The following is a 288,358-nucleotide window of genomic DNA, read 5'->3' as shown; positions in this document are numbered from 1 at the left end:
ATGAGGCTTCCCTCACCTCCTTGGGAAGCCTGTTCCAGTGTCTCACCACCCTCACGGTGAAGAACTTCTTCCTAACATCCAATCTGAGCAAGAACAAAAGTGAAAACATAAGCCTTTGGAAAGGCTAAGGAAACTATGAAGAGAGAAAAGACCCAGGAGAATGAAATGGTGGGATCTAATTATAGGTGTTAGACGAGTATTATCTTATCTCATGATTTAAGGGTTGAGTTGCATAAGCTTACAGTCCTTCCAAGAGGATGTATTCAGAATGGTTAGTAGAAGCCCTACCACTGAAGTCTTGCCCAGGTTCAACAACTTCAGTAGAGATACTTGTTCTCCTGAAGTGGATTGTAGGATCCTGGGAAAACTAGGAATGGCTAAGTCTTCTTCTACTCAGATAGCCTACACCTGCTTTAGCCTCGTTCACATACTAGAGACAAACAACTGCACCTTTGCTTAGGTGATCAAGCCTGGTGCATCTGAAAGCATGAACTAAATGGACCATGTAGATGTTGCAAATGCTCCAGGCAAATGTTCAGCCTTCCTTTCCTCCAAGCTGAGGAGAGGAAGGCTGAGCAACTTGCTGCATACTTTCAAGATGTAGGTTCCATTTCCTCAGACCTGCCACGGTGTTTTCAGCAATTTGTGCCCCTTGTTTCCCCAGATTTGAACATAATCCCTCCCCTGATTTCATAGCTGAATTTTCTAGGACAGGCATTTTCTAGAGGCATGACTAATACATTGATCATAGAATCATAAAACCAACCAGATTGGAAGAGACCTCCAAGGTTACCCAGGCCACCTAGCACCCAGCCCTAGCCAATCAACCAGACCATGGCACTAAGTGCCTCAGCCAGGCTTTTGTTGAGCACCTCCAGGAACAGCAACTCTACCACCTCCCTGGGCAGCCCATTCCAATGCCAATCACTCTCTCTGCCAACAACTTCCTCCTAACATCCAGTCTAGACCTCCCCTGGCACAACTTGAGACTGTGTCCCCTTGTTCTGTTGCTGGTTGTCTGGGAGAAGAGCCCAACCCCACCTGGCTACAGCCTCCCTTCAGGTACTTGTAGACAACAATGAGGTCTGCCCTGAGCCTCCTCTTCTGCAGGCTGCACACCCCCAGCTCCCTCAGCCTCTCCTCACAAGGCTGTGTTCCTCACCATCTTCATCACCCTTCTCTGGACATGATGTCCTTACCTCTTCCATGACTCGTGGGCACTAGCAGGACTAATGGGACAAGAAGTTTCACATGCTTTACCATTTGCTACTTTATTTACTATGCTGCCAACATTTGCTTCTATTCCCAACTGTTTTGAGAGCTGACAGATTCCTACCAGATGCAACCCATATTTGCTTCTGGGTATTACAGGGGCAAGTACAATAATCCTTGTAATAAAATATTTATGGCCATACCCATCCATATTTTTCTCATCTTTCACCCAAGGCTTTGGTTTAATAACAAGTTATGATATGGAGGTCAAAGGGATTTTAAATGGAGCAGTTGCCTACTGTCAGAAAATAGAGGGCCACCAAAATTGAAGGTTTCCATGTGAATAGATTGATATGGAGAAAATGTTTGATTACAAAATATTCTGCCCCAGGTCAGGCTGATATTAACCTCTGATTCTGCCTTATATAGTATCTCTTAGAGCAATCTGTTCAAACCAGAGGCCAGTATAAATTGAACTCCAGCTTCAGGTAATACAAAACCTGTGATGTGTTTAATGATATATGTATATATATATATATATATATATATATATATATATATATATAACTCCTGTGGGCAGACCCTGAAACTTATGCCATGGCCCAGTGACTGCCAGCCTTGTTTCTTCGAGTCAGTGGAGTTTCACAGAGGAGTGAGGACCCATCTGTGTAGATGCAAGGGCAGAAATGGAGCCATGGGTCTGAATCCTATGTTCACTCAAACTATTACAGTATATTCTCAGCCTCTCAGTGGGTGTAAATTTAAGAGCACTGAAAATATATGCTGAATTCCCTATTCATGATAAAGACATACATCACTGCTTTGACTTCACAGTCCCACACCACTGATGTTCCTGAAATAGGAACAGTTAGATGGTCTATGTGTATTTTCTACAATCAATCAAAAGTCTACTTGGTCAGCAATAAGGAAAAGAAATGCTGTTGAGAAGAAGAAAAATGCCACATCATTGCAAAGTGGGTTTGATATGAGTCAAAACCAGGCCCTCATGTGTGATGAGGGACATTGAGGTGCTGGAGAGGGTGCAGAGAAAGGCAGTGAGGCTGGGGAGAGGTCTGGCAAACATGAGCTATGAGGAGCAGCTGAGGGAACTGAGGGTGTTTAGTCTGGAGAAGAGGCTGAGAGGGAACCTTATTGCCCTCTGCAACTACCTGAAAGAGGTTGTAGTGAGGCTGGAGCTGGTCACCTCTCACAAATTACTAATGATAAGACAAGAAGAAATGGCCTCAAGTTGCATCAGGGGAGGTTTAGGTTGGATGTTGGGAGGAAGTTCTTTCCTGAGCAGGTGGTCAGGCACTGGAACAGGCTACCCAAGGAGGTGGTGGAGTCACCATCCCTGGAGGAGAGTGGATGTGGAGCTTGAGGCTATGGCCTGGTGATGAAGGTTGGACTGGATGATCCTGGTGGTCCTTTCCAACCATAGTGATTCATAGTGATCAGGTGTTGTGCTGAGGGATTTGGTTTAGTCAAGGACTTGTCAGTGTGAAACTAATGATTGGACTGGAGGAGCTTGAAGGTGTTTTCCAATCTAAGGAATTCTGTGATTCTGCAGTTATACAGAGGTGTCTACAAAGCCACAGAGGAGAATATATCAGGGATGATTTCTTTTCTTTACTATTTTATATACAGAAGCAAGTCAGAGAAAAGAATCTGAGTAAAAGACAAAGAAAATAAACATGTAGTCCTTTTTAGCATAGCTTAATCAGACAGTACAACTTCATCATTTGAAGAAGCTATTTTAAAAGCTCAGGAGAGGTTTGGTGAGGCTCTTATAAGTCAAATAAGAGTGAAAATTGGTTTGTAGCAATTCTAGTAATGTAGTAGTAAAGAATAAGGTCACGTGGATGACACATTATTAGATCACTTTAGGTCACACACTTAGTGCCGTGGTCTAGTTGATTGGACAAGGCTGGGTGATAGGCTGGTCTGGATGATCTGGGAAGTCTCTTCCAACCTGGATGATTCTATGATTCTATGATTTATGATTCTATGGGTTTGTGGTTTAATGCAGGCTGAAAGTCTCTTTTTGCTGTCAGGTTGAGACAATGATACAGCAAAGTTTACAGCAAAGCATAACACAACTACATTCTTGCAGTTTCGAGGAGAATGTAAGTTAGATTGGGTACAACACCTGGTAAAGCACTTACAAAACCAAGCCAATGCCAATCTTAGATTAGTGTCATAATCCTTGAGAGACTGACTGCACAACCTGTGAAATGGAGCCACACACAACAGAAAGTGAGAACAGTTTCTTTACCCCCTGCAGCAAAACAAAACAGGCACTCATTTCAGCATTGCCCAGTATTTCTATTCAGTAAAAGACAACAGCAAAAAAAAACCCCAAACCCCTACTGTATATCATGTTCTATCCATGCAGGCATGGATTTTAGCCTTTACACTACCTGCTCTATAAATAAAATGCAGATATATTTATATTGATTTGTTTCCATAGCAATGTAAAAGCTCCTCTTGGGTTTCCAAGGCAATGTGAAGCAAAGTAACAAATCAGAAAAGTATGGGACATGCTCAGCAAGCCATGGTCTTAGGCAGTGCCCCAGGCCTCCAAGCAGAAATGGAATCCTCATAAGAATAACCTGGGGGGAAATGCTTGAATTAAACCAGAAAATCTCTTCTACCAGGTTGAGCTTTGCTTTTGTCACTAAACACACTGCAGAAACACGCTTTCTTCTGTGACAAACTTCCTTCAAGTTAGTCCCATTGAGCAGAGGATGCTCGTTTGTTCATTCCCTCCCTCCCTCCCTTCCTTCCTTCCTTCCTTCCTTCCTTCCTTCCTTCCTTCCTTCCTTCCTTCCTTCCTTCCTTCCTTCCTTCCTTCCTTCCTTCCTTTCTTTCTCTCTTTCTCTCTCTCTCTTTCTTTCTTTCTTTCTTTCTTTCTTTCTTTCTTTCTTTCTTTCTTTCTTTCTTTCTTTCTTTCTTTCTTTCTTTCTCTTTCTTTCTTTCTTTCTTTTTCTTTCTTTCTTTCTTTCTTTCTTTCTTTCTTTCTTTCTTTCTTTCTTTCTTTCTTTCTTTCTTTCTTTCTTTCTTTCTTTCTCTTTCTTTCTTTCTTTCTTTCTTTCTTTCTTTCTTTCTTTCTTTCTTTCTTTCTTTCTTTCTTTCTTTCTTTCTTTCTTTCTTTCTTTCTCTCCCTTTCTCCCTTTCTCCCTTCTTTCCTTTTTCCCTTCTGAATGAAGTAAATAAAATATTTTTAGGGGAGACTTCATTGCTGTCTACAACTACCTGAAGGGACACTGTAGAGAGGCTGCTGCTGAGTTCTTTTCACAGGTAATTAGACAGAGCAAGAGGGAATGGCCTCAAGCTGAGACTGAGTAGCTTTGCATTGGACATTAGGAAAAAGTTCTTCACCAGGAGAGTGGTCAGGGACTGGAATAAGCTGCCCAGGGAGGTGGTGGAGTCACCCACCCTGGATATGTTTAAAGGTCATTTGGATGTGGTGCTTAGGGCGATGGTTTAAGGTGAATCTTGCAGCGTAAGGTTCTAGTTTGGACTTGGTGATCCTGAGGGCTTTGCCAACCTGAATGCTTCTGTGACTCTGCCATATAAGAATGCAGATGCTATATCTATTAATCATGTTTTGGTGTATATTCTCAGAAACACTTTACCACCATAAAAGAACCACACACAGAGCTTGGGAAAAGCTGTTTTACTTAACCTGTACATAGAGTCAGAAACTCTATAGCAATTTTATAATGCAAGGATTTATTCATTAGAATCATAGAATCAACCAGGTTGGAAGAGGCCTCCAGGCTCATCTAGTCCAACCTAGCACCCAGCCCTAACCAATCAACTACACCATGCCACTGAGTGCCTCATCCAGGCTTTGCTTGAGCACCTCCAGGGACAGCGACTCCACCACCTCCATGGGCAGCCCATTCCAATGCAACAACTGGCAACAACTTCCTCCTAACATCCAGCCTAGACCTCCTCCATCACAACTTGAGACTCTCTCCTCTTCTTCTGTTGCTGGTTGCAATGAGGTCTGCCCTGAGCCTCCTCTGCTGCAGGCTGCACACCCCCAGCTCCCTCAGCCTCTCCTCACAGGGCTCTGCTCCAGGCCCCTCACCAGCTTTGTCGCCCTCCTGTGGACACATTCAGTATCGCAACATCTCTCTTGAATTGAGGAGCCCAGAACTGGACACAGCACTCAAGGTGTGGCCTGAGCAGTGCTGACTACAGGGGCAGAATAACCTCCCTTACATTTATCACTTGTAATAAACAGAAAGCAGTCTCTTCACATTTGAGATTATGGAAGTTTTTCCTCTCATGCAGTTTAATTTGCAATTCAGTTCAATCTTCCTGCCTTCCAGCTCTGAAAAACAGAAGCTGCACTGCAGCACTAAACCTGGAAAGCTTCATTTGTTTCTGTCTTCTCCAGAAATCATCATTCGAAAGCTGTGCACTGTGGAATCCCTTGATCAAATTCTTTCAGGAGCATTTGCAGTTGCTAAGGGGCAAATGTTGAAAGCACTGTCTGCACAGGCTATCAAGTGTGTTTGAAGACATGACAACTTTTTTTTAGTGCAGAAGACACACTTCAGCAATCTGGGACATCTACCTTGTGATGTTTAAAACTCTTTTCTTATTATCATTTGTTTTTTTTTGCTCCTACCCCAAACCCTACAGTTTTTAATTTGACAAATAAACAAGGGAAAAAAATCTTCTCATCCTGGGGAGATGTATACCTGTTTATGTTAATTAATGAAAGCAAAGTCTCCTCTGGTACTTTCTGCTTGAAGCTGACTAAGAATCAGGGGAGTTGAAAGGGTTTTGCTAATGAAATGTACATATTTTCAAGCAGTTAGAGACCACAAGTTAGCACAGTGGATGGTAATTAGAAAAGGCAGAAATGTTGAGCTCCTCTATTCAAGAGAGATGTTGAGGTACTGGAACATGTCCAGAGAAGGGCGACAAAGCTGGTGAGGGGCCTGGAGCACAGCCCTGTGAGGAGAGGCTGAGGGAGCTGGGGGTGTGCAGCCTGCAGAAGAGGAGGCTCAGGGCAGAGCTCATTGCTGTCTGCAACTACCTGAAGGGAGGCTGTAGCCAGGTGGGGTTGTGCAGCCTGGAAAAGAGGAGGCTCAGGGCAGACCTCATTGCAAGCAGCAAGAGAACAAGGGGACACAGTCTCATTTTGTGCCAGGGGAGGTCTAGGCTGGATGTTAGGAGGAAGTTCTTCACAGAGAGAGTGATTGGCACTGGAATGGGCTGCCCAGGGAGGTGGTGGAGTCGCTATCCCTGGAGTTGTTCCACAAAAGACTTAATGCCATGGTCTAGTTGACTGGATAGGGCTGGGTGCTAGGTTGGACTGGATGATCTTGGATGTCTCTTCCAACCTGGTTGATTCTACGATTCTGTGATTACTGGTTGAGCTTGATGTGCTCACAGGCAAAGGTTTCTGAATAAAATCCTTTCTGGTCAGTCATTCAGTCACTTCATTCATCTATTGATTTATTTATTGCCTCATTGTCTTCTAAGTAGGCATAAATGTGTTCAGGAAAAGTCTGTCCTGGTGTCCTGATGGCTATCAAAGTGAGGCTGACTGATTTTATGTCCTCTGGAGTTTCCTTCTTTTTCATTTCAAACCCCTGAATTCCTTCAGAGCAAGAGCATAGAAACACCACACTCTTGATTCTAGCATGATTTCAAACTACCTGTCTGCTGCATAAACAGAAGGGTAATTAAACAAGCAACATCCACTCCACGCTGAAAGGAATATTGTCCTGCTGCTGTTCCTCCAGATACATTGCCTGGTTTAAGCATGACAAGATCCTGAGACCACAAGATGTTGTGCTTCTGAAACTTGACCAGGTCTACCCAAAGCTCCACAAAGATGATCAGAGGGCTGCTTTGCTTTCTGCTGGCTATTGTGCCTAATTCTGCTTTGGGTTACACAGAAGCAGAGGTCAGTATCAGTGCCATCTGATAGATCATAATAATGCATTTAGATCTAGTTTAAAGGTACTTTCTGAATCACTTAAGGAAGAGAAACACTTTGGTTAGAACCTACCTGACTGCAAGTAGATATGCAACTGAAAGAGTCTATATAATGGGAAGATGCTGACTTCAAGCAAGAAATAGATGTCAGATTTCCTCACCTTTTAGCATTGTTCCCAGCCCTTAAAGTAAGAAAGATGGCAAAATAAAATTCCTATTTATTGCTACAGTGAACATCAGTAAAAACTTCTGTCTGGTAATAGGTGTAACAGGCTCAATAGAGTGTCAGAGCCAATATGCTCTCAGTCTACACTGAGCTTAAAGAACGGTTCAGAGATGCTCAAGCTTTGCTCTCACTTTTATGTCATTCATCTTTAGAACCTTATTGTTGGGTTTGGTACTTTTGAAACCTTGACATCTTACCAGCTTAAGGAAGGGCTAAAGTCATGAACATGTACAGCAGAGGATATCATGAGAAAAAGCAGATGGTTGCTGAAGTTCTAGTGCAATATCACAAATGACATACAGGCTCCTCGAGCTGTTGATGAGACATCTTTTAATTAATTAGACACATATAACTATTTAAAACTGATTTTTTTTTTTCTATTATATGGCTACATTGCTGTTTTAGGCATAGAAGCCACTGATCTTACCCTGTCTATGCCTTGGCATTTGAATAGTGCTTAATGATAAGTGGTTTGTGCCAACACAGTTTAAGAGGGACAGAGATCTGCTCCAGAAAGGCTAATGGAGAGCTACAAGGATGATTAGGGGTCTGGAGCACTGCCTGATGAGGACAGGCTGAGGGACCTGGGGCTGTTTAGATTCCAGAAGAGAAGACTGAGAGTGGATCTAATAATTATTTTTAGCTATATGAGGGCTGAGGGTCAGGAGAAGGGGACAGGCTCTGCTCACTTGCTCCCTGGGATAGGACAAGGAGCAATGGATGCAGCACAGGAGGTTCCAGCTCAACACAAGGGGGAACTTCTTTACTGTAAGGGTCCCAGAGCACTGGCACAGGCTGCCCAGAGAGGCTGTGGAGTCTCCTCTGGAGACTTTCAAGGCCTGTCTGGATGTGTTCCTGTGCGACCTGAGCTAGATTGTGTGGTCCTGTTCTGACAGGGGGGTTGGACTGGACAATCTCTTTGGGTCCCTTCCAACCCCTAACATCCTGTGTGCCTCAGATCCTATATGGGGCAAAGCTTTTTTGTGAATGACAAACATGAGAACCACACAGTGCCCTAGTGCCCAGACACCAAGCAGCTCAAGGCAAATCTAGCAAGTGCTTTCTACTCATGTCTGAAAGGAATGACCTAGATGTCCTTCCCACACTCCAGTGTCTTCTAGCAGAAGGTGACTGCTAGCCAGCTGCCAGCCTGGAACAAGGATAACAGCAAAGCTGTCACCACGTATCCCAGTTTGGATTAATTCCAGCTGAGGAAAGATGCTAATCCTGCCACAGGACCACTTTCTTTCTCTCTCTGGTTCATTGCCTCACAAGGCAGCATTTCTACTCATTATGTTACTTGTATTACATGTACAGACAGACTTCCTTCCTACAGCTTGCTGGCCATGCTTGCTCCCTTTGGGTATCTTGGGTATATCAGACTTCAAAATGCAGTTCTGAAAACACATAACTTTTTTTACATTTGAAACCTTTTATAGATGTCTTTGTACAGATTATCCAGAGCACAGGTGCTGGAAATTGAGTTTGCTGAGAGAGGAAGGAAATAAGAGCATAATGCATTTTTCATACCAGATGATGACATGGAACATAGCCATTCAGATATCACTCAGCTTCTTCTTGGAGACTTGCTTTCAAAGCACCATGAAGCAAAGCTGGTTGCTTTGCCCAAGCACTAACTTCATTTCTGAACAGTGAGCTATAAGGGAAGTAAATACTTGCTTTAATTCACTAAATGATTTGCCTCATTGAAGTGTCAGATAAGACAAAAAACCTTTAAATCCCAAAACAGCATCCTCACAGAAAGCAAGGCAAGCCACCTTTTGTTCTACTGGTTAATGGAATCACAGAATGTCAGGGGCTGGAAGGGAACTCAAAAGCTCATCCACTCCACCCCCCCTGCCAGAGCAGAGTCACCTAGAGCAGATCACACAGGAACACACACAGGTGAGTTTTTAATGTCTCGAGAGAGGGAGACTCCACAATTCCTACGGGAAGCCTGTTCCAAAGTTTGGGCACCCTCGCAGGGAAAAAAATTCCTCCTCATGTTTACATGAAAATTCCTATGCCTCAGCTTCCACCCATTGGCCCTTGTGCTGTCATGGGGCATCACCCAGCAGAGCCTGGCTCCAGCCTCCTGCCACTCACCTTTACATCTTTATAAACATTCATGAGGTCACCTCTCAGTCTCCTCCAAGCTGCAGAGTCCCAGCTCCCTCAGTCTCTCCTCATAAGAGAGATTTTCCATTCTCTTCATCACCTTTGTGGCTCTGTGCTGGACTCTAACAAGAGTGCCTGACTCATGAGTAACTTGTCCCTGTTGTAAACTTCAGGCTGAAACTCAAACTAAGCATTTGATTCTAATTTCACTGAATATTACATCAACAGCAACCATTTGCCCTGCCCCACACAATGAAAATTTAGAAGGGAAGACAAAATGATTCCTCACACTAACTGACCTGGGCTTAACTCCCAGCAGCTTGCAGCAGTGCCATGTGGAACCTGGGAGGATCTTTACTTTTGTATTAAGAGGAATCCTAGCTTCATGTGTCACCTTCTGTCTGCAAGTCAGCAGGGGAAATCTCGGCCACAAAACTGTCTGTGAAAATTCTTTCCTACTTACTGTAGCAGTAAACTTCACCAAGTAATGCTATTTTCTCACCCACTGAAAAACTTTGGCTTGTTTGGGTTTTTTCCTCCCTTTCCTAGGCTCCTCTTAGCTTACAACTAGAGAGATAATTCAAAATAAAGCATCCATATTTTATGCATTTCATGATAATTTTACAGGCCTGCCTGATGTCCATTGTTACCCTACGTAGATGATGTAGGAATCCTGCCTAATAACAACTGCTCTCATGCAACCATATGTGCACAGAAATAGACTTTCCCATTACAGGAATCCCATGCATTCATCACAGCCTATAGCATGCACTCAGCCCTGTGCTCAGCACTGGTCAGGCCACACTTGAGTGCTGCGTCCACTTTTGGGCTACTCAATTCAAGAGAGAGGCTGAGGTACTGGAAGGTGTCCAGAGAAGGGTGATGAAGCTGGGGAGGGGCCTGGAGCACAGCCCTGTGAGGAGAGGCTGAGGGAGCTGGGGGTGTGCAGCCTGCAGCAGAGGAGGCTCAGGACAGAGCTCATTGCTGTCTGCAACTACCTGAAGGGAGGCTGTAGCCAGGTGGGGTTGGGCTCTTCTGCCAGGCAACCAGCAACAGAACAAGGGGACACAGTCTCAAGTTGTGCTGGGGGAGGTCTAGGCTGGATGTGTGCAGGACTGCTTGGTGAAAGTGAAAATCTGATATAGAGTCAATTATATAAGCATTAAAGATAAAAACTGCATGCTCCACAAACAGCAAGTGGACAGATGGATGGGAGGACTGGACAAGCTGCTTGATGACCTCCCACCATTCGTTCTGCTATGCCAACTGGTGATTATTCTGCAGAAAACTATGTAGGGCCAGGCTGTGTTTCTCACATAAAATCTATAGAGAGACAGGGCTCATAAACAAGCTGCAGCCATCTCTGAGCTGGATTTACAACAGAAATGATGTAACGATAACTCATCACAGTTCTGAAGACAACAGAAGTGTGACTGTGAGCAGAAACGTGGTCACATCTGGCCAAACTGCCACATGTGCAACACAAGATGACTCAGCTGGCCAGCTGAAAAATCTGAACTACACCAACAGGCTGCATTACTTTATCCCAAAGGTTCTTGCTGTCATACTCCCAACCATGGCTCTTTTGTGTCAAAGCACTAAATTCCACAGTCCAGATTCCCTCCCCTTTACTCTGCTCTTGTCAGACCCCACTTGGAGTACTGTGTACAGTTCTGGAGCCCCCAACACAAGAAGGACATGGAACTGTTGAAGTGAGTCCAGAGAAGGCCACAAAGATGCTCAGAGGGCTGCAGCAGCTCTGCTGTGAGGACAGGCTACAAGAGTTGGGGCTTTGCAGCCTGGAGAAGGGAAGGCTTCCAGGAGACCTTGGAGTGGCCTTTCAGTATCTGAAGGGGCCTACAGGAAGGCTGAGGAGGGACTATTGACAAGGTCTTGTAATGCCAGGAGGAGGAGTAATGGGTTTAAACTACCAGAGGGGAGATTAAAACTGGATGTTAGGAAGAAGTTCTTCCCAGTGAGAGTGGTGAGACACTGGCACAGGTTGCCCAGGGAGGTTGTGGATCAGAGAATCACAGAATGTTATCTTTGATCATATTCTGTGATTCTGTGCTCCACAGCCTCCCTGGAGGTGTTCAAGGCCAGGCTGGATGAGACCTTGAGCAACCTGTTCTGGTGGGAGGTGTCCCTGCTTATGGCGGGGGATTGGAACTGGATGAGCTTTGAAGTCCCTTCCAACCTAAACCATTCTGGGATTCTATGACAGAGAGCAATGCTTTCAGTCAGTAATTTTTAGCTCCATTTTTTTCTGACAGGAGAAAATTGAGTGCAGCAGTTTGGTTTAGCTAGAGGTCAGCTACAGTTCAGTGCTGCAGTCCCATCTATGCAATCTGCTGACTCGTTAGCTTTCCTTCCCTGATATTGCTTCCAGCCCATCTGAGGCTGTGAAGGCAGTGCCCAAAACCAGTTACAAATGGTCCTTACTGTCACCAAATTTGGGTGTTTCTAAGGTTAGGGATTCACAGTATACATTTTACAGCCACAGGGAAGCTTTTAGAGCAAATTAGGATGTCTCTTTTTAACAAGAAGTTATTTCTTCCATTAAAAATTTGAATGCTAGGTGACACTGAGAACTTCTCTGTGCATTCAGGACCAGTTTATTACTGGTGCCAGTTTTCCCTGGAACATCACACATAAATAAGGTCACACCTAAGGCTGATTCTTCACACACTTCACCTGTAACTTACCTCCCAGATGATCACGTTCTGTGCTTCTGTGATCCACAACCTCCCTGGGCAACCTGTGCCAGTGTCTCACCACCCTCACTGCAAAGAACTTCTTCCTAACATCCAGTTTCAATCTCCCCTCTGCCACTTTAAACCCATTACTCTTCATCCTGTCATTACATGACCTTGTCAATAGTCCCTCCCCAGCCCTCCTATAGCCCTCTTCAGATACTCTCTGAAGGTCTCCTGGAAGTCTTCTCGTCTCCAGGCTGCAAAGCCCCAGCTCTGGTAGCCTGTCCTTACAGGAGTTATCCACCATGCATGAAAATATATTCTCCTTTCTGAAATTTTCTACTAGATACATTTTTATTGGTCTGAAGCTTCAGCTGTCAAAAGTCCATCACAAAAGCTATAGCCTTTTAAAGCTGGTTAATCCTATTTGATTGTGTAAGTGGCTCATCTTCTGGGTTTGCTTCTTTACTGGACAGTCTTAATGCTTACCTTAATTTTTTCCTAGCCCAATGTTTTCAGGAAGTACAGAAGAGATTATTGTTAACTGTTTGAACCACTGCTGTTTGAGAATCTACTCTCTAGGCTCCTTTTTGTCAGATGAATTAGTCAAAGGAAACTCATTGCACAAGAGAGGAGATTGAAACTAGATGTTAGGAAATACTTTCCAGTGAGAGTGGTGAGACACTGGCACAGGTTGCCCAGGGAGGTTGTGGAACACAGAAACACAAAATGTGATCAAAGATCACATTCTGTGCTTCTGTGATCCACAGCCTCCCTGGAGGTGTTCAAGGCCAGGTTGGATGAGACCTTGAGTGACCTGTTCTAGTGGGAGGTGTCCCTGCCTATGGCAGGAGGGGTTGGAACTGAATGAGCTTTGAGGTCCCTTTCAACCTAAAGCATTCTATGATTCTATGCTCTCTGAGTACTCCTGAACTCAGTTCTTGCCATGAGTGTCTGAAAGAGCACACTTGCAAGGAAAATTCCTCTGTCATCTCAGCTGCAATCTATTAAAATTCAAACTTTGAATGAAGAGCTGGTAAAACAGTTGTCTCCAGACACTGAATAAGTCAAATGAATCTTAAATGTATTACTTATAGGAAGCAAACCAATGAGGAGAATGTCTTCAGGCATGAGATGGAACAACCTTAGCCTAGATCAGAAACATTTCACAGAAGCATTCAGTGCCAGGAGATATTTTAATCTATTAGAATGCAGTAAATCAAAGCAGCTGTAAGATATCACCTGATATTGCATGGTATAAATAATTAAAAGTAAACCTACTGCTGGAGTATCTATCAGACTTCAAACATTTTTAACAGGTCAAGCATTTATTTTCTGTCAAGAAGATTGAAAAGCCATGGTTTAATGGCAGCAATTAAAAGATATATATGAGCAATATTTCTTCAAGGAGAAATTTAATCCTACAGCACAGGGAAAGCAATTCCCATGGATGCAGAGGAATTACAGGCATCTCTGCCTTCATATACACTTGAGAAAGAGCAATATGAGAGAATCAAGTGAACGCTGGAAGTGACCAAAACCAGCTCTAAATTTTTGGTTAAAGAGAAAGCAATTGAATGGAGCAGAGGAATGATGAAATAGAGAGGCCTTTTAAGTGATAAAAACTTGCTTTAAAGTTGTTTGGAAGGATTAAAATAGATGAGCCCTGGAGTTATTCATACATATTTGACATTTTAAGCTGCAGCAGCACAAAAGCAGGGATTATTGATACATCAGTAAGAGTAGTTTCTTTGTTTCTTGCCCAAGAACTGACATTTCCCATTCTTATTCCTTGGATTTTTGTAATGTATTTGATAGAATTATTTCAGGAGTAATCAGAAGACACAGTTAACCTTTCTGGCATCTCTGAAGATGATTAAATATTGCTGTCTGCCAAGAATATTGTTAAAACACATTAGAGCACCAAAAATAACAGCTCATTCTCTCTTTTTTTTCCCCAAGCTGCTTTCCCCTTCCATTTCTTGAAAGAGTGGCAGCATTTTTGATTCATGACATGTCCTACAAGTCACAGTGCTGTGTTCATCCACTTTGCTCAGCATACTGTCCATATCTTCAGACATTCATTATCAGTCAAAGAAATCCTTGAAATGCCTCTAAATGGTCAAAGGGTCAGAAGTTCAGATAGTCACTCGTGCCTTTGTTCTCCCTTCCCTCATTTTTACACTGAGTGTGCTCTAAAGAGTGCTGGGAAGCTTTTAACTGCCTTCAAAGGGAGCTGGCAGAACTGCCCTTGCAACCGGGCTGACCCTCCCTGTTTGTCAGGGTATCCTTACCCCTTCCACCTCTGCTGATCTGTCCTGGGTTTGCTGATCTCTAGAAGACACACACATTTGGCAACCCCTCTGCTTTCCCTCATGCTCTTTATTCTCCCTGAATCACTACTGGTGACAAGCTCAATATGAAGCATCAACAGGCACAGCAGCCTCACATGGCCCAAGTCTGTACCAAAACTTTACCTGACTTCACAGCACTTCACATTTCTCCTCTTTGGCTATACAGGAAACTGCAAAAAAGCTGTGTGGATCCTTATGGAGGGGAATGGAAGAGGGCACAGATGTGATTTGTGAATTAAATGAAGCCAGTGCCATCTCAGCTAAACACCTGCTGAAACACATACCTGTATATGCAAGGCACCTAGAGTGAGATTTGAATAGGAAACTTGTGGTGACCTCAGCTCACTCTCTAATGATAGCTGCTACCTGTCCTCTCTCAGTGGGATCTGCAGTCCTCACTGCAATGCAAAAGGCACAATCTGGAGAAGATTTTAAAGAGCAATCATTGCTGATGATCATCGAATTATAGAATCAACCAGGCTGGAAGAGACCTCCAAGATCATCCAGTCCAACCTAGCACCCAGCCCTGTCCAGTCAACCAGACCATGGCACTAAGTGCCTCAGCCAGGCTTTTCCTAACACCTCCACCACCTCCCTGGGCAGCCCATTCCAATGCCAATCACTCTCTCTGACAACAACTTCCTCCTAACATCCAGCCTGGACCTGCCTTGGCACAACTCTAGGCTGTGTCCCCTTGTTCTGTTGCTGCTTGCCTGGCAGAAGAGACCAACCCCACCTGGCTACAGCCTCCCTGCAGGTAGTTGCAGACAGCAATGAGCTCTGCCCTGAGCCTCCTCTGCTGCAGGCTGCACACCCCCAGCTCCCTCAGCTTCTCCTCACAGGGCTGTGCTCCAGGCCCCTCACCAGCTTTGTCGCCCTCCTGTGGACACCTTCAGTATCGCAACATCTCTCTTGAATTGAGGAGCCCAGAACTGGACACAGCACTCAAGGTGTGGCCTGAGCAGTGCTGAGCACAGAGGCAGAATAACCTCCCTTGTCCTGCTGGCCACACTGCTCCTGAGCCAGGCCAGGATGCCATTGGCTCTGCTGCCCACCTGGGCACACTGCTGCCTCATGTTCAGCTACTATCTACCAGAACCCCCAGTTCCCTTTCTGCCAGCAGTCTGACTGCACTCATACAAATTCCTTCAACAACTATTAATATAGTGCATATTACTTCCCTCTCAGATAAATAATATGGGAATCGAAACGATCATTGCTCAAGAGTAATGCTTTGGAAAAGAGAAGACTTGAGTTTGAGCATATCTATATTTTGATTGATTGGGGAACCCTGAGTTTTATGTTCTTTCTTCTCCATGTAACGATTTATCATAGCATCAGGTCTGTCTGAAAAGGGAGAAGATGTGAAATCTTTGGTAAAATTGGCTTTCTTCCATTTGCCATAACCACAACTGGTCTTAGATCTGGGCAGATAACACAAAGAGGGAGACAAGAGTTTAAGAGACAGCATCACACAGTGAAGCAATAGTCACATAATGGCCAAGTCCCAGATGCTGCCTGGCTCTTGCAGCAACATCCAGTGACAGGTTCTTTCATGCTGCTGTGCATCTTTATGGGTTTTTTTAGTGGTCACATAATCACTTCTTGTAATCAAGTATTGTGTGATAATGGATTCTTCTCTTTGTCTCAGTCTCATTATCCTTTTCTCCTCAGCATCCCCTCCAGCTCATCCACATAGCAATGCTTCCCACTTCCCAGGGATTCACTGAGGTTGGCAGGAGGCAGTGTGGAGGTGGCTGCACCACTTCTCTGCAGCTCAGCAGTACTTGTCAAGGCATGCATGCCTGCCAGTCATGGACCCTAGGCAGAGGGGGAGACTTAACTTATTAATCCTAAGCAAGTTTAAGAGGAAGCTAACCTCTAAATTGCTTAGCTCAGACAAGAAAGCAGTAATTCATGCATGGCATATAAAGGATGAGCCTGGGCAACTGTCAGAAGCTTGACTGTGTGAGTAGCCAGTGACATCATTATAGATGAGTGTTGCATAGCTAATATCCACCTCAGAAGAAATTCAGCTACAAAATCCTCCTGTAAAAGCAAAAGAAACCCTTGAACTCCAGACCTGGCTCAGTGCATGGGCATATTCCTTGCATAGGCTTCATCCTCAGACACCAAAAGAACTTTACTTGTGTCTACTGTCTACAGGTAGGTTTTAGTCTGCTGCCATCCCTCCCCAGAGCTGTCCCAGCCTGAGCCACCCCATGCCTCAGCCTGTCTTTGCAGAGCAACTGTTCCAATCCTAGCAGTCTTGGAGCCCTTACTGAACTCACCCTAGTTTGTCCACATCTTGTGCTGAAAGCAGCCCAAAACCAGGCAGTGTATGTGGCCATGCTATCACGAGTGTGGGGTAGAGTGGGATGATGCCATTCCATGAAGGATGGGCCATGCTTCTGCTGCCTGGTCACTGCTGGCTCCTACATGGCTGGTGGCTCTCCAGCACATCAGCTTGTGCAGCTTTACCTGCCTCTCCAGGGTGGGAGAACTTCAGTGGTGCAATATATTGTAAGCTGTGGTTGGTCACAGGTGACCAAAGACAGCAGAGGAGGTAGCTGGTTCCTTAGAGGTTTCAAAGGGAGGGAATGACTGGTTGCCAGCATATGCTTTTGAGGGAAATATGCAATCATGTAAAAATCAGGTAGGGGTCTTGGAGGAAATGCATTTTCTCCACCACAGAAAGGATCACAGGAATAAATAATATGGTTCCTGTATTTTTATAATGGAGGAGTGCCTCCTCATGGCTGGATTGATTTCCTAACTAGAGAGCTCTTCTGGAGCAGAGCAGCTGAAGTGAAGGACAGTATCCCCAGAAGGCAGTGTGTGCAGCTTAGGCTTTCCTATTCCACATACACTTTGCCTTCCACCCACCGTGTTTGCTATAAACACTAAACAGCTTGAGCAGGAATGAAGTTTCAGTTCATGGCCATCAACACCCTGCTGTGTTAGGGTGCTTTAAAGGCAATTTTGCATTCAAATATGAGCCTATACCTGAGAAAATGTTGTTTGTACCTATTTGTCTCATGGAGGAAGAGCACCAAACTATCAAATAGTTACAATTCAGTCGCAGCACTGTTCTGAGACAGCAAATTACAGCCGCCCCCTTATACAGACTTGGTTTTGAGGGCATGTTTCAATCCCAGAAGTAAACAAGTGGAACAGCACTGGAATAGGCTCCCCAAAGAGGTTGTGGGGTCTCCTTCTCTGGAGCCTTTCAAGGCCTGTCTGGATGTGTTCCTCTGTGATCTGTGTTAGTTAGCATTGTCCTGCTCTGGCAGGTGGGTTGGGCTGGATGATCTCCTTGGGTTCCTTCCAACCCCTAACATCCTGTGAGCCTGTGATCAAACATGGACAATGCCTCCTATAGACATTGGAAGGAATGAGGACTTCAGGAACAAGTCCTGAATTGAATGACAGTTTTGCAAGAGTTCCCATTACAGAGATAAAAAGGAGAGGGAAACAAAAAGATCCCAGACAAACAAAAAGGTAGTTATGTGCAGTTTAATTCTCTCCAGATTAGACCTTGTGCTAATCACATCTGCTATTAATGTGGTTAATGAGATTAATGTGAGATTAATATGATTAAAGGAGCAGAGACTGACTAGGAAAAAATATGAGAAATAAAAACTAATTTCTGATGTTTGCTTTTCAATTCCTTGAGGTGCTGGATTCAGAAATAGATCCCTGGGATCTCACTAATCTCTCTGACAGTGCACAACCTGATGCAGTGCTCGAGAAAAAGGCTGCAAGCCCAATCCATTTTCTTCCCTCGTGAGGAGAAGAAATGATTATGCAATGATTCTTCAAGCCAGGCTGTACATCAGAAAACTATTATATACCTATAACCACAGTTACCATGGTGATCCACTAAGCAGCTTCCCTTTGCCCTGCAAGTCATTGTCATTCAGATGATATATGTCTTAACATCAGCTTCCAGAAATACCTCATACTGAACTGCAGACTACACTTTACTGTTAAGGGGAAATATTTGTGATTACTGACATAGAAAACTTTTTCTTTTCTTAATAGAAACAAGGACATGCTAGCATTTGAGGTACTTCTGTACTGCTCTGCAGGAAACTGATCTCCTTCTCACAGGTATCAACCTACGGTTTGCTTTGCAAGCATGGGAAGTATCTGCTAGCCTGTACCTTTGCAGGCTGAGACCTCACAATATGCACCTTGGTACTTGCTGGGTAAGATACAGCTGAGCTGACACTGAACACAGAAGAGAGATCACCACGATTCTAATGCTAAGTTGGTGACTGTGCTGTTTCCTATAGCTATCAATCTACAGTTTGCTTTGGGAGGTATCTATTAGCCTGTACCTTTGCAGGCTGAGACCTCACAATATGCACCTTGGTACTTGCTGGGTAAGATACAGCTGAGCTGACACTGAACACAGAAAAGAGATCACCACGATTCTAATGCTAAGTTGGTGACTGTGCTGTTTCCTATAGCTATCAATCTACATTTTGCTTTGGGAGGTATCTGTTGGCCTGTACCTTTGCAGGCTGAGACCTCACAATATGCACCTTGCTAGTTGCTGGGTAAGATACAGCTGAGCTGACACTGAACACAGAAAAGAGAGCACCACGATTCCAATGCTAAGTTGGTGACTGTGCTGTTTCCTACTGGTATGCTACACAGTTTAATTTAATAATTAAATGTTAGAACTCCCCACTCAACATCACACCACTCTGCTGAGCTACTTGAGGAAATTCTGTTTCTATGGTAACTGCAGGAGACTTATTCACAGCCACTGATGACACCCACATCCTATATTTAATTACAACATATGCAAAGCACCGAACCATTGCTTTCCTTCATTACATTATCTGGGACTGCAATGTAATAGTTCCCAGTGATGATCACAGGGAGTATTTTGGTAACCTGAACAAACATATACAGAGAAGGCTATAGATGTATTTCCTAAAAGAGTTATACATAGAAAAGCTTTGGAGAAGAGCACATTTATTGGCTCTCTCCACTGGCTGATGACCAGTTCCATTTTGGGTGCACTGTAGAGGCAAATATCACTTCATTAGATATTTGTCAAATTCCTCTGTTAGCTCAGAAAGTGCTGAGGGACTGCTCTGGTCACAGCCTCCAATTACAGCAGCTGAAGCAGATCATACCACTCTTGGATCTGCAGAGAGCCTTAGCATGATGCTTTCAGTTCTGGGGGGGCTTAAGAAGATTGCACAGGAGGCTACAGCTCACAGAATCACAGAAACATGCAGGTTGGCAAAGCCCCTCAGGATCACCAAGTCCAACCCAGAACCCTACTCTGCAATATTCACCTTAAACCATAGCCCTAAGCACCAATCCAAACAACCATTAAAGACAGCCAGGGTGGGTGAGTCCACCACCTCCCTGGACAGCTCATTCCAGTCCCTGACCACTCTCTCTGTAAAGAACTTTTTCCTAATGTCCAATCTAAACCTCCCCAGCCTCAGCTTGAGGTCATTCCCCCTTGCTCTGGCTCCAATTACCTGTGAGAAGAGCTCAGCAGCAGCCTCTCCACGATGTCCCTTCAGGTAGCTGTAGACAGCAGTGAGGTCTCCCCTCAGCCTCCTTTTTTTCACACTAACCATCCCCAGCTCCCTCAGTCACTCCTCATAAGAGTTATTCTCTAGACCCTTCACCAGCTTCACTGCCCTCCTCCTTCACCCTCCAGAGGATAAGGGTCTGATGGTTGCTCCTGCCTATAGCTGAGCAATCTGGATCTAAGGAAAGAGCAGAATTTATAGAATTAGAGACTCATTTAGGTTGGAAAGGACCTCAGAGTCTATCAGGTCCAACCACTAACCTAGCACTGCCAAGTCCAGTGCCAGACCACGTCACTAGTCACCACATCTACACACCTTTTAGGTCCTCTGAGGATGGTAACTCAAGCACTTCCTTGAGCAGCCTGTTCCAGTATCTGACAAGCTAGCATCCCTGGTGCAACTGAACACTGTTTCCTCACATCCTTTCACTTGTTGCTACCATCACTTTTCCAGGAATTCTAGACAGTGGATATGTTCCCCCTCAGCTTCCTTTTCTCCAAGCTAAACCCAGCTCTCTCAGCTACTCCTCACCACACCTGTTCCCCATACCCTTCACCAGATTCACTGTTCTTCTCTGGAGGTACCTCACTGTCTTTCTTGTAGTGAGTTCCACAAAAATGAAGGTGATGAAGAACATTGCTACGGGAACAATTTCAGAACACTTCTGCCACCACTTCTAAGCCAGGAAAGAGATGTTGGTGATGACTACCTGAAGAGAGGATGTAACCAGGTGGGGGTTGGTTCTGACTGTGTAACACCACCATACTGTTCCAGTCACACAGTTGGTTGCCCTCTTGCAGCCTTAGGCACAAACATATCTCTACAACTACCTGAAGGGAGGCTGTAGCCAGGTGGGGTTGGGCTCTTCTGCCAGGCAAGCAGCAACAGAACAAGGGGACACAGTCTCAAGTTGTGCCAGGGGAGGTCTAGGCTGGATGTTAGGAGGAAGTTGTTGCCAGAGAGAGTGATTGGCATTGGAATGGGCTGCCCAGGGAGGTGGTGGAGTCACTGTCCCTGGAGGCGTTGAAGAAAAGCCTGGATGAGGCACTTAGTGCCATGGTCTGGTTGACTGGACAGGGCTGGGTGCTAGGCTGGTCTGGGTGAGTTTGGAGGTCTCTCCCAACCTGGCTGATTCTATGGGGCACTTCAGAGATTGACAGGCCTGTTCCTAAGATAGCTCCCTTTATAACTCTCATCTACACAGCCTAGCTTAGACAAGAAGTGTGCATTATAAGAAACATTTTGGCATCCAATTGGAAGAAGCAAATGCTTGCAATCTGTAAAAGTCAGGCCATAGGGCTGAGGAATTTTTCAAAGGCTTAGACTCTTTCAGTCTGCTTGTAACAAGCCAGACACTACATCAAGGATCATTTCTCCTCCTGAAAATGAGCACTTAGAGGCTAGTGATCTTCCTGTGAGACAGCATCCAGAGAAAACAGAAAGAGCTCTAAAGGCTTCACCTTTGATACATTTTCTCAGGTCTGGCCCTGGCTTATTAAGCATTTCCCTCTCTTACACAGAGACAATGGCCCTAACACATCCAGACTCTGATGCCTGAGCCTAGGACATGCTTCAAGGGTCCCAAGCTCATAGGGCCATAGATCAGACTTTTGTCCCCTTTTGCAGCAGATCCAAAGCTGTCATCTTGCTTTTCACCTGTTTCTCAGGTGTAAGTTTTTGCAGCAGTAACCAATGACTCAACTATTTATCTAATTTCCAGACCATGGTCTAGAAAATAGAATGCTAGAAAAGAGGTGCACTTCCCATATCAGTGCCTTCTCTCTCTTGTGGCTGTTCATCCTGCTCTTACAAGGAATGATGGCATGAATAGCCTCCTCCTCTGTCAGGAGAGTGAGAACTTCATGGATCAACAGAAACTATACCCTGCCTAGCAGTGTCTCAAGCAAATGACTACCTGAAGCTACAATCACAAGAAATGAGCAGAAATACATTTGCCAAACATTGACTGTGGCCTCTTCAATCCCCTTTATGACCTTACAGAAGCTTGCATGCAATTGTTAGAACAACCAAACACCATGGAAAACATTTCCCTTTCTGTAAACAAATGCAGCAATCCCTAAACAGAATCTAGAGTCAAGTAATAATACTTGGCAAATACAAATGGTACTTACCTTAACCTGGAACCTTTGTGTTTGATTCTTCTCACTTTCTCTCCTCTTTTTACTATTGGCTTTTCCTCTTGGAAATCTCCCCACTTTGCTGAATCCTTCCTGTCTTACATCTCTGGTACTCAAGAGAGAACATGGGTTGCAGCAAATAACTGCTTGTGAGAAGCATCCCTGAAATCAGGCAGCGAGCAGTGCTGCAGCATTTCCTGAAACACCTTGCAATAAAGAGCAACTATTTACAAACATAATGGCCTCTGCTCTTGCCCAGCATCAAGTACCTGCAACATCTGAAATGTGCTATGCAGCTAGACTAGGGTGACTCACACTGAAGGGATGAAAAGGTGCAAACACAGAACTGGAGCAAACTGATCTGTGTGTATGTTAAATATTTTGCAGGAAAATAATAAGAGAAGCCAAAGAAAGGCTTAATTCTCCATGCAGAACATTGCCATGAGAGGTAATGAGGAGATAATAAACATGGAGCCATTATGTTTCTGCTGCACTGGTATGCTAAAGTGTCTTTTCTTGCCTTTTTTCCACTGTCATGTTGAGGAGGAAATGGTGGCAAGGGAGTCAAATGTATTTTCAGAAGCGTGGATAATGTATTACAGGAACGCTTTGGTCAGGGAAGCAACTCAGGAAACCATCAGAGAAAGCAAAGCTGTGGCTAATACACTCAATTCTTATGCACTTCATTCTTTTTAGCATAAAGATTTTCACAGGATTAAAAAGGAAAAGAAACAGGTAACTCCAGAGCACAGTCAGAGACTCTAGAGCTCAGAAAACCTATGAGATTCCTGTTAGGATGACAGGATGTATGATTTTAGCTTCCATGAGAGATGAAGGCATGCAGAATTTGAGACATACCTCCAAAAACAAAGAGCTGTGCTGTCCAAGAAAGCTAAATTAAGAGTATTTTCCAAGCTAAGTAATTCTGTAGCAGCCTTTAAGACTGAAGAAATGCATGGGATTGCTCCCAGAGCAGGACAGAAACAGGATAACTGCTAATGTCCACTCTGAAGTGCAAGGAGACTCAAACCACATGGGCTCAATGCTTCTATTTTTGAGATACAGCAAACCCAAGGAAAACACAAACACATATCTCAGTGAATGCAGTGACATCATCTAAGGACTTATAGCAAAGGAGAGGAGGCCTGCAGAACAGCTTTAATGTGTGCAGAGGGTCTCAACATGCGCTCAACAAGGAGGGCTCTGTGCCTTGGGGGCTGCCACCACTGTAGCCATGTGTTAAGTTAGTAACTCTGATTTCAGCTGCACTGCAGAGCCAGCTGCAGTGCTGTGTTAGTGCTGTGACAGGTTAAAGAAATTAAGCCAAGTGCTAAAGATGCACAAATGCAGTTGATAAGAACTCCATGACACTCAGTGAATCAGGTACACTGGGATTTGGAGCTTGCATAGCATTGTTACAACAGCTATGAACCCAGTTAGAAGCAGAAGTAGTGACCTCAGAAGCTGGATTAAAAAAATCCACATTTTAAGAGAAGAGATGGAGGATGAAGCTGAAATGCATGGCTAGGAAAGTCAATATATTTACAACATCACTGCAAACGTTTCTGGCAGGTCAGCAGGTTAGGCACTACAACATGGAATTCACCAAGTGGGTGTCCAGCCCAGACAGCAACCCTTGGCTGGGCTACAGCAAGAGCAGTGTGGCTCAGCAGAGTAAGGGAAGGGATTCTCCCCCTTACTCTGCTGTCCTGAGACCCCACCTGGAGTACTGTGTACAGTTCTGGAGCCCCCACAACAAGAAGGACATGGAACTGTTGGAACCAGTACAGAGGAGGCCACAAAGATGCTCAGAGGGCTGCGGCAGCTCCACTTTGAGGACAGGCTAAGAGAGTTTGGGCTCTGCAGCTTTGGGCTCTGCAGCCTGGAGAAGAGAAGGCTTCCAGGAGATCTTGGAGTGGCCTTCCAGTATCTGAAGAGAACTACAGGAGGGCTGGGCAGGGACTATTGACAAGGTCTTGTAATGACAGGATGAAGAGTGATGGGTTTAAACTGGCAGAGGGAAGACTGAAACTGGATGTTAGGAAGAAATTCTTTGAAGTGAGGGTGGTGAGACACTGGCACAGGTTGCCCAGGGAGGTTGTGGATCAGAGAATCACAGAATGTGATCAACCTCCCTGGAGGTGTTCAAGGTCAGGCTGGATGAGACCTTGAGCAACCTGTTCTGGTGGGAGGTGTCCCTGCCTATGGCAGGGGGTTGGAACTGGATGAGCTTTGGAGTCCTTTCCAACCTAAACCATTCTATGATGCACCCGCTGCTTAGCAGACATATTTTCACAACGTATATATTGCACACAGCTTTGTGTGCAATGAAAGAAACCTTGCTCCAGCTCTTGAGTACCATGAATCAAATTTGTGTTCACAGCTACTCTGAAATAAATCTGAAATAATTTGGTGAAAGACACTTCAGTTATTCAGGGTTTGTATGGCTGTCAGGCAGTTGATGTATAGACACATAGGTCATTTTTCCTGGCATCAAGGAGAAACCCAAGCTTTCAGAAAGGATTCATTTGTCTTTTCTCTGCTATGTATGTAAAATACAGATTAATTATGTATGTAGATTGATTCTAGTCAGAGCTGATTGAGTTCTAATTTATTTAAACTGCTCTCATGAAGAATGGGTCAAAACTACCTGCACTTTTCCTTGGGTCGGATGAGTGTAACCAAGAGCAGAAGCTGGCCAGGCAGATAGCTCAGAATGGTATTTATGACATCCTAATTTGGCCTGCTCACACTATGCCTGCATTGCAGCTTCTTGAAAGCTTTACCTCTCCAATAATGACAACCCTAGAAAGCCTGTTACTCAGCTAGTTTATATGTGCCTTTTCCCACTGGCTCCAACAGCCCAAATAAAATCTCGTCTCCACTGTGCAGAAGAGCATAGCATACAGCTTGGCCTGCTGCCAGGGCAGAGGAGACTCATTAGCTGGGCTACAGCATCCACTCAGCACTGCTCTGCTGCTCCTGGCCCAGCTTTACATCTCAGAAAATCATTGCTCTGCACCCCACACACAGCCCAAATTAGTGCAGCTCAAGATCACTCCTGTTGAGGGTCCTGCTCTGGGGTCTCCAGGGGCAGGCTCAAGCTTGTTGCATTTACAGTATCTGGCTCCTAAATTTCAAGCAGGGCTGTGTGTGGACTGATTTATGCCTCATATGTATTTGTTTTCCTGCAATGGCCTCTCTCTGTTGTGTGTCTTGCACTAGGTACAATTACCAGCTGAATTCACACATTACAGTGTGATTGTTCCACTGCAGCCTGTCACTCTGGCAGCCCTCCCATGCATTTCATCTGCAGCACTCTGCAGAGTACATGTACTAGTGGTTAGGAATGGATCTTTTTTGCCATCTTGAAGTGTCTGTGATTTGTTAAAATCAATGTGATCACTGAAGACTACAATATTCACATGAGCATTTTGATTCACTTGACACAGTTTGCTTCAGGTCCTCTCCTTACATTGCCTGGAGGAAGACAAGGACAACAAGGAGTGTTATAAGTGCCTTATAGCACCTTAGACCACGTCACATACAAGGACTGAGTGTTCACAGTGATTAAAAGAATGAGAGGAGCAGCAAAGGTTGTCTTGCTATTGTTTGAGACACTACTTGGAGTACAATTTGAATGGCACAGAAGAAGATTCCATATCAAAGAACAGGTTCTTTTCTCCCTATGTTCATACTATTTCCTGTCACTTACTCAGCTGCATTTAGCTTCATGTACTATTTTTACTGAGCTGCCTTATAATTGAAACTCAAACTCACATCCTTGTATGTGATTTTTTTTAAGATGATGACTGCTCTTGCAGTGAATGAAGCATAATGATATATGCTCAAATTTTATAGTGCACTAATGCTAGATTTCATTAATAAAAGAATTACTTCACTGGAAATAACTTCTGCACTTCCAAGGAGAATGCAGGTAATGGGATTCTGAGAGATCCAAATCATCAGCCATGCACCAGCTACTGTCATTCATTAGGAGAGGAAATAGTTACATCTGCAAGATGTTCTCTCTGGCAGAGAACTTTCTGCTGTGACATATCACTGTCATGCAGGGTGTGTCACCCCACACAGTCCAGAAAAGGACATGCTTTGGCCTATAATAGTCATTTCTGCCTGGTCCATGCAAAAGGGTAGCTGCCCACATACATGAGGTTATCCTTGTGGACAAAAGAAGGGAGCTCCATCCATCAGCCATTGCTGAACTACAGCAACCACAGTGTTGGAACAAAGGTGTTGTGTGAGAGCTCCAAAAATGCAGACTAAAGTTGTGTCCATCATCCAGCCACAGACCATTTCACTCCAGCTCCAAGAATAACTAACTGCAAACATAACTCTGTGTTTGCTAAAAGCAGAGTCAGCCTTTCAAGTGCTTTCAGTTTGTTCAGGCATGTATTAGTGAGTGATTTATCAAAACACTGTGTTGGTGGCTTCACAAGGTTGTGATAAATCAGCACTATATATATATATTTTTTTATCAGCTAACTTTTGATCCAGTTCAAATCCAGCTGGGCCTTTGGCCACAGTCTCCCTTGTGGATGGGAAATAAAAAGAAGCAGACTTACATAAACACCTGAAGTCCCAGATGCCCATACATTTACAAGTAGAGGCTTCCAAGATAAAATCCATATGGGGCTGACAAAGATGTTCCTAGGACACCCACACTCCCTTGCTGCGTTAGACAGCATTGAGGGGCATGCATCTAACCCAGCTTTGAACTGACCTCCAGTGACTATGAAAGGAGGTGAGTTGGTACAGAGCAACACACAACAGCTGTTTTCCCTCTCAGTGAATCACCCACAGCAATTAAGGAGCAGAGCAGTAAAGCTACTACCAAATACAACTGAACAACCACAGAGGGAATATAGGGTCTCCTGCTGATCTAGATCAGAAAAGGAATTCAGAGCTCTAGATCTGCTTTTCCTTGGAAGTTCTTAGGAGTGGTTGAAGAGTTCTGCTACTTCAGTCTAAGGAAGAGTTCAGTATCTGTGGCTAGCACTAGCTTTGAGTCATCCTGAAATGCAACAATTCCTGCATGATTCCTGAGTCATCACCAGCGTGGAAGCAGAAGATTCTGCATCAAGGCAAATCACAGCGAGGGGTGAGGTGGTCTCTGGGAAGGACTTTCCCTACCACGTCAAACCTGTGAACTTCTCTAAGGCATGTATGGCAGCTGCCTGTGCTGCTCATCCTGTGCTTCCTAAAGCTTCACTCCTTTTGTTAACAAGTGAGTGACAACTATTCACCCCAGACCTCTAACCTTGCTTCTTCACCAGCTCATCCTTTTCGGCTGCACTTCACTTGCAGAGGCTGGAAAGTGCTGTTTGCTGAGCATCCTGTTTACAGGTTCAGTGCAGAAATGCCATTCTATTGCAAATTGGTTCTGAGGGTGGTTGTCTTACCTTTTTTAACTCTCACCCATGTGCAATGATGCTGCAAGCCATCTATTAGAAGACAGAAACACTGACATGTATAATTAGCTGTAGTCTGCACAGCTACTTCATACAGAACCTGGGAAAATGGCATCAAACAGCAGTGTTTGGTAATCCTTTGTGCTCACAAACTATTTCCTACTAGGTGTACGTAACTCTACTCCTCTTAAATGTGTGCAGAGCAGAGTTATTGGAATGATGAAGATTGGTTCTCTGCCTAACTGAAGAGGACTGCTCTCTTTCTAAAACACCACTGTCAGCATGCTTGGCTTCAGTTTTGCAGTTAACGTGGGTCACAGTGCTTGTTGTTTCATTTCAACACCACTGTCTCTCTTGACCCAGCTAATCACTGTTTTCAGACTATTCAGTTAGATTGGAATGCTCACATTTCCTCCATGCCTACGCTGCTTTAGCTTTGAAGAAGGCATGGAACAGTTGCAAGGCCAATGCCAGTGATTTGCCAGTCAGCAAACCCTCTGGCACATCAGCCTTCTCCTGCCACATCCCCAGTGTTGAGATAGCTGGAGACAAAATGGATTCCAAGAGTGTCAAAACCTACATAGTAGCTTGTGTTCAGCTGCAGTTTGCTTCTGAGACACCCAAGGCCAGCCACAATATTTACATGGAGATAGCTCTTATGAAGCAAGACCTTTGGGTGACCTTTTGAAGTGGCATTTAGAAGCAGATGAGATGCACCATGTCTGAAGCAGTAATAGATGCTCTAGACCTATACTAACTCCCAAGGGATGCTTAGACATCTTGTCATCACCTTGTGCCCCAGACTGTAAACACATGGAGATGTTTGACTCTGAAAGCCATCCAAACTTGATAGTGAGGGAACAGATAAAAAGGTCTTGAAAAAAGCTCATTGCAAAAAAAACAAATCTACTGTTGACAATTGCTGCCATTTTGGTAGTGCTGTGACAACCATGAGTAGTTTCTAAAAACTAAGGAAGAAAGTAAGAAAGGAATCACAGAATTAGCCAGATTGGAAGAGGCCTCCAAGATCATCCAGTCCAACCTAGCACCCAGTCCTAGACAATCAACCAGACCATGGCACTAAGTGCCCCAGCCAAGGCTTGGCTTCAACACCTCCAGGGACAGAGACTCCACCACCTCCCTGGGCAGCCCATTCCAATGCCAATCACTCTCTCTGCCAACAACTTCCTCCTAACATCCAGCCTAGACCTTCCCCAGCACAACTTGAGACTGTGTCCCCTTGTTCTGTTGCTGAGATTCACCAAACTACGTTAGCCTGCTGGAATTTAAGGTGTGAAGCTACATTTCACAGCATAGCACAAATGTACAAGCATATATATAAAATATATACAGATATTTACAACTATATACAAGCTAAAACCAATACAGGAATTCCAGCCCCCTCCCAAACAGCAGAAATCACCCAGGAGGGCTCTGAACCAACTCCCCTCCTTTTTTCCCAGCGCCTCCCTTATTGTGGAAGGCTTACATGCAGGGGTGAGATTGCCAGATACAGAGTTAGAAGAGGAATGATTAGTTCAGGTTGCACAGGTTCAGGCAGAGATAGTTCATATGGCAAGCAGCAGCAGAGACTGACTTTGGTTTTGTTTCTCAGTTTTATATCCCTAAGCAAAACAGACAGCACTATTATTCTCTTTTCACAGCCAGTGATTTAATTCCTCTCATTAGAATATTCCAATTAGCCTCAAACCAGCACACCTGGGCTTGAAGACCTGTCCTTTAAGGCTTTAAGGACACTTTAGAGCTGCTTGACTCTAAAAAATTTTCTTTCTGAAACATAGAATCAACCAGGTTGGAAGAGACCTGTTCAGCCACTATATACCAGCACCCCCAGGTCCCTCTCTGCCTGGCTGCTCTCCAACCACTCTGTCCCCACCTTGTATCGCTGCTTGGGGTTGTTGTGTCCAAAGTGTAGAACCCTGCACTTGGCTTTGTTAAATCTCACTCCATTGGCCTCTGCCCACCCATCCAGCCTGTCTAGATCCCTCTACAGGACTCTCCTACCCTCCAACAGATCAACACCTGCTCCTAGCTTGGTGTCATCTGCAAACTTACTGATGCTGGACTCAATCCCCTGGTCCAGATCATCAGTAAAGATACTGAACAGGACTGGGCCCTTTCTTGAGCTCCCCCACTGCTCTCTGGAACCCAGATACAATCCAGCCCTTGCGGTATCCTTTAGGCAGTGTGCTCCACGACAGCTTGCATGGAGTACCTCCTCTGTTCAACACCACCTCCTGTTTCATTCCTTTGTTTTTCAGCCATAGCTCTTCACCCCTTGGCAACTCAATCCCAGTAGTACAGAAGGCTTTCTTTCAATTTCTGGGAAAGGAAGAACGTTGCTTCAAGGCTGGCAACATATTAAATTAAACCATACATGTACATCAGAGGAAAAATATTCATGCTTTTGTTCAGCCCTCAGTTCAGCTGAAATGAAAAAATATAGAGCATCTTCATTGCTTCTCTATGAATCTCATCAACCATTTCATCCAAGGGCTGTGTGAGTCAAATGCCAGCAGAAATAAAAAGGACACTATGCATGAAATAAGAGGATCATTCTTTGTTTAGTTTGAGCAGAGGGAACTGTGGGACTGCAATTAATATTAGTTTTGAGCAACACAGAAAAGCCTCATGGCCATAAAGCCTGAAAAGCAACATTTTCCACTTCTTTGATGTTTTCCCAAGGAGAAGAAGGTGGCCAGAGGAAGAGTCATGTATTTTATGGTTTTAGGTAGTTTCCTTTTATTATCTGAAGTTTGATTTTTAAAGCTGTATGTTCATGGTATGCTGAGACTGGCTGCCCAAATGCTCAGACACTGAACAGTAATGTTTGTAAAGGGGCAAGTTCATGGGCTGACCATGAGAATTTTAGTAACTCTGTGTTTGTTTGAGGCTAATTGGAATATTTTAATGAGAGAAATTAGATTATTGGCTGTGAAAACAATGGTGAGAGAGTGATTGACATTGGAAGGGGCTGCCCAAGGAGGTGGAGGAGTCGCCATCCCTAGAGGTGTTGAAGCAAAGCCTGGATGGGGAACTAAGTGCCATGGTGTAGTTGATTGGACAGGGCTGAGTGATAGGTTGGACTGGATGATCTTGGAGGGCTCTTCCAACCTGGTTGATTCTATGATTCTATGATTCCTAGCATGGTATGGTCACCAGCTGTAAAATACAGTAGATAGGAAGAGCAGAAGGAGTAAGGGGTGGTATTTAATTCCAAAAACTTCTTGATATGCAATAAGGACCATGGAAAAAAAATAATAATTCATTGTGGAAAAAGCAATCCAGAGAGATGCCTTGATTGAACTGAACTTGTTGTTTCAAGAGGTTAAAATGGGAGGAGCAGCTGTAAATAAGCCATACTGCTGCTGTCACAGCCTCTGGCTTGGAATTATACATATCGAAACTCAAGGCAGATGAAAGAGGCAGAACACGACCTCTCCTTTTTCAGCTTAGTAAGGTGATAAATGTAGCAGCTAATACACCCATCTTACCCATGAGGAAAAACTTTTAGAGCTATTTTTGGATAAAAGCACTAATTAGGTAACTAGGGCAAGCAGAATTATTCCCAGTCCTCTTTACACATTTCTGTGTTGATAGATTCTTTTCATAGAGATGCTCTAAAATAAAGCAGATGTTTTGCATGCTTACAGTCACTAGTGAGCACTGAGAGACTTCTCAGTTTCTCTCCTTCTTCTCTTTAACATTCCTCAATGACAACCTTTCTGTTCAACAATACGAGTGATTGATGTTTGTATTAGTGCCTTAGTTCATTAAGATGTGTTAGCAATGAAAATACACACACCCTTCTCCTGACATTGTAAAATGACAACTCAAATGTCATCCCTTCTGGAATGTAAAAGCAAGATAGGTATGATGTCCAGAGAAGGACCATGAGGATGATCAGAGGGCTGCAGCAGCTCTGCTGTGAGGACAGACTGAAAGAGTTGGGGCTGTGCAGTCTGCAGAAGAGGAGGCTCCCAGGTGACCTTCTTGTGGCCTTCCAGGATCTGAAGGGGGCTTACAAAAAAGCTGGGGAGGGACTTTTTAGGCTGTCAGGGAGTGACAGGTCTAGGGGAATGGAGCAAAGCTGGAGGTGGGGAGATTCAGATTGGATGTGAGGAGGAAGTTGTTCACATGAGTGGTGAGAGGCTGGAATGGGTTGCCCAGGGAGGTGATTCAGGTCGCACCCCTGGAGGTGTTTAAGGCCAGGCTGGATGAGGCTGTGGGCAGCCTGATCTAGGGTAGGGTCTCCCTGCCCATGGCAGGGGGCTTGGAACTTGATGAGCCTTGTGGTCCCTTCCAACCCTGACTGCTTCTATGATTCACCACCAAAATATTCCAGTGAAAGATAAGTTCTGAGAGGGTTAAACACTGAAGAAAAAGTAAGATGTGTATAGATGCAGGTGGATGAAGACTGTGTAAATTATTTGATAGAGTAGATAGTGTTTGATGCTTGGCAGGGAATTAATTTCCACACAGGCACTTGCTGTGGCAGCAAATTGATATGATAGCCCATGGAGAACATGCAGCTAATTACTGTATCTTCCTTCCCCTGCTTTTTTTTTTCTCCCCCCCCCCTCTTTTTTTTTTTTAACTCTACTGTCAGCCATGGACAAAAAGGTGGAAAGTCATACTCCAGCTGCTGTGAGAAATATCTGTGCAAAGCAAATTCAAAAGCTCCTTCATCCAGGGATGAAAAATTCGGACTCTGAGAAATGGAGGATTTCAGGTGATGGACTCAGAAAAACCCTGCTTTTGCTTGTTTGCCCAATTGTCAGTAGCTAATGCTGCTATTTCTTTAGGAAGCCAACAGAGTGCAGAAAGGGTTATAAACAGACTGTCAGACTCAGTGTGTGCAGGCCAAAGGAGCATAGAAATATCTTTTTCTTTTCCTTTTCTTGCCACACTGATGCAAATATTTTCAGTATTCTAAATGTCACTGATGCTGTACTGAGAAATGATTCAACAGAGTGGAACATCTTATTTCATGCTGTTCGATTTCTGCTGTGTGGGGTTTGTATCATAGCTTAGTACCTTGGCAAAAGTGGCTGGAGTTGTGGAGTTTGTTAGCTCAACCCCAGTCAACGCTCTGTGCTTAAAGAGAAAGATCAACTGCTGCTCTGTCCAGCTATTGATTACTGGGTAACAAATCAAATCACCTTCTGTTTACCTAAGGTGGGTAGATATGTATGTAATGGGCCACCATGTGAGAGGCCTGAGATCAATAAACATAGAATCATAGAAGCAGGCAAGGTTGGAAGGGACCGCAAGGATCATCTAGTTCCAACCCCCCTGTCTTGAGCAGGGATAACTCACACTACATCAGGCTGTCTAGAGCCTCATCCAGCTGGGCCATAAACACCTCCAGGGATGAGGCTTCCACCACCTTCTGAGGCATCTCATTCCAGGGTCTCACCACCCTCATGGTGAAGAACTTCTTCCTAACATCCAGTTGACAAACAGCAATTCATACTCAACAGCAGAGAAGGTGTCCAGAAGGTAAAGTGATGTCATAGAATCATAGAACCAACCAGGTTGGGAAGGACCTCCAAGATCAGCCAGTCCAACCTAGCACCCAGCCCCGTCCAATCAACTGGACCATGGCACTAAGTGCCTCAGCCAGGCTTGGCTTCAACACCTCCAGGGATGCTGACTCCACCACCTCCCTGGGCAGCCCATTCCAATGCCAATCACTCTCTCTGCCAACAACTTCCTCCTAACATCCAGCCTAGACCACCCCCGGCACCACTTGAGACTGTGTCCACTTGTTCTGTGGCTGGTTGCCTGGGAGAAGAAACCAACTAACATTGTTCTGGGAAGAATATTTACCTAGTTAACCAGAAACACCCCCCCCCCCCCCCCCCCCCCCCCCATCTGTGATAAATATAAAATCACTCCTTAGTAAAATTCCATATTTTTATACCATAAACTAAAGTTTTTCTCTTAGCACTCTATTTCTGAATCAGGCAGAACAGTCCCACAATGAAAGGCTTCTCTGCTCTGGCAGGGGGGTTGGACTAGGTCATAGAATCAGAAAGAGTTGGAAGGGACCACAAGGATCAGCCAGTTCCAACTCCCCTGTCATGGGCAGGGACACCTACCCTAGAGCAGGCTGCACACAGCCTCAGCCAGCCTGGCCTTAAACACCTCCAGGGATGGGGCCTCAACCACCTCCCTGGGCAACCCATTCCAGGCTGTCATCACTCTCATGCTCAACAACTTCCTCTTCACCTCCACTCTCAATCTCCCCACCTCCAGCTTTGCTCCATTCCCCCCCAGTCCTGTCACTACCTGAGAGCCTAAAAAGTCTCTCCCCAGCTTATTTTTAAGCCCCCTTCAGATCCTGGAAGGCCACAAGAAGGTCACCTGGGAGCCTCCTCTTCTGCAGACTGCACAGCCCCAACTCTTTCAGTCTGTCCTCACAGCAGAGCTGCTCCAGCCCTCTGAGCATCCTCATGGCCCTTTGGACATGCTCCAGCATCTCTGCATCCCTCTTGTAATAGGGTCTCCAGAACTGGATGCAGTTGATCATCATGCAAATGATCTTTCGAGGTCCCCTCCAGCCCCTAACATTCTGTGATTCTCTTTGGCTATTTCAAAATTACAAAAAGCACTTCATGTCTTGGAAAGCTTGGGGTGTCCACACCATAATCACTGTCCCACAGCTGTCCCTTCATGCTGCAAAATAGTCTTGATGTCATTCCCAGCCCCTGGTACAAACAGTCAGGGTTACAGTGCTGTTCACAACCCTCCCACACCCTCAAACGATGTGTTTTCTCTGCAGGAGGGTTGGGATGCTCATTACAATACAATGGATGCTTGTAGAGGGCTTATCATGCTGTAATGAGCATCTGGACAGTCACTGGGAGAGGGATGCATACTCGCTGCACGCAGGCAGTGACGTGGGGAAGGTTCCAATTCAAGCTGTTGACACTGATGTTGGTACTGCTGATAGCATTTTCAATGAAAACACTGTTATTAGCGAAGTATTTCCTCCACCCTTCCTCATTTAGCATGACTCAAGAGCTGGCAGTGAAACAGGGGAATTCCCCTGCTCACATATTTCAAATGGTAAGAGAGATGAGGGCTTTGAATGACCTTTCTGTAACACGTTTTGAGAAGTTTGCCTTAGGCTTCCTTGCAGAGTGTGCATTTTTCACACAGACTCACAGAATCATGCAGGTTGGCAAAGCTCTTCAGCAACACCAAGTGCAATCTAGAACCCTACTCTGCAAGATTCACCTTAAACCACATCCCCAAGCACCACATCCAAACAACCCTTAAATATATCCAGGGTGGGCAACTCCATCACCTCCCTGGGCAGCTGATTTCAGTCCCTGACCACTCTTTTAAAAGACTGTGTTCATATCCTCTGGCTTCTTAAAGAAATAACTTCCTAGTGCTGTAACATTCCCTGTCCAATGGAGGCTGTGAGGATGATGAAGGGACTGGAAGGTCTGTGTGATGAAGAAAGGCTGAGGGACCTGGCGTTGCTTAGTCTGAAGAAGAGAAGGCTGAGAGGGAATCTGATCAATGTCTGTAAATGACATGTAAGGTGGCCAAGAAGGCCAGTGGCATCCTAGCCTGTGTCAGGAATAGTGTGACCAGCAGAACCAGGGAGCTAATTCTGCCCCCGTAGTTGCAGGCAGCAATGAGCTCTGCCCTGAGCCTCCTCTGCTGCAGGCTGCACACCCCCAGCTCCCTCAGCCTCTCCTCACAGGGCTCTGCTCCAGGCCCCTCACAGCTTTGTCGCCCTCCTGTGGACACCTTCCAGTATCGCAACATCTCTCTTGAATTGAGGGACCCAGAAGTGGACACAGCACTCAAGGTGTGGCCTGAGCAGTGCTGAGTACAGGGGCAGAATAACCTCCCTTGTCCTGCTGTTCCTGAGCCAGGCCAGGATGCCATCAGCTGTCACACTGCACCCACAATCACCATTAAAACTTCCTCTCAAACTCGGTGTTAACACACAAAATGTTTCTGTGTTTCCCTGTGCTTAGTCTGCCCATTTCAGTAACCACAGAGTTCCCTGCAGATGCTTACAGCCTGCTGCTCTGTCAGGATGCAAAATAATTGTGTGCTTGGTAATAAACAAAATCAGAGGTGCTCTGGAAGCACATTAACAACTCACCTGGATGGATTTGCACTGAAATGCTGCTGTCACTCTGTTGGACAGAGGATATAAAGCTCTAATATGGAAATAAAAGAATTTGAAGTTGCAGGCACTCTTGTGGATTGCAAGGGCTTAACAGAGTAACTTAGCAAGTAACTGAGAGCACAGAACTGAAATGAAATGCAACTCATCATCAGTGTAACTCATTATTGTACTGGAATTTCACCAGAAATGGGAACAGAGATATGTTGTTTTGATAGACTTTTTCTTATAAAATAAAGGAGCAGCTTGGATCCTTTTGTAATCAAATCTACAGTGAGATTTTATCATTTTCATAGCAGAAGGCAAGCCAGAAAAACAGAAGTCCCACACTCCCAAACACAACCCAAAGCTGGGATTGAAATACTCCGATCATGATACTAAACACTGCATGGAGCACAACTAATTACTTCTCTAAAGATCATATTTTCTTGGCTCCCCTCCTTCCTTACAAAGTCAGTTACACCAGTTTTAGGATATTAACAATTGATTCTGATCATCTAATCTCATAAAACAAACACCAGCTTGAAGGAGAGAGGAGAATCTCTGGCATTTTACTCGGCTCTGGCTACAGTTTTGCACGAATCTGTAATGCTGTTGTTCCTCAGGAATCACACTGCTACGCTTGCAGCTGTTTGTGAAAGCACTCCTCTCTAGCTGCCATCCTTCTGGTTAAATAATCATGTGTGCAGAGATGTGTATGTCTGCATGTGTGCATGCACAGCTACAGAAAACCATTTGCAGCAGGACAAATGTGAGAAATAGAAGTCTCCCAGCACTGGCTCTGCTGCCATTTCTTACACCAGAGGCAAATCATTCATACAGAAGTTTTCTGAATAAAGCTTCTGGTTCAGGAGAGGAGAGGAGAGGAGAGGAGAGGAGAGGAGAGGAGAGGAGAGGAGAGGAGAGGAGAGGAGAGGAGAGGAGAGGAGAGGAGAGGAGAGGAGAGGAGAGGAGAGGAGAGGAGAGGAGAGGAGAGGAGAGGAGAGGAGAGGAGAGGAGAGGAGAGGAGAGGAGAGGAGAGGAGAGGAGAGGAGAGGAGAGGAGAGGAGAGGAGAGGAGAGGAGAGACTGTGTTCTTTGCTACAGGATCCTTTACTGTTCAGGGTATAATGGAATATGGTGATTAAACTGATGAAAAACAAAGCCTTCAAAAATAATCAAAATGCTGACCTACTCAGCAAAACACAAGGAAGTGGCAATGCAGGGCTAGGATAGACTACAGGCATTGTTTTTTTGTCAGGAAGACAGCAGAGATAGCTCAGTATTGTGGCCAGAGAGAAGAATAAAAGCTCACCAATTCTGCTATCACTGGTGCAGGAGCCACCACACGCTCCCTGACTGGCAGCACCCCCAGCAAGCTGAGAGATTTCTGGCTATCTGGCAAAGGCAATACAAGCTTTAGGGCAAGAGCAGCAATCTCATTTGGTGCAGGTTGATGCCCCAGGCAGCTACCTGCTTTGCTTAGGTTCAGCCCTCTCCTACAGTATCAACAGGAGAAAGGAGGAGATGAGAATCCTGACAAATTGATCAGACCTGATGTGCTCATTAGAACCAGAAAGGAAGCAAGCATTGCCTGAGGTCTACCATTGAGTGGGAGACAGAACTATTGGCAGTGCTGCACTGTGATGGGAAGATTTTTACAGGTTTACAGTGATGCTAAACAGATTTTTTTGGGGTTAAATTTTGTTTTTTAATTGACTGTGGCTACTTACCAACAGGAATATTTAACCCACAGGACTGCAAGGTAATACTCCTTGTTCTACTGAAAAGATGGAAGAGACATACAGCAGGACACCTTCTTGGAATGCACTGCAGAGCTTTTCTTGGGTTTTTGCTTTGGGTTTTCTGTGGTTTGTTTGGGGTTTTTTTTTTATTGTTTGGTTGGGGTTGGTTGGGTTTCAGTTTGCACTGGATTTGGTGGGGTTTTGGTTGGTCAGTGGTTTTCGTTTATGTTTTTGTCTTTGTTGTTGTTGGGTTTGGGAGGTTCTGTTTGTTTGGGAGTGGTGGTTTTGTTTGGGGGTGGTGGTTTTGTTCTGGGGGTGGTGGTTTCGTTTAGGGGGTTTCATTTCTGATTGGTCTTTGGGGTTGTGGTTTTTTTTGAGCAGCTGTACAGGAGTCTTTTCTGTATTTGATTCTTGATGAGAGGAGTTAGCTGAAATTGCAGCTGCCAGAAGACAACTTGTGCCCTGGGAGTCTCTCACCTCTCTTAGGAAGAGAAAAGCCACATATTTCAAACAAATGGACTTCTCAGTAATGATGTGTGTGTTACTCCTTGCTCACAGGGAAGAAAAAGTATGGCAGAGAGAAATGAGTTTCTGATTTTCTGCCAGCTGCAGAGCAGGGGAAGCAACCCCATAGATGAAATCATCATCCCTAGCCTCTGCCTGCTGGGCACAGTCTGCTGGGACCGAGCAACGAAGGTGGAGTCTTTCATGTGGAAACTGAGGTGGCTCATGCCATCTGACCCAGAAGACAGCCAAAAGCTGCCTCATATTCAGAGGCTCATCTGTAATTGCAAATCAGGGTAAACCTAGTTTGTAACCTTAGAATCCAAGCACATTTCCTCCTGTCCTGGAGAGCAAGTTTGATCCAGGAAAACTTCACAGTCTAGTTTGAAGCTATAACTGGTCTTTCATTTGCAATAAGGGTAATTGAGTAGAAGGAATAAAGGCATTGATTTATTCTGCTTCCTGCTAGGTTCTTTTCTTTGATTAGTCAGTTGCCCAAGTGTTAATGACATGGATGGTCTGTGACTACTGCCAATAACTTGCTAAATATTGTTGACAAGCTAAAAGGCAACACTTTGTGTGGCTAGGATCTCAGAGAGAGGAAACTCAGTTCTGGGTTTCCAGTGCATATCTGTGTTACAGCTCACTGAGCTCATCATTCAAGCCTGCAACTTAAAAGTGACAAAGTCACATAAACAATTTACCAAAAAAAACCTCCCAACACCAAAACAAACAAACAAACAAGATAAATTGAATACATTTTTTTTAAATCTTAAATAATTATGATCATGGAAGAATGGAAATTACAATCTAAGAATGAACAGCTGAGCACTGCTCTTGGCAGGCATGAAGAACAAATCCTTTCTTTCTGTATTAAGGAATAGGAGGTATAAATTGTTATGCATCCAATGGGAGAAGAAGCTGTGGGTCTTAAATATGATTTTCACCCAGCTCTGTTCACACTTCTCACTTTGTAAATCCAGGCTGTCCCAGTGCAGTAGACTGCCTGTGCCTTCAGGATGAGACAAAAGTAAAGAAATCTAAAAGTTATTGAAAGATTGTTGTGACTTTAATGCCTGGAATCTCCAGTTTAGAAACCCAGATTTCCTCTCTTGCTTGGATGAAGGAAGCAAAAACTTTTGTGCAGAGAATTACAGATATGATAGTGAGCCTAAAGCACAAATGCATCTTGCAGTTCTACCACAAGCAGTTCCTGGTACCACAGTTTAAGATAGATAGATAGACAGATAGATAGATAGATAGATAGATAGATAGATAGATAGATAGATAGATAGACAGATTATTCACAGAGAGAGTGATTGGCATTGGAATGGGCTGCCCAGGGAGGTGGTGGAGTCACCATCCCTGGAGGTGTTCAAGCAAAGCCTGGATGGGACACTTAGTGCCATGGTCTGGTTTATTGTCTAGGGCTGGGTGCTAGGTTGGACTGAATGATCTTGGAGGTCTCTTCCAACCTGGTTGATTCTATGATAATTCTTCTCTAAATCACTTTAGGAATTAATCACATCAATGAATTTTGTATTAAAAAAAAAACAAACTAACACATTTTTGTTGTCATCTGTAAGGAGTCCTGATCTGCATGTTTATCATTATTACTCACTTTTGTCAACACAGAACTTCAAAGCCTCAGGATTAAGGCCCTGTTTGTGTGAAGGGCAGGAATAAACCAAAAGGCAGAAGTCTTACAGTCAGAATATATGCACATCCACTTGGAATAGGTTATTGTCAAAGGAATTGTTTAAGACACTGAAAGGAGCTTTGTTTGCATTTAGAGTCCTCTCTTTTCTTAAGCTGTTTGTTTAGAAATGGGTCACTTAGCCTAGCAGATGTTTCCTCAAAGCAACATATTTGTGCCACAGGTGAAGAAAACTTTCCAACCCAATCCCTTGTTTTAGTGACTTTTCATTCAATAGTACTTTTTTATTGCTTTTCAGAGGTGACAGAACACCTACCTAAAAATCCCAGTTGTTCATCTGTGGGATTTTCCCCACCACCACCTCAAATCTGCAGAGATAAACTGCTGTGAAGAATGTTAGCCCCATCCTAACAAAAGCATCCAAACTCCACGTGAATGCACAGCTTCAAGCCACCAGAAATGATTCAGGAAACCTCACTTAGCTGCTTTATGCACCAGCATCTAAATGAGGCCTCCTTTTTTTCCCTGCTGCCAGTGAAGCTGAGGCATTCACCACTTTCATTTCACTCCACTCTTTTTTTTCCCCCTTTTTCCCTTTTTTCTGGTTGCCATAGAAACCAGGGTGCCAGTCAGTCTGCAGAAGAGGCTGCCAATGCAGGTGGTTTGCATATACTGGATTAGCAAATGAAGAAGGGGCGGGGGGGGGGGGGGGACCCAAGACCTACATTTTCCTCAAAAAGACAGCAGTAAAAGAAGTCTATCACTTTGCATTTCTGCTCTTGGCTGGTGCAGTTTAGCTGCTGAGACTTTATAGAAAGCATTTTGCTGCCTTAGAAAACAGGCATGTGTGTGTTGCCTGTACCTGGCAAGCCATTGTGTTCATTTACCAGACTTCTTTACAGCAATCAGCTAAAATATTGAAGCAACATCAACCAGCTGAGTTGAAGAGAATAAATCCTCACAAGAAAAGGAGGATAAGAGAGGCTGTGCATGCCCAAACGTGCAGCTGTTGACTTATTCATGTTCAGGTTGCGTGAAATAACAATTTCAGGTCTTATTTGTACAAAGATCCTGTTTCCTGAAGACATTTAAATGGATCTAACTTTGATCTAAGAAATTATAATCAAACCAAACAAAAACACACAGAACCAAAGTTTGGATTTAACCTGGTTTTAAGCACAAAGAAAAGCAGGCTGAGAGGATCACTGCATCAGTCCACCTGGGAATCCCCTAACCTGACAACACTTTTGGCTAAGGTCAAGCAAATCTTTAAAAAGGGAGGAAAATTCCAGGGGCAGTTGTTCATGTGAAATAATTCTTAACCACTGGCTGCTAGAGGAGAGATTGGTGCCTCCAAAAAGCCAAGGCAACAGCTCCTCTGCTGTCTGATCTGCTTTACTTCCATTGAAACACAGGTCAAGCACACAATAGGCTGCTACTTCAGTGCTCCCCATTAAAAGATCCCATTTTGGTATGTGTAGGAAATGGAGGCACTGCATGGATTACACTTGTAGCTATGAGATAACTTAAGACAAAGCTCTGCAATTATTGCTGGGTTAGGTGTTCATAACATTTCAATAACATACATTCACCTTCTCTCTTCTGTTACAGTCCTAAATCTCCTCATATTTCACAAAATAGCATAGAATCACAGAATCAAGCAGGTTGGAAGAGACCTCCAAGATCATCCACTCCAACCCAGCACCCAGCCCTAGACAATCAACCAGACCATGGCACTAAGTGCCTCATCCAGGCTTTTCTTCAACACCTCCAGGGACAGCAACTCCACCACCTCCCTGGGCAGCCCATTCCAATGCCAATCACTCTCTCTGGCAACAACTTCCTCCTAACATCCAGCCTAGACCTCCCCTGCCACAACTTGAGACTGTGTCCCCTTGTTCTGTTGCTGGTTGCCTGGCAGAAGAGCCCAACCCCACCTGGCTACAGCCTCCCTTCAGGTAGCTGTAGACAGCAATGAGCTCTGCCCTGAGCCTCCTCTGCTGCAGGCTGCACACCCCCAGCTCCCTCAGCCTCTCCTCACAGGGCTCTGCTCCAGGCCCCTCACAGCTTTGTCGCCCTCCTGTGGACACCTTCCAGTATCGCAACATCTCTCTTGAACTGAGGAGCCCAGAACTGGACACAGCACTCAAGGTGTGGCCTGAGCAGTGCTGAGCACAGGGGCAGAATAACCTCCCTTGTCCTGCTGGCCTCACTGTTCCTGATACAGGCCAGGATGCCATTGGCTCTCTTGGCTACCTGTGCACACTGCTGGCTTGTGTTCAGCTCCTCTCTACCAGCACCCCCAGGACCCTCTCTGCCTGGCTGCTCTCAGCCACTCTGGCCCCAGCCTGTAGTGCTGCTTGGGGTTGTTGTGGCCAAAGTGTAGAACCCTGCACTTGGCCTTGTTCAATCTCATCCCATTGGCCTCTGCCCACCCATCCAGCCTGGCCAGGTCCCTCTGCAGGGCTCTCCTACCCTCCAACAGATCCACACCTGCTCCTAGCTTGGTGTCATCTGCAAACTTACTGATTCTGCACTTTATCCCCTGGTCCAGATCATCAATAAAGATATTGAACAGGACTGGGCCCAGCACTGATCCTTGGGGAAGACCACTGGTGTTAATCTTCTCAGGAGAAGAATTCTCCCAGTAGATGTTTTGTCTGACCCATAGATTAAAAAATAGTTTCCACTCCAGCAGATTGCAGAAGACTTAAAAACAAAAAACCAAACATCAGTGACCCATGGTGCAGACTAGCAGAAGTCTGAAACTTCTCAAATATTTACATTCCAGTGAAAAAAGAGGTCCTCTGACTTCTCCAGTTCAGCTCTGGTGCCAGCAACCAACTTAATTTCCAAACCACCATGGGAAAACTTGCTTTTTATTTTGATTATTCAATCCTTATATATATCACCAACAGGGAGAGGGGCCTCAACTGCATTGTTTTAAGGGTGTCAGAATAGAGGAGGGAAGTAAATATCACTCCTGTCTCCAAGAAAGGCAGGAAGGAGGACCCGGAGAACTAGAGGTCAGACAACATCACCTCAGGCAGGGGTACTGGACCAGATGGTCCCTTCCAACATCAACCATTCTGTGACTTGGTGAGTGCAATAGGCACAAAATTATCACCTCACCTTCCATCATAGAATGTCAGGGGCTGGAAGGGACCTTGAAAGACCATCTGGTCCAGCCCCCCCTGCCAGAGCAGGATCAACTAAAGCAGATCACACTGGAACACATCCAAATGGTTCTTGAATATTTCCAGAGAGGGAGACACCACAACCCCTCTGGGCAGCCTGTTCCAGTGCTCTGTCACACTCACACTTCCTCAGGTTCACATGGAAGCTCCTATGCCTCAGCTTCCACCCATTGCTACTTGTCCTGTCACTGGGCATCACCCAGCAGAGCCTGGCTCCAGCCTCCTGGCACTCGCCCTTACATATTTATAACCATGAATGAGATCACCTCTTAATCTCAGGTCACCCCTTAATCTCCTCCAAACTAACAAGTACCAGATCCCTCAGCCTCTTGTTATAAGGAAGATGTTCAACTTCCTTAATTAATTTGTGGCTTTGCATTGGACTCTCTCAAGCAGCTCCCTGTCCTTCTTGAGCTGAGGGGCCCAGAACTGGACACAATACTCTAGATGAGGCTTCACCAGGGCAGAGTAGAGGGGCAGGAGAACCTCCCTCGACCTATTAACCACAGCCCTTCTAATACGTCCCAGAATGACATTGGCCTTCCTGGCCACAAGAGCTCATGGCCATCCATTTGAGACCTCAGTCCAAGAAAGTGAAACAGGCATTGCCACTGAATCAGTGGCACTCAGCATCTCCCAGGAAATCAGGCATATTAGGTAAAAAACTCACAGAAAGAATGTCTCTCAAGTTTTCACTGCCAGGTGACCTTTGTCACCTCCTGTCACACAACAGAGCACCTCATTTATAACTTTCTATCAAATTATTCTCTGACTATTCCATCAGTAAAACTGCAGTGATATTCCTCAATCACTATCATCACTATTCCTCATCCACTATCGCTACAGAAATCCTCCTGGATTTTACTGCACCATTCCGACCAGGAGAAAGAGAAACCTTTTCTACCATGCTACACATGAAGCGGTTTGAAGTCTTCCATGATCCAGTGTAAACAACTCAAATTATAGTAGCTGGAGAACACTATCATCACTTTGAAATGAGCAGGGGTTTGCCTCAGAATACAAATGGAAACTTCAGTAGAAGTTTGATTGCAAAAGGGAACTTTTTTACTCTTTCTCTTTCATCACCTTTCAGCCTGTTTGAGTTCATGCTCCTGAGACATCACTGAAAAACCATTAGCAGGAAAGGTAATCTGAGGAGACCTTGCTGCACACATATCCTAATTCTCAGAACTGATTCAACAGCACAAGCATCACATCCTCTGGTTTAATCAGTAGCACAAACATAGCATGTTTGTGTCATTGAAACAAAAAAGACAAACAAAACTAGCAAAGAAACCTCTTCCTTACCTGAATCCCTGGAGCAGAAGGCTGAATTTTGTGGTGACTCCAGAGTCAACTGCAAAGATTCACTGGAGAAAAAAGAAAGGAAGAATGAGTGAAACAATGCAAGGTCTGGAGATCACAGAATCGTCATAGAATCAGCCAGGTTGGAAGAGACCTCCAAGATCATCCAGTCCAAGCTAGCACCCAGCCCTAGCCAATTAACCAGACCATGGCACTAAGTGCCCCAGCCAGGCTTGGCTTCAACACCTCCAGGGACAGCGACTTCACCACCTCCCTGGGCAGAATAGGAAGCTTCAGAAAGGCAAGAAAGACTGAGGAGGAGGAAGAACTGGAGGAGTTCTGTTTCAGAAAGGGGACCGGTGGAAACCAGGTGTAGACATCATGGGACTCTGCAGGATTAGAGTTATGGGATTGCTCCACCTCTTCCACTCTCATTATTCTAAATCCTCATGGAAATAGGAATTACCATCAGCCTACCTCACTCCTAAAGTGTCCCCTTCCTGAACTACAGGATCACAACTTTAATTCTCCATCTCACCATCCTGCCCTTTGCAGGCAGCTTCCTTCTCCACTAGCCTGCTGGCATTGAGCAGCAGCCTATTTAGCTTGTGGTTTCCTCATTTTCTATACGTGCTCCCTAAGCAATTCACCAACAACTATTAGCACAGGATAAAGAGCTGATGAACTTTAGTTATGACCCAGCATGGCTCATGTCAGTCTTATATTTGCCAGAAAGGTTTTAGAAAGAAATGCACTGGTTTTAGGTCAGGATTACTTGAAGGGAGGCTGTAGCCAGGTGGGGTTGGTCTCATCTATCAGGCAACCAGCAACAGAACAAGGGAACACAGTCTCAAGTTGTGCTGGGGGAAGAATAGGCTGGATGTTAGGAGGAAGTTGTTGGCATAGAGAGTGATTGGCATTGGAATGGGCTGCTCAGGGGGCTGGTGGAGTTGCCATCCCTGGAGATGTTTAAGGAAATACTGGATGTGGCACTTAGTGACATGGTCTGGTCAGTGTAGTAGTGTTAGCTCACAGGCTGGACTTGATGATCTATTCCAGCCTCAATAATTCTGTGACTCTGATTCTGTGATTTTAGCTCTGAGTATGTCTGAAGTTTCAAAAGCAGCTGCTCTTTTTTCTCCTCCAGTGGCCATACACATAAGAATATAGGAATATGGGGGGTTCAGTTTCTCCTTCTGGGCAACAACCAAAAGAAAATGAAATCTCTTAATGCCATGGTCTCGTTGATGGGATAGGGCTGGGTGCTAGGTTGGACTGGATGAGCTTGGAGGTCTTTTCCAACCTGGCTGATTCTACGATTCTCTACTGTGCACCTTCTTTAGGCAGATGCCTTAAAAATATGAGATTCCTCACAAACAAGTGGGAAAAATAGACAGTGCTGAGTATCTCTGAAATGTATTCACTTCATGATCTCCTACTTTCTTTTCAGATGCAAGAAAATCATGAGCACTTCAAGACAGGTAATCCAAACTTTGATTCCATTTAGCTTTGGATTCTGTTCAAGTCCATCTGTGCTTAATGTAAATGTTAGAACAGTCCAGAAATGAATATGAATTAGAACTGGCAACCCTCATGTGAGCAAAGCTCCCCTGAAATCAATGTAAATGTGCCTCATTTAAGTTTCCAGGTTTGGAACTGACTTAGAATCAAGAGATCATTAAACATCTGCTGCATGTTCTGCAGTATTTGTCCATTAAAGTTTCTCCAGAGATCATCTTAAATACATACTGCATAGCTTAATGAGAAGAGAGGAAAACTTGGCTTGGGTTTGGTTTTATGATCATAAGAATACTGATGTCATGACCTAAACCAGAAAAACATCCTGTTATACTATACAGCATTGTGTCAAATAATTGAAGCTCTTGCTGAGATGGAGCAGAAGATAGGAGGGGCCCTTGGTGGCAGTTATTTCACTGTTATATTCTCTTGGCTTCTTTTCTAAGCCTCCTAGAACTATGAGAAACAGATGGAAGGGGCTGGACTGTGCAGTTCTGCAAGTTTTCAGGAAAGGCTAATTGTATCATTTACATGATTCCTTTCACCAAAAGGTCAGTTGCTACTGAACACCAAAACAACACAGAAGAACCTTCTGAGCAGGGGCAGGCAGAGCAAATGCTCCAAAGGAGACAAGAGTTAGTCAGATGTGGGGAAAGTTACAGAGAGAAGTGAGATAACTCTGTTACAGCCACCGCAGGACTAAAGGCTGCCTACCTTCACTGCCTCACATCTGGAAACTTTAGGAATTAGCTCCAGCAAAGAATTTGCTATTTTGGAAATGCTAAGTTGATTTAGCAAGGAGGAGACACATAAGTTCCCTGGGATTCCCATTAGAAGGCTGTCTGCACAGAGAGAGCTGTTGAGAAGCAGATGCAGAGACAGCGCTGGTCCTCCCAGCCAGCTTTGAGCACAGCAGCCTGGCTCAGCAGAGGTGTGCTGAGGCTGGATGTCAGACCTAGTGTTTTGAGAATGATGGCTTTGTTTCATCAGCCTCACCTCACTTTCTTGCTGTGCTTTTTAGTGGACACTTCTGAAAGCAGCTTTGAAGCTAGTGGGGAATCTCCACCCGCCCTTCCTACAGCCCCTGGGAAGAAAGAGGATTCTCCAGAGAAAGTAGCAGATCCTTTTGTTACCTACTCTAAATGACCCTCTGGAGAAGCCTTATTTTCCCCATGGACTATTAAGAGACATTAGGGACATTTATCTCATTAGTAGCCTATGGCACTGTCCTGGTGGGAGTTAGAGCAGAACCATTTCTGCTCAGTGATTTCACTTTTCAGCTCAGTCTCCTCTCAGCACCTGCACTCTCTGAAGCTAACAGCATGTTTTTGCAGACAGTGTCTGCTTCCAGCAGTGCTAACACTCAGTGTTTCTAGTTAGCACCAAGGATTGGTGTTCAGACCAAGGTCACTGCTAAATCTCACCTCCTGTGTCGGGGGTGCAGGGTATAAGGCTGTGCCTGTAGGGAGGAGCAGACAGAACAGGTGACCCTACACTGACCAACAAGGGATTCCAGTCCATATGCACCATACTCAGCAGAAAGCTGGGGGATCAGACAAGTGGATCAAGCTCTTCTCTTCTTCCTCTTTTTCCTTCAATGACCACCATCCAAAGGAGACTCTGCCCACTTTGCCTTTGATCCCAATCCATGAGTTCCAGGAATCTGCTTCACATCTGCCTCCGAGTTCAGTCTGAAATTTCTGCCACAGCACCAGTGGTGAGGGTGACTGATTGCTGTCAGGGGGATGGGGTCAATAGTGGGTTTGTATATATTTGTATACATGTCATTTTGTTATTATTTTCATTAAAGTAGTTTCAGTTTTCCAGCCCATCAGCCTCTCACCCTCATTCTCTTTCTCATCACTTTGTGAAGGGAGAGTGGTTAACAGAGGGCATCTGTCACTCTTCTAGTGGTTGGCCCAGCCTTAACCCTTAACAAGTGGCCTGCTTGAAAGTTTTCCTTCTGTGTTTCCACAAATTCCTCCTGGTTTTGTAAGTCAAACATAAACCATGGAATAGATTCACTCCTCTAAGCTAACTGATTCCAGCAGAGTTTTGTTCCAGAGAGAAACTCAACCCTATCACTTCTATTTAGTCTAGCTCTGGATTAACTGTTATTTGTTTCTTTTCATTACCATGTCATTTAATTAGCTGTATTCTTACAAAACATGCTTGGGGCCTTTTATATCCCAAAAGAAGGAGGCTGTGTGAATTTTTTCCCAAACATCCAAGTGACTTCAGAGTTGAAGTCTCACTGAAAATCAGTGGATGGCTTCTGAAACACAAAATAACGATGCCCTGTAGTTAACAGGAACATCAAACAGCAGCCCCTCTACATTCAGAAGGCAAAATGATGTCAGTCACCACATCACTGGACCTATTCCTAGGCAAGAAAAGCATTCAGGAGCCAGTTGGGTCTGCTATTTAAATCACAGATCACATTAATTTATTAAAGTCTAACACTGCTTTCCCCTGAAGAGGCAGGGGGAAATGGAAACACAGCACAAGTGGAACACAGTAATCCTGCTTGCTGTGCCTGCCACCTACCTTTTCAGCCAGCATGTAATACATTTTTGGCAACCTAGCTTCAGCAGTTCACTTACATTGGATGCTCTTTAATACAGGCAGTAAATGACTTCAGTATTTCCTGGAAATGCAGCAGTGCTGAGCATCACAGGCTCACAGGATGTTAGGGGTTGGAAGGGACCCAAGGAGATCATCCAGTCCAACCCCCCTGCCAGACAGGGGACAGATAGGACAATACTATCTAACACAGATCACAGAGGAACACATGCAGACAGGCCTTGAAAGTCTTCATAGAAGGAGACCCCAAAACCAATCTGGGAAGCCTATTCCCATGCTCTGTGACCCTTATAGTACAGAATTTCCCCCTTGTGTTGAGATGGAACCTCTTTTGCTGCAATTTACACCCATTGCTCCTTGTCCTATCACAGGGAGCAAGTGAGCAGAGCCTGTCCCCCACCTCCTGGCAGCCTTCAGATACTTATAAACATTTATCAAATCCTCTCTCATTCTTCCTTTCTCCAGACTGAAAAGCATGGATGGCTCCTGAAACACAGTAGGTGGCACAGGCCCCTGAACATCAGTGGGAGGGTCTGCACAGCCTTCCACAAGGCTTCGGATCTCACCCGTAACAGGAGCACACATTTGGAAAGCACAAATGTTCCTTAAGAGAAAGAATAACACCTTCAGCAGCAGCTCTGCAGCATCAATTATCATGTTTGCTTTGTGGATAGGTTTTGAAAGCTGGTGAACTGTCTCCCAGTTTTAGGAGCAAACCCTAATGACACACAAATGAAAGCAAGGAAAGGAAAAATCTCGCAAGTGTTTCATGTACCTCCAGCTGCTTGTCGTGCTCAGAGAGGCATGGAAGGCAGGGGAAATCTGCAATTGCAATTGCCACTTAGTATGTGCTCTTTGGCTGAGTGATTTGTGAATGGTTCAAGGATTTGTTTCACCTACAATTAATGTCAAAAGGTTTCACTCCTTGTTTTAACACCTTAAAATTAAGAAAGCTTGATTTCTTGTGACATGCCTGATACAAGCCTCTACTACTGGCAGCTGATTCATAGAATTATAGAATCAGTCAGGGTTGGAAGGGACCACAAGAAGCAGCCAGCTCCAAGCCCCCTGCCATGGGCAGGGACACCCTACCCTAGAGCAGGCTGCCTACAGCCTCATCCAGCCTGGCCTTACCTCCAGGCATGAGGCCTCAACCACCTCCCTGGGCAACCCTTTCCAGCCTCTCACCACTCTCATGCTCAACAACTTCCTCCTCACATCCAGGCTGAATCTCCCCACCTCCAGTTTTGCTCCATTCTCCCATGTCCTGTCACTACCTGAGAGCCTGAAAAGTCCCTCTCCAGCTTTTTTGCAGGCCCCCTTCAGATACTGGAAGGCCACAAGAAGGTCACCTCAGAGCCTTCTCTTCTCTGGACTGAACAGCTCCAACTCTTTCAGTCTGTCCTCACAGCAGAGCTGCTCCAGTCCTCTGAGCATCCTCGTGGCTCTTCTCTGGACACACTCCAGCATCTCCACATCCCTCTTGGAATAGTGGCTCCAGAACTGGATCCAGTACTCCAGATGGGGTCTCACTAGAGAGGAGTAGAGGGGGAGAATCACCTCCCTCAGCCTGCTGGCCACACTTCTGACGCAGCCCAGGCTCTGGTTCTCTAGTTGGCCCTCCCGGCCGCAAGCGCACACTGATTCAAGGATGCCTTAACAACAATATTCCTTTCCAATGCTGCATGTCAGGGGGAGGGGGAAATAAAAAAGTGAAATTCTCTTCTGAGAAGTGAAATAAATACATTTATTTCTTCAGCACCACCTATGTAAGTTCTATTTCTCTATGTCTGTTGTTTAATGTGTCATAGTTGCACTTATTGATTTCATATCTGGATGTGCTGACCAGAAAAATAACTACTGTCAATGGATTTCTTCTGTAAAATTAACCATGAACTCTGGAGTACAAAGTGAGTATAGGTCAGAAAATATTTACTCCACAAGTTGATAATTTAATCATGTGCAAGCTAATTATATAAGCAGGCACTAATTTGAATTACACTTGCAGAGTGATTGTCTGCCCCGCAGAAATATGAACTTATCTCCAGTGCTGTGCAGCCAAAATCAAACACTATCAAAACATCTTTCCTTGCAAACATAAATTCAATATCTCCACATTTCAGTATTTCTGAAGCAGCTTTTGTATCCCAGCAACTCTCAATGCTCAGTTTTGGGCTCCCTAGTTTAAAAGGGACAGAGATCTGCTGGAGAAGGTCCAGCAGAAGGCTACAAGGCTGATGAGGGGACTGGAGCACTGCCTGATGAGGAGAGGCTGAGGGACCTGGGGCTGCTGAGTCTGGAGAAGAGAAGACTGAGAGGGGATTTAATAAATACTTATAACTATCTGAGGGCTGGGGGTCAGAAGTGGGGGACAGGCTCTGCTCACTTGCTCCTTGGGATAGGACAAGGAGCAATGGATGGAAGCTGCAGCACAAAAGGCTCCACCTCAACACAAGGGGGAACTTCTTTACTGTAGGGGTCCCAGATCACTGGCACAGGCTGCCCAGAGAGGCTGTGGAGTCTCCTTCTCTGGAGCCTTTCAAGGCCTGTCTGGATGTGTTCCTGTGTGACCTAAGGTAGATTGTAGGTTCCTGTTCTGGCAGGGGGTTGGACTCAATGATCTCTTTGGGTCCCTTCCAAACCCTGACATCCTCTGATCCTGTGACTCTGCTCATCCTAAGACAACAGGACATAGAACTGCTGAGATGATCTATGTCACTGCCTGTGAATCTTTCCTGCTAACAATGACTGTGAATTTTGACAGAATTACCCAGGGGTTCCAAAGGATTCTAGAGGTCACAGTGGTACTGACAGGACTAGGGGGAATGGAGCAAAGCTGGAGGTGGGGAGATTTAGACTGGACATGAAGAGGAAATTCTTCAGCATGAGAGTGGGCAGAGCCTGGAAAGTGTTGCCCAGGGAGGCGGTTGAGGTCTCATCCCTGAAGGTGTTTAAGGCCAGGCTGGATGAGGCTCTGAGCAGCCTGCTATAGGGTAGGGTGTCCCTGTCCACGGGCAGAGGGCTTGGAACTAGATGATCCTTGTGGTCCCTTCCAACCCTGACTGATTCTATAGGTCACCTGGTCCAACTCCTCTGCTCAGTCAGGATACCTAGAGATGACTGCCCAGGATATGTCTAGATGACTTTGGAATATCTCTGTGGTTGGAGACTCCATCACCTCTCTGGGCAGCCTGTGCCAGTGCTCATTCACTTGCACAGTGATAAAAGCATTTACCCATCTTCAGAGGGAAGATTCTCTGTTTAAGTTTGTGCCCATTTAAACTCACTTCAGTCACATGTGAAAGGAGAGAAGTTTGCAGGCTTCTTGAAGTGTGAAAGCTACCAGCCAGGAGAAGGGACAGCTCAGGTGAGGGCTGTCACTATGCAAACATAAGGTAGTGTGTGTATATTAGATCACGGGATCCCAGGATGTCAGGGGTTGGAAGGAACCCAAAGAGATCATCCAGTCCAACTCACCTACCTTACAATCTAACAGATCACACAGGAACACATCCAGACAGGCCTTGAGAGTCTCCAGAGAAGGAGACTCCACAACCTCTCTGGGGAGCCTGTGCCACTGCTCTGTGTCTCAAGCAGAATGTCCATAGTAGGCTGCACTCTCCCTAGCTCTTGATGAGTAGAAGCACCAACAGTGGTGTGGGAAAGAGCTAAGTTTATGCTATAAGGGGGAGGCTTATAGGCTCCAGGATATTAACCTGGAGGAAAGAATTTCCTCCACTTCAGTGTTCAAAGGAAAAATTGCCTTCTGTGAGTGGCTTTGTCCATTCCCTTCATTAGCCCAATATTGCAAATGTGTCCTCAGTGGTCTTGAAGAACACAGTCTTGTGGGGTAAAAGGTATCTTCATCTATCAGTGAGCCCAATCTCGACAAGATCTATAGGTCTACATTTACAAATACTTTTTTTCCAGGCCAAGATTGATTTTTTTATAGTAGAAGGTAAGATGTAACCTAAACATCTTTATTCTTCATTGGAGTGAAAAATGTCTTGATTCCTTTCTATGTCAACAGCTCACAAGGCAGCAATCACCCTTTCAAGAGCTATTATAAAGCTTACAAAGGGTCAGAGGCTGCCTGGTAACAATAGAGTGGACAGTATTGCAAGTCCTGAGGAAGTGAGCAGACTTTGGGGAATTTGGGTTGTTCTTGGCTTTGGTTTGTTCAGGAGTTAACACAGGGATCATTCTGACAGTCAAGCCGAAGGGAACTTTATTCTTGATACAGCCATGTCTCAATGCAGACTTGCTCCCTTGGAACTAGACAATGATAGCATGCTAAGATTGTTTCTATGGACCCTGACCATCACATTTCAGGGCTGACACAAACAGCAAAAGTTCCATGAGTAGAGCTCCAACATCACTGATTTCTTCTCAGTAGAAACTATTCAGAGAGAGATTTCCAGGAGCTCAGCAGAGAAGCAGGGATGATCTCATAGTACAAACTGTCTCCAAAGTAAAGCAGTACCTGTAGTCATAAGGTGCCTCACTTTTACTGTTACTAGAGATAGGATAAAATGGACAGATGGACTGTAATCTGTATTCTGTTCCACTCATTAGTCAGGCTTTGCACTTGTGGGAGTAGCTGTGTTGTGCCTGGTTTCTGGCTGGGGTTAAGCCACATCACACTGCAGCAGTTGAACACTTCCCATATGCCCAAAGCACAGCTTGATTAGGAGCTGTCAGATGCAGTTTTTACCTTCTATCATTCCCTCCCTGGATATTGGCACTCAGGTAGCACAGGCAGGCTAAGATTGCCCCTGTATTTGTTTGGTCAAAAATTGTACCTTGCTTTCTTGTTTAGTGATTAGGGAGTCGGTGAAAGCCTCAGGTTTGTGAGGTTTAATGGGGAAAGAGACTGGGGAAGGCAAACTTGAGAGCCATCATCAAACAGTTCCACACTATCAGATGGGCAGCACAGTTCTCTGAGCTGTGGCAATATTTGAACCTGAGTGTTTACAGACCAGAGGATGCTCCTATTGACATGTTATCCTCTATTTGTCAGGGATTCTGTTTAAAATAAAATCAAATCAATAAATACATAAAAAATTGGGGAAATTCTTGGGTTTTCCACAGTGAAGAGTAAGATTTTGTAATGTTCTTTTTAAATCTCAGATTCTCAGGAGACCTGAAATCACTACCCAGGGACTATTAATCAGACAAGCAGACTCCTGCTGCATTTTTCAATCTTTTAATCATCCAGGCCAGCTTTTTGTGGAGACAACTTGGTGCTTGTCTGCATTGATGGACTTTTCAGATGCTTCACTTGGAGCATCTAAGGCAACAAAAAAAAATAAACTAACCATGATATAACTTTCCATTAAGGAAAAGAAAAATGTCCAGAGATCAGGAAGATCCAAGAGCCCAACTAAAACACTGCTGTCTTGTGACACAGTCAGATATGAGGAATCTTTTAAACAGAAGGTGGAAGCATTCCTTTGTTCATTGGTTCACTCTGCCTTTGGACAATGAAGCTTTGAGACTGGGTGTCTAATGACCTCCACGGGAGGCACTGGGGGCCACAGGTCAGTGGGGACAGTCCTCTTTGCTATCAGGATCTCCATGCAGATTTAGTGGAGACGTTCAGTCTATGACAAATACAGCCCAGGGAAACACAGGCCTAGGACTGTCTGCTGGCTCATTACTAATACATTGGGATAGTCTGGACCTCCGACCTCTTTACTGAATCTTCTCCACCTCCTTTCTGCAAGTTCTTTTTCTGTCTGTGCTCCCAGCAGGAGCCCTGCTGGAATTTGTACATCTGCAGTCACAGCTGCAGTGTCTCACCTCACTGTCCTTTCATTGACTATACCCTAGAGTCCCTCACCCAGGGGGACAGCACCCTCCAACATGACAAAAGGGTGAAAGCAAAACGTGCTTGTGAGTGCCCAGCATGGAAACGCTACCCCCTCCCTGAACAGAGGGGATGCAATTTCATCTGTAGCACCTCCTGTGTGAGGCTTAATAACAAACCAAAACTGCAAGAAGACTGTATCAATCATGCAGACACAGCAGGGAAAGGAGGGGAAAGGATAAAAAGAGTACATCAGATCTCTTTTTTATGATTATTCTTCCCCCCACCCTCCCTGGTACTTACAGCCACTAAGCAAAAGACTAGAAGATTTAAGTGCTACATAAAGATGGGGAGCAAAGGCAAATCCAGGGAACAATACACCTGAAAGAAAAGGACTTCCAGAAGCAGACTCAGATTTATGTAAGGCCTGGAAGCAGCTAATCTCTGCTGAGTAAAGATAGGCATTCAGCTCAGATCACTGCCAGAGGAGGAAAACCAGGGAATCGTTTCATTGTCATTGCTGGGGAGCCACCAGATGCTTAGGATTCCATAGAGTGGAGGGATAAATCTTTCAAAAGCTCCATTGACACTGGGGTATGTCAATAATTCAACATATTGGTTGGATGCAAATACTGCACAATAAGGATTGGAAAGCAAACTGTAATTGGAAATGCTGGGGCAAAGGGAGCTCTATCTCCTGACTGAGCCCATTGTTGAACCCCAGGCTGAACCTCCGACCCTTTACATTGGCAGGACACAATAGGCTTTGATATGAGATGGTGGGAAAGGGGCTTGGAGGCTCATTTCACATTCGGCTGCAATTCATCAGCTTGGCTGGGACTTCTAGCAGCTTTAATGACCGCTGCAATTGATGGTTAAATCAATTTGTGACGGTGACAGCATGGCTGGCCCCTAGACTGTAACAATCCGGGATTACAAGGGGCAGAAAGGGCTCCGTTATTCAGGCGTGCGCGGCTCCTGCTCGGCACAGAGTGGGAACAACGGTGAGACAAAGTCCCACAAAAACGAGGCCTGGAGAATGTACACATTCACTCCAGTTGACTACACACCACCACTGCTTCTTTGTACCGCCATGAGGCAAAAAAAGAGTGGGGGTGGGGAAGCAAAGCATTGTCACAAATAAGAATATACAGTAGGGCACAAAAGATCCTGATATCTAACTATATCCTTAGGGAAAGTGGCAAGCCAAAAACAATCTGAGCTTTGTTCCGCTGGGGACAAACTGGGTGGTCCATCCCCCCTCTACCCTCGACCCCAAACTGTCTTGCCACTTGCCCCCGCAGTAAAACCCAGCCGTGTCTGGGTTATGATGGAGCAGGTTTGCAGTTGGCAAGAGGGGCATAGGCAGGGGGGATGGGGGCCAAGTCTAGCTCTCAGCCGGTGAGAAGGAAGGACTGCTCCCTCTTCTGTCACTGAGGAAAAAATGCATTTGAAACAAGCTACAATTTATGTTTCACGTTTGCATGATTATAATCCCCTCTCCTGCCAAACAGATACTAGGAGGCAAGGAAGATGATCACCATAAGTCTGGTGGCCTTGGCTTCATAATCATGACACAGGAAGTGCTGCTGTTTCAGACAAGGGTCTCAAAGTCCAGTGCTTGGCTGACAGCAAGACAAAAACCCACTTTCACATCCTCTTAGCTCTCTGCACTTCGCTGGTGTAATGTGATATTTGCCTCCCAAAGCTCAGCTGTGTGTTAGAAAATGTGCAACTGTGATTCTGCTTCTCATTACAATATTTTCCACCAGCTAAGGATGGCTAAAACTTATCAAAGAGACTAAGTGTGGCAGTGTAGACGTGACCAGATGTAAATGTGTGCTTTGTTTAAGTCAAATTGCACTCAAATTATGTCAGATGATTCACTGAAAAGCTAGGCTCTCGCTCACACTAGTTGCAATAATTGATTGAGCCCCAACTGGAGCAGTTATAATATTAATATGTAATAAATGTTGCATCTCTAACTAAGCATAGATTCATTTAAAGAATCAGTATGAAAATCAAAATGCTTAACAATTAATGTGAGGAAGCTGTTAGTGCAAGCACCACAAATGATGTCAATCAATAGCTTGTAAATGATACAGAAATTAATTAGCTGCCTCTCTTTGTGGTTGGGTGCGATGAAGCCATTTTGGTGTATGCTCAAAGAACAACAAAACAAAGGCAAATGTGAGGCACAATCCACTGACCTGTTACATAAATTGCTTCATTCTAGTCTATGATTCTGTGATTCACTTTCTGAGTGCAAGCCACAGAATCATAGAATCAGTTAGGGTTGGAAGGAATCACAAGGATCATCTAGTCCCAACCCCCGCCCTGCCATGGGCAGGGACACCCAAGTCTAAAATTAATAACCAGCCCTGGCATCTTCCTCACAAAATGTCATCGTCTAAACGTTGCAAAAGGAAGAGCTGTCTGGCTCCTGGAAGCATGGGAAGCAATCGGTGGATGTTAATACCTGAGAAATTTCCTAGCCTGAAATAAAGCACCACAGCTTGGAAATGCAAACAACAGATTTTCCCCACCCCCACCCCCTCTATCCATTAATTTGTTTGTTTGTTTTCTTTTCTAAAAGGTTCTGTCCAACTACTGGGAGAAAAAAAATATTAGAATATTCATGCTAAGAGTAGAGAGGTCTGGCACTGGATCCAAACCCTGAGAGGGGAGGAGGGAAAGAAAAAAAAAAAGCATTTAAAAAAAAATCCCTTGGTTTCTATGGCAACAGTGCTGGTAGAAATAGTTGTGTGAGCATACTGAACATGCATAAAAGGCTTCCCAAGGGAGGTCAGAGGATTTGAAGAAAGAAGAAGGAGGGGGAAGGGAAATAAATAATTAAAGAAATGATGGCAGCTTCTGCAGAAAGCACAGAGCCATTTTTATGCTGAATAAGTGTTTCAGGTTTGTGAGGTGAGCAGCAACAAAAGGCTGTTGCTAAGAGAATATTTAAAGAGGTTTAAGGCCTTATGCGTTGATACTTCAATCCTGGGCTTGCGCTTGCTGCTCTACACCGCACACAACGCACCGCTTTGCTTCTGCACGCCTGTGCCTGGCAATTGGTGTGCTAATAAACAAAGCATCCACATGGAAAGATGCTGTGGGACTGCAAAAGCCTCTTTAATACAGGCATTATCCTATATAATGCATCACATATGGACAGCTTTGCTATGGCAGCTGTATTGAATACATCTGCAGGCATTTAAAGCGCAAAATGTATCGGTTTGAAATGTGTGACACACTGGAGGGAAGCAGCACACAAAGTCACTCACGAGCACCTAGCGTTATTTGTGGGTGAGGCATTGAGTTTTGGTAATTAAAGCATTTTAATGAAATTATTAGCAGTGGTGAAGAAGGCAGGAACGAGTCAGAGCCTGTAGTAGAGCTCACACGCTATATATACACCAGCCAGACTCTGTCACTCAGCCCGCTTAGAAACCAAGCGATCGCAGCTCATTGTTTGGAGCTAAAAACGCTCTCCAGCCCTTTATTTACATCTGCTTCCCTCCCCTCCATTCATTGTTGGTTTCTATAAACTCACTCCGTGGGGGATGGACAGATTGGCAGAGAGTGAAAACGTGACGGAGGCTCCCGTGCAGAGGATGAGCTGCTGCAGCACGCACAAAGGCAGGGGAAGGAGGAGAGTTCCCAGTTACACGCTGAAGCTCCAGTTGGTGCAAGTGTGAGGACAGCATTATTTTGGTGGTGCAGGGCATGCAAAGAAGGTTTGGATAAATGTTCTCATGGATTTAACACCACACTCAAATGTCCAGATCTTGCTAGGTTACCTCCTGGGGCAGGGTGAGGGAGGGTTTTCATCTGGAAAAGATGGCTACTGGGAGCAAGAAGCATCTGCACCCACTGCTGCCTCTTTACAATTCAACAGCAGCCGCACATTTGCTGCCACTGATGCTTAAAGAGACAGAAGTGGCACATAAGTCTTCCCCTCCTCTCTCAGGCCCTTTCCCTCCCTCTCCCCTGTTATCACCCACCCCCCTCCACAGCCAGCCACCAAATAGGGTCCTGGGAGCAGGAGTGACTCTCCCACACCAGCTACGCAGCCACCTTCCTCCATTCCCTACACATGCAAGGCGCTTTGCAGTCTGTGCACAGAGTGTGATGAGCACACAGCCTGTGAGGGCCTTGCCTTGGCTTCTCCACAGAAAACATGGAAACAGGAAAGAATCAGAGAAGAGAAGAGAAGAGAAGAGAAGAGAAGAGAAGAGAAGAGAAGAGAAGAGAAGAGAAGAGAAGAGAAGAGAAGAGAAGAGAAGAGAAGAGAAGAGAAGAGAAGAGAAGAGAAGAGAAGAGAAGAGAAGAGAAGAGAATCATGGACAAAGGAGGTGCCTCAGACATTGGCTGCCAACATGGCTTCAGCCTGCCCAATGTCAGGACAGCCAACACACTGCTCTGTAGGGCATCGGTGTCTGTGCAAGCTGCACCTGCACTAATTGTAACACCACTGAGCTCCCTAGCTCCTAGAGGAAACCACAGCACAGCTCCCAGTTTCAGAGTGAAAGCACATTTTAAGGAAGGCATTTTCAATCTCTGTGGCAATTGTGCTGCTTACATTAGAGAGAAATGGAAATTTAATCATACCATGATAATACTTCACTCAGCTTTTTGAACTCCTCCTGCCAGCCAAAAGCACCCTGTTCGTCATTAATTTTCCTTAATTAGACCTCAGGTTATTTTCCCGAAATTAACAATGGCTCTTGGCACTTCCCTAGGCTAATATTTCTATCTGCCCTTAGAAATTCACTTAGCTTGCACCAGACTGGCATCTAATTAATCAATATCTTTGTTACTGCCAGAGCTGGGGCAGGGGATGCACACACAGATGAATGACCAAACACACATCAGAGGAAAAAAAAATCAACACCAAGCCAACTACTTGAGAGAGTCCACTACAAAGCCACAAAGATGATGAAGGGAATGGAATGTCTTCCTTATGAGGAGAGACTGAGGAGCTGGGGCTGTGCTGCTTGGAGAAGAGGAGGCTGAGAAGTGACTTCATCAATGTTTATAAAGATGTAAAGAGTGAGTGCCAGGAGGCTGGAGCCAGGCTCTGTTCAGTGATGCCTGATGGCAGGACAAGGGGCAATGGGTGAAAGCTGAGGCATAGGAAGTTCCATGGAAACATGAGTGAAGTTTTTTTCCCTGTGAGGGTGACAGAGCACTGGAACAGGCTGCCCAGAGGGATTGTGGAGTTTCCCTCTCTGGAGATACTCAAAACACGCCTGGATGTGTTCCTGATTGATCTGCTCTAGGTGACCCTGCTCTGGCAGGAGGATTGGACTGCATGATCTTAGGAGGTCCCTCCCAGCCCCTGACATTCTGGGATTCTGTGAAACTATTAAAAAAAAAAGAATTAGGAAAATCAGAACATGATGCAGCCAAAACCCACAGAGCTTTCCAGTGTGGTTAGTGTGGACCTTACTCCCAGGTCCTCCAGCACTGCTGTGACAAGCTCTAAAAATATGAAGCCACAGTAATTCTACTAATTATCTGGAAACATGACCAAGTCAGCAACTCAAAGACAACGAACTCAAGGTTCTGCATGTGCTTATTCTCTTCCTGTTCCCAGCTGGTGCTATCCCTGTCCTGAGAAGTGGCAGGCTTGTACCATGTCCTGGATTATTGCAATCACCCTGCCTTTCTCACATGGCCTCCAGTTCTTTCCAGCACTGCTAATGGGCTGATTCCATTTGCTGTGTATTTCAGGATCTGGGTACCCTCCTATCTAAATACACATTTCATTTGCCATCTGCAATTGGACAGCCACCAATCCAACATTTTTTTTCCTTGCTTCTGCAGTGACATAGATCCCAGCTGCCGAATCTTAACCCACATTCATGAACGCACATCCTGACCTCGCTTCGCTGCTCCCTCCTGTCATATGAGTGTTTTCATTTGCAGTCCATGAAATCTTATACCAAAACTCCTGCCCTCATTTTGCATGCTAGCTTGACCTCTTGCTTGAATTTGCTATCTAATAACTCTGCTTTCCTATTCAGCAAGCTAGGTGAGGGAGAAAACTTCCACCTGGCTAGAAGTATTTTAACTGGCACAATCTTATCACTCTACTCGTGCTGTGTCCCCACCAACACCACCATTTGCTGGTATTCTTTAACCTCTTCATGAGAACCTTAGCAGAAAGTCCCAGTTTGGAGGCTAGGCTTTGTCAACACAGATGCAACATTAATGTGCTTCTGTACTGATTCTGGATGTTAGGAAGGTCTTCATGGAAAGAGTGAGTTGCCATTGGAATGGGCTGCCCAGGGAGGTGGCAGAGTCCCATCTCTAGAGGTGTTTAAAAAGAGACTGGATATGGCACTTGGTGCCATGATTTAGTTGATTAGATAATGCCAGGTGATAGATTAGACTTGATGACCTCAGAGGTCTTCTCCAACCTGATTGATTCTGTGATGGACCCATATGGACCATTTTTGTATAAACAGGTGATGGTCAAACAGTTAAGCCTATGACTACAGAGTAAGCAAATGACAGCTGTATGAAGTCCAAACACACAAGGTTCTCTTAATTCAACCCCTTGCCCAAGCTTTCTATTATGGAAGGTGACTGATTTTATACCTAGCTTACCTACCTCTAGCAAATCTGTGACTGTAGGTTGAACACAGGTTATCTCAGGTATTAATGTCACAGCACTATAAATCTGATGCAGTGAGAACAGTGTCTCAGAGGTTTCCTTGTCCTTTCTTAATGGCTGATCTGCTCAAACAGACATGCACCATTCTAGAGGTGAGACCACAAGCCAAAAATGCTGAAGACTGTGGAAATCACAAGAGCTCAATCTATTAATTCCAGCCTGAGCAATTTACTGAGGAATTATCCCTTTGCTCCTGCCAAACCTGTTCAAGATACTAATATAGCAAGCATCACATTTTGAGTATATTTGTGACTTGAGGTCATTGCATGAACTTCCAAAGAACAAGCCATAGTCTCACTGGCAGATAAAAGTGTACAGGGAAAGGAAGTGAAGTCCCAGAATCATCGCTGAACTTCAAAAACATCTTTGAATCATCAATGGCTTCAGAGCTATTGTAAATTGTACAGATTTGGGCACAGTATGGGGGGGGGTTGGCTTTGCCATAAAAAAGGTTGCTCTGTCTGGGCCAGATTCTCTGAGTTTGCATAGTAATTATCTTTTCAAGCAACCAGGCTGAGTACAACACACATGAATGGAAGAGATTGCTTTTCTCTCTGGCGTGGCAAGTGATGCTCAGTCCACTTACATCCCTTTTCAGACTTCTTCTGTTCCACCACAATCTATGAGAATCATCCATGACAATCAAAACCTGCTCCACAGGGCTGCTTGTAAAGATTCTAGCCAGCAGAAGCAGCAAAGGTGTTGTGATTTTGTTCTTTGTATGAAGTCTGAAAACATCACAGTGGCTGTAAAGAAACCCCGTGCTTGTGGCAAGAACTGCACTGCTGGGTTTGTTATATGCAGTTTCCTGTGCTGATTAAGAAAATAAAAGGTTTGCTTAGCAGATGATCATTAGAAATTATAAATCTTAGGCCATAAAAAGTCCCCACTAACAAATATGGTTTAGCACTAGCCAAGGAACGCAGAAAATAGCATCTCATTAGCTGGAAGTCTTGGCAGGAAAGAGAAGCAGAGCCCAGGAGTCCTAACAACAGCTTCTGTTCACCAGCCATTAGATCACACCGAAAGGCACAACAGGTCTAAAATTCAGTTGTGTGAATGCCCACACAAACCCCTTGGTATAATACAATCATTTCAGTACTCTGAAGTCTGTGGTTCTAGGCTTCTGCCAGCCTTTAAAAGGTTAAAGATCGTGTTTAACACTGATGAATTCCACTTATTTTTATTTTTTTAAACTTTATTAACATGTTTTAAAAGGTGAATTTGCCCTGTTCAGACTTTCATTGCTTCCATGTTTGGCATGGGTTTGGTATGATGTGTGCTAAGTAGGAGCAGCAAACATTTTGATATGTGACTCAAAATGAGATCCAGGCTGGTCTATGAAATTCCCTGCATGCCACAGCTCAGACACCTGCAAGTGCATAAAGGCAGCCTTGTCTGAGTAGTTAGGTTGCCTCACTCCTGCCAAAGCTTTCTCCTGACTGAGTGATGTGGCACGGAAGGACCTTGTACTTTTCCCATAGCCACTTAAAAGAAACATAAGCAAAGCAGGCAAGCCCCTACCCTTCTATGAAACTCTACACCTGGCGTAGCAGGAATCATCCAATGCACACCTCTGATTCATAGAATCATAGAATCAACCAGGTTGGAAGAGACGTCCAAGATCATCCAGTCCAACCTAGCACCCAGCCCTAGCCAATCAACCAGACCATGGCACTAAGTGCCTCAGCCAGTCTTGTCTTGAACACATCCATGGACAGCGACTGCACCACCTTCCTGGGCAACCCATTCCAATGCCAATCACTCTCTCTAGCAAGAACTTCCACCTAGCATCCAGCCTAGACCTCCTCTGGCACAAGTACCTTGACAATACCCTGTCATGTCCCTCTGGTGAGCACACACATCACTCTGCAGTAAGAAAGAATATGAGAAAACAATCCTGTCTGGGTCATATTTCCTGAAGTAAATCTTAGTTTTGACTGTGACTGCATAGATTCACAGTGGCACTAACCCAAGTTTTTAAACTCTCATACAGGCTTTTCCACATATATCTTTCTCACTAAATAGTTCCAAATAATCCATTACTTCCTTGTCATTATTATCATATATGCAACCTTGCCTTCTGAAGTCATTAAAGATCAACAGTTTAGGAGGGACAGGGATCTGCTGGAGAGAGTCCAGCAGAAGGTTGTAAGGATGATTAGGGGACTGGAGCACTGCCTGATGAAGTATTCAGCAAACTGAAATCTAAGTACAGAATCATAGAATCAGTCAGGGTTGGAAGGGACCACAAGGATCAGACAGTTCCAACTCCCTGGCCATGGGCAGGGAAACCCTACCCTAGATCAGGCTGCCCGCAGCCTCATCCAGCCTGGCCTTAAACACCTCCAGGGATGGGGCCTCAGCCACCTCCCTGGGCAACCCATTCCAGGCTCTCACCACTCTCATGCTGAACAACTTCCTCCTCACATCCACTCTGAACCTACCCAGCTCCAGCTTTGCTCCATTCCCCCCAGTCCTGTCACTCCCTGAGAGCCTAAATAGTCCCTCCCTAGCTTTTTTCACAGTATCACAGTATTATCAGGGTTGGAAGAGACCTCATAGATCATAAAGTCCAACCCTCTGCCACAGAGCTCAAGGCCAGACCATGGCACCAAGTGCCATGTCCAATCCTGCCTTGAACTGCCCCAGGGATGACGACTCCACCACATCCCTGGGCAGCCCATTCCAGTGTCCAATGACTCTCTCAGGGAAGAACTTTCTCCTCACTTCGAGCCTAAATCTCCCCTGGCACAGCCTGAGGTTGTGTCATCTTGTTCTGGTGCTGGCCACCTGAGAGAAGAGAGCAACCTCCTCCTGGCCACAACCACCTCTCAGGCAGTTGTAGACAGCAATGAGGTCACCCCTGAGCCTCCTCTTCTCCAGGCTAACCAATCCCAGCTCCCTCAGCCTCTCCTCATAGGGCTTCTGCTCAAGGTCTTTTTGTAGACCCTCTTCAGATCTTGGAAGGCCACAAGAAGGTCACCTGGGAGCCTTCTCTTCTCCAGGCTGAACAGCCCCAACTCTTTCAGTCTGTCCCCACAGCACAGCTGCTCCAGCCCTCTGAGCATCCTCATGGCCCTTCTCTGGACATATTCCAGCACCTCCACATCCCTCTTGCAATGGGGACTCCAGAACTGGAAGCAGTACTCCAGGTGGGGTCTCACCAGAGTGGAATAGAGGGAGAGAATCACCTCCCTTGACCTGCTGGCCACACTTCTTCTGATGCAGCCCAAGCTCTGTTTGGCTTTCTGGGCTGCAAGTGCACACTGCTGGCTCATGTTGAGCTTTTCGTCCAGCAGCACTCCCAAGTCCCTCTCCTCAGGGCTGCTCTCCAGCCACTCACTGCCCAGTCTGGATTTGTGCCTGCCATTGCTTCAACAGCGATGCAGGACCTTGCACTTCATTTTGCTGAGCCTCCTGAGGTTGGCTTGTGCCCACCTCTCCAGCCTATCCAGGTCCCTCTGGATGGCATCTGACAGTGTCAGATGTGCTACTGTTCTGGGGAAATGTGGCATTAAATACACTGATTAACCTATAAAGAAGTAATTTCCTTCTACTTACACTGGTGCCAGTGGGATCTGTGTAAAACTGTTGGACAAAGAATTCACCTTCCTGCATTGTGTGGTGAGGAAGGTGCAAGCTTCATGGATATTCATGAGCATGCACCTATCCTTCATAGAGAAAGTTCATGGTGCTCTGGGAATGAAACCAAGCAAAGTTTACAGATCAGCAACTTGTCAGGCCCAACCTCCAGCTGAAATTAAATGCAGAGAAAATAAATAGAATGTTTTAAGGAAATGGAAATACCAAGTGCTGGAATTTCCTGGCTATATACAGCTGGATTTATTTCAAGCTCTGTGGACGTGGAAAAAAATATGAGCTCATACTCCCCATGTGGGAAAAGTGATGCTGGTAAGGGAGGAAAACAGTTACAGTCTCTGTTCTATGACAACTGCATGACTATCCATGCCAAAACTGAGAAAATATTCCCAACAAGAATAGCTGGAGAGACACAGGAGGGTAGCATGGGCAAGAGTATGTGCCCAGGAAGAAATATGGAAGATGCTTTCTGAGAATGCTGGGAGGAAGGCAGGGAGAAAATTAAGCCATGTGGATCCAAGCTGTGCTCTAACCGTTGCCCTGGCTGTGTGCAGTTCTCCAATATAGAAGCAGATTATGTGACTTACTGATTCTGGTGTGCAGTGAGGGGTCAGCTTGAGTTATAATGGGGATGAAACACTGAAACAGGAAAATATCAGGTCCACAGGGGCTGTGACTGCAGCAAGGCGTTGTCAGAGAGGGGATTAGAGCAGGGACTGCTGGAAGGAATAAGTCTGCAGGGACTAAATTCCTGGTGTCTCACATTCTACACCCAAAACTGGTGGATGCTTTCTGCTTTAACCTCTGTATGTGTGGTGCCTCCATCTGTAAAACAGATGGCCTGCTCACAGGATCTGCATACCAGGGCTGATCTGCAGTGTATTTCTGGAGCGCATCTCCCAGGTTCCCCTGCTCATTCTGCTTTGGCTGCATTCCTGAGCCCTTCTGGGGTACACAGGTTGGCTTTCTTTGGGTGCAATTAAACTGGCAATGTCTTTGAGCACAATAAAAGAAGTGATTGCTTGCTCTGCAATCACCTCCACCTAATGCACTCCATCTGCTCAAACAATGCTGCTGAGATGCAGAAAAACCTCTGAAGTGTGAGCATCAGGCCCTTGACACCCCCTCTGCCATGCAGCAGAGGTGGTCCTGCAGAGACCCTCAACTCACTCACACAGAAGCAGAGCCCTGCAAAAAAATGATGCTATGAAGTGCTCATCTGCAGCAGTGTTGAGCAAGAGAAAATTGCCTGTGAGGAAATGAAGCATTTTTCCTTTAAAGTAAGGTTTATACAGTGCAGAGTAAAAGCATCACATGCCAGACATGAGAAGGAAAAGAAGTATTGCATAGCTGTGCCTTAAATAGGCAACTTACACTTTCTGTGCACTGACTGAGGTGGGTGTCTTGGAGAGAAATCATATCCCTTCGTGTAACTAAAGACTGTCTTGAGGCATACATTGATGAGGTCAAGTTAAAGTTGCACAGACCACCTTAATTCTGGCATTTCCTAAGTCTCAAGTGTTTGACTTTACAACCTTAATAATGTTCTTTTAACATAGTTTTTTGTATGTGTAATAAATTATAAGTCCTTCTCACTTTCAGTACTCTTCTCACCAGTAATGCTTTTGGACTCTGGTCCTTTGCTATGAAAACAAATATTGGAAATGATTGCTGTTTTTATTGAAACCAGATGTAATGCTCTCTGTGGCATTTATTTGTACAGTGTCAAACTCTGGCACATTCCATTGCAGGGGAGTTATTGAATAAAAGCGAGCAATAGAACTGATAGCGAAACCAAAGTGCTGGAAGGGCCTTAGAAGCTGTCTCTTTCCAGGGAAGTTTATCATTTTCATTTCTTACTCTTAACATTCAAACAAGTGACTGACCCAAAATGACTAAATCGAGTATTTGCATCACTATAGAGTAATGAAGAGCAACAGAAGGGCACAACAAAGCAATGCGAGTCCATGTGTGCGAGACACTAAATCTGCCCTGAAGATGAAGGTGTCTCATGCCTCAGGGTGAACTAAAAGGACATATTCTTTGTAAACCCAAAATCTGAAGCAGAGACCTCACCTTTGTCTCATCTTACCTTAGACCTCAGAAAAAAAGCACCCTGAAGGACAAGATTTGTCCCCATCTACTGCTAAGGTTATGCATGTTTTAGCTTTCAGAGTATCATAGAATCAACCAGGTTGGAAGAGACCTCCAAGATCATCCACTCCAACCTAGCACCCAGCCCTAGACAATCAACCAGACCATGGCACTAAGTGCCCCATCCAGGCTTTGCTTGAACACCTCCAGGGATGGCAACTCCACCACCTCCCTGGGCAGCCCATTCCAATGCCAATCACTCTCTCTGCCAACAACTTCCTCCTAACATCCAGCCTAGACCTGCCCTGGCACACCTTGAGACTCTGTCCCCTTGTTCTCTTGCTGGTTGCCTGGGAGAAGAGGCCAACCCCACCTAGCTACAACCTGCCTTCAGGTAGTTGTAGACAGCAATGAGTTCTGCCCTGAGCCTCCTCTTCTGCAGGCTGCACACCCCCAGCTCCCTCAGCCTCTCCTCTCAGGGCTGTGTTCCAGGCCTCTCACAGCTTTGTCACCCTCCTCTGGACACCTTCCAGTATCTCAACATCTCTCTTGAATTGAGGAGCCCAGAGTGGACACAGCACTCAAGGTGTGGCCTGACCAGTGCTGAGCACAGGGGCAGAATAACCTCCCTTGTCCTACTGGTCACACTGTTCCTGATCCAGGCCAGGATGCCATTTGGAGGTCTACATTTTGGACACCAAATATTAGGTGAGAAATTCCCTACCTTGTCCTTTCTATGCTTCCACTGCTTACCCTGACTTCATCCCAGAGGAGCAAGCTGCTTGCCTGCAATAGAAAACGCTGAGTGGAGAAAACTTGCAAGGAACAAGCCCAGTGCATGTCTAGCAAATCCTAGGATCATGCAGAAACAGAGGACTTGCCCAGTTTTCCCTTGGAACAAGAATATCTAAACACAGAGTACCTATGCAAGCAGAAAGCAGAAAACTGGAACAGAATGACTGGTTAAGTGAGAACAGTCAGCAGTGCTGGGTAAGGTGGATTAAATACACCGCTTGGAAAAAAAGGTAGAATTGGAGATAACTACTAACAAAGCCTTAAAGTAATGTTACAGCTCCATGAGCACTTCAAACATAAGAGAGCCCAGAACTAGACAGCATGCAGTGACATTAGTGTAGTCCCTTTATTAATACATTCTAGTATGAACCTTAAGTACATGAGCATCTTGCAATTTCCCAACAGGATTCCTAGCTGTGTTCATGCATGTGGTGGGTCATGTTCTGGGAATGAATTAGGCCTGTGCTGTTCATTAGGCTTTGTAAAAGGGTTGGATCTGTAGAGTTACTGAGTGCTCACAGCTGTAACTGAGCTCAAGGAAGTTCTGTGTCCTGGATGTGCATCACAAAAAGCTAAGGACTTTGTAAATTAAATCCATGAGCTTCTCAGACTGGAAGACCACTCTTGTGTAGTTTGAGGTTTAACTTTAAGTCACTTAGGAGACACATCTCACAAGCCTGGATACTAGCATGCTTTCATCTCAGAGAGCTGTCAAGAAAATTAGTTTATACTCAGCTGTATCTCCTTTATGCACTGTAATAAAAACAGTGCAGTAAAAACAATTGGAAGATTAAACCCTCATGGAAGACAGGGAAAGATAGAGGCAGAGTGTTGTAATTCCATGTTCTGTGTGCCCTGCTTACTGGAAGCTCTTGCAACTTCACCACTTCTCTTACACAGGCGTTCTGCAGTGTAGCTTCCTGCACAGTTCCCAGGCTCACACTAAAAATCTTTCAGTCCTAATAAATAGCAGTCATAAGGAAGGCTGCACAAGTCATCCTATCTGTATGGATAAGCACCTTTTTGCTTATCCTGCATCAATCACACATGCAAGTATGAAATAATTGCAACCTCATTACTTTTCATAGCTACTGCTCATTTTTACAGGCTCTGCAATCTCTGGCCAGGGCACTGCCAAGCAGTCCAACCAGAAAATTCAGTTCCTCCCATGCCCAGCCTCACACAGTGTGCCAAGGCAGTGGCGTTTGGTGCCTGCCTTGCAGTGCTTGCCTTGTTTTGTCAGCCTTACATCTCATTCTGCAGAGCAAGGGCAACCTATTGATTGACTGATTTCACTGCCGTCCTCCTGACATTCCCTGGATTTCTTGCAGAAAAGATCAGACACTGCCCTCAGAAACCAATTTGGAATTGCAGCAGGACTTCAGAGAGAGGCGAGCTCAGAAGGGTGTGAAGTTTGATCGGCAAGTTAATCCCCGAGCGCTTCTGACAACTCTAAGTGGGGGCAACGTCTGAGCCAGGGGAGAACGAGCAGTTAGTCATTGAAGAAAACCACAATTTTGGTGGCCATTTCAAAACCATTTTACTGGAACCTAAAGTGTCCATCTGTGGGAAGGACTGGGAAAAGAAAGAGAAAGCTTTTTTGAGCAAAGCTAGAAGGAAAATGTGCCCTGTTAGTTCGGAAAGCTTTGGATTGAGTCATGATTAATCACGGTGAATATATAGCCTAAGTTCACCCTATAGGAGGGGAATCCTTCTAATAAAACCCAACAATCTTTGTAGTTTGGAGGGGGGTGTTCATGTTGCAAAAGGAGACTATTTTTGCTGCAATATGCAACTGTGCCAGTGGAAAATAGTGGGAAGGAAAAATATATTGTCTGGCACTGGTTGTCATAGCAACAAGCTGAAGTTCAAGGAGAAGTGGAGAATCTGAATTCGGTGGCAAGGTAATGAATTTAGCATCTACAGGAACAGGAATGGATTTTCTGTCACAGCCTGTAAATCAACCACAGGAAACCAACATGCAGGAGATATTTTGGAATGCTTTGTGTCTGTTTCTAATGTATGAAAAGTGTATCAAAATTAGCTCTCAGGGCTTTGTCTTCCAGGGCCTTCCCTTTCTTCCTTTTCAGAGCAACGCACTTAAAAAGCATTCTCCGTGTACATGTTTGCTCTTGAGACAAAGGCAAAGCCTTGCAGTTTTCTCAGGAGATGCTTGGAGCCTGCAGGCATCACCTTCCTCTGAGAAAGGCTCTAACACACCCACTGGTCTCAGTGCACCAGATTTCAAAGGTCAGCCATGAGTTGCATGAGTCCAGTTGCACAAGTCAGCTTCTGAGATACTTTTCTTATGCAAACACATGAGATAAGCAAAGAAGGAGACCATAAAAATACCCAAGCTTAGGTCAGGAACAAAGTAGAAAGCTTTTTCAGCTTACCTACACACATGGTATAATTTGCCTGCCTGAAAAATAGGAGTGAACAAGGGCTGCCTAGCATGAGGAGCTGCCCTGGGGAACCCAGTACACTAAGGAAAGGGAAGGATGGAGCTTGGACACCGAGCTGGTGCCTGCAGAAAGGCTGCATGTGGCTCCAGGTTGCCTGCAAGCAGTCAGTAGTCTCAAAAAGGAGAGATGGAGCTTGGACACTGAGCTGGTGCCTGCAGAAAGGCTGCATGTGGCTCCAGATTGCCTGCAAGCAGTCAGTAGTCTCAAAAGGGAGAGATGGAGCTTGGACACCGAGCTGGTGCCTGCAGAAAGGCTGCATGTGGCTCCAGGTTGCCTGCAAGCAGTCAGTAGTCACAAAAGGGAGAGATGGAGCTTGGACACCGAGCTGGTGCCTGCAGAAAGGCTGCATGTGGCTCCAGGTTGCCTGCAAGCAGTCAGTAGTCTCAAAAGGGATTTGAGAGAATGATTTCCATGCCTCAGCTGCATCTCTAGTCTGTTCTCATGCTTTCTCAGTCTTCTTCTAATGATTTGATCTCCAGAGTGACCTTGGCCTTGGCCACAACAATTATGCCTCAGCAATCAACACAGCATCAGGGAGAAACATAGAGGAAAAAAAATTGTTACAGCAATGGGACCCAGCTGACGTTCTTCATGATCTCTGTGCACTTAAAACCACAAAGAAATAGCTAGTCTCCCTGTCTACCTCCTATCCTGGAGCAGATGAAACACACCCTGAGGAAAGGAAGGGGGAAATCATCTTTAAACAACAACAAAAAAAAGAGGATAAAATAATAACAATACACTACACTTAATTATCTATAGTGGGCTTCCTAACCAGTAAATCACACCCATGTAGCTCAGATGTAACTCTAAATGAAGTCACTGAAGATAAAGCAGTGTAAAATCCCTGTGAGAAGAGAACAGAGATCAAATCACCCTGTAAAAAATAAGTAGATTTTAGACAAACCCAACCCCTGATTTCTTATTTGGATGTCTCTTGCATAACATAAAGGAACGTACTCTGTCCCTGTTCCTCTGGAAGGTGCATGTGGAAGATCAATTATCGCAGCATACTCTCACTGTCAGCCACGAACTGAATGTTGGCAAAACATGGAACAACCATTCAGGAGTCCAAAGGTTTTGGAGGGTTTTGTACAAGTTGATAATCTTGACTAATTCTTGCTCAACTCCTCTTTTTCTTCTAGAGTAAAAGTGTAACCACAGGCAAGGCAGTTTTCCCTGGATGTGCCTTTGCAACTTTCTCAGAAGAAAGGTTGTGAATTAAAATATCTAATATCAAAGCTACTCTTAAACAAATAGTTGTTGTCCATTTAGATGGCAAATTGAAGAGGGTAAGCCTGCCTTCCACCTTCTGAAAGAAAACAGCATTTCCAGTCTAACTACCATGAGGTTTGCTCTTTACTGGGATCTGTGCAAGTTTGAGCCTAGCTGGGATATTTTGGTGAGAAGAATTACATGCTCAGCAAAAACCACCTCTCAGGCAGGTTTCCCTTCACCCAAAGGAGAAAATACCCAAACAGTTTTCCCTAACAGATTCTTTTCACAGACAACAGGAACTTTATCACTGTCCACTGTTTGGAATTGTGCAGGTCCTGCTCTGTTTACTGAACCCCTACTATTTACCAACCAGGTTACTTGTGCTAGTTTGAGCTGAGCTGGGATATTTTGGTGAGAAGAATTAGATTATAAGCTGTGAAAAGGAAACAATGGTGATGTCTGCTTCACTCATAGGCTTGCTGAGATGTACAAAAACAAGACATAGATAACAGAGTTGTTCTCTGGCTTTGGGCTGCACTTCTCTCTTTCTAACCTGCCGTCTGTGTTTAACTAATCCCTCTGCTTCCTAATCTCCCTGGCTGATTCTTCAAACTCACCTTGAACGTAAGGCAAAGTCTGGGGTAAGGTAGAGGGGTGGGAAGAAGGTGTGAGGGTGGTTGGGAGCCCCTCCTGGGGACTCTGGTTTCTGGGAGGGCTGTTGTGTTTCTGTGTTACTTTTAACTTGTCTATTTCTGTCTATATCTGCATAGATTGTAAATATCTGCTTGTATATTGTGCTAAGCTGCAAGTATGGAGCTTCATTCTTTAATTTCCAGCTGGCTGAGTCTAGTCTGGGTGATTTTAATTAAGTGGGGGGGGGCAGGGAACACCCAAAGCATCACAGGATTCCTGTTATATATGATTGCAAAATATATTGGGCATTGGTTAAATTTAAGTGTGCCTCCCACTCAATCAGTGACATTTTTAAACTCATAGTCACGATTAGGAGCCTTGGGATTACATGTAAATGGCTTCCAGCCTTTTAAGGAGCTGTGGTCATTTGGAAAAGGAGAGAGGAAACGTGAAGATGGCAATTACAAAAGCGCTTTGGTGCTGGTTGGGACAGCTGTAGAGTTAAAGATGTGTTAACTTGTATAGCCAGAGTTATTCTTTCTTATTCTTCTGGTTGAAATCTCTCAGCTCCCCTGCCCTTTTATAAATATTTGAATAGCTGGCAGCTTAAGCTTTATCTCTGTCATCTCTCAAACTGGAGTCCCTCTGGGCTGCAGAACAGGAGAGCACTGCCCGGCATGGGTTTTGGTACAGCACACAGGTTTCTGCGCGGGAGTCCTCGGGGAGAAATCACTTTGCTGTAGAGATGAACCACTCCAGCTTGAGGCTGAAGCTGCAGGATTTCCTTGCAAAAATCATGTAATTGTTTGCCTTTAAAGAAAAGAGTCTTCTGATCCAAGAGGTTACTTTTGTGTAATAATGGTGAACCACCTTTCTGTGGGGTTTGTCTGAAACTGTACATTGAAGAGAGTAGGAAATCATTTGTTCAGTTGCTGCTTCTGCTGTGAATAGAAACCTCTCTGTCTGGCAAACAATGCCTGGTTTTCATTTACATTGGCTTCTCTTGGAGTGGAAAATAATAAATCAATACAGATAAAGGCACTTTTTCTTTGGGTTGGTGCCATAAAGTATTAATTACCAATAAAATCTCTTCCATCTTCCTTGCTGTCCCTTCACCAAGGCGTGCTGTAATAAACTGCAATAAACCCATCTGTGCTAGGGGGAAAAAAAACAACCAGGTACAACATTTGCCAATTCATTTCTCTTCAAGAGCCATCCTTGATGCAGATCACAGTGTGGCTCTGCAAATTGGCATGGATCAGCTGTTGGAGCAGTTGAAGGGGTGGGAACATGTGTGGCATTGTCACTAAACCCACTGTCACCTCAAATCATAGCCTTGGGCAGAAGAGTGGAAGATCTGATTGGGACCCAGACCTCTCTCATCACAGATGAGATTTCTAAGATGTGTGGAGGCTATATTCCTCCCCCCAGCAGCTATGTGAATTGACCCCAGGATATTCTTTTCATATCTCTAACAATAAAAAAGAAAGCAGTTTTGGCTGGTATGGGAGGCTCTTTTTTTCTTCCCTCTCTTAATACATACATTTTGATCAGTCCTAACCAAGCATTTTCTCACTTCTCTTTTTTTGCTTCACTTACCAGAGAAAAAACCTTGTTTATAGTACCCAAAAGAAATGTGACCCCTTCTCTGAAAAAATCTGCCTTTGACTACCTCTGTGACAATTTCCACACCTCATTAACTCTTCTGTGTAAATTTATTTATGAGCACAACCTATTCCCCCTCCCTATCAGTTGTCTCCAGAAAGTAAGGAAGGAGTCATTGTGTGAATGATTGGGCCCTATTGGCAGAAATATAACCTGCATGTTTGTGCTGTCCTCATTCAGCTGAGAAATCTTCCTTTGTGCTAGTAATTCTATTGAAGTAATTACAGTTGGAGGAGCCAAAGCATCTTATCTAGCCAATTCTCCTCACAAGATGTAATGCACAGCAGCAAAGCTCCAGGAGAGCACTGAAAGGCATGCTGAAGCTCCACGGTAGTGGCAGGAGGGAACGGAAGGACACCTGGCCCTTCTGGCATTCACCTAAGACTGGCTGGTTATGTGCAGGGAGTGGGGAAGGGGGAGGAGGGACAGGGTTGCAGTCAATCTGTTTATGCTTCCATTTAATCTTTAATCACCTCCAATGGATTTTTTTTTTTTTTTTTTTTTTTTTTTTGGTGATCTGCTGATTTTTTGTAGCTGTTGAAGATGGCTGGGAAGCCAGGAGCCATTATTTTCTGTGTTCCTGTAAAGCATTCCGGATGCCAAAGCACACCTCCTTGCAAACATGCAAACCAGCATAGTCCTGCCCCCTGCCCTCTGAAAATATTCTTCTCTACAATAGGGTCACCTTTCCAGCAAGACTATTCCCACTACTCAAACTAGCTCAGGCAGAGCTCATTTGGCTGCAAACGCCACAGCACTGGTTGCAGCAGGAGTCAGCTCTGCAGGTGGGGTCCCACTGCATGGACCACTTGGCTCACGATGTGTAAACAAGTGTCAGTAATGCCGAGTGCATGCAGGCAGCCCACAGCAGGCTATGAAAGCAGCACTGCTTTGGATCACCTTGAGGCCCCATCCATGCAGAGGCAGCCCATGAGGAGCTGTGTAGGTAGCTCGGCTCCAAGATGTCCATCAGCCACAGACCAAGCAGGGTAGTGCTTCATCATCCGAAGAGCCAAAATCTGAGCTGAGCCTTGAAATCCCTCAGCAAAAGATACTCTCTGAGTCTCAATCCAAACCATTGTTCAGTTACTTGAGAAAGTAAGGTAAAGAGAAGCTGGAGGGCTTCAGTGTCAGTTTCAGCTGACAGCCTTGTCTGACCAGATGGTGTAATCCATTTGGGCATACTCTTGCCCAGTCATGTAAATCAGGGCATAAAAACCCTAAAATGCAGGTTAGGAACTGGAAGTTACCTCTCCAATGCTATATCTTGCCTACAACAAAACCCTGCTCTCTTGGTCAGGATGCCAGTCAAGGTCACTCTTCTGAGACTGAAAGTCCTTCCCTGGGAGAGTAAGTGAATATTTCTCTCACTGTAAGTGTGCAACTATTGATGATTATCTAACATACATAGAATATTTGGTGTAGTCTTGGTTTTAAGCTAGGGAGGCTGTAGCCAGCTGGGGGTTGGTCTCTTCTGCCAGGCACCCAGCAACAGAACAAGGGGACAGTCTCAAGTTGTGCCAGGGGAGGTCTGGGATGGATGTTAGGAGGAAGTTCTTGCCAGAGAGAGTGATTGGCATTGGAATGGGCTGCCCAGGGAGGTGGAGGAGTCACCGTCCCTGGAGGTGTTGAAGCAAAGCCTGGATGGGACACTTAGTGCCATGGTCTGGTTTATTGGACAGGGCTGGGTGCTAGGTTGGACTGGATGAGCCTGGAGATCTCTTCCAACCTGGTTAATTCTATTCTATTCTAACAGTGCATTGCAGCCTTGAAAACCTGCAGTACTGGTATGTTAGATTTGTAAGTAAAGTTGGAATTGCCTCCTTGAGCCTTGCAGTTAAGCCTGTAAGCAGAGCTGAAGCAAATCGTTTGCTGGAACCTTGCAGTCTGGTCTCTTTTTGCCACCACCACTTTGGCTAGAAGGGCAGAGCAGACTGGAATTTCATTCCAGAAATTGCATCTAAAAGAGACTGTCATCACTGCCCTGCACTTACACAGAGCTGGGCCAGCCTGGCAGAGCAAGCCATGTCCCTGGAGAGCTCATTATCAGAGCTCACAGCTTGTGTCTAGGTAGGACTGCTATTGTAGCTGCTCTCTGAGTTGTCAAGGACTATCCAGGAGCATGGCATGCAAGCAAGGGGTAGGCAACCTGCTGCTGCTCCTGTGGGTTCCATGCTTCCCAGACATGCTGAGGATGACTCAAGAGATGTGGTTCAGGCTGCAGATCAGCTATCATGCAGGACATGCACAGGCCTAGAGACTGGAGATAGAGGAAGGGAAAATGTCTCCAGAGGCACAAAGCTGAATGAGTAGCTTCAGTTCTGGCATTTCCTAGCATTCAAGAAAATGCCTATGAAACATCATCATCCTTTTATGCTGTTCATGCACAGAAAGAGAATGGTTGCAAGTCACAACACTGGTGGAATCTTTTTTTAAAGCACTTTCTGCTACAGGGAGGGATTTTTCTGCCATGGTGAGGACACCATAACTACATCCTACAATCAGCTTCAACTTCCTAACACCAGAACTACCAACAACAACACATAATTCAATGAGAAAGCAGATTTATGGCTAGGTTCCCTCTGCAGTGCTCACTTTATGGAGCAAATACTTGAGGGCTGTTTGACACACTGTACCTGAAAGCATCAATAAACACGAGCACAGAGCCCTCTGCTCAGAAAGCAGCATTGACAGAGCCTCTCACACCAACCCAAAGCACGCCACATCTTGAGCAGATTGTTTACACCGAATCACTAAGCCATTAGAGGAGAAAGAGGGCAAAATCCAGGCTGTTTCCACCTCTGCATGAAAGGCAAGAAGACAAGTTTGGATCTACTGGTGTAAATCTGGAGGAGGTCTGCCTGCTCACTGCTATGTAGACTAATGGAATACAGCTGTTAGCATGTTCTAGTGAGCCCTGGGCAGAGATTAGAGCGTATGCACAGTCCAACCAGTGCAGATGTTGTGTGCAGTCAGTGGAAATTTGGTCAAATACACTGTAATTGCTGGAGTAATTAAAGCTCATTACTGAGGGTAAACAGAGCTGCCAAAGTTAGTGCTCCTGAAGGAACAAGTGACATTCCACATTTACCCACACCAGAGCCAAAAGGGATTATTAGGGCACAAATGAATTCTGGGCTGTCAGGGTAGGAGTACTTTAATGAGAAAATAGTTACAAAGGGGTTTAATGTGTTTGTATAGATGGAAATTGTGAGAGTAATCATAATAACATCTAAAAAAGAAGGCATCATTGGAAATGGACTGTATTCCAGGAGTGGGGAGAGGGAGGAATTAAAGCTCATTGCTGAAGGTAAACAGCTGCCAAAGTTAGTGCTAGTGAAGGAGCAAGTGAGAGGAAGAAGAGGGAGAGGGAAAGGAGAAGGACGGGAGAGGGAGGGGAGAGGCAGGGGGGGAGAGAGTAATTAAAGCTCATTATTGAAGGTAAGCATAGCTGCCAAAGTTAGTGCTCCTGAAGCAGCAAGTGAGAGGAGGGAGAAGGCGAGGGCAAAGGAGAGGGTGAGGGAGAAGGCAAGGGAGAAGGCGAGGGAGAAGGCATAATTAAAGCTCATTATTGAAGGTAAACATAGCTGCCAAAATCAGTGCTCCTGAAGGAGCAAGTGAGAAGAGGGAGAGGGACAGGAAGGAGGAGAGGATCATGGACATGCATACAGAACACATATGTGTGATTTGCCCGTGTATAAACCCTAATTTGTGAACTTCAGATTTGTCTTCCTGAGACTTATTTAAGTTACTACCTGTTATTTACCTTACAGAGGACACACTATCCCATTCCCACTTCTGACCACTAAAGCTCCTCACCACAACCTACATAAGGGACGTACATACTCTTGAAAAACTTAACCAAGCATCAGGAACCTGTTTGTTGTGCACATGCAACCCCACTGCAATCCACGGTAACAGTGCTGCCCTTGGGGAAGATTCTGGTTCATGTCTTTGGGAGAGGTTTACTTCCTCCCAAGGTAGCAGAAATGATCAGGTATCACAATGTACTTAGTGAGGAAAGGGAGTACAAATCACAGAATCATAGAATCAGTCAGGGTTGGAAGGGACCATAAGAATCATCTAGTTCCAAGCCCTCTGCCATGGGCAGGGAGACCTTACCCTAGATCAGGCTGCCCACAGCCTCATCCAGCCTGGCCTTAAACACCTCCAGACACAGGGCCTCAACCACCTCCCTGGGCAACCCAGTCCAGGCTCTCACCACTTTCATGCTCAACAACTTCCTCCTCACCTCCAGCTTTGCTCCATTCCCCCTGGTCCTGTCACAACCTGAGAGCCTAAAAAGTCTCTCCCCAGCTTTTTTGGAGGCCCTCTTCAGATACTGGAAGGCCACAAGAAGGTCACCTGGGAGCCTCCTCTTCTGAAGACTGCACAGCCCCAACTCTTTCAGTCTGTCCTCATAGCAGAGCTGCTGCAGCCCTCTGAGCATCCTCGTATGAAGTAGGGTTTTATCAATGCACACAGGTTTCATTGGGGAAAACATGCTTTCATGGCAGACAGACAGAAAGAAAACCAAAGCTATTCAGGTTCAGATTCAGCTCTGGTTAGATGCACAACAATGTGGTCTGTGCATGCACCATAGGTACACACAGAAGCACATATGTAAGTACATGCAGGTTCACATGGATGTTCATAATGATGCTACAGAAAACAGTCTGTGCACCTCCACCTGTATCCATCACTGCAATTATACCTCCAGATAGTTAGACTTTATGCTATGTGCACAGATGCCTGAGTGTGAATGAACATGTGTAGATGTGTATGTGATATGAGGCATGTGTCTGAGCTCTTACTGTGGTAACTGGAGTTGGAACAGGTGCCTGAATGTAGCTGTCTGCAGTGACCTGTGTCATTCTCAAGTCTCCGAGACAGCCACGCAGCGCTGGCAGCTGTGACACAGGATCTCTGAGAGAATCATGGCCTTGTGAATTCAGCTTTCTGGAGGTCACAGAGGGTTATTTTCATGAGTCTCAAATTAAATGAGTTGCATGTGTTTAGATAATTAAATCCAGCTCCCAATCAATGGATTCCTCAAAGCTGCTCAGCCAAGCTCAGAGTGAGTACCATTGTTCACCTGGAGAGCTCTTCAAACTCCATTGACTGTAGTGACTGAAATTGCCATTGCTTGGTGAGGAAGCTGAGGCAGCCAGCACACGTAGCAACAGCTAAATGCAAACACCAACACTTAGCAGGCTTAATCTACAGCAGAAGCACAGCTGTTGATGCAGATGTAAGAATTCTGCAGCACCTAGGAAAAGCTCACAACCTGTTACCCAGCCACTGACACTGAAAGCACAGAGTTGAACCAAGTCCTGGGAGCCCCAGTTCAAGAGGGACATAGAACCACTCGAGAGAGTCCAGCGCAGAGCCACAAAGATGATGAAGGGAATGGAACAGCTCTCTTATGAGGAGAGACAGAGGAGCTGGGGCTGTGCTGCTTGGAGAAGAGGAGACTGAGAGGTGACCTCATGAATGGTTATAAAGATGTAAAGGTGAGTGCCAAGAGGCTGGAACCAGGCTCTGCTGGCATAGGAAGTTTCATTTCAACACGAGGAGGATTTTTTTCCCTGCGAGGGTAACAGAACACTGGAACAGGCTGCCCAGGGGAGTTGTGCAGTTTCCTTCTCTCTGGAGATATTCAAAATTTACCTGGATGTGTTCCTGTGTGATCTGTTCTAGGTGACCCTGCTCTGGCAGGGGAGTTGGACTGGATGAGCTTTTGAGGCCCCTTCCAGCCATTGAGGCCCCTTCCAGCCACTGACATTCTATGATTCCATGAAGTTTGAGGGGGCTGGAGTACAGCCCTACGAAGACAAGATGAAGGAGCTGAGGTTGTTCAGCCAGGAGAAGAGGAGGCTCAGGGCAGACCTCATTGATCTCTACAACTATCTGAAGGGAGGTTGTAGCCAGGTGGGGCTGGTCTCTTCTCCCAGGCACCCAAGGACAGAACAAGAGGACACAGCCTCAAGCTGTGCCAGGGTAGGTTTAGGCTGGATGTTAGGAGGAAGTTCTTCACAGCAAGAGTGATTGGCATTGGAATGGGCTGCCTGGGGAGGTGGTGGAGTCCCCATCTCTGGAAGTGTTTAACAGAACACTGGATGAGGCACTTAGTTTAGTTAATTAGAAGGTGGTAGGTTGGACTCGATGATCTCAAAGGTCTTTTCCAACCTGGTTAATTCTGTGATTCTGGAGACCACTGTAGCACTGCAAAACCTGTGCCTGCTACACCTCTGAGTGAAAAAAATCCCAACCATTTCAGGTATTTTTACAAGTTTTTCAGTGATTGACCAGTTGCATACCTTGACTGATTTATGTTTACCTGCACAACACGCAGGCAATCATCTTGTCACAGCCGAATTTATCCCGACGGAGACCACTTTAGCTCTGCAAAAACTCTGCTATCTGCAGCTCTAAGTGGAAAAACAATTTCAGGTGTTTTTACATGTTTCTCAGTGATTGACCAGTTGCATACCTGGACTGATTTATATTTACCTATTACAGCGTGCAGGTAAAAGGCAATCATCTTGTCACAGCTGAATTTACCCACTGTTGCTCCATCCTGGATTACCAGTTCTTTTACAACTGAGTGCTCTTACTATGCCTCCAAGCAAAGAACCATTTTCATTTCTAAGAGAAAATTAGTGTTTTCTGAACAATCAGTTTAGAGGACTCTATAAAATTGGTGACATTTTCATAGTTTATATTTTCTTGCGTTCAAATTCCTCCTGAGCCTCAGAAAGCTCTCTTTAAAACCAAGGAAAATTCATCTGAAGTGAGTGCATTTACACCAGTTATCAAGTGTGCCACTCAGCAGGAATTCCTACTGCTCCAAGCTCAGTTGCATCCCTCTAAGAGGTCACTTTGTCTGGACTCAGGGAATAAGAGATTGTCTCCCTGTGTGCTGTCATTTTGCTGCTTGCATGTAGGAGGTGCCACCAGTGCAGGCAGGCCTTTGTTCAAGAGCTAACTCCAACTCCCACATACTGTCCATGTGATTATGCTGCAGCTGATTTCGTGATTCAGCAATGCACATTTCACACTTGCTCACTCACTTGCATCTCTGAGCCCAAACATGGTCACAGACTCAGACTGGCTTGTGAATTTTTTTCTGAGGTTTGCCCTAAGACCAAAGCAGTTCTCCTGGTCTCATACTGACCCTGGTGCTTTCAAAGTGTGCTTCTGGGATACAGAAACAATATAGAGACAATTAAGAATCAATAGAGTTTTGCAGGGAAAATAGAGAGAGCTCTACCATGCTCTGATCTGCAAGGTAGCAGGCTGAGGAGAAAGGCTGTGTGCCTGGCAAGGCTCACGTCATCAGCAGTCACAGCTGGAAACCTGCCCGGATTCTCCACCAGGAGAGAAGCCATGAGCTGGGTGGCACCAGTGGCTCAAGCAAGATGTGCAGTTCTGTACAAGCCATGAATTCAGCAAAGGAGAATCTTTTCATTTGCTGCATTTGCCAGCTCTGTGGTTTGGCATCACAGAGACAAGACCTGGGGATGAGATCGTTAGGTAGAGGACAGTATCTACTCAAATCAAAAGAGAGGGAGACCTTTGCCAGGGTTAATGATAATAGATTAGGATTTGAAGGATTCAATCTCACTGACTCCAGTGGAAGTGCAGACACTAAATGGCTCCAAGAGTTTGGGGCTTTTTCTGTGCACCCTCTTTTTATCTACCCTAAAGCTGCTCTGGAGATAGGAAAAGCAGCACAAAATCTTGGAGCACATTCAGGAGGTTACAGCACAGGCATCCAAGAGAATGCACAATATCCTCAGATCACAGAGCCTTAGCACTGTCCCTGGGCCATCAGCACATCCCTCCATACAACCCTCTTCCCAAGCATCTCCTCTGGGAACCATACTTCTGCTGGCTGACTTGGTTTGCAGCTGCAGAAACAGAGCCCTAGGAAGGGGTTTTGGCAAGCTACAGCTTCTGGGCTTTCTTGTTGTTGAATCCCAGGGCAGCCAAGAGTCTGTCTACTATGGCCTAAGTTGAATAGTCCATGAGCAGCATCTCACACAGCATTGTCCTACTCCAATATGGAATATCCAGAGAAGAACAGACAGGATGAAGCTGGAGTAGGGAACCCAGGCGGAGCAGACAGTGTCAGTTGCTGGCAATGGTTGCAAAACTCACGGGGTTGAGTGGTAGCCTACACGTCCTGCAGGTAGTCCTGCTCCTCACCCACAGCACAGCCACACAGCTTCTCTCTGCCACGACACAGTGGAGTCCTGATCCCCTGGTCAGCAGCACTTTGAAACTGGGGCTTACAGAGTGGAGCTGATTTGCAGAGCTGCTGAGGATGAGTCAACTTCTGTCTCTTCCCAAGATGACCTCCCAGGTGTCACACCTCCCCTGCACCCCTACTACTCTCGTGTGCCCAGACCTGCTCCTGTCTTGCCAGGCCTATCCCTCCAGCACAGTCCCAGGCATAAGACATAAAATGTCTTTGAGTGCCTTACCTGGGAAGGCTGATTTCTCATTTCTTCAGAGAAACAGAGTAAAACAAGAAATGAAGCAAATGAAGAGGCTTTCTTGTTGCTGATTGAAACACACTCAAGACACATTTAGGTGAAACCCAGCCCTCAGCCTGCCTGACAAGGAGCCACGTTGTCACTTAGTTCATTTGTTTGAAAAGCAGCAATAACAAAATCTCATCTGAGAAAGGCAATTCAGCCCCAGAATCTTAGAAAGCAGAAGGAGGAAGAAGAAAAAGCAGCAGAACACTCACCCTATTTCTCTCCATTGACTTTATTGATTGCAGTAACAGTATCTGATCCTGATGTAGAGCTTTTTATCCACATCACTAAAGCACTTTATGAAAACAAGGTCATACAAAAGATGAAATTACTTTTTTTCCTCTGGTGGTAGGTGGCTGAAGAATTAATTCATTCTCATCCTAAGTTCCTGCTTTCCCAGAATCACTCTAAGAGAAACAAGTCTTGCCCACACCTCCGTGAAGCTGACACAGACTTCACCCAGACTGCCTAGCAAACCCATGCTTGATTTTGTACAAAGCTTCATTCGCTTTGCCTGGAGTCATCAGGTGCTGCAGTTGTACAGCACCATCTGGCCAGGCAGGATGTGCTCAGCTACATTTGAAGCAATACACAGGTCCACACTTCTCTGCACTCAAAACAGGTTTTCCTGTGATCTGAGGGGTGGAGAGATCCCGGGAAAGTTGGATTCCCTTCTTTATTGATATAGAAATAGAGTAAGCTGCTTGCCAGGTGGAGTTGTTTGCAAGCCTGCTTACTTGACATGAATCAATTAAGTGAGAGGGAGATTTTGTGGAACCAATGAAGCCAAGCGAAGCAAAGCACTGCGGCAGCCGCACTGCCACCTCGTGTAGGCTCTGACCACTGCAGATGTTTCCTACAGGGGCCTTACATGTTAGCAGCACTACCTAATACCAAAGTTAGTAACGGAGCGAATACTCTAAACGGCTGCACACCATACGAAGGCTACTCCTGCCCTGGTACCCTTGCAGAGTCAGTCCTTCTAACTGAGCATCTGCAGGAGCAGAAATACGTTGGGATCTGATTTATAGGTGGACTTCCATATCAGGTAGTCACAAAATCAGTGGTACAATGTAATTTCTTATTGGAAATGAAGAAATGGAAGGAAAATGAGGAAGACAATGAGATTTAGGGAGTGAATGGTTTCCCTGGAAGACAATGAGCTAGGCAACAGGAGCAGAAAGCTGAAACAGCAGGAAGATCACCAAGCAAAGGCACCAGAGAGACCACAGAATCACAGAAACACCCAGGTTGGCAAAGCCCCTCAGGATCCCCAAGTCCAACCTAGTGCCCTGTTCTACAAGATTCACCTTAAACCATAGCCCTAAGCACCACATCCAAACGAGCCTTAAACACATCCAGGATGGGTGACTCCACCACCTCCCCGGGCAGCTCATTCCCATGAAAATCAGCAAGTTCAAACCAAACAAAAGAAAACATACAAAAGGGAAGTGGGGAAAAGCTTGAAAGTGGCTTGATCTTATTTTTTGCCACCCTGAGGGCTGACCTAGGCATTGTTTTCTGCATTCAAGTAACATGCTTAAATTTTTGTTGCATTGCCTCTAAAAGCAGAGCTGATGTTCAACAATCCATTAACCTTCTGGGTGAAAGCTCTGGAGACTTGTTTGCAGGGCTGAGCACTGCTGAGGAGACAAGAGAGCTGTGTCATTGTGTGGCCAGGGACACGCACTTCTCAGCAGTGTGCAGGTCCACAACTCTCACGCCTTCTCCCTGCCCTCTTCACCCACGCCACACAGGCACAGGGGCAGAGACAACCATGAGCTCATGGAAGCAAGACCTGCTGCCAGCCTGGAGCTCTCTGGAGTGCTACTAGAACAGAGTAAACCTCTGTTTTGAACAAATCACACCAACACTGAGGCAGACAGAACTACTTCAAGAATTAGGGAGCAGCAGACCATGCACTAGCAGGATCAGTGAAACCAGAAAACAAGAATGGAGAGCAATTGATTTCTCTGCCAAAGGATGTTCGAAGTTTACACGAACCCAAGGGCAGAGCAGACAAACATGGCAATAGAAATACCCAGATGTGACCAGAGATACACACACATCATGAAGGACGTGTCTGGATCAGCAAAGCAAGTTACCAGCATCCCCTGTGTCAGCCAGTCTGACATCAGCACTGTCTAGATGCTTCAAGCAGGACTCCCAGGAATCCTAGGCAGAAACCAACAAGCAGAATGAAGTTATCAGCCTCTAATAAACGAATATAAGTTTGAATGTTTGACTTAGCAGGGACACATTTTGGTTGTGGGCTAATCTTTACTATGAAATTCAGTGTACCTATCATCTTAGATGAACTCTTTTCTTCACTGTGCTGACAAATACTTGGTTTGAACAGAAGCTGTAAGTGCTTGGGTATAATTTATCTAGAAAATCAACGCTTATGCCCTGAGTTCCCAAGGCCTGGCAGTGGTCATATAACCAACCAGGTTGGAAGAGACCTCCAAGATCATCCAGTCCAAGCTTCTCAAAACTTCATCCAGATGGTGGCTGGAACCGTCTCTCCCTCCCTCCTTCCCAGAGACACTGCATATAGACAGATGCCCTTCTCCCCCTTTCCATCCACCAGACAAGCCAGAGTGACAAAGCCTGGACAGAAACTGCCTTTTGTGGCAGCTACAATGCTCCTGCTGGCTCAAAGAATGACAAGGCAGAGTGAGAACTGAGACACCTGCACAACACCCAGACACCCAATATCACTATTCTGCATGCCCTTGAATAACAGCAGAAACAGCCAGGAGAAGCTCTCCTTATCACAGGTTCAGATTTCAAACCTTCTTTTCATCCTGTCATTGTAGAATGGATTCCTTTCTCTCTCATATTGAGGCTTTTCCCTCTTTTTCCTTACTATAGTCACCATAATGATGATCTCCCTCACTTTGGCTTTGATTGATTCATGCTTTGTATATTACAGTGCCAAATTTAATTCAAGCAAAGTTGTCATGTTAGGTTTGTCACTGAAATACACAGGGGCAAAGCTAACCACCTGGAAAGGCTTGAAGAAGACTTGAAACAAAAACAAATGGTTTGCCATACTTTTCTGTGGAAAGAGAGAGAATCATTTTATGAGCCAAGCCATGGGAAATGAAACTTGGGTAGTGAGAAAAACAGAGACCTACTATCAGGAACAGTGTGACCAGTAGGACAAGGGAGGTTATTATTCCCTGTACTCAGCACTGGTCAGGCCATACCATGAGTGCTGTGTCCAGTTCTGGGCTACTCACTTCAAGAGAGATGTTGAGATACTGGAAGGTGTCCACAGGAGGGCGACAAAGCTGTGAGGGGCCTGGAGCACAGCCCTGTGAGGAGACGCTGAGGGAGCTGGGGGTGTGCAGCCTGCAGCAGAGGAGGCTCAGGGCAGAGCTCATTGCTGTCTGCAGCTACCTGAAGGGAGGTTGTAGCCAGGTGGGGTTGGGCTCTTCTGCCAGGCAAGCAGCAAGAGAACAAGGGGACACAGTCTCAAGTAGTGGCAGAGGAGGTCTAGGCTGGATGTTAAGAAGAAGCTTTTGCCAGAGGGAGTGATTGGCATTGGAATGGGCTGCCCAGGGAGGTGGAGGAGTCACCGTCCCTGGAGGTGCTCAAGCAAAGCCTGGATGGGGCACTTAGTGCCATGGTCTGGTTGACTGGACAGGACTGGGTGCTAGGTTGGCCTGGATGAGCTTGGAGGTCTCTTCCAACCTGTCTGATTCTATGATTCTATATCAGTAAGTGGCTTTGCTCACAGCCTTTAAATTATGTTTATCTTCCTCATGTCATTTTTGTTTAAGAGTGAAAGAAAAATTCCTTTCTGGAAATGGAGGGAAAATCATGCTTCAAGTATAATCAAGTGTAGTTGATAAAACCCTGAATGCTGTCCAAGGGCAGATGTTTGAATGACTCTTTAAAACTACAGAGTTATGGAAATTGACACATTTATTGCAAATGCTTGTTTCTTGAGTGCTGTTTGACATGGAGAGTTAGAGCTCACATCAATTTGCTCAGCAACACTAATGTGACCTGCATATACATTACCTGCAGAGCTCCTAAGTCCATATAATGTGACTGCATTGGTGGGCAGTGGATTAAGGAAATGAGATTAGCTCAATGCTAATGTACCAGTGTCTACATAAATTACTTCAGCTTCAAGACATCAGACAAGATAACATCCCAGCCAAAATACATCACACTGCATCATCTGGGAGATTTTTTAACTGTAGGATACAAAAGGAAATAGATGAATATAGCAATGAAATCTAAAACTCTCTGAACATCTACTGCTTACTAATTGAATTAGTATCTTGTTTTCCCATTCATCAGGATGGCATGTCTCTTTCTCATCCTATTAACCAGGTGTAGTGAGACATTTCCAGCTGTCTCTAGCACAAATACCTTATTCTGTGGAAAATGCAGAAGTATTTTTCACTCCCTCAGTCTCTTTTCACAGCTACTCTTGCATCGTGTGGAATTACTTTGGTCTGAATTAGATGTGCCAGTGCAGGGAAGTACAAACATCTGCTGTCAGCTAAATCTGCACGGAACCATCATGATAAGAAAAAAAAAGGAAAGGAATCCCAGACAGGTCCCCATGACACAAATTAAAAACATCTTTAGAGGCATTTCTTAAAGTTTGAGCTTCACAAAGCCAGTGCAGACTGATATATAATATAAAGGATCACTTCCATTCCTCATCCTTCCATCCAAAGAGCTAAGACCACTCTGCAAGCAAAAGTAAAAGTCAATAATTAGGATACCACACTTGCTTTATTTTTTCACCTCTCTATCTCCAGTTCTCAGATAGCTTTTGTACTTCCTCACACAATTTAAAACCCTATTAAGACAAACAATTGCTGCAGCTTTATCCTGGGAGGATGGTCTGTGGCTGTGAAGCCACTGCTGCACCTGTATGCTAATCAGCAAGCTGGCAGGCTGCGACACGCCAGACCCCGGAGAAAAGGATATGACTACAGGTCCCATAGCCCACAGCTTCCAGCAGGAGCAAGTGGAGCTCTGTGCCTGTGCAGCCAGGGCTGTAGCATGCTCTAATCTCCCTTTCTCTTGTCTCGTTCAGGTTGATCAGAAGGGAAACATCTAGTCTTAGGTTACTTTCCTAGGCTTCTTTTCTAATCAGTGGGAAAGGACAGACAACAGCAGAGGCTACGTCATCGTACCCTAAAGTGGAGGTCTGATGCAGATGACATCAACTACTCTTTGGAGGTTGCTAATCTGAAGAAGCTGAAGTCATTGCCTCAGACCAAACCTCTAACCCTTAGGAGATGAGAAAATGAGATACAGGTCCTTTCCACTGCTCAGTTGCCCTCCTGAGCCTGCTCCTCCTGAACAGAACAGTTATCTACAAAGCAGTAAACTAAAAATAATGAGAAACCTGCTACAACTTCCATTAGTAAGGTTGTATTGATTTGCTCCAGCTAAGGCTTCCTGACACATGCCTGACTGAGAAATGGCATTGCATCACATCACTGCTTTAAAATTACTGCCTGAGCATCACCTGGCTGTCAACCTATCCACTGGTGTCCTTTGGAATACTGATATGAAAATAATGCATGAATGCAGAAGGCAACAGAAAATGTTTGTAGCTCGTAGCAAAGACTTTCTGGGTTCTGTCATGTCACTGCACTGAAACACATGCTTTGGTTTTTAACAAAAGGCACAAAACCAAATAGAAATTTAAGGCAGGGAAACCAGATTAATGTTGCTACAAGAGGTCATGGAGGTGAAGGGGAGGACAGGGAAGTAATTGATGATGAGGCAAGGCAATGCAGGCTGAAACACTATGAAGGTACTGCAGCCTTAGCTAGCTGCCAAACCTTGCAGGGGGAAAGCAAAATGGAGAGGCTGCTTCTGGCTCATCAAGCCTTTGAGAAAGAGCAAGCCTGTGTAACAGGAGTGCAACAAAATTTGATGCTATAGGCAAGTTGTCAAAGGGTTATTAACTATTATGGCAACTGTTGGATCCACACAGTCTGAGAAGCAGAGTGAAAGCCCTGTTTTGTCATCTGTGAAGATAATTAGTGACAGCTACAGAATTCACTGCTCTCCTTTTTCAGCCCCATGCCAGGCAGCACTGGATTTGTTGCTGTGACCCAGCAGATTCAGGGCCACTAACTAATAAATGTAGTCAATAGGTGAAGTCTTCTAAAAATCAACGTTTCAGGAGCTGACATTTGGAGTTGGAGCCTGTCTTGTAACAAATGTCTATAGTTTAAGTGAAAGAACTTAGGCCAGATCTCCCAAAGTATTTCAGTATCCAGATCCTCATATAATTCAAAACTCCACATTCAGCCCTCTGCCTATCTGCTGTACTAAACCCAACAATATCCTGCATGGGCCTCTTATTACAGGAGAGCAAAGACTAACTCTCCCTCCACAATATTCATGCAACAGTTTGTGAGAATACAGGATTTAAGAAACACCAGAGGATGACTTCATTTGGCTCATGGAGCAAACCTGCCTGGCTTCTCATCTCTGTGGTTCACAAACTTCCACTAGATTTGGAAATGCAGCCCATGATTCTGAAAGCTGCTTCTGGTACTTGCATACATGTTGGACTAACTTTACACAATGCTAACACAGAGTCATAGAATCAGCCAGGTTGGAAGAGACCTCCAAGCTCATCCAGGCCAACCTAGCACCCAGTCCTGTCCAGTCAACCAGACCATGGCACTAAGTGCCTCATCCAGTCTTTTCTTGAACACCCCCAGGGATGGTGACTCCACCACCTCCCTGGGCAGCCCATTCCAATGGCAACCATGCTATAGTCAGAAGAAAAGGGTTTGAATTATCCTATCTGCTCTCACTAAATCCACTTCACTGAAATCAATGTTGGTTCATGGGTGGTGCATGCACACCGACCTGCTGATGCACATCTTCCTGTTGGAGACTGAAGCAGAAGGCAGCACATCCATACATGTGTTGCATTTCCATCAGCTGAAGGTTACCACAGAAATGGCAGCACAGAAATGTGTTTCACTCACTGATAGTATTAGCTATTTTAGTTTGATGAAGAGGAGGTGTTCTGGGTTAGGGCAGATGCCTCTCCTAGTAGAGTAAACTCACTACAACATGGATTTCTGGAAAGTCAGGGGAAATGAAATTGTATTTCTTATAGTTTAAACTAAATATAACAGTATAAGGAGAATAAACTAGTACAGAAAATATAATATCCTTAAGGAAGATGGGGAAGGGGTCAAGCAGTGGCAAAGGTGCAACAGCAGCAGCAGCCAAACAGTGGCAGGGGAAGATAGCAGAGGACACAGCAGAAGCAGTAAAGGGAAGGAACAAGCTATGCTTCCAGACATAAAGCTCTTGATGCTCCAATGAAATATATTAACTTATCCATTGTTGCCATTCTATGCCCTGTCCCCACAATGTTCACCTCTCCACTCAGAGCTTCCACTTCTAAGTTTCTCTGTTCCAAATTTGCTTTTTATGTCTGAGCTAGAAATCAGCTCAAATGGCCACAGGAGGCTGAGGGGAGACCTCATAGCTCTCTACAACTACCTGAAGGGACATTGTGGAGAGGCTGCTGCTGGGCTCTACTCACAAGTAACTGGAGACAGAACAAGGGGGAATGGCCTCAAGCTGAGGCTGGGGAGGTTTAGATTGGACATTAAGAAAAAGTTCTTCACAGAGAGAGTGGTCAGAGACTGGAATGAGCTGCCCAGGGAGGTGGCTGAGTCACCCACCCTGGATGTGTTTAAGGTGAATCTTGCAGAGTAGGGTTCTAGGTTGGACTCAGTGATCCTGAGGGGCTTTTCCAACCTGGATGTTCCTGTGATTCTGTGAACTATTAATAGGCAGCAGTAAGATAGAGTATAGTAAGTCATGATAGCAGTGCATATCCTACCCTTCCAAAGTTACATGAGCCCTTGACATACAAATTGTAAATCCATAGTTACACCCCACAGAACATCCTGCATGATGTTGGTGCATGAAGACCTAACAGATGTTATGTTAAGCCATTAAACAGTTTATGTGATTAGTTACATGGCACAAAACTCCTAATTATTGCTTTCTCTGCCAATGAAGTACAAGGGAGAGAAAATGACAAATGGAAATTAAAAAATCAGCAGACATTTACATTATGCATGTCTAGGGAGGAGACAGAGTGAATTCCCCTTCAGGCAGTGCTAATGCTGCTCAGGTTCTGCTATTCTGATTGTCTTGTCTCATAGTGTTAGCAGCACAATTCTTCTGTGTCTCATTACTGTATTTTTAACTTCTTTCAACTCTTCAACTTCCTCTTCTCCTTCATTTCCATTAGCTGATAAAGAAGCATGCTCGAGTTAGAATTGTCCTGGAGATGACACAGGGAGGAACACAGCAGACTGGAGAGATGCTTCCCTTGTGGGAAGAGAGCTGTGCTAACCCCTAGACTGTCACAGGCTGTTCTGGCACCATCTCTGTTTGGTAGGCATTGGATAGCCTATCACACATAGATCTTGCACAGACCAGTCCATAAACTAAACTAAATGCCACTGAGACACCAATAGTCCAAGGGCAAAGAAGATTTCATAGGATCATAGAATCAACCAGACTGGAAGAGACCTCCAAGATCATCCAGTTCAAGCTAGCACCCAGCCCTAGATAATCAACCAGACCATGGCACTAAGTGCCCCAGCCAGGCTTTGCTTGGCCACTTCCAGGGATGGTAACTTCCCCACCTCCCTGGGCAGCCCATTCCAATGCCAATCATTCATTTTTATTTTGCTGTTGGGTGCTTTGTGAAATGTTTTGAGAACTGAAATTTGAGCAGAAGGGTTAGAATCCTAAATGAAGCCCAATGAGGTCATTCATCCCACCAAGAGTATGTATGAAAAGGTTAGCTGACATTTCTGTACAGAAAGAGGATGAAGCTCTGTTAGCTTTGAGCAAACACTTGCTATTCTTTGATGCCTTTCTGCTTTACATCAGTACAAAGCTTCAAGGAGTTTTTCATCAAGCTAGCTTCAAACTTTTCTTCATCCACCCTTCACCAGGATTCAAAAGCTTTCATTTTCTGATTGAAATCCTACAAGCTGATGAAATGGAGGAACTGAAGTCACATCACAGCACAAAGGCAGAGATGCGAGTACTACATTGGCCAATATGATGAATATTTTTGCTGCCCTTAGACCAGCCCAGATTCAGTCTATGAAACTGGAATAACCAAGGGGGAAGAGGAAAGAAAACCAAACACCCACAGAATGGATTCTTGAATGCAGCTACAACAATCTTATGTCTTCTAAAAGAACAAAGGTAGTTTTACACACACAGGTTTGCAGCTAAACTGTGTCACTTCCAGGTTATGCTTATTACTTTGATCATCAATTTAGAATGATAGTTATAAATTTTCCCTCATTCTCAACACATGATCAGAGTGAAAAAATGCCCTTGGACGAGATATAATTCCAGAAACAATTTAAACTGCACACCTAAGCAGCTGGAAATGCATACACAGGCACCCTCTAATTATGAACGAGAAATGATACAGGAGTTATTTTTTACCTAATACACAACCTAAATTCAAGAAGAAATGCATTGTCTCTGTGTCTAAAGATACACTGTATTTATAGCCATGAAATGGGATGGTACCTCTCTGAATATGAGTGCTGCAGAAGTAGTGAAGGCTTGATCAACCTCAGTACATCTTACTTTTTCCCTCCAAGGAATATAGCTTGACTTGGCTGTGAGCAGTAGCCTTTCACATCTGTTCCAAAGCAGATGGTTTTACTGCATCTTTTTTAACCCATCTTAGTAGGAATCATGGCTCTTAGCTCCTAAACACCTTGCTCTGAAGCTCCTGGTGGGAGTACACATGACTACCCAGCCTGGGGTAGAGTTATTCCTTGTTTGCACTGTAGGATAGAGATCTGTTACTGCTTGAAGCCATCATGTCTTTTCAAGTGTACCTGTTCTAGGGCATAGAGGCTTCTCAGCTGCCTTAAGGGGGAACCAGATACTCTAGAGGCCATTTGTGAACCAAGGAATGGTTTAGGTTGGAAAGGAATGGTTTAGGTTGGAAGGGACCTCAAAGATCATCCAGTGCCAACCCCATGCCATAGGCAGGGACACCTCCCACTAGAACAGGTTGCTCAAGGCCTCATCTAACCTGGCCTTGAACACCTCCAGGGAGGGAGCAGCCACAACCTCCCTGGGCAACCTGTGCCAATGTTGAGGGACATAGAACTGCTTGAGAGAGTCCAGTGCAGAGCCACAAAGATGATGAAGAGAATGGAACATCTCTCTTATGAGGAGAGTCTGAGGGAGCTGGGGCTGTGCTGCTTGGAGAAGAGGAGACTGAGAGGTGACCTCATCAATGTTTATAAAGATGTAAAGGTGAGTGCCAGGAGGCTGGAGCCAGGCTCTGCTGGGTGATGCCCAGTGGCAGGACAAGGGCAAATGGGTGGAAGCTGAGGTGTAGGAAGTTTCATGCAAACTTAAGGGTTAAGTGACAACGGAGAGTTCAGAGGGATTGCAGGGGATGTAAGCAGCCATGAGTCCATTTTGCATGCAGCAACTCTTCCTCCCATTGCTGTGAATTTCAATCTGTAACACTGTGCAGAAAGGAGAGCTGAGAGGAGTATCTTGGCTGCAAGAGAGTCTCTTTAAACTGCCCTGGATCTGCAGAATCACCAGCTGGATGGTGGTGTTTGTGCACGTTTACTTTGTCTGACAACACACTGCAACTTACAGGGAGCTGACAGAAAGCTTAGTCAAGAAATAAACAATGACAATACATTTGCAAGCCATGAGCAGAGAGTTTCCTGAGCCTGGATGCTAGTGGTATTTGTCAGCTTCATATTATTTTTGGAATGTATTGTCCAAACCTACATAAATTACCTTTTTATAGTGGCAATTGGAAGAAAAAAGAAAAAGCTTGAATGAGTTTTAAATTCATGTCTCTGTGTATTAATTGCCAAATGTGTCAGGCTTCCTAGCCATAAAATGTTTTATAGTTGAGAGGGTACAGACTGCTATTTTTCCTTTTCTTCTTTGACTGAATACAAAGGAGTGGGAACATGGCAATTTTTCCCCTTTTATTTGTGTAAAATTAAAAAGAAACACTGATGCTTCCCTTTTGGAGATTTATTTCTTTGACTGCTTTAAATTCTGCTCTGTGACCTCATGCTGTGTTTGAAACACCTTCCCACTGCTGTTTAATAAAACTCAGGATGAAAGAAAAGCCCAGTACTAGTCATTTCTATTGTTATCAAGAGGGGGGGAAAAAAGGAAGGTGGAACAATCCCAAATGAAATACCAGGTATTACCAGTCAGAGACTTTATTTTCCATCAACAGAGCTGATTGCACCAATCTAAGTGATCCTATGAGTGTCTGCCTATGATTCTACCCTCATTTTTTATTGCCATTGCTGGAAAATAGAGATTCACAGTCTGAATCTCTAATCCTCATTCAACAAAGCAAATAAACATGCTAGGACATTGGAGCAGGCCTGTCTTAAAATGCTCCTTTGGAACAAAGCAAGGGCTGAGGTGGCACAGCAAGCAGCAGAGGTGCATGCTCAAAATCAGATGCTGGCAACAAAGCACAACTGAATTGATAAACTAATGCCAAACTCTACAGCCCCACTTACTTTGTCCCAGGTGTCTGTGGCACAAGAAATTCAGTGTCCTAAATGTCAGGGAAAAGGCAGAGGTTACCTTGTGCCTGAACAGCCACAGTTACTAAAATCACTTCAATGTTGGTGTCACTCCCCAAACAACATATTCATGTTCTCTAACGAATGTAGCACTGAAAGAATTCAGCTAAGATCACAGGATCTTGGCTAAGAGCTAAGATCACAGGCTCACAGGATGACAGGGGTTGGAAGGAACCCAAAGAGATCACCTAGTCCAACCCCTCTGCCAGAGCAGGACCATACAATCTAGCTCAGGTCACACAGGAACATATCCAGACAGGCCTGGAAAGGCTCCAGAGAAGGAGACTCCACACTCTCTCTGGGCAGCCTGTGCCAGTGCTCTTGGACCCTTACAGTCAGGAAGTTCCCTCTTGTGTTGAGGTGGAACCTCCTGTGCTGCAGCTTCCATCCAGCCTGTTCTGATCTCTTCAAATTATGCAATGCAGGAAAATTAGTACAGGGAGAAAAATAGTTCCTCAAGCTGGATTCCACAAGGGTACCACAGAGACAAAACCCAGGTGTTTTTCACACACACTCAGGTAAAATCTGTCAGTAAAGTTGGTGCAACGTTTTGACTAATGAGGTAGTTAAGGCACAGGCACTCCGCGGCTTTAAGGAAAGGTCAGATGCACACAATGAAAAGAGTACCACAGGGTCCTCCCCTCCTCAATGAAGGGGGCTGGATCCACATAGTGTCTTGATCCTTTCAATCCCTTCATTTGTGATTTATCATTAAAAAGGTTCCCTCCTTGAAAGCTAACAGAAGTCCAGATTTGTATGCAGGGGGGAGCTGCAGGCACCAAGCTGTTATTGTTCTGCTATTGTCCAAGAAGCCTCTGTGCACCAGTAGATATTTATAATCTGGTATGCCTTAGAACAAGTGTGTTATCTCCTAGAGAACAGCATGTTTGATAGAATCCTAGTGGGATATATGAAACACAAGTTTCATGTGAGGGGCTGCCAGGGGAGGCAGGAGACAAGCTGCGTTCGCTGCACTCAGGCTGCTCAGGAACACGCTATAGGAAATAATCAAACCTCCACCTTAATTAGATCTCTCAGTGCTAGCAAACTGAACAAATGAAAATGAGAGCATTAAAAACAGCTTTCTGGATGCCCTCAGCTGTGAGAGCACAAGCGAGCCTGCACATGTACACGGGTGCCTGCAGTGGCAAAACCAAGGCTGTTTGGTCAGGGCGATACCTGCTGCTCCACCTGACCTTAATTTGGTCGGGAGCACACAAGACATTGAACTATCAAGAGGGCATAAAAAGATGCCTTTGAGGTCGTTTTCCTGCAACACAAGACTTGCTTTCTCCTTACACATCCGACTCCAGAATCTCACTAGGTGTAAAATGTCACACAGTGCATGGAAGAATATTACCTGACTGTTTAAAACACAATCCAGGGAACAATAAAGCTTGTAAAAAAGGGACTCTCTATCTTCCACACTCCTTCCCCCGAGTCCATTGCTTTTCCATAGCAGAGTACATAGGTAAGGCTTTTATTCTGAAAGCCATATTTATATTTCCCCACACTAAACAAATATGAGCACATGCTGTGCTGCTGGAAAGATGATAATTGGCTTCGCTGCAACATGAGAGCCTGAGGTGATGCAGTGAGAGATTTGGCCACACACACCACCTCCCTGAGCTAAAGAAACACAAAACCTCTTCACAGCTCTCCTTGCAACTCGAGCTCTGTGTGGTTTTCTGTACAGTGATGCTGTGCCCCTGTTCCTGCTGCTGAAATGAGTGGCTCGTTGATGCTGCATTTGGAGATCCCTCTTGAAACGCTTCTATTTCAGTTAAAGCACAGAGGTAGTTGCAGACAGAGAGGGACAGGCACACCGGTGAGCAGCACAAGAATGTCGTGTGATATTTGAGCTGGCTGTTGACGCAACAGACTTCAATCAGTGTCGGCTTTCTCACAGGTCAGCAAAAGAACCAAAGACAAAGACAGCACTGATGCGAGGGATGTCGTTCGGGCCAGCTGGAAGTAAAACCCAAAGCACAGAACTCAACAAGCTGAGACATTTGCCCCTTCAGCCTCAGCAGTGAAAGGAAGTACCTTCTCTACCATAGTTTATTACCTTCTACAGAGATGTTTTATTGCAATACTCAATAATGAAGAAGTATGGAGTGATATTTTATGTTCTTCACAGGTCTTGCTAAGAAAAGAAATTGTAGATCCATCAGGAATCTACAAAGATGTTTCAAAAGGGAGATGGATCTGGGTCAGATTTTGGTTTAAAAATCCTATGGCATCAGAGGTTGGAGCAGTAAATTGCATGGGTCTAGCATGACAACTTCATAAAAAAATCAGTGTTTGCTAATAATCACAGAAAACCATGCACAAAATTACCTCCAGGGACTACTGAGCCTCATCTGGTACCCAGGTAAGAGCAGATATAAGTCAGCTTTTTTCCGAATCAAGCAATAAGCAGCTTTGGGCAAGGAGCTCTCTTCAGTGCATTGCTTGGGACTACATAAATGGCAAGCTGCTTTCTTGTGCTTTTCCCTAGGGAGCTCAGACAGTTGTTTTTTGTGCATTGTGTTTGGTTCTTCTTTGTTGGACCTTGTGCTGAGGGACTTCTCCCTCATCCTTGTCTGGACTGAAGGCACACAGTTCCTCTTTCATTTCTTCTTCCTGTCATAACTACTTCATGAGGGAAGAGGTATCCATTCCCCCCACCCCACTGATGAGAACTATTACCAGAAGAAGAAAGACCAAAAATGCATTTTTCCATCTCAGTCAGGTGCTGGAATGTGTCCAAATAAGGGCAACAAGGCTGGTGAAGGGCCTGGAACACAAACCCTATGAGGAGAGACTGAGGGAGCTGGGGTTGTTTAGCCTGGAGAAGAGGAGGCTCAGGGGTGACCTCATTGCTGTCTACAACTACCTTAAGGGAGGTTGTAGCCAGGTAGGGGTTGGTCTTTTCTCCCAGGCAACCAGCAACAGGACAAGGGGATACAGTCTTAAGTTGTGGCAGGGGAGGTCTAGGCTGGAGGTTAGTAGGAAGTTCTTCACAGAGGGAGTGGTTGGCATTGGAATGGGCTGCCCAGGGAGGTGGTGGAGTCACCGTCCCTGGAGGTGTTCAAGCAAAGCCTGGCTGAGGCACTTAGTGCCATGGTCTAGTTGACTGGATAGGGCTGGGTGCTAGGTTGAACTGGATGATCTCGGAGGTCTCTTCCAAGCTGCTTGATTCTATGATTTTATGATAGAGCCCAAGAGCCACTACAAGTGATTACAGTTTGGTTTTCCCCCCCCTTTCTCAGTACCTTTTCAAAGGCAACTAAAAAATCACTTTAAACTTCTCTGTCATTCCATCTGGCCTGATGCAGCTCAGTTTCATGAATTCCTTGCAGAAAGGATGACAATTTTTGACAGTCATAAATGTCATTGCAAACGCAGACTGAACATTCATTTATCATACTGAAGTAGCACAAATGCATGATTGGAGGCAAGATGAGCTGTAGAACTTCTGAGTATATTCTGTGTTTTTACACTTGGTGTGCTTCGTGTTTGTCAATTGCCATTTGCTGGGCCAGAACTGGAATGTATTACATTCAGGAGATGGAGAGTCACATTTCAGACTTCTGTGCCCTTGTCCCATGTGAAATCAGACTATAAGTGTGTCATTGAGGCTGACTATGGCCACCTCTGCCATCTCCAGTTTCACTGACTTCCCATCCAGTTGAGAAAACATTTTGTTGTTAAATACCTGGCTAAGGAATTGTGGGAGCTCTGAAACAACTTAGTGCAGCCTCTGAAGCAGTGACATTGCTCTAAACAGGCTGAAAAATACTGAACAAAAACCCACCAGAGACTATCTAAGATCTTCTTGCTGTTGTCAGAGACTTCTCTGAATATGTTGCCCTGGCACATGCAGATGTAACTGAGACTTTGAAGATATTATGGGCATAAAAGTACAATCACAGCAGAAAAGCCATGAGGGGATGCATATTGGAACAAAGAAGTTGTAACAAAAATAGAGGGAAGTGGAAAATTAAAAGCAAAGAAAAATTGGGGTTTTCCAGCTTGTAGTTTTCCCTCTCATGAATGCTTCTAGAGGGGTGAGAGCCGCCCAGCTCTGCTGAAGCTACAAGGAAAAAAGAACAGAAAATGTTGAGAGAAGCAGAAAACAGCAATCTCCTTACCATCTTTGTGCTTCAGTAAAAATCACTGAGTCAAACCAGAGAACAGTAATTGAAGATAAGTCCAATATTTCTTCTTACTAGTATCAGGTGATAGAATCAGGGGAAAATGGCCTGAAATTGTGCCAGAAGAGGATTAGGCTGGACATGAGGAACAATTTCTTTGCTGCAAGAGCATTGAAGCAGGCTGCTCAGGGAGGTGGTGGCATCACCATCACCAGGGGTGTTCAAGCAGTCTGTGGCCATGGCAGTTTGGGACAGGGTTCAATGGCCATGGTGGTGTTGGGTTGAAGGCTGGCCTTGATGATCTTGGAGAGCTTTTCCAACCAAAATGATCCTCTGACAACACAATACAGCTTACCTGTCAGCTGCCAGTTCCACCAAGTACTTCAGCTCTTCAGCAGTGACCAGGAAGAAGCAGCTAAACCAAGAGGAGCTCAGCCTAAGTAAGGAGGCTTAACCAGCACCCATGGGTGATGTCGGTTTTTGAGCAATCATGACCTACCTGCCCTAGCTAGCCGGGGGGCCAGCCAGGCCCCCCGGCCTTTGAAATCCTCCACCAGACACCCAGTGCACACCACAAGAAATGGGGACTCACCGGTGGCGATCAGGGGAGGATCCCTCTGCCCGCAATGGGCAAGCTTGGGGCTTGCTTGCCCAGGGCTGATTATAAAGGGGAGTAGGCAGGGAGTGCAAAGTGGTCACACCTGGGGTGGGAGGAGACTCCAACAGAACCCAGGTGCTATGAGTTTGAGGGAAAAAAGGGGGAAAGGGGCAGGTGTGGTGGAAGTGGGGAGGTAATGCTGAAAGGAGGGAGATGGAGAGGAAAAGGATGGAGGTGAAAAGATTAAGATGGGGGGAAAGGAAGGAGATAGAAAGGAAAAGAGGGAGATGGAGGATAAAAATAACAATAAAAATTAAAACTGGACTGTAAAAAAAAAAGGTGGTCTTGCTTTGGCAGGGCAGTTGAACTGGATGATAGGTTGGACTGGATGAACTTGGAGGTCTCTTCTAACCTGGTTGATTCTATGATTCTGTGATTTGATTCTATTCTATGATCTTCCAAAGTCTTCCACCCCTAACATTCTGTGATTCTGTGTGATTTATGTAGTTTAGAATAGTCTTGGGCTGAAGACATGGACAGAATTCATCGCTGCACCTGACTGCACATATGATTGCAGCATTATCAATCAAGGAGAAGCCCAGAGCCACTCTGGGAAAAGCTGATGGGTTGGAAGGAGAATGAAGCAGTGGTGCCCGGAGGGGCTGTGGGACTCCATGAGGAAAGACCATAAAGAGAAGCTTAGGCAAATGTTTGTGTAAGAGCACCTGATCCTGCCCCGGGGAAAGTGGATAGAGGAGACAACCTCTCCCATTCCTCCCATATCTGAAGTCTTCTGAAGCCTAGAAAAGCAGAGAATTCAGGGAACAGCTAATCCTTCAAAGTCTTTAAAGCATTGCTGAATTGCTTTTACATAAAGTGTGTCTTATTCAGCTGTGTGGTGAGGGTTTGCTTATATCTGAAGAAAGGTCACTAAAAAACTCACTGCCATAACTGGACACTTCCCATATTCTGGACAGCAAAGCCAAATCCAATCTGTCAAGATAAGCAGTAATGCTCCACTTGCCATTTTCTCTCTTGAAAGTCCATCTGGGTTTGATTATCTTGCTTGTTCAGCACTACCCATGGGACTTTGTGTGACTTGTGGTTTCTGCATTTGACAGTTGTGAACAACCCCACTCCGATACCATGGCTAGCAGAGCCATCAGGCTTTGGGGAGGAGGCTCAAAAGCTTCTTCTCAGACTTTCAGCCCATATTTGTCTCTATTAATGCAAATTTGCTTTTGTTGTTTAGCAACCAAAGAGATAAAACACTTTAGAGATGTTTAGTAAATCTGCTCATATTTTCATTCCTATCTCCCTTTCCTGAATTTCATTTTCCCTGAGGAAATCTGCTACAGGATATGCTTATGCTTTCTTTTCTCCCTTCAGACTGCTCTTTCTTTCTCTTTCCTGACCCAGTGAATAATCCACTTAAAAACTTCTTTTTTCCAAGAAACAAATCTATCAGTTTCTACAGAGCAAGGGCTTAACATTTCCTTTTTCACACTTGCATGCCCTTGACTGAAGAACATTACAGCTTCCTCCAGAAAATAACCACCCTCCATGTTTCTGTAGCAGTTCAGACAGTGCAGTGTGGAATGGTATTGAAAAAGCAGCAGTGGGCACAAAGGGGTTAATGGCCTTTCTGGAGGAAAGTGTTGCACTGGGCTTTTCCCACAGCTTTTGCCAGCAGTGACAAATCCGGAGGAAGGGGCCTTCGAGGGACTAAAGAGGAGAGAGGAGAGGGTGGAGAATAAGGACCAGGAGGCAGGAGAAATGTTGGAAAGGAGTCAGAGATCTTTCTGGTTTAAGTGGCTGTATGACAGCAGGGGGAGTGTGAGCAAATCTGTTCATGTGCCCACACAGCTTATCTCTGGTGTACAATAACAACAGCAGCAGCTGTGCCCCATTGCACCAGCCAAATTAACTGTCAGATAGGAAATCTCTTGGCCTAACCCTCCCTTTATCAAATTCTTACTGCTAAGAATTTGTACAACTAATCACAGTCCCCCTGGGCTCAAAAAACAGTAGTGGGAGAGGCATTTAACCTCCTCCTTGGGTTTATCAGCCTGACAGACATGTGCTTGTAAGGTGCTTGACTGACTGCACCAGGCAATGCAGGGTGCATAGGGCTGGTAGCTGCTGCTGCTCCAGCTACCTTCAAAACAGCTCACTGTGCTTGCCTTCTCAGGGCTCTCTGCCGAAGGGAACTCAAGCTAAGCACAGATAAACACCATCTACTGGATTTGTTTTGCAGACTGGAGGGGGAAAGTGAAAGAGCAGGGAGGGAAGCATCTACCCTTCTCTCAGCAGCTCCTTTGCCTGTATTGATTCCTACCCCTACACCTGCCCCGACAAACTGAAATGCCTGTGCAGATAGGTTCCTCAAGAGGTTTTGCAGAGTATCTTTTCATGACATGTCCATTGTGCTTTGTGACACAGGTTTTACACGCTCCAACCTTAAGACAGGCTCTTGAGAAAGTATCTGTGTACAGCTTTCACTCAGGAGTGAGGAACTGCATGATTGTGAAACTCATCCATCACAGGGGATCTGCTCAAAGCATAGAATTACAGAATCATAGAAGCAACCAGGTTAGAAGAGATCTATAAGATCATCCAAACCAACCTATCACTCAGCCCTAGCCAATCAACCAGACCATGGCACTAAGTGCCCCATCCAGGCTTGTCTTGAACTCCTCCAAGGATGGGGACTCCACCACCTCCCTGGGCAGCCCATTCCAATGCCAATCACTGTCTCTGCAAACAACTTCCTCCTAACATCCAGCCTAAACCTCCCCTGCCACAACTTGAGTCTGTGTCTGCTTGTTCTGTTGTTGGTTCTTCAATTTTCATCAGATATTCACTGAACTTCATAAATATTTGATCAATCAAAACAGTCATTAAAGGGAGGGGTAGAAGCCTTATAAAATTAATACCCAGAGTTTAAAACCAGCTTACTATAGAGCATTTTTGCAAATGCTAAAGCAACTGAAAGGAGTCTTTCTGCACTAGGAGATTGTATTTCTGCTTTTCATGGTTAAATTCAAAATGACTGCCTCCAAGTAAACATCTGAACTTCATCTCAGCACTAGGGGAAAAAAAACCAAAGAAAACAAGCGAGATGTGGATTCATTTAGTCAATAAAGACCAAGTAAATTGTAGTCTCACTAAAGGTTACAGATTTGGATTGTTTGCAGCTGAAATGAGCAGCTTTCACACTGCAAATGATCCCTTTGGGAAAATTAGGGGTATTTTTCTTTTGGTTCTTTCAAGTCAGTCTAGTTCTGGTGAAAGCTGCTTGATTGACAGGTCTGGAAACCAGCACTCAGTGCTCATAAGTAATCTTGATGGAGGGGTGTAGCATAGATAACAGCAGCACGAATTTTCACAGATTGCTCGTACATCTCCAAACCTACTTCAAGGATCCACCTCCATGGGATGTGGCCAAACTGCCCAGGAAGATGTTGGTTTTCCAGGGTAGAAAACTACAGCTCCCAGTCTGAAGAAGTTCTGTGAGAAGTCCTGTGGAATCACTGCTGAGAAATTTGTTTTTCCAAGGAGTCAAAAAAAAGAACAAAGCACAATGAACTCTGAACAATTTCTCACCAGCTCCTCCAATTCCACTTTGTGCAAACTAGGGACAGCTTTCACCTGGATCCACCCACCAGTAATTCCTGTTTGGCAGAAGAGTTGGGGGTAAGGTAAGAGAGGCAAGGATCATTTCCCATTTACATCATTAGTGGAAAAATATTCCTGCAGATGTATTATGATCACCTGTTTATGGTGCACAACTTAGGGGCAGATTCATCTCTTCCCAATAAATTAAACTTACAGAGCTGTAAACTTACTACATCAACACACACACACAAAGAGAAGTAGGAGTGGGTGGTCAGCAGCTCCTGCTCTAAGGTATTACCTATCGTTGTTAAACCTTTCTGGAGCAGTATCCTGGGGTAGCACAGAATCATAGAATCAGCCAGGTTGAAAGAGATCTCCAAGATGATCCAGTCCAACCTAGCATCCAGCCCCAGCCAATCAACCAGGCCATGGCACTAAGTGCCTCAGCCAGGCTTTTCTTCAACACCTCCAAGGACAGCACCTCCACCACCTCCCTGGGCAGCCCATTCCAATGCCAATCACTCTCTCTGACAACAACTTCCTCCTAACATCCATCCTAGACCTCCTCTGCCACAACTTGAGGCAGTGTCCCCTTGTTCTCGTGCTGGTTGCCTGGCAGAAGAGATCAACCCCACCTGGCTACAGCCTCTCTTCAGGTACTTCTAGACAGCAATGAGCTCTGCCCTGAGCCTCCTCTTCTGCAGGCTGCACACCCCCAGCTCCCTCAACCTCTCCTCACAGGGCTGTGCTCCAGGCCCCTCACCAGCTTTGTCACCCACCTCTGGACACCTTCCAGTATCGCAACATCTCTCTTGAATTGAGGAGTCTGGAACTGGACACAGTACTCAAAGTGTGGCCTGAGCAGTGTTGAGTACAGGGCATTGTGCTGGCCAGGGCAGCACAAGGAGTCTCTTTACACATACAAATGTCTGCAGCCTCAAAGGTGAAGCCACCTGTGCCATGGTTGCTGATGGTGGATTGGTCTATGGGAACCATGAGCTGGTCCTTGTGACCAGGCAAAGCCTTGGAAACAGTGCCAGACATGATGGTAGGAAAAGGCATACAAAGGAGGCAAAATATCTGAAAGTGACCTTCAGTTACCATGAGAGCAGCTGTAACACACCTTCAAACAGCCACTGCTCACAACCACAACGGATTGTTGCAGTGTAACAAGAGCAGGCAAACCCATCCTGCCCAACAAGCTGGCAAGCTAAGCAAGAGGTCTAGGGCAGAGCCAGGCTTTGTATTCCCTCCTCTGCTCCAGACACCCAGGTGTCCTTCTCTACAGAAGCTCTTGCAATGCTCTGAGCCCTCTGCATCAAGCCTAAGAGTATGTGACTAAAACTGAAATAAAACTAAGTCCCTCTCTTCCAGCAGGTTGTGTGTCTGTTATAAATCCATTTATGCGTACCCAGTACATGCCTGCACATACACATAAATATGTTGCTGCACTCTAACCAAAATCTTTATGCCTCTCAGCTCCACTGCTACACTTTTGATGAAGCAATCAGATCACTGCATTGTGAATCAGGCTGTTGTTACTGGATATTAAAATGACAACAATATCTCCTACTCTGCATTTATTTTATGCCTGCTCATATACTTCTGTGCGTGACAATAGTCTCTTGTGTCCCCTTTCACCCCAATCCAATAATGATGGTGCAAAGGGTATTAAAAAAATGGGGTTTTTTTTCAGTGCAATGAAACAAAATGAACACAATGAAAAGAATAATCATTTCAGGGCAAATGAGATGTTTTGTTGCCCATAGAGCTAAACATACTATTTTATATTCATCTTATTTCACATGTTAAAGCAATAAATGTGAGGGGAAATTCAAGACAGGATTGTTTCAATACTTTCTCATTGAAGAAAAAAATCCTAAATCCATCTTTTCAAGCACCTTTTTCTTTCAAATTATTCACAAAGTTCAAGTCAAAGGCTTCTGAGTTCTATTGCCCATTTTTCCGTTCATGTTAACAATTACCTCACATTTTTGCCCCTCTTACCCTAGATAGATGAAGCACACTCTTGAAAAGGAGCTTTACTCTGGCTCCATCAATATCCACTTTTATACTGATGCTTTTAAGAAACCACCAGTCAGGAATAACATGAATCTCTGTTAAGGAAAACAGAGACTGATTAAATTCTGCCCTAATTAAGTCACTGCCAATCTTTTCAGCAGACTAAGAACTTCACCCATGACATTTCTCTCATTTCCAATGTATCAGCTTTTATCACTGGCTCTCTTCTTTGTTTTAGTTATTCACTGGATTTTTTTTTCCCTACCCTTTTGCTTAGAGATGGGTTCTGTGCCAGCAGTGTCTTTAGAGTCCTGTTTGAACCCTGAAGTGGTCAGGGTAGATGCATTTGCAGGATGAGTCTTTGGCTTGAAAGCAATTCAGAATGGGAAACCCTTTTCATAGAATCATAGAATCAAGCAGGTTGGAAGAGACCTCCAAGCTCATTCAGTCCAACCAATCACCCAGCCCTGACCAATCAACTAGACCATGGCACTAAGTGCCCCAGCCAGTCTTTTCTTGAATACCTCCAGGGATTTTTCTTCTGTTGCTGTCCAGCACTCAGCATTAAGGTTTACAGACATCATCAAAACTTGGTTACTACACAACAAATAATTTACAGTAACTCCTCTGAACAAAAGAGTAGTGCAAGGCAAAATGCATAGCAGATAGCACCTCAGTAGAGCATTCAATGGGTAGTAATGCTAGGCAGTGTGTACAACAAGCAGGGACTCAGGATGAATTTATGTCCCACACTTACTGGGAATTCCTGATTGAAGTGGAATAATTGCAATCCCCTGTCCTCACCATGAGCGCAGGCAATGTGTAATGTGTGATGCACTACATTTGGTTTTATCCAAATGCCCAAAAAAGCAGACTCCTTGCAATACAGAATCAAACTTGTGGCCTGAATGGCCAGCCAATGGCCTGAATGCTTTTCAATGATGTCTACTGTCACAAGAAATTTCCTGTTAAAACTGTTCTGTGATTCAATTAACCACTTTGTCAGACCACACAAGCAAAAAAGGAAAGACCAGTTCTAGATCATTTCATGCTTATACATCTTGCTATTACATTCTTTGCTTCTCCTTGCAATACTTTGTAACTGTCAGCTCTTGTTTTTGCCTAGAAGCCTGATTAATAGATCTGTTTTCCTCTACAATATTAAGCTTTAGTGTAAAATAGCTTCCCATTCACTTGTGATCTCCATCTGATACCTCAGCTCTGGCTGCCAGCAAGGCTCGGGTGCTGCGTTGTGTTACAGAAAGTACTCCCATGGGCTCAGATGGGAGCCCAAGGGACCATCAAGCCTGATTTCAGGAATTATCCTCTGCTCCTTTTAAAACAAGCTAAATCAATAGGCTCAGACTTGCCCATTTGAGACCTGAGCAGTTCTCCAATGACCAGGCTGTATTTACCATTCAGCAAGAAGACAGTTTTGTGTCCTTCGAACTTTGCTGAGGTTCAGTAGAGAGCAGATTCATTAGCAGCAGTAGCAGTTTGCTCTGATAAAGAGCAAACCTTACAGAAATACTTCACTGCTTTTAAGTGGGATAACTTCCTCCAATGAGGTGAAAAGGATTTGGTCCTGGAACTATAAAATAGGCTTAGATTGACAGCCACTTCTGGATTTGCTTTCTGCCTTAATGAAAGCTAAATGATACTTTAATGAGATCACAATAGGGCAGGTCCAGAGGGATTGGCATGCAGGCAGTCAGCATAGTTTATTCCTAAGGTTACTTGCCTTCTAAGGCAAGTAAAGCTTCTAATCTAAGCATTATGCAAACAGCAATGAATCTTGGCTCCACATGCATTTCCATAAGACACTCTCAGTTTTCAGATTCCAGGAGGAAAGACAAATCCCTTTTCCAACGACTATCCATTCTATCCCTACCTTGTTTTAAAAGGACTAGAGTAATAACCTAATCTCAGATGCTTATTTTCTGTGGCCAGAGCATAAGGCAATAGGCAAGCCCAAGCTATTGCATGGGGGGGTCAAACTATGAGGAGAGGCTGAGGGAGCTGGGGTTGTTTAGCCTGGAGAAGAGGAGGCTCAGGGCTGATCTCATTGCTGTCTACAACTACCCGAAGGGACATTGCGGCCAGGTGGGGGTTGGGCTCTTCTCCCACGCAACCAGCAATAGAACAAGGGGACACAGTCTCAAATTGTGCCAGTGAAAGTATAGGCTGGATATAAGGAGGAAGTTCTTCACAGAGAGAGTGATTTCCCATTGGAATGGGCTGCCCAGGGAAATGGTGGAGGCACCGTCCCTGGAGGTGTTGAAGAAAAGCCTGGATGAGGCACTTAGTTCCATGGTCTGGTTGACTGGATAGGGCTGGGTGCTAGGTTGGACTGGATGATCTTGGAGGTCTCTTCCAACCTGGTTGATTCTATGATTCTATGATTCTATGATTTCCAGTGAAACACGAAGCAAGCAGAGGACAGTGTAGACTATGAAAATCTGGAGCAGCACGTGGAAACTAGAGAACAACTGGATTCTGCATTCATCGTGCACTGACATGGGGCAAACTGCTAAGGCTCTCTTTGGAGCATCTTGTAACAGATAAAACACCTGAAAGTCACACAGTTTTGGTAACAAGGCAGGTGGAAGTCATCTGCCTAGACACAGTGATGATGCAGTGTAGAAAGCAGTGCTACTGCAAATCAACTGCCTCTTGCTGGGTTGCTTGTGTGGCATGTGCTGCTTCTGGCCAAGGTCTCTTCCCACTAAGTGGCAGAAATTAGTTTCTCAGGTGAAGAACAGGCTCCCTTAGCTCCCACTTCTTTCACATCTTCCAGCACTGGCTCATTCACTTCAGTACATCCTGCATGTTCCCTGACAGAGCTGAAGTAGCAGAGTCCTGTACATATGCATGTAGCACTCTCAGCCAGTTCTGAGCAAAATCCACACACTCATTCTTCTCCATATGTTCCTTCATCATATTTGTTTTCACTGTGAAACCAAATAATAATGAATTGTAAATCAAAGTGTCAACCAAAACATGGAGGCTCCTGCCACCCCCCCTCAAAAGGCCATATTGTTTCAGCTGTCTTCAGCTGAAAAGAAGCACTCAGTGCCCATGTGTCAGGGGTGGTAAGACACAAAAGATAGAGGAAGAAAAATATCACAAGATTTTAATGGAGTATTCAAGCATATTCCCTCTGAAAGGGGAGAAAAATCCAGCTGCAGTGAGTTTCTGTGGGTACAAAAGGCCAGAACTAGACAACATGTTCTAGCTTGGCTGGGGCAACTTTGGGTGGCAGCAAAGAGTGGCTGCTTGTTTCTGCCAGCACTGGAGCCTAGGAGAGCCAGGCTGGCTGCGGTGCTGCTCCATGTGGAATGGGGCAGCAGGAAGTGGAATGAGAAACCCTGCAGCCCCAAGGGAGAGGCGGTCTTTGCCTCCTCCCCATCACCTCTCACCGGCTCTTTGAAGCCACATCTGTGATGTGACAATTGCCGAGACAACGACTGGTCTTTCCGATCCATTTGAGCAGGCAGAGGAAGCCCTAAGGCTCCAAGTGCTATGGATTTGTAGTCACTCCTCACATGACATCTACAGAATGACACCAGGAACAAGTCGTCCGGGGCAGTTCCCAGCAGCAGGCAGCCAGCCTCCATCAAGCACCAGCCAGATGACTTTGAGGTTTCATGTCCCATCAGATACTAGGACTGGAAACACTTAGTAACAGCAGGGTGACAACCAGCTGAATAGCTTGCTAATTAAATAGGAATTGGAGGAAGATTTATCCAGGGCTGGGGTCTATGTTGAAGGGTAAAAGAGATGTTTTGAGCACACTTTTGTAAGCACAGAGTAACAGCCTGTTTGCAGGTGAGCCAACTGCAGTCATAAGCAGCAGTGTAAGACTTAGGAATTGATTTTGTGGTGCCCGATGTTAGTGAAACTTCATGACTCAGACATTCTGAGAACCAGATACAGTCCTGGCTGCCACTGCCATAGTTTCTTGGACTGCACTTAACACATGGTGTCCCTCCCTGTGTTCATAGAATCATAGAATCAACCAGGTTGGAAGAGACCTCCAAGATTATCCAGTCCAACCTTGCACCCAGCCCTGTCCAATCCACTAGACCTTGGCATTAAGTGCCTCATCCAACCTTTTTTTCAACACTTCGGTGTCCTCAAACCCAAAGCTACACAACCTTGGTTTTCAGGTGCAAGTACACATGACAAGCACTCGAGTTATATGAAAAGTCTCTCTCCTTGCACCATCTCAGAAACACCCCAAGTCCATATTCATCTGGGGGAATGGCATCTTCTGGATATTCTAATGGGTTCTTCAGCAAATGCCCAAGGAGAAATCACACACATACACATTTGTCTTAAACAAATCTGCACTAAGGAAGATCTCTCAATCTCTCAGCCCTGTGAGGAGAGGCTAAGGAAGTTGGGGGTGTGCAGCCTGCAGCAGACGAGGCTCAAGGGTGATCTCATGGCTATCTACAACTACCTGAAGGGAGGCTGGAGCCAGGTGGGGTTGGGCTCTTCTGCCAGGCAAGCAGCAACAGAACAAGGGGACACAGTCTCAAGTTGTGTCCGGGGTGGTCTAGGCTGGATGGTAGGAGGAAGTTGTTAGCGGAGAGAGTGATTGGCATTGGAATGGGCTGCCCAGGGAGGTGGTGGAGTTGCTGTTCCTGGAGGTGTTGAAGAAAAGCCTGGATGAGGCATTCAGTGCCATGGTCTGGTTGATTGGACAGGACTGGGTGCTAGGTTGGACTGACTGAGCTTGGAAGTCTCTTCCAGCATGGCTGATTCTATGATTCTATGCTCATTTACTTCACGCTCTGTAATGGTGAGGCACTCAGAAACTCAGCACTGCAGCTCAATGAGGTCCACAGTGAATCATTTCTGGCAAATTTTCATTTTCCTTTCACATAATTTCTCCACACAGATTCTCATTTTCTCCACTGTATTTCTTCTCTTGAACAGTTTATTTTGTGCCTTATACCTGACTCTACAGAGGAGCAATCTTTGCTTCACTGTCTTTCTATGATTGTCTGTGCTCTCTAGTTCGAAGGAAAAAACATTTATTCTCAGGTTTGGGGAAACTCTACATTTAATAAGCAAGCTTATTTTCCTTAAGTCACAGAAATCACATTTTCCCTGTGATCACAGGAGCATAAAACTTGCTTTCTATGATCATTCATGCTCATAAAACTCAGTCACAAAGTGCTTGAAAGTAGCAAATACTAAATGATCAGAGACAAAGTCTCTACAAACTCTCATCTATTTTCAAGCTGATATTGGCAAAAATTACTTCGTGCTCCGACTTCCATCATAATATGAATATAAATTACTAAACCTGAGAACATTTTCATTGAATTTGCTTTTGACTGTGGCTGTGCCTTCTTTATTATGTTTCCCTGAATCTGTGAAATGAGGGTGCGTGTGAGCACATACAAGCTCCATGGGGACAAAATTCCCCTGCATGCACTGCAAAAGCTGAAAGAAAACATAGAATCATAGAATCAACCAGCTTGGAAGAGACCAAGCTCAGCCAGTCCAACCTAGCACCCAGCCCTAGACAATCAACGACACCATAGCACTAAGTGCCTCAGCCAGGCTTTTCTTCAACACCTTCAGGGACGACAACTCCACCACCTCCCTGGGCAGCCCATTCCAATGCCAATCACTCTCTGCCAACAACTTCCTCCTAACATCCAGCCTGGACCTCCCCCAGCACAACTTGAGACTGTGTCCCCTTTTTCTCTTGTTGCTTGCCTGGCAGCAGAGCCCAACCCCACCTGGCTACAGCCTCCCTTCAGGTAGCTGTAGACAGCAATGAGCTCTGCCCTGAGCCTCCTCTGCTGCAGGCTGCACACCCCCAGCTCCCTCAGCCTCTCCTCACAGGGCTCTGCTCCAGGCCCCTCACAGCTTTGTCGCCCTCCTGTGGACACCTTTAGTATCGCAACATCTCTCTTGAATTGTGTCCAGAACTGGACACAGCACTCAAGGTGTGGCCTGAGCAGTGCTGAGTACAGGGTCAGAATTACCTCCCTTGTCCTACTGGCCACACTGCTCCTGAATACATGTGGTAAAGAGCACAAGTGCAAATGCCCACATCTTATTTTCACCGATCTGTTGGCTACTGAGTCCTCACAGAGATATCAAACTCTCCAAGATGTTGTGCTGTACTCAAACTGTCACTCATTAACTTGAATTTCTTGGCCTTTAATACCTTTGTTTGGGGGTTGAAACAATGCAGTGCTAGGCTACAAAATCCTCTGCTAATGCTTAAATGTATGTGTCAGAAATTTGCTGCTGCTCTGAACTTACTATTCAGCTTCTACTGAGAAAACAAGAAATCTGCCTCCTCAGCAAAGCACTGTGAGGAAAAATCAAATCCTTGGCTTATAAAACAGTATCCCTTATTGATTCCTTTATGACTTGATTTGATCTTATTTACTGTTCTGTATTCAGGTCTAACTGCCTTCCCACATTAAACAGACTTACATAAAAGGAAGGCTATAGATTTCTCTTATCTTTTGATTGCATTAACTGCACATTAATGGATGAAGAGCAAAATATCTCCCGCACTGTGAGCAAGTGAGGCAACAGCAAATCGTGAGCTGCCTCTGGGCTCGGTGACCTAGAAACCAGGAATGAGGCTCATAAAAATCAGATGCTGAAGAACAGCATCAGGGACAGCCTCAGAAAGGGAAGGATAAATCATCTGACAAGGCTGTAAGATGTAAGTGCTTCTGAAATAAAAACCAAAAAAAGATAACTCTTTAAAAATATTTTCCAGCTCTGGGTTGTTTTTTTTCTGTCATTTTTGGCTCTTTGAACATTCTCAGAGACCCCATCCTGTGCACAACAAAATGTCACATTTTTCATTGCAGAATTAAGCATTTTACATTCCTTTTCCCTAACTCATCTTCTTGCACTCAGGCTACCAGAAATGGCAGTTGCTAATGCAGAAAGTCCACAAGAAACCCAAGATTGTGGAAGCACAGAAAAGGAAAACACTTTGCTGTTTTGATTCAAGAGGTTCAAAACACTGTTTCAAGTATGGAAATAGGCATATTCCTATCCAAGGCTCTGAAAAAAACAGAGGAAAATCATCTGAATACAAGGAACTGGATTTTAGCTTTCACATAAAATCCTGATACTGTTATCTTACTCTTAACTCATCCCTTAAGCCATCACATCTGATGTAAGCCAATCAGTGTCCATAGCATATGATCTATAGCAGCCAAACAATCATGAACCTCAACTAAATTAAGCCACAAAAATATCCTTTTGGTTTATAGTTCAAAAAGACACAGGAAACCTGAGGGCATTTGTTTGGAGTTGGGAGATGGTTAAAGCTCTGACAAAGGTTGATTTTGAGGCTGCTTTGGCATTTTTGCAGGTGGGAGTTGATTTGTGATTCCAAAATTTTAGACAACTCTAAATCATAGAATGGTGCCCTCATTAAGGTTGGAAAAGGCCTCTGAGGTCATCAAGTCCACCTGTCAACCCAACTAAACTATGTGCTGAAGCACCATATCCACACATCGTTTTTCCACCAGGCCTGCCCCTTTCCCACACCTCACACTGCATTTTCTCCTTTTTTCCCTCAAACTCATAGCACCTGGGTTCTGTTGCAGTCTCCTCCCACCCCAGGTGTGACCACTTTGCACTCCCTGCCTACTCCCCTTTATAATCAGCCCTGGGCAAGCAAGCCCCAAGCTTGCCCATTGCGGGCAGAGGGATCCTCCCCCGATCGCCACCGGTGAGTCCCCATTTCTTGTGGTGTGCACTGGGTGTCTGGTGGAGGATTTCAAAGGCCGGGGGGCCTGGCTGGCCCCCCGGCTAGCTAGGGCAGATAGGTCATGATTGCTCAAAAACCAACATCACCCATGGGTGCTGGTTAAGCCTCCTTACTTAGGCTGAGCTCCTCTTCGTTTAGCTGCTTCTTCCTGGTCACTGCTGAAGAGCTGAAGTACTTGGTGGAACTGGCAGCTGACAGGTAAGCAGTATTGTGTTGTCAGAGGATCATTTTGGTTGGAAAAGCTCTCCAAGATCATCAAGGCCAGCCTTCAACCCAACACCACCATGGCCATTGAACCCTGTCCCAAACTGCCATGGCCACAGACTGCTTGAACACCCCCAGGGATGGTGATTCCACCATCTGCCTGGGCAGACTGCTTCAATGCTTGACCACTCTAATATTTAATCTAAACCTTCCCTTGCACCACTTCAAGCCACTTTACTTCTGTTCTACTGCTAGTTCTTCAGGAGAAGAGATTAGCTTCCACCTCAGTACAACCTCCTTTCAGGTACCTGTAGAGAGCAGTAAGGTGTCCCTTCAGCCTTTTTTTTTTCCAGGTCTTTCAGGCTCTTCCCATAAAAGATGTTCTCTAGAGCAGACTAAGAAAGACTAAGGTGAGGGCATTGTGTCAGCACATTGTATGGGTGCCTCCTGCTAATGGACTGTTCTTGACTGTAAATTGCTTAGCTCTAAGCATGGATCATTCTAAGGACTGCTGAAATCTATAATAAAGAGCTCTCTGACAGGACACTAAAATTAAGTAGCAATGAGAACAGCTTTGCTTTCCAAAGAGAAAACCTAAGTGGACTCACTTTATCATGTTTTAGATGTTCCACACTTGGTGGTAGCACTGACGTTTGTTACCAGAACCCCTGGCACAAATGGGGACACCACTGCACCACTGCTTTGAGTGCTGCATGAGCACAGCATAAAACAAATCAAGTTTGTCTCATACAGGAGGTGAAGTACAGCAAAGCCACTTCTGTATCAGATGTTAGCTATGCACATGTGTCTCTTCATGTCTGTGTAAGCAAAAAAAAACACAGGCAAGAAATATCCAAGGATTTGGTGTTTTCATTTTTAACACCTTAACAAGCTAATTAGGTAGGAGCAAACCTCAGGCTTCTGGCACTTTCTCAGTGTGATTTGCAGTTCTCACCAGCATGTGTTGTCCCCCAGAATTGGGTACATTAGGCCTTTTTTTAAATACCTTTTCTCCTGTGTGCATTTGTGTCTGTCCTGCTCAGAACAACCTTCACATCATAGGAGGTAAGTAGATAAAGGCAACAGGGAGGTACTGGATAAAGGCTCCAGCTGTCCCAGGAGATGTGTTTTCCCCCTTTCATACCACCTTCATCCAAGAATGTCTCAACAACAGAATCACAACCACCACTGCTACCATCTTTGCGATTCACACTTCATAGTTAAATCTGTTTAATAGCTACATTTCCATTTCCTGTGATGTTTTTAATGTAGACACTAGTGTCTGAATAGAATGGGAGTGGGAAGGCTCTCCACAAGCTGAATTTGTTACCTTGCCTTGGCCACCTCAAATTGCAAGTAAGAGGAAACAGGTGACAAGTAGAGCTAACTTGTCTTTTATGCTGTAATTGTTCAGTGACCCAGACTCTCTACAATTAGTTCCATGCCAGTGGCTGAGAAGGACAGAAAGAAGATCAGGTCTGACTTTGCCACTCAGTGCAAACAAGAAGTAAGGCTTTAGAAAGAACTCAGTGCTTCTCAGCTGACAAATTGGCTTTGGAAGTGATAATGAAGCCAGGTGAAACTGGGATGGAGGGCTCCTTTATAATTTCTTTCTGCACCTCCTGGTTCCTGTGATATCACATACCAAAATGTTTGCAGTTCATGGGTGGGTTTGCTGTGTTCTGTCTGCCTTTATCAAAATCAACAAGTGTGCAGAGTTTTGAGAAGCTGATTGGTTCAGATTTCTCAGCTTGTTTTGCAGACAAAAGAATCAAAACCCTTTGAAAGGAGGTCAATAAGAGCTAAGCATATAAGCTGGTTAAGATTTAGCAAATCCTGCACAGACCTTTTTGCATTTCTAGGCACCCAATTACCTCTAAACTGGACCCTGTAGAAATTTCTCAAGTTTGGATACTAAAGAGAATCAAACCTCTGACTCATGCAGGTTTGTTCCACTGCTCCTGTGCAAAATATCCCACTGGGGTGGTCTGATGGGCTCTTCTGAGGAAAAGGCAGGGAGAAGGAAAGGATGTAAAGACCATCTTTGTTAATGAAGAAGCTCTGTCTGTTCCATGCTGCATTTGTAGGACAGCACTGGCTATAGTAGAATATCATAATGTAGATGAGAGAAGGATGTTGAAGACATGCTTCAGAAATAGGATCTTACTTTCAGTTTTACTGGTCTCGCAGTGTCCTCAAATCTTTTTATAAGCTATTTGGCTTGGTCAAAATATTTGAAGAAACTAAACATCTGGCCAAAATAACAGCAGTTTGCTACCTAAGAATTACTGAGACACAGTGCTGACAGCTGTTAAATGCAGATGGCACTGCCGTAACAGCTATGACAGCATGACAGTAAGTTATGACATAGCTTAGCAGTTATGACAGCACAACTAAACAACCATTTAATCATATTAAAGATCATCCAGGATGACAAAAGTAGTGATTCCAGTCCAGCAAAAAAATTCCATGTGTGTTCCAAAAAGTAAAGATCTTTACAAGAACTTACACATTAAAGACACACACAAGAAAGGTGGGGGGGGGGAGGGGGAGGATATGGACTGACTTCTTAGGATGTCAGGTGATGATAGGACTAGGGGGAATGGAACAAAGCTAGAAGCTGGTAGATTCAGACTGGATGTTAGGAAGAAGTTCTTCACCATAAGGGTGGTGAGACCCTGGAATGAGTTCATAGGATGTTAGGGGTTGGAAGGGACCTGAAGGGATTGAGTCCAACCCCCTTGCTGGAGCAGGACAATACTATCTAACACAGATCATAGAGGAACACATCCCTGGAGGAATTTAAGGCCAGGCTGGATGAGGCTCTAGACAGCCTGATCTAGTGTGAGGTGTTCCTGGGCATGGTGGTGGGGCTGGAGCTAAATGATCCATGTGGTCCTTTCTAACCCTGACTGATTCTATGATTCTTTTTGCAGAGAACAGTTAGTTGATACAGATAGAATAATCTAGTTCTTAAAGTGGCAACACTAAGGAGTGCTGACAAAACCATAACCTCTAAATGAAGGCACAGGTTGGTGCAGAGGGCTCTTGGGATCTACGCATCTCTCTGGGTCAAAATGATTAGCATCAAGCCTCTTTGTAGTCCAGATTTCAAGGACTAAGAGGAAGGCACTTATTTTTTCAGAACCCAGGTAAATAAATGGGTGTACAGCAAGCTCCTTCTCTCAAGTCTGTGACCATGCAGACACTGAGCAGCCCCAAGCTGCTTCAAAATGAGAGAAGTAGTCTTTCAAGTTAGAGAAGGAGTAAGGGAGGAGAAGAACTGTGGTTACTCCTGTCCTGCCACTCATCCCACTGGCTGAGCACCTAATTTTCATGCACTTTATAAATTTTCACCTGAAACTGTAATATAAATTCGACTTTATACTTAGAAAACTGACCTATACAGGTAAGACTGTACATGGCTACTATTGCTCATTGTTTGCCTTCTGTGTCCCACTAACAGTACTTCCCTTATAAACGATCCTGTGTAGCTCTCTCTGTGACCTGAACTCAAAAGGCAATGAAAAACAGTACTTAATTTCTAATAACAGTTAAAAGTTACACTTTATAAAGTCTCATAAGAAACATTTGAATCATACCTAAAAGAAATACTTGCCCTGCTGGTTTAATGGAAGGGAAAATATCTCATCTTAAGGTTGTGAGTAAATAATGAATAAATTTAAATATAGAAGTGTTAATTTAAAACTAAATATTAATTCAATGTCTCCAGCATCTGGAGCACATTTCAAGTGGCAATGAGGCTAATCAAGTGAACAATCTAATTCTTTCTGGTAGATTTGATTATATATTTAAGAGGTCATAAATATGTTGCTTGCATTATCTCTGTGATTTTTTTTTTTTTTCAGCTAGAGAAGTAATAAAGTTTAACAGTACTGTGGAACATGTCCCTGCTGAGGAGCTGGGTCCCTTTGGCTGGAGGAGCCTGAGGAGTGACCTGGTTCATGTTTATAAAGATGCGAAAGGCAGTGTCAGGAGGACAGAGCCAGGCTTTGGTCAGTGATGTCCAATGGTAGGACAAGGGGCAATGGGCATAAGCTGGAGCAGAGGAGGTTCCATGTGAACATAAGGAAAAGTTCTTCACTGTGAGTGTGACAGAACTGGAACAGACTGCCCAGAGAGCTTGTGGAGTCCCTGTCTCTGGAGGCATTCAAAACCCACCTGGATGTGTTTCTGTGTGAATTTGGTTACTTTTTTATACCTTTGGAGCTCTCAGCAGGTATGGCCCAAATGCACAGCTTGGGCTCTCTTTGCAAGACATAAGGACACAAGGGGAAGAATCAGTTGTGGTGATAAGTATCTTCTTTAGAGGGGATGAGCAAACCGCTCAAGGTACACATAAGGGACCCTAACAACCCATGTAGGGTGGACTTGTTCTGGATTGCTGAATCTGCCAACAGCATCTGATGGGGCTGCTCCTCACTTGTTATCAGCTGTCAGCTCCTACCTAATAGGGTCACTGGGGTAGCCAGGTCATGTAGAGGTGAAAGGTGTTAGCCAAATTCCATGTAAAGTAGCCTAGCACTTATCTGCTTCTCTTACTTGCCATCTGGTGGGTTTGTTTGCTGCTTTGCCAGTGAGTGCAATTTAAAGGACATAAGGAGGTGTCTTGGTGTGTTGTGATTTTTGCAACAGATCACTCCACCACTGGCAAAAGTAATAACATTCTGTCACTTCCAGTCATGTCAGCCTTGTTAGATTGCCATGTGCAGGTCTCTCATCTAACCAAAGCTGCTCACTCTGCCAAAACCAGCCTGCTGGGGCAAAGGATCTGCTGTGGAGCTCCTCCTCTTATATTGATGTTCCAGGAATTGCTAATCAGCTCTCATTCTACCTGCAGACTTCAAAATGTCTATGTGCAGATAGCTCTACACTCAGAGACCAGTAACTGGGGTTCTTTAGCAAATAGTTCTCACTAGGTGTTAACCAGTATGTGCACAAGCACACTGGCTGCAGCCCAGCCAGCCTAGAAAGATGTCCTCTTTGATGCTGCATTGAAACCTGCATACTGGAGAGTGGATTTAGACTAAGATGCATGCCCAAGCCATGTGCTGCATAAAAATGACCCAGGCAGAGATCAGTGTTCTTTGCCAAACTGCTCCAGAGCAGAAACCTGGACCAGCATATCACGGCCATGCCTCCCTTTCAGAGCACCAGGACAGAAGGGTGAGCTGGAGCATGCTGTTGCCACAGAGCCTAGATGCAATATCCTGGGCCACTGCTGGAGAGCCAAAACTTGACTAATAATCTCTAACCCGTGCTGGATAAAGGAGTTACCATTTCTGTCCTCAAATTGAAAATCAGTAAGGAAGCAGCCTGCACTCTGGGAACACTAACAGTAAAGGCAAGCAACTATTTTAACTACCCTGAAGAGAATGTGATAGATTTTCCAGCCCCTCGACTCCCTAACTCAGGAACATGTGTCTTCCTGAAGAGGCAGCTCTTGTTCTTTCACAACCTGTTCCAGGGTAACATTTTGAGTGGCACTCTGTGAGGCACAGAGTGCAAACAGACAGGTTACACCTCGCATTTATAAATGAAAATATGGCTCTCAGGGCTGATGTTCACCCTGAGGAGAAAGACTGTAGATTTTTAAAGATAAAATAATATTTTAAAGCTATTGGGTTTTTTTAACTGCTGTTTCCTTACTCTATCTCCTGAGGTATCCCAGAGAGCTACAGATGGTCCAAGCAGATGATACATTTCTTCAGGAGAAGTGACAGAATTGAAAAACACACCCAGACACTTCAGAGATGCAGGAGAAGGGGGGGGGGGGGGGGTGTGTGGAAGTCAAGTTCTTTCCATAAATTTCCCTTCCAGAAGACACCTCTATTAAAATGTAGAAGAGAAGCCATGAAATATTGAGGAAAAGTCAATGAAATGTGGAACTGGCCATAAATCCAGAGGCATAAAAGTCATGGAAATCCATAGTAAGAACAAAGTTCAAACCCTGGTAATGCTTTTATTATCATTTACTGTACATTACGAAGCTTGGTTTGCAAAATGCACAACTCCAAACCTATTTCTGTGAGGCTCTTTGAGACTGCCCTGGTAAATGAGATTCTCAGATGTTCTGCAAGAATGCTCACACAGCAACAAATACAGTTTTGTAAGTATTTTAGTCAAGCCATGGGGTAGGAAGGGGATAATTAATGCAGGATGATTTTTTTTTTCCCCCAAAATTAATATTGTTTATGAATTTTGATCTTCAGAACTCTTACCACCACTCATTTTAATAATAATCAGTTCTTTGCATGGTCATGGAAACATTTTACAGATAATAACCAGATCTATTAGTAAGCAGCAAAATCTATAAACATTAATTGAACTGAAAGAGAAGATTCCTGTGGTCAATATACCACTTGCCTGCTAGATGGACTCAAGGAGTTCTTTTCTGCTTATGGCAGAAGGCAATGGGAGAATTACTAAGGCTTTTAAGTGTTTACTCACAAAATTGTTATTACCTGACTTGTGGGGCTAGATACAGTCCCAGACAGTGCCCAAATGCTTTCAGGGAGCTCTGTCTTGTTGGCCACTGAAACTTGATTTTTTTCCCAGGCTTCTGGGGAAACGAGGCAGACAATCTCTGACCTTGTGCCCTGGCTCCTCTGGATGGTCTGTGTATCTCCAGGGCTTCTCGCCTTGGCAGTAGACTTTCAGGTGTAGGCAGGATGCTTTGCAGTGTGCAATCTCAGCATGATGTCACACTGGATATGCAGGCCAATTGTGTGGAGGCATTTAGAGTCTCTTCCTGGTAAACTCATGACAGTGGAGTTTCCAGGCAAACAGGCTGTAAGCAATGGCAGCAGGCATGAATAGAGCAGCAGAGCACACTGCATTTACCTGCGTATCTCTTTTTATCAATGTGGGATGAGATCAATTGCCCTTTGGACACAACAGCCAATCAAAATGGCAGTTAGACAAGCCTGACTGCATTAGGCAAAGCTATAGATTTGCTTTAACCAAATTTGGGAAAAGCATAGACCTTGCACAAGGCAGGCACAATCTAAGTGTGTGTACCTTGTTTACTACAGGACCAAGACAAGTCTGGGCAGGCCACAGTCCTTAGACTTAGTGACTCCATCTTCTTTTGTCTTCTTTCCTGCAGTTGCTTCTCCCCATAACACAAGGGAGAGCAGAAAAACATGCCTGGGCAAGCCAGGACATGTATAAGCCTATTTTGGGCCTGTCAAGCCTACTGTGTCACCATGTACATATAGAACAGTGATGTGACTGTTTCCTGTGGCTGGACAGATGGACATGAACAAATATTTGAGAGGAAGTCCTATTCTTCAGATTAATGCAGAGTAAGTCTTCCTTTTAATACTTCAATTGATGACAAATATGTAACTGATGGGAAAAACAGAAAACACAAGTACTGGTGGAAGGACTTGTTATTTTGGTTAAATTCTGAGCTTATTAGGATGAAGGGTGAAACCCAAATAGATTAGTTGGAAACAGAACAAGGGTAGTTGGAGACAGAACAAGGGGGAATGGCCTCAAGCTGAGGCTGGGGAGGTTTAGATTGGACATTAGGAAAAAGTTTTTCACAAAGAGAGTGGTCAGGGACTGGAATGTGCTGCCCAGGGAGGTGGTGGATTCACCCACCCTGGACATGTTTAAGGGTTGTTTGGATGTGGTGCTTAGGGCTATGGTTTAAGGTGAATCTTGTAGAGTAGGGATCTAGGTTGGACTTGGTGATCCTGAGGGGCTTTGCCAACCTGGACATTTCTGTGATTGTATTTCTGAGGTCCTTTCCAACCTGATCCATTCTGTGATTCTATGTAAAGTTTGTGCTCAGTCAGTTCCCTCATGGCAACTACCTCTCCAAGTTGCCACTAAGGAAGGCTTGCTGCTTGGGAATCTTCCTTTCAAATCTCATCTCTGCATGACATCAAAGCCCAGGGAAACTCCAGGGGCTAAAATAGCTACTGGAGGCCCAGCACTTTAGTTGTCAGGTCTGTGTGCTCACCTACTAACAATCTCACACAGCAATCAAACAGATTGTACTGGCAATGGTGCATGGTGTCAACAGCTAACCTTTCCTTTGATAATAGCCTTCCATTTGCCCTTTTTTTTGCATTGCACCTTGTACCATTGTGAATGATCCAGACATAATAATTTTCTTTTCACAACCAATGATCTCATCTCTCATTAAAATATTCCAATTAGCCTCAAACCAGCACACCCTTCCACCATCTTTCATGATAAAAACATGACAAGTGACTGTTTTGAATTAGGCCTTGTGCTATAAATCACAGATTTGAACACTTAGGATATTTTGACTACCTGAGCCCTTCCTTAAAACAAAAACAACAAAGAAACCCAAAAGCCAACCCCCCCAACATTTTAGACTTCTCATCTCCTGCTGACATATGCTTGTGAAATGTCAGCACTTCCAGCATTTGATCATGTTGTAAGGGGTTGTCTTGATAAGCACTGGAGCTCACCAGTCACAGAGGATGTCAGCTAACATCTCTCAGCATCATTATTTCTATTTCATCTGAAATTCCATGGCAACGAGTCTTTAAACACTGGCAGCAGAGAGAGGTGGAATAATGTAATTTGTAATTGTAAAACTATGTGAAAAGGGACAAGTTGTAGAGTATTTGAGGGGACAAACTCACACCTCGGTGCACTGGCCTGAAGCAGCTCTTTTGTTAGTGCAGGGAAATGCAGCATGCGTTTGCATAATGCAGATGATATCATCTGGAAGTCAAAGGGCATCAGACTTTAAAAGCCAAAGACAGTGACATCCTTGCTGGTGGCACTGCTCTGTGTTACAGTGGTGCCACCATGTCCTGCCAGCAGGGCAAGGGCACAAGTCTACACAGACCTCACAGAGCAAGTGTTGGTGGCTAGGGAGCTGAGCTGTCAGGTTCTTAACCTCCAGGTTCATTCTATTTTGTTCCACATCTGGAGGTGTTAAGCATGGACTGCAAGACTGAAGCAGTTTTAGTCACATCTTAAAGATCAGCTTCAACAACAGTGTTAGCCTTGGCTATATTCCACAGATGTCCATTTAGGAATCCTAGTGGAGAGGCTATTAAACAATCTCTCATTTACTTCTCAACTCAAGATATATTAAATGTACTGGCAAAATATCTTTGGCAACCAAAATGCATCTTTCCTGCAGTGCCCTTTTTTTTTAGTGTTTATTGTGACTGTTAGAGGGAATAATACACTTGAAATTTACACCTAAAACTCTGCTGCTAAGGCAATACTTAATGATGTGATGGGTTAGATTGGACTTGCCTTATTATGTCACTGTTTAAAGCACCATGCAACTTACTGCTCATTAGTATTCATGCATTGTTATCTCTTAAGGGTTATGAATATTTCAGCAACACTCTCTGAATGCCTGTTATGAATGAAGGTGATTGGGGGAGAAACATCTGTTCAATTTTGGATGCCCTTGCTCAAGAAAGATACAGTCAAGCTTGAAAAACTCCAGAAACACACAACTGAAACAGTTATTTCAGTTGCAATTATTTTGTCTAATAATTTTTAAACAAATAACTAAAGCCAAATCCAATTTATAAATGAGAAGTGAACAGCTGACAACTCTGTCCTCCTCTGAGTGAACTCTCAAAACTCAGAGGGCAAACCGAGAGTAAAAGCATGAAATACAAAGGTGCAGTGCTTGAAAATAGGTCTGTGTAAGAAGGAATTGTCAAAAATAATGAGTCAAACCTGCTGAGCCAGGTCCCTTTTGGTGCAGAATTACCCCTCTCTTACTTTTGTTAAGCCTATTCATCCACTAGGCAGTAGGACCATGCAAGACTTTCACAGAGAGGTAACACACAGAGGCAAGCAGATCAACTCTTTGAGCTTTACAGTAAATCAATAGAGACAGGAGCTTCACACTTCCCTTTTTATTGTGCTGGTCTCTAGAGTGACCATTTGTCATAATAATTAACCAGTGCCCAGAGTCCAGGAGCAAACCATTAGTAGACAAACAGCAACCAATAGCAGCATGTTCTAGGAAAACCAGGGGAATTTCACATGTTCCTTGGCTCAGTTTGGAAGGAAAATCACAGCTTTTGTGAGGGCTGCAATGGAAAAGCAGGCCTCTGGAAGAATTTATCTGGCCTGTAGTCCACAAAGCAGCAAACTCAGAGCAGACCACATGGGGAGACAGGGCAGGGAAGAAAAAGTAGCACCTCAGCTACGTGGGAGAAAAGTTTGGATTTCCTCTCAGCTGCACTGCAGGGTTTCTGGCTTGTAGGAGCTCAGTTTGCCTCACCATAAGGTATCTTGTTCTGTGGCACTATCAGTTCAGATCTTTTCTTCTGGTTAGTCTGTTTCCAAATGAGCTTAGGGAAGCAGCCCCTCTTACCAGCACAGGTAAGTACTCTGTGCCAAAGCTTGCAGAAGTGATCTCAGGGGCATTAAACTGGGTCAGGCAAAACCCTTGAGAATTAAGAATTCTCTGTGGGATACTCTTGTGACTTTGCACTGATTTCTCACTGATATTGTTTTGTTTATAAAGCAGTGATTGTGTGGTCTGGAAAATTCATAAGAGAGACAAATATTGGTGATAGGACTGCTGGGAGTTAGCTGTGCTGTTTAACAGAATTGTATCATAGAATCAACCAGCTTGGAAGAGACCTCAAAGATCATTCAGTCCAACCTAGCTCCCAGCCCTAGATAATCAACTACACCATGGCACTAAGTGCCTCATCCAGGCTTTTTTTGAACACCTCCAGGGACAGCAACTCTACCACCTCCCTGGGCAGCCCATTCCAATGCCAATCACTCTCTCTGGCAACAACTTCCTCCTAACATCCAGCCTATATTTCCCCCAGCACAACTTGAGACTGTGTCCCCTTGTTCTGTTGCTGCTTGCCTGGCAGAAGAGACCAACCCCACCTGGCTACAGCCTCCCTTCAGGTAGCTGCAGACAGCAATGAGCTCTGCCCTGAGCCTCCTCTGCTGCAGGCTGCACACCCCCAGCTCCCTCAGACTCTCCTCACAGGGCTCTGCTCCAGGCCCCTCACCAGCTTTGTCGCCCTCCTGTGGACACGTTCAGTATCGCAACATCTCTCTTGAATTGAGGAGCCCAGAAGTGGACACAGCACTCAAGGTGTGGCCTGAGCATTGCTGAGTACAGAGACAGAATAACCTCCCTTGTCCTACTGGCCACACTGCTCCTGATCCAGGCCAGGATGCCACTGGCTCTCTTGGCCACCTGGGCCCACTGCTGGCTCATGTTCAGTTACTATCTACCAGCACCCCTAGGTCCCTCTCTGTCTGGCTGCTGTCCAGCCACTCTGCCCCAGGCTGCAGCACTGCTTGAGATTGTTGTGGCCAAAGTGTAGATCTGCTCTCCTCCCTAGATAAGCAGGAGAAAGATTACAGTCAAAATTTGCACTTGGTTTCTTAAAAAAGATAAGGCTCTTTTAAGTGCTAATGTTAGATATTATAAAATCCTAAGCTAACTCTGTAAAGAGAATTTGAAGCAGGCAGTAGCTGCAGTATTCTTGTTTCTCAGATCAGCTGCTCTGGCAGATGAGCTTCTTCACCAGTTCACAGATGTGCAAATATCCCCACAGTGGTTTTGACATTTTTCAACCATTCCAGCCTCTTCCTGGAGGAATGGCATCCAGGGAAAAAGAAAAATGTAGTCTTTTTTTACTTGTTACTCTTTTGGCCTTTCTGAGATGAAAATCAGAGCCACTTTCTGAGTGAACGATCATGCCATGGACATATGTCTCCCAGGAACCTTAACAACACCTTGAGGAGCATTCCAACATTTAAGCAGTGACAGAGTATGCATGGGGGGAAAAATTACACTGGTGTGCAAATTGCCCAGGTTTTGAAGCAGCAAAAGCATTAAGAATGAAGGTGTGGATGGCAAAACCAGGTGAAAACAAAAATACTCTTGGGTTGCCTTCTGCTGAAAGCCACATCTGTCAGGAGGTAGGTGGCCTTCAGAGTCTCCTGCCAGTGATTAAGGGGCAGTTTCCTTTGCTGATTCACCAGCCTTGATCCACAGAGCAAAAGTGATGCTTCAGAGCACACCCCTTGGCAGGATCCTCCTCCTTCCCTCGGCATGGAGCCAGGGAGCAGGGGACGCCCTCCCGCACAATCCCAGCGGCTGCGGACAGGCACCGCTGGGCACAGTGGCGCGGCAGAGGTAAGTTGTATCATGCACTGCCATCTACTGTGTCTCTACTCAAACTGCCGCACCAAACTGCAGCCCAGGAAACACGCAACTTCAAACAACATCATCACTGCAGGTCACTCTTGTTGTGCTTCAAGAGGGGATTGCGTAAGGGTACAGAGAACTCCTCTAAACCAATGCACAAATGCATACAAGTGGCACATGTGGCCACCAAAGGTCCCAAGCTCTGCACCATGAAGGAAGCTGCTCATAGCTTTTCATTTGCGAAATAGGGGTTTGCTGTCTATTATCACACTAATGGGCGATAACATACATGAATAAGCCAGAACAATCTTCAGTGGCATAAGACACTTGGAAGAATATTTAGATGCCTTGCTGACTTTTGTCCTGGATGAATAATTATCCAAGAGTGAGCCTCAGACAATTTGTCAAAGATTTGTCTCTATTCCAGCTCAGCACCTCCCCAGGGCAGAAGCTATATGCTGTTTATAGATAACCAGATAGCTGCTAATCTGAGTGAGCAGCTGGCCTTTTGAAGTGCTAAAAGCAGACCAAAAAGTGTTGCATGGCAATTGTGGAGTGAGAAAAGTACATAGACAAAGCACAGGGCAGGACTTTGTGATGGGAACTATGAGAATATTGGCAGCCCAGACACACACCTGTCTGTTTCAGCAGGACAAGTCATGGCAGCATATTGTCCTCTCTGCAAAACAGCTACAATTCAGTGGTACCTTGGTGTATTACACTGCAGATCACCTTTGGGAAAGGCTGTAAGATGGAACATCTTTCTTAGGAGGAGAGCCTGAGGGAGCTGGGGTTTCTGCAGCTTGGAGAAGAGCAGACTGATAGGTGACCTCATCAATGTTCAAAAAGATGTAAAGGTGAGTGCCAGGAGGCTGGAGCCAGGCTCTGCTGGGTGATGCCCTATGACAGGACAAGAGTCAGTGGGTGGAAGCTGAGGCATAAGCAGTTTCATGTAAACATGAGGAGGAATTTTTTCCCTGTGAGGATGACAGAGCACTGGAACAGGCTGTCCAGGGAGCTTGTGGAGTCTCCCTCTCTGGAAATGCTCAAGACCTACCTGGATGCATTGCTCTGTGATCTGGTATAGGAGATCCTACTCTGGCAGGAGGATTGGGCTGGATGAGCTTTTGAGTCTCTTCCAGCCCCTGACATTCTATGATTCTATGATATGTTCATTAAAATCATAAGCCTGTTCTCCACCCAGGTGCTGTATGCTCTCCATGCAGAGTATGATGGACCTATTCCATAACATGGTTGGTATCCCCACTTGCATTTTAACTTCTTCATCCTATTTTTCTCTACCTGAAGAATTCCTACAGGGAAAACAAAATTTCCTTACCCACACTGCCCACTCTGCCTCATTTTAACAGTTCTCAATTTATTTTTGCTTCAGAGCAGCAGAAGTTAAGTGATGAAAGCTGTTTCAGCACACAGCCAAGCTGAAGAGGAATAACCACAGATTTGGTATCATATGAAGTCAGAATAAATCCTGCTTTAAAGGCTACTTCATTATGTCTTGGTATCTTACTGCCTAAATTCTTCTACAGCCTGAAATTATATGCTATTCTTACTAAGGTATAACTTAGCAGAGGTTTGGGGTTTTATTTCAGTGCAACTGCTATGCCCATATGTGTGCAATAATAACTCCTGTGCTGTTGGGACTTTTTTCAGACTGCAGCATTCTCACACTTAACATACAGAAATATCAAGTACATGAAAGTGCTATTTGAGGGTGTAAAATGAGTTTGCAAACCATAGCAGAGGAATTACATGCCGCTACTATAGGAATGGAGGTACCATACACAGTCTCATAAGTTAGAATCATAGAATTGCCAGGGCTGGAAGGGACCTCAAGAATTATCTAGTTCCAGCCTCCCTGCCATGGGCAATGACACCTCACACTAGATCAGGTTGCTCAGAGCCTCATTTACAAACACCTGCAGGGATGGGGCTTCTGCCATCTCTCTGAGCAACCTGTTTCAGTGTCTCACCACCCTCATGCTTAAGAACTTCTTTCTAACATCCAATGTCAGTCTACTCACTTCTAGTTTTGCTCCATTCCCCCTAATCTCATCACTACTTCACATCCTAAAAAGTCCCTCCTCAGCTTTCCTGTAAGCCCCCTTCAAATACAGGAAAGCCACAAGAGAATCTTCTTGGAGCCTTCTCCTCTCCAGCCTAAACAACCCCAACTCTTTCAGTCTGTCTTCACAGCAGAGATGCTCCAGCCCTCTGATCATCCTTGTGGCCCTTCTCTGCACACACTCCACCATGTCCAATTTACAGCTAAAGTGCTGTTATGATTGCTCTAGGTAATAGAACAGAGAGTGGGCTCACCACAGTTGCAGGCATGTACATACCTGGGAAAATAGATACAGAATTCAACTCTTATGACAAAACAGAGGCACAGCCCAACAGAAATGTTAATCCAAAGGAAGATGCCCAGTTTACTCTAGGTAAGGACAAGTACTGGATGGCAGATGAGTAATCAGCAATTCAGGGGAGAAAAAAAAAAGGAGCTGGCAGTTACTATGGATCACAAGCTGAACATGAGTCAACAACATCATGCTGCAAAAAATATAGAAACATCATAGTGAGAAGAATAAGTACAAATGTAGTCTGCAGCACTGGCAGGATCACCTCTCCATCCTACACAGCACCAGCCCAATCTGAGCTGGAGTAGTGTGCTGGGTGCTGCTCTTAACGAAAGCTTTAAACTTGCTGGTAAGAGTCCCAGGGACAATGATGATTGAATGAGACCTGGGAAACAGTCTGGGAGGGAGGAAGGAAAGACTTGGTCAGCCTGCAGCAGAAAAGGTAGTGAAGAAACATGAGAACAGCCTGCAGATGTAAAAGACTGCTGCTCAGAAGGCACATTTGTGATTTGTACTTAGGTTGGAGGAAAGGAGGTAAAGTAGGTTCAATGAGAAAGATTCATATTGCAGAGTAGAAAATTATTTCTGACAGCAAAACATAATGATACCTTGGAGAATCCTGAGTCTCATGCCTTGAACATCTGCAGGATCGTGATGGGTAAATCTTGGTTAGAGAGAAGGCAATGTTACAGTGGATTCTGGCTTATTAGGTCAGCAGGATGACATGACACCTTGAAGGTCCTTTGAGCCCTTCTCTGCAGTGCTAGCTCAAGAGAAAAGATCACCTTAAGAACATGGTTGAGAAGCAGTTGACAGTAGCACCATCTGTCTCTATCCATTAGCAGAGGAGAGAAAATGACCAAAAGTAAATAATTACTCCCATTGGAGACCCATCCTTTCATATGTAACAGAGGAGCAAACACTGCTGACCTTAAAAAACTTTGCCTTTAAGGAACAGTGAACAACATAGGGTGAGAAATTATTCTTAGGGTTGTTTTTCTGGAGTTTGTTGTGTTTGGTTATTTTAATTCAGGAAGAAGCAAGCTGCCTCTAATGGTTGATTGGAGTCTATGAGGTACAAGTAGTGGCTGAAGGAACAGATTCTGCTTAAGCATGGAGACAAGGGAGCTGTCAGGTCACCTAACTGCAGCCATTCCAAAGCTTAAATGGGGTTGTAGAGAAGATAGTGCCAGGTGATTTAGAGGTGCCTAGCAAAAGCAAGGAGCACAAGCTGCAAGCAGAGAAAGCTTTCACAGTGGTAGTGGTTAAGCACTGTGACAGGTACTCAGGGAAACTGTGAAATCTCCATCCCTGAAGATTCTCAACACTTGACTGAATGAGGCTGTGAGTCAGCAGGCAGTCTAAGCAACTCTAAAATCCTACAAGGTGCTGGGAGAACTGGCCTGCTTTCCTTGAGTTTTGGGACTGGGGATGCTTGGGGGTTATTTGGTTTTGCAGAGTAGGGGTTTTGATTGCTAAAGAGCTCCAGTGGCAAGAACAACTCCTTTGTAATAACAGCAGTCTTTGCTGCAGAGTTTTGTACCAATTCACACAGAGTGAAATCTGTGCACACCCAGGCTGCAGGCAGAGCCAGCCAAGGGGTTTATTGGAAGTACTGACTGCAAGGCACATGAAATACTCCCTCACTTCTGCCTCAGACAGTAACCAAACTCAACAGTAACAGCACCTTGGTCTTGCAGGACTTGACACTAGAAAGAGAGTCCAACACATCAGATTTTTTTTCATTCCTTTCAAGTTGTTGGCTTTTGGAGTTGTTTTGTATTGTCTTTTGATGGCAGAATCTCCATTTTTGTCTTATTTACTGCTGATGACAATCTTTATCTTCAAAGAAATCTGGTTCTTGTACCAAGGGTATTTAGTTCCATCATTTGTGCTGCTGCATTCCTCGTTGCTAGAAATTTCCTCTAAGAACCCAACAGCTGGCACTGATTTTTTATTATTTATTAATTTCTTTTTAAGAGCATTGCAAAAATACTTCTTTGGGAGCTGAGGAAAGCACATGTGTGATGAATTAAATGCACTTCAGAAAAATATCCAAAAGCAGTGGTCACTCAGTGCTGGCATCATGCATGCCTCGACACTAACTCATGGCAAGCTGTTTGCAGGGATATTTCTGATATCATTTCCTTATATCTTTTGCAAAATCCCTTTTTTATAAGGTGCAAGGTTCTATACTACAGATCTGGGAACTATTTGAAAGGATCTTATGGTAGGACATTAAAAACAAGGTAGCTGGAAAGATGGAGTGGAAGCTAAGCACTTTGCAGGGAATGCAAGGGAATTCCCCAGAGATTCCATTTCAATGGTTTGATGGATTGTGTATGTCTAAAAGAAAAAATCTGGTGAAAAACTCTTATCAGCATACCAGACACTATACCATAAACCAAACCAATAAATAATAATCATTTAAAAAAAAAAAAAAAAGAAGTAATGAGAAAGGTAAATTCCTCTGTGTATAAACTACAAGCTGCTACAGAGCTGTTACAAGTTAAGATCAAATAACATAGAATCATTGAATGGTTTAGGTTGGAAGGGATCTCAAAGATCATTCAGTCCCAACTCCCTGCCATAGGCAGGGACACCTCCCACTAGAACAGGTTGCTCAAGACCTCATCCAACCTGGCCTTGAACACCTCCAGGGAGGGAGCACGTTTTAACTGAACCTGAAGGAAATAGATTAACTCTTCATAGAATCAACCAGGTTGGAAGAGCAGACTGGGTCATAGAATTAACCAAGTTGGAAGAGACCTGCAAGATCATCCAGTCCAACCTATCACTCAGCCCTATCCAATCAACTAGTCCATGGCACTTAGTGCCTCATCCAGGCTTTTCTTCAACACCTTCAGGGACAGCAACTCCACCACCTCCCTGGGCAGCCCATTCCAATGGCAATGCCAATCATTCTCTCTGGCAAGAACTTCCTCCTAACATCCAGCCTAGACCTCCCCTGGCACAGCTTGAGACTGTGTCCCCTTTTTCTGTTGCTGCTTGCCTGGCAGAAGAGACCAACCCCACCTGGCTACAACCTCCCTTCAGGTAGTTGCAGACCGCAGAGAGATCTGCCCTGAGCCTGACAGAAGTCACACATATTGCAGTTAACCAAAGAAAGACAACCTCCTTCCCCAATCCCTCAAATAGAATCCCCAGCAAAGCATTGGTACACATTAAAAACAAATTGCAAAGCAAAAGATCTTTTTTTCCCTTTGGACCCTCAGCAGCCTTCTCCAGTTGTCCAGCAGTTTAACATACAAGCAAGAAAACTTTCCTCCATTTATTGATGTAGTCACACTGACGCCAGGACTTCCTATGAAATCTCTCCTCCTATTGCCTGTGCACTCCAACTGGGCCTGCTTAAGCCCATTAGTGAGGAATTACATCCTCCAGGGCAGATCCCAGCAATGCTGGCCCTTTCCTCACATTTCAGAGACAGCTGCTCTCCTGCATCTCTACCATGGTGGGACACGCTGCTGTGTGGGGATGTGGTGCTGAACCGTGGCAATATGCAAGAATTACAGCTCCCAGTTTTGTCACTGGCCCCATTTCAAACATCCTCAGCACAGACACAGTAGCCTGGATCTTTACTTCTCTGGGAAAGGAAAGTTACTACCAACTCACATAATACTCTCTTGTTTATTTTAAACTAACAAACCAAACTGAGTAGCCTGCTTCTTAGCACTCTTCATGTCTCTTTACACTGTAATTACTGTGCAGAGCAACTGAGATTATGGAGGAGCCATCAAAGAAAATAGAAGGAAAATATCCAAGTCTGTGTTTAAAAAATCCACTTGACATATTTGCAAATAAACTTTCAAAACTAAAACATTGATGGTGTTGTGGTTCTTGTTTATTAGCATTGGCCAGCATATGTTCATCACGAGCAATATGATCAGAAGAAAATAAGGCAGTTTCTAGAAGGGAAAATAAAATGTGACTGCAAAATCCACCAGAATAGACTGATCCTGTTTTCAGAGAGGAAGAGCACTGATTGGTAATTGATTCTCCTTGTACGTGCTTTTAACTGTTGGGAAAGAGTTATCTGATATAGCTTGGTCTGCAATGAAGGAAGACAAAGCTAAGCCACAGCTGGGCAGACGTCACTCTTGTTCAAATCACTGCATCAAGCCTGTGGGTCTGGGTCAATCAGGTACAAGGCCAAGTACCACATAGCCATAATACAGTTCAGGCAAGAACCAGCTTAAACATACCTTCCAAGACAAGACAGGAGATGCTGTCAAGAAGATTTGTCTTGGATGAAGCTGCAGCTTTCAGAGTGGATGCACACATTGAAAGCCTGCTGTGACCGCTGAAACTTCTGCCATCGTGGTACACAAGGACAGATTGCAGAGACGAGCACAGTATCGTAGTGGTTGACAGAGCACTTCGAGTTACAGCATAAAAGTTTCCCAGTGGTCACATCTCAGCAGAAAGGTACTTTGGATATGTCTGAGTTTGCATTACTTCTTGTCCCTAGTTTCTTGTGCTTCAGCAAGCAAGTCAAGTATTCTAAGATACTGCAAGGAAGACTGCTCGAAGGCTTTGGCAGCTGTGAAACGTATCACTCTCTTCCCACAAATGACTTTGTCATGGCCTTTGCTCAGAAGATTTCCCAACTAAATTTTGCAAACTCATGGGTCTGACAAGTATCAAATCACATAAGAGCTTATCTCTAAGGAGCAGAGTAGCCTGTTGGTACCAACCACTTTATTACCTGATACAGGATTTATTGAGTTCTTCCAGAAGGATTCTCCACCTCTCCTTGCTCTCAATGCATTTATTTACCTTTTAATATACACAAAATCTGGGCCACACTGCATAAGAAAGTATTTGACTGCTCCATCTTAGAAAAACCTTTTCAGACCTCCAGGAATCCTGCCAATCCTTCAGCTCCATCAGGCGTGCAAAGACTTTCATGATGACTGCTGCCCACCAGGAACTGAGTAGTTGTCTCCTCTCACAGGTACACAAGTCAGCTTTAATCTGCCTTTAATATGTCAGCAGCCTTTCTATAAGAAAACTCTCCATTTTATACTTCATTAATCATGGCTTCAGAGAACACATCAGGATCTACTACTTCTGTAACCAGAAGGGGATTTTGTTGGTTTTGTCCTGTTTTGGAGTCCTTTTTAAGGCAATTCTGAGGGAAGAAGCATGAGTAGATGTATGTACACATGAGGGTGGGAAAGAGTTCCTCTGCAGATAGCCAGCTGGAGGAGTGGTATTATTCTGCATTGCATCACATCATTAAGCAGATATTAGAAAGCACCACTGCCATTTTTCCTTAACCTTTCATTGCATCCCTTTGGGATGTACAGGACTTAATTGTACTTTCAAAAAACTTTGAGACCCAGGAACAGAGCAAGAAACTAGAAAAACATTCCAAATTGAGTTCAAAAGTAATGGAAGGGCTCCCTGTTCATGGGGCTGTTCAGTTCATCTACCTGCTTGGCATTTGGGTCCTCAACAACCTAGCATAAGAGCCCTCCCAGGCAATTTTTGTTGTTCAAAAGAAAGGATATGATAGCAGATAGGTACATTAAAACTCTTCATTAGAACACTAGGTGCACTTTTTCAGCTGGCTTCTGATTCATCTCGATTTTTCTGCATCTCTAGCTAAAAAAAGAGCCTGACCTAACTGAAAACACTGTAGTCAGTGCAAAGCTCCCATGATTGTCACAAGTAGTTGAATAACAAACTAGACGGACTGGAAAGTGACACAGAAAATTAACTGTGAAAAGTAAAACCTCTGCAAGTTTATAGGAAACAAAAAACAAAATGAATTCAGTGCCTCACTTCTGGGCTTTGAAGTTCCACAGCTTCCATGAGGACAAGATGGAGATTTACATGTAAGTCTCTATGCCTTACTGCCTTAAATAACTGTTGAATTTTGGATGTACTCTCATGTTTTTAGCTTGTTGGGTTTTTTTCAGTCACTTTAATGGAATGTCCCTCTTCTTTTGTTCTTGAAGCAAGTGAGCCCACCTTTCCCTTTGATTAAGCAGGTTGGAAGAGACCTCCAAGATCATCCATTTCAATCTATCACTCAGCCCTAGCCAATCAACTAGTCCATGGCACTAAGTGCCTCGTCCAGGCTTTTCTTCAGCACCTCCAGGGACAGCGACTCCACCACCTCCCTGGGCAGCCCATTCCAATGCCAATCACTCTCTCTGGCAACAACTTCCTCCTAACATCCAGCCTAGACCTCCCCTGGCACAGCTTGAGACTGTGTCCCCTTGTTCTCTTGCTGCTTGCCTGGCAGAAGAGACCAACCCCACCTGGCTACAGCCTCCCTTCAGGTAGTTGCAGGCAGCAATGAGCTCTGCCCTGAGCCTCCTCTGCTGCAGGCTGCACACCCCCAGCTCCCTCAGCCTCTCCTCACAGGGCTATGCTCCAGGCCCCTCACAGCTTTGTCGCCCTCCTGTGGACACCTTCCAGTATCACAACATCTCTCTTGAATTGAGGAGCCCAGAACTGGACACAGCACTCAAGGTGTGGCCTGAGCAGTGCTGAGTACAGGGGCAGAACAACCTCCCTTGTCCTACTGGTCACACTGTTCCTATTCCAGACCAGGATGGCATTGGCTCTCCTGCCCACCTGGGCACACTGCTGGCTGCAAGAACCTCCACAGTACTCTTTAAGCTATTCCTAGGTACACCTTCAGTGATAAGCTACAGACTCAGAATCAACAGAGAAAAACCTGGTGAAAGATTGATGCATTGCACCAGCAAAGCTAGTACAGCCACAGCAGCAAGATGCCAACAGACTCAGTCTTCTCTGAAGACACGAAGCTCAGAGCTTACATCAGTAGCTCAGCTGAGAGCCACAGACCTACAGACAGTCACATACTAATTCTGCATTACAAGAAAGGATGAAAGAGCTCTGACATTTGCTACTACTATGTCTAAGAAAAAAAATGAAAACTGATAGAAAGCCAAAGGAAACACAGATGGCTTCTGTTTTAATATGATGCCATATTGCAATTTAAAAAGGCCTTGTGCTGTGTTGTGTGAGTTGCTTCACTTGGAAATGAAAACTTCTGGATTCATCTAATTTCCTTTCTCCTAAGCTAATGGCAGGAAACATTTGAAAGAAATTGCTCCCACTAAGCTTCACTCACTATTAAATTACAGACAATTTGCAATGCAGGTCAGAGCCCTGGAAGGCTGTTTCCATGTAGACATTAGATCTGGCACCCTGCTGGAGCTAATGAATCAACAACATTTTGTAACATTTATTTGTGTTAATGTATTTACCTTCCCCCCCCCTGCTTTTTTTTTTCCTGTGGAAAAGAAGGCTAAGTCCCTACAGACCCATTTCAAGGGGGACTAAATCCTTGCTAAGGCTTTCTGAGCTGTGGGGAAAAGAACAGATGAACAAACTGTCTAACAAGCATTTCAGAGCTGTGGGAAACACAAGAGCATTTGCCATGTTTGAAGATCTGTGCTCCTGTGCTCTCTGCAAAATATGCACATTATTTCCCCTGATCTCAGGCAGGATCCACAAGCCAAGTTAAAATCCTAAGGATGTTTTAGTTGTCCATATCCAAGAATTCATAGCTACATTTAGCTGCTACCTAACCACTGAGATATTGAAACAACCTTCTCAATAAACCCAGTGCCCAACACCTCCCCTCTATCTTTTATTCATGCTTGATGTTAGTCTGCTTTGTACCTGGACTCCAGAATGGTGTTCATTGGCCATGACCTCTTTTCTCTTTCCCAGGGTCAAATCCAAAAGGCATTTTCAGAGTATGCCTAGCCCACAACACTCAGCAGACACTGCTGACCATTCCTCCTGCAGAGCAATCCTGTAGATAAAGTACTGAACAAGTCAAATCAGATTCTAATGTCTCTTCTGTAACAGGGATTTGACTGCACTCCTAAAGCACTGCTGTGGGCAGTTCACCTGAAAGGAATGGCTATAAAATAGAATTCAAAGAATCGTTAAAAAGAAAAGTTTCCACCTAGAATTGGGAATTAGATGAGAGATTTCTCATCTACAGGCCAACACAGAGGCAGCAGTATTAGAAAATCAACACATTTGGAAAGCATTTGCTTATTTAAGGCAGAGAAAGGAAGAGTTACAGTGGATTAAGTATGATAAATCAGAGCAAACTGGATGACCTGGTCCCCCCACTAAATGAAAGAGGAAGCTGGTAGCAGATGGCTTTGGAAAGGGCAATTTATTGAGTTCTTCTCTCTGTTTTTTTTGCTACAGTCTTTCTGTTTCCGTCTTCATTAAGAAAGTAAACTGGGCTCAGGTGCTGACACAATTAACATCAGTGATAAAGTGGTACCAGCTCAGGCTGTAACAAAGGCGAGTCAGAGAATGCTTAGGGATGTTACACAAACATCTGGCACCTCTAGCATACTTAGGGACCTGAATGCACTCATCTTTTCATCTTTCAAAATTCACAGAGAAAAAGAGAAGTTCCAGAGCAATGCACAAGGCAGACTAAGTGCATCTCTTTCAAAATGGAGGAAGGATAGCCAAAAAAATAATGGAGGGAAAATAAGAAATAGAATGCCTGATTGAAATACCATGCAAGGATAAACACTGGGGAATATAAGAGTCTTTTTGAGGCAACAGTGTGATAACTACCAAGCTGATACACCAAGGCAAATATGTGAAAAGCAATAGAATGTGGATTCTTGGTATCAAACCAGCAAAGCAAAGAATGGATGGGATTCTGTTCAAGGAGAGCAGAAATTTAGTAGTAAGTGATTTTATGTTTGCATACAGCATATAATGCTGGCATCTCCTGGAGGTCTTTAAAAGGACACTGGATGAGGCACTTAGTGCCATGGTTTAGTTAATTAGAAGGTGTCGAGTGAGAGGTTGGACGCAAAGATTCTCTCTTCTTGCTTTTCCTCCTCCTGTTTCTTCTTCTTCTACATCTCTGGGGTATAGGCTGGATGTTCACAGGCTCACAGGATGTCAGGGGTTGGAAGGGACCCAAGGAGATCATCCAGTCCAACCCCCCTGCCAGAGCAGGGCCATACAATCTAGCTCAGGTCACACAGGAACACATCCAGACAGGCCTTGAAAGGCTCCAGAGAAGGAGACTCCATGACCTTTCTGGGGAGCCTGTGCCAGTGCTCTGGGACCCTTACAGTAAAGAAGTTCCCCCTTGTGTTGAGGTGGAACCTCCTGTGCTGCAGCTTCCATCCATTGCTCCTTGTCCTATCCCAAGGAGCAAGTGAGCAGAGCCTGTCTCCTGCCTCCTGACCCCGAGCCCTCAGATAGTTATAAATATTTATTAGGGGAGGTCTGAACATGAGATGTGCCCCTGCTGAAACAGAGAACATTCCTCCAGCAGCACCCAAGACACAGAAGTACACACCATGCCAGGATGCTCACTGTGTGAGCAGAGAAGAGGATCTCCTCCCACCTGCACACCCACCCCATACTAGTGTTGCAGGCCTTTAAAGACCTAGATGGCAACATGAAACAAAAAATAAAGCAGGGAGCTTGACAGAAACAAGAGTATCAGTGCTTGTGCTCTGCCCACAGGACACTGCTTTGCCTCCCTGACTTAGCAAAAACCTGAGGACCTCCCAAAGTAGTAACAAATAGAGTGTAGAGTCACACACTTAAATCCCTCTACAAATCATACCCAGGCTGTTCATACATTGTCAGCCTGAGCTGGCCTTAGATTGATAAGCCAAATGTACGAAGCTTCATAGCTCATTGCCAGTCTCTGACCTGTTCATTGCCCATAAGAGTGATGCATGGTCTGGGGGCCATAAAGACACCGAACACGACTGCATGAGGCTTCTCTGTTTAGGAGGTCCATGTTTCACTCCTGTCTCAGACTTCAGTGTATGCAGACAGACAAGAATGCTTCGGTGCGAGCTAACAGAGCGAATGGGAAAGCACACACATGCTGAAACTCTGCCATGCTCTGCCCAGAGAGGAGGATTCCAAGAAGCTTGGAAGGGATGCTTGTTGCCAGACAGCCCTTGGGCTTCAATCTCTGGCTGGGTCCTTCACAAAGCTACACAGTCACTTATTTTCAGCAGGTCTTCCAGTCTGCACAGACTAACAACAGCTTTAATTGTTGTGTTCTTTCTTTTTCCAATCTGTTACTGGACCTATTGCTTTACTACATTGTAAGCCTCTTTAGAGTCATACCATTCCTAACAAAGGGTTTCCACTGACAACCCCCCCCCCCCAAGCAAAGTCATTTCTTTCCACAGTAATACCATTATAGCTATCTAGACCAAAGAGGATACATAACAGACTTTAAATGTGAGCTTGTTTGCAGACCCATAGCCTTGAACCAAGGCGAGGAGATGACGACAGTGATGAGCACCACTTTGTTTTTTATCTCTTGTCCCTCATTCCTTCCTTTTATGAAACCAGTAACATGCTCCAGCCTGTCTTTGAAAAGTGTCTTCTGGCACAGCTGAGGGGGTACTGTGGAAGCCTTACTAATGCTATGGTTTGCTTGAAAGTGCCTACACAGGTCACAAATCATTTGGGGTGTTCTCGGATGAGCTAATAAGCAAGACACAGATGATCCATTAAATTCCATTGAGAGGAATGTCTTAACCCTTTGACACACTCTAGCAAATCTCCCTGAATGAGGCTTTTGTTTAAAACCAAGGAAGCAGGTGGGAGGGTGGGAGAGCAGGTGGGAGGGCTGGAGTTGGAGACTAAATGTGATACGATCAACACCTCTGAAGGGTTTACTCAGACCTATGTGTCCAGCGCGGCACAAAAGATGGGAAAGGAATACTGAAATCCAGTAGTATTAAGGAGAGTCTTTGAGTAACAAAGGGCATTGTTAAAAGCTATTAAGTACAGGCATGCTACAAAAATCTGCCACGACACAGCAGGAGAGCCAAAACTGTATTTCTAACCTAACCATTGTCACTTTGGTGCTTCCCCTGCCCACTGCTGCCCATCTCCTCTTTCAAGGAGAAGGTGTAGGTACAAGAGCCAGGAGCACAGACAGAAAGGTCAGCAGAGCAGGGCGAAATTGCAATCCATTATTCATTTGTTTGGGCTAATCACCAGATCAGAAAACATGTGAGAAAACAGAAAAGGAAAAGAAATGCTTAGCACAAGTGAAAGAAAGACAGGAAAGCCCCAGACATATTTAGCAGATGCCAACTGTAAGTCTTCACACTCACAGAGACAGTTTAAGAAGCAGAAAGAAGATACAATGCAAAGAAATTCCTGACAGATCCATATCTGGGAGCTCATAAATGAAAACCCAACCCTCAATAGCATTGAAATTAAGAGATGCCAGATGTTAGAGGGATTTCACATAGTTCAACAGGGGTAAAGTTACGAGTTTTTTAACTGCACCAGCTGCTATTGGAGGATTTGCAAGTTTTTATGTGGCACGCAATTGGTGCATGTAAGCACACAAGGGGCACGGGAAAAAATGTTGTGAAAGACCAACAAAAGGAGAACTCGTTTTAAAGAGAGCTTAGAGGAATGTGTGTAATAAATTAAACGAACAGCAGAGGTCCTTGTTAAACGCCCTGCAGCCAGAAGGAGATGAGGCAATGCAAGAGGGGCTCGTTCCTGTCGTTTGTCAGGCAGGCTTTGTAAAAGCTTTTCTGAATTACAAAATCTTTTCCGATTACAGCGCTGGTAATTAAAACCATCTTCTTTGAACCGAGTAGAACGTGGGCACCCCAGCCCGCACATCTCCTCGGGAAAGGTCAGGCAGTGAGCAGGAGCCAGAGCTTGTGAAGTGTGTGTGGAAGGACTGCTCCTCACTCCTGCTCTTGGCTCCACTCTTAAACTTACTGAGAAAACATATTCATGGATGTCTAACATCTATGTTAAACACTGCTGAAGCAATTTTATTGATTAACGAGGGTGGATGCAAGGAATGGGCAGCTTTAGAATTCACAATTCTGTTTCTCTAAACACAAAACTGTGCCAGTGTCTCACCACCCTCACTGTAAAGAACCCTTTCCTAACATCTACTTTGAATCTCCCCTCTGCCAGTTTAAATCCATTACTCCTCATCATGTCCTTAAAAGACCTTGTCAGTAGTCCTTCCCCAGCCTTCCTGTAGGCCTCCTTCAGAGACTGGAAGGCCACTGGAAGTTCTCCTCGAAGCTTTTTCTTCTCCAGGCTGAAAAACCCCAACTCTTGTAGCCTGTCCTCATAGCAGAGCTGCTGCAGCCCTCTGAGCATCTTCATGGCCTCCAACAGCTCCATGTCCTTCTTGTGTTGGGGGCTCCAGAGCTGCACACAGTACTGCAGGTGGGGTCTGGGGAGAGCAGAGCCAAGGGGCAGAATCCCCTCCCTTGCCCTGCTGGCCACACTGATCTTGCTGCAGCCCAACACTCAGTTGCTGTCAGGGCTGTGCTCACATTGCAGGCTCCTGTTGAGCTTTTCATCACTCCAGACCCTCAGGGCCTTTTCCTCAGGGCTGCTCTCAGCCATTCACCACTCAGCCTGGATCTGTGCTTAGGATTGCACCGACCCAGATGCAAGACCTTAACACTAACTAGAGACAAGAAAATTAAGAAAGAAATTTGTCTTGTAGCAAATGGCATTTCTCTCTCTTCTGGGCAACTACACATTTATTGGTATGGCTGCTTTTTCTGAGCTTAATTAAATCACCAAGTCCCCATACAAGCTTGCACAGCTGTATTGCCTTCCTGCAGTTCCAAATATTTTTACAGTCTTGGGTGGAGCGTGGGATACCAGGTGCTTTAGTAACTAACTCTGAAAACAGCCCAATTTTCAGTTCTTTCAAAGCATGTTATACTCCCAAAGTGGAAATAAACATCTCTGCATTCCCATGGCTAAAGAATCCTCTTCTCTTCTTCTCAAGCAGCCATCAGAATGCAGGCTATTAACGAAATAAAACAAAACCAAAACATGCTGCAGGGCTTGGGTAGGGAATTTGTAATGTTTCCTGGAAATAGGCAAGCTAACATTTCTTCCTTTCTTTTCCCTATGTGAATAAACCAGAATGTTGAATGCAAAATGTTTCTCAGGCATCAGCTTCTTCATGGGCATTTAAAACCATCTAAATATGCTTTTCTTTATAATTAGATCGCCCCTAGAAGTGCTCAGTATTTTGAGAAAGGAGGAGAAATGAATGAAAAGTGGGGAGCTGTTAAATGATTTTCAAGCTGATTAACCCTAAATGTTAATCAGATACATCCAGATGGTTTGTGAGACCAAATAATGCACCGATAAAGCACCTTTTGAACTTGCTTTTCAAGTCTTGTTATTTTCTCAGGCATCTGACATTTAAATTAAATAAATAGGGTTGTTTTTTTTAATAAAAGAGTGAAAAATAACTTCTAGATACCAAACAGCTTTTGCAGAGAGTGTGGTAGATGGCATTACTGTGATGGTGAAAGAGCAAATGGAACCTTTGGTGAGGACAACAAACTGAAGAGTCTGAGAAGCTCTGCCAGTGCTGGGAGTTAGCTGCCTCTTCGCTACAGATTTGCTTCCCTTCTCAGCAAAGTTTGTGACCTCCCTGCTACTGGTTCTTGCAGTGCACAGGGTAGACCTCATGCCCATGAATGATGACTGCTGATTAGCAACACAAACACACCCAAATCTCAGCTGCCAAATGCTGCTCCTGCTCCTACAACATCATGCACCCAAAACTGATGGGAGATCAATGAAGTCATCCATACATTCTCTTGATACTATTCTTATCACCCATCTTTGATATTTTCTGTCTCAGTGCCAAGGAAGACCTCTCATTACAAGCACACACATCTCACCCAAGTTATCATTTTACTCTGAGGCAGGTTGCAGGTGAAGAAGAAGGTATTTTCTACCCACGCAGTAGCAGGTGAACAAACTGCCCCTGATTCCCAGGTCAGCAATCAGCTGCTTTTGGATGTGGAGCACAGACCTGCATTGCCGTGAACCAGTAATGCCACAGCACGGATGCATCACCTTTACTCTGCACCTGGCTTCTGCCTCCCCCAACACATGCAGTAGAGAACACCTCCTGCAAGGCAGAAGTTATAGAGCAATGGCTACCTGTAGTACACAGAATCACACTGAATTAACCTTTGAGATCATCGAGTCCAACCTATCACCTAACACGACACTAAGTGCCTCATCCAGCCTCCTTTTAAACACCTCCAGGGACGGTGCCTCCAACACCTCCCTGGGCAGCCCATTCCAATGTAAATCACTCTCTCTGTGAAGAATTTCATCCTAACATCCAGCCCAAAAAACCCAAAGCTGTGAGACTTTGCTTCAATTTGTATTGGGTTCTCCTCAGTGTGTTCTCTTGCTGCAGAGATCACCTTCTGTCACTGAGAAATTAACTATATCACATCTTCAGTGCCAGGTTGTGGCCAAAGCATAACCACTGTTACTTTGGCTGTGATGCAAATTTAATGTCAAAAGCTACCTCCAACCCAATATCTGCTATCCTTTAGATCTAGGTGTATGGTTGGCACATATCACAGTATCACCAAGGTTGGAAGAGACCTCACAGATCTTTCTATGCCTGTGTTAGGAGCTATGTCCAAAGACTGCTTTATACACAGAAAACTTGAAACAACAGAGTTCTTTTTTAGTTTACATTTACCTTAAGATTGCTTCACTCATTTAGTTTTTGTCTTTATCTTCCCTTGATTTTAATAAGGGACTCAAAAAAAATTTGTTTCCATTCTTTTTTCAGTGTGGTCAGAGCAGACCCCACTTACTGCCACAAAATATGCACAGAGCAGACCCCACTTACTGCCACAAAATATGCATTATAGAACATATACACACACACTTTGAGTGCTGTGTCCAGTTCTGGGCTCCTCAATTCAAGAGAGATGTTGTGATACTGGAAAGTGCCCACAGGAGGGCGACAAAGCTGTGAGGGGCCTGGAGCACAGCCCTGTGAGGAGAGGCTGAGGGAGCTGAGGGTGTGCAGCCTGCAGCAGAGGAGGCTCAGGGCAGAGCTCATTGCTGTCTGCAACTACCTGAAGGGAGGTTGTAGCCAGGTGGGGGGTTGCTCTTTTCTCCTAGGCAAGCAGCAACAGAACAAGGGGACACAGTCTCAAGTTGTGCCAGGGGAGGTCTAGGCTGGATGTTAGGAGGAAGTTGTTGCCAGAGGGAGTGATTGGCCTTGGAATGGGCTGCCCAGGGAGCTGGTGGAGTCAGTATCCCTAGAGGTGATGAAGAAAAGCCTGGATGGGGCACTTAGTGCCATGGTCTGCTTTATTGGACAGGGCTGGGTGCTAGGTTGGACTGGATGATCTCGGAGGTCTCTTCCAACCTGGTTGATTCTATGATTCTATGATAAGACTATTGAATTTTTATCTGTCTATGCATTTAGCTCTCATCTGCACTACTACTAACCTCCACTACTCCTCTTCTGCCAGTTCCTGTGGACCACTGACAGCTGTGAAGCAGTAGTATCTTGCTTTACCATCAGGAAAATAAGATTTGGGGCGGAAAAAGGCAATCTTCCAAACATCACCAGGAAGCTCATGTCAGCTCTAACACAGAGGTAAAGCAGCTGACAGAACAAGAAGGGTTTACTTTAGAAATCCACTTATCCCTCTTCTGGAACTGTTCACTCTTGACTCTGTGATAAGACAGCTGGACACCTGGCATTGGTATGTGCCCCTTTCCTCAATAGCTATGACAATATGTCTTGATTATAAATGTCATAGGAAAGGGCTTTCAGAGATGTTTTTAAATCCATCACTTTTGTATTTACCAGTCTGGGATGTCTTACAAACACCTTTCCCCATGCAAAACACCATTTAATTGTATATGGGGACTGCTAGTGCTGAACATCTCTGTGCAGCTGAAGAGCAGCTGGTTTTCATCACCAACACCAGCATGATAAACACTACAGTTAACTCTGGCACATATGATCTATATAGGTCACAGTAGTTATCAGCAGACATTTTCACTAGCAGAAATAATATTTGCAGTGGCCTATCCATACTGCAGTAGGTAGGATGTGAAGTGAAATGAAATTTTTGGAGAAACCAACTCAGATGTTCTCAAAACTCAATCTCTTGCGTGATTTAAAGCTTACAAAGAGAAACACACAAAGCCAGTTTTTAATAAGCAGCTGTCTGACTATGAGAAAGGTTTTTTCTGACAAGAGACACACACGAGCTACACTGAAACAACTTTTTTTACAACTGAAAAGTCAAGCACGAGCCACCTGAATTTGGCACATTTCTGCACATCTATTAGGATACTGCTTCTAATTACAGAAGTGGATAACAAGCTTGTCTATGCTTGTCCAGTATACTAGAGGATGGTGTTCGCTTAATGAGCATCCCATTGATAATTTGTTTTCTCCTTATTATTCACTATCTGAGCCTCAGTTTCATGTATAGCATGCTGTTCAGCTGCTCATTTTCCCAAAGGGCATTTCCACACACTTGGCACAGCACCTAAGCAGCAGCCTTACATGTTGTGGGAACATGGCTGTGTTTTACAAAGAGGAAACCGAAACAGAGAGATATCAATGGGAAAATTACCCACTGATTTTGCCACATCTTTTATTGGAAGGTTGTTGCATAAGTACATTTTTAGCAAAGAAATTCCCTAAGAATCAAGAAGCAGCAAATTCACTGACTGGTGGGAGCAGTTCTGTGGCACAGGTAGCAAAAAAAAACCCCAAGCAAACAACATACAAAAAAACCAAAAACTAATTCAAAATTTGACCAGAAATAATCAAGGAAGAAAAATCCATTGAGAACCATTCCATAAAATGATGGCATCCCTGGCACAGAAGACTGTTGAACACTAATTTTTGGAGGCTGAGAAAACACCAGAGAAAGATTATTGTGTGACAGTCTTGCTCCTAAACACTTCCCAACAAACCCTCTCCATGGGACAGTCTTGCTCCTGAACACTTTCCAACAAACCTTCTCCCTGGGACAGTCTTGCTCCTAAACAGTCAGAAACAGGATACAGAGGGAGATGGATTATTGATCCTGGTCTGGCACAGCCATTCCTATCTCTGCTCTTAAAACTTGGCTTAACAACAGTTCTGAGTTTGGCTTAAGACTCCTCATGGCTCCAGAGAAGAGTGTCTCAGCCTTGAGGAGGTTTTCAGCAATGTGTTTGGCAGAAGGTGGATGGTGTATTTTAAGATTTCACTGGAATTCAAAGAGACAGCCAAATATCTCTGGTGTTTAAAGTGTTGGTCTAAATGATATAGTGATTAACAGGCTTTGACTTCCAGAGTTGCTTGGTTTCCTCAGTGTTACCTCTGCTTTGGAAAATGTTAAGCCTTTGGCTTTCTGCAAACCTCCCATGAAATGCAGTAGCTTTCAATCACATACCTGGAGAGTCCAACAAAACGAGGCATACATGAAAACATCAACAATTCTTCATGCTCCCTGACACACCTTTGCAGTTCTGCTAAGAAAATAAACTTAATGGATTGCTGAAATAGAGTACATTACAGCTCTGCTTATGAACCCTTGCTCAGCTTATCCTGACACTTGAGCACAGCCTGAATATAAACTCTGAGGAGCCAAGCCGTGGGCATAATTCCCCCACCTACTGTGCTGTCACACGTGGTGGAGGAGAACTTCTTTTGTGTTGGTACAATAATGCACTTCACAAGTACCAGTAGCACAGCAGGCTTGTCTAATTGAAGAGATAATGTCAGTGGAATAGCTTCTTGATGTAAAATATTGTACACAGAACAGTGCAGAGAAAAGAGTCATTCTGACATCTTTTAGCAGCAGCATTTTATGCCAGCAACTGCCACAGCTGCATTCAAATATCAGCATAAAGAAATAAGAACAGCCTCATTGAGTTAAAGATGTACAGCATAAAGAAATAAGAACAGCCTCATCGAGTTAAAGATGTGCCTGCTTACTGCAGGGGCTTGGACTACATGACCTTTAAAGGTCCTTTCCAACCCAATGCATTCTATGATGCTGATTTGTTCTACCAATTGACAAATTACTGAAATGCTGGATCTCTACAGAAAAAAAGTAATCCAATTGGTTGTGTCAGTGGCATCCCTACCTCCAATAAATTTCATCTGGGGCAATAAGACAATTCAGCAGAATAAGACTTTGATCCTGCAGGGCTTAAATATATGTCCTTCTCATACTTCTTTATTATCAATACTGTTATTGAAATCAATACCAATCAAGCTGAGGTCAGGGGAAAAATGTTTGCAGGATTGAGAATAAGGAACAATCTAAGGTAGCTAACAGCATCAGTCTGACTCTGAAAGAACAGACATCATCTGGTTTTATTGAGCTGAGGGAAATTGCCTCTATTTTGGTTTTGGGAGTTATTTTGACAAGCTGACAATCTTCTCCTTAATTTCTGAGTTATGTCCAGCTTCTGGAAGCACACAATAATGTCAGCACCTCGTGACTTTTTTTCTTCTGGAAAATCTCATGTAATCCCATTTTTACAAGATGCTACCCACTGCATGTAAAAAAGAAATCAAGCTAGTTCTGTGCCATGTTCTGTGATTCTGTGCTTCACAACCTCCCTGGGCAACCTGTGCCAGTGTCTCAACACCCTCACTGGAAAGTACTTCTTCCTACCATCCAGTTTCAATCTCCTCTCTGCCAGTTTAAACCCATTACTCCTCATCCTGTCATTACAAGACCTTGTCAATAGTCCCTCCCCATCCCTCCTGTAGTTCTCTTCAGATACTGGAAGGCCACTCCAAGGTCTCCTGGAAGCCTTCTCTTCTCCTGGCTGCAGAGCTCCAACTCTTGTAGCCTGTCCTCATAGCAGAGCTGCTGCAGCCCTCTGAGCATCTTTGTGGCCTCCTCTGGACTCACTCCAACAGTTCCATCCCCTTCTTGTGTTAGGGGCTCCAGAACTGCACACATGCATGAAATGCAACATCATTATCTTTGAGTGAGCAATATTCTGAATGAAGAGGACTTTCAGGGCTTTGCTGTAACTAGGAGAGGAAGGTAAGCTGCTGCCCAACTACCTCGCTTAGGGAGGTACAGGGGAAGAAAATGTTTACTTAAGTGTCTGTAACCCTTTCTTGCTATTCTGCACCTGTTTTGTTCACTGCCCCACTGGGACTGTTCTAACAGTCACATTACTATTTAAATTTCCTGAAATACAGGCCAAGTGCTAAATCTGATGGCTGCAAAGACACTCCATATACCCTGTTTCTCTCTGTCTGTGTATTCAGGTGCACGCTTTCATGGCAACACTGTAGAGTCGCATAATCACTGAGTAATTAGTCTTGGAGAGATCTCTGGAGGCTTTTCTCCAACCAGGAAAGTGTTACAGATGTGGTAGTGTGGTGATCGAAGGTGATTCACTCTCCAAACACTTCATAGCCAGGCAGGAAAAAGACTTTAGCCAGAGATACTGAGGGGAGAGAACTTTATATGAGGTTCACTTGTGCCAGCAGCCTTTCCCAAAGGTGGTGCTGTGCTTCTTTTGTCTCCAAAGATAAGTCTCTTGTTTCACACAGTCCATGTTTGTGGTTTAGGCAGGCTCAGTGAACAAACCAAGGAAACCCCCCTGTTAAAGGTAATCAGTAACTTTCAAATGCCGTTTTCTTGGGCTTTCTATTTGCACTAGTTTGAGGCTAACTGGAATATTTTACTGAGAGAAATTAAATCCTTAGCTGTGAGAAGAAAGAGGGGGAAAAACCCAACAGTACCCTGTATCACTCTTCTGCTGAGAAATGCAACTAGTCAAAACATAAATGAGACACTCACTTCTCACACACTGCTCAGTTACTTCTCACTTGTGCTCCTTCTCTCTGGCAGTCTGTGTGGTTGCCTCTGCCTTAACTAATCTCTAACCCTTTATTTCCCCTAACCTTCTACTTGTCTTTTTGACTTCTCACCTCAGATCTCTCCAGATATATAGGGATTGATCTCCCCCCTTGTTTATATGCTTGTTTTTATACATCTCAGCAAGCTGATGAGTGAAGTAGACATCATCACTGTCTCCTTTTCCCAGCCTATAATCTAATTCTTCTCATCAAAATATTCCATCTAGTCTCAAACTAGCACACTGCTTTCTGTTATGAAAGTGAAATCTTTGTATTCAAATCCTGGTAAATAAAAAAAAAAAAACCCTGTGGATCCCAGGGAGGGGGTCAAGACTTCACTCACCTGCTTCTTTGGCAGAACTATGGAATGACACAAAATGACCTGCTTAACAAATTGCAATCTTGTCACATTTTGATGTATTCTATCTGTACATTCTTTCTAGCATGTGGATAACTGCTAGACCCATTAAGTCAGCTCAGTTATTTTATTTCCTCAAGGTGTGTCCTAAGGCGTTACAACAAACTGTGTCTGGGAAACAGAAAAACAAGTTGTCCTAACTGAGGAGTTGAATCCTGATTCGTGTCTGTAAACTCCACTCAGAAGTCAGAGAGCAGGTGAGATTTAGGATATCCAGCTCCTGAGGTATACCTTTTTTCTAGACTATTTGTTAAATGTATGCTAGCAGTGGTGCTTCTGATCTCTTAGCAGTCAGGTTCAGGAAGCTGAACTGCCTGAAAACAATTTAGCTTTGTAAGGTTACTCATCTTCCTCTTCAGCCGCCTGCACTGGCTCACCACAGGATCAGGAAAAGGCCAGTGCTAGCAGATGGATTTAATTGGCATAAATTCTCAGGGAATTGGAAAACAAGGCTTAAGTTAGGTGGAGTAGTGAGAGCAGCCCAGTAAGAGCCCCACTGAATTCACATTTGATGGCTGCATTCAGTGTTCTCTACTTATCACAATCGTGGTTTTGGACAGCACTACTGCAGTAAACCAGCATGAAATTGTCAATAGGCAAATGTAAATGCATAGTAGATTTATCCAGAATTGACTCATTAAAAGACCTGCCAGGACAATTTCCCTTTCTTTTTAACAGTTTGAAGGACTTTTACTATCCCATATAATTCTGTAAATGAAGTAGAGTTCTGCAGGTTATTCTTTGAGGGTTTTTACAGAAGCCTGTGGGAAGATTATTTCCTTTTTTTTTTCTTTCATACCATTTTCTATTCCTGATGGCACCCATTAAAACTACAAGGCAAATCTGCAATGAAATTGTAATAGCTTGTTAGTTGGAGTTTGCTTGGGTTTTGTCTGCTCAGAGCAATAATGTCAGGCTTCCACCCCCAAACCCAGAATAGCCTAAACTCACCATCAACCAACAAGAGTTTCCAGAGCTGAGCTTTCAATGCTAATCCAGAAGTCCAAAAACTGTGAAACTTAAAAATACAGGCTGAAAATTGGATAGCTCATATCAGATAATGAAAGTCCCAACTCCACGAGCTTAAAATCTTAAAATATTTAAACTTTCTGGGCTTCCTGCATCAAAGAAAGAGAGCTGAGGGAGCATCCTAGCACAGAAGATCTTCAGATCAAAGCAGTCACATGCTGATATGTGAGGAGATGAGTGGGTAGGTGCCACTGGCAGCACGGAAGCAGCAATAAAAGGATACCTAGCATGTGCAACAGTATTAAAATCATCTGCTCTGAGAGGAGCCAGGCTGGCAAATAAAAGATTTTTAGATACCTTGACATGATCCACAGGAAAAACCTGCTCTGGCTCAGCAAGCTCTGAGAACTCACAGTACGAGGCCCAGAGCAGTCACTTTTTTCCTTTCTGCAAAGGCAATCCAAAAAGGGAACTCTCCTTTGTTTAATTTGATGGTCTGTACGAGCAGTAGAGCCTTTCATGCAAATCCAGTGCTCACCAGGGACCCTTTCCAAAGCAGTTAAGTGTGATGTTGGCTGCTATGGATATGATAAGTGCAGTTCCTGCAGCAGCCATGAGCTCTCCCATCACACGAATAAAACTGAAGAGACCACTGTGCCATCTGAGTCAAGAATCTGCCAGCTCCAACAAGGGCTTGAAATAGGGAAGGAACATCATGAAAGACTGTCACAACAGCAAGTGATCTAAACCTCTACCTGTGCTTAAAGAAACAGAAAGCAGGAGCTTAAACTCAGCTTTTGCAGCTACAAGAATAAAAGCTACATGGAACTGAAGGAAACTTTGGCACCTAGCAACAATTTCTCAGTTGTGGAAACTAGTGATAGTCACTAACAGAAAAAGTGGTTGCTGTTGTTGGAAACCACAACAGGAATGGTGTCAAAGTGTTAGTGGGTTTAAAGTTGTCTCTGTACCAGGAATTTTGACAGAGTGTATTTGTTACCATCAGATTAGTGGTAAGCAAAAATATAGCAAGTGCTTTTTATCCTGCAGCTTTGTCAGCAGTTACCAGGATGGTTCTGGCCACACAAGCCATCAATTTCCAGGGTAATGGGTGATGCTATGGAGACACAGTACGTGTGCAGGCTCTGAGTCAGGAGGACTGGGATACATCTACTGGTGTTGCTTTTAAATACATAGCTCCTGAAAAAGTCTGAGTAGACCTCACTGTGTAGCATTAAATGGCTGGTGAGGTGACTGGTGTGTTTCCTTGTCTCTGTATGAGTGAGGCAGCTGGTCCTGAGCTGCTTCTACACTGCAGGCAGCAGCTTGACTGGATTGCTCCATTCACACAGCACACAACAATGAGCTCTGAAGACAGACTTCATGTGACATCCACCCAGGCTCTTCATAAGTTATAAGGCTGTTATCTCAGCTGGTCAAGCCTGTAGTTATAGACCCACACAGCTGACCTATTTATTAGAGTTGTTAAAATTTTTCTGCTCAGAAACCAACTCTTGTTACATCCTTCACCTTAATTATGAAAAGCTCTTTCTCAAAAAGGTATATTCAGCTTAGCCTGAAACTTGTGAAAAGCTCAAGGAACTCCAAGAAACACAACCCACCCTTTCTCCAAATGTCAGCTACGTAGCAGTAAGATCTTGAACTTCCAGCACACAACTGAGGCACCAGAGTATAGTTTTCCCCAGAGCAATAGCTTGTACCATCAACAAACCTTTAGCAATGTACAGCAGATCTGCTTTTAAAACTCACCATGTCGTGTTTGTGATCATACCACCCAAAGTGAGTAACTTTCTACTACATAGAAAATGCCACCAAGTAAAGCTTCTGATTTTTGTTACAAGCTGAGGGCTTTTTCTGTTTCAGATAAAGTCTGCCTAAGATGCCAGAGAAGCAACAGCTGCCCCAGGCCGTCCAGGGTATGCACCGTATGCACCTAAGGGCAGATACCTCACAGCGCTGATCTGTTTGGAGTTTTACACAATGCCTGTCCACATGTGCACGCATTCAGATCTCTGATAGCTGAATAAAAGTGGACAAAGCAACGTGGATTTCCTCACAGCTATGAAAGCAAGTGTCTAAAACTGAAAAGACTGGCTTAATCTGGAGCTGCCTGACTGCATAACTAACAGCTTGGCAATTAGGGAGCTACCAGGATTCGTTTGTATGTGTGGGTAGGCAACTAAATCAGCCAATTTTCAACATGCATGCACACTGCTCTGTCTGTTGGCTCCGTCGTGGCTGGCTGCTGTCGTAGCAAAACATTTTGTGCCAGCTGAAAGATGCTGCTGTCTCCAAAACACTTTTTCATTCTGCTTTAATTGAAAGCGCCCCACGGAGGATGTGAGTTACTGCACTAGGGAAAGCCACTTTGGACATAGTGTGACCCACACAACTGTCATGACACTTTCGGTGGTACTGGGTCTCTCTCCAAGCAGCTGATGTCCCAAAGCTGCTGTTCTTTTCTCTCAGATCTGGACAGACCTGGGTAGCACTTACATAATTCATTGCCCACCAAGACTCACCATGGAGCCAGTTAACAGCTGAAATGGTGTAGCTGTTGCTGTCAGCATTTCTGGGCAGTGGGACAGGGGCCAGCTACTCAGGCAGCCCTGTAGCTAACAATCTGGGTTAGCTGGTATTGTGCCTGCTGTCAAAGGGAATTGCTTTGTTATTCTATTGATTCATCAGCTGACCAGGCTGAAAATTACTCTTCCCTTCCCCCTTGCCCCCCCCCCCCCCCCCCCAAAAAAGGCACAAAATGAAACAAAAAAAAATCTGAGAAGAGTATTTACTGTATGTGAAAGTGACTTTCAGACACCTTTGTTCTTAAGACAGGGCAAGAAAATCCTATTTGCCAGAAATATTTTTTTGTTCTTGGCCTTTTCACAGGTCTTAGCTTCATACAAATACTTTCAGCTTATGATGCAAATCACCACTCCTTTTGATTGAAGGGAAATCAGCAGTACAGTTATGTTCATTTGTGGTCAAGACTCAAATGTCAAAGACAAGTGGGAAGCATAATGGACACAACAATTATTTTTCTGAAATCTAATTAACTGTCTTAGCTCACTGCCTTTCTCATTTAGAGAGCTTCTATTATTCTGATGTCTTTGATTCAGCTCATTGGGAAAAAGCCACTGAGCTCCAGCTGTCCATCAGAATCGATGAGCTCAGCTAACTGCATCACACCAACCAGCACCCTTCATCACACAGTCAAGACTTCCATGAGCATTCATTTAGGGCCTGCAGACCTGACATTAACAAATTAAGCTGTCAGGTAGCATAGTGCAATTCAAATTTATTCCTCCTTCGTGCTTACTGGGCCATTTAGAAGTAATTTTAACATCCAGGACCAATAGAGTAAGACAGAGCATATTCACAGCTCCCTTCAGTTAAACAAACATAAATCAGCACTAGAGAAAGCAAGGGTTTGAAAAATTCCCCATCAGGCTACACTGCAATAGGTGGGGGACAAAAATCTAGACTTTAAAATGTTCTGAATCTGCCTTGCTAAACCATTTATGTCACAGGGCAACATTTCTCTTTCCCATGACATTAAGGGAGTTTCTGGTTGCATTTAGGCATGCTCTGCAAGTCAGGTAGGGCTGTTTGCAAGCACTGTGGGCATAAAGAAATGTTTTAACTGGTACAATGTCCGAGCAGACAGAGCTGGCTCGTGTGGGAATACCCTCCTGTGGGACATGTAGGCTTGGAAAAAAATGTTCTTGTAAGTGCAAACTGCTGTCTCTCTGCCCCTTCTCACACAGGAGGATGTGTCAGGGTACGTCTAGAGATAAGTAGAGGCTACAGAACCCATCTGACTTGCAGGAAACAAGCTGCATCGAGCACTTTGCTGTCCTGGTTTGAGTGCTTTAGTTACCTTTGCTGGTCCCATTTCCTGCTGTCAGCTGTAGGTGACATACTCCCTTCTGGACACCATCATGCCTTTGAGGAGCAGGAAGGGATTTGAGACAGTTTCTTTATGCTGACTGCACAGGAACTCTATGAGAAGTATTTTAGCCTAGAGTTGGAGTATCTCCTTCTATGTGACTTTACATCCAAGGCTAAGTTAAGCACGGTTGGATTTGGGAGAGGTGTGAGCCAGTTTTCCAGGGTCTGGGCTGTTGGGTGGAGTTTATTTTTTCACTTTTGGAAAGCTGTTTTATGAGGACTTCTGAAAGGGCTGTAGAGTTCAGCACAGATTTTTACACAACTCTTTTTCTTTAGCCAATGTTCCTCTATTATGATCAAACAACAACTGATGAGGAAGGGTGGGGAATCTTCCCTGGAGGGAAAACTTAAAATAAAAAAATAATCATGAAAGAAGGAAAGAGATATGCAACCTGAATTAGACAAACAAGTTAAGAGAGAAAGGAAAACATCTGAAAACTCCAGACAAAGAGCAAAATGGTCAGTGTGGGCCAAAGCATGAGGCAATGGGAAATGCTGCACCGTGTAGGAATGTGATAATTAAATATGCCAGTTCATCAGGATGTGAGTGGAATCATAGAATCAAGCATGTTGGAAGAGACCTCCAAGATCATCCAGTCCAACCTAGCACCCAGCCCTAGACAATCAACTAGATGTGGCTTCAGCAGGGTAGAGTAGAGGGACAGGAGAACCTCTCTCGACCTACTAACCACAGCCCTTCTAATACACCTCAGAATGTCATTGCCCCTCCTGGCCACAAGAGCACATTGCTGGCTCATGGTCAAGCTCCCATCAACTAAGACCCCCAGATCCTTTTCCCTTTGGCTGCCTTCCAACAGGTCAGTCCCCAACCTATACTGATACTGAGCCATAAATGACTGCCAGTTACCTCTCCATTGACATAGATTTCCAGCGCAGATTGCAGGTTGCTAACTCATTTGATGACCCACAGATACACTGCCAACATCTTCTAACCTTTACAACAGTCTTTTGAACACTTGTTCCAAAACATCTTGGATCACAAATACCAGTCATCTGTCAACATTTCCATTGGGCCATCGTGCAATATTATCAAAGGTTTAACTGGTAACACTTGGCACCAGAGCTGGACAGATTGCTAGGAGATCTCCCACTGGGACCTGACAAATCACCAGAGGCTCATACACAACAGCTTGAGACTGTTTAATTTGGAATATGTAACTACTAAGAAGTCTTCCACTGGATCCCTCCTTTTGTCTTTCACTAATTCTACTGTCTATGGCAGTGAATCAAAACCAAATGTTAAAGATGAGACAAAGAACTTGTGCAAAGCACAGATGACACTGTTAAAACAGAAACTCCTGTTTCTCTACCCTGCCATACTGAATAAGTCCTGTTCCAAATCTGAACCTGCTCATGTAACACATCCACATCATCTCTGCTAAGGACAAACTACCTGGCAGTCCATCCCAGAACAAATTTACACTTAGCAGCTTGTGTTTTTAGGAGCAACCTGTGCACCACTCTAATTCCTCTGAATTTCTACCCTCATCTGCAGGTATGTTTAAAAAGAATATAGTGTTTTCCAAGATCTAAAACTGAATTCTTTGTGAGCAGCCTGTTGTCTAGCAAGCTACTCCACTCTGTAGAAATAGTTAGGGAAATATATATATATATATATGTTTGCTCAAAGATTTTTACTGTCATTTTTCTGGTATGGGATTAAGAGATCTTTGTGGAGATATTTAGATCTTGAGAGTCATAATGAACTGTGTCTTTCTTGATTTCTCACTTTGCTTGCATTTCATAAGAATAAGTTATTTGTTATTTCATAATCCTACCATTTGAACTTAGCTGCATTTTCTTCCCTATAACATGAGATTTCTTCCAGACTTTTAATGCCTTGGGCCAATCTGAGCATTTTTAAAGGGTCTAATTTTCCAAAGACATTCAGCAGACATCTTCCTCCTTTTAAGGCTTTGATCTTGAGGATAATTTCACTCTTAACTCTCTCCAAGTGCAGTAAATTAGCATTGTGAACTCTTTTACAAGGATGTGAACATCTTTGTTCTGATTTTACACAGAGTATGGATAGGTAACGATGTTTTTTCACTTGGTAACTTTTGCCCATTTCAGGAATGACTTTTTCTCTTTTCTGTAAATGTGTTTCAGGGATTTTGCATTATTGCTGACCTGTTAGCTGGGACAGCTTCAACATACACCAAGATTCCATCTGAATATACAGGAAAAGGTCTTTCCTTTGAAGGTGGCAGAGCACTGGATCAACTGCCCAGATTGGTTGTGAAGTTTCCTTCTCTGGAAATATTCAAAACCTGCCTGAACACGATCCTGTGTCACCCACTCTTAGAATCATAGAATCAAGCATATTGAAAGAGACCTCCAAGATCATCCAGTCCAACCTAGCACCCAGCCCTAGACAATCAACTAGACCATGGCACTAAGTGCCCCAGCCAGGCTTTTCTTCAACACCTCCAGGGACAGTGACTCCACCACCTGCCTGGACAGCCCATTCCAATGCCAATCACTCTCTCTGTGAAGAGCTTCTTCCTAACATCCAGCCTAGACCTCCCCTGGCACAGCTGGAGACTGTGTCCCCTTGTTCTGTTGCTGGTTGCCTAGGAGAAGAGACCAAACCTCACCTGACTACAACCTCCCTTCAAGTAGTTGTACACAGCAATGACGTCACACCTGAGCTTCCTCTTCTGCAGGCTGCACACCCCCAGCTCCCTCAGCCTCATAGGGCTTGTGTTCCAGATCTTGGCTGACCCTGCACTAGATGATCTCCAGAGGTCCTTTCCAACCCCCACCATTCTGGGATTTTGGAATTCTGTCAGTCTGTGAATTCATTTTGTTACATACACACAATAAAAATCAGGTATTACTTGAAGAATTTGTAATCTAAGTTTCCCTAATGATACTTCTAATGCTGTTTCTTACTCCAGAAAAGCTGATGCATACTTGAAGGAAGTCCCTCAATGGAATGCTTAGGGTGCAGATGGTCACTGTGCTGAGCAAGGCTCATGAAGTTCACCATTGTTCTGGTGGAATATGTCATTCACCAGACTTCCATTTTCACTACTGTTGCAGGCAAAGCAGTCTCAACAGCAAAGGACATTTCCCACAATTTAACTTACTGGAAATAAACAGAAACATTTCTCCACTTGTTTAGATATTGAGTAAAGTGTGAGAAAACAAACTGAGCATTCAATGAAATCTCTTCTTTCCCTCTCCTTAGGCTCAACTTCTGTCCAACACATTCCTAACCCCTTCCTAATCTACACTGTCAAGGATGTCCCTGACCTTCGTGGGCTACATACAGGCTGCATTCCCACAGGGTGTCCCTGTTCACTGTGAGTTCTCCTCCAGTGGGCACCCTGCCCAGTGTGTGCTTTCAAGGCTGCATAACCAGTCACCTCCCCATCAACATACTCTACTACCTCTCTTCCATTTCTCCTCTCAAAATAGATCTCCTCACATTTGTCCTCATGAGTCCCTTTCTTGAATCCTCATATCTTTAAAAAAATAAAGCTTCAAAATAAAAACCCCAACAATTAAATTGTCAGGGTTAAAGAATTCCTTTAATTCCTTGATTTAACTGCATTGTCAAAACTGCTGATAGCTCAACATAATGACTGGTACCTACTACTGGTCTTCAATACCTCTTACACACTGATACTCCTTGAAACAGGCTCCCAGTCCTAAATTCTACCCAAACCACCACACTAAACAGATGAAAGGACACACCAAAACCTACTGTGCACTGCAAATGACCTTTTTGAAAGGAGCTCTTTTAAAAAGTCTTCTACTCTGAAATTTTCTTTATTAAAATTCTCTCCATATGTTCTGGAAACAAACATTTTTTCCCCTTCATTGTTGCAACCCAAGCCAGAAAACAAATGAAGGCAGGCACTATCTAGTGCAGCAAACCAGTGTTACACCTTAGATTTATTTCACTGTCATTAGGCTTGTTCTCCAGAGCCAGAACCATCACAGCTAATGACTTCCTAGGAAAAATGAAGATCAGAGAGCTAAGAAAAACCTCAAGAAACCATTTAACACAGTCCTTCACTGTGTACTAGTACCTTTCTCAAATTCTTCATGGATAACTTCTTCTCTGTGATGGATACTGAATCGAGGACTTCTCACATCTTCCTCTCAAGCTTATTGTCTTTAAAATTGCATCTCATTTTCTGCATTTATCTTTCAGCTTTCACTTCAATATTTCCTTCCTGTGCTAATACGTAGCCTCAGTATTCCCTTCCCACGTGTTGCTCTCTTGAGCCTCAAACTTATCCATATAGCAGGAGACCTAATGGGAATCTCATGGGGTCCTGCCTGAAGCCTCACTGGTTTTCTGCTCTCCGAGTCTCCAGGCTGTTCCCAACACTGCCATGAGCAGAAAGGGATAGAAAAGTGCTGGCAGCCCTCATCTCACCTTTGGGCTCCTGGGAGGCAGAATGCTTGCCACCTTATCAGGTACAGGGAACTGAGAGATGTTTCCATTGCACTCAGGACGGAATTACTCGCAACCACCATGGTCATCTTTTATTTCCTCCTACAGCCTTTGATCTTGAACCTCACAGCCTGAGGTCACATAGCTTATTTTGCTCTGCTGGTTAATACTTTGTCTCACAAGCTTGAGTGACCTTGCCTTCTCAGCCACACCACTTCTGATCAGGCAGTTTCTTGGTGCCTGATCTCTTTTTAGTCCCTGTACAACATCTATACAGCATTTACAGCCCCAAAGCTGTGCCTACAGGTGTGTAGGAATTAAGAGGATCACCAAAACACTTCATTTTACCCTTAGTTCTCCACTGATTTTTTTCCTTGGTTCATAACACCTTTGATCTGATGGGTAAGTGGCAGGAAGGTGGAATCCACCCCCAGAATAAAGCCCAATAAACCATTTTCTTTCAAGATTTCAGAATGAAGCCCGAGAAGCCAATGGCCTGTCAAACCAACAGTGTGCTACAAACCCCAGCACACCAGGACAGCTGAGAGACAGGGTACGACCCCTTAGCTAGAATGGGGCACATTAAGTGTAATTATGCTTGACTTTGTCCCAGAATCTATCAAGGGTTACTGCGTTGTCTTTCTGAGACTGCAGTCATAAAATTCGGCCAGCTGCAGGCAATACATTCAGCTCACTTCCATACACACACTGCAAGCCTTGTTACCAGGGCCTCACAAAGCACCTCTTGAAAAAGGAATACAAGATGCTCTTTGTAAATAAAAGTTCATGAGTCTGAGGAATGAAGTCATTTTCCAAAATCTCAGTGAACGATGTCCTTTTTCACGAGCCAACGAGAAGCTGAGAGGTGGGCTTGAGGGAAAGGGTCTGAATGAAGCGTGTTAGAGAAACCACTTAGCCCTATTAGCCCATGGCACAGCCAGGCTGTCTCACTCCACCTCCTGCCCACAGCCTCCCCTCCCACATTCCAAAAGAAAAGGTTGGTCTAGTGCTTGTTTTTTTTTAAATACATTTGGCACCTTTCTACCTTGCACTGAATAAACTGAAAAGGTTAAAAAATAAACAGTTCCGAGAGGCAAAGCTTCAGGCGGAGCAGGCTGATGGAGCTGTGGAGGGGTGGCGTGGGGAGGGAGGAAAGGGTGACCTCACTTTTCTGAAAGGCGAAGTTTGAGTGGGAGGTTCTCTACACGAGGTAAAAAAGGGAATGATGTGAACAAGTGAAGGAAGCCAGAGCACCGAGCAGAGCGTCAGTCTGTATCCTGACAGGGGGAGATAAGGTGGCTGGGGAGCCAGCGGTGCTTTCCTGGAATACAATCTCGGTTTGACACTCTCTGCTTAAGCACTGCCCATCTGTATGTTATTGAGCTGGAGCCTCTGGGGAAAAAGAGGAGCCACAGGCACAGAGAGTGAACAAGGGAGGCAGCAAAAGCCTTTTTCTTCCCTTCTTTTCCTTTTTTTTTTTCCCCTTCCTTTCTTTTTTGTATTTTTCTTTTTTGTTTTCTTTCAAATCAGGATCTGGTTAGACTGCCTTGAAGTGCCACATCTGGAAAAGGAATGCTGAAAGAAAGTTAAAATAACTGAGGCACCACTAAGCCAAGGGGGGCTGATTGCAGAAGAGGGTAAACAATTACTGAGACGCTAGAAGACCTCTGCTGGATGTGAGGGGAGGAAATGGCTTTGATCTCCGCCTGGCCCCTGGTTTCTCCTCTATTATTCTTTTTGAGATGCTTCTCCTCCAGCACAGCCTCGAGTGAGGGAAGCGTCTTTCTGTTTGACATTGAAGGTAGCGCAGCGGTCAGCGCGCAAGAAGCCACTGTTATCAGAGGGCAGCAGCAGGCAGTAGCTACTGGAAGTTGGGTGCCTTTTGCTGAGGTACAGTAACTCACTTCTCTCTCTAGCGTCTCCGCTTTTCTGCTTTCATCTGTCTGTGTTGAAGCTCCCATCTGGTTAATGTTAGCTTAATCATTTGATCCTTAAAGCAATACCGGAGGTTTTTTTTTTTTGGGGGGGGGGGTCTGAGATGCCACATTTTGGGGCTGGAGAGATACAGTACAAACTTCAAAACCTACCCATGCCCTGCCTGCTGCGAGCAGACAGCTGCTGTGCTTTGCAGTGAGGCTGCCTTAGCACGTCTCTGACTTTCTTGCCAACGTAACTAAACAGGCCTGTCCAAACAGAACTATTTTACAAGGGTTAATTGTCAAAACACTTTCTTCTGCTTGCTTTTGTTGCAGTTCCTGCAATTGTCATTCACTTAAACTTCCAGAAAGTCTGTCTCTTGGTGACAAACACTCTGCTGGGGGATTTTATGCTTTTGTCTCTGAATGCCACAAACCTGAGGTTGGGTTTTTTTTTGCAGTGAGAGTGGGGATAATAAAAAACCAACATGTGTAGGAAACCATCTGCAAGGAAAGCACCTGCAGAGATTTTTAAGACTTCCAAAAAAAGTACGAGCTTGGGATTGGTGACAAAAGAAATCAGAGAGGTCTGAGAAACGATTTGATGATGGAGAATTTTCCTGCAACCCCTGTGCTTTGGGATTGGTTGAGCCTCCTCGTTGTAGCAAGGCTGTGTCAGGAATGGACTACTCAAAAATATAGCTTGAGAAAATAAATTACTCAAGCATACACTGGGAGGGGAGGACACTAAATGTCTCATGCGTGGGAGATGTAAAGTAGGAAGCAAACTGAGTTACATAAGGTCATGGGAAGGGAAAGAGTAGTTCTAACATCCAAAACTGAAGTGAGATTAGCACAGCCCTGTCACTAGGACAGCATCAAGATTGTAATCTCTGATACCACAAGGCTCATTTTCTCCCTTCACTCCAACTGCCAGAACTAACAGCCGTGGAACTAAGTGCACAAGCCTTTCAGACAGCTGGGGATAGCATGGGGCCGGGCAGAGCTTGTCCACTCGCTGCAGCAGCTCCAAGCAGCTGGGCAGCCTCAGGAAACGCCTGCTCTCTCTGCCAGGGGCACGGCACGAAACATGACCTGTGTGAGAAAACTGAAGGCTAAAGCCTGCACTGCTCAGGGACTCTGTGGAGCAGTCCCCAGGCTCGGATGGGCTCAGTCATGTGCAATGTACAGCTCTTCTCCTCTGGCCTGGGACCAGCCCTGGGAAGCTGCATGGCCACCTGTTGCTTGTAACATGCAAAGTCCCTTAATGAAATGCCTGATTTAAGAACTGGATGTAGCTGCTATTTACAGGACAACGGACGTAAGTGCTATGAGAGTTGGGGCTGTGCAGCCTGGAGAAGAGAAGGCTTCCAGGAGACCTTGGACTGGCCTGCCAGTATCTGAAGGGGGCCTACAGGAGGGCTGGGGAGGGACTACTGACAAGGTCTTGTAATGGCAGGACAAAGAGTAATGGGTTTAAACTGGCAGAGGGGAGATCCAAACTGGATGTTGAGAAGTTCTTTCCGGTGAGGGTGGTGAGACACTAGCACAGGTTGCTCAGGAAGGTTGTGGATCACTGAATGTCATCAGAGATCACATTCAGTGATTCTGTGATCCACAATCTCCCTGGAGGTGTTCAAGGCCAGGTTGGATGAGGCCTTGAGCAACCTGTTCAACTGGGAGGTGTCCCTGCCTCTGGCAGGGAGTTGGAACTGGATGATCTTTGAGGTGCCTTCCAACCTAAGCTTCATTCTATGATTCTAAGTGATTAATAGCCTTTCTCAACATGACTGGGCATTATGGTTTTCCCAATGGCACAGTTCTCACTGCTTCAATTTATTAGATTCTACCCCAGAAAAGTGCTATGAGCAATATTGGACACTGCAGGGGAATGACACTTTACTCTCCTTCACCCATTTCAATCCTCCCAAAAGTTTCATTTGTCCAGTTTGATCCAACAGTCTCACTGACTGCTGTTTGCTCTAGCAGTTTACTTCAGGCCCTGCAATGGCAGCAGTTAGACTCTGGATTCTAAGTTGCAAGTGAATGATGCTGCCTGCTTTTGTCAAGTCAAGGGCCTTGGTTGCAGGAAGCCAAGATTTCAAGCCCCTTTGCTAGCTGCACATTCACCTTACTATTGCATATCAGTGTCTATCTCCATGGCAATTTCCAAGGAAGCCCAGCAGGATGATCTTTGGGGATTGTAACTGTGAGAACCTTCTCAGCCATCAATCCAAGTATGTAGCTGTAACAGGAGTTGGGGAACCAGTTTTAAGCCCAAAAGTTGATGTAGAAGTGATGATGTGGTAGTCTCTCATCTGAAGAAGGAACACTTCCTTCAGTCCTCTGATAGATTCCACCTCCCACAGTCCACCACCTCTCCCTCATCCCCAGGAACAGGGCTTATCTCAGCAAGTCTGAATTAACCTCTTTGGAAGCCCAAATTCTTGACTCAAAGCTCACAGTGCAGCAGAGATTCAACTGCCTTACACAGCATGGTTTCATTCAGCTCCATCATCTAAATACTGACTCAAGTGTACAGCTCTCCAGAGCAGACAGAGGCTGTTGGTCACATTGAACAGCGGCAAATTATACAAAGGGGACAGACCTGCCAGGTAGAGTTGTGGAGCCATGGGATGGGGCATCACTGTGGGCTGTGGTGTCAACCAGCTGAACCATGAAACATGCCACTGTAATGCAGGAGAAAGCATCAGGGCAGGCAGAGGCCATGGTGTTTCTGCCCACTGGACAGCATTTGTCCCACAAATGATTCTGCTCTACACAACATTTTCAGAAATCTGCAAGGTGTGAGACATTGCCAGTAAGTTAAGGGGGAAAAAATGGGCTCATTGTGTAAATACACAGGTTAGAAAAAAATAGCAACAGGCTTGCTGGTCTAACACATGAAGGTCTCATCACATGCAACAACTGAAAGCTGAAGGTGATCCAGTTCAGACCACAAGTTAGTTAAAAATGTCAATTTCAAAGGTAATTAAGCACTGGAGACTTTATCCATCTGTCTATCATTATGAAAAACACTATCAAGTACTCAATTGCTTGTATGCTTTTTAGGATGATTAAGTTTCTTGGCTCACAAAGACAATAAGGGGTTGTAAGGAAGATGTTACAGTGTCAAATCCTGATGTGTAGGGAGAGAGAGAGAGAAAGAAAATGAGCAGAAAGCACTGGATTCAGCTTATCAGTATCACCCAACCACGGTTGGCAGCATTATGTCAGAGATTGACTAAAATACTTTACAAGGAAGATTCATCAGAGATGGAAGGAAAGGACATAAAACTGACTGACAGACAGCAAATTAAAGCAAAGAACTCAATGGCAATCATCAGAATATTTCTTTGGAGCTCCCAAAGACACAGAAGGAAAGAGGGTGATGAGACATTACCAGTTTTGGTGAGGCACAGTGAAAACTGGAAACCAGAAATTACTTCTGAGAACAGGAGTAATTTCCCACTGTCAAACATATGCCTTTAAAGTAAGACACAGGTCATACATCACCAACCTGCTGCTGTCAACATTTGCATTTGTAGATTCCACTCACATCGTGGTTTCAATTACATAGGTGTAGATTATGTTCCCTAATAGGAAGAAAGCTCCTCATAGAGTCTAAGGTGGAAACAGACAATGGTAAAAGACTTCAAATACTACAGTATGTCAAATTATTCCCTGTGATTCACAGTGTGCAGTCACTCACTTCAACATAAAATGAACACAAAGTGACATCCAGGAAAATGCTCATTTTGTTCCTACGTAAAGGACTGCATGAGGTCAAGAAAACTGCAGAGAGGGCCCAGTATAGGAGATGAGGGTGAGAAGGGTAAGTGGGAGGAAAGAAGAGACGTTCTGTGCAGACACTTGACAAGCAAGAAAAGATAATTTCTTAATGATCAGTTCTTAATGAAAAGTGAAGCATACAGTGGGAAAGGAAAGAAGCTAAAACAGAAGAAGACGAAAGGAGAGGAAAGAAATAAAGCAAGAATGAGATAATCAAGAGCCATAAGAGTAAAGAAAAAAATGAAGTAGTTGAGATGAAGCAGGAAGCCAACTCCCAGAGTGAAAGAAGGCATGATACTGTTGGACAGATGGAAGACAAAAAACTGTTTCCAACATCAGTGGGTTTGGCTCAGGCAAAAGGCAGAGAGACAAAAGAAGCCCTTTAAGGGAAACAGTTACCACAGTCAAGTCGAAATTAGCCATTTACTATAAGAGAAAGTAAGAGGCAGAAGGTATCTGACAGAGCTTGCACATGAAAATGACATGTTTGGCAATCATGTTTTCCACCTGACCTCTACCACCAGCTGCTGCTGGAAAATTTCAAATGCAAGAAACAGTAGCTGGGCTGGGGTGCTTTCTTTCTGGCTCTCTAGAGCTATAAGCAAGAATCAGCATGGGACCTGTGACAAATTCACCTTTCTAAACCGGCTCACATTAGATACATAAAAAGGCAGCAATCGTTAAGTCCCAGCCACTTGTTAACAAAGCCTCAACCTATCACCAAGTTGCCTTCACCCCTTCCCCCATAAAAGTTGGAACACCTGTGACAAATTCACCTTTCTAAACCAGTTCACATTAGACACATAAAAAGGCAACAATCCTAAGTCTCAGCCACTTGGCAAAAAAGCCTCAACCTATCACCAAGTTGCCTTCACCCCTTCCCCAATAAAGGTTGGAGCAGAAAGCCTTGCAGATTGTTTAGAGAAACCACAATCTGATCCTCACTTGTGGCATTAATCTGTTCAAAACAAACCAGCACTAAAAGAAACAGCAGAAGACTTAATCCTGAGGTGTAAGCCAAAAAGGGTTTTAGCTTGACAGGAACATTTACATACTTTTAAGCTAATGGGACCTGCACCTACCTTTAAAAAAGCAGATCTCTAAAGGAATTCATTTCAGACTCTTGAGGTTATGTTAGGTTAACTCCCATAATGGGCAATTTGGATTTGTAGCTGCTGTTTTTTTCTGGTACAACAAGGTTATATCCTGAGAAACATCTATTAGTGGAGAGGAAGTTTTACTGCAGATGTTTGTGATTCTAGCTTAAGTTTCTCAGCAAAGCTTTAATGAAAATCAGCTGCTTGGAGTAGAACTGCCAGACTCCAAACCTTTTAAATCATAGGAAGCTGAAGGAAATGGAAGCACAGGATAGAGCAGAGAGATAGTGGGAAATGTTCTCTATTTCAAGGTAAAGCACCTTGCAAATCCCAGCAAAAGGCCCCAATGCTCATTCAGGGTAGTGAAAAACAAAAATACACATTTTGTGCCCACTCTTATTCATGACATGGGAAGCAAGGAATTAAATTTTCCCTTTTTCCAGGGGGAATTTAAAGCAATGAAATAATTGGCTTCTGAAGAAGACATTGTCCTGATTAAACTGAGCTCCTGGTGTTCAGTAGAGGTGTAAAATAGGTCTAGGTTCAAGTAATATATAAGCAGCTACTGATAATTTACAGTTTAAACACCATAATACAGACACTCTTGGTTTTTATATCATAATTGCTTCTCTAGAACGTCTGGATCTGATCCCAGTTCATTTTCAGACAGGACCACGAGCTGGAGATATTTGGGTTATGCATCCTAATGCAAAACTGATCAACTGCTGAACAGTGCAGTAGACAAAGCTGTCAGAGCTCCACAGTTTTTGAAATCTAAGTCTTTGTTGCTACATGATCTCAAAGAGGTTTTCCTAACTATCAATCAGGATGCATTGAATTTGGCAGGGCAAACAAAGATTGAGCAAAATGAAGTAAATATGACCTGGCTTTATCATTCTTGTTCAGCTGGATTGTATGACTGTTTAGTCAGTCATTTTCTAAAAAGAGGTGAAATGCTCACAAGTGACATGGAAAAGGCTGAGGTTTTCAATGACTTCTTTACCTCAGTCTTCACTGCAAAGGCCTCCAGCCACACTCCTGGAGTCATGGAAGATAACAGCAGGGACTGGAAGGAAGAACTGCCCATCATAAGTGAAGACCAAGTTTGTGATCACCTGAAGAATCTGAAAGTGTTCAAGTCCATGGGACCCAATGGGATACACCCACGAGTGCTGAGGGAACTGGCAGATGAGGTTGCTAAGCCCTTCTCTATTCTATTCCAAAAGTCATGGCAGTTTGGTGAAGCCCCAACATGAAGGGGAAACATAACTCTCATTTTCAAAAAGGGTAGGAAGGAGGAGCCAGGGGACTACAAGCCAGACAGCTTCCACGAGGCCATCCACAAGGACACTCAGAGGGCTGCAGCAGCTCTGCTATGAGGACAGACTGAAAGAGTTGGGGCTGTTCAGTCTGGAGAAGAGGAGGCTCCCAGGTGACCTCATTGTGGCCTTCCAGTATCTGAAGGGGGCCTACAAAAAAGCTGGGGAGGGACTTTTTAGGCTCTCAGGGAGTGACAGGACTAGGGGGAATGGAGCAAAGCTGGAGGTGGGTAGGTTCAGCCTGGACATGAGCAGGAAGCTCTTCAGCATGAGAGTGGTGAGAGCCTGGACTGGGTTGCCCAGGGAGGTGGTTGAGGCCCCATCCCTGGAGATATTTAAAGCCAGGCTGGATGAGGCTGTGGCCTGCCTGATGTAGGGTAGGGTGTCCCTGCCCATGGCAAGGGGGTTGGAACTAGATGATTCTTGTGGTGCCTTTAAATCCTGACTGATTTTATGATCCTATGAAATGCTTCAGATAGTAGAAGTCCTTTATTTCTTTGTTTCTTTTAAGACAAACCATAAACAGTATTAAAACCTCAGCACTCAGGAGTTACTAAAATACCTAATATGAGCCAAAAAATAATAGAGGGTTGTGAAAAAAATCCTTTAGAAAATATTATTCCAAGTTTTCTAGACTGTAAGATCAACCAAAATGTTATTTTTTAAGTCATGCCATATGGAAGCCAGGGAGCATGGGAAGAACTGGCACACTTGAATGCTAATTTGAAACATAATTTAATAATTACTGAATAAAAATATTTTACCTGCATGAACAACTTCCAATGCAATCTGAAAATAGTTGCTCGAGCTAAAAGTGTAAGGCTCTGAATCATTGTTTGTCTCTGTCTTCCCAAGCAAAGGGAATAGAAATGAACTCGTTCAGCCTTTCACAATTGGCATCAGGTGGAATAAAAAGACACATGGAACCAGAACCTAAACTGGGCCATTTCTGGGCTATGTGGCACCCAGATGCAACCCGCTGCTGTCATTCAAAAGGAGTTCTGAGTGGCCAGGGATCAGCAGACTTCTTTCCTGCCAAAACTAACATGAGGCCAGTATGTCCTAGGCTTTCTCACTGTGGTTTTTCACCTGTGAGCCTGGATGATAGCCCATGGAGAGCCGCAGAGAGTCAGCTATTCATGACTTCCTTATGCTGTGCTCCCCAGTCCTGGCTCCAGGAACCTTTCCTTGAAAGCACTTTGTGGAAGCAAGCATTCATCCAGAGAAAATCTGCTCCAGTATAAAATAACAAACCAAACTAACCAAAACTATAAGAGCCCAGAAAAATGGCACCTTAGCATCAGCCATGCCCAGCAGCTGCCTGTTCTGTCCAGAGCTGGACTGCCCTTGGGAGGGAGAGATAGATGAAAGCTTTTTACTCTGGATCGTTCAAGACTTTCACAAAATCAAACCAGGAAATGCCAGAAATGTGGGCTGGAGGGAATTGCTGCAAAAGGGAAATCAAAGGAAGCCTCAGATTTACCCTCTCAGTTTTCAGTGTCCCATAGGCACAGCCATACCTGCTTTAAAGGCCATTTTTTGATCCCTTTCAAAGTGTTGTTTCTATCTGGAAATCTGTAAGGGAGTGCTGTAGTTTGTCTGTCTCCCTTATCTGAGGGTGAAAGTATGACTCAGAAGGACCACTTCATGTGAGTTTTTTGTGGAGACTGGGTGGAGGGTGGTGAATGAGGAAACAGAGCAGAATTATTTATCCTTTTTCCTGCAAATTCTTCTCCTTGAATAAACTTGGCTCTTTGTTTAAAAGAGGAAAATCCAATAGCTACCTTTCCAGCTGCAGATTTTCTAGCAGTGAGCATCAGTAAGAGCAAGTTTTTTACTTAGTGGCTGTCCTAACAAGTACATTAGAGCAGAGAGTGATATTAATCTTTTAGCCTTAGCCAGCCTGCACACAACTAAAACATTTCAGCCCTTCCTCTTTTTGGAGAGGAATGCCTTTTAAGCAGAGGCTTTGTCTTTCCCACTGTATATGGAAAAAATGACTGTGCACTTCTGTGGAGAATGCCTAGGCTGAGAAATGTTTGTGTTGGATCCAGCCCCATCTCTGCTGCTGAATGGCATTTTGTTTTCCACTTGGGTAACCGTCTGGAAACAGTTTCAGCAGAGGATTTTCTTGACTTTAATTGGATACAATTACTTAGTCAAGGTAATAGATAATCGTGTTGCTCTGCATAAAGCCATCTGGCTTTCAGCTATGCCCTGTTTTCCAGGAGTCCCTGATCCATCACTACTACAAGTGGAGTCATGCACAAGTCCACTCAAGGAACAAGAACACAGAGTGACAGTGGGCAGGGGGAGGTTTCCTTATCATTTTCCCATCTTGCTCATGCTCTGCTTATTGATTTGAGGATCACCCATGTACAGTTAGCCATAGACACACTCTCTCTCTGACTCTACTACACAAGAGGCAGAAATACAGGTAACTTTTGTACTGTGTGGCCCCCACAAGCAGACTTTTACCCGGAATTAAAGCAACTAGTTTCAGCCTTGCTAGTTTCAGGTTTTGCACTTTCTAAGCTCTCTGTCTGAAACAGGAACATGGTTGCCACTGGCATCATAATGTGGTCTTTCTTGTCACTGAAAATAAACTTCTGGAAGCTGATGATAACTCCTCAGGTGCTAATCCCACTTGTCAGGGATAAATCACTGAGTGGAGTTTTCAAATTGGGCTCTTACTGAGGATTTTGTCATGTCTCCCTTGAGGTAATCATCGCATTTTAAGTACATTCAGAAGAGAGCTCAAGCACTCTGTTTTTATAAATGATGGACATCTTACACTGTTAAGCTGTTGCTTAACATAGCCACAGCTGGAAAACTGGATTAAATTCAATCATCAGATATATTCTTTGGCAGCTGTAGACTAGACAGACAGAGCATGCATGGCTCCAGACCAGCCATAGCCCTGTGGTCTCAGGTAGAAACATCTGTGATGATGAAGAGATGTTACAATATTGGGGTGGGGTTGTTGCATTGAATGACTGTATGGGCAAGAAAGAATTTGTTTTTACATTTACAAGCTAGATAACAAGATAGAAACTTGTCATTGTGTGATTTATACAAATGCTTTAGTTTGTAATCTCCTTACATGCAATTAGAATTGAGATACCTGACAAGATAAGTGGATAAAAAGAGATTAGCAGTGTTGTGGCCAAAACTCTTCACCGACTTCTGGTTAATCCCTCATTTGCAGTATCAGTGGAGCACTGGAAGTAATAAATACTTCACAGTTACCAGTGTCAGAAATTCAGGAGAACAATATGGGAATTTAATGTACAACACCTGGGTGCTTATTATAAAGCTATCATGAATATTGATTCAGAGACTAAGCTACAAAACATATTCCACTCAGAAATGTTTACCATTTTAAAACTGCATTTGAAATTGCAAAAGGCTAATTTGCATCAAGTTTATGCCCTTGAAATGGTGAGGACTGCAGAGTGGCTTTTTCTGCATGCAGACAGTTCTTTAACAGATGTAGGTTCTTATTAAACGAAGTAATTAACTGTCTGGCTGTGATGTCACACACCGAATTAATTTCTCCAGTAATAATACTTAGAATGTGACCTTCCCAGTTCAGAAGAATTTGATACTGTAGATCAGGGGTAATGAAGGCATATAGAAATTATAAATGGAGCTTGGAGGCCTGAAGGGAAGCTGGCAGGCAAGCTGGTTTGGTTTTAATTCTCTACAGTCATGAGGATTCTAAGCTCAGGTAAATTCAGCAAAAATGAAGAGAGAAGAACTAAAACTGCAGAGCAAATATCTGCCTTTGCATGTTGTGGAGTACTTCACGGTGTTGAGCAAGGCTGCTGCCCATCTCTTTATAATGACTTTGATGGTAGAGCATTTCTGGTCAATGGGTCAGTTATTAACTTCTGAAAACCTCATTCTCCAGAGAAAGACAAAGATGCTTCAGAAATATTACTTCATAAGGATTTATAAGGTTCAGGTACAAAGAGAGTCTTGAACTGACTGCCACTTTAGGGCTGGGAATTTGAAATTTGTTTCTTTCTTCAAATGGTAATTTAGTCTAGAGAGAAAGAAGTATGACAGCTCTTAGAAAAGGCAACATCAGGGCATTTTCTAGGTTTTTTAATTGAGTTGAACTAACTCAGTGTTTGCAAGAGCTCACAGTAACCTTATCCATGGGCAAGATCTGGTCTAGGAAGATGCCTGTAGCAAACTAAGGAAAAAACACACAACAAGTTGAAAGGGGAAGTTACCAGCAGAACTAATGTTATTTGTACCTTCAGAGCTTCAGCTCTTTGTCTTTTCAAGAAGAGGACAGTGTTTAAAACACTGTATCTAACAAAAACAAATGTCCTGAAAGATATTTCAACAAAAGCAACTTCTATCATAAATAGATTTTTCCATATTCACATTTCCTTCTTTTATGAATTTGGGGGAAATATATATTTATGTATATGTATATATAGAGAATCATAGAATCAAGCAGGTTGGAAGAGACCTCCAAGCTCATCCAGTCCTAGCAATCAGGCTGAGCCAATCAACCAGACCATGGCACTGAGTGCCTCATCTAGGCTCTTCTTGAACACCTCCAGGGACGGAGACTCCACCACCTCCCTGAGCAGCCCATTCCAATGGCAAATATATATATATATATATATATATAATATCTAAAAAGCTCTCCTACAAATCTAGTTTCAGCTTTTTGGGTGAGGTTTTTAACACTTAAATGTAACTTTCTCAATTTCTCCTGACTCTCTTTTTATATATCTGATATGCTTTGGCAGTAAATAATCAGAGGTCACTCATAAAAGATGTCCTCAAATACCAGAGAGTGGTCTATTCCTTAAAATGGATGGAGAGGAAAAAGAAAGCAAAAAAGGAAAGCTAGCACAATGCCAAGCAGTGCTGTGTAAATATGTAAATTGATTTAATGCACATCTGTTTAGCTGGAAGCTAAAGAAGTTCTTTCAGCCCCAGATTACAGCCCATACTGTAATTCTTAGATTCAGCAACAGCTATATTTTCACTGCAGGCACCTGAAACAAACAAATCAGGACTACCAGAAATGTCTGTCCATGTGAAGATATTCATTATACTTGCTGGTTCTCTTACATGGCATGAAGTTGTTGACTTGTGTCACTGCTGTGGATTACACTGGGTACATCTGGGGCACTGTAATCTGGGATTACACTGGATAAACTGCTGCAGACACAGGACTCGGCAGCCAGCTCTACATGGCCCTGCTTGAGTAGATGACCTCTACTTCAAACATTCTGTGATTCTGAGTAATTGTAGTTATTATTCCACTTCACAGATAGAGAAGTTGGGTGAAGAGTTAATGTTCATTAGGTCACACAAGAGGTGAGCAGAAGAATGTGTTTTCCTAAGTCCAAACTTATGAACATAGTTAGGGATGGAAGAGCTCATGCACAGAAACACAGTGATGAGTTTCTCAACTATTCAGTGAGAAGAAATATTTTTCCATTTGTTAATTTCAAACATAATGAAACTCTTGTTGTGAAAATGTTAGTAGAGTAGAGGTGAAGGGTATGCCATGAAGTGGGTGAGTGACTAGAACCAGGTGCAGGGAAAGGCAAAGAGGAGTAGGAGGAGAAACGGAATGACAGAGAGGGCACAAGCGTGAGCAGAAAAGAAGGACAATAGCAAAAGGGCTGTCAGAGCCAGTGGAGGGGCAGGTGGAGATCCAAAACCCATCAGCATAATGTTTAGATGCTCCATTAATAGAAACAGCCAGAGAGAAGTACAGAAGCCTCCCCCAAGAAGGGCCAAAGAATGATCATCTCATCAGGTTGGCATTTACTGTAAGACTGTTTAAATGACATTCAAGCCTCGTTGGCAACAAGAGACATATAATATAGACAAGTCTAAAAGGTAACCTATAAATAAAAACTAGAGTTAATGTGTGCTGTAAATACAAACTGAGGAGCCATGGATTTCATCAGTGCCTCACTATGTATTAAGAGACCTGTTAGAACATGCTGCCTGCCTCAAAGCCCTCATTGCTACCAGTGCTCACTATGCTTTTGAGGAAATGGTAACTGCACAAATCTGAGCCCACAGCATTATTCCTTCTCCTTTGGCAAATTCAAATGCAGCAACATTTGGGGGCATGAGAGCTAGATGAAATAAATAAATGTTTGTGTGAAATTGGCAGGAGCATGAGTGACAAGACCAGAGCTGTCATCAAGCACCTATATATAAAAGCATTCAGAAAGGGAGAAATATCTGCAGGTTCTCCTGTGTGCTGACCCTACACAGAAAGTGTAGTTCATAGCTTTTCTAGAGTGTGGTAGTCTACCAGCCAGCATTGCTAAATCAACACTAGAATCACAGAATCAACCAGTCCAACCTATCACTCAGCTCTGCCCAATCAGCCAGGATCCTGCAGAGCAAAGAGAGCTCTATCCTTTCCCTCCACTTAACCCTTGTTCATCCCCTTGTACACACACGCTTTGCAGACTCCCTGCAGTCACTCATAAATGCTGCATATGCTAAATAAACATTCAGCCTAAGTTAAGCACCTCTTCTGTGGTCTATAAAATGCATGGTGGCTGTGTAAGAGGGCAAAGAGCTCAGGTCTCCTGAGTGTACTGCACACAGCTCAGGTCTCCTGAGTGTAGTGCACACCAGCAGCACAAGCTGGCACCAAACTGCAGTTGCACACAGGTACATCCACTGGATTTCATGTTTTGGCAACAAAAGGAGAGAGGTTTCTTCTGCAGGTCACCAAAGGCAGGGGGGTCAGGACAGTGGGGGACAGTGTTATGACAGCTCTTTTTCTTTGCATAAAGTTTCCCCAGTAGACTGAAGTACTACATCTTTGTGTCTCTGCTTAGGAATAACACATCTCTGACCTGAGAAATTTGAAATGTCTGTTACTTTGCTCCCAGAGAGCAAGAAATTTATCAAATGCCCATCAGTTTACAACTGGCAGCCTAGATTTTAGAAGTCCCTCTTTAAATGCACTGGAAGTCAGTTGTGTCCTGGCTGAAAAGCAGAAGTAAATATGTTGACATCTCCAGTATTTTCTTGCTGAATGAGACACCAGAAGTGAACTTGCACTGTGAGTGTGTGACAGCAATTGAGTATTTCTGAAGGGTACAGGTATTCTGGGTGGGTTTGAAGACTCTATGATAGATGAGAAAGTCCAGGAATCTCTTTAGAAGAGAGTCCTATCTATTCTAAGGAGATGAGAAAAGTTGGAATAGCATCAAATGTACAGTAGGACTGTTTTCTCAGACTTGTTTCTCTGATGTTCTTATTTCTAATGAATAACTACATAAATGAAAGTACTGGAAGATATTCAAGTAGGAAAACATCTTTATTTTTAGGAAGGGCAGCAGGCTATTTATCTCAAGTTGGCCTAAGCAAACAATCTTCAAAAGGGCCTCAGAACTGCAGCTGCCAATTCCACATACTGCTCATAAAAATAAATAAACAAAAGCAAGTATGTTTGGGCAGGGTTTGGAAATGTCCCCAGGGAGCAGAGGGCTGTTGTCTCCATGGCAATGCCATGCATTTCCAGCATACAGGTCTCTCCTTTAGATCCACAGATTTTAAAACCAGTGGAGGATGTTTAGAGTATTCATTTACCTCTGTATAAGATGAAGGTTTTCAGGAGCACAGGATTATGCTCAGCTCTAAAGCTCTGTTTGGCTAAACCATTTATCTCAGAGAAACATCAAACCTTGATGAGAACCTGTCAAGAAGGAAAGAATCCATTGATCCACTCACCTCGCTTGATTGTTTTCAACAACACTTGAAAAATTTGGCCTCTGTTTACTCCTGTGTCCTACTTTAAGAGGCATCTCTGTCTGATAAAAACTGATAGATAGACAATCAATACTTTTCTGTTTTCTTTTTCACTGAGGGCTAAAAAACCATGATCAGGACAGCTCCTGTGATTTGGGTAGCATGCCATAAATTATGCTACAGTCATTTGTCTAGCCTCTTAGTATATAAAGAAGTAACATGAAGGGCTGAAAACACTAAAAACATGCAAAAAAATACTCCTTTTACACAAAATACAAGTCTTTCTGATATAGGGTAGACAGCTTTGTGTTCTTGCAGGTAGATTTAGGTTCTTAGGTTAATTAATTTTCATTTCATCAGAAGCTCATGACTCTGTAAGGCTCAGCTGTGCACAGGCTGCACTCACTTCTACTATCCTGGACAAACCTTTGAAGTAAGAATCTGCTATCTCTATAATGTTTGAATATCTATGCAGCCCATTGAAGATTCTTCTCAGGCCTGGAAGATTCTATCTCTAGCACCAAAGAGCAAAGTACTGCTGGTCAGCTACGATCGAGGCTCAGCTGACAGCAAACTTAGCAGTCAGTTGGTAGCTGATGTGCTGTGACTGCTACTTCAAGTGTTGTTCTGTCAGATTCGGCTCCCCAAGTGCACCCCAAGCTGTCTCTCCCTTTACAACAGTCCTGAAAGCCAGAATAATCTTTTCCTTCTGAGTTTATTTTGCAACAGACAAAATGACATTCCTGGCCCAAGACTGGTAGGCATGGGTATAATGAAAGGCTGAAATGTCTCAGAGCAGACCATTTAACTGTGCAGTGACATCCCTTTATGTGTACTTCAGCACTCAAGAGAAAACTCTGCAAATAACAAACACTGGTGTGGATCCAAGAGAACCTTTTCTTGTGGAAGAAAGAGATTCTTTGTGCCGTTATATATTCACAGGAAAATCATCATTTCCACTGCTAAGTAAAGAAACATGCCATGTCTTCTTACCATTAGATGAGAGTCAATGGCTACATCAGAATTACTGAATAAAGCCGTATGGGGACCTCCTAGCCAAGTAGCATAACACAGTCCATGTCCACATGTTGAAGTGCTCTCTGTGTTTGCCCTGAAAAGACCAGTCCCATACAGACAGCCTTGTGGGAACACATCCTAAAAGATGCCATGCTCTGAGCTGTGTCTGGGCAGTGTCAGGAAAAACACAATCTGTTAAAGAGTAAAATCAAGAGCAGAAAATGAAGCATAAGGCTGTATGGAGATGATCACAAACCAGTGCCTGAAACCATGTCTTTCTTACCCTTCTTCAGCTGGCTGATGCAGATGTAACCACAGAGAACACTCTGTGCATGCTACCAGCACAGAATCCTCTCTCAGGAAAAGCAATTCAGAAGAGGCAAGGACACTACAAACAGACCTACCCCTGCACAGCTGCACCACCTCTGCTAGCTGGCATAAGGGAACAGAGGCCTAATTCTGCCCTCAGTTTTGTAGGCACAGATCAGAAGCAGCTGCAATGAAATTGATGGAACTGCTTAAATATAATATGAGAGCAAACTCACACCCAGTGTATGTGGATTGTCTCCATCTTCAGTTCCATCTTGTACCCATATCAGCAGAAGAGAAGAACCAGAATATGACTGGAGGCTGAACAGCATTTCCAGCACTGCAGCTGGTTCTTGTTTTTAAGAAATGGAATAATTAAATCCAGATGCAAGGGGTGTGGGGGGGAATTAATGTGCCATGGATGTAAAAGATTTCAAAGAGCTCAGCAAGATCCCCATTAGATTGGACTTTTCAGCTTGAACTGAAGCAGACATTGTCCCTTGGGCCAAAAGGAATCTAATAATTGTGAAGACATAATCACTAATGCAGACCTAGCATTTTGGCCTACAAATTGTCTTCACCATTCAGAAACAGGCAGTGGACGGAAATGTTCCTCACTCAATTGCCTACAGAAATTTTTCAAGGAGGGTATTTCCACTTTTTGTCCAGACCTGATTGTGCTTTGAGTGCAATTATTTCATGCTCCCAGAACATTTGGCCATTTCAATCCCTTAATTAGCTGCACACTGACATTTCTTTTTTAGAACTATAATGTTGGCTCATGCTCTGGAACAACTACCAATCACTCCATTATCACTAGCAGGGCAAGGAGCAACAAAAATATATCAGAATTATTGAGAACGCCTGTGAAAACTTCTGAGCCCAAAGAAAACAATCTGGATCTCATTTCCCCCCCTCAATCCCTCTCCCCTCATAGCACAGATTCTCAATATCTAATTTCTGGTTTAAATCAATCCAACCCATGGTTTGAAACTGTATTAAGCCTTCCACGTTGTTGTGATGAATTGAATAATGTGGGGGGAAAACACTGTGACTTAGCATCCTTCGTCTCGTTTCCAAGAGGTGTTCTGATAGCTAAAATAGACACTAAAAACAGAGGCAGACATCTTGAGGAACTGAGGTGTGGCTTTGCTCAGAACAGAGGAAAACTATCTCCCAATGGCTTTCAACAAAGTCTGTACAATCCTTCATGTACAGCTGAGCAAAGTGATGTTCCACTGAATTACACCTACCTCGTTACTGGGCTAAATGAAAGCTCACTCATGTCTGCTCTGCAGGCAGATCCTTAGTTGAAGGATAAGGGAGATGCTCTCTATGGCTGATTAAATGATTTGTGTAGCCAGCTTTACACACACTCACACACTTCCATTGTCCATATTCACCATCATAAGTAAAATCTTATTCTCCTTAGACCTGCATAACCAAGAAAGCTTCTGGGCGGGCTCGGGCAGACACTAATGGACCAACTGGGACCACCCACCAGCTGAGGGGCATCAGAGAATACAACATGCCTTAGATCTGTATGGGTGGAGGGAAACACTGCCAAGACAGACACTGGGATAAGAATCTGTTTCCAATTTAGAAACTAACTGTCTGCCTTCCACAGTGTGTGGTGTAATCACTCAGCTGAAACCCTGGGTCTGGTGGGAGCCAGTCCCACAGCTCAGTGCTGAGACTAAACAACTGCAAGAAACAAGCAGCACAATAGATGGTATTTCTGCTGTCCCAAAGTGGCTATGGTATGAAGGCTCATCATCAGAGCAGCTATTATCTAAGACAGGGTTTCCAAAGCAAACCAAATAAAAGATCATGTGTAGGAATGGTAAGGGCAAACAAGTTTTCCATTTATGTCCATGTCAACTCCTTGGAGCTCTCTGGGATAAGATTGGATTCATAATTCATTTGTAAAGTTCATTTTTAGGGCCTGTTGTTAGTCAGCTCATAAGACACATTATTCTCCAAGCAAGCAGCTCACGTGGCTGCACAGATCTACCTACCCTGGAGAATGGAAGCTAGCATGGAGATGAATCTGGGGATTGCTGGCTCCTGGTACCCAGTGCTCCACAGCTGTAACCACAGCACCGTGCAGACATACAAGCTCAAAAGCTGTATGGCCATAGCTCTGTGGAAGGGTTAATTAGCCACAGCCAACAGCACAGCTCTTCAGCAATGCCACTCACAGACTGTTCTTTTGTAGCTAGTGCAGGTATCACTGTGCAGTGCTGCACTTAAAGCTGTAGACCTGCTGTCCATGTCATAGCTTACAGTGGGCATGGTTAGCTCAGTGCAGAAAAGGAATCATCCTTTATTTCAGAGCACCCCAGGAAAATGAGGAGGAGGGAGATACAACTGAAATCTAATCCTAATTAGATGAGTACACTATAATGAGAAGTCTCATCATTCATACAAATGCAGGAAGGATCATAACCTTTCCATTTGCTTGAACTTCTCACTCTTCCTTTTGTTTTTGCAAGGGTAAGTGACCTCAAGAGCTACAGAATAAACTGCTTTAGAGGCAGCCACAAAAATATTCCAGAGCAGCTTGGCATAACTCAGTATCTGACAGCCACCTCACGGGTAGCATCTGTGAATGTTAGCAGAAATGGTGTGGGAAAGGATTTCTTGAGATCTAAATTAATGCTAAGGCCTTCACATCAGCTCTGCAACACTGCAAGAGTTAGCCAAGAGAAAGAGATTCAGGATCCAAAAATTCATGAGTCTGCATGGATCTAACAGCACACATGTGGCACAGGGACTCACTGCACAGGGTGAGCAGATGCTACTTCAGTAACACAGGGTGCTTCTGAGGACAACTTGTGCACACCCCAACAGTTTTATGTAACAACATAGAGGTTCCTCAGTGAAGAACAAGCATCAACACATACCATGTCAGATGGAAGTTATCTTCCTTCATTTCATTTTGATTTTCCAGACTTAGAAGAGCACCTTAATAGCTTTGTTCATGTTTCTGGTTCCTTACATTATTGCTCTCATTGGTATTTAAAAGCAGATTATCTAGATATTTACAATCTCCTATTTAATTTTTGGAAGCTTTGGTAAGTTATCAGAGTACTAAATTATATCCACAAGTCTCACAGTTAAGAAATAACAAGAAATTTTTTACCTTTCACCCAATCTCCCCCCATTCATTTATCATGGCACATGAAGAATGGTTGAAGAACTGTTATATCTCCCAGGAACTGATTACTTCCTGCTATGACAGGTCACAGACAGCCAGCCCTGCTTTGGCAGCCTCTCACAACAGCCAGCCAGCTTGCATTCAGCAGGGCACTGGTCTTTGTAGGTATCTTTGTCTCCTTTAGGCTCTTCATCCAAAGCTCTTGAAAGCTTTAAGGTAAATTGAACTTTCTTAAGCTTTTCCCTTCTTTTAAGTAAAAGCTCTTCCTTTCCTGTAAACCCACCTTCTTTACTGAATAAAAATCATCATTTCCAACTAACTCATCTCCTAGTGCAAATGCAGTGACAATCTTCCAGCTCCTCACCTGCAGGCAGCCACCCACTGCTGGCCAGAGGCAGGACACAGATAGGAATGCTGACAGCTTAAATACTGGAAGGCAAAAAAGCCAGCGCCAGGCCAGGGAGCGAAAGAACAGGCTGGAGTTCAGCTCTGTGTGTGTGGTCTGCTGTGATGGGCTTGAGCAGAGTGCTGTGGGAAGACCTGATGGTTGTAATTCCTGCTTTCCCCCACCTCTCAGCCAAACCTAACTCTCTGAATGCCTATGCAGAGGGAATACTTAATTTTTACATTTTCATTGCAGGGATGCCAAGAAGGATTCTACCTAACCAGCTCAGGAAAATGCTCTCCTTGCAACTGTAATGGCAATTCAAACAGATGTCTTGATGGATCTGGAATCTGTGTGGTAAGGAATTCCTGTCTTGTCTGCTGGTCCCTCACTGAATAACAGTACTTCCTTTTCCTACTCTTTTTCTTTTCCTTTTAATTTTCCTCTTTTGCTTTCTCTTTCTTCTTTTTTCTTTGTCTATTTTCTTTTACTTTTTCTTTTTCTTCTTTTTTGCTTTCTTCCTTTTCTTTTTCATTTTGCTTTTTCCTTTTTTCTTTTTCTTTTTCTTTTCTTTTAATGAGACCATAAACCCTTTCACCATCTTTCACTCTTGCACAAGGCTTCACATAAAGGGAAACATTTCCCAAACAAACCCAAGAAACCATTGTCTGACTCTTCTGTCAGCACAAATGCTCTATTTCAATGCACAGCAAAAAAAGGCTCTGTACCACAGGAACTTTGCACTGAAGAGCAATCATAAGTAGGGCCAAGATCAGTATGTTAATAAGATTATCCAGACCAAATTACATTCTCACTGAAATAATCTCTGCAGGTTCAAAACACTTCCTGTGTGCAGCATTTGTAATACCATGCTGGGGAAAATATTTAGTCCATCAGAAATAAGGAGTCCTGTAAACCTCTGGACAAAGGAATTGTATATTTTCCAATGCATTTCACTCTCCCCCTTCTGAATACAGTGCTGGATAGCATCTAAACAATTTATAGTGCTGTACATACATGTGTTATCCATAGTAGTTCTGCTGCATGGCAGTCTCCTGATGGGAAGGAACAACATGAGCAGGCTGAAATAATACAGAAGGGAAGAGGGTGTTGAACTCCCAGGTATTCTGTATCCCAATTTCCCATGTGTTCCATTTCACTCAGTGTCAGCTCATACAGAAAGCTGTGAGTTAGTATTTGTAGCTGATCACTTCTAGCTCCAGTGCAAAAGTCATTCCAGTAAAACTAACCCAAATTACCAGTGGGCAATCAGAGCAGTAATATACTAAAAAAAAAAAGGGAAGGATGGAAGTTAATAGGGTAATGCATCTAAACCACACAGCAGGAGCTGGGCACTAGCGCACTCTTTACAGCCTTGTAAAGCAGGAACATAGCCCAGAGCTCCTTGCTCTACCATGTGATACTTCTGACAAGTCATAAACCTTTGCCCTCAGTTTGTCTCTTCATAAAATGGCCTGATAATTTTCACATACTTTGCATTGTTTCATCCTTTATCAAGTTTTCAGTTAGACAAATACACAGAGCCAGGCTCCATGGCATATTTCCTCCCCTTTTTATTTCTGTGGGAGAAAGACAGTGCAGCTGTCTAGCCTGGAAACCATTATTATGGCCTGGCCACTCAAGTGTGCAGAGGATTGGCTGGTTTCTGCAGAACTCATATTGGCTTAGTGTTTTAATATTAAATGTTGTAAAGTGGTTTCACACTGGCAGACATTCCCAGCTCTTCTCATTCACATGCATGAGGTTTTTGCTCATGGGATGATTGTCTTAGTGTTGAGTGACAGCGATGCCTGAGTAAAACTTCCAATGGAAGATTTGAGAAGAGAAAGAAAACTTGACAAATGTCTGCTTCTGATGACTCCAGTGGCCAGAAGGTTTCTGGAGAAGAGTATGTGAAGGAGACAAGTCATTATATCCTCAGTTTACAAACACTACAGAGGAATCATTTCCTATCTTCTACAAAATAAGGCTGATGTCAAGGGTTCAAGGCAAAAAAAAACCCAACAAAACAAAACCAAAGTTACTGTAGCAGCAGCAAATATTCTGAAAACATATGTGCATTCCTGACTGGTGCTTCTCCAGGATACCAAACTCTTGGAACCAGCCAGGTAGTAAAGAATAAAACTGAAAGCTAACCCCCAGTTTACTACTTCAGCTCAAGTAAGCCATTTGATGGCTTATCTGAACGATTTAAGTAAGAAGCCATTAAGCTCAGGCCATTGACTTCTGAATAAAGAAAAGTCTGAAGTGAAATAAGAGTGAAAGGAAGGAGGAGAGAAACAGTAAAAGAAAAGAAAAAAAAAAACAGAATGAAAAGAGGTTTTAAAAGTTTAATACCATAAAACAAAACCAGAGATGCCTATGAAGACTACAGCCACAGGAACCTTCCCTGAGGATTTAGAAGTTTCCAGGCAAGATCAGAAGATTTATGATATTGGTAAAACGCAAAATGTGACTGGGAGAAGTAAAGCTTAGAGAAAGAGAGACATAACTTGAATTACAGCTGGAAGAAGCACATTAGATAAAAGAATGCAAGTAATTTGGGAATAGGAGACTTGAGAGTTGATAATGTGATTAGTATTGGAATTAGTGGACAAAGCATCCTTCCCTAAGGACTGCTCTGGATAAGCACAGGAATAGATTTGGCCAAAGCTGGCTGAGGCTGGGGTAGAAAGGAGTAGGTACCTGCATAGCTGGGAGTTTCTGCAGAGAGATAGTACCACAAAGGATGTGGAGAGCTCACTGTTTCATCTGCCCTCAAATTTTTAGGTAAATCACTCCAACAATTCTTACAGTGGAAGCTACCACACCTGCTAGTAAGACATAAGACTTTCTGCATTCAGTCACTTTCTCTCAGTATACATCTGCTATCTCCCTCCTTCTGAGGACGAGTCCACAGGACTGCTCTCCAGCAGATCACCTCCCAACCTGTACTGGTGCAGTTTATTATTCCTTTCCAGGTGCAGGACTCTGCACTTGTCTTTGTTGAATCTCATTTGGTTCCTCTGTGCCCAGCTCCGTCTGTCCAGGTCTCACTGGATGGCAGCACAGCCTTCAGCTGTATCAGCCAAGCCTCCCAGTTTGGTGTCATCAGCAAACTTGCTGAGCAGACTCTGTCTGTCTGTCTATCTGTCCCCTCATCAATGTCAACGACGAAGATGCTGAACAGCATCACCTAGCAGTGATCCCTGGGGGACTCCACTGGTTACAGCTCTCCAGCTGGACCTAGCACCATTGCTATAAGAACTCAACAAATGAAGAAGATACTATGAAAATGAAGAAGCATTCTTCAAAAGGGATGAAATATAAGGGTCAGACTCCATACAATGCTCTAAGACCATCTTACTATGCAAATTCCCTAAATCAATTTGGTAAATGTAGTTCCCTCAGCATACAAATCAATGAAATGTTTCATTGGCCTCTGGTCTGAATTAGAAATCAAATAAAATTTAACTCCTATTCATGATGCCTTAGGGTGAAGTACTCACCTATAATTGCTGCTGACATAAATATCTACCTTAGAATTCTGTTTCAAAAGTTCTCACCGCTTATTCATAGAGTGTAAATCAAATCCAAAAGTCTTTAAAAGCTTATTATGACACAGCCTACAAAACAACAATCTCATGAGGTAACCAGGCAGAAGAAATTATTGCAGTCAGAGCCTTTCTTGTGTAGATGTCCACATAAAACCGATGCAGAAGTCAACCACCTGGTCCTGTGGTTAAAACTGGAGACAATCCATCTGATCAGCAGAGAAAATCAGCCTGCTTTTAATGTGACTTTCTCAGTTCTAGCTAAGAGAAGTAAGTCACTTGCAAGACCCTCTAGCTCTTCCCAACATGATGTTAGCTGGATGAAACTGTGATACTTGCAAGTGGCAGTTTGCAGCTAGTGATGTGCACTTCTGCATAAAGCCCACTGGGTTTTGCTGCTAGTCAGATGTGAAGACAAGAATGCTTTGCTTTCACCTTTGTTGGTGTCTACCTAAAAATCTCCAAGTGCTTTTCTTATCTCAGTCCTGCTTATTTGATAACTGCATATATAAGGCATCCAAAGATTAAATTAAGTAGCTAAATATGACCTTCTTGAAAGAAGAAAGGACAAAAGATCATAGCAGTGCAGAGGATAAATTCTCTGGTATCCTTTGCAGCCTTTTATGGAGTTTTTTACAATAGAGCATATTGTCATGCAATGATTTGTGTTTAAGCGTTTGGCTTTACAGCTGAGTGGAAAGTTTGGGAGGGATTTGGCAGTTCTGCCTGAGAGGATAATATGTTCCACATGACTGCCAAGGCAGGTCTGGAGAATCGCCAGTGGATCTACAACCATCCATCAAGCACAAGCAAAAAACAGCAGGGAGCCAGCAAAACTCTCCCTCTTATTAGGTACTTCTGGCTTCACAGTCAGCCTTGCAGTTTATAGCTCACTGTTTCTTTCTATAAAGAAGGCCTACATCTATCTACAGTGACCTTGACGATATATGTTTGGAGAGCTCACCAGAACTACAACAGTCTGCTTGTGTCCTGCTCTTCTCCAGTTCTAGTATGCAGTGGTTGCCAAAAGCTTTAGTGTTAATAGACTCATTTTCTCCAATACAGACATTTCCCCACCCTCTTAGCTATGTTTAAAGTTAGTATTTGTTATCCTAAGAAGTCTACAGTTGAGAACTTGCAACAGTGAACCACAACATGTGAATGAACTCATTCCCATTACCTGCTCAGCCTGTGTAAGAGGCATCTAGGAAGCCAGGCCAAGACTGTGAGGAAGAGCTGGCATTGCTTTCACACCTGCTTGGCAGCATTTCCCACAGCTCAGAAAAATGATGGACTGAGAAGGTAGAGGACCAGGTAATGTTGGCATGACATTAGCTACCCCCTCCCTCATTACAAGACAAGTTCCACAAACAAAAGCTTTGACATAGAGGGAGTATATTGACCCAAACTGGGTCAGGAACTGAGTTTTGTTGCTATTCACATTATTTTAGTTTTATAATTGTCTTTACTTCAGTAAAAGTTGCACAACCCTTTGTTTCTTTTACTGCCTTATCTCCTTCTCTCATAACAAATTCTGAAAGCTAACACTTCATCTTATCCACAGTGGCTGGAGAGAGAAGACTTTAGAATCATAAACCTCCTAGATAAAAAAACTTCATAGATGAAAAACACAGAGCATGTACATCTCCTGAACTGCAAGTCACTGTGCTCAAGTACTCTTTTTTTTTCCTATTATTATTTTGGGTCAGCAATAAGTTTGGGCATGCTGAATTTCTGTAGCCTCAGATATGAAGGCATCTCCAAATTTGGAGAAGTCTAAATCTACATCCAGATATTGTATCTCAGATCAACCACTGCTGGCCCAGCTATAAACACAGATTGTACAGCAATGTAAACCAGTTTACCTATGTAATTTCTTTATTTATCTCTGTGTAATCTTCCTGGATTAACACTGTGATGGTTTGGGTGTTACCTGCCCCACACACACACACTTTGGAATATCACTCAGACTAGACTGAGCCACTCTGGAAATTGAATGAAGCTATATTCACAGCTTAGCACAATAGACAAGCAGGTATTTACAATATATACAGCTATATATAGAAATACATGAGTTAAAAGGTAATACAGAAACACAACAGCCCTCCCAGAAATCCATGAGGGGCTCTCAACCACCCTTCCACCTTCCACCCCTCTACCACCCCTCTACCACCCCTCTTCCACCCCTCTACCATGACTTTGCCTTACACTGAAGGTAGTTTGGAGGGTCAGCCAGGACGGTTAGAAAGCAGATGGATTAGTCTCCATAGCATTATGTGCCTAACACAGGTGCTCTGCACCACTCTGTGGCAGGTACCTCTTTCTTTCACTTTAGGGGGTACAAAGAAAAGCAGTCTTCTGTTTTTTATAGAAGAAGTCAAGCCTATGTAAACTGGACCAGCAACAGAACAAGGGGACACAGCCTCAAGTTGTGCCAGGGGAGGTCTAGGCTGGATGTTAGGAGGAAGTTGTTGGCAGAGAGAGTGGTTGGCATTGGAATGGGCTGCCCAGGGAGGTGGTGGAGTCACTGTCCCTAGAGGTGTTGAAGCAAAGCCTGGCTGAGGCACTTAGTGCCATGGTCTAGTTGATTGGCTAGGGCTGGGTGACAGGTTGGACTGGATGAGCTTGTAGGTCTTTTCCAACCTGGTTGATTCTATGATTCCATCACCAAATGTTAGCCATCTGATGAAATAATCTCCTTAGAACTGCCTAGATGGTATGTGTAATGAGCCTGGTGCTTGTGTAATGAGCCTGGTGCTTTTGAAGACTGTTAGAAGGAGCTCCTTTCTTAAATCCTGTCCCTAAAATAAGGTAAGGCAGATTCCCACCTCTCAGATTTCCAGCTATACTCATTTACAGAAAATTCTACTTGTTTTGTGCTGGGAAACTTGTCCCAGCACCTTTGCCTGAAGAGAATCAAGAAACTTTTGACTACTATTTGTGCAGAAATGTATTTGCTGAGGAGAACTGCATCACATAAAGTGTCTTATGGTCTCAGAACAGCAGTTCCAGCTCAATTTTCCAAGCAAATGACTTGAGGAGCTCAGTGCTGACAATCATTCCTAATAACCCCTCTGTAGCATCTTTTCATGTGTTTTCTTCTGTGTATAGATAAAGGGCAGGTAGAAATGCTTGCCCTGATTGATGGTACTCAGTGAAAGCAGTGTAGCAGGACCAGCTGAGGCATTTTCTAACCCAGGAAAATACACTCCAGCCACTCTGTCATCTGACAGGCCACTGCTGGTGTGCTGCTGGCTGAATTTTGTGAGTACACTTGAATGAACCCCTGTGACAGAAAATGCCATGAACAATCCCATACAAAGCCATAACTGATGCCTCTCATTCTAAAGCATGTATGAATACCAGGGTCAAGACTATCCTTTGCAACTCCTACAGCAAAGCACTTCTTCAAAACCCAATTTCACAAAAAATCACTGTAAAAGGGATTCTGTTTCCCCTCTCATCATTGTTTCTCTGTCAGAAGTGATCCATTTACAAGTACAATGTATTTTTTTTCCAAACTACTAAGCCAGCCTCTGCCATGGGCTGCAGAGATGGTGTCCTTCCCTGCAGGCTTCAGAATTGTCTCCCAGCAGTTTTGTTGGAGAGGCAAGCTAATGGAACTTAAAATAGAAGGGCATATTTTTAATCACTAAAAGTATTACTCTAAAGAGCCACATGAATTCTAACCTGTTAAATAAGATAAAGCTACTTTTACATAATAACCAGAGAAATACTACAGAAGTGTCTCGTGCACTCTGCTGACAGGGGGAAAGTGCATTTTAGCACTTCAGTGCTAAAGCTCTTCAGTCCAGAAGAGGAAAACCACTGCAGATTTAAGGAGTAATATTTTCTGGCCCACTCTTCATCACAATAGTATCTGAGCCCTGGAAACCAATAGTAGATTTATTCTGATGACAGCCATATGTTGTTTGGAGAGCTGAGGACAAAAGAGGTGAAGTGAACTGCCCAGAACACCAAAGAAGCAAGTGATGAAGGCTACAAGTGAAAGCAGCCCCACCAGTGCTTCAGATACAGGATTGCTCTTTCTTTTTGAGCACTCAAGGCCAATATTCTCCTCTCTCTTGTGGTACTTTAACATCACTTTTTCATTGAATAATGACAAATGCAAACAATTTATAGAACAAAAAATGTATATAACCCAAGCACACTCTCCTGGCAGCCTTTCTCTCCCAGCTGAGTAGCCTTAGCATTCCTGATCTCTATTTTCAAGGCACTGGTGAACACCACACAGTGCAGTCATTTACAGCAGTGCCAGCTGCATCTGTTGATGTTTTGAAGGGCTGGGGTCTGGTACCAGCCCCTCTTATGCTTGGCCAGGTATTCAGCTAAAGCATTTCTTTCTGGAAGAAGCTTCACCTCTGTTTAACTTTCACCACTCTGTCTCTTTCCCCTGAAGGACTGCCAAAGAAACACAACAGGACAGTACTGTGAGCAATGCCCAGATGGCTTCATTGGTGACGTGGTCAGCGGAGTGCCCACATTCTGCCAGCCCTGCCCCTGCCCCCTGCCAGCACTTGCCAAGTAAGTAAAGAGTCTTTGCTTCTCTCTCATGTGAGCTGACCTTGACCCTTTCCGAGGTGGGGTCAGCATCCCTTCCTGGATGCAGGAGACAAAGGCTGCTGCTCTTGCCAACCTGGGGAAAATAAAAGGACTACCAGCTGCTCCCTTTTAGAAGCACAGGAAACAGCACTCATTTTAAAGGTATCAAATACCCTGAAGTGCAGAAATCAGTTCTTACCAAGAGGGATGAGAAAATATTTGAGCAAATCCAAGTTTGTTCCTTTTTAAATAGCAGAGATTATTCAGCTGTCTGCTTACTTTTAAGAATCTCTTAAAGATCAGTTCCTGAGCGTTGTATGCAGGTGAGACACAGACAGAAAGAAAAGTCCATGAGGGTAAAACCAACCATAAAAAAAGCATAGCCTGGCAGTCTTCTGAGACAACATCAGTTGGATCTCTTTAGTACAGTAACAGTCAAAAGCAAAGGGTAGGAGGATCCTGTGACAGGTATGGTGCATCCTCAGCTACTTTGGGCAAGAAACTCTGAACCCTGACAGAAAAACAAGACCAAGCTAAAGATCTCCAGCTGTTATCCTCTTTGTGCCTTCAGAAGACATAAGTAACTACAAAGTAACTATTAGAAATTGCTAGTGGCACATCAGTAATGCAGCTGAAATAAATTAACGAACTTCCTCTTGCTTGAGGTCTGTGCTGTGGGAGAGAAGCATCTAAGCAAATCCCACTGCACACGGAGGAGATGCTAGTAAATATTTGCCAATGGGTTGAAGCTGGTTTTTAGCAAGCTGTGTACTCCCCTTGTGTGGATTCCCATTCTGCTTTCAACAGAGGGGAAATTCCTCAGTCTATTTGTTTGCTGTTGCTATAGGATTACTCACACAGCTTTCAGGTGGGATGAGCTGTGTTTTGCTCAGCTGTCCAGCGAAACAGGCTCAAAATGGCCAGGGAGCAAAATCACACTAGCCAAGTTCCAGCAGTTCATCTCTTGGCTTTCAGAGTCAACTGCAGACACAGGAGGAGCACTGTGGGGTAGAGAAAAGCTATTGAAAAACAGCAGCTTTGCCTGGATTAGAGAAAATCCTCCAGAGACAGGGAAAGAACCTGGCTTTGCTCACATGTAGAAAGGCTTAGAAGTGAGCAAGTTGACAAAGCAGACCACTTCCTCCAGTTCCAGTAGTGCTGGCTATGGTGCCAGAAATAGTAGAAACACAACAGTCGGAAGCAGTGCCTCTTCCTTAGGAAAGATGTCTCTTTTTAACCTATTGGGCACAAAACAGCAAGTTTGGTGTAATGAATCATAGAATCACTTCATCTGGAAAAGATCTTTAAGAGCATCAAGGCCAACCAATAAAGGAACTGTTCTCTCAGCCACAACAAACCGGGCTGCAATTGCTTGAGGCACTACCACATGGTGAGACACAGACCCTGCTCAACATGGTCAGTCAAGTATGGTCTAGCCTGTCCTCCTTACAGTCTGATCTGACAGAACATGGCTGGGGCTGCATTCACCCAGCCCACTGCCCAGTCCTGTAGCCTGCCAGGCATGCAGCAGTGCACCCAGACAGCAGAGAGCTGGCCAGCCTATGATCTCAGCAGGGCTCAGAGTGGTGGGACCAGCTACAGTGCTACTGGAGATGGACACAAAGACCAAGGAGCATTCTGTGCTTCAGCATGCTCTAACCTTTCTGCTAGGGACATAATGCTTCTCCTAATCCAGATTAGTAGAGGTAAGGAAGTCTGAAACACAAAAGAAGATCAGAGTGGGATTGGAAAAAGAGAACAAGAGCTGCAATGAACCCAAATGCAGATGCTCAATAGTAGCAGTGATACAGGAGCTGGACTTGATGATCGTCACAGAGTCCCTTCCATCTCAGGATAGTCTGTGTGCTGTGACATGTCACTTCTTTAAAACTATCTCAGTAAATATCCACTTCAGTTGTTCAGGGGTTTCCCTCAGAAAAGTCCTGAAGGCAATAGTTAAAAGGACATCTGATCCCAATTTGCCTCAAACCCCTATTTAAATAACACGCAGAGGCTGCTTGTTCAGCTTCTTGCATGACAAAGATCTGACCACAGCCACAGCCTTCAGCTGGGTCTGGAACAGGCAAATAATACTGATTGAGCAACATTCAGCCTTGCATAACTAAACTCAACGAAGAAACATTCTTCCTTATTTTTTTTATACTTTTGCTCCATTAATCCCACTCCATTTATAGTCAAACAAAACAGGACCTCTATGAGAAAACAGAGAAACATTAAAGGCCATCCCAAGGATGATATTTTACACTGGAAATAGTGAATTCATAAAAGCCAGGCAAAGGGACCAAATCTGCAAGCTGACAGTCTCATCACACACATGATTTTTTTTCCTTCTTTTCTTCTTTTCCTTCTTTTCTTCTTTTTCTTCTTTTCTTCTTCTTCTTATCTACATGTCTCTAGATTTTTCTGTCTTCATATCTGAGAGCTTTTGGAATAACTTTTGGGCATTACACATGAAGTATCACATCATCTTTTTGGAATTATTAAAAAAAAAAAAGAAGAAGAGAATGAAGATTGCTTCACAGCCCAGTAGACATTACTTCTTTTCAGACCTGAGGGAATTACATGAATTCTATTTTCCCTAAAAAAAAACAACCCCAAAAATATAAAACAACAGGAAGGCTTCAGTCTGATTTCATAGCTTAAATCCACAATGTGGGGTATTTTTTCAACTATGTGAAGGAATTAGCCTCTGTAAAATAAGAGGAAGGCTGCCAAACTTTTATTATTTTCTCAATATGTTCTCATAAAAGTCTTGCAGAAGTTAATTTGTGAATTCTGTCAGAAGAATCTCGTTTTATGTTCTCTCTGGTTATATGAAATGGTTTGAGACAGCAGAGGTCCAGATACAGATTTATTTGATCCTGGTTGTTCAACCAGCTGAGAAATGCTGGTGAGAACTGAAATAAAGCAGGAATTCTTGTCAGCTTTCTGTGCTGCTTGTACCTGGGACAAGCAGCATGTGGACCATGCTCTTTCCCATCTCCCAAGTCTTTTATCCTTCTCTTTGAAAGGAATGCAACCTGGCCGCAGCTGCCAAGCGCTGCACGCACTCAGGACCTGCATTTAGCAACCCTGAGCCTGCAGCTGGCAGCTGCTGCCACTCACTACTCTGGTCACATTCCAGTGCTGGCAGGAATTTACTCACACATTGCAAACTAAGTGGAAATGTCCTTAGGACTCTATGTCTTTTGCCTGTGAATGTACTCAATTCATGCCCGTGACTGTGTGTAAAGCGTACACAGTTTGCACTTTCCACATCTGGCTGCTGCTGCTCCTTGGGTCTCACACTTAGTAAAACATGTGTTAAAGCCCAAAAACACAACAGAGCAAAGGAATCCATGATTTAGAATCAGAGCAATGAAAGTCACAGCCCAAGCCATTACTGCAGTCAGTATTGCTACCGGGCTTGTTGATCTCAGAAGCCCCAGGCTCTTTCCAGCTTACTCAGAGAGACAGTGGAGCAGCCTCAATTACCACATGGCACCAGTGCGATCAATTTTCACCACTTGGTATTTCTAAACTATATTTGAGTAAAACTGTAGGATTTGCATAGGGAATTGCTGCACCCATTCCAGAATCTCAAATCCTGAAGTGGCCACCGATGATGTCTTTCATCAGCAATATTTTTACCCTTTAGAACAAGAGACAGGAAGCAATTAAATTCACATGACACATTTATCCTAAGTCCCTTATCTCAAATGTGTGTACCAGAACCTGGGGTCTGTCTGATCTTCACTGCAAGACAAGAATTCTTTTCTATCTGTTTTTATATACCTCCACAGTGCTGTATACTAATTAGTGCTTTCTACACTAATTAATAAGACTAAACATGGGATATAAAGTGAAGAACATACAGAACTTAAGATCTATTCAGCAATGTGCAAGCAAGAGCCAGAGCTCACACTGCCAGCAAATATCCATAATGTAACAAAGAAACATTCCCAAATGTTTGCTTTGCCTTCTTTTCTAACTATTTATTCTAATGAAATTCCAGCTTTGCAGTCTCCTGCTACAGAAAAGGTGGAAATGTGCGCTGTGTCTGTAAGGAGAACTATGCAGGACCCAACTGTGAAAGGTAAGAAGCAAATAGGATGACTCATTGCTCAACAATACTGGAGTTCAGAAGGCACAGAGGGAATTTTGCCATACAGGAAAGAAATCTGGTTCATGTGTTTTCATCGGGTGGGATAATTTCTGTTAAAGGATCTCATTCAGTACCTTCTAAAAGCCATCAGAACTTGGTGTGGAGACAAGCCAGAGTAAGACATGTCATTTACATCTGACATGTTTTGATGGGGTTCTTGCACGTTGTGTGCACTTCATTTGGTGATCTTCCTAAAGGAGCACGATTTACAAATCAACACACAAAGCACAAATCAGAAACAGCAGCTAAGCAGCAAATAACCACCACATAGATCCCTCCTGCAATCCACTGTCCTAAAAAAACTTCCACCAACGTTAGTTTTTCAAAGAGTCCTGAGGAAACCCATTAGTGAGTCAAATTCTTCATGAGCAACTTTTTAGTGAAGTTTTAAATGTCTTTCATCGACATAATTCAATAAAGTCAAGCAAACAACCATAAGCCAGTGTTGATTTTCCATTTTCCCTCCTGACAATAAATGACTTCTGGTAAATATCCTCTAAATAACAAAGTACACAAATAATGGAGCAGGAATAAACCTTAACTCCCCTATCTTGTAAAAGGCCATCTTGCTCAGTATGAACACGCATGGATGATGTTTCAGTGAGGCCTGATTGTAACTCAGAAGTCCTCCATGAGCAGCCAATAAACTAAAACAGCTCTAACACAAAGACTGAGTGGTATAGAATGGCTCAGACACTGTCTTACTGAACTCCTCGGTTTGTTTTTCCTTAAAGCCCCTGAAGTATTTAAGACTTCAGTCAACTGCTATTAATGGGTGAGGCCTGAATTCAAATGATGCTTAACATAACTATAAGAGAAGGGGAAAAGGGGATGCTTGAATTGCAAAAAGAAATCAATACGAAAAGGTAGGATAAATATAAAAACAAAACCAAGAGGGAAAGCTTTTGCCTCCACAGACGATGCAAAACCTCAGCCTATTACCTCCTCATCACCAGGATGGTGACAGCAATAGTGAGAGCCCTTTAGACAGATGGCACAGAACATAAAGAAACCACCCTCGTTTCCAGGACTCTGGTTCTATTCTTTTGTTCTTCCAAAATGTCAGATTTATACACAGAGGATAAAGCAGACAATTAAAAGGTCAGTGAGGTTTCCTAATGGTTATTAAAATGTCAGCCTAGACTACAAGCAATTCAAACCCCATGAAATGAGCAGGAGATGCATAGCAACAGAAGAAGACAGCATCAGCTTTGTTTTCTTACTAGCCAGCCTGACACAGTGCATCTATCTTAAGGAAGGCAAAGCTGTGTAGATGGGTTAGAAAAAGCTACAGAAAGAAATCAGCCTGTCTTGGTCACTGTGTTAGTTTCTGACTAACTGGTGGCCTAAGTGGCAAGCAGTGAAAAATGGCACTTTCCTTCTGCTACTCTCCTGGTCCTATACCTGTTTATGTCAGAAACAGCAAAAAGTGTTTCAGAAACTAATGTGAACTGCATTGCCTGTCCCACTGCTGCCACCCTTCTCTGCTCCCACTGGCACCTACTGTGCCACCGACATGCTGGCAGGGATGGGAGATCTTGACAGAGAAAGGGGATTGCCCTGTCCATCCCTGCAGCAAAAATAGCAGGACATGCCCTCAGGGAGGGGAAGACTACATCCTGCTCGCTGTACTCCCCCAGAGCAGGCTGCAGCGGTCGGTGACAGGCGGCACAGGACAGGAGCTGCAGGACATCCCTCCACAGGCGGTGTGTGGGATCTCAGAGCACAGCAGGGAGATGCACTCCGTTTCCTCTGGCATTTGTGTAGGAGAAGGATTTCTCGTGCTGCCCCAGCCGCTGGCACCAACCTATCCAATTAACGTTTGCCAGCAACTGCTGCTGTGAAGTCACAGAGGCCTTTGCTAGGAACTGAGAAAATCAGTTTCCCGAGTCAAAATTTAGGAGTAAACCATTTTGCTTCTGGTCTTCAGCACTAAGGCATTACGGTGGTGGCAGGTGAAATCCAGGTTTTGCTAATGCCCAAATGTTAAAAGAGATAGCTGAACAGATGATGCCTTTGTGTCCAAGGGAAATGACCAAAAAAAAATGTTCTTTTGGCATTGCCAAGGAAGAAGTAATTAATTCCTAACCCAGCAATAGTTACGGGAAGAAAACAAGGCTGCAAAGTGAAATAAAGATGATTTTAAAGTTTTATTTTGAGCAAGGAAATATTCTTGGCTAGCAACAAAGATCCATTTATTGATACTATCTGCCACCAGTCTTCACTTATTCAGGCAATGAAGTCCAGAGATTGAGCAGTGTTCCTATCTGGTAGCCTCTGCACCTCTCAAGTGCTACCAACTACTCAAAAGAGATGAAGTGCAGTTCAGCCCTGTGAATGGCAAAGGGAAGGGGAGAGAAAAGGTGACACATTTATTTTGAGCCCTAGAAGTTTGTATGTGTTTCAGAGAGTGACTCCAGATGAGGAGATATGGCTAACAATGTGAGCCAGGTGGCCAGGAAAAGCAGCACTAACTTAGAAAATGTATCTGTGAGGATGTGAGGAACTATCCACAGTATTTCTGCCCAGTGAGCTGAGTAGTGTATTTCAGAAAGCATGAACAAGATTACCTTGCCCTGAGGAGAGGGTAGAGATTGTGTGCTTCATGGGAAGAGCATGGAGATGGTAGGAATCTGCCTGAAGGCTTGAGCTAGATAGTGGTGAGCAAAACACCAGCACTGCTTAGTGGCTTCTGCCTGTGACTTGGTGGCCACATTAGACATTTGAAAAACACCTAACTACAGAAAACTGAAGAGGAACTCTGCAAGGTTTTGAAAATACAGAATAAATCAAATGCTCCTACAGGGGAAATAAAACAGCACAGAGTTTTTATTCAGTCAAATTTTATAATGAAATTCTGAAAATGGGGGAAATGCTACAGTCTCACATTGCCTGAAATGCTGAAAATGACAGCAAGAGTTTTGGCATGACTAAAAAGCACCATTATCCAGCACTGCCTGTCCTGACTCCCATGGGAATGAGGAGTGACTCCACCACAACCAGTTAAATCACACTTTGTGTCTCAGCCACAGCTCTTGGAGGGGTGCACATAACACCAGGTCACACTTTTATTCTTTACATCTGGGTCTCCCCAGCGATAAGATCTGCACCAAAGATTCTGGCAGTGCTGCAAAGACACAAACAGGGTCTCTGTCACTGACAAAAGCTGTATTTGAGGCAGCCAAGTGGTTTATATTAAGATGTTTTAAATTTTATGTGTTCTTATTCTGGGGGTGCAGAGCTGGAACGCGAACAAAGCAGTGCTGAGGAAATTGCTCCATTAAAAAGGAAATAAAATCAGGAAATGAAGGAACAGATCAAAACTGGAAGCTTTTATCAGATCTCCCACATTTTCATCATTCAGATACAGCAGATCTTGCATTTGACTACAATTTTAGAACACAACAGACCTCAGCTCAGGTCTCCAGCCAAAACTTGGGAAACTGCAACTAAACTTCCTGAGAGGTCACCTTCCCTAGGCACAAAACAGCAGAACTTTATGGAAGGGAGAAAAGACAGCAAGTTTATAAACCAGGATGAAATATAAATACTCCTTGCACGGTGCAACAACTGATCAATCCTCCTTTCTTCAGTCAGCACCAGCTAGGTTTTCCTATCTCTGCAGTAATAGTTCCTTCCCAGTTTGAGAATATGGTCTCTGCCCTCTATGCCTCAGGCTGCTGGGTCACGGATCCCCCTGTCACCTGGCAGTGACACTGTAAATGGCATGAGTTGCCTCTGACTCCTCCAGTACCTATCCACTGCTGCCCCAGCTGCCAGCTCTCTCCTTGCTCAAGGATTTACTCCTGCAAGCTGCTCCGTGCCCACATCACCGCCAGCTTTACACCTCACTGGTTGTTCTGTAAATATTCTTCTGGCTTGTAGGATTCAGCACACTCCCTACTGCCAGCAGCAGCTCTTTGATCTGAGAGCCTCTCTTCCCAAACAATGACACCAAATGTGTCACCTGTTTTCTTAGCTCAGGGCCACTGGTCACCCAGGAATGTTATGTATCACCAGTTCCTCTAGACTTTCAAAAACCACTACAGTGTCAGCTTGCATTTTAAGATGCAGGATGTTTCCCACTGAAATGCTTTCCAAACATGACAAGACATGATAGGCCATTTGGACCCATTTCAGATCTTCCCTGTGGTGCTTGTTTCCTCCCTCTCTCCTTCTGCAAAGCAACAGAGGAATCCTCCCATCCTGTGCTAGTCTCCACTCAGCCTTTCGCCCTCTGCTAGCAGGTTAACATCAAATACATCCGAAAAACAGAGACTGGTTCAGTGCTTGTTCTGTTTTGCAAAACTAGAAACCATCCCAGTGCCTCACCACAGAAGTATTTCTATAAACCTTTTCTGCTCAGTACTTTGTTACATGCATTATAATGCAAATAAGGTCTGAACTTCCACTGAGTTTCAGCATCATGAAATGCAGCTTCTTACCCCAGTTTCCTATATAACACAGTGTAACTGGTGAGATCCAAAGCTAAAAGAGCAGCTAGAGCTGCCTCTCTGCCAAGGTTATTCCATCACAGGTTTTAAAACAATAGGGAACAAATCATTTTACTGCTAAAGACACATTAAGAAAACCAATGAATGCAGAGTGGTGTGATTGAGATACCAGCAGTGCTCAAGAAGGGAAAAATTCAGTACTGTACAGATTGAGATTAGAGCACAAAACAGCCTCTGCAGGAATACAGCTCCTAATTTACCTTCTGCTCAATAGCAGTGCAGACTGTCATCAATTCCTGGCGACACAAAGAAGAACAGAGCAAAAAACAGTACCGCAGGCAGATGGCAATGTCATTGCTCCTCATTGCTGGGCTTGCTCTTCCTTTCAGGTGTGCCCCTGGTTACTATGGGAACCCTTTGCTAATTGGAAGCACTTGTAAAAAATGCGACTGCAGTGGCAACTCCGACCCAAACCTGATTTTCGAGGACTGCGATGAGGTGACAGGCCAGTGCCGCAACTGCCTGCGCCACACCACCGGCTTCAAGTGCGAGCGCTGCGCCCCAGGCTTCTACGGGGACGCCAGAGGCGCCAAGAACTGCACAGGTACTGCCTGCAGCCCGGCAGAGCGCAGCACAGCATGCTCTGGGGATCACCTCCCAGAGAGCAGAGATGCCTCAAGCAGTCACCACACACCTGTGGTCCCTAGAGGCAGGGAATGCTCCTGGCAACCTGCCTGGCAGGATAATTTGGATTCCTGTTCAGGGGAATCATCCCAGGCACCAGCACTCTGTTTCACAGAATCACAGAAACGAGCAGGTTAGCAAAGCCCCTCAGGATCACTAAGTTCAACCTGGAACCCTACTCTACAAGATTCACCTTAAACCATAGCCCTAAGCACCACATCTAAACGACCCCTAAACACATCCAGGGTTGGTGACTCCACCACCTCCCTGGGCAGCTCATTCCAGTGCCTGACCACTCCCTCCATGAAAAAATTCTTCCTAATGTCCAATCTAAACCTACCCAGCCTCAGCTTGAGGCCATTCCCCATTGCTCTGGCTCCAATGTGAGAAGCAGCAGCCTCTCCACAATGTTCCTTCAGGTATTTGTAGAGCAATGAGGTCTTCCATCAGCCTCCTTTTTCAAGCTAACCATGCCCAGCTCCCTCAGTCACTCCTCATAAGATTTATTCTCCAGACCCTTCATAATTTGGTTGCCCTCCTCTGGACCCTCCTCTGTTCCCCTTTGGAGACCTTGGAGTGGCCTCTCGGTATCTGAAGGGGACCTACAGGAAGGCTGCTGAGGGACTATTGACAAGGTCTTGCAATAACAAGACAAGGAGTAATGGGTTTAAGCTGGCAGAGAGGAGATTCAAACTGGATGTTAGGAAGAAGTTCTTTCCAGTGAGAGTGGTGAGACACTGGCACAGGTTGCCCAGGGAGGTTGTGGATCACAGAATCACAGAATGTGATTGAAGATCTAATTCTTTCCACAAAATTGATAACCGAATTCTGCTCTTAAGACAAGTACAAAAACTGAGTAGTTGTACTAAAACTGATTCACTGACATAGAACTATTCCAGCATGAATGCATCATGTTGACTCTGAAGCTGTATGAAACATTTTCCCTGATAATTCCTCAAATGGAGGAGTGTGGAATGTAAACACAAGTGTAATTCCTGGAGAACAATGAATGGGTTGCAATAAGAGAGCAGTAAACACTTCTGTTATATGAGATTCTGCTGAAACCATGAATCACAAGAGCAAAACAAGCTCCAGATAAGTCACTGCTGTTCTCACGTTCAGCTTCAGCTTTTGTTATTCTTTCAAAGTGCTCCAAGACAATTTTAATTTTTAAAATAATATGTATTTTTAAAGGCCAATTAAAGCTTGAAAGGAACTCTTCAGATTAAAAATTGCACTTTCTGAAGAGCTACTTGTGCAGGCAATAAAAAGTGTAGCATTCTCAAGTCTACACAAATGTGAATTCTCATTTATTCTCCATTGTAAGTGGTAGGAGATATTACTTTTTGATATACTCAAGCTGTGGATGGAATTGGAGTCCACTATTAACCCCTGATAGCTGGAAAGCTGATTTAGTGGCAGCGTGAGACAGCATTGATAAATTCCAGAGGGCTATGGAAAGATCCATAATTAGTGATTAACTTCACTTGTACTGCTTTTCTTAGCCCGTCTCCTGAAGACCATCCTCTCCAGATGGTGATGGTCCAGAGTTGGAAGGGCTAGTCTAGGGCCTCCCTAGATGGGAAGTCAGAATTGCCCAACTGGTGCATCTCCAGCTGAGCCATGACAATCTACAGAGGATGATGTTCAGGAGGTGGGTCAGCTGGGCAGCTCTGGTCTCACCACCTCTGCTTGTGACCACCTGGGGAGCTTTAACACGTCTGTCATGTTCTGTTTCCTGTCTTACATTTTATCTGGTCCAACTTGACTGCAGTGCAAAAACCCAGCCTATTCTACACACTGAATGAAACAAAACAGTCCAAGAGGTCCTCAGTTTTGGTTTTGACTAGCCAGGCATAATTGCATTTACAATCATTTCACTTGTTGTGAGAGGGGAAAAGTGAGTTGTACATCTTGAAGAGTCTTTCAAAAATCCTTTCTTTTTTCCCCCAGAATGTAACTGTGGAGGCAGAATGTGTGACAGCCAGACTGGAGAGTGCCTCGCAGACAGTCCTGAAGCTTCTACTGGCACAGACTGCCCTACCATCAGTAAGAAGATTATCAATATCACTCTGGTATTTAGATGTATATAAAGTTGAAGGCTTGGTTCTCCAGTGGGCTCAGCACTTTGTGGTTCCACAGGGCACTTAGACATGTTAATATGCACAGTGCCCTGCTGACTGAGTATACAAATGTGTTCTCACTTGACTGACTGAGTACATCCCACTCTGTGATGAGGACTGAATGTTCAGGTACAAACTGCACAGCAGCAGGGAAGTATCACCAAAGCCATTTTTGCAAACTTTGAGATACAGTGCTTGAAAAATAATATTCTGGCCCTAAAAAGTTGCCACCACAATTGCCACATTGCATATAATTTCCAGTTGCACATCTAATATAAATTGTTGCTGTTGATAATTTGACATACATCCATCAGTCAGTTGCTTTTCAATCTCCCCTATACTAATGACAGCAAGCCTGAGAAGTTTCCAGCAGTACTATATTGTAACTACTGGTAACCACTGATAGATTTTTTAAGGTTAGTATAATTATGCCTGTGTAGCACACATGAGTTCCCAAACCAGCTTCCAAGAAGATGAGTCATGTGCCTGGAAGCACAACCAGAAGGAAAACATTTGGGAGTTGCTGCCATCAAAAACACAGACTACATGAAGATGTTTCTGCAGGAATATGTTTCATGTTCACCCAAGTCTCTGGCATTTAGTGGTGGCATCAGTGTTGTTCCAACAGTGTGGCATTGCAAGCACTCAGCAGGAGCAAGGATATAGTCCTGCACAAGTGTGTTCTAAACATGTTACAATTGTGCTTTTAGAAGTTGCCTTCCTAATCAAACAGCTGAGAGCAGCCAAGAGCCCATCTGTGGGACATCCTTACTTCTCATACCACTGAATTTTAAACACAGAGTTCTGGGTTCAGACAGAATGAAGTTGTTCCTCAGGCCACAAACATGCAGAGCCTCAAGAGAATAGCCAGGAAATACCTCTTCTCCATTAAGTATGGAGATGCTGTGGGAGCCTGTTGGAGCAGTCCCAGCTGGTGCTGCTCAGCTGGAAGCCTCATGACTGTCCTGGGGAACCTTGGAACCGGGTAGATGAAAGAAAAATGGGATCCATCAGGATCCATCAGTGACAAAGAGAGGGCAAAAGCACTCTGAAGTGACTTTAAGATATTTGCAGTTAAGTGCCACAAGCAGTAAAGAAAAAAAGTTTCTCTTGTTTTGTAACCAGGCTGTGACAAATGTATCTGGGATCTGATGGATGACATCCGATTAGCAGTTCTGGCTATCGAGGAGAGCAAATCCACTTTGCTGAGCATTTCGACAGGTGTTGCAGCTCAAAAGCGCCTAAATGACCTGAACATCACCACCACTCATCTCCAGGTACAAATAGGTCATGGATTTCAGTCTATAGATTTCAAGCCTTGCCCTCAGCAGACAAATCATTTGCTTTCAGATGCACTGATCTTTTTTCCCCTTGCTATACAGGCAGGAATGTCCCAAAAAAAGAATCATTCTGAGTTTTGGACCATCCAGGTTGATGACGCTGCAGATGAAATGAATGATCTCCTGAGAGAGGCAGAAACACTTGATGAACAGGTTTGTTTACAACCTTCTGCCAGAGCTTTCAGAGTTTGCTGTTCCAGTTGGCACAGTCCTACAACTTATCCCCCAGTAAAACTGCCTGATCACTTTAGGGCTGCTCAAAAGTTAGAGCATATTATTAAAGGCAATATTCAAATACTTCTTAAACACTGACAGGTGTGGGGCATCGACCATCTCTCTATGAAGCCTCTTTCAGTGTTTGATCACTCTCTTGGTAAAGAAATCATAGCATCACAGAATCACACATTAGTCTGGGCTGGAAGGGACCTCCAAAGGTCATCTAGTCCAACCCCCATTGCAGTCAGCAGGGACATCCTCAACTAAACCAAATCATAGAACCATAGAATCAACCAGGTTGGAAAAGACCTCCAAGATCATCCAGTTCAACCTAGCACTCAGCCCTAGACAATCAACTAGACCATGGCACTAAGTGCCCCAGCCAGTCTTTTCTTCAACACCTCCAGGGACAGTGACTCCACCACCTCCCTGGGCAGCCCATTCCAATGCCAATCACCCTCTCTGCCAACAACTTCCTCCTAACATCCAGCCTATACCTCCCCCAGCACAACTTGAGACTGTGCCCCCTAAATGTTTCCTAACATTTAGTCTAAACTCCTAGTTTTACAAAACAAGAGTGGGAATGCCCTGAAAGACAGTTGGGAGGATTTTCTGTTTCTATTTTTAATTTCTAAACTTTCTACTTTACTTTAGCTCTGAGTTAAAGGCATAAAGGATCTATCAATTCTTCATCCCAGAAAAAGAAGGATATAGGACTAAAGACTGTTCAATGTGGTCAGATTTGTCACCAGTCACAAAAAGCCTTCCCCCAGGATCTGAGTTCCCACTTATCACCCTACACCCAACATTTGATCTGAGATAGAGACACTGCCTGTTTTTTGATTTCTAATTCAGTGAAGTAACCAACATTAACTCAGATTGACTTCAGAAATATTTGTACTGTATCTGTTTCACCTGTATGCTCTCATAAAATTACCTGAGCCTCGATGAAACACTTCAAAATACAGAACTGCAAGGGAACACAATGCAGAGTGCAGCCTTCAGCATAATACAGTGTAAGAGTGGAGTGCTTTGAATCCTTACGCAGAGCTGGGGGTCTCACTTGAGGGAGACACTGATCTAAAAATGGTTGTGAGCTTCACACCTTATTCTTCAGTCTCAAGAAACAGCATATCCAAAATGACTCAGCCCTGCAGAATGCATGGGAGACTCAGCAGATGGGAGCTTTACAACTGCGCATCATTTATGGCAATCTGATTGCAGCAAATGATGGATAAACAGGGGACAGATTTTAATATCCCACTCTGCAACTCTGGAAATACCAACGGGACAGCCCTTCACTTCCAAAACCTCTGTAAATACCACTTTATATGATAAATGGACTTTCACATGCTCATCAGGAGAAAGCACAATGTGTGCTTACACTGCTTGTCCTCATGCATGCATATGGATCTGAAAAGAAATCTAATGTCTATCTCTTATGTTTTATTCATAGGGAAATGAAGCATCCAGCAAAGGCCTACTGGTACAGAAAGAAACCATGAAGACCAACAACCGTGCCGTTCAGCTTGTGCAGCAGCTCAGTGATATGAGGGATAACATCCAAGGTAAATAGATTTCTTTCTGGTTTAGCTCAGTGTCAAGCATGTAGTAATGAAACCTGCAGCACAGAAAAAAGGTCACAGTATCTGGGCAGTCTTGCAAAGTAACCCACACATAAGGCTTTTGCAGCCTGCAATGCCATGATAAAAACTGCTCTTTTGAAAAATAACTGATACCATGGCTTGGTTTGACAAGCAGAACAAGACCTTCTTTTTCTTTTTTCTTGGTGAAACAAAGAGCTTTTTCATGCTAAAACGTTGGTAGAAACTGCCACGTATCGTTTCTGCCACACTCAGCTGTCCATTTGATGTGAGAGGATGCAGATCTACAAAGGCCATCCTTAGGCAACATGCTAGAGGAACAAAAGAATCCCTCGAACTAGCCTAAAGTTCAAAACATAACTTCTCTTCTGACTGTAAATGTATATATATATTACACTTTCCCAGATGAAGTCTTTTTGATTCATAGCCCATAAAACCTCTTGCATCTTCAAGAATTTTTACTATCCTATATATCAAAGGATAAATGACTACAGCTAACAACTTCCCAAGCACAACTGCACTTAAAATAGGTTTCCTAGTCAGAGGTGATCATCTTCATTTGGAATATCGATGATATATCATTATCAGGCTGACACATAAAACTGAGGCTAAATCAACTGCAGTCTCCAGTACCTACAGAAAGCAATAAGCCCCCAAGTGACTGCACTCAGAAACATCTTTATGCCCTCCCTGTACATCTGTACCATGTAAGCTTCCCTTTTGACATAGAGCACGCTGATTGCCCTCCGTACTTGGCAAAGTCAGCCATATACCAAAGCTGTACATGGCAGCAGAACAGAAAGGCTGAGTAGCAATTGAGGCTAAGTAGCTCCTTTTTTCAATGGAAATACCTGAGTAAGAGACCTGAGTAGCTCTTCCTTGAGCAGTTATTGCAAGCTCTGCAGCAGCTTGTGCAGAGAAGTTACACAGCAGCTGCTATCTCTGCTTGTCCTTACCTCTGCTGGTGTTTCAACCATTACTTTATTTGAACAAACATAGCTCAACACACCCCATCACACAAAAGAGACAGGCTGAGACCAGACTGACAGGATGTTACATTTGTTTTACTTTCTTATGCCAGTGATGTGAAATCATTTTTGTCTCTCTGGCCATCCATCACATTTTATTTATACAATTACTGAGCAAAAGTGTCAGCATGAGCCCCATGAGATGTCACTAACCATCACTGGTTGACCTTTGTGAATTTTCCTTTTGTATTATTAATTGGTTTGGGGTAGGACAGGGACCACAGAAGGCAGGTATGTGTCTAGTTTGGACCATAAATAGCACAGTCAGGTTGAGTTATCATAGAAGATGCCACACTGGTGGCTGCTAATAAAAGAGAGTGTTTGTTCACACAGAAAGCAGTTGGAGATGGGTAGGTGAAAATTGTCTTCACCATGCTCAGAACTGTTCTTCTACAGGGACACCCCCTTTGAAGAAGGCAAATGACTCTTTACCAGAGGGAGTTTGCATGTTCACACATGCACATGCTTGTGCCACCATGAGAAGCAAACAGACATCTATGGGGCTGTCGGTCATGATGTGTTACTGTTCAATATGAGCCTTTAAATCACCAGGAATGAACTCAGGAGCCAGCAAGAAACTGCACTCAAAGGGAGTCTGCCAAGGAATGAGCTGTGCCACAACCACTCATCTGTTTTGAATAAAAATCTTACAGATGCATAGTGCTGGCTTTGCCAGCTGTGGTTAGCCACAAAAGCAATGATGAACACAAGCCAAAGCCACTCACATCATCCTTGAGGTCCCTTCCATCCCTGATAATTCTATTATTATACAATCACAGAGCATAAAAGAGGAGGTGATTTGGATTCAAGGCTCAATGGGTAAACGTAGTAATGCCTACACTGAGGAGGGCTAAACTCTATTGCAATTGCAGGGATCCAACAGATTGTTTGAACTGAGATCAAAACCTTGAAATAGTATCTACAAACCAGCTAGATAGTATCAAGCCAGAAATCTTATGTTACCTCTTCAAAATGCCTCAAACTTCTTAACATGGAAAAAGAGGTTGCTTCAGTCTCTTTGCCAGTGTTGTTATTTAATAAACCTATCCATTTTGGAGCACCACTTCAAAATCATGATCCTGGATGAAAGCCCCAGCCTGTTACATGCCACAAAACTCAATAAAATGATGATCCTGGTCTATAAGAAGTGCCAAGCCAAATAGTGCACACCCATTCCTGCTTAATCTCATCCTCTTCTGATGAGACCCCCCACATATGCCAGCATGTGTCAGTTATTTTACAGGTTTAATGTTAGGACTGGATTAAACTTAATAATTACTTACTATAGAGTTGGAAGATAATAAAAACTTCTTTTTGCCAACAATATGATCTGGATTCACAAAAGAAAAAGGACTCCACAGTATTTACTTCTCTGTAGCCATGCTGGATTGACCATCTGTTCTTTTTCCCCACAGAAATCAGCAGTAAGATGAAATATTATGCAATTCAACAAGAACTGAGCCCTGAAGAAATTGCCCAGAAGCTGAGTGTGGCTGAGGAGATGCTGAAGGAGATCAAACGTCCTAAGCCTTTCACTAATGAGAGGCAACTTGCAGATGAGGAAGAAAATGCAGCAGAGGAATGTGAGTTTTGAATCTGGTTTCCTTTCACCTTTCATGTGTTGATGTGCATCTGGCATGGGCTGGGCAGCTCTCGATGTACCACTGAGCCCCTGAGAAGGACCAGCAGGCACTTGGAAAGCATCAACTGGTGGGCTGAAGATGATGCTGCTTCCAAATACAGGCCCAAAGTCTCTGCTGGTGCCTGCTGCAGCATGGGCAGAATGGGCAGCAAAACATGAAGATGTGTCTGTGTGTGCCTGTGTGCTGTGGCTCCATGGCAATAGCTGCTCGGGGCTGGAAATGCTCATGTGAACATCTTCCTTTCCTCCTGCCAGCTCTGCCATGGGGACAGCAAATTCCAGCAGAGAGAAAAACTGCTGCTATGGGAAAGAGTGGCAGGATAATTCTCACAGCTTGGTGAACATGAGTCAGAGCCCCAGGACAGGAAGGAATCTCTTGCCCTGAACAGTCTGGTTAGCTGTGATAATGAAAAACAAATTAAGAGCAAGGAAAGCCAGACCTAGTTTCATTTAGGAAATGTTACTTGAAGAGGAGCATTAGTGAGATAAAAATGAGATACTGAAATGAGAGGCATCTTTCCTCTTCAAAAGAGGAGGGACATTAAAATGTAGGTGTGTGGAATCTCTCAAGTGACCTTTTAATACGTGTGTTTTACTTTCCTCTGGGTAATGGCAACAAAAATTGCAATGGCAAAAGCCCAAACTTAGGATTAACTATTGGCCTTTGGTTTCTCACCCAGTGCTACAGCAAGTTGAAGAGTTTCATGAGAGGTACAATGACACCAGATCTCTAGTATCCGATGTGTTGGAGCAGCTCAGTGAACAGGACGTGAAGCTGTCGGACCTGCAGGAGGCATTAGGTCAGGCGCTTGACTACGTCAGACAAACGCAGGCTGCGAACAAGGAGAACGCAGCCAGTCTCCAACGGCGCGAGGTACTGCACAGCCCATTTGTCACAACCTGGCTCTCCAGTTCAAAGAAAGAAGTGGTTCAAGTGCAAAGGACCATTATTTGTGGAGTGACACCATGAGCCAGCAGTGTGCACTTGCTGCCCAGAAATTCAACTGTATCCTGAGCTGCATCAAGAGAAATGTGGCCAGCAGGTCCAGAGAGGTGATTCTCCCTCTCGACTCCATTCTGATGAGACCCCACCTTGAGTTCTGGAGACCCTATTACAAGAAAGATATGAATGTGCTGGAGTGTGGGCCATGAGGATAATCAGAGGGCTGAAGCTCCCCTTCTATGGAGACAAACTGAGAGAGTTTGGGTTGTGGAGTCTGGAGAGGAGAAAGCTCTGAGAAGACCTTATTGTGGCCTTCCAGTGTCTGAAAGGGGCTACAAGAAAGCTGGGGAAGGACATTTTAGGATGTTATGTAGTGACAAGACTGTGTGATTTGAAGAATTATCTTGCAAATTCAGGCCAGCCTCTCAGTCTCATAGCATCAGTGGCTGAGTTTTGAACCTGAGAAATTTGCAGCACATGAGAAGTTGATGATGATGTAGAAGGTCTAATAATTCAGTTAAGAAACCAGGCATGTGCTGCTCTTGGGGATTTTCTACAAGCAGCTTGGCATCCTTATGTACAAAGCCTCTTCTGTGGTTTCATTGTTTCCTAATTACAGTGCCAAGATGTAGCCTGTCTCACATTTGTGAAGCGAAGCCTGATGCATGTAGTTGCAATTCTTCACTGTTTTTAACCAGTTGGATCTTCATTATTCCTCACAATGAAAGCAGATGCTGTACACAAGAGATTGTTCACATCAGTTTTCCTATTGCTCATGAAAAGAGATCTCTCTCCTGTAGATTTAAAAATTATCTCTAAGAAATCAGTCTCCAGACCACTACCAAAATTCCATGCTTAATTTGTTTTTCCTGGCAGTACACTCCATTGCCAGAACTGCTTATGCTCGGAAGAAAAACGGAATTACTACATTTTATGAACCCCAACATTGCTTTCACAAAGAAGAAAACAGTCACATTAGAATAAGCAGCTACCAAAAGTGCCTAAGAAAAGCTTCAGATTGGTCTAAAATCTATTTAGCCCATCCCATCATGCTCTGAATTGAATTTAATACATTGAACCAGAATGGTAACACTGTATTTCAGAAATGGGTTTGGCATTTTTATTCTGTTTAATCATTCCTTTATTTCTTTGCTTCTTTTAGAAACAACATGAGAAAGTAACAGAGCAAACAGATGAAGTGAACGGCATTCTGCAAAGTGCCACAACTATTTTGGCAGGACCGCAAAGGGTCAGCTCTGAGTTAAGTGAGGTAATAAAGGTAAGTGCCTCACTCACTTGTTTAAAAGATGTGTCCTGAATGTTGGACTTTTAAGGCATGTGTTTGGAACGTTACATAAAAGCCTCTCCTTTTTCCACTCTTTCAATGAAAGAGTGATTAATATTCCCCCACCAGGTAGCATTTAGGTAGACTGATTTACAAATTAGACTAACCTAAGATCACAGTATCACATCTCTGTGCAAAGAGACAAGAGAGGGACCAGGGACCATTATCCGTGATGTGGCACAGCTCACAGACACAACTAAACTCTTTGCCCCTCTTGACCCATTGCTAAATTATCCCTGAGGCACAGGCAGTGCCCCAAGCTATTCCCCAAGGAGGCAGGTTTGGGAAAATAGCAGCTGACCAAGGCCAAAACAGTACCAAGGTCTATACCACAATGAGATGATACATAACCCAAATCACCACAGCACTCTTTAGTTGCATAAAAATCATTTAGAAGCCTCCAAAAAATATTTCTAGCCTACAGACTTTATAGAGAACATGTAGCCAAAACCAACCAAACTCAAACAAAAAAAACCCAATCAACAACACAAAAAAGATTTCACCTTCAAATTCAGGAATAACCACAGCTTTTTTTCAAAGATCTGGCTTAATTGCTTCAGCTATTAGCACTTCATCTGCAAGAGTTTTTACTGGCACCGTTCTGGAGTAAGCATGCAAGAGGATAAGACATTTCTCAACTGTCTGTCTTTCGTGTTTTACACCCATCTCTCAAACACCATAACAAAGGATTCCTGGAATCTTGGTTCTTTTTAGCCTGCTGCATTCATTTTATCACACTAATATTCATGGGCTAACTTTTAGAGTTTTTTTCCTGATGTTGAAACTGTAACAGAAAAGCAACGTAAAAGAAAACTAACAACATTATAATCATACAGGTGACAAAATACAACACAACAATCAAAATACAGGCCTGATATTTTACATTTTTCCTCTTCTTTCCTTCCTTCCCTATTTTGTTCAGAATGTGTCAGGATTCTACGCAGAAATAGATGGAGCTAAAAAGGAATTGCAAGAAAAACTAGCCAATCTGTCTCTCTTTGATGCTGATTTGGTAGAAAAGGCTATGCAGCATGCACACAACCTAAGAAGACTTGCTGATGAGCTGGACCGGTAAAGTTTAACTTCAGCAGATTCTGTTCATAAAAGTGCCAATGACTGAGCAGCTGAATGAGCTGAAGGACAAGCAGAAACCCAGTGACATTAAATATGCTGCCTGTAAATAGGCACTGGGCAAATCATAGAATCACAGAATCATAGAATGGTTTAGATTGGAAGGGACCTTAAAGCTCAGCCAGTTCCAACCCCACCACTATAGGCAGGGACACTTCCCACTAGAACAGGCCACTCAAAGCCTCATCCAACCTGGCCTTGAACCTCCAGGGGGGTTGTGGATCACAGAATCACAGAATGTGATCAAAGTTCAATAGGACTTCATTTGTAATTGGGACTACCCACAGAAAAAAACACTGCTGCAAATGAATTCTTCAATAGAATTAATCACCAAATTCTACATTAAGTTGCACCATAAGCATATGTTTTTGGAAGATAAAACTACTCCTTGAGTTCTTCACAGAGAGAGTGATTTGCCATTGGAATGGGCTGCCCAGGGAGGTGGTGCAGTCACTGTCCCTGAAGGTGTTCAAGGAAAGCCTGGATGAGGCACTTAGTGCCATAGTCTAGTTGACTGGTGAGGGCTGGGTGCTAGGTTGGACTGGATGATCTTGGAGGTCTCTTCCAACCTGGTTGATTCTATGATTCTACCTAAATGCCATACTATTAGTATGCCCAAGACAGAGGATTAAAATATAGGACAAAAAGGCAACAGATTGATTTCTTTTATACAGTTGCATAAAGCTGACATTTGAAACCCTGTTCTATAATGCCAGAAAAGTTACAGACAGCCTGGAAAACAATCAGCATGTTCAATCTGAGATCAGCTAAGTGTGGGCAGCAGAAAGACAGAAAACAGCCCCATATGGTTAGCCTTCAGCCCTTACCAAAATAATGAAAAAAATTACTACCAAGTCCAACACATTAAGAATTGAACAGAAAGCAAACAGAAATAATTATGAAATATCCAGATGGAAACGTGCTGACTCTTTTATTTATTGAAAAGATTGGCCTACAGTGAAACTTTAATCCTTGAAAATATTAAGCCTGTCTTCAAATCAGTTGGGTTTTATGGGCTTTGCTTTTTTAAGTCTGTTAGGTTTTTATTTGGTAAAGTTTCTTCTTCTGTCTTCAGGGAATATAGCAGGAAATTCCTGCAACTATGCTGAATCTGGAAACTTGATAATCCCTCAGTGTGCAAACACTCTGAAGGGAATACATCTGTCTTGATATAGAGAGAAAGAAAATCTGTATCTAACAAACACTCTGAATACAGAATCATAGAATCACTGAATCGGTCAGAGTTGGAACAGACCACAAGGATCATCCAGTTCCAACCCCCCTGCCATGCCCTGGGACACCCTACCCTACATCAGCCTGGCCACAGCCTCATCCAGCCTGGCCTTAAACACCTCCAGGGATGGGGCCTGAACCACCTCCCTGGGCAACCCATTCCAGGCTCTCACCACTCTCATGATGAACAACTTCCTCCTCACGACCAGGATGAATCTCCCCACCTCCAGCTTTGCTCCATTCCCCCCCATCCTGGCACTCCCTGAGAGCCTAAAAAGTTCCTCCCCAGCTTTTTTGGAGACCCCCTTCAGATACCGGAAGGCCACAATAAGGTCACCTGGGAGCCTCCTCTTCTCCAGACTGAACAGCCCCAACTCTTTCAGTCTGTCCTCATGCAGAGCTGCTGCATCCCTCTGAGCATCCTCGTGGCCCTCCTCTGGACATTCTCCAGCATCTCCACATCCCTCTTGTAATAGAAGCTGCAGCACTCCATGCAGTATACATATATATATACACTGCAATATATAGAGAGAAAGTCTATACCTAACAAGTACTCTGAATATAGAGTAAAAGTCTATACCTAACAAGTACTATGAAATCTATCATAAGAATATTAAAAATAGTATTCATTCAAAGAAGCTAATAGCTGAAAGTACTGCTCTGAACCAAATGCTGTTTGTAATCTCCCCTGCAGAGTGGTTATTGCCTAATGTGCAAATCAAGGTCTCCCATGCCAGCAAACCTACTTTGTGGTTTTTTTAATCTTTTAGCAAAGTTTCATGACCATGGGAAGTTTTTAATATGACCCTCCCCTTTTTACCACCTACTTTTGGGACAACTGTCCTGATTGAGGTAGGAGTGGACTTGCTGCTTTTGGCTGCAGTCTCTAGCTAAGCTGGATGGAGCAGAAGATGAAATCACAACTTTTTTCCCTGAATTACCTCTCTAAGACCTTCTCCTCCTCTGTTTATAAAAGAGAACATTGGAAAATCAGATTTAGGAGGCAAAATTCAGCATCTCTGAATCCTTTCTGTGTTTGTGTGGACATGGTTTAATGGCCATGGTGGTCTTAGGTTGACAGTTGGACTTGATGACCTTAGAGGCCTTTTCCAACCAAAACAATGCTATGATTCTGTGATTCTGTTATTCTATCACTGGCACACACAAATCTTTCTATTCATAGCCAGGAGTTACCCATAAACTAACTGGGTTGGACTGGATGATCTTGGAGTTCTCTTCCAACCTGGTTGATTCTATGATTCTAAAGGATACCTGATAACTGTCTTATTCTGTTAATTTACCTAAACCAAAATAAAAGCTCACCAGTCACTCGCTGCTTGCTCACAAGTATGTTAAGGGCAAATTCACCTTCTATCTACATAGCTTTCAGCATTCTCAGACTGACATAAATGGCCATACACAATGAAGTGAATCCTACTCTAGGCCAAGTATATAACCCCTCTATGGCAGGGGGTTGGAATTTGAGGTCCCTTCCAACCTAAACCATTCTATGACTCTACTTATGTGTGTGATTATGTAGTCAAAATTCACAGCACATTAAGAAAACTGATCAGTTGGAAATTACTTTGACTCAGTTTGATTTTTTTTCCTCCTTTTTCCTCTCTTTTTACAGGAATTTGTATGGTGTTGATACAAATGGCTTGGTTCAAAGGGCAATCAATGCTTCAAATGCATATGATAACATTGCTGGCTACATTGCAGAAGCTGATAAAGCTGCATCGGTGGCACTGAACACAACAAACCGCGTCAATGATGTGAGTAGTTTTCATAATACCAGCTTTTACTCTGCAACACTTCAGGGACTTCAGACACCTAACTACCAAGGAAAAACAAGATTTAGCTTCACTATCAGCACTGAACTTCTCACTGTATGTTTTGCTTCACCCACTATTTCCTGAATTAAATGCTAGGTGGTTAATTATTCTGCCAGCCTAAAGGCTCCTGGTATTCAAATAGCTGCAACAGGTTCTTCTGTCTTTAAGTTTAGGGTGATGCTGCTCTGTGCTGCCACTCAAACTGAGGTATTTCTGTGCAAGTCCAGACAGCTCCCAGGCCTTGGAGGAAAATGAGCTGGTATTTACTGCTCAAGTCCTCCTGCTCTACACAAGTACTATGAGGATGGAAAAGTGGTCAAGGCATGTAATTGTAGGTAGTGAAGACATCATGTTTCTCTTAGAAAGTCAAGTTAAAGTGGGGCAAATAGCCCACTCACACATGAGTGCAGGGATAAGGATGCTACTTTTGTCTCTGACCTTGCTGTTCTAAACTGTAGAGATGCATTTTTCATAAGTATTTATTTTTCAGCCTGCATACATGCCACTTACCAGAAATTTGTTAGCGGGATAGCAGGAGAATTTGTTTAGACTACAGAGGCTTGAGCTCCAGGGAGCTGTGAGAATTCAAATCCAGCCCTGTCCTCCCAGCCTGCCACTGGGGACTACAACACAGCTTCCCAGACAGTGCATGTGCTCATCACCCATCTGACAGCAGAAATGAACAGCAACAGCATCTAATTTGAATCACGCAGATCATAGTGGAGTTAATAAATTAAGAGGACTTCTGTGCTTTCTACATCTTTGCTATCCAGTGCTGCTGTCTGGAAAAGCACATTTTTCTCTAAACCTAATTGCAATCCACAGAAAATTTTGCTTTTCACTTTTTTTTTTTCCAGTCCAACTGCCAGTCTTAAATGTCAGCAAACAAAACTGCAGTGACTTTGCAGTTAGTTGCATTTTTATGAAGTAATATGTTGCCCATAATTAAACACCATAAAGAGGAACATCTGATAAGCATTGCTCTGACTTTCTCTGTTTGGAACATCCTTGTAGGCTGCAGTTGGAATTGGTACTCAGATCACTTACCATAAAGGTAAAAGTGAAGAACTTCTCAACCAAGCCATGGGGCTACAACGGACAGCAGCTGACAGTAAATATGCATCCTTTCTACTTTCCCAGTCAGTTTATAAGAATGCCTGTTAAAACAAACCTCAAAAGCACATAACTAAGGTAGAACTACTGCCATGACAAGAGAGTGTTGATGGAAGTTACCACACAAAGTACCTGAAACAGTTACAGGCTTGAGTGGTTCATGTCTTGTTATCCTGTCAGCCACTGAAAGTTTATTTCATTCACACAAGGATCATTTCAGATACAACCACTGCTTAAATATGTGATCCAGCAAACAGATGTTCACAGGTGAACATACTCAATCGAGCAGTTCATCTAAAATCAATTCACAACAGTTTAGGAGTTCAGAAAGCTGGATTTCAGCAGTGAGGGACAATAAAAAATGCTAAAAGATTTTGGCTCTGTTTTCAGTGGCAATGAAAGAAAGCTCTAAAATTACAGAAATTACTTCTTCACATTTTTCATGACTCTTTGAGTTCCTCAAAACTTTCCCTGTGTACTCTTTGCAACTATTCTGAACACCCCTGGTAAAGCAAAGAGGACACTCTGGCAAGCAAATAATGACTGGAAGCTGCAAGGTAGCTTTTTCCTCTTGATTATGTCAGGAGTGCTAATAAAAGAGGCAATAGTACTGCCTATGGTGTATTGAATGCTTAATAACATACTTCCACAGGATAAAATGTACCTTGTTAAATGCCACTTCGATGCCACTCAACTCTCCCCCCTGTTTTGTCCCCACAGGTACTGCTTTAACAGTTGCAGACACCAGCTGGCGTGTTAATGGCACTCTGGCTAGAATGAACGCTCTGCGAACCCAGCTGATGAGAGCCATCACAAAAATGCAAGCAGCAGAGCCAGGTTGTAAGGGGAGCTGCATCCTTATGATGCTTTCTCTTATAGAATCATAGAGTGGTTTAGGTTGGAAGGGACCTCAAAGATCATCCCGTGCCAATCCCCTGCCACAGGCAGGGACACCTCTCACTAGAACAGGTCACTCAAGGCCTCATCCAACCTGGCCTTGAACACCTCCAGGGAGGGAGCAGCCACAACTTCCCTGGGAAACTTTTGTCAGAGTCTCACTACCCTCACTGCAAAGAACCCTTTCCTAACATCTAGTTTCAATCTCCCCTCTGCCAGTTTAAACCCATTACCCCTCATCCTGTCATTACAAGACCTTGTCAATAGTCCCTTCCCAGCCTTCCTGTAGGTCCTCTTCACATACTGGAAGGCCACTCCAAGGTCTCCTTGAAGCCTTCTTTTCTCCAGACCAAAGAGCCCCAACTCTTGTAGCCTGTCCTCATAGCAGAGCTGCTACTGCCCTCTGAGCATCTTCATGGCCCTCCTCTGGACTCACTCCCACAGTTCCATGTCCTGTTTGTGTTGGGGGCTCCAGAACTGCACACAAGATCTTCATATATTTCAGAGCATATTTTATATCTGCAGATGGTGTAGGAATTTGCTATGAAGACTTCAGCATGAGGGAGGAACTAGATGTCTTTAAGGTCCCTCCCAACCTAAACCATCCTATAAATCTATGAATTTGACTGAAGCTACAATCTCTAGGTAGCAAACATCCAGCTTTAGTACATCCATAAGGATATTATACCTGAAATCATTCATATGTTTCTTGATCGTCCTGATTGCAACTGTCCAACCCCATTTTACTCTTCATCTCATCACAGCTTGGAGAATCTAAAGTTTGTGGATTTACTGCATTGATAGTCAACATTCAGTTCACATACACACAGGTGTTCACATCACACCTGGCAAGTAGAGCATTTGGCAGGTAATTCTAGCAGTCTTGACTGACACAACCTCACCTTAGTTTATCACCAAGACACTGCTATATGTAAAATGCCACAGGTTTTATAAATACAGTAGCTGGAAACTAAAAAAAAAGCCCCAAGTAACTCCCCTGAAATGACAGGCATGATAAACATTTCAGTGTCTTGGATTTCTCCCCTTTACAAATAACCTTATTGAAAAATATTCGACACTTTCTTTCCAAAACTTCATTTAAAAAATGCTTTTTTTTCCTCTAAACTTCCTTGGCTACATAACACCCATCAAGATCCTAAATATTGAGGATTTCTATCTAGAATGGAAGTGAGAATTTGTTCTATTTAAAGAATTTCTATAACTGGAGACCAAACACTGGAAGTTTTGAATATTCCCTGTGGAAATAAAGAGAAAACCAGCCAAGTGGAAGATAAAATCCTCCCATTCTGCAGAAGACAAAATCCTCTTAGCCTCATTTTTTTTCTAAGTACTCATTAAAGGTTGCTTTGAACTTTGAAAGAGTTCATTTCTTCTCATCCCCTATTTCTTTTGTAGTGGAGGCCAGAGAGCGTTTGGAGCAAGTTAAACTGAAGACTGCAGAGGCCGTAAGTGCTACCATGACAGTAACAGAGGCTACAACCCCCATGGATGAGAACGTGAGGTTGTGGTCTCAAAACCTGCAAGACTTCCAGCACAATTCAGCAGCATACAACAGTGCTGTGCACTCAGCTGGGGATGCAGGTATGGTGACCTGACTTTTGCCATTCCTTAGTATTAAAAGGTCAGGAAATGATCACATCATGTTCCATGGATTGTTTACATTGCATATTCATTGTACAGAAGCCTTTAAAAAATAAGCACTTGTCTAGGGACTTGATTGTACTTTCAAACTTTCTGGCTACTTGTGTATTTCTTAAACACCTAAGGGCTGAAGTCTTATTGGCCTCTAAGTTGTTTTTATCAGGCCACTAAGGTCACATTGAACGGCAGGCAGCTTGTTTGCACAGTTCTAGACATTGTTATTATTGTGGCTGCTCATTAATTATTATTAGTTTAACTTTTTTTTTTAATATTATGAGGCATTTGAAAACAGGGTCCTTTTGTCCTCAACATTACAAATAAGGAGGAGAAAAGATCCCTTGCCTCATCAGTTTGCAGTCTAAACAAAGGGGACAAAGAGGATTAGGGAAGAAATACAATAGATAAGCAGGGTGAATGCTGGAAGAGCTTGTAAACATCACATTAAGTCTACTTATTATTGAGGGGAGGAGGAAGAGTACAGTAAAATTTGTAAGATTTGTAATGAAAAATTTAAGGTAAATCAAAAGACAAAGAAACAGCTGAGAAAGGCTATAGGACTGAAATTAAGATGACAGTAAAGAGAGCAAAAAGAGGCAGTGAGAGTGAAGCTGAAATGAAGTGACTGGTAAAAGAAAGAAAAGAACACTTAGGAGAGAAAAGAATCAACCTAGAAGTGAAAATATTCAGAACAAAAAATCATTGAGAAGCACCATTTATTGCTCAGTAAATTCTTGGCTCTGCTCAGGAAGCTCCCTAATCCCAAATTATGGCTAGGGAAGCTGGAGATCCAGAGGAAGCTCCCTAATTCCAAATTATGGCTAGGGAAGCTGGAGATCGAGAACAAGAAATATCCTGCATACATTTGATGATATGTACCATCACCTGCAACCCCTGAGTATAACTGCACACTCTGCAAATCTGTTCTTAACCTTTAAAGTGAATCCATGTCATTAAACATTAACTGTGAACATTGGATCTTTCTTGTCTGCGTGTAGCTTGTGGCCAAAATCACACTGCATTATACTCAGCTAGTTGTACCTACATCTAATTATAGAGGAGAAATGATGTGATGTGTAAATATCCTTCAAAGGGCAGCATGTCACTGGAATCTGACATGATGAAATTGGATTATAATTGTAGGCAGTTGTTTTTCTTACTTGTAATTTTTCTATCTGCTTATCTGTCTGGGAAAGGACATCTCTCCCTTTGAACACAACAATGCACCTGCATTTCCCTTTGGTAATGATCTTACTTGCAGAGGTACCAGGAGTCACAGCAGTGAAAGACTGAAGGTCCAGGACCCTGATTCATGACCCTTTGCAGATGTAGGCAGGAAAACTGAGGAGGACACCACTTACAAGAGCTAGGGAAGGTAGTAAGCACAGTTTAGGTACACATGAATCATCAGCTAAAGCTTTCTACCATTGTACAGATCAGCCCATTACCACAGTCTGAAATCAGCAGTGCTTCTGTTAGCAAAGTAGGTTGTGAACCACATGCAGCTGTTGCTTCTGTCTGGGGGGTTACCTCTGGGAGAGATGCATAGCTGACAGCTGAGGGAAACAACCCACTCCGCTCCCCTAAAATGAATCTGCAGAGCTCATGAATCATAGTTCCTAGATTCAGCTCTCAAGCCAGCCAAGAACATCCACTGAGACACCAAACAAATAATCCTTCTGCTCCAGGTGCCATATCTGTAAAATTTGGGCTAATATTTATTTGCATTGAAGATGAAGAGGTTAAAATTACCAACATTTGCAAAGATCCCTGAGGAGAATACAACACCATGGCAGTACCTAGGAGTCTCCTTTGTGCAAATACCTTTCCAAAAACTTTGTAATACCTGAGTCTGGTGCTGGTCTCTTTTCCAAAGCAACTAATGATAGAACAAGAGGCAATGGCCTCAAGCTGCACCAGGAGATGCTTAGGCTGGATATTAGGAGAATTGTTTTCACTGAAAAGGTTGTCAGGCATTGGAACAGGGTACAGAGGTGGTTGGAACAGAGGTGGTTGAGTTGCCATCCCCAGATGTGTTTAAAAGCTCTGTAGATGTGGCGTTTGGTGATATGGCTTAGTGGTGGTCTTGGCAGACTAAGGCTAATGGTTGGACTTGATGATGTTGAAGTCTTTTCCAACCTAAACTATTCTATGACTCTATGGTTCTGATAAACCACCACCCTTTCTGAAATCACTGCCTCTCGCATACCACAGTTAGGCCTTCCCAATGAAGCAGAAAGAGATAGCTGAGCTAACCTAAGAGGTTAAGGAGGAATTTTTCTGGTGCAAAACCAGTGTTACAGAGAGTAACAAAACAGGCTGTCACTTCTTTTCTAACTGCAGTGAAGAAACTCTCAGAAGTCTTCCCTCAACTCCTGGACAAACTGCGCCAAGTAGAGCAGAAGGCCCCAGCAAACAACATCTCTTCCAGCATTCAGCGGATCAGAGAGCTAATTGCTCAAACCAGGAGTGTAGCAAGCAAGGTAACTTGGTTGCTAGTGCTAATAATCAAATGCATCTTACCAGGAGCTCCATTTTCTTGGACTATGTTAGAAGCCCATATCTTGATATTTATCATCTCTCAACAACTGGATAAACAAAGTACCCTGCAAGTCATTAAAATCTACACCGTGCTAGTTGTAGGCAATTCATATCACTACTCTCTCCATGGTAGGCTCCTGTTACTGCAGCAGCAAATTTAATGAAGTAATTGGCACTATATTAAAGATGCCTACCACAACAAAACCATTTAAAGCTAAAACTAACAGGTCATTACTCAGCTGGCAACACTAGTTGCAAGCAGTAGTAATTACAGCAATTTGATGCAAACTTTTATGAGATGACAATATTTTTTCCCCTTTGAATTAATTTTCTGCAGGATAAGAGAATCTTTGGCTCAGATACTTTATAGAGAAAAGCATTTATATGCTACTTCCATTAGCATACATAAATTACAAAGGATTTTTTTTCCACAGCAAGAACACTGAGGTCAAAAATTAAAGCAGTGTATTTGGATTAATCCGTGGAAATAAAACATTCAGTGCATAATTGTGTGCTCAGAGCTCTGGATTATGCTGTCCACAAACATTATTGCAGAAGGAAAAGGAAAAATCAGTTGCTGCATGCACAGTGCTTGGCTGTGCTTTAAATTTATTTTGTCATTCAGGCATATTGTGCTTAAAACATAATTTCAGTTGCACTGAAGGCATTTTGAGCTAAAATGGACATGTTTTAAAATGTTATCAGCATCTTATATATATCACTGTAACTTTAGTAATATAACAGAATTACTTTGGAACAGAAAATTGGCCATGCTACTCCTAAAGTAAATAAGTGATGGGTAGGAGTTTTATAGCTAGATAAGAATTTCATTGTGTGCCATACATAATGATTTAGCCCTAATTTGACTAAACACACATCTATGTCCCACTGAAATTTAATTTACTTTCATGAATATGCTTAAGCACAGCTAATGAGGAGCTTTAATTAATACTAAAATTAATTCCCTTCATCTTCTTTAGTGTCTTCCAGAAGTGATTGTTATAAATAGACTATTTATTTTGTGTGACAAATATCCAGGTTCCAACTCTGCTCTTGCAGCAATCAAGGCTGCTGGCTGAGTATTCTTGCACATTTACCTTAAATAATGTTCCCAGGCAGCAATAATGTGTCTCGTTTAACACACTTCTAACTGCAGGTCCAAGTTTCCATGATGTTTGAAGGCCAATCAGCTGTTGAAGTCAATCCAAAGATCAATGTGAAGGAGCTAAGATCTTTCACTTCCATGAGCTTGTATATAAAGCTTCAGAAAGACAACCCACAACTGGCAGCATCACCAGACAGATTTATTCTGTACCTCGGAAGCAAAGATGTAAGTCAATAGCCCAGTTAATTTCTTAATAGAGTTTTTAGAATAGTAATAGTGAAATAGGTTTGAAATTCATTTGACCTTCATTTTTTTTCACTCTCACTGTTCTTCCATGTGTCAAAACAAGAGGTGCCTGCCAGATGCTTGTCACTGACACTGTGACAAGAGCAAGCGTTCCTGAGACCACTGTCCTTGAAACTTCTCACCTCAAACAATGAAGGAATCTTTCTCAGAAGCAAATAGGGCTGCTTCTACAGCATGCTGCTTTGATTGTCACTGCTGCAAGCTATCTCCATTGCCAGTGCTGAGGTGCTCTGAACAGCTAAAGGCACCTGCCTGGCTTTTGTGGGCCACATTTCAATCAGGTTTAAACTGCTGACAGTGTCAGTTCCAAATCTCTGCAGTCACAGGCCCACAAGATAAGCAGGTTTCCTCATCTGTAGCCTGCATTGCTCTTGCACACTCTGCAAATAAAGACTTTGAAACACCTAGAAAGGGCATATATTCTCATCCCCTGTAAGTGTTGTGAAACAATTGCTCTTTAATTTGTGGTACCACACCTCACAAGCCAGGGATAAACCTGGCAAGCTTGGGCAGTCTAAAGAGTCAGGTATTGCTTTTTAAGCTTTTCTAAACAAGAATGTCTACTGAATATAAATCAAGTGAAATCAGCCTTGGCAGAATATTTAATTGCAGAGTAATACCTAGGCTTTAGAGAAAGATTTCTTCCAATTCCCTGCATATGACACTGCACACTGAATACTGATGAACAGCTTCCCATTGAACACAACTAATTTATAGTCAGAAAACACCTTGTGTTTACCTCAGTATTAATGGATTTAAAGTAAAATATCAGAGACTTTTATTAATTACATTTGAAAGTGTCATTTAGTCTATCAAAACCCACCCATCACAAATGTTCTGCATTAAATCTCTTTCAATGTAGCTCTGACACCTTTCTCCATTGGTGTTTTAGGCAAAAAATTACATTGGTCTTGCAATTAAAAATGACAACCTTGTGTACATTTATAATCTGGGAGGTCAAGATGTGGAGATACCTCTGGATGCCAAACCAGTTAGCACCTGGCCTTCTTACTTCAGCATCATCAAAATTGAGAGGTAAGGTGATAATGTGCATTTTTCCAAATCTAACAGTTAATAGCAAAAATATAAAGCAGAAAAGGTTGTGTCAGAGCTGCTAATCAGGGGACTGCAGGAGTCTGGTTTGACTCCTCCTGAAATCAATGGGAATTTGCCTGCTGTTGGAGGGCTAGGACCCAAGGGGCAACAGAGGACAGGAGAAATTGCCTCTCTCCTTCTGTGTCCCCAGAGCATTAGTCTTCTAATGAGGAAAGAAAACCCCTTCCTGGAGTTAGGAGCTTGATAGTCCTTTTTCAAGTCTGCTCAACACATAATTCTCTTTTCTTACAATGCCCTTCTATAGGATTGGAAGACATGGCAAAATGTTTTTAACTCTGCCCAGTGTTAGCAGCACAGCTGAAGAAAAATTCATCAAAAAGGGAGAGGATCTTGGTCCCAGCTCTCTCTTGAATTTGGAACCTGAAAATGCTGTTTTCTATGTTGGTGGAGTACCTCCAGACTTCAAGGTTGGTCAGATAAATACTCTATATTCAAAATGAAATAATGCAAACATCATCCTGGGCTTCCTTTTAAATACAGGAAAGGTTAATAAAGAAAATGTCTTTATTTAGTCGTTGATCACCCATCTTCTAGGTACAAAGAAAGCTACTGTTTTCTCAAGCCTATTATGTCATAGACTAAGATGATCTGATTCCTGTTAGCTGTCATTCAAGCCTTCTGCAAGTTAATAACAAGAAAAAAGCCTGCTAGCTCTAAAGACATATGCTTAAATTAAAGCATATTAGCCCAGCTTAACAAAGTTTGCAGGCTACCTTTTTTTTTCAATGATAATGAGTTCTTGGTGCTTACAGTTTAGTAATTATTTGATAAGCATATGGATCTTCTCTCCCCTAGGAATGGCCACCTCACATTGTCATTCATTATCATACAGTCTTCCTAGCTAAAAGCTTTTTGCCCATTCTTGCCTGTTCCCTACTTTGCAAATATGAAATGTACCACTTAACCATTAAAAGTCTCACACTCAAAGTAATTTAACAGAATAGAAGAAAATGAGAAAATGAAACATGATCATTTACCAGGTGTATCTATGCTGCAGATAAGAATCTCATTTTCTCTTACAGCTACACATATTCTGCACTGCTGTATTACCATTATTATTATATCAGAAGCAAAAATGGAAATAACAAGAAGGCAAGGAAAAGTTACTAGCAGTGCTCAGCCTCTGAAGTACAAGAGGTCTTATCATTATCACCCTAGTTCCACAGGGCAGAGTATTTTAATATTAAAAGAATGATTACCTAGCTCTGTCAGCTTTATTCTTTTGTGGTTTTTCTCCTCACCAGTGTGGCTATTTCAATTCCATTTGCAGTGACCTTTGTTACAAGAAGGAGTTTCTGTATCAGTGCTAACTGTATAAAATAATATCTAGTGAGAATTAGCCACAGGTATGGACTTTGAATCCAAGTCTCCTGAATTTAAAGAGCTCTTCTTTCTTTTCCTCATCTTGGTATGAAGTTATTTTTCTGGCAGTGAAGGATGTCTATATGTTAGATATGAAATATCTACTGAGAGATCAAAATACATTACGCAAGAGCTGTAATTTGTTTAATCTTAACACTTTGCCCCATTTCCAAGTGTTCTCCCATTCCAAACTCCAAAAGATGTTTTTGTTTGCTGTTGCATTACCCAGCCTATTGCTGGGTGATAACCGTTTATGTGCTCCATTGCAAGCGACAGCACAACAGCCACAAGCTGCTAAGAACTGCAAGGACTGTTCCAAGGTAGCACCATCCCATTTGTTTTAAAATATGAGGTGCATGGCGAGAAAAGAAAGGAAGAATCAAACAAACAAAACAAAAAAAAAAAGCCCTCCAGGCCAACTGCTTTCGTGATATCCAAAAGAAGAGTGTGATCTTTCTCCCTTCCCTTTCCTTTGCCCTCTGCGTAGCTCCCTCCAAGTTTAGACCTGCCTGGCTTCATCGGCTGCCTGGAGCTGGCCACCCTGAACGACGATGTGATCAGCCTGTACAACTTCAAGCACATCTATAACATCGACACCACCACATCGCCACCTTGTGCCAGGTAGGGGACAGTCCCACGGCCAGCCACTCTGCTGCTCGGCTGTGCTGCAAGTGCCAGCCCTGGTGGTTCATTCCTCGTTTAGATTATAAAGGAGGAAAATGCAATTGAGTTGTCCAGAAGGAGCTTAGGCATTTCAAACTGCTAGTGAACATAGATGTAGCCGAGATTTGGACTCGATAATCCTTATGGATCTCTTCCAACTCAAGATACTTTGATCTGCTGTTCCCTCCACTGACTCTCACTACCTTTGAAAGGCAAATTGCTATGTTAGCTGGGGCATGGTGCAGGCTCCCTCTTTAACCCCACTGCTTGCCGAGGACAGGACAGCTCTTGACTCAAATTCTGTTGCTGCAAGCAATACAGGCACAGCCAGTTAGCTCCAGTGGGCCAGGCAGACCCGAATGCAGTCTCACCTCCAGCTAGCAAAGCCCGTATGGAAGTTATACTTCTGCCATACATTCTTAACCCCACAACAGAAATTCCTCAGATAAGCCATTCACAAACTGGGAAAGGCAACCCCCAAAGTAGAAGTGACAATCACCAACAAAGTAGAAGTGACCATCAGCCAGAGCAGATCATCAACAGACATGAGCAGGTATTTTGTTCATCCAACAGTGGAATCTCTCTGCATAAAGAACAGGAGAGAAACTTGGAGTTCTCCCTGGGAAGAAACACAGGAGGTGTTGGGACAGAGAAAATTACTGCTCCCCACACCATTCCCCACAGGGGCTGCAAGCTGCCACTCTCCAGGACAGTGCATGTGGAGCCACTTCTGGGCTTAACTACAGGCCTTGGAGAATTCAGATGGGTTTCTGCACAAATTGGGCAAGCTTTTAATAGAAAAATACGTGTCCTTATAATGTGGATCTGACACTTTCTAAGGATGAGCAACAGATTTTCATGTTCTTTTACATACAGCACATGAAAGCATGATTAATGATTGCATTAGATACATCTCAAAGCTACAAATTATTTTGCAGACAAAAGATCCTCAGAAAGAATTTGAAACTCACCAGTCTCATCACTGCCAGGAAGCAGCAACAGTTCAGAACAATTCTTTCAAGAAAGTATTTTGTTTGTAAAGATCTTTACATTTCCCCAAATGAAAATGGGCCTGTGCCAAATACCACTTCCCTGCTTTTCTGTTTCTCATAGAAATAAGTTGGCTTTCACTCCAAGCCGGGCTGTGAGCTATTTCTTTGATGGCTCTGGCTATGCCGTGGCAAGAAACATTGAGAGAAGGGGGAAATTCAGCCAGGTGACTCGGTTTGACATAGAAGTTCGAACACCAACAGACAACGGATTGATCCTGCTGATGGTTAATGGGGTGAGTGCCAAATCCTGCTGGTACCCTTTTACTTATGAGCACCATAGGTTCACCAGTAATTCAAATGGCATGGAAAATCCAAAATGCTCATGTCTTTACATTTAACTTTCTGGAGGAGGAAATACTTTGTATTCACCTGGTGCATATAAAATGTGATGGTTTGGGATTAACTCATCACACACACACAATGAATTCACCCAGACCAGACTCAGTGAGCTGGAAGTTAAGGAATGAAGCTCTAGTTACAGCTTAGCACAATATACAAGCAGATATTTACAATATGTTACAAATATATGCAGCTATAGACAGAAATATACAAGTTAAAAGCAATACAGAAACACAATAGTCCTCCCAGAAACCAGAGTCCCCTGGAAGGGCTGCCAATCACTCTTCTTTCCACTCTTCTACCTAATCCCAGAGTCTGCCTTACATGCAAGGTGAGCTGGAAGGATCAGCAAGAGGGAGTTACAAGCAGAATGATTATTGGGTTACATAGATCCAGGCAGAGCAGAGAGAAAACACAGACACCAAACTCCAACAGATAGAACTGTCTTATTTATGTTTGTGTCCTTGCTTTTATACAAACCTATGAGTGAAGCAGAAATCACCATTGTTTCCTTTTCACAGCATATAATCTAATTTCTCTCATTAAAATATTCCAATTAGCCTCAAACCAGCACCATTCCCAGAAAGGAACTACAGCTTCCTCTATAAAGGTCCCAGGAAGTCAAGGCCCTTAGCTGGACTCAGTTGCCCTCATCCAGAGATGCTCAGGACTTCAGACCAGCCATGCTCTTGTGATGACACCTTGAGATTCCAGTTAAGCCTAGTAGCTGCACCTTTATATAAATGTGAATGCACAAAGTGATAGAGAACTTCTGTGAAATAGCTCCCATAAAGCAGACAGTTTTTGGTAGCTGCCGCTTTATTACTGTCTCAGGGTATACTAAAGTTAAATATTTCACTTACTGACAATCTAAAGTAGTCCAAATAAAAAGGCTTAATCCAAATATCACCAGCTTTTCAGAAGTTTGAGTATCATGCAAAATCTGTAAGGTTTTAAGGAAAGTAGACTCCACATGCAAACATGCTCTGAAGACAAACATGGAATTTTTTGTCTTTGGGAATCTCCACATCAAGCTCCCAAGTCCTATATGGATTGCAGCTTGGTAAAGCCACAGAAAACATTTTTACTATGTAGAAGCACTCCACAAACATACACTTGTCTAGACAACTGCACACACAACTACGGTTTCTCTTTCAGAAGAGAAAGTCCTCTCTCATTAGAAGAGCCACTCTAGTGTTTGCCTTTAGGCCAGCTTCCAGAGGAGAGCTGTGTGGAGCAACCCCCTCTGCAGCACAGCATTGTTGCCTTCTGTCACAGGAGGTTTTGCACTAAGCAACCAACTGCTGTTAAGGGTTTAACAAGCTCTGCTGTACATCAGTCGTTTGTTTTTTCCCCCAGTCAACAGTTTTGTTGAAGATGTATGCATTTTGTGTGGAACAGTGGAAACTGCAGCAAAGTTGGATGTGGGCTTTGGAAGACACAGGTTTTGCAAGGCTGTGCAAACTGGTCCAGTATTCAGTTCTGCAAGGACAGCTCATAAATATTCTGAATGTAATCCCTGTTTGATATTCACGTTTAAGCTGTTCAAACCAAACCCAAGCTGCAGTTTATTTAGAAGCGCTGGATTAAAATCTGCTTTTATTACTTTAAGTAATGGCTTTTAAGTAATGAAGGTGGACTCATTTGTGTCAGAGGCAGCAGTTCTTGACCTGCAGCAGCTTTATGAGAATTACTGTTCCCATGCTTCCATTAGGGAAACAACAGCACTAACACAAGGAGCCAAACATGAGCTTTAAAAGCACTAACTCAGGTGCATGGTTGCTGTAAACTGTCCTTTCTGCTTCTTTACCTTCAGTTTTGGAACAAGACTAATTCTATGGTACACATCTTCATTTCAAGAGCTACCTAAAGATTTTCCAAAGTGCAGCTCCTATTTATAAAGTTTAGGTCACCCAGCCATGGGACAGAAGCCAAACCATGAAGCAGGAACAGTCGGAAAACCCAGAAACCAAATACACACTAAATGCACCCCAGCTATTGTTCAACCCTCAGTAAATACACTGGGGCTGATCAGAGCTGTGAAAAGAAATAATCCTGACCAACCACAGGCATCATGACAGAGGCTTCTAAAGCAGATAGAGCTATTCTACCACAAATTTGATGTTACCAGTATAACATCTTTCGTTTGGGGCATGCAGGAACACTTTGAGAGCAAATAGATGTGTCTGCATTAGGAATACTTTGCTGGTAAACAATATTGACGCTGCTGTGCTACCAAACACTATTCCTACAGGGAAACAGTTCACCAAGTCTTCAAATCAGTCCTGTTTATCAAACAAGTACCTGTGGATGTTACTGTGAACACACATCTATTATATATATATTAAAATAATCCTGAAACTGCTACAGTTTAGCAAATAAAACAACCCTTTTCCCAGCAGCTTTTTTCGTTGTCAGGCACTCACATGATGGTGTTCAGGAATTATTTTAATTGCTGACGCACTCACAGTGCTGTTTTGTTTTATACAGAGTATGTTCTTCAGTCTAGAGATGCACAATGGTTTCTTGTACCTCCAATACGACTTTGGCTTCAGCACCGGCCCTGTGCTGCTAGAGGACTCCCTGAAGAAGGCTCAGATTAATGACGCAAAATTTCATGAGGTAGAGACGCTGTTCCAGTCACAGCAGGGGGGGTTGGAACTGGATGATTTTTGAGGTCCCTTCCAGTCCTGACAGTTCTGTGATTTTATAACATTTCAGGGACATTGGTAGATCTACAATATCTATTTGTATTAGCTTTAAGAGAATTTGCTTGAAGCCAATGTTACTGTGACAGTAGCAAATGCTCCTTAGTGGCTCGCTTCTCCTGCCATTTACTTGATGCAAATTCAAAGCCTGATTTCTGATCCCCCGTTACAGTTCTGTTCAACATGTTTCAGCAGAGTATAATGAAGCCTTTTATGCTTTGATAACAAAACTATTTTTTTAAGGAGCATGGCCTCACTTCTTGGATAAACCAAGAAAGCACTCTCAAGTTAATAGAACTTACCTGTTTGCTGCAGTATAGGATTTATCATGAGGTACTTTAATGTGGATTTATTCATAAGTGAAATATTGTGGGGTTTCAGTCATCAGAAAAAGTGAAACATCAAAATAAACTCCCTGCTAGTAATTGTTGACACCCTCTCCCCACTTACAAACAACATTTTTGATAAACTGGAGGACCTTTCCAAAGAAAAAGACACAAAGATGGAATCAGTTTTGCAAAATCACCATGACAACTTACAATGGGTGGCATTTCAACACTTTGAAGCACATTTTGGTTTGATTTGGTTTGTTATGGGTTTTTGTTTTTTTTTCAGATTTCTATTATATATCACAATTCTAAAAAGATGATCTTGGTAGTAGACAGGAGACATATAAAAAGTGTGGACAATGAAAGAACAGCAATGCCATTCACAGACATCTATATTGGAGGAGCACCTGCTGAGATCTTGCACTCCAGGTTGGTTTACAACTGGGATTTAATCGTTATCTCCAAGTAGGCAATGTATTTGTATGTTGTATGAGCAGTGCTGAAGGGATTACAGAAAAACACTTTTGCCAGCCCCAATGTCTTATGTCAAACAACCCTTCAGACAGTCTTCTAAGTCTCTCTCAGAGCTCTGAAGTATCAAGGATTAGATTTGATCCAGCAGAGGTGAATTCTACTGAAACTGACCTAGTTTTAGTAATGGTAGCAGAAACTCTTGTCCTCTTCAAAAACAAAAAGGCATTTTAAAAGGACACACCAATATACTCAAAGGACACACAAATATACTTCAAAGAACACACAAATATACTCTTCCTTGCATTCATCCTTGCACTGCAAAAAGTGATCTGTAAAATAGCAATGCACAGGCTGAAGGATAGAAACCCTCAACGAAATGCGTTTTCAGACCTAAAGATTATATTTTTCCTACTGCTCATTTCAGCTCTGATCCATCTCAGGTTCTCCCTAGACACAAATCAGCTGGCTCTGTTGTCAGTGTGGGAAGAAAAGAAAAAGTCTCATTTTCCCATCATACTATTTGACAGAAGCCAAGTTTTATCTCAGTAGATTCTGTAACTCTCATTTCCTGGAGTGGGAATCTGCCAGACCAGGGTCACTCTCACAGAGCAGAGTGGCTTCTTGAAGAAGGATATGCTCTTCTAACAGGCAGCAGTCATGCCTGGGGTCAGACAGCAAGGCCAGCATTTTTAGAAGGGGTCCAGCTGCTGTTTCAAGTGCCACAACTGCTAACAGAAATACCATCTCTGTTAAAACACACTCTATGTAAAGATAGTAAATGGTGAACAATAGTTTCTAGGAATTAGTGGTACATCTCCTGAAACTTTCTTTTTTTGTCAGGACAGCCTGTTGAATCTGATAAATAATGTCTGAGATATAAAATAGCTACAGATTAAGCTTTCAAGATAGGGACAATCTTCATGTAAAGGAAAATGATGCCTTTCAATCCCATGTAATTATCTGAGCATGGGCAAGGGAGAAACAGAGTATGTAATTTATCTGGCCTTTCAAATAGTTCTTTAGAAAGGTCTGCTATCAGGGGCTATTAAGAAAAGTAGTGGGGTGGAGAGGGGAAAGGCATTAGAAAGCAGCTGGGAAAGGGAAAAGGACACAGTAGTAACATTTTCACAGGCTCACTACAGCACAAGCCCAAAGGATCTCTCTTAAGGCTGGTATTAAATACATTAATGATCTAGAAAGTAAGCATAAAAGGACAGTGAAAATTACCTTGGTTAATCAAGCCTAGAGAACACTGAAAAAGGCCAGAAGGACCTAGATATCCAGGCAATTGAGCAGCTCAATGGCAGAAAGACTTGTTCTCAAATGTAGGATACAAGATGAGTCACAGCAATTATGGCTACACTTTTCTGAGTGAATCGTGGCTATTCTGCAAACCACCTGCATGACACTCTCGTGTGAGGTGAGAAGGATCCCACTGCTAAGGAACATCATGTTGAAAGAACAGACTGCAAGTAGTCAGGGTAAAATCCTGGCTTTCACATTCACTCCTTCAGTGTATTTGTTCCCTAGTTATCTCTTGGACTTCTAGCCAGTAGATCCCATTTAATTTCCTTGCCCTGTCACTGACTCTCTCTGATTTTACGCAAATAACTTCTTTATGCATCCTGAGCATTGTGAGGATAAATTCAGTGATATTTGGCCTGTGCAATAATGCTGTGATATCTTGGTGATGGGTGGAGCTGAAAAACATTAAGATCAGTGAGCAGGAGCAGTTGGAATACTTGGTGTGCTATTCACCCCAAATGTGTTATCAAAAGGATCCTTGAAACCCACCTACATAAACACACTCACGAGTAAGCAGAATGTGTTGTTACTATTGTTTAGTAATACACAGAGATCCATTTACCCATTTGCTTCCAAAGGCAAGAATGGAGCTTGCTCCTGAAAGGTAGACAGGAAAAGTAATCCAGACCTTGTCTAAAATTATTGAGATAGAAATCCATTGGTTTTCACTATGAGCAAGTAGAAATACATATTAAAATGAGGTTTGAGGGTTGTTTTTTTTTTTCTTTTTTGCAGCTATTTTTAGCATGTTTTTTTACTCTATAATGTCCTCATTATAGGAAGGACATGGACCAGATGGAGCAGGTGCAGAGGAGGGCCATGAAAATGATCAGAGTGTTGGAGCAGCTTTGCTATGAGGACAGGCTGAGGGAGCTGGAGGTGTTCAGTCTGGAGAGGAGGAGGCTGCAGGGGGACCTAATAGCAGTCTGCCAGTACCTGAAAAGAGCCTACAGGGAGGATGGAGAGAAGCTGTTTACAAAGGCCTGCAGTGACAGGACAAGGGGAACTGGGTGCAAGCTTGAGAAGAGCAATTTAGGCTGGGTATTAGGAACAAGTCCTTTACTATGAGGGTGGTGGAGCACTGGAACAGATTGCCCAAGGACATGGTTGAGGCCCCTTCCCGGGGGACATTCAAGGTGATGCTTGACTGGGCCCTGGGTGACCTGGGCTGGTGGGTATGTCCCTGCTGACTGCAGGGGAGCTAAACTGGATGACTTCTAGAGGTCACTTCCATCCCGGGACATTCTGTGATTCTATTCTACGATATGGAACTCCTCTCTGAACTCATCTGTCTCTCCTCATAACATTAATTCTAACTGGTGCATCTTCACTGTTCAAAACACATAATGTGGTTAATTAGCTGATTTACACAAAGATGCAGGAATTGGGCACTAATGAGGCAAATGATTGAGGCTCTTCCAAGTTTTTTAAGTCACTTGGTGATAAAAGTCTGTTCAAAATGGCAAGGGCTCTCTAAAAACAGCTTGTTGGCATTGTTCTCCAACAGCATTAGTTCACATCTGGCAGGAAGTATTGGCTTTAAAGGCTGCATGAAGGGTTTCCAGTTCCAGAAGAAGGATTTCAACTTATTAGAAGAACCAGGAACCCTGGGAATCAGCTATGGATGCCCAGAGGACTCACTGGTAAGCATAATATAATTTGTAAGATAACAAAATTTTGGCAATAGATACAGCTGTGAGCTTGAGTTTACTCCAAACAATGGAAAGAAAGTCTTCAAGCAAGGAAATTACAATGCACTCACTGACTGGAAGGGGGTGAGTCATATGTGTGTTAAGTCTGCCAACACAGTACCTAATTTCCACTCTAAATTACAACACAAGGTGTTTCACTTGATATTCTTCTCATATGTGATTGCAATATGAAAGCTGGATCTGAAATAAATGGTGTGCTGTATTCTGAGAGGAAATATTCCAATGTAATTTGATGTTCCTTAAAGAAACAAGGAGAACTGTCCTCTTATGCATCCTAACATTGATGTATGAATTGAAGAATAGATGAAGGTATTCACCCTTCAAATGAGTTCTCCACTTATGTCTGGCCAGCTCCTCCTCTGTAATACACAAACCATCTGCAGCAGCACTAACACTTAGAAAATTGGCATTTTATTTCTGATCCCTTCCATCATTCATCCCTTGTCCATTACAGTGTAAGGCCAGCAATCTAAACATTGTTTGTGGTCTTTATCCTATAGCCACATCTATCCAAAGCCATGCTGCAAACCTATGAAGAGGAAGGAGCCCACCACTTGTATAACTCATCACACAGTCTCACCCTTTGTCAGCGAAGAAGCTGGCTGCAATGTGTCCTACCTCAGACTCACTTTTGCTCCTGAGACTCAGAGAGCTGCAAACCACCATACGCATCAACCCCTTGCCCTACCCTAACGCAGCGCACAGACTAATGTATGCCGTGTTGGGATGGTGACTCAGGGCCACAGAGCTCAGCCAGGGACTTGAGCCCCCCTCTGCTTCTAGTCCTTATGACCACTAATATAAGCAGACATAGGATGAGGCCAGGAAGCTGAGAACAATTGGCTTACACTGTCTAAAATGGCTATGCTTTGTTGAAATTTTCAGAGCATGTGAGGGAAAGCCTATATGAATCATCTTATGACATGCATAAAAAACTGAGGGCTTTATAGAAGTGACCTAAGGAAAAAAAAAAGGACTAGAGCAGTAGCCTTGTTCTTTGTATGATTTGGCTGTTTTCTAAGGTTGTCTTGTAATTTTGTTCCATCTAATACACAGATGTCCCGCAAAGCATATTTCAATGGAGAGAGCTTCATTGCGTCAAGCCAAAAAGTGTCTCTCTTCAGCGAATTTGAAGGAGGCTTTAATTTCCAGACATTGCAGCCCAATGGGCTGCTCTTTTACTATTCTGAAGGAGTGAGTATAGCTTTCTTTACAGTTTGTATTATTTTACCCTTACATTGTTTCCCAGGAGGATCACAGGAGAATAATGCAGTTTCTCATTTCATGGTTTCATAATAGATGAAGCAATCTGCACTATAGAAGCACTCGTTGATGACCCCATTTCCACACTTTGCATTTCATCTACAGATGAAAACCAGCAATGCTCAGACACTATTTTGATGTCAAGATGAGGATTTGATCATATGCCTAAAATTAATATGCATCCATTTGCACTCAATAAAGCCCTCGGGGCAGAAAAGCACAGTGGATCTTGCTGTCCTCAGCAGCACTGCAATCCCTATTAGTACCTCTGGGTGCTACCAAAGTACAAATAATATCAAGGGCCTGAGATCTTACACACAGAGACAGTTCCCTAGAAGCAAAGATAATTTGAATTAGTGGAATGGTATTTTGAGCGTGGCTGGTTGATGGAAATCAGTCAGAAAGCTGCCTCTATTCCTAGATGGTTCTTAGACCTCCACGTGTGCCAGGGAAAAGCTGCACCTGAGCATGGCTCTTTGCAGCTAGAGGAAGCCAGAGTACTCTAAATCCCTCCTCAGAGGTGTGACATGGCCAGAAGTATGGACTTGCACTCCAAAAACACATAAGCCAGAGCAACTGCAAGATCATGCAGGCTCAGACTGACATCTGCAGCAAGCATGAGCTCAGATGACAGAATATTTGCAACCACCCCCAAATGCCTGTTCTGCCACACTTGCAGAAGATCATCAGTAGTGCTGATGGAAAGGCTGGATGACTTCCAAAACCACTCCTGAACGTTTACCTTTTGCAGTCTGGACTGTCAGTTATGTCAGTTATGCACATTGTTAGTGTAACTGAGGCCTTACACACACCACTTCTGGTTTTAACTCAAAAGCTCTAATCCTATGAGGTGCCAAGTGTCCTACTTAAGAAATAGAGGCTCAGCAGTTTTGCAGATGACAGAATGAGACAGGATGACTCCTGTGAGTGCACAGGGGAATGCATGCTCTAATGCAACAGACAATATTCCTGCTATGTGGCTATGCTATGCCTGACCCAGAGAGCCTCTGATATAATTGTGGTTGATTGAATAGATGGAATCAGGAAAAGTTAAAAAATTCTTGGTCTGATGACAGCAAAAATCCTGCTGTAACAGCTGCTCTATACAGTACCAGAGGTAGCAGAAATACAGCTGAAATGTAAACATCATACCTCCATGCTAGATAGAAGGAGCATAATCAGCAGCAGAATTCTCAGAACTCAGTCTTAAAAACTAGTGAGAATATCAGTTCTAATCAGACCATCTCCTGTTTTGCAACCCAGTGTATCTTTCTGCAAACAAAGCACAAATGCAGACAACAGCAGGAAGGAAAATACAACAGGAAGATGTACAGAACTGATGATTTTCCTGTTGTTACACCTGCTTAGGAAGATAGAATCACAAAAAGGTATGGGTTGGAAAGGATGTCCAAAGGTCTAGTCCAACTCCCCTCTGCGGTCAGCAGGGACATCCTCAACTAGATCAGGTTGCCCAGGAGCTTTGAATATCTCTAGGGATGGGGCATCAACTACCTCCCTGTGCAACCTGTTGCAGTGCTCCACTTCCCTCATGGTAAAGAACTTGTTCCTAACATCCAATATAGAATCATAGTTTTATGTTTGTGTCTCTATTTCAGTCAGATGTATTATCCATCTCTATGGACAGAGGTGCTGTGGTTTTGAATGCAAGTGGAACCAAACTTCAATCACCAGACCGAAATTACAATGATGGGAAACCTCACTTTGTCACTACTTCTGTCACTCCAGAAAGGTAAAGCTGTCCAGTGTTTTTTAATCCCTGTTTTCAGAATAGATCTATTTCTTGTAATAAAAGCACATTGTAATGTTCACTTTGAAAGTCATGTTTAAGTGGAGGGTTTTAAGTGATACTTCTGATAATTTCAGTTTAAAAAATACAAAGCAAAATTTTCCTTTGTTGTCCTCAGGTAGGAAAGCAGATTGTCATTTAAGACTACCATGAGATTAATTTTTCATCAGGATTGCTTGTTCTGATTTCTTACAAGCAATTGAAGTAACTGAGGTATCTTCACAAAAAGCATTAGTTTGGGATATATATAATGGAATATGTTCAAAACATTTTTAGCACTGACAGACACAAATGTAAGACTAACTACAGGTGTAGGAATAAGTCTCTATGTGTTTCTTTAAACCTTGAAAGCATGGGTTTATTGCTATGCTTTACTGTCCTTTTCTATGTTTAAGATTTCCCTAGAAGGTCAAATAATCAAAGCACCTTTCTTTAAGCATCTTGCCTGTGCAGATAGAACCAGGTCATTTTCAGTTTTCCAGCAGAAATGGAGGTTTGTACCCATGACTTATGGCATCCAAGAAATACAGGTTGAAAAACTGAAGGTGTGAAAATGTGCCTTGGAATAGCTGTGATGTTTAAGTGTGTTGAATTCTGAATTTGCCAAACAAAATCAACCTCTGATGCCTTAGGTACACTCAGTTTCTTATTAAAACAGGAGATTCCTTCTGACTTTTTTGCAGCAATTAGTGTGTTGGAAAATGGTATTAGGTAAAAACCACATATAAGCTCAAACATCAGTGTACTCTGATGAAAGAGAAAGAAAAGGGATAGAGGGATAAAGGACCAGTGTGTGCTTAGACCTTATTTTACTTCCAGCCATTTATTACCAATCCTTTATCTCTTCATTGTGCAGATGATGTTTTTTGTACTTCACAATTATTATGAAATCCATGGTCCCCTAGGCTCAGCTTTGCCAAAAGGTTATTGCACTGCTGCTTGTTGCACAGCTAGAAGCCACTTTGAGCAGTGTCATTCTGTGATGCAGACCCCGAGTGAAGCATTCTGGGTCCGTGCTGTATGTTGTCTAACCACTGGTACTGATGTTTCTGAAACTAGCCTACAAAATGGATGCTTTGCCTTTGCAGATATGAGCTGACTGTCGACGACAAGAAACAAAGCAAGAAGAACCCAGCAAAGGACAGAGCAGGGAAAAGCCCAAACAGCAACAAGAAGTTTTATTTCGGTGGCTCTCCCCTCAGAACACAGCAAGCCAACTTCACTGGCTGCATAAGCAACGCTTACTTCACTAGGTGTGTAGCATCCTCCCAAACACATTGCCAGGCACTTGCTGCCTGACAGCTTGCCTGACAACTCAAGAGAACTGATTTATTGTCACAACAAAAAAATCCCTGTCTCATTTTGTGAGGCCACACAGTATGTGTAAGTTTCTTACCTCATTTGCCATGGAATCTGTTGGCACAAACCTGCCAGATGAAGATATTGTTAAAGTGGGAATCACTTGATGCAAATCAGCTTTCAGTCCTGCACCTGCTAACACTGCTGGTGCAATGTATAATTTGCATAGCTGTAATTTACATTCCCATTAGGTAGCTTTCAGCTCTGCCTTTGAAACAAAATGACACCAAGGCATCTCACAGAAGCTGGGCGAGTCAGAAGTTGGGTCATGTGAAAGTGGTCTGAATTTGTTGATCCTGATCACTTTATGAAATGGTCTTGTGAAGAAAATTTTAAAGTGAATTTCATGCTGCAGATCGATGCTGTTTCTGCACGTATAGATACATCAGGCAGAAGGAGTATAGGCTGCCTGCATTACACATTGACTGATAAATCTGTATTTCTATCCATGATCCAAGGATGCCCACCCAAACATCATCTAAACTACAAATAATGAATTCTATTACTTTTATGAAGACAGCTACAATACTTGGGGGGAGGGGGGGGAAATAACCCTGTTCTTTTCATCCTCTGTTTGAAACAGATTGGATCGAGAGGTTGAAGTGGAAGATTTCCAGCAGTACCCTGAGAAAGTTCAGGCTTCTTTGTATGGGTGTCCTGTTGAAACTCCTCCAGCTGCTCTTCTCCATAAGAAAGGAAAAAACTCATCAAAAGCCAAAGGAAATCGTAATAAAAAGGTTTGCTACAAATGGCCCTAGTACTACCCTAAAGTAGCTAACACACACTGGGCCATGACTGAGAATTCTCCAGATCATGGATCCAAAATGTATTGCACAAAGACTATTTCCAATCCACACCAGAAGGGAGCGTGTTCCTTTACATATTCCATCACTGCAGACAAATGCCTTGACACAATCTAACTGCCCTGTGCTTACTTCAATCTCCTGTGATAGAACTGTAAAACAAAATTCATGACCTCTTCGAAAGAGTGCTGCAGAAATGAGCCTCAATTCCTTCTGTATCCAGAAGGCAATAAGCTCGATTTTATTCTCAGCCAACTTCTGTGTGGCTCCTTCTACAGCATACAATTAGCAGCTGAGGGAACTGGGGCTGTTTAGTGTGGGGAAGAGGAGACTCAAGGGACACCTTTTCCTCTCTACAACTCCCTGAAAGGAGGTCACAGGTAAAAAGCAACAGGCTGACAGGTAGTGGCCTCAAGATGTTCCAGGGGAGGTTTAGATTTTGATTCCATTATGTCAATTCTTAGTTAAAATTTCTGGTTAATGGCTCTCTTTCTATGAAGGTCGGAAGAGACAAAGACAAGATTTCACAGCCTTCACCTGGCCTCAAAAAACTATATCAAGAAGTGAATATGCAAAGAGACTCTCAGTGCCACCTGCCCATGAATCCCAAGGCAACTGAGCACGCATATCAGTTTGGAGGAACGGCCAACAGCCGCCAAGAATTTGATCGCATACCAAAGGATTTCAGCCAAAGGTAAGGGGACCTCAGAAACAAAGATTAAATATACTAGGGAGAAGAAAGATGTATTTCAAATATTAAAAGGTACACATTTCTGCTGTTATTGTGGATTTCCCCTTTATATCTTAGGCCATTTTTTGTATAAAGCTTGTTGGTAGGATGTATTAAAAGGTGTTTCAGTCGAGTAAGAGTAATAAATAGTGTTTCTAGTTAATTGCTCTTGTGGAGTCATCATCATTGTGCCTCCCTGACTATATGCATGAAGACTTTGAAGACCTTAGTTCTATACAAAGTACCTTTGGTCTCTTCACACAAGAAGCAATGACATGAGAGCAGAGCTGGAAAAGAACACAGCAGTTCAGCAAGAAATGAAGCAGTTAGGTGCGGAGTGGGCTGTGTTAGCTGTTTCAAGGTTAGGACTCTACACAGTGAAGTAGGACATAAAGCTATGAAAACCATATCCGATTCAATCCATAATGGAGCTTCAAGTAATTAATAATGAGTCCAGATATTGTGGACATCTAATTCTCAGGCGTCCAAAGAATGTGCTATATGGTATATTACGAACAGCAAAGGATTTTAGGTTAATAATGTCCAAGAAAGACTATAACAAGACTGCACTTCCTGGAAGCACATTAGACCATTAACTCAGAAAAGAAGAGTGTTATTTCCTGACTTCAATAACCAAAACACACTACACTCATTTTGTTTCAACTGTTTTACTTTAGGGCAGTCCTGACATTGCCCATATGAAGGAAAACCCAAGCTCTAATACACCTCTTCAGCCTACAAGACATATTTGTTTTACAACTGTTAAAACATCTCCATCATTGTAATGTGCATTGTAAAAAACACCAAAACAAAACATTGTTTATGATGGTCCAGAACAACCATTGCTGGCAGGGGAAAAGCAGTTGTTGGAAAACACAGGAACATATGTGTTGGGAATGTACACATGCACGCACTGTACATGCACTGCATGTCCAGACTCGTCAGGCAATAAGAATGGAAGCTAGGTTAGCCACCTGACATAAAAAGGCACTCTTCTACACCAGCACAGCTTTGCTATTTTTAAGACCCAAAATACAAATAGCAATTATGCCTACTACAAGAGGGATATGGATGTGCTGGAAGGTGTCCAGAGAAAGGATGATCAGAGGGCTGGAGCTGCTCTGCTATGAGGAGAGACTGAGGGATTCGAGGCTGTTCAGTTTGGAGAGGAGAAGGCTCCAAGGTGACCTTATTGTGGCCTTTCAGTATCTTAAAGGGGCCTACAAGAAAGCTGGGGAAGGACTCTGTAGGCTATCAGGGAGTGACAGGACTAGGGGGAATGGAATAAAGCTAGAAATTGGTGTATTCAGACTGGATGTCAGGAAGAAGTTCTTCACCATAAGGGTGGTGAGATCCTGGAATGGGTTGCCCAGGGAGGTGGTGCAAGCCTTATCCCTGCAGGTATGTAAGGCCAAGCTGGATGAGGCTCTAGAAAGCCTGATCTAGTGCGAGGTGTCCATGCCCACAGCAGGGGGGTTTGGAACTATGTGATCCTTATGGTCCCTTCCAACCTTGACTGATTTTATGATTCCCTGTTGCTAGTGTTAAACCAAGCTGGCATAACTTGCCATGTTGTCTTGGACTTCACAAGGAACTACAAGGGAGAAGCTTAGAAGTGGGTCTGGACTAACATTAAAGATTTGTGAAACATCATGCCATCACTGCTAAAAAAGTCCCTCAATGATGCTGTCCAACAAGAATGAAAATGCAGTGCATATACTGTTAGATTTGGTGGCCTGTATTGATTTTATTCGCTCCAGGGGGTTAAATTCTTTTAAACAAGTTCATTGCAATGCAGCTTCCTCTCCAACTTTGACTTTTGTTCCAAAACCCGGCAAGCAATGTTTCTATAAAGCAGATGTATGTTCCTTTGGATAAGAGGAAAATCTCAGTCTTCCTCTGCCTGCAGCTTGATTAAATCAATTACATCTACTCTAATTTTAACATTGTATTTTTATGTGGCAGAGCTCAGTTCTCTATCAATCTGAAAACTCACTCCTCTCACGGAATGATTTTCTACGTCTCGGATGAAAAAGAGACCAACTTCATGGCTCTTTTCGTTGCTCATGGCCGACTCATTTTCGTGTTTAATGCTGGCCAGCAGAAGATAAGGATTAAGAGCCAAGAGAAATACAACGATGGCCTTTGGCACAATGTAAGTAAAAGAAAGCAATCTTTATGATGGCACACACCTTGCAAGGCTGCAGTCAATACACTGCTAATGGGACAGCTCAGAGAGTTTTCATTCATATGTTCACAACCACACCTTCTGCCAATGTTTTTCAATCTTCTATGCAGCATTTTATCAAGTTATTAACTAGAGACAGGAAAGTGGGTCATTCACAAAAACAGCAATTCCCAACACTAACACCTGAACACAAGTGCAAAAATAAGCAGAACAGTGAAGCATTAAGAGTTAAGCCAGATAGAAAAGGAAGGAATAGGAGAACTTTGTTCAGCAAATTTCTTCGAAGTGCCTAAGCAAGGAGCATAGCTGTCTTAGGCTCCCTCTGCAGTCTGTGAAAAGACAAAGCCAATTTTAGGGGTCAAGATGAATTTCCCTCCTCTCTCCTCACTGACTATAGAGGAAATATACGGTTACTAAACTCCCAACGCAGGCACTTAAGTATTTAAAACAGGCTGGATACACCCAGACCTTGAAACTGATAAAGATTATGAAAATGCTAGCAGTGATATCACAGTGATAAGAATATATGACAGGCAGGTGTCAGTAGACACATCTGAATACCTTGCATACCTCTGCCTTGTCCATTAAAAAGGTAAGAAAGTCAGCAGCTCTGTTGTCTGGCCTCTACATGAATGTGAAAAGCAAAGGCTGTCCAGCACAGAGCACTGGAGTTACAACAGGCTTATAGGTTATCACTCACACACCTTGCTCAAACTTATCTTACTCCACTGCACAGGACTGTTCTCTCAACAGATACAAGTAATCTTCCAGATTTTTTTCCTCCCTTTCTAGGTGATATTTACTCGAGGCAAAAATATTGGCCGCCTGATTATTGATGGTCTCCGAGTACTGGAAGAACCTTTCCGTGGTACTGCTAACAGCTGGCAGGTCACTGAACCGCTCTATATTGGGGGTGTAGCTCCTGGAAAAGCTGTTAAAAATATCCAGGTAAAGCAGACACCCAAAATATCACCCCCACTGCTCTATGTCTAATGTAAAAGCTGAATGTAGGGATGAGTCCACGTGAAAGCATATTGTGATCTGAATCCTCAGCACACTGAAGAGCACACCACTTGGATCAAGTGGATAGAAAGCTCCCACAGGGATGGACTGGCAGTATCTGGGCAGAACCCCCACAGACTTGGAGCAGCAGCTAGAAAGCCAGTGGTCCCGAAGGAACAGAGAAATCCTAGTGACATCCAAGCATAGATTAGACAGGCATAGTTAAGGGAGAATTGCACACTAAGGTCTGAGGTACAGATCAGTTTTGGAGAGATTTAGTAGTTGTCTTAGTATGTGTTTTTAAATGGTACCAAAAGTCAGGATTCTCCTCTGTATCTTAGTAATGAATTATATGGAAAGGAGTCTTAAAGCAAAAATTAACAAAGTGAAGTCTCCTTCAAGGTCATCTTTAGTATTCCATTCCTAGCAAGAGTTATGTGCTCAGCAAAAGCAAACCCCTCTCTTGCCTTGAGGATATGAGGTACATATAACACTGCCTTGCTTTTGTGCTTTGCTTCTCGCAGTTCAGTAAGGACTGTGTGAGAAACACAAGCTGGAATTACCTTGAAGTCATCAGATAGACAGGAGAGGCTACAGACTGCATCTGCCCCATTTCTTTTCTCTGGAAACAGTTTTTCTTTTAATTAAAAACAGACAATCACAGGCTTACAGCTCATAAACAAGTACAAATAAGGACAGCAGAGTTGATTTCCTTCCATAAGCAGTTCATCTACTAATCATGCTTTTCTTTTTCCCCCCAGATTAACTCTGTCTACAGTTTTAATGGCTGTCTCAGCAATTTACAGCTCAATGGAAGATCAATTACTTCAGCTTCACAGACATTTAGCGTAACACCTTGCTTTGAAGGCCCATCAGAAGCAGGAACGTACTTTTCATCAGAAGGAGGATATGTCGTCCTTGGTAAAGCACTACTAAAAGTATCCCATAATAAGAGTATAGAGTTCACTGTGGGGGGTTTCTGAATGGCATATTTCCTACAGGGTGTGGTGATTTCTGAGGCTGATTTGTGAGGATTATGAGATACAGATCATCACTGTGCTAAGCAGGTCACAAGGGCACCATGAAATGTAACAAGTTGATGCCTAAATACACCTTCATGTGAGCATTTCACATAGAATCATTTCACAGAGAAACAGATTCTAATGTCATAGAATGACTTAGGTTGGAAGGGACCTCAGAGATCATCTACTTGAACCTCTCAAATAGACTTGGCTGCTCAAAGCCTTATCCAACCTGGCCCTGAACACTACTACTGAGAAGGAATCCACAACCTCCCTGGGCAAGCCATTCCAGAGTCTCACTACCCTCATACTGAAGAACTTCTTCCTAAGATCCAGCCTAAACCTACTGTCCCTCAGCTTCAAACCATTTCCCCCTTGTCCTGTTGCTAGACACCTCTATGAAAAGTCCCTCTCCAGCCTTCCTGTAAGATCCATTCAGCTCTTGGAAGGCAGCTCTAAGGTACCTCCAGTCTTCTATTCTCCAGGCTGAACAACCCCAACTCCCTCTGCCTGACCTCATAGGAGAGATGCTCCAGCCCTTGAATCATCTTGCTCCAACAGCTCTGTGTCCTTCTTATTCTGGAGACACCAGAACTGAATGCAATACTCAAGGTGGGATCTCACCAGAGCAGAGTAAAGGGGCAGAATCCCCTCTCTTGCTCTGCTGGCCACACTCCTCTTAATACAACACAGCACACAATTTGCCTTCTGGGCTGCAAGAGAGCATTTCCAGCTCCTGTTGCACTTCTCATCAATCAATACACTCACGTCTCTTCCTTCAGATCTTCTCTCACTCCACCCAGGTTTGTGCCTGGCACTGGCCTGTCCTTCATCTAGTGAAAATAATCACAGACATATAGAAGTCCACATGGCTAAGACCAAGTGCACCAGCAAAACAGTCACTCCATTTTTAATTAATAAAACAACATGTGATTAAAAAATCCTAAGGAAAAACTTTGTGCATGTCTTGTTAATGACCAGCATGACAGAACACATCTTTGCTGTCATTAGTCCTGCTGCATTCCAGGAAGTGTTTAATGAGAGGGTTTAGGTCACACAGGCTCTGGTCTAAATAGGAAAGGAAAGTGCACAATCCTATTTATTTGCAACACCTAGGAGAGTGAGACTATTTCTAATTTGCTCCCTGACCTCTCACCAGACTGGAAAAAGGAGCTTCTTCTAGTGAATCATCAAAACTCAAGTGAACTCCCACTCACTGTATCAAGACTACTGAGTGTCTATCAAACCGCACAGTAAGAAACTGCCAAAAGAGACAGATAATTTACTTTCTGGTCCATCCACTTCATTGCTAAGAAGTATCTTTTAAACAAACAAACAAAAAAAAAGATATTTTTTAAATGACAAGAAGAATAAAGAAACCTTTATTAGTACTCCAGGCAAACATAATCACAACCAAATTGCCATGGGTCATTGAGAGCATATCATGCCATCCCTTCAAGTATATGCACCAGCACAAGATTTAATACTTTTAAAGACAGGACAAATAAATTCCACTCTGGGCTTTGAATTTCTGTTCTGACTTTGAATAAATGTCCAATTTAATCACTAGCAGCACAAAAAGAACATCTGTTTGTTTGTTTTTTACTTTGCAGATGAAACCTTCAGTTTAGGCTTGAAGTTTGAAGTTGTTTTTGAAATACGTCCCCGAAGCAGCTCGGGGATTCTACTGCATGGTCACAGTGTGAATGGGGAGTACCTGAACATGCACATGAAAAATGGACAGGTATAATGAAAAACTATATAATATATCATTTTCTTTACTGCTTTGACTGGCTCCTCTCCTACCTACTTGGGCTCTGCTATATGCAGCTTGTGTCTTAACAAATATATCATTAATGGACTCTTATACTTCACCTCAATATATTAACTTCTTAGACTAGGCAACCCAGATATTTATTTTAAAACACAAAAAAACAACACTAAGCCAAAGTCACACCACTTCACTGATGCCAACCATAAATATTTAATCATTAGTTGAAAAGAAGCAAGAGCACTGACTCCTTGGTGCTCCTCTTTTCATCCACACATTAAAAATGCATAACAGTTACAAGTAAGGTAACTGGCAGTGAATTTTTATTTCTTTGTTACTAGTTTCGAGCTGTACTCAGCCTCTCCTTCCTTTAACATATCTGTCTGTGGTGGGGAAAATGAGGGAAAGGAAAGTTCTGATTTGTCTGGTGATCTGGCTTCTGAGCTGGGTCTTTGTAAGGCTGTCAACTGGGAGAGGTTTGAAATGAATCAGATAGTTGTTGCTGTTGCTAGTTTTTAATCATGTCCATCACTAAAACCTGGATCCCTTCATGCTATGCATTGCCCACATACAGCAAGAAGCTGCAGACTAAGTGGACAAAATAAGCAAAGGTTTAGAGCAGAGGAAGTATTTTTCCTAATTTTTTTTTTCAGAGAAGAAACTCAGGGCACAGTCAAGAGTCTCACTCAGCAGTGTGGATATTCTTTAACCACTGCACCATACTACCCAGTATCTAACCATCTACCCAAGTGAAAGGGTATTTAAGTGCCCCTATATATTTTGTCCAAGGATAGATAAAAGACAACACTAAGATCATTTCATCTTTCCTTGCTGGTAGTCTTGAAGAAAAACAAGCTTAAAATATCTTAGGCATAATTCTATTGAAATAGAGATCCTCTAAAATAAAATATATGTTTACTTGCAACATTTTCAATCAGCATTATCAAGGACAACTTAGACAACTAAAAAGCCTGAGTGGATGGACTTTGTATTTGGAAAGAGTGATTGGCATTAGAATGGGCTGCCTGGGGACGTGGTAGAGCCACCATTCCTGGAGGTGTTTAACAGGAGGTTGGATGAGGCACTTAGTGCCATGGTTTAGTTAATTAGAAGGGTTAGGTGACAGGTTGGACTCGATGATCCTAGAGGTCTTTTCCAACCTGATTAATTCGGTGATTCTGTGGAGTTTTCTAGTCATGACCACTGAGAGCCCAGCACACCCCCCCAGTAGGGCAGAACACTGTTCTGCCGCTGCCATAACATTCCCATGTAGGAAGATACTGATCCACACAACTAAAGGAGAGGTGAAAATCCAGAATTAGATTCACTTTCTAGCTCTGGCAGAGATTTGGTGGTAAGCCTGATCAAGTAACTTAGAAGTCATTCTTAAGCTCCCTTTCTCCCATCTTGTGTCTGTGTTTATACTTGGGCTTTTCATGACTTTTCAGTGGCTAGCAAGATGCCAAAACTTCATCTCATGCCTCTAAAACACTAATTTACCAGACAGGAAATTAGAGAGTAGCAATACTAGAACATTTGACTGAAATTAGCTGCTATTTTTCTAATACTTTTTAACTCTTCCTTGAGTTCAAATTGGAAATGTTGAGACCTACTGAATCTAAAAAAAAAACTCACTCCTAAATTTGTGCATTAGGAAAGTGCTTTAGTTTAAAGAATGTGATGAAATCACATTTTCATTTCATGTATGTAGTAGACATGTTTTGCTCCCTTGAGTGGGGAATACAGCATGATCTTGAGGGTCTCTTCCAACCTGGTTGATTCTATCACAGGCTCACAGGATGTTAGGGGTTGGAAGGGATTCAAGGAGATCATCAAGTCCAACCATCCTGCCAGAGCAGGACAATACTATCTAACACAGATCACAGAAGAACACATCCAGACAGCTCTTGAAAGTCTCCATAGAAGGAGACTCCACAACCTCTCTGTGAAGCCTATTCCAGTGCTCTGTGACCCTTAAAGAAGTTCATCCTTGTATTGAGGCGGAACCTCTTTTGCTGCAATTTGCACCCATTGCTCCTTGTCTTATGATTCTATGATTAAAAGAGAAGAGGGAAATAGAACAGGAGGGGGTTAACAGTCCTGACTACATTATTTCTTCCCCAGGTTACTGTGAAACTGAACAATGGCATCAGGGATTTTTCAACTTCAGTGACATTGAAACAGAGTCTCTGCGATGGCAGGTGGCACCGAATTGCAGGTCAGTAAAACATCATCATCCTCCTAAACAAGGTGACAAAGCAGAGTTCTGCCTTCCCAAATACCCATCTCCATAGGCCAAGTGCACTGGGAATAAGGTCCTATTTTTACTTCTTCCTTTTCACCTCTCAGACATAGGTTTGTGTGCAAGACACAGTCGTATTCATCCCTCAGACACAGAAACTGTAGTTTCCTGGGAGAACAAACATGAGTTCTTACAAAGAACAAGCAAAGATGGAAGGTCCTTGTCCAAAGAACTCAAGATAGCCTATCTGAACTGCTGGCAGCAAAGTTGTATACCAAATAACATTAATCTTCTCTCACTTAAAGGTTAAATGGGTAGGCAAAATGTAGTAGGCACAAATACATGTCCTTAAAGGTCAAACAACAGCTCAGCCTCACACAGAGAGATGTCTACAGCCAGGATTTTGCCTCTGTGCCAGACAGCTATCCCTCCTCCCTAAGTCTGATAGTCAAAAAACATTTCTAAGCCTCAGGCACTTTGAACTCCCTCACTTTCCTGTTTAGATGCTGACCTGGGATGTGTTCCAGTGTCACATCCAGCAGAGATACAAGTGTGCACCCTTTACTCATGCATTCTGGTTTCCTTCTGAAGGAAATTCATGCAAACAAGAAAGGAGGAAACTCCACTTCATTCTAGTACATCTTTGATTTGGAATGATTTGTTAGAGTTTATCTAAGCTGCACACCACTGTATGCTCATGTCCTGTAGCCCAAGCACAGCTGCCAGTAATCAAAGCTCCTGCCCTTGCACCACATTTTCCATGGGCTCCACTCTGTGCCAGAATCTGCCCAAATCCTGTCAGTGCTGCCTCACGCCCAATCTAACAAACACCAAATCAAGCTACTCCAATTAAACAGGTTAACTCCTCTCTGTCACAGAAAACTCAGGTGTTGTTACTTAACAATCTTCTTGATCTCTGTTCCTTCTTTCAGTTATCAGAGATGCTAATGTGGTGCAGCTGGATGTAGACTCTGAAGTCAACCATGTGGTAGGGCCACTAAATCCAAAGGCAACTGATCACAGGGAGCCAGTGTTTATTGGAGGTGTACCAGGTAAGTTTTTGGCACCTTTGTGGTACACTGTTCTCACATTTCAACGTGTTTTCCAGAGGCACCAGAAAGACATAGCTTTCATTTTGAGAAAGAACAAAACATCTCATGTGAACAACCTGGTAAAATTTAAAGGCTCAAGAGCTGGTCAGAAATGTTCTGCCTCAAAGTTCTTGAATTAAAAGTGCTGCATCAATGAAATTAAGATAGTCACAGTTGCTGGAGGGTCAGGTATGGAGTCAGTAAAGAAGTCAGCCAGCAAAACAAAAGGTCACTTCTTTTTTCCCCATTTTACTTTGCAGTATGGAGTTACTATTTTTAAGAAATTATTTCTTTCTTTAAGGAACTGGAAACTCACTGCCACTGTAACTGGAGTCTCAAGGTTTTGCGGGTATTAGGCTTCTTTCCTCTTCAAGCAACTGCATCTTTGACACAAGACAGAACATGCAGATTCTTTTTCTGACTAGTGATTTCTATTGCACAGATGTCTGTTAATGTGAATTTGTGACTCACAGACCATCTGGGTAGCGTGGGCCAAGATTACTACATTTACTTCCCTTACTCAAACAGAGAGAGTTACTCTTGGGGTTCATATACAAACTGTAATCAACACTACGTGATTCAATTTTTAAGTCATCTCCTGTACATTCCTCATTGAAAACATGCAGCATTGCTTCTGTGCCTTGCATGTCAATCATGGACAGCTCTAACTACAAAATCTATTATATTGTTCATCTTGGGTTAGTGGCTTCAATGTGTGATGTTCTCCTCCACTATCAAGAGGAAAAAATGAGCCTAAAGGGAATAATAAAATTTATGTGCACGTCTGTTCGCTCTTTAAATCCAAACTGGAATTTTATTAGGACAGAACTCTTCCCAGAGAGGTAACAAAAAGTGGTAATTGCAAATACTGTTCTGCTTCATAACAGAGCCTTCTATTCCTCTATTCATCATTGAATACTACAGCAATGCCATCCATACACTGGCTTTAGAATGCTCTTATCATCCTGGCACAGAAAAATCTTACAAGGAACTTCATAACTACAAAGAAGATACAATACCAACTAACACCATGTAAATAAACTAAATGCAGACTAACAAATCAGACACAGATAGCAACACATGTAATGCTGAATGAAACTACAAGCACACACACTGGGATTCATCTATTCCTATTCACATGTCAAAAATGCATGACTGGGCCTCTATTGACCATGTAGTATCTAGACTTTTACATAAATGCAGAGGTCCCTTCCAAACCCTACTACTTTATTATTCTATAAGTCATCATTATTACTCTAATGGTCTCTAAGACCCTGGCAGACATTTTAAATGAGCCAAGGAAGACTCAGCAGAGCTGCAATTAGCAGCAAATTGATTCTGTCATCAAGTTGATTGTTTTGGTCATCATGAGCTCTAATTTTTTTTTTACTTTTTTTTTTTTTTTCATTTACTTCTTCCAGAGTCTCTGCTAACATCCAGCCTGACTACACGCAGCTCCTTCATTGGCTGCATCCGTAACTTCATGATTGATGAAAAACCAGTGAGTTTTAGTAAAGCAGCTTTGGTTAGTGGGGCCGTGAGCATCAATACCTGCCCAGCAGCCTGACAGTGCACTTCATCGATCCCATACAGTTCCTTAGGGCACAAGAAGAAAACCAGAACAAAAGAAACCATGTTCACTGAGAGAAGAAGAATGAAAATATCAAGGAGCCATCTACAGAAAGCAGTATGCTTAAGGGTCACTGCAAACGTTTATGTGCAAACAAATATCACTGAAGAATAAAGGGCTGTTGCTTCTGCACTTCTCTTATTATACCACAAGAGTGAGCTTTACCATTTCTTATGGCCTGTGCCAGCCTTACATGAAAACGTGGACTTATAAAAGACATTAAAATTATATTAAATATGTTACTTTCAAGATAGATCTTCTACATCAATTCATTCCATACCTTAGGTCACCCTCTGTTTTGCAGGAAACGATATGCTAATGCACATTAAAAGTAAAAAATAAAGCTAGATAATAAACTTACCTCACCAATGACTGTGTGCAAAGGTTTGAGTTCATTTTTCCACTCAACTCATTTATAAATCAATTAAAATGGGGGGCAGAGAGCATACCAAATATACAAGCTTACAAATAACAAGACGCTTAACTTTTGATTCAATTTCTAGACTTCATGAATATGTTCTAGCAAAACATGAAGACAGGATGTCTATCTTTTAAGTCCTGTAAGTGACCATTTACCTAAAGGGGGTAATTTTAAAACAATATTGGCGTTATGTGGGAAGGGAAAGACAAAATTCAAAATGTCAAACATTTTTCTCTACTTTTTAAAATGCACTTGCACACAAACCCAACACTAAATCCACAACCTCATTGTGCTCTCCTTTGCACTAACATAACACAAGTGAAGACAAAGTATGGAAAGCAGAATCACATCAGATTTTCAGCCAAATCTCTTATCAGAGAAAATCATCAGGTCCTTGTGAGACTGCTGCAGCAGTAATCCCCAAACTAGGAATACATTCCAGTGGAATGTGCCCCAGAAGACTGCTACAGAGGAACTGGAGGTAAATCAGGAGGATGTAAGCAGAAGGCAAAGGGCTGCAAATGTAAGCCATGTTAAAAACCATAGAAGATAGATAGAAGTTATTAGGAGGCTTTAGCTTAAGCACGCTTAACATTAGACACAAGTCACTTGCAGAACTCCGCAGTCCACTGTCTATACTTCAGAAGTAAGCAGTTACAATACCCCTCCAGAGTTTCTCCAAATCAAACACATCATGGATCCCCAACCTACTTACTTGCCTTCACATGCCATCTTTGTCTCAGATACTAAACCAGAATATCTGATCATCTCTTTCCTACTGCCAGCTACTACCCAGACTCTGAATAGAAAACATTTAGGGCTTTTGGGTTGAGATTATTATTATTATTATTGCAGAGGAAGAATGGCCTCAGATCATTGAGCTGCAGCTGGGTGCAGGGGTTAAAAGGGAATTCTCTCTCTCCTTCCAGTGGCAGTGAGTTGTTAAGACCGGCTCAATCTCACAGCACCACAACCTGAACTAGGCTTCTCCAGGACCCAATCTCCAGGACGCAATTGCTGGAGATCAAAAATCAACAGATACTCTGCTTAGATTTGTTCAGTACAAGGATTACTGAAACTCTTTTCAAGGTTGTCTGCAGCTGCTAAGCAAAGATAGCCAAAACCAGCATATGCCTAAGTCACCTATAAACATCACTGTTTATTGAACACTGGTATTAAGCAGACCATTGTATGTTAACAGTTACACGCAGGAGGACAAGATCACAGGATGTCAGGGGTTGGAATGGACGCAAAGAGATCAAGTCCAACCCCCCTGCCAGAACAGGACCATAAAACCTAGCTCAGGTCACACAGGAACACATCCAGACAGGCCTTGAAAGGCTCCAGAGAAGGAGACTCTGCAACCTTTCTAGGAAGCCTGTGCCAGTGCTCTGAGACCCTTATAGTAAAGAAGTTCCCCCTTGTGTTGAGCTGGAACCTCCTGTGCTGCAGCTTCCATCCATTGTTCCTTGTCCACCCAAAGTGACAAAGTGAGCAGACTCTGTCCCCCCCACTCCTGACACCCAACCCTCAGATATTTATAAACATTTATTAAATCCTCTCTCACACATACTAAGAACTTTTCTCCATCCTACATCTACTTCAAACTAAAGCATATTTTCTCATATCCACATCCAACCTCTTGCTTAGCCATAGCTGCTGGGATGAGATTTGATTTTGTTCAGTGGATTCACATTCAAGAATGAATTTTCTGATTAATCAGTCCTTTGCATAATTTATACACAGAAAACTGAAAACACAGTACAATTGTATGTGAATAGAAAACACACTGAAATTCATAAACTGCTACCATTCAGTTTACTTCTCTTTACTACATCACCAGCTAACCAAGCACACCAGCATATCTGGATGATAGAGAATCACAGAATTACAGAATCATAGAATGGTTTAGGTTGGAAGAGGCCTCAAAGGTTGTCCAGTTCCAACCCCCTGCCAGAGGCAGAGACACCTCACATTAGAACCGGTCACTCAAGGCCTCATCCAACCTGGCCTTGAAAACCTGCAGGGCTCCTCTCTGCAGAACAGGTTTTTCCAAAGAAAAATACTATAAACCAGAGGGTACTTGTAGACTCAAGAGACAGCAGAGAATAATGCATATTTCCCTGCCCCCAACATCCAGACAGACCTTGAAATTACTATTCCATATGCACCAAAGGAAGTCTGTGTGTGATGCATTACATTACACAGCTCTGCATTCATTTCAAAGCTCCTGATGCTTAAGAGAAGGCAACTGCCTAAGCAGAAATTCTCCCAGAATTCAATTTGCCTTCTCTATCTATCTTAAAAATTACAGCTCCAAAGTACAAACCCCTTCATCTACAAAGATCTGAGAAAAACCTCCAAGTTCTGAGCTATATTGTCAGATTGTGCATTTGCATTTTCAGTATGAATATAACTATCTCAATTCTGCAGAAAGCCTACAAAAAATTGAGCACTGGCCCTAAGGAGATAACTTTTCTGTGCCACCTCCAAGGTTTCAGTAAGTGTTGCTATAACCATTATCAAAATCAGGGCTACAGATACACTGTTACTGTATCATAGAATATTCTGAAATTTGACTACATGCCTATATAAGAAAAAATCCAATTTCAAGTTGAAATCCTCCACAAACTGCTTCAAAACAGAGTATTTAATTAGGATCTCTGGCTTCCCTACCTGTTTTTTCTGAAGATCTGTAGAGAATTCTCATAGCAAGTGCTTCTTATCAACCCTTCCTTCTCCTCGAGGATCAAGAGAATGGGGAACAGCCTGAAAAGGAAAATGGCAGATGAAGGTCTGACAGTTAATTCCCCCCAAAGCCAACCATTCCAAGTAAACAAAAAACCCAAGAACACAAACCCAAATAAACAAATAAATGCAAACAAACAAAACCCACCACAAAATTAAGTATGTGAACTGAGCCCTGATATAAAGCAAGGAATAACATTAGTACAAATGCCAGTGCATTCTCCCTACAGCAGCATGTGGCCTAAATAGTTAAATGACTCTCATTAAAAAGATGCTGAAAGCACAGCACATATATTTAACTCATGAGGTACATTTGGCTCTTGCTGTGGTTGGGATTTATGGGTTATCACCAGATTCACAGTGGTCCTTGTCAACTCAATTCTTCTCAATAACACAGTAAATTGTTCCTACAATTCAATTATTCATGTTTCAAAGCTGTGCAACACTATTACTGTACAACATCCACAACAAAGCATTACTGATAAAATAAGGGTAAGAAACACACATTAGCATATGACTGTTGATTAAATGATTAACACATACAAAAAGTCTCTGAGGGGGGCAGACTAGATTTGTGCATTTATACTATGGCAGATGAAGTAAGGCTTTATCTACAACAAAACAGAAAGTCAGTGTATGATTATTTCTTTCACATAGTTGAGCTGCTTCTTTCATGAAATCTCTGAGCTCATGCATCAAGGCAAGATGATTATTACACATCCACTTCCTGCCCTTGGACCTCCTTTGGAAGCTTGAAAAAAAAATTCCCATGAGTACGACTTTCAGTTGCATCTCTGAAACAAATATATTTGGGGAAAGCATCTTTTTGTTGGACAGTTTTAGCCATTAAACCTAACTAATGAGTTGCATGGAAGTACTTCTGCATGTAAGATGATGTAAGAAAAACCAAGGAGTGCTGGTAAAAGGCCTTACAGACCAGGTGCACATTTTGAGGGTGTCTGTAGTAAACCATAAAATACCAAACTTTGTAGAAATGTTTGTTTATAGTAGTCAGTTGATAATATGCAAACCTAAACAACAACTACTGCAGAAGTGTCTGCAGCTACCAGTTGGAGATCTGTAATACGTAATCAACACTGGTGAGGCTGCAGCTTGAGTTCTGTGTCCAGTTCTGGGCTCCTCAATTCAAGAGATGTTGAGGTACTGGAATGTGTCCAGAGAAGAGCAACAACACTGGTGAAAGTCCTGGAACACAAACCCTATGAGGAGAGACTGAAGGAGATAGGGGTGTTTAGCCTGGAGAAGAGGAGGCTCAGGGGGGACCTCATTACTGTTTACAACTACCTGAAGGAAGGCTGTAGCCAGGTGGGGTTGGTCTCTTCTACCAGGCAACCAGCAATAGAACAAGGGCATACAGTCTCAAGTTGTGCCGGGGGAAGTATACTCTGGATGTTAGGAGGAAGTTCTTCACAGAGAGAGTGATTGGCATTGGAATGGGCTGCTCAGGGAGCTGGTGGAGGCACCGTCCCTGGAGGTGTTCAAGTGAAGCCTGGATGAGGCACTTAGTTCAATGGTCTGGTTGACTGGATAGGGCTGGGTGCTAGGTTGGACTGGATGATCTTGGAGGTCTCTTTCAACCTGCTTGATTCTATGACTCTATGAAAAGACCCTGTGAGGAAGACTGTGCTGGCACTCATCTCAGATCTCAGATAACCATTCAAGACCACCAGGGAGCATTGGAAGTGGGGTGGAGAACAGGAAAATACCTAAGTTCACAAACTCCAAGAAATAATTGCAACAACCCTACCTCTTATTACGAACATGCCTGCTCTTCATAACTGTGGCCTGTGCCAGCACAGGGCGTGCAGGACGGATGGAGCGATCCTGCCTGTACCCTGCGCTGTAAGAAAATACACCTACTGCAGAACGCTGCATGAGTGTTGGGGTTCATTCCACAGGTCACCCACAGGAAGCAGAAATGCCATCTGTGCCACAAGACAGCTTTCTGCAAGAGGCTGCTTTGCGTGTCACGCATCCTCTTCATCATTTTGCAGCATGTCTGCACCGTGGAGCACTTTTACCATGCTGAGACAACAGCATCTCTACATTTCTCACCAGCCCAAAGTTGCCATCTTCAACATAAAAGCAAAAGCACCTCCAAATTGCACTGTGGACAATTATTTGCACTCTCAGCTTAAAGAAAGAGGTAATCTGCAAGGCTGACGGGAGGGTAAGGCATTACAGCATTTCCACATTGCCTTTTTTGTGCATATTTTGTTATTTTCCTACTGTCTGGCACATTTTACACCAGCATGCTGAATAATGTGTCTGGGGGAAATAAAAGGTAACTGCATTACATGGAAATATTTCTGCTTCATGTTAGGTCTTGGCAACGTCTCCTTCATCTGGGCCTTAGCAGAGACCTTGTAGGCCCTGAGAGCTTCACTGTCAACACCACACCGAGTTTCTGGGTGCCTTGCTCTGCGGGTGCCCAGAGGTGTTCAGAAAGCACAGCGCCGTGGTTTAGCACCCAGCAGCAGGTTGCCAAGGGAGGCTGTGGATCCGCTCCCTCCCTGAAGGCGTTCCAGGCCAGGTTGGACGAGGCCTGTTCGCGTGGGAGGTGTCCCTGCCTATGGCAGGAGGTTGGAACTGGATGAGCTTTGAGGTCCCTTCCAACCTAAACCATTCTATTTTTCTATGACTTGGCCGAGTTACGTAAGGGTTGATGATGCTAAATGTCTTTTTCAGTCTTTTCAAAACCATTCCATGAGTGGTTTTCATGCTGCCACTGAGCTTCTCTCTGTGCAAACCTCTTCACACGCCAAGCCTTGAATCCCTCAGAAGCAGCCGCTGCCACCGGCACCTACAGCCACAGACCGCTCCCTCCGACTGGCGCCCTTTAGGACCTGGCGGCCCCATCCGCGCCCACACAGCCGCCACAAAGCCCGCCAAGGGCCAGCCTCACACACACCCCCACGCCAGCTTATGGTCTATTCCATCGCGGCGGGTAAGCGGCGGATAACTCAGCCCGTGGACAGGGCGTTCCACCGCAGGAGAAAAGGGCGGGAGGGAGGGAGGAGGAAGAGGGCGGTGCGTTGGAAAGGCTGCTGACGGTAACGGACGCGGCTTCCGGGCGCCGAGTTCGAAGAGGCGGCAGCCGCTGATTGCGCCGCTATGACCCAGTCAGTGGTGGTGCAGGGTAAGGGGCCGTGGCGTGTAGTTCTTCTCGTCTCTCCCTTCCTCTCTCTCCCGGTGCCTGACCCGTGTTTGTGCCCTCTTTGCAGTGGGGCAGTGCGGGAACCAGGTGGGCTGCCGCTTCTGGGACCTGGCGCTGCGGGAGCACGCTGCCGTCAACAAGGTAACGGCGTCGCTTTCCCCTCCCGCCCCGCTTCCCCTCCTGCCTTTGTTCCTTGTTCCTTACCCTGTCCGCAAAGCGCTGTATTTGTTTGCTGGTACAGTGACTTCACTGTTAGCAAAACCACTCCCACGTCTCCAGTTGCAGGTCAGCCTTCTCCTTCCTTTCTGCCTTGCAAAGCCCTGCAGGCAGACGTGTGCCAGGTTGGAGGCAGTTAGTGCAAGAAGAGGATTGTTCAGTGCAAGTTCTTTGGCGCTGGCAGTAAAGCAAAAGAGCAGCCCACCAGAGCCTCTCTTTCTTTTCCTGTTAGCACATAAAGTCACAGAATACATCGGGTTGGAAGGATGGGACCTCAAAGGTTATCTAGTCTAACCACTCTGCAGTGAGCAGAGACACCTCCAAGTAGGTCAGTGTGCCCAGGGCTACATCAAGTCTGATTTTCAGTGTCTCAAGGGATGAGGACTCGGCCACATCCTTGGGCAACCTGTTCCAGTATTTTATCACTGGTTATGAAGAACTTACTCCTCACATCCAACCTGCAAACCCTTCTAAATAACCTCCAGCATTCTTACATTAATCTTGTGCTGGCCAAAATAGTGGTGTAAAGCATGCAGGATTGTGCTGAGTACCATGAACCAAAATGCATTCCTCTTCCATGACTACAAAGATACTCTTTCCTGGGAAGGAATTTCTTGCCAGAGAGAGTGATTGGCATTGGAGTGGGCTGCCCAGAGAAGTGGTGGAGTTGCTGTCTCTGGAGGTGTTCAAGACTGGATGGGACACTTAGTGCGATGGTCTGGGTGATTGAACAGGGCTGGGCAATAGGTTGGACTGGATGACCTGGGAAGTCTCTTCCAACCTGGTTGACTCTGTGACCTGAATTAGAATCCTCAAAATATTTGACAACCACTGATGAGCAGCCCTTCTCAATGCAGTCTGTTGAAACAGCTGTAAAAAGGCAGTGAAGTTCATATGCATACAGAGAGTCTTTGAGGTTTAGCTTGGTAGGGAACTGAATTCCAAGTTCTGCTTAGGTCTTCAGGAGTATGGTGAGCAGTCTGTAAAATAATAACACCAAATCTCTTTTAGTTTTATGGTAGGGTAAGTAATTTGCTTCCCACCCTTCACCAGAGCTTAGAGATAACTGGCGGAGTGTGATGTGTTTCCTTTCCACAGAACTTCACAGGTATTGCTATGGGCATGGAGCCCATGACTGTGCTGTCAGTCATGAACTGAGTCAGCTAAGCAGAAGCTATTCAATATAATAATTGCACTGGGATCTTCAGTGAAATCCCAAATCTTTAGGAATTAAGGAAGAGTTGTTGTTTAATCTTGACAAATGCTCTTCAGAGGTTCTTTGTGACTGAAATTATCCTTTGAAAAAGCACTGAAAATTTCTGACGTTGTACAGCATCTTATGTTGTGTTGTTTTCTTCTAGAAAGGGATTTATGATGAAGCATTAAGCAGTTTCTTTAGGAATGTGGATACAAGGTAAGTCTTCTTATCAAGCAGCTCATGAGTTTTACATGGTAGATCCACAATTCTAATGTCTTCTCTTAACCCAAGCTACAGTTGTCTTTGTTTCAGGTCAGAGTTTGTGCTAGAAAAAGATTTCTTTGTATTCTCCTTAAAACACTACCTTCAACCTTTTCATTTTAACTCTACTTCAGTAATTAAAGGAATTGAAATAGTTTGGGTTTGTTTTCCTCCTTCTGCCGTTAAAATGCAGAAATGCATATCTTAAGTCTAGGGGATTCCAAGCAATTACACAGAAACGTCCAGGTTGGCAAAGCCCTCAGGATCTCCAAGTCCAGCCTATAACCCTACTCTACAAGATTTGCCTTAGACTATATTCCTAAGTACCACATCCAAATGACCCTTAAACACATCCAGGATGGATCACTCCGTCACCTCCCTGGGAAGCTCATTCTAGTCCCTGACCACTGTCCCAGTGTAAACCTTTTTCCTAATGTCTAACTTAAACCTCCCCAGTCTCAGCTTGAAGCCATTCTCCCTTGTTCTGTCTCCAGTTACCTGTGAGAGCAGACCAACAGCAGCCTCTCCACAATGTCCCCTCTAGTTGTAGACAGCAATGAAGTCTAAATGCAGGGATATTTTTTTCCAGCAATTTAATCAAATTGATTGAAGATGTGGGCTGGCATGAAAGATGACAGAGCAGTAGGATGAAGAAGGCCTTCCAGTATCTGAAGGGGGCCTACAAAAAAGCTGGGGAAGGACTTTTCAGGATATCAGGGAGTCACAGGACTAGGGGGAATGGAGCAAAGCTGGAGATGAGTAGTTTCAGGCTGGACATGAGGAGGAAGTACTTTACCATGAGAGTGGTGAGAGCCTGGAATGGGTTGCCCAGGGAGGTGGTTGAGGCCCTGTCCCTGAAGGTGTTTAAGGCCAGGCTGAATGGGGCTCTGGCCAGCCTGATGTAGGGTAGGATGTCCCTGGGCATGGCAGGGGGCTTGGAACTAGGTGATCCCTGTGGTCCCTTCCAACCCTGACTGAATCTATGATTCTATGATTTTAAGTGTTGATTTTAGTGGGTTTTTTTCACCCCTCTGAGCTCTGTGAGTCCCTGAAGAGAAACAGAACTGCTCTACCTGGATTTACTGGTGCTATAGGACTTGTATAGGAAGTTGTTTTGGCCAGAAGCATCATGTGAGCTCTGGAGATTGCTGTGGGATGAGGTCCCTTCCAACCCAAGCCATTCTGTGAGTTTTCAATGACAATTCTAAGCTTAGATGTTTCTCTGTTTCAGGAGCGGTGGCGATGGGGCTGATATTTACCAAGGAAAAATCTGCTCTTTAAAAGCACGGGTGAGGCAGTCTGTAAAGGTCACTCTTTTTACATTGCATATTTATGTCCAACTCTCTAGGGATGTTCACAAGGTCTTTAAAATTACATATGTTTTTTAAATACTACTTGGAGTAGTGGAATTTGTAACAGTATCCTCTATGGTTCGGTGGAGCAATGAAGTTTGCTGCCAGTCTCGTTGAGCAGTTTCAGTTATAATGTGAACAAAATGATTGTTGCTATTACCAACCAAGTTTTTATTTGAATTTTCTAAGGAGTGTGTTTTTTTGAGGCACTTCAAGAGATTAAGCAAGAGAATTGTAAATAGAAAAATACTTTGCTTTCTTTACTCCTAAGCATTGGGGCAAAATGTTCTAAAGAAAATGTTCTTGCATTATCTGAAATGCTGTCCTTTATGGAACAATTTCTAGCAGATTAGCCAAGGGGAATCTAATTGGTTTCTTAGTTAACAACTAAAAAGCTTCTCTGGAGTCCAGTAGACAAAAACATGCCTTTTGTATTGTCAATTAATATTTATTTGAAGGGGTGATTTGTTTACTGAGTGAATTTTAATTTTTTTCTCTTTCCCAAAGGCTCTGTTGATTGACATGGAGGAGGGTGTGGTAAATGAAATTCTGCAAGGACCATTGAGGGATGTGTTTGATAGCAAGCAGCTTATCACAGATGTTTCTGGTTCAGGAAACAACTGGTGAGAACCTCTTTAGAAAACATTTCTTTGCAGCTAATTAAATGGCATTTGAAAAGGGAAATGTTAACTGTAGCTTTCTGGTTCCTTCTGCACCTGGGGAGCTGCAGCATAGTAGCAGTAAACTTTGGAGTCACTGCTGCCTGGAGGATGGCTTTGAAAAGCCTTTTACAGAAGGATAATTCTGCTGATACATCATTTTGTCTTTTTTTCTGTTGTTGTTCCTCTTTTTTGATTTTCTATTTCAAAAGAAGATGCTTTGTGTTTTTCTTTCTTTGGTGTTTAGCTACTTCCATTGCTCACTCAAAGCCATAAGGTAGTTAGAGACTGCGTAGCTACTGTGGAAGTGAGGTATCCGAACAAATGCACTTCTTATTTCAAAGCACCACAGAGTCCGGCTTTGTACATCTAAACCACATTAGCAAAAAGAGAAATTGACAAAAAGATTGGTTAAGGGAATAAATTCATTTTCACCAAGACCTCAGCATGCCTCAGATGATACTCAGTGCACTACAGGCTGGAAAGCAAATCAGCAAGTGTTCTGAAGGAGATTGCAATACACAGACTAAAGCATCTTGTAACTTTACCATCTAGCAGACAAGTGTGTTGAGAATTAACTCTTTGGGGTTTTTTTGTTACTGGTAGCAGCTGACTTGCATGGTAGTCAAAAGAAGCTCAATACACATATTACGTAGAGGTATCCTTAGTGCTGAGGAGGCTGTAGTTTTTACTTCATAATTACAACCTGATTATCCAGCATGGGAGTTTATTTCCTTATTGGTACAAAACACAGTGCACACTCCAAAAATGTGAAGAGAGGCTGAGGGAGCTGGGGGTGTGCAGCCTGCAGAAGAGGAGGCTCAGGGCAGACCTCATTGCTCTCTACAACTTCCTGAGGGGAGGCTGTAGCCAGGTGGGGATTGTTCTCTTCTGGCAGGCAACTAACAACAGCACAAGGGGACAGCCTCAAGTTGTGCCAGGGGAGGTCTAGGCTGGATGTTAGGAGGAAGTTGTTGCCAGAGAGAGTGATTGGCATTGGAATGGGCTGCCCAGGGAGGTGGTGGAGTCACTGTCCCTGGAGGTGTTGAAGAAAAGCCTGGATGAGGCACTTAGTGCCATGGTCTAGTTGACTGGCTAGGGCTGGGTGCTAGGTTGGCCTGAATGATCTTGGAGGTCTCTTCCAACCTGCTTGATTCTACGATTTAGTGCTGCTTCTACCCACAAAACCATAACCTGACTCCTATAGTCACATGATGTAGTTGCAGTTTAGCAACTGACACAAATTAGGTGTTGTACCCAGCTCTGGGCTCTCAACTCTAAAATGTCAGACAGGAGAAGTTGAAATACTGAAAGATTGGATCATTGTATTTGTTTTTTTTAAACCACTTTTTATATCCTCAGGGCTGTAGGCCATAAGGTGTATGGCTGTCAGTACAGGGAAAGCATTGTGGAAAAGCTGAGGAAAGCAGCAGAACATTGTGACTGTCTGCAGTGTTTCTTCATCATTCATTCTATGGGAGGTGGTAAGTTATTTTTTAATAATACGATTTCAGCAGCTACAGGTGGGAAAAAAACACAAGGAAAACCTGGCTCTTGAAAAGATGAGTGTGATAATTGCCATAGGTCAGAATGCAGAATAAACCACTGAACACAGCCCAATTAAGTGGGTCTGTAGTCATTTATTTGTTGTGTTGGAGTGCTGAGGAGCCCTAATCATGGGCTAAGGGAAGTGCTACCAAGAACAAAAGTACAGCTGCAATGGTAAATATGAGGCAGTGAGTGAATTAATACAGGGACCAAATCCAAGGGAGCACCAAGGTATTGTGGATCAGAAGAAGGGACAGTGGCCTCAGGACACTGACATCATTCTCCTAATCAAGTTGGCTTTTAATCACAGGAAAAGTATGTTCTGAGAGGGTTTGAAGGAGACTTCTAATGTTGCTTAAGAAAAGTTTGGTTTTCTGTGTTCTTTCAACATAATTCTCTTGAATCCAGCTTGGCTGCTTTGTTATTAAATCAGAAGGAAGAATCCCTTGCAGTGCCAATTATCGTTACTGTATTGGAACTAAGCCTTCCTCTCCCAGGAATGTGGGGGGAGCATGCATTATAACTGGTTATGATGTGGAAAAAGCCACAGAAAACAGCTCTAAATGTGAAGCAAGAATTGTGTCGAGAACCTTCTTTGCTTAATTTGAGAGACCCTCCAGATATTGTTTCTGTTATTGCAGAAAATTGCTGTCTTGTTCGTAGCTCCAAGACACAAAACCCACAGTTCAGTTCTTAGATCTGAACACAGTGCAGCAGGATTGTTCTGGTTTGACTGGAGAATGAGAAAACTATAAAGAAAGTAAATAATTGTTTGGAGGAGTTGATGCTTTTAAACAGATTTCTTTAATTCTGCAATAAAACTTTAAGAAATCAAAGTAAAAGGGTCTGAAAATTGTTGGTTATGGGATAGGATGGTTTTGGTTTGCAGGAATGTTTGTTTGCTTCATCCTGTTGGCTATACTGTGGGAAATATTTTTTTATCACTTAATTATTTTGCTGTCTGCTAAAAAACTTCCTGCTTTAGTTTACATCTCAGCAACTTCTACTGTCAGCCAAATGCTTCAGAAGATATTACTGAATGTAGAGAGCTGACAAGTTGTGTGTTTCCAGCATATAAGACTCATATAAGCTAACATGAAGAACCTTTTATCTTCTGTCATTCTGCCTTCATTCATACTTAGGGACAGGATCTGGGCTTGGAACTTTTGTACTAAACTTACTTGAGGATGAATTCCCAGAAGTGTATAGATTTGTTACTTCAGTCTATCCCTCTGGTGAAGATGATGTTATTACTTCTCCATATAACAGTGTTCTGGCAATGAAGGAGCTTAATGAACATGCAGACTGTGTGCTACCAATAGAGAATGAAGTAAGAAATAATGTTCTATTTCTGTCCATATCTTTTTTTATGAGACTGCACATAGGAACTGTTTCTTCCTTCTGTGTGTTGGTTTGAGTACTAAGTCTTAAAACATGGCTTCGTTTTGTTTAAAAGTGGTAATTGAACTCCTAAGTCACTTTCAGGTTTTGAAATTAATGCAAGTATCACTAAAAACTGCTCTGCACCTTCACTGTCTTCCGGAGTGAGTCTTTTCATGTCTATTTCAAAGTAAACAGTGAGAAGCTTTTGTTTACTGAGGCTGGAAGCCTTAGATGCTTTGAGCAATCAATTTGTGCATAGTATTAGTAGAATCCTAAAGGAACTAACCACTCCAAATTCCAACAGACTTTACTGATTACTGGTAAGGGTAACATAAGGATAGTCCCTTGATGAGTCTCTTGCTGTTTGCTTATGAAAAAAGAAAGTGAGATCTACTTAGAGAAGATATTTTGCTTTCACAGAAATTGTGAACATTTAAAATGTAATTGCAGAAGATGAGAGTTATGAATAGTTCAGTAAAATTCAAACTTCTGAGGCAAGCTGTGTACACAGAATCACCATGGAATGGCTTAGGTTGGAAGGACCTCAGAGATCATATACTTCTATCTCCCTGCCACAGGCAGGGACACCTTTCAACTAGACTTGGCCACTCAAAGCCTCATCCAACCTGGCCCTGCATCCACAACCTCCCTGGGCAACCTGTGCCAGAGTCTTACCACTCTTCTAGTGAAAAACTTCTTCCTAAGATCCAGTCAGCTTGAAACCATTCCCCCTTGTCTAGAGACAGGACACCCTTAGGAAAAGTCCCTCTGCAGCCTTCCTTTAAGATCCCTTCAGGTATTGGAATGCAGTTCTCATGTACCCCCAGAATCTTCTCTAAGCCGGAGAACCCCAGCTCCCTCAGCCTGTCCTCATAGCAGAGGTGCTCCAGCCCTTGGATCATCCTTGTGGCCATCCTCTGGACTCACTTAATAGCTCTGTGTCCTTATGCTGGGGACACCAGAACTGGATGCATAATTTAAGGTGGTTCTCACCCGAGTAAAGGGGCAAAATCCCCTCCCTTACCCTCCTGGCCACATGCCCCTGCTGCAGCTCATGACACATCTGCCTTCTGTGCTGCATGAACAAAGTGCTAGCTCACGCTGAGCTTCTTATCAGTACCCCCAAGTCTCTGCTCTCAACCCACTCTGTACCCAGCCTGGATTTCTGCCTGCAGGTTTGTCATAGGGAAGTTACAGATCTTTAGAAACAATTCAGTGAGCTGGAGCTAGGAGGAGAGGCTGAGTGAGCTGGGGGTGTGCAGCCTGCAGAAGAGGAGGCTCAGGGCAGACCTCATTGCTCTCTACAACTACCTGAAGGGAGGCTGTAGCCAGGTGGGTTTGGTTTCTTCTGCCAGACAACTAACAACAGCACAAGGGGATACAGCCTCAAGTTGTGCCAGGGGAGGTCTAGGCTGGATGTTAAGAGGAAATTGTTGCCAGAGAGAGTGATTGGCATTGGAATGGGCTGCCCAGGGAGGTGGTGGAGTCGCTGTCCCTGGAGGTGTTGAAGAAAAGCCTGGATGAGGCACTTAGTGCCATGGTCTGGGTGATAGGTTGCTAGGTTTGCCTGGATGATCTTGGAGGTCTCTTCCAAGCTGGTTGATTCTATGATCAAAAGTTGGACTTTTGACTATAGGTTTAATCTATGAACTGACATTGCAACATTTTAGCTTTTTCTTTAACATTAATTGAAATGAAAAATTGGGATACAGGATCTGCAACCTTTGTGCTCAACACTTCTTGTATACTTTTTTTTCCCCCCTCAAAGTCTCTGTTTGATATAGTTAATAAAATTCATCAGATGATCAATTCTGGGAAGCTGGGGTCAACTGTGAAGCCAAAGAGTTTGGTAACATCAAGTGCAGGCGGTGCAAGAGCTGTGCAGGAGAAGCCATTTGATGCAATGAACAATATCATAGCCAACCTGCTGCTGAACCTGACAAGGTGAAGTTACATGTTACTCTGTAAAAGTAGGTACTGTGTGCTGCAAATGTGTAGGTCTGCATCAGCTCAATATCAATTGTTTCTATTTGATGTGACTCCACAGTAAAGTATTTGGAGGTATTCTGGTTGCAGTGGTGTTGCTCAAGCCATGATAGTCTCAGAACTGAAGAGGTTTATAGGCAGAAGGATATTGTCTTCCTTTAATGTATAGTGGAGCCCAGGGAGCTTTGCCTTTCTAGGCCAGTTGGATTACTGTCACTGTCTCTTGCTGCAAGAAGCTCCTGGTGAAATATACTTCTGAAGTATTGGCCTGCTTTTCTTCTAAACAGCCTGTCAGGAATGCTAAGTCATGCGTGGTTTATTGGAGCCCCTTTATTAAAACTGGTGTTCAGCAGCTATGTCCACATACTGAAAAGCAGTCAGGAAACAAGGTCTCACTCTGATGGTTTATTGTTCTATAATGAGAAGTGCAAGTAAATAAGATATAGCACTGTTAGTGCCAAATCTGGAAGTGTGGTTAATTATACATGAAGAGTTTCCTGAACACTGCATTGTTTTCCTGTTCTATTGTACAGAACAGTTGCAAAACAAATGTAACATTTTTTTACAGAACAGAAGTAATTTGCTTAATTTATGACACTTTGTTAATTTCTCAGTTCTGCAAGGTTTGAAGGTTCCCTTAACATGGATCTGAATGAAATCAGCATGAATTTGGTTCCTTTTCCTCGGCTTCATTACTTAGTTTCGAGCTTGACTCCTCTGTATACACTGGCTGATGTTAATGTACCTTCGAGAAGGTAAGAAAAAATACTTACATTTGAAGCTTACTTTCTCATTCTTCCAAAGCTTTAATTTTAAACATTCCATTCTATAGCAAAACTAAGGGTAGAAGTGCTAAGGTTTAAGTCCACCACCTCCCTGCTACGGGCAAAGAGATGTCTCAAATAGATGCAGCTGCTCAAGGCCTCATCCAAACTGGTCCTGAACACTCCCAGGGAGGAGGCATCCACAGCCTCCTTGGGCAACCTGTTCTACAATCTCACCACCCTTAGGAAGAAGTACTAAAGAACTTCTTCCTAAGATCCAGTCTAAACCTACTCTCCCTCAGCTTCAAACCATTCCCTCATGTCCTATTGCCAGACACCCACATGAAAAGTCCCTCTGCAGCATTCCTGCAGGATCCCTTCAGGTACTGGAAGGCAGCTCTAAGATACTCCCTGGAGTCTTCCCTTCTCCAGGCTGACCAACCCCAGCTCCCTCAGTATATCCTCTTAGCAGAGGTATTCCAGCCCTTTCAACAGTGGCTTGTAACATGAAGGAGAAGAGAGGAGAAAAATGAATCTGGGAGCAGAGAGGAGAAAATTTGTTCTGGTCTGTTTTTAGAAGATGTCTAATGCTGTACATATAAAGGTTTGAATCCTTTTTTCTTGCCACCTCTGGTCCCAGGTTAAATGAACCTTTACCTCCAGAATTTTATGAACATCAAAAGCCTGAAGGTGGACATTCTGAAGAATTTTTGTAACCTGCTTTAGTAAGAGTAGATAACTCTGTTTTCTTTTTGCTTAGGTTGGATCAGATGTTTTCAGATGCTTTTAGTAGAGATCACCAACTAATTCAAGCAGATCCAAAGCACAGCCTCTACCTTGCCTGTGCACTTCTGGTCCGAGGAAACGTGCAGGTGTCAGACCTCCGCAGAAATATTGAGAGGTTTGTATTGCCAGCTAGTCATGACATTTGGCATTGAAACTGCTCTCAGTTGTCCAGAGCTCTCTCACTTCCATTTGAAGAATTTCAATACCAAATGTGTTTACTCAGAGATAGATATAGATACATAGAAAAAAATATTTCAGGAGGGAAAGAAATGTAATTGATTTTATGAATAAGTTAGAACATTTTTGGATTTCAAAGTAAAGAGGCTTGTCAAGGTGTCCCTGTGCTGCTCCTTTCATTCTCCAAAATAAAAAAGAAAGCAAATCCTGACTTTCCAAAAGGGTGTTGGAGGAATAAATTTTGTAGTAGAAGTTTGGCATGTTTTGCTGAAGAGGAGCTCCCACTCTTTCATGGCTACTTTCCTGTAGACAGGGAATCCTCCTCTGCCTTCTTAGCCTTCTGTCTTTTACACTGTTGATCTGCATAGTTGTGACAGAAAAGGCAAGCAAGCTTTGTGTACAGAATGGAATTTGCAGGCAGCCAGGAGTGCATGGGGAGATTTGCTGAGGATCTAAAACATTTCACTTCTTCCTAAACTACAGGTAGAGCGATTGTCCCCACACGGTGTTACTCTGCCTCTCTCCTAAATCCCAGAGTCCTTGCAGGCCCTTTACAGAAATTGATGCTTGTAACTGTTTGTTTTTTTCAAACCTTGATACATTAAAGTGAGCTGGAGCTTGCAATTTAAATTTAAAATAGACACAATGTTTTAGTCTGACATCTCAAATGTCTTATTCAAATTATAGTTATAGCTGGCTTGCGTAGTTCTGAAAGCTTAAATGTTAACATTTCAGACTGCTTGTTAGCCAAGCTTTGTGTTCTTTACATTCCTTAGGTAATTAAAGTTTTGTGTCATAGGTTGAAGCCTTCCCTGCACTTCATCTCCTGGAATCAAGAGGGCTGGAAAACGAGTTTGTGTTCAGTACCTCCAGTGGGCCATTCCCATTCCCTTCTGGCTTTAGCAAACAACACCTGTGTGAAACCAACTTTCATGGAACTTAAAGACAGATTTATGAAACTCTACAAGAAAAAGGTGCAACTCCTGTCATCATAACATCTGTAGCCACTAATCATTAACCTCCTGCATTATTGGGAAGCAAATCCTAGTATCACAAAGAGACTGTCACATGGTTTGATCAGGTCTACCCAAAAAGACAGAATATGAGAAGGTAGATGTGTAAGAAATCAGTAATACTGACTGTAGTCCCATTGGGATTGTTACACAAGTTGTCAGGTGTTTAAACTATGGAAGTCATGATGCAAGTCTTTAAATCTTCCTACAGGACTTGCACACTCCTCTGCAGCACAGGCTGAATGGTGGTTATTGAGCCAAAGGAATTAGCTGCCAAAAAGAGGATAACACTGATTTTTTTCTTCTTTCATAGGCTCACCTTCACCATTATCTGCATATAGAGGGGATGGAACAGAGCTGTTTCTCTGAAGCCATAGCATCTTTATCTGACCTAATAGAAGAGTACAATGAACTGGATGCCACAAAAGGTGGGCCTAGAACAGATGCACCAAGACTGAAGATAGTTGTGTAAAAAAGGAAGAACCAGTTTATTTTTTGACATCTCCCCCAAGCATCCAACCACTTCAGTTTAAGCAGAGTGAGCTGCAGCATATTGTAATTCCAAAGGAAGCCTGGGACAGCAGCTTCCTCAGCTCTGAGAGGACAGGCCCAGCCTGTAAGATTGCCACCATAAGGTAACTTGAAATCTTTCTAACTGTACAGTAAATTACCATACTATGTGCTGTCAAGAAAGAGCTTGTGGCAGCCAAAACTGTCACTTCTTTCTTAGCCTTTGAGCTGGCATCAAACTAAAAGTAGACCTTGCTTCAAAGAAGGGTCACTGTTGCTAGGTTGGTTTTTTAACAAGCCACTGTGAAGAGAAGAAAAGCACACAGTTCTCAAAGATGAAAGCAAGGCTCTAATGAAATTGATTTCTTAAATTCTTCAGGATAGTAGCCATTCCAGAGTGCTCTAAGTTGTGCTTGTAGGCTTAATTTTGCTTCCATGTTGTACTTATAGTGGAGCATTCTGAGTTTATATCAATATTAGCAATATCAGAAAATTCAACACCATTTTATTTCAAGTATGGTACTTGGAGTATTAATTACCATTTTAATGATTCATGGCCAAGAATGATGAGTTGCACTTGATAATACAATATACCTCTGAGCAAAACATACACTTACAGTGAAGTTATAATGGCTGTTTGGAGAACAAAGTTTGCATGCTTAAAAGAATGCAAGCAAGAGAGATGGTTTATTATTTATAATTACCAGGGTAAGTAGAGTTTTATATTACAGTAAGAACTTCTACACAAGAGAATGTGCTGCTGTTTCCAGATCCTTGCCTGTCTCAGGACAGCAATAGCAGTGAACTGTTACAAACCAGAATGGATCAATACAATAATTTCTTAAGGCTGTAAATCCTTCTAGCAGAGCTGGAGTCAGGTATACAAGTAAGCACAATTTTCAGTGTACAAGTCCAGAAGTGTTTGATAAAGCATTGTGGTAACACTTGGTGAGAGCTTGTTTGGTTTTTTCCAAGCCTTCTAAAAATAGTCACTTCTTTGAAATGTTACATCTCTTATCTGCAGATGCCCACTTATCTCTTCCTTTACCAGTGTCTTGTTTATATTCACACTAGAGAAAGATTATCTGCTGCAAAAATCAATCTGAGCTCAAAGTTGACTTCTGCTTGAAACAGCATTGCTGTGTTTTACTATTGCAGATAGAGAGGAGAAAATGTTGATTTGATTTATCTGCAATTCCTGTTAATCAAGACTTACAGACTAAGTCTTGCAGGGTTGTTTTCTTTTTTCTAGTAGGTTAGTCAGAGCATCTGTGAATTTCCATGTCTTTGTGGGCAAGGACTTGTTACAATGGGGTGCAAAGCTGCCTTGCTGTGCCTTTTTGGGTTACCAAAAGTTCTTGTCTTGACAATATTCTCAAGAACACGTTTCCACGTGTTAAACCAATTGCAGGTAAGAAGATGCTCTCTTACTACCATTTCCCAGGTGCTCTTTACATCTCTGAGTATTAATTGTTTAGTTTTACCATAAACATTGCTGTGGAAGGGGGTTGTGGTAGCTCACCAGGGTGTGAATGTGCTCCTGCAGCCTCTGTGTTACAGACAATGGTGTCATTTGTCATAAAACTTTGAGTTCAGAAAATATATCTCCTGGAGCAGTGCAGATCCTTTGACATACACAAGATGTTATCCACATCAGCTTCCACTTAAAGGAGCCCTCATTGGGACACTCAAACTGTACAGTGATCATTTTGGACTTGTTAGGTATGCAGCACCTCTTGTCTGAGCACACCCCACAGAAAGTTAGTTTGTAGCTTTGAGCAGTTGAGCATCCAGAAAAAGAGAGTTTCTCTGCTGTAGGAAGCTGGAATGTTGGTTGACATGTTTTTCCTTTTGGAATCTTTAATATAAGAACAAATAAAGGCACAGGTTTTACACAGGAGAAAGAAAACCTGTAAGAAAATACTGCATCATTGACAGAAATGTCCTGTACATCATCTTATTTTTCTTTGTCAGTCAACAGCTAGGAAGTATTTCCTGAGTGACAACACCAGCACAGCGCTAGCAGCAGTTGTGTTTCAGGACATCACATTGTTTTGTTTGAAATTACACATCCCATAGACTCATAGAATTGGTTGGGTTTGAAAAGACCTCTGAGATCATCAAGTCCAACCATCAATCTAATGCCACCATGGCCACTAAACCATGTCCTTCAGTGTCATGTCCACATAATTCTTGAACACTTCCAGGGATGGTGACTCCACCACCTCCCTGGGCAGCCTGTTCCAATGCCTGATCACTCGTGAGAGAAAGAAATTGTTCCTCATGTCCAACCTAAACCTCCCCAGCACAATTTTAGGCTGTTTCTTCCTGTTCTGTCACCTGGTACTAGCTGTGATTTACTGTTGAAACCTGAAGGTAAAAACCACGGAAGAATTCTTTTCATACCCTTAAAAAAAACAGAAATCATTTTGTATTAGTGGTTGTAAATTTTCCCACTGCTTCCAATATTTTCATTTTCTTTTAGGAACTCTTTCTAGTAGAAAATACCTTTATTGCCTTCAGTACATTGGTCAGACAGGGCTGGATGAAGCACAATCTCTTTTCCTTTCTCATTTCACATTTTCTGTTTTCATTGGTGACTCTGCTGGATATGCCAATGCCACAGGTCCTGGAACAGGGTGTCCAGGGAGTTGCCTGTACTAGGCACTTTTGCTTCAATACTAGTGGTAAGCTTCTGTAAACTGAGACAGCAATATATTATTTATGCAGCAGAACAGCCCCAAAAGGTTTAACTGAACATAAAAGGATAAGCATTTGGTTTCTGTTCATAAAGATGCTTTTGTTGGTAAATCTAGAAGTGAGCCATGAACAAAGTTATACAAAAGCTACCTGAGCTGCTAACTGACACTGGGTGCTCAGATCCTAGCAAGCACTAGGAAATTGCATCTGTTGCTTGACCCTCTGGTTCAGTGTATTGGAAAGGTTACATGGAGAGAGGTAGTTATGAAATGTCCAGAATAGAAGAGATATTGAAAATCATATAAGGCCAAGCATAGCTTGAAAAGGGGTGCTGAAAATATTAATGTTGGTTTCTTTGTTAGGTATTGTGAAAGCTTTAGGGTTTGTGTTGAGTAAAACTCTCCAGTCACTTCTAGGTGTCACCCAGTAGGCTGTTTTCTGGGGGATTTGTGCTGTGTTAGGTTAAAAAAGAAAGAAACAGAATTGCAGTGCAAAAGTTCATGGAGAAGCTCTGAAAAAAAAATTGACTCTGTGGAATCTGTGCACTCAGGTAAGAGCACTGCCAGAATTACAAGGACACCTGGAAAGCAGGCAGCAATTTAAAGATCTCACTATGGCAAGGAGATTAAAAGCCTGTCACAGTTCTGCAACAAATAAAGAGAAGTGAAATGGTCAATTATACTTGGTACAAGTTCTAAAGTATGACCCAGGTACACCGCTGGGTCTCTGAACCAGGTAAATATTGACAAGGAAAGCCAAAAAACAAAGCAAGAGCAGGAAAGTGAAACTTGGCACTTATTCTCCACATTAAAAGAAAAAAAGCTTTTGAAAGTAGGCATTGGCCCATCGAGCCATTGCTGAAATTCATGGCTAAGCTGACATGGTGCTTCTGCTGCATGGGGAACAAAACACTTGGAAACAAAAATGTCAAGGTGCTTTTCTTGGGAGGATTTTTTGTCACCTGAAGAAAAGCATCTTTCAGCACATAGAGCCACACAGGGACAGGCATTTGGGCCCCTAACCCAAGTTAGATAGGAAGTGAGCACAGTTGATCCAAGTTCCTGAATGTGTGTGACAAGATGCAGTGCTACAGTCAGTGAAGCAGCTACTGAAGGCTGGATGTCAGCTTTTGGATTCACTGAAGCACTACAAAGTAAATGGCTTGATGCTGTCCTCCAGGTATCCAAAATACAGCTCCCCACAGACTCTATTAAAACATTTCTAGAGGTCAAATAGTATTGTGACTGTGGTTTTTAATGCTTTTGTTTCTCTTGGATCAGAGAACAATGCTCTCTAGAAATAAAGTCTGTCTTCACCTGAAGTCAGGTGCCTGTGTCTTTACACACAGCATTAAGAATATTTCTATTCAAAGGCTTTGATTAACATCTTTGTTAGTTTTTACTAACTTGCTACCCCTGCCAATGTGTTAGAAGTTGTCCAAACTGTACTTCAGGATTTTAAAGTGCATTAATTTATCTGCAGATTGACCAATGTGCCTCAACCTATTTACTCAGCAGACTTTTTGTGAAGGCTTTCTAAGAAGCTTTGAGATCCTTGTAGTTTTATTGTATTGTTCCATGATGAGGATTCAGGGCATAATTTCCCTACAATTCAAGCTGGCACCAAATAAATGGCTCAGCATTCTGGTACCCACATTAGTTGTAACAAAAGAAAGTTTCATTAGGGAAACTTGCAGAGGAAAGAAGACAGCACAAGCACAGGTAGTTGTGACCAGCAAAGGGCCAGGACAGCTGCTTCTGGCAACGGTGCTTCCTTAAATGAAAAGGTCCAACAGTGTTAGCAGCATAGCCAGAGTGAGGTTGCTGGGAGTATCAGCTGCATGGATAAGCCTGTGTGTGCTTTTGGGCAGACTGAATAGGGAAGAAATAGGGAGAGCATTGTCCTTGCAGCGACCTGGAATTTTCTGACTCAGGAAAGCCACTAAGGCAGTTTTTACCACTTTCTGCTTTCTGTTAAAGGAAGATGCCTGTAGTGTGTTGATGTATGCATGTGAAAAGCAAGACTCCTTACCCCACAAAGCAGGAGAAAGTGAGACAGCTCCCAGACTGCCAAATGGCTGTCCAGCAGGAGCCCTAATTGGTCTGATCTGATGAGCCCTAAACCTCTGCAGAAAGATGGGTTGAAGGTAGCTTTAGCTGACTCCCTGGTGGCAGAAGCCAAAAGGATTTTTGCTTTTTGTATTCATCGGGTTTGGAGAAAAGAGTCTGTGACCTATGACTAAGAGGGGTAATTGGGACAGAGCAGTCACCCTGGCAGTGGCCTTCAGCAAGATCTGAGAAACTGCCAGTGCGCTGCCTGCCTGCCTGCTGGAACCAGGGCCGCTGGCTGCAGCAAGGCTGAGGCACACACACAAGTTTACCGGCATAGCCAGGCACACCTGGCATCAGTCTGTAGTTTGTTGATTGAAGCTGCTTGTGCTGTCCCGGGCTGCAGGTGGATTGTCCAGGCTTCTTTCTGCCCGTGACCCTGGTGCAGGGACTTGCTGCTAACCTTGGTGTGAACACAGGTGTACATCCGATTGCACCACTGATACACAGGCACTTATAGAGTGGGTTAGGTTGGAAGGACTGCCCGTTAAGATAATAAACTCCACTCAGCTCGCAGCCTACGGCTACCAGATCTGCAAATGGCAAACAACAGTTACTAACACAGGAGGAGCATGAGATTCCTGCTCGTGGAGCACTGAAGAGTAATCAGCCTGTACTGCACCCACAGCTCCAGCCCAGGCACAGCTTTTTTTATTTCTGTCCAGTGAAATAATAATAGTATGATAATATAATAAGTAATAATAACAATAGTAGTAATAATTTAAAGTCAGGGCTGTAAATCAGACATCAACAGGTCTGTGAACAGCAAGCTGGTGCACAGTAACTGGTATCACCAACATGCACAGAGGTAAGCTTAAAGATAGTCCCAGTCCTACGCTCATTCTCTGACTGAGCATTGAAAGGTCCAAATCAGGGTTGGCTGCCAGCACAGAGCTGTGCAGCATCAGCAAGCAGAGCTTTCCCCTCAAACCATTCAGCTGTGTGGTCCCACCCTCCTGGATGTCAAGCAGGGAAGGTGAAAGAAGAACTTACATGCACACACGCCTGTTTCATACCTAGGCTCATCTTCTGAGTAGTTGCAGTAGAGGTCTTTGTGGGGATCACAGATGTCAGCTTCATTGCAGGTCTCCCCTGCCTGCTTGGCACAGACCTTGCAGCAGCCACAACCATCCTTCACCAAGCTGACCCCAGGGGTGCAGGTTGGCACTGGTGGGCATCTGCATGGCCAGTGACAGACCTCCTTGCGCTGGTGGACTTCACTGGTCCCTGAAGGTTTTTCTCCAGGCTTCTTTAGTGGGCTGTGGGAAAACTTACACACAGTGGGATGTTTTGAGAGATGAATGCATTGTATGTCGCTGGGATAGCATAAAGTGATGTTGGGAGGCAAAGAACTGTGAAGCTGCAGGAAGATATGTAACATTTCTCATCACACAGGATCCAAAAAGTGAGAGGCTCTGAGGTTTAGGTGGGAGACAGAGGACTGATTTCATCAGTCACTGTCATGCCTTGAGGTGTCATCTCATCAAAGAGCCTGGCCTTCTGCTGGTATAAAACACATGCTTGGGTCTTTCTTTTGCCTCGATAGAAAAAGACTGTAGTCAAGCTAAAGTGGAGGGGAAGTGTTTCAAAGTAAACAGTGGAGTTACTTTAAGTATTCCTCCCCACAACCCTCCCATGAAATTCATTAGCTTGTGATTGCCTGCATTGTTGTGTAGCCAGCCACCACCCTGTGTGCCACTTCTGATGGCTAAAGTGTTTTAAAAACACTAAACCTTTTGAGTGTTATTTTTGCTCCAAAATTTGAGTAGCTGTTTGGGAAGGAGTGGTCCAGTATTTCCAAATTCTCTTGTGCTAGACACAAAGTTCAAATCCTCATAAGGGAGGTTGGTAGTTGCACTGAGCTTAATAGGTCAGCTCCTAAGAGAGTCTCTTTGCATGAGTAAGTGTGCTGAATCCAGGGCTTACAGGGCAGATTTCTGTCAGCGGTAGGAGGTCAAGACCCAGCCAGAATTTACTGGTTTCCACATTCTGTCTCAGAATTTATTTCTTGATTGTTATAATATTCTCTTTTTTTTTTTTAATTAAGAAAAGGAAATGCTAAGAAAGTGTTGAAGGGTTTATTTTCTAAGGCACATAGGAAAGATGAAGTCAGCAGAGAGCATGGAAGGATCTCTCTGAGGTAGCTGTGTTCTATCTGCTTTTCTGAGGAACTGCATCTGAAAGAGAACAGTTTAGATCTTAGCTTTAAATCTGTCCCTGTTGCTGATTTCAGCAGCAGTGCAGATCGTGATATGGCTGTTCATCACGGATGACTGGGTCCATGGTTAAGTAGGGGCACACACAGCACTTGGCTACTAGTACAATGTAAGCCTTGGAAGCTGATCTCATCAAGCAGCTCTGGCTGCCCAAAGAGCAAGAGACAGACAAGATCCAGCCCCTCATCAGCTGCCACTATCACCATCTAGCCCTGCAGGAACACTTAAAACTATCACCTGTGTTTTTTTCTGGGCATATGAGGCCTCACTTATTAGTTTTTCTCTTCTTCTGAACCTCAGAGCTCTCTGCTGATGTAGAAACCACCTCCAGCAGAGACACTAAGGGACCCTGGGGAAGGGGCCATTTGGCTGCGCTTCCTTTCAGTTCAGCTTTCAAACAGGAAGTATCTGCAGAATTCAGCATTTCATGTATCATATCCCATGAATGCTCTCACAGCTTAATTGAGCTGGCCTAATTGCATGCATCAGTAAATGACCTTTTAAAAGGCTTTTTTCTACCACTAATTTCCATTTTTCATGGTCATTTACAACTCTACTTGCGATATCTTAATCCACAGCTACTAATGAAGCTCCAAAGTAGCAGCTTTCAAGTTCTTTTGGCTGAATGATTTTTAAGATACATATTAATTCACAGAGGCAATTCATATAATGAATGACTATTAAATGATGTCATGTGGTATTCTGTGCAGCACGCTAGAGACAGACTCATAACTGTGTTATTTTGTTGATCATTTGCTCATAAAGGGTTTCTTCTAATTCTTTTTGCCCAAATCCAGCAATACTATAGAAACAACTAACTTAAGTAGACTTTTTTTGACAGCTAAGCCTTTCCAGTAAGCCATACTGGATTTTGTGTGTCATTGGAGAGCAAGGCTTCTTAAAGGCTTGTTCCAGAAACAGGACACACAGGTGTTCATATACATTTAGCTGTGTCCAAGACTGTATGGTTGCTTCAGGAATCACTTTCCTTCTTCTCTCTTCTCTTCTCATCTCATCTCTTTTTCTTCTCATCTCATCTCTTTTTCTTCTCTTTTCGTATCATTTCCTTCTTTTTCAGCAGAGAATTATAAGGAATTTGGCCACATGCCAGTTATATATCAGAGTGCATTTCAAAATGGCTATGTGTCCTGGGAAATAATCTGTGTGCTTTGGGCAGTATCATTTATATTCACAAATGAAAATGTGCTTTAAACCAACAGAATTTTACCTAAGCAAGTGATTTTTCTTTTCTTAAGGGTAAGATGTCAGCTGAGAAGTGTGAGACTACAGTTTCCCAGCAAAGAAAATGCCACTAGGCAAATATCTGCCAGTTGTATGTGTAGAATATCTCTATTATGTAGTAGAAGATATCTGTTCTGTGTATCTAGTTGTAGAATTACTGAGAAGCTCAGTATACTTAGCTCCAAAATCTCCTTAACTACAGTGAAAACTTGAATTTTGCTTGTAAAGTTTACAGGCCAAATATTTTTCTACTAATTGCTTCCCAAAGTTTCTGTACCAAAGCTATCCACACCACACAAGCCCACCGCATATTTTTCCTGATCCTATGGGCAGATCAGAAAATGAGACCATTGTATGGCAGCCCTTCATGTGGTAGTGTTTGTTTTCTTATGTTTTAAAGATTGAATAAGGTCTGCATGAGCATAGCTAAGCAAACAGCAAAAGCAGGCAATGTCCTATCACTAATGTTCAGTTATCATAGTTTGGCTTTTAACATGCAGATAGTTAGCAGAGGGAGACAGCTCTTTGAACATCCTCCTCTTGGTAAAAGAATACAGCATCTACACATCCAACAGACTGTCAAAATGAAGCAAGTAAATAATGAAATTGGCCCTTCACACAAATACCTTCAGCAAAAGCTATCACTCAAAGTGTTCTCCTAAGAGGCAAAGCATAACACAGTCCTTTCTCACTTGTAAAACTAGCCTGGAGCCAGACCCCTGTGTATCTATAACATATAAATACAGAAATACAGGGAATGTGAGCATGGACGAGATGTTTGCTCTCTTACTGCATCAGATAACCATTTGTGCTTATATATATTTTAAGTCACTGACAGTTTAAGCTTCCCTAACACTTTTTTTTCCTAGTGAATCATATTAATGAACACATTAGAAAGAAAAAAAATTCCACAATCAAGACTGATGAAGCAAATAAGCTGCAAATAAAATTTGCTCAGGAGTAGGGTATGGCTCCGTATTCTCTATGAGGCATTTGCTTCTCTGCAATTTATTTTGTCCTTAAGCAAACACAAATTCTAACCTGGGACAGAGTGCAGAAGGGAGAAATCTTTTTTCTTCTTTTTATTGAACTTACCTGTTGCGTAGAAGGGATGATGAAGATGGTGGGAAAAAGGAGCCACTGCATGGTCCTGCACATTCAGAAGCGAAGCTGGGAGATAGGGAACAGGCTGAGCTGTGTCAAGAGGAAGCACTGAACACAAAGGTCTCCTCTGTCTCCCCTGCCAACCCTACTTTCCTCTGCACAAGCACGAACACATACATGCATTCACACTTGAAACTCTCCACTTCACACAGAACCAGCTTCACGCTGAAATCTCCAACTTCTCTTCTCTGCCCAGCGCTAGAGTACAAACTTTCACACCCTGCTTGATCCCATCCAGCTGCTTCAGCAGATTCCGCCTGATTTAATTGAGCTCGGGTGGGATGACATCTGATTCTTAAAATCTTGCTGTTGGAAATACAGTGTTATTTTTAACTTGTCTCTAAGTCCATATTACAGGACTTTCTGAAAGCTGAAGGGCAAAGCACCAAAGACAGAGACAGAGCAAGCAGAGCATCTCTAAATTTCCCAGGCATTGTGCTTAGTAGAATTGCAGGGTGAAAATTAGCACTGTCAGAACATGGTCTCTAAATAGGGAAAGATGTTTCAGCATGGTATGATGCTAGTGGATATTCTGCATTGCTTCTTTCCATGCTGCCAGTGGGACAAGCAAGACTGTCCTTTGACCTGAAGGATGCACCTTGCCTTACTGCCGTGCTGACCATACAAATACCCAAACTTCCTTCTCCTTAATACTTCCAAGGTGCCGTATCTGCCTGTTAGGCTAACTCTTCAGGATAAAAGCTCTACCTCTGCCACAGTGCTATTGCTGCTGTCCTGATGAATGCTCTTCTGCTGAGCTTGTCCTCACTGAGTCACCTCCTGTGAAGTCCAAGAGTTACTATGGAAGCTGTTGGGCAGCAGCTGTGATGGGAGTATGGAATCAAATCCAGCACAAGCAATCCTGTGGTGTTCCCTGGCTGAGCACCACATGGCCTCTGCGGTTGCAAATGAATCCTCAACTGCCCTTCAAACGCTTGAGCAGAAAGCTCTAAATCACTGGAAAACTTCTTTATCATGACCATTTTGTCACATAACTCAAGTCCAAACAATACCTAGATATCAAATGGGTGCTGCAGATCAGTTTATTTCAGTGGTGTTACTTGGAGTACACAGGAGTGCAGGCTGAGTCCGGCTCAAGCCTCCTGTTTCTCATTAAATGCTTATGAACATAGCATTCAGAATTCTCCAAACCTTCTTCTGTGTACTTTAAAAACACAGCTTGTTCCACAGGATCAGAGGATAGCTGAGGCTGGAAGAGACTCAGGATGTCTCCAGTCAAGCCAGTGTTCAAGCAGGGTCAGCACTGAAATCAAACCAGGTTACTCAGGGATATGTCTATTTGTGTTTGGAAAGCCTCCAAGGGTGGAGACTGACAAACCTCTCCTGGCTGCCTTTCAGAGTGACAGCAATCAGCAGTGCAGGCTGTTTGAGGAGATCCTTGGTGCAGGTTCTTCCTGCAAACTCTAATCAACCCTTCCACTTTCCAGTCTGGAAGAAGTGAGGAAGGTCAGAGGAATAGGACGTCCACTCTCCTCCTCACAGGGCTGCAGGGGAGTACACAGCATTCATTTGAAATGTAGTGTTTCTCTTACCACAGAATTCAAGCATGTGGCCAGTGCAGAGTGCTGGGAATGCTCCACATGAGCTGGTGACTGGTCTATGGTGGGTAATGTTCTTGGAAAACAGAAGAGAGAGATGCTCCTCTAGGCTAACCATTATTTTTATATGGTGAATTTTATTGGGATCACCTGGAGAGTACACTGTCTTGAAGATCAGAGAGTGAGACTTTGAAAATGGGCTTTGTGTATAATTAAGCTGATTGATTGTGAGGGATGGGAGGAAGATTAATCCCTGAGGAAGACATTCTGTGGTATAACACATTAAATTGTGATTTTACATGGCTGGATGGTTGCTCACATGTGCAAAGCAACCAGCATGTTTCTTCAGCTCCAGCACAGCCTGCTGCTAGGAGCAGCACTCCTGCTAGTAAGACTCAGCTCCCCAAAGCAATAATGTGCCTTCACTGCCTCTCTCTAACAAATGCATTACCTGAGAGTGTCTGGAGCCTGCAGTACCTGCAGTGCTGAACCCTAAGTGTATTTAATAAGACCTCAAAGAGAGCAACCCTAACTCTTTGCATGCATAATACCCCGCTGTTCTGAGTTAGGATTAGAGCCTGTGTCTCTGCCAGTATTGGCTCTGATTTAAACAAATGGAGGCTGTGTGCCCTTTTCTTCTCCTGCAGATCTTTAGTGATTCCCCACAACTTAAAAATGAATGTTCTTAATGCCATGTCCAGACTCAGCAATAGTTTGTCTGTATGCAGCCTTCTTGCCAAATCTCCTCTGCAGATTTGATTACATGAAGCATCATTCATTTCCTGAACCAAACCTGCTCTGCTCTCTGGTGCCATTCTAATACCATCCTGAGCAGAAATGTAATTTGGTTTTATAGTTAGTGATCTTTATATACTGCACACATTGGTGCTGAAAAATCATCCTTCTGTCTGTGAAATATGCCATGCAAATCCATTGCCTTAAGAGGATAGAAACCTATGGGATATAAAGCCATATATTAATATAACCATGCATTCTAACAGGATCCCCTGTCTTAGACAAAAGGCCAGAAGTATGCATTATTGATATTTGTTTTAAGATAGGATTTTCAGTACTCTCTGCTGGTGGAGTTATTGTGACAAAATCCAATAAAGCCAGGTTTGAGTGGTTATTTCTAATAACTAGGTGTCAGTGCTAGGGACACACCAGAGCTAAGAGCTCATCTTTTGTCAGGAAGGTTTTAACATGTTGTCCTCTCTGTGCTTGGTTCTTGCAAAAAGCCTCTTCTATTTCAGTCAGTCAAACCTGCTGTCTGTCTCTCTTTGCTCAAAAGAATTAACGGATGAGTAAAAAGAAATAGGCACATTGTCTGCCAAGGCACTGCCCTTGCCTCACTCTGTCTCACATGCTGCTTGCTCACTTGGGCTGTGCAAAGAAACTGACTTCTTCAAAAGCACCAAAAACATCAGCTGACTTCACCAAGAGGTGTGCTTGCTACTGGCAGCAGCTTGGTCACACTGAGAAACACATCTCCCTGCTGGAAGTGGCAGAATTTGCTTCTGGGCAGTATAGCATGGCCCAGGTCTGAGGCTTAGCCATGCTCAAACATGGTGTGAAGTTCTTGCCCACTTGCGTCACTGAGGCAGGGAATTCTGATGGACTTTTCAAAAGACCAAACCGTCTACCCCCATGAAGCTCTTGTGAGGTGCCTCCCTTCTTAGCTGGTCAGGTTCTCAGCTTTTGTACATTTGGGCCACTTTTGCTTCTCTTTAAATTGTATTTCAGACACAAGTAGCACTCAAAAGTGTTCCAGTACCTCACCTCCTAAAGCACCAGCAGTAACAGCATGTTCCTCAAAGCAGCTGAGAAAGAAATCTCTCACAAGAGACCAGGGATATTGCCAGTGGGGCAGAAATTTGTCGTGACCTTCACACCCACTTCAGCAACACTGAGATCACTGTCAGAGGAGCAGAAATGCTTCCTGCAGAGGCAGCTATGACAGATTACCTGCAGCATGCTGCTCCTATTTCAGCTGTTGTCTGCTTCCAAACTGATTTATAAATCTTCTCAGAGCCATAGCATGCTGCCTGATTTATGAAGGTATTTACACCTTGATTTAAGATGTCTAAGTCCCATTTTCAAACCTGACTATGTAGGTAGTTGTTTATATCCTATTCTCTTTTAACTTACCTTAACCACAGAGAAGATGCCATAAAGGTCTTGTACGCCTAAGAGTGCACCTCCGAAGTGTTTCATCTTTCCATTGCCATCAGCCACATGAAACAAGAAACCCTCACAATTGTTTAAGTTAAATATTTCTCCACAAAGAGAGGCTGAGCTTTCGTTTTTCTTGTTAGCAGTTCATTTTAAAGTGCCTGTACATGGGGATTCATCCTGCACTCTGTCCAGCTCTGGGGGACAGACTGTGTGCAGTCAGTCCAGAGAGACACTGACTATAAAATACAGACCAGGAAGAGTGAAGGCAGAGAAAGGAATAAAAATGAAGACAAACTGGGGACCCACCAAACAAGGCAAAGAAGTGCAACTGCATTGAGCCAACTTATTACACGCTGGAACTGGCCAGTTCTGCACACAGTGCAGCAGCTCTGCTTTCTCTTTTGAATTTGATGCCAAATTCACTGTGACAGAATAAACTCAGGTCAGTCCGAATCATATTTGCAAAGCAGCTTTTCTCCTCACAGCCCAGCTCTGTGGGCACCCTGACGCCAGCAGCTCCATCCCCTGCCACCTTTCCTGCCCCTGGGGCTGGCCAGCAGAGCAGGAGCCAGCTGCTCCTTAGGGACAAGCACTGTCAGGATAGATATTTGAGCACGGTGGCTAATCCTACAGTCAGGACACACACTAATGTCCACTGAGGCTGGTACAGTTCTCAAAGGGTTTCCATTGTTAGTTATAGGAGAAAACAGTAAAGCAGCTTCCCAAACTGCTGGGCTATGTACACATGTAGTTTGTGTGCCAGCTAAAAAACATTCCTGATGGAAATTAAAATAAGGTTCTGGCCAACATCCTACCCAAATTTTCCTTGAGGGGAGGGAATGGGAAAGACACAGAAAAGGAGTTGTTTCTTTTCCCAAACCAGCACTTGGGGAGGGTTTTTTGGTGGTGTATTTGGGATTTTTTAAGTATGATGTATTTATTTGTGGAATTCACATTCTATAGCTTATTAGCCTTTAAAATAACCAGCCCACCGAAATATTGGTGTATTCCCAATGCTATCTCCAGATTTATTTAGGCACAAAGCCATCCAAAAGAGGTAAATGCAGCTCTTCAGTCTACATGAAGGGTATTTGGTGCTCTCTACAGACCCAGAGACACCTGTGAACTGTAGGGCACTAGCTGGACCTGGTGCCCATGTTGCTGGCCAAGTGTCATTTTTCAATGCCTACAGCAGAGTTCCCAGTAAATCCTCAGGACAAAAGAGAACAATTACCTTCACTGCACAACTGTGTCCAGATACTTTATCCCAATGTGTCCAAGTAGCACATCCACCACCACCAGAAGAGAGACTTGCCAGAAACCCTCTGAGCATGGAGAATAAGTTCATTGCCATTGTTCTTATCCAAGCCTCTAATGATTTTGGCTATGTTCACTTTACTCATTCACTCTAAGCAGAAGAAATGAGCACTCTGGCTTCTGTTCTGGACTACATTCACATGAACTATGTTAAACACAGAAGAAGCCCCAAGTGGTTTGTGTTGAGAGATCCAGGTAAGGTTAGTTAAAATGGCAAGTGGATCTTTCTTCTCATGAAAATACAAAAGTCAGGGTTTAGAAATTGCTATTCAAGATGCTCTTGCAACTGCAGACAATGGCAGAAGATGTTCTCTGAAGTACACTGTTGGCAGTAGAATTTTCAGAACAACTGGTATGTTCACAGTGGGGAGCTTGAAATAGTTTAGTCCAGTTTCATACCACAACACTTACTGCTGTGTGAAAACACAGGCAAATTTCCTCTGAAAGCCAGCAGACAGCTAAAGGAAGGCACTGCAGGTAATGCTACAGGTTTTCTGTATTGTAACAGAAACAACAGGGAAAAGCTCAGATCTAGTCTGCACTTAAGAGGTTTTGCCAACCCTCAGAAGTTCTTTCCCATAAGGGAATCACTCAAAACCTCTTGGGGAACTTGGTTCTGCCCAAACTGCTGTTGAAGTCTGACAAAAATAGTGGAGAAGCCAAGCAAAAATGCTTCCCTGAGTCACATATCTGATTCAAGGCAAGGTCACAGTGTGCTGGGAGACAGCCTGGGGCAAGCATGCATGGATGAGCGACGTTGTCTGGTGCCCAGCCTAAGTTATGACAGTAGCGAGAAGGTGACATTAAATGAACCACAGAACATGCACTCCAGACTTGCACCACAGGCAAATGCACTCTCACAGACATAGCCCAGGGGATGTAACTGTGCTGATAGGGAAGAGTAAAGCTCAACTGTCAATTAAAATCTCAGCAAAGTCTCATTTAGCATCCACGTTGCTCATGCACATCTATGGGCAGCCTGAACATTGCCTGGCTGTGGAAGAAGCTGGAGGGGAAGACAAAAGTACACAGCAGCTCAGGCAAGGTGGTCACAGCACCTAAATCAGGCACTGGTGATGCATGGATCACTCCACCTCAGCTACATGCACAAACCACAGGGTTTCCAGGTGTCTTAGAATCATAGAATCAACCAGGTTGAAAGAGACCTCCAAGATTATCCAGTCCAACCTATCTTCAAAGCATGAGTGCAACCTGAACTTCTCCTCATTGGTGCTGGACCTCCATCTGCTCACACTCTCCCAGACACTATTCAGGGGCAGTGTGGGTTTGCCACCTTTGCCAGTAGTCAGGGTGAAGACACAGATCCAGTTTTGGGGGTAAGTGAATTTGGTGGTACAGATCAGAGAGCCATGCTACACCTGCTAGCCTCAGGGCCAGGGCTGTTTTATTATAGTACAGAGACAGTCTTTGGGTCTAAAATGTACCTGGTCATTTTCCCCATGTACCTTCTGTTGACAGGATCTAAAGCAGACCCTCCTATTATGCATTAAATTGGGATACTGCTATAATTAAAAATCACTTTATTGAATCAGTTTTATGGTGGCCTGGCAGTTACCAACTTTTGTCTTCAAGTGCACACTGACTACATGAGTGTCAGCCCTTTGCAGGTCTCATGGAAATACCAAATACACCTTTAAAATCTCTAGCTCTGGTCCTGCAAACAGAGTTGCCATGGCAGCACAGAAATCTGGCCTGGCAGGAGATCTTTGCTTGCCACTCCAAAGGTGACAAGCCATTCAGAGCATCTAACAGATGCTTCTTTAAATCAAACTGGGCTTAAAGACAGCCTGCCTTGCCCCCTCTCTTAAAGCATCGACCTGAGATCTGAAATCACTAATCATGTGAGAAAAAGGTGTGAGAAGCCCACTGGAATCAGAGACCTATATAAGCCCAATGTGAAATCAGAGCAAGCCCCCAGCAATGAGGCCACCACTGCATCACTGTCAGTGGCTGGAGCAGCTCTAGGCAGAGCCCTGCTGTGGCTCTCCCCTTGCCTTCTGCAGGTGGCTGTCGCTCTAGTGATTACTGCTGGTGAAACTGCTTGGCTTTGTTCTTCATTGTTTCCCTTCTGACAGGAGAAATTACTGCATTGGAGAGCAAACTGCCTTTGTGGCAGGTCTCCTGAGTGTCAGTGCTGCTGTTAAATGTTTAGAAAGACTCACACGATGATGCAGGAAAAAAAAACAATGCTGAACACCAGTTAGTATTTTTGTCATGCCACAGGAGTGCCTCCTGCTTGACTGCAGTTACCAAGACACCTGAGAGGGTCTGCCCTCTAGGACCTCTGGTCCCAGTTCTTCAAAGACTTCAGGAAGTGCTTTCATTTGCCCAGAGCAGCTGTGCAGAGGAGCCGTTTGATGTGCACAAATGTTTATGTCTAAGTATTTGCAGGACTGGTGCCTGACCTGACGAGCACAGAAAATTGTAGAAGACAGGAGTAGCTGAGGAGTGCAGCCTTGGCTGAGCAAAATCAAAGCTGCTGCACATCAGCAGCATCAAAAGCCATTTATGACCAGTGACTTCTGTGTCAATGAAACAGAAACACAGGAGCTGCTCTTAAATGCTCAGACTAATTGAGACCTGACGATTCAGAGGGATGCAAACATCCCTAGCCCCAACAGTATATGTGTCCAAGTGTGCAGTGAAGAACACGGGGAAGGAACCAGAGCATCCCTTCTGATTTATGCCCTGAAACTTGACCTATAACTTCAAATATCTCAGGCTCCTACATCTTTATATTCGACCTCACCTAGACCTTTGAGGCAGATACTTCCAGAGCTGGGCACAGAAGCCTGTTGATCTACAGAACTTTTGTCTGCTGAGTGTGCAGTCTGGATTTGAGGAATCCTGTGCTCCTGCATGAACAAGTCCAACACATATCCCAGATTGCCTGATTCTGAATTCAACCACTTGACTATCCTGCTTCTTCTCAGTGTTGACATTTTAACTCCTCTCTGATCATCTCAGGCTTTTGATTATAGGCCATAAGGACCTCTCCTATACACCTTCCCTTGTACAGGCTACAAGGCTTGCATCTTCTTCTGTACCTGTCTTCTCATTTTCTCATGGTAAGTGTTACTCCATCAGCATTTAATCTTCTCTTTGTGCTTCAGCTCACAGCTGATCTCTGACGGAGAAAGCTCCTGTCAGTGTAAGTACCAGGGAACAACTCTGTGCTGGCCAAGTGGCTCCCTCTGTCCTGGCCAAGTGGCTCCTTCTGTCCCAGGCTCCCCCAGCCACTGATTCCCACAGGTGACTCCCTGTTTCCAGCAGGGACCATGCATGTTGGCTGCACAATAAGGTGAGAGGCCACTTAAGCTGCAGATTTTTTCAAGTGCTATATTTTTTCCTCTGTAAAGGCTCTCTTAACTTAAAAGGGAGAGGAAAGGAACAGCAACATGTCTAGGTTATATTCTCTTTGTCCTGATTTATTTTTACCCCTCCTTTTACTCGGGACACATCAGTAGTTTTGAAGCCCTCAGAAAATGGTCTTGCTAACAGCCCACGTGCTTGCATCAGGGAAACTCCCTGCCAGTGAGCCATACAACCACCACTTCAGGGGTCGAAGCAACACAGTGTTCATTGGAAAAACAACAACACAACGAAAAGCTCCTCCAGCTTTCCTACAGAATCAACCTCTGCCCCCAACCAAGACTTGCTGCTTCTCAGCAGCCCAAAGCAGAAATGCCCTATGGGGTGACCCAACTGACTCCATCCCCACTGTTACTCAAAGAGCCTCAGCACAAGCAAGACAGCACTTACAAAGGAGCCCAGTTACCATTTCCCCTGTTAGGATTATTCATAATTATTGTTTTTAGGTAAGTCAGTCTTCCTTGAAATTGAGAGAGGAAAGAAACCCTTGGTTTGGGTTTTTCTCATGCTTCTGGTTGTTGGGTTTTTCCCCATGGGCTGGGAAATGGCTGAAATGCACCAGCCCAGCACAGGTGCTTGCACACCCAGCAGCAACAGGGGAGGCTGTGCAGTGGTGATTCTCCACCACTAGCCATGGCCACTTGGGGATCAGGACTTTGACTCTGCTGTCATTACCACTGCCCAGGCTTTTGTAGGCAGCTGCTTTGGTGAGAGTGGCAGGAAACTAAAAGCCCATATCCCTGAAACTGCCTTTTTTGTCTGGTTCAAGTGTGGGAGGTAACACTGTGAACTACTGCTCTCCTTCAGAGGGGAGCAGGAGGAGAGTTTGGGCTGAATTTAGTATTGAGGGAAGAGGACATGCTTCAAGGTCTCCTTTGTGTGCTCCCAAGATCTTATACATTAAAGAAATTGTTGTTTGTGTAGAGAAGATGGGAGATCTGGTGGGGGACAGGAGAGAGTCATCTAGGTATCCAGCAGCATGTCCTGTGGTTCCAACGTTTCTCACCACTCAGTTTATTAATACCACTTTGGAAATGCCAAACAGAGCTCTGCTGAAAGGACTAAATTCAGACAATCAGGGGGGGAAAAAAGCACAAGCAATACAAAAGTAGTTTTATTGTGATATTCTTGGACAGCTACAGCTCTGAGAGGCAATCACTGAAGATTTCTTTTTATAGCAACAACGACTCCTAATGGGTACTGAGTATTTGGGTCATGCTAAGGGGGAGCTCTTGCAAAGAGACTTCTCCAGACGTGACTGCTCTGCATGGTGCCACACACTGAGTGTGAGCAGATGGGAAGGGGGAAGGCAACACTGGCACACCTGGGTAAATGCTGCCCTTCCCATCCTGAAGCATCGTGATTCAGGGGGACATTCTGACACTGACTATGAGGTGTGGTCGTGCATCCCATGGGCAGCATCAGCATGGCTTGGCTGGAAAGGTTTGCAGCAGACCACCGCTTGCCTGCAGTGAAGCAGGACAGGGCAGCTGGCATGGCCAGCACACTCCTGTGCTCCCTGCAGAGGAGGAGACCTTTTAAATGCTTTGTTGCTTGAAAAAAAGCTTTTGAGCTACTGCCTAGGCAGCTGGTGGTTCACACCACCTAGCATGGGGAGTGAAAATGCCCAAGGGGTAGGAATGTGCCAGCTCAGAGGCTGCTGCTGCCAGGGTCACGCTTTCTCTGCCTGTCTCCAGCCAGCTGTCCCAGTTGAGGGGCTGGAGGACACAAATTGCATTTACTGCCTTTGGGGAATGCAAATGAAAGCACTGCACACCCATTGAGTGTAAAGGGAGGTTCTGTTAGATACACAGAATCAGTCAGGGTTGGAAGGGGCCACAAGGATCAGCCAGCTCCAACCCCCCTCCCATGGGCAGGGGCACCCTCCCCTAGAGCATGTACACAGCCTCATCCAGCCTGGCCTTAAGCACCTTCAGGGATGAGGCTCCCAGCCCCTCCCTGGCAGCCCACTCCAGGCTCTCACCGCCCCCATGCTGAGCAGCTTCCTCCTCACGGCCAGCCTGACTCTGCCCATTTCTGCTTTGCTCCATCCAGTCCTATCGCTGCCTGACAGCCCAGCAAGTCCCTCCCCAGCTTTCTTTTACATACAGGTACCTCTGCACAGGAGGCAGTCAGGCAGAACGAGCACATTCACAGGCTGGGCCAAGGCTATCAGGCTAAACCCTTCTAGAACCTTCCACCCTCGCCCCCTCAGCAGGCCTGAGAGCAGGCCGGAGCTGCCCTCCCCACCTCGGGCCTGCAAGGCCCCAGCAGGGGCCTGGCGCCGCTCACAGCTCCCTGCCGGCAGGAGCCCTCTGCCCACACGGACCCGAGGTGAGCAGGGACTTGGTCTTCCTGGAGGCAGCAGTGAGGGGAGGAGAGGCAGGGAGGAGAAGAGGGGAGCCAGCAGGCACTGCCTCACAGCTCTGATCCCGGGAAGCAGCCTAGCACAGCAATACTACACTGTCCTGGGGTGAGCACATCTGTCCCCTGGGACATTACCTCTGTGTAGAGGACTTTGTCTCTGTGGGGAACCTGGGCCCCCAGGCCACCACACCAGCCTATCACTGTGTGTGCTGGTTTGGGTCTTACCCACCCCCCTGTACTTAAGAAAATCACCCAGACTAGACTCAGCAGAGCTGGAAATCAGAGCATGAAGCCTTATTTTTACAGCTTAGCACAGCGTACAAGCAGATAGTTACAATCTATGCAGCTCTAGGCAGAAATAGACAAGTTAAAAAGTAATGCAGAAACACAACAGAAACCAGGCTTCCCAGGAGGGCTCCCAACCACCCTTCCACCTTCATTCACCCCTCTCTCTACCTTATCCCAGACTTTGCCCTACATTCAAGGTGAGTTTGGAGAGTCAGCCAGGGAGGGTAGGAAGCAGAGGGATTAGTCACACAGATGGCAGGTTAAAGAGAGAGACAAGTACAGCCCAAAGCCAGAGAGCAAACTCTGTCATCTATGTTTGTGTTCTTGTTTTCATACATCTCAGCAAGCCTATGAGTGAAGCAGACATCACCACTGCTTCCTTTTCACAGCCTGTAATCTAATCCTCACCAAAATATCCCAGCTAGGCTCAACCTAGCACACTGTGCTGTACGTATCATTGTAGGCAAAGGCATAGATCCACAGCACCAGAGGAGAATCAAGAGAGTACTGGGATGGGCAGGAGGCAGTGGGGCGGATATAAGGAGTGTGTCCATGACACAAGCCAAGGCTTCAGGCAGCTGCCATGGGAAGCAAGCAGGCAGGGCAATTTATAGAAGAGGAGTGCATGCTGCTCGTGATTTAGCAGCTTACTTGGTACTGTCAGAGGGAAGCACGCAGTTGTGGTATTTGCCCCAGAAACATTTTCAGAAGCTAAGCAAAGAGGAAAGCATAAGCTCCAAATTTGTTGGGAGATAAGGCTATTAATAATGAATGGATGCATTTCCGAGTGGAAATAGGTTAGTAAGACGTGCTGTTCATCTGGCCTGTGGCAATCTGGGAAGAGAGGTAGACAGCAATGCGTTAAACTGGCTAAGAATAGAAATACACAGAGTTTAAATGCAGCTTTAACACACTACTGGACCTACCGTGGCCATCACTGTGGCTTCAAAAGAAAAGGTTTGAGCCTTGGGAGATATTTTATGGTATATGTAAGCACCTAGCCATGCTTTTTACATTTTCTCCCTTATCTTTTGCTCTTATATCATAGAATCAGAGAATTGTTTCAGTTGGAAAAGGCCTCTAAGATCATTGTGTCAAACCATCAAACTAACACCACCATAGCCATTAACTCATGTCCCAGAGTGCCACGTCCATGCATTTACTGAACACCTCTAGGGATAGTGACTGGAGGACCATCTCCCTGGACAGCCTTTTCCAATGCCTGACCGCTCAGATTCTATGAATACTGAAGAGCTCCATAAACACAACTCCTTTCATCTAACAGGTGTTCAAACTTTGCAGTGCAGATAAAGACCACTCTCTGGCTTAACTAGACCTGTACAATCAGCAGGGTTACCCTCTTCTGCACCAGGCAAAGCAAAAGGGGCTCTCCTCCATGCATGCCCCCAGGGCAGTGCCCCAGCATAATTCCCTGGAACACCCAAAACCCCAGGATTCTCTCAGACCTGAGGTGGCTCCTGGTTATCCCTGGTTATCCATTGACTTCTGGCTACCCCTGCAGGTGTTTTAGGGAGGACTCGAAGGCTGCACAGGAAAAGTGTCTGCACATCAGAAAGTCACACCGAACAGCCAATTGTTGCAGGAAAGTACAGAGTAAGTAAACCAAATCTATTGAATTTGAAAAACTGACCAAAGTTCACCCCATGACATCACTGAGCCATGGGGTGACCTGCATTCAAAATGAAGGGGCAGTAGCCAGACTGGATGCTCCAACCCATCTTTTCATCTGGAGTAGAAGGACACTAATTCTCTGTTGGGAAAGGGCAGCAAAACTCCACAATTTGCCTGAAAATCTACGAGTTTGGGCCACAGGGCCACGACTCCTCAGAGCATTGCCTCAATGGCCATCATTTGATCCCAGCAGAAGGAACAGTCCCACGCTGACAAGCAGGGGACAAAGAGCTGCATCCTCCCAAACATGAATCCACAGTGCCAGATTAATGTGCTCAATAATCATGCCACAAACCTCAAAGCTCATAAAGTTGTTTTGAAAAGCACATGACTTTTAAAAATGAATAATTTCTACTCTTTTGCTGTTCACTTCATCTCTAGACTCCTGGTCCCTGAGGTCAGCTCTGCAGCCAAATGGCTACAAACTTTTCCAAAAATGAAAGCCAAGCTTGTCAAGGAATTGTTTAGTCACACAAACCAAGACTTTAAGTGGGGGGTAAAAATACCAAAGATCACAAGACTACTGATAACATTCTGGACTTGGCATGACACATGATTTGTCACATTGCCTGCAGAGAAAAATGGTTTCAAAATCCTCAGAAATGCTCTCTGGTTTTATGGGAACTCCCAAAGAACTGTGTACTGGAGTTCCTTTGTAGCTTTTTGTGTTCTTTTTTGTTTGTTTGGGGTTGGTTTAGCTTGGTTTGGTTTGCTGTTGTGGTACCAGCACTGCTAGAGTATTTGTATACTTAGCATGTCAGAATTGGACTATGTCAGGGAGCATTCAATTTTAGAATCATAGGATCTTAGAGAGGTTTAGGTTGGAAGGGACCTCAAAGCTCATCCAGTTCCAACCCTCTGCCATAGGCAGGGACACCTCCCACTAGGACAGGTCGCTCAAGACCTCATCCAACCTGGCCTTGAACACCTCCAGGGAGGGAGCAGCCACAACCTCCCCAGGCAACCTGTGCCAATGTCTGACCACCCTCACTGTAAATAATTTTTTCCTAACATCTAGTTTGAATCTCCCCTCTGCCAGTTCAAACCCATCACCCCTTGTCCTGTCACTACAAGACCTCATAAATAATCCCTCCCCAGCCTTCCTGTAGGCCTCTTTCAGATAATGGAAGGCTACTATAAGGTCTCCTTGAAGCTTTCTCTTCTCCAGGCTGAAGAGCCCCCACTCTTGTAAGCCTATACTCATAGCACAGGTGCTGCAGCCCTCTGATCATCTTTGTGGCTTGTTCTGGACTTGCTCCAACAGTTTCATGTCCTTCTTGTGCTGGGGGCTCCAGAACTGCACACAGGACTCCAGGTGGAGTCTGAGGAGAGCAGAGTAAAGGGGCAGAATCCCCTCCCTTGCCCTGCTGGCCCCAGCATCTCCATCTGCAGCTAGTGCCATTTCCCTGGAACATCAGTGATGTCTCAATCACACCAAGTCTCTCTTCTCTTGCTTCCCCCTAGTTTAATAAATAAGCTTCTTATAGCCCTTGCTAAGCTACAGACAAATATGCTTTTCAGAAACATGACTGAGAAAGCTGCAGTTCCTTTTCCACTCCCCAGGATGTGTATAAGGACACCCTTGCAACATGCCCAGCCTCAGCAATAGAATGAAATTCTGATGTTATCATAGCACTCTAGTTTGCCAATCTCCTTCACTAAAAGAAGTGAAAAGCTTCACAACACCTGTCCCTGCCAGCAGCACATGCCAGTTCCTCAAGGTTAAACAGCTCAAGCTGCACTGCACTCTTTGCTGCTTGCATGTAATTATATTTTCCTTCAACTCTGTGTGGTCTTCGTCTCACAGCAGTTCACAGGGACATACTCTAGTGGCATAGTCTTGTGCCAGCCTTTGGAAATTGTCTGTTTTCTATGAGATTAAGTTCTTCCTTCCTAATTAAAAGAAATGCTCAAATTTGGCAAAATTAATTGAATATACTATTAGATAATTTATTTTTAGACAGACCTAAGGGAAAATCCAATTTTAGATGACAAAGTTCTACAGCACATCTCCATCTTTTTCTCTTCCCCTCAATAAACTATTTCTGATCAGCCAAATTCTCCCAACTTTTCCTTCCTCCAGTACACCACCATCAGTGCAGGCTGACTGGAAAGCTGCATATCAGCAGCCTATAAACCAAGCTGATCCTGAGAACTTGAAATCGGGGTGGTGGTGACTCTGGATGACCATAGCTCTCTCCATTAGCTTGCACTTCATAGAAATCCAGGCAATACCCCCTTACTGTAGATGCAGTCTCTGCCCCCACTGGTGCCTACATGTGAATTTAAATCAATCCCATGGTGGTTTAATTGAATATTTCCTTAGAATAAATGTCTCTGAGGGTAAACATTTCCTTGGAGGCTGGAGGATATTGCATTTCTTTTCCCTGTTGCTTGGTGGCTGTGCACCTTAATGGCTTTTAGACACCCTGATATTTCTCAGTAGAAGCTCTCCTGATGGGGCACTGAGAGTTTCCTCAATCAGAGCTTTTGTCTTCATGGAAAATGAGTGGCATTGCAGCACTAAGCAAACAAGCAGAGAGAATCCTGGTTGTAGAAACAAACCTGTATATATTTGCAGCAAACTCTGTAATCACATGCATCACCTCTTTATGCATAGCTCTCTCCTGGCAGGAGTTCATCAGAGATGATGTCTGCCTGGGTGAGATGTTGTCTGTTCTCTGCTGCATCTCTCACCATCTGAGTTCTTTTCCCTACATGCCCAGAAGGTCTCGAATGGCCTGGAGAACAGCCAGACATCTGTGCTATGTGCAGGGTAGCAAGTGTCCTCTGTTTTCTCCTTTAAGAATCATAAGGCTTTCTCTGAATGTACCCAGAAAGTATAAACCTTCTGGTCTGCTATCAGATGTTCTCCCTCATGGAAAATTCAAGCCTCGGGAAATAGTGATGGCTCTAAATCATTGCAGACAGGGCCTGGCCACAGTGAGATTTTCAAACCCCTGTTAAAAATGGGGTCTCACTCCCCAGTTTCATTTTCTATCCAATTTTCTTTCAGTACTGCACCACACCCACACTAGTTCTTCTTACACTGAAATGCTTCCCACCAGTGCCTCTTTTCAACACCCATTGCAGGGCTTCTCATTTACTGCACATCTGCATTTTGCAAGCCACAGCCAGCAAGCAAAAGGGCTGAGCCTTTCATGTTTTGCTTAGCACCAGCAAGGAAAAAAGCAACACATTAAAAGGAGGACCCAGCAGATGACAAGCCACCCCAAAATGAGTGAAGTCTCAAAGAGAAGTGTGGGAATACTCTAGTGGCACTGCCCAGCATAAAAGGAGGGAGGATCCTGAGCCATACAGGAGGCACTGGCACAAAGGCAAGTTCATTCCAAGGAGGAACATTGCTCAAGCGTAAAACAAGGTGGGGCTTTTCCTTAGCTCGACTGCCACAAGTAGATCTTGGTGAGACCATAGCATTCATCTGGGGACATTGTTCTGTCAGAACTGACAAAAAAAAAGGAAATTCAAAGATAGAAGGGAAATGGGAGGGTGTGCAAAGAAAGAAAGGGCTGGGGAGAAAGGTTTTGGACAATCTGACAACCGAAGAAGGTGAGACTGAGCATGTGTAAGAGGGGTAGGAACATGTATAGAGAGGTGAGGAGTAGAAGAGTATTTCTACAATTCCACAGAACACTGCCCTATCCATCTGTTGAGGATGAGATAACAAGCAGGGAACAAGAAAAGAAAAGAAGAGAGAGGGAAGGATAAAATTACATGTATTTTAAAGAAAATTGGTGGAAATAGATGAGACTTAT

General features: G+C 43.7%; 3 protein-coding genes and 2 long non-coding RNA genes across 6 annotated transcripts in view; 3 read left to right on the top strand and 2 right to left on the bottom strand.

The window, feature by feature from the left end:
• The window catches only part of LOC135189635 (uncharacterized), a 932,873-nt gene extending 806,774 nt beyond the window's left edge, over positions 1-126,099 (top strand). Inside the window, exons 2-4 of the long non-coding RNA XR_010308179.1 lie at positions 111,830-111,889; positions 125,272-125,320; positions 125,461-126,099. This is a non-coding gene — a long non-coding RNA (uncharacterized LOC135189635). The remainder of the gene's footprint in view (positions 1-111,829; positions 111,890-125,271; positions 125,321-125,460) is intronic.
• LOC135189663 (uncharacterized) lies at positions 96,886-98,099 on the bottom strand. The gene is made up of 2 exons (XR_010308208.1): positions 98,038-98,099; positions 96,886-97,621 (listed from the first exon to the last, which is right to left on the bottom strand). It is a non-coding gene; the product is annotated as an uncharacterized LOC135189663 (long non-coding RNA).
• Positions 126,100-157,196: 31,097 nt separating the features above from the next.
• Positions 157,197-244,530, top strand: LAMA4 (laminin subunit alpha 4). 2 transcript variants are annotated; one of them, XM_064170109.1, is made up of 38 exons: positions 157,197-157,846; positions 176,968-177,069; positions 184,687-184,811; positions 188,845-188,925; positions 193,838-194,052; positions 196,086-196,181; positions 197,381-197,532; positions 197,638-197,748; positions 199,268-199,379; positions 201,859-202,026; positions 202,766-202,959; positions 204,191-204,307; positions 205,296-205,444; positions 208,371-208,512; positions 209,587-209,683; positions 210,406-210,522; positions 211,999-212,184; positions 214,585-214,724; positions 215,939-216,112; positions 217,086-217,228; positions 217,554-217,716; positions 219,159-219,292; positions 220,448-220,619; positions 223,216-223,347; positions 224,049-224,191; positions 227,049-227,184; positions 228,310-228,447; positions 230,133-230,266; positions 231,412-231,576; positions 232,266-232,419; positions 232,986-233,179; positions 235,181-235,370; positions 236,196-236,351; positions 237,167-237,326; positions 239,041-239,171; positions 241,323-241,416; positions 242,373-242,492; positions 243,953-244,530. In XM_064170109.1, exons 1-38 carry the CDS (start codon positions 157,646-157,648, stop codon positions 244,096-244,098), a joined length of 5,484 nt encoding a protein of 1,827 aa, XP_064026179.1. In that variant the 5' UTR covers positions 157,197-157,645; the 3' UTR covers positions 244,099-244,530. The 2 variants fall into 2 exon arrangements, with proteins under 2 accessions (XP_064026179.1, XP_064026180.1); XM_064170110.1 differs by lacking the exon at positions 197,638-197,748.
• A 5,865-nt stretch (positions 244,531-250,395) lies between these two features.
• TUBE1 (tubulin epsilon 1) lies at positions 250,396-263,305 on the top strand. Its single transcript, XM_064170235.1, has 12 exons — positions 250,396-250,490; positions 250,576-250,649; positions 252,086-252,138; positions 253,415-253,472; positions 254,043-254,158; positions 255,557-255,678; positions 256,885-257,072; positions 258,894-259,069; positions 259,726-259,866; positions 260,636-260,776; positions 261,638-261,812; positions 262,165-263,305. Exons 1-12 carry the CDS (start codon positions 250,466-250,468, stop codon positions 262,321-262,323), a joined length of 1,428 nt encoding a protein of 475 aa, XP_064026305.1. The 5' UTR covers positions 250,396-250,465; the 3' UTR covers positions 262,324-263,305.
• On the bottom strand, positions 262,316-275,564 carry CCN6 (cellular communication network factor 6). The gene is made up of 7 exons (XM_064170116.1): positions 275,499-275,564; positions 272,853-272,956; positions 271,723-271,821; positions 268,163-268,428; positions 267,460-267,702; positions 264,870-265,063; positions 262,316-264,219 (listed from the first exon to the last, which is right to left on the bottom strand). Exons 1-7 carry the CDS (start codon positions 275,562-275,564, stop codon positions 263,938-263,940), a joined length of 1,254 nt encoding a protein of 417 aa, XP_064026186.1. The 3' UTR covers positions 262,316-263,937.
• Positions 275,565-288,358: the final 12,794 nt, after the last annotated feature.

Source organism: Pogoniulus pusillus, chromosome 33, assembly GCF_015220805.1.
Source record: "Pogoniulus pusillus isolate bPogPus1 chromosome 33, bPogPus1.pri, whole genome shotgun sequence".
In the NCBI taxonomy this organism is placed as follows: domain Eukaryota; kingdom Metazoa; phylum Chordata; class Aves; order Piciformes; family Lybiidae; genus Pogoniulus; species Pogoniulus pusillus.
The sequence above is the reverse complement of the archived record's forward strand: the minus strand, read 5'-3'. Positions and strand labels throughout refer to the sequence as shown.

Coding starts and splice junctions, on each gene's coding strand:
- TUBE1 (XM_064170235.1), top strand. CDS start 250,466: ATGACCCAGTCAGTGGTGGTGCAGG. Junction 259,867..260,635: donor GTTAATGTACCTTCGAGAAG/GTAAGAAAAAAT, acceptor CTTTTTGCTTAG/GTTGGATCAGATGTTTTCAG. Junction 260,777..261,637: donor CTCCGCAGAAATATTGAGAG/GTTTGTATTGCC, acceptor TTTGTGTCATAG/GTTGAAGCCTTCCCTGCACT.
- CCN6 (XM_064170116.1), bottom strand. CDS start 275,564: ATGAAACACTTCGGAGGTGCACTCTTAGGCGTACAAGACCTTTATGGC. Junction 271,822..272,852: donor TGCACTCCTGTGTACTCCAA/GTAACACCACTG, acceptor CTCTTGACACAG/CTCAGCCTGTTCCCTATCTC. Junction 265,064..267,459: donor AAACTACAGACTGATGCCAG/GTGTGCCTGGCT, acceptor TTGCTGTCTCAG/TTTACAGAAGCTTACCACTA.
- LAMA4 (XM_064170109.1), top strand. CDS start 157,646: ATGGCTTTGATCTCCGCCTGGCCCCTGGTTTCTCCTCTATTATTCTTT. Junction 194,053..196,085: donor AGGCGCCAAGAACTGCACAG/GTACTGCCTGCA, acceptor TTTTTCCCCCAG/AATGTAACTGTGGAGGCAGA. Junction 204,308..205,295: donor AGTTAAGTGAGGTAATAAAG/GTAAGTGCCTCA, acceptor TATTTTGTTCAG/AATGTGTCAGGATTCTACGC.